The sequence below is a fragment of the Notolabrus celidotus genome, chromosome 4, assembly GCF_009762535.1.
Source record: "Notolabrus celidotus isolate fNotCel1 chromosome 4, fNotCel1.pri, whole genome shotgun sequence".
NCBI classification, from domain to species: Eukaryota; Metazoa; Chordata; class Actinopteri; order Labriformes; family Labridae; genus Notolabrus; species Notolabrus celidotus.
The window spans coordinates 31,467,294-31,755,651 of record NC_048275.1 but is presented as its reverse complement, the minus strand read 5'-3'; the positions used below and the strand labels follow the sequence as shown (position 1 = coordinate 31,755,651).

Here is a 288,358-nt window from a genome sequence, read left to right as displayed (position 1 = left end):
ATCCTGGTGGCTGAGGCTCAGCTGTAGCCACACAGCGTGTGTGTGCACCAGTCTGTCCAGCACACTGAGCCGCCGATGGAGGGAGTCATAGCCTGAATCTCTAGCTCCCGCCTGCCCTGCACCAATCCCAGCACGAGGTGAAGCCGGCAGAAAGAGACCGCCCACCTCATCACCCAGCCTGAAAACAAGATCAAACAAACATGAGAGAGTACATTACAGGGATTTTATGTTTTTCTAATAGCACTGAATGTTCAGACTAATGCAAACATGAATGGGTTACATTCATCACAGCTGCAGAGGAGGCAAATCCTTAAGAGATATTTATACAAGGAGTAAAGTAAACCATGAAGGACAAAATAAAGGACACTCTCTCTTTATCTCCTGTCTGACATTTAGATCACGTTCCTTCTTTTAGCTGATGATTTGAAGAAGTATGTAAGTGACTTTTAAGTCAAATGGATACAGATACGTGACACAAATCAAGTCAAACACACGTCTGCTCCCGTTCATAATGTTCATCTTGGTAGGCAGATCACAAAGACTGCATGACTCAAATCAGGCTCAGGTCCAATCCAACGCTAGCAGATATGTTGACAACTGATGAGACACTTTGCAGTCTCAGATCTTCAGGTGGGGCATGTCCAGGCTAAAATGTAAGTGAGCTGCTGCTGATAGGACCACTCGTTTAAAAAAGGACCAGTCTGAAGATTTCCTGTAAATCTCCCACTTTTGTATTCATGTTGTTTTATTGCCTTCTTCTTTGTTTAACTGTTTTAATTAGTGATATTAATACCACATGCTATATTCCTAGCTACTTATAAGGTTCAAGAACCGGCTATGCAGTTTTTACTGATATTAATCAGTAATCAGGAGCACTTTATCTCTGGTGTCCTCTGTAGTGCGAGATCGCTCCAAGTACTGACCCCATGGTCCTCTCTCTGGCACACCTTTGTGTTTGCATTTCTTCCTGCCCTCCTCTCAGACCTAAGCTGTGTCAAGAGCAGTTGCGTAGGAGCTATCAGTGCCTGTCTGATGAGGCATTAAAAGTTAATCATTCCCTCACAATAAAGCATGTTTGGACAGTTGGATATTGTACTGAACTTGACTCATCCTTTATTAGAAACCTGAGTCAGCTCCCGGCCTGAAACTTTTGCTGATCAGATTATATTATAAATATAATTTCTATTAGAAAACATTACATTTCTACATTTCTACATCTGATCTGAGTTCCAGTCAGGTGTGTGACCTTTGATTCCTCTCTGTCTTTGCTTTAGGTGTGGTTACACTTGAGGACTGTGTGTGTTTAAGGAAGGCCTGTAATTATGAGTCTGCAGATAAACAGTAAGAGCGGCTCTACGCCGCAGACTGAAGAGGATCAGTCTCTGAACAGCTTCGAGAACACTTTAGTTACTTCAGGTTTTGTATCTAATGTAGAGACCTCTGAGATGATCTGAGCACTGCTTTTCATTCACACTCGGCTGTAAATACTTGACTCTGATTGGTCAAAACCCCATACCAGCCATAATCCATTCTCTGTAGCAAAGAAGATGCAAGGGACAGCCTTATCAGGTCATATCAGATCAATCTGTATAAAGGAGACGAGCACAGATCCCCTCTGACTGTTGAAAAAATATTCTGTAAGCATCCAAACTGAATCCTGTTCTGTGATCCAGGTGACAGAAGCAGAGCCGATGAGTGGATCTCTTAGTTACTAATAGCCACAAAGTCACTTAAACCATAAGTGGTAGTTGTGACCTTTACCTCGTTTATGTTTAAAGGTGTGTCACCTGTGTGCAAGGCTCAGGGAAGGAGAGCTGAATGACAGAAATGTCAACTTGAATATTCCTGCAGACGTACCATTCACCTCGTCTAACGTTACCTTCAATGGCAATATTCAGTTTATTGTGTATTTGTCCCACAAGTAGGCTGATAATCTGTTGTGACTGTAGAATCAGAGGGACTATTTTAAAATCTGTATACATACTTGATCTTTAATCAATAAAGTCATCTATGAGTCAAGTATTGTGTCAACTTGTCTTACAGCTATAGTTGTAAGCCGGGTAATAAGCAGGGTATTGTTTGGTGAACAGGTGGTCATGCACATTACATCAGACTTCCACCAGATCCGCTGCGGTCCAGTTCCGTGCTCTCTCATCCATCAAGACCCACCGGTTTTCCAGCTGTAATTACTGAATCAATGATTATCTGACTCCTCTGCTCATCCATGTTGTCTTTATCGTCCTCTGAAAACCTCTGACCTTTTGGACTCCAGGCCTGGCTCCTCTCATCATGACGGTTTGTTGTTGTAGTTAAGTGAAATACGATCTAGTGTTTTATTCTGAAAATTAACCGGATGTTTTCATTTTGTTTTGGTGCCTGACTTTCTGTCCCGCTCGATCTGCTCTGTTGAGATTTATGCATCGTGCTCCGGCATCCAGAAAAAATAGAAGTCGTCTGATCCGGAGGGCTCTGACCTGCTGGATCATAGACGGAACTGGAACGCAACGGAGCGGATCCAGCGGAAGTTAACACATGGACTACAATAGAAACCTATCAGATCCGATGCCGTGAAGGATGGGAGACGGACCGTACACAGATCTGGTGGAATGTGGCCGTTAGACTTCCCTCAGGGTGAGACCTTTACATTGTCCCTTACATGACACCTATTCTTCATGTGATGGATTTAAACTTGACAAACAACAGTTTAATGAACTTAACATTACATAAGAATAGATGTTTATAGTGCTGAAGAGTATCCACAATAAAATGTCTTCATGGTTTTGTTTTGTCTCAGTTATAACTTTACATACTCTTGTGTTATTGCATCATATTTTATATGTGTATCATAAGTTTTCTAAATGATACTCCTTTAAACTCAAATATTCAATAAATACGCTAAAATAAAAACAGCTGAACATTTTGGATTTAGAAAAAGTGTTCAATAACAAACTTGGCTGAGAAACTGTGCACATTGCACGTACTGTGTTCACAGCACTAAAATGATGTAATGATGACACCTTTGACAGTTCATGACTAAATTGCCAGTAACAAAACAGATACACTGCGTTTCATTCTGCTGGTCTGCCTCCCTCATACTTCCTCAACCATGAACAGGTACTTTCTGAATTCTGCAGAAGCTACAACGTTATTAATCATCTTAATCGAACAGTAAATACCACAGAAGGAGTGTGTTTATGCATGCAAACATCAACACACCTTGTTCCAGTTCCTGCTTATCAGTTCAGGTATCACTCATACCTGAATGTGAACATGTACAGTGATGATTAATGTGCTAAAATCTGGTTACCTAACACAACATTAAAGGCCTTGTAAGAGTGACATCTGCTGGATGACATTGTGAACAGCACTACCTTAAATCAAATGTTGACATTTGGCCTCATTCACCAACCTCTCTTAAGAACCAGTTTGTTCTTAAAATCCACTTACTCAGTTTTTAAGAAGATTCTGACATTCTCCAAAGTTTTCTTATCTGGGATTTGTTCCTAGCTAAGAACAACATCCAAGAACACTCAAGAGCCCTCTTATGCAGATTTGAGTGCTGACATGTCAGAGTAAGATTGTTGTATATAGTGTTTTCCTTCATTTAGCAACTTTATACAATAAATATTTTATAAATACATGATTTAATCGACGTTTATTTCAATTATGCAATGTTAATTTTAAACTGCAAAATGTTAAATTATGAATGTAAGAATTCAGGTAAGAATTTTTAAAATGTCAGAATCAGGTCAGAATTATCTTTACTGGTCAGATATAGACCAACAATCATGGAACATGAAATATTAACCTGATGTACAAGCTGACATAAGATAATAATATAAGATGCAGTTAAAATAATATATGATGAAAGGCAAACTTCAATCAATCAATCAATCTTTATTTGTATAGCGCCATATCACAACAAACGTTATCTCAAGATGCTTTAACAAACAGAGCAAGTCTAGACTATACTCTATGTTAAATTATTAACAGAGACCCAACTAAAAAGACAGGGTAAGACTCAGTCTGATCTCATCTTAATTCACCATGAGCATTGCACCTCACAGTATTTAGCAAGTTACAGCGGCAAGGAAAAACTTCCTTTTAACAGGCAGAAACCTCGAGCAGAACCAGACTCATGTTAGACAGCCATCTGAAACTTATTCTCACCAACAACAACTTACCTTCACACACGGGTAGTTCATGACTAATCTGTCACACATCAATCATTTTATAGGGACAGCTTTTAGTATAAAGTATCAATTATTGGATGAAAGTTGATTAAAGTCTGTCTCAGGAAATTTTCCCCTCTGATTTGAGATCAAACTTTTTATTTCACTTCATCTGCTGTGTGTCCTTTTCTGGTTATATCTATTCTAATTTGAAACACCGAGCACCCTCTTCAAACTTACGAGGACATGGCATTCATCAATTTAAGAACACAGGTGGGAACAATTCTGCTGTTGCAGAACTGTTCATGAAACTGACGTTGACTTCTCTTAGAAACCTTCTTAAGAGAAAATTAAAGAAAAATCTTAATTGGTGAAAGAGGCCCACTGACTGGTACTGAAGCTGAAATGCAGACACACTTTGAACTCACCCAAGGAGGGGATCAGTCTTGTCTCCTTCTGCAGGTTTAGTCTTTTTCCCCATTTCCTTCTTCAATGTGCCGATTTCCCAGGCAAATGAGTCAATCAGCTACAAAAAAGAAAGAGGGAACAATGACATGTTTGTTTTGTGGAAACACAGCACGCCACATATGCACTCAAACATAAAACAAACACATCTCAAATCCGTGGAGTTGCAGTTGATACTGTTTTTCATTAATTATGTAATGGCTCTAATCCCGGCATGTTAGATGTTGTCTGACCACTGACCAAACCGGATTATTACAAAAGAACAGAAGGTGGAAACAAATTCTAAAAGTCTATCTGTGAATGAACCTTCATATCTAAACAAGAATAACTCAACTGGTAGAAACCTGAGACCGTCAGATACCTCACAGAGATGATGTAAGAGTGACAAAGCCTGATGTGGAATCGCAGTGGACAAACTTCTGCACTGGTGTGTTGGTTTGGCCAAAAAGTTTGCAACTAAAAGTGTAACTCTAAATGTGTTTGTTAGGTTTTTAGCTGCTGTCATGGGGCCCAATGTCTCCCTTCGCAAACTGTAAATCAATGTGGATAAATGTTGATAATTAGGCGGAGAGAAAGGTGCACATTGTTCTCACTCATTGATCAATATCAATGTTCCTAAGTATCTTGAAAGTCTGCCCTTTAAATGTTTGTTTAGATAATATCATAAACTAAAGTTATTGTTCTGTTTAGTAACTCAATAAGAAGAATATTTTGGTTGACCTCTTCAGAGGATAAGTTTTCAAGACTAATGTGTTAAATCATTAATGATACTTCCCGATTGGCCCAGAAGTCAGGTGATCTGGTATTAAAGGTGTGGTGAAACAATAAACTTGGGGGGGTTTGTTTTGCTGGTGGCTGATTTTCCTGTTATGATTTTTTTTTTTTTCGTCAAAAGTTGATCACCTCACAGAGAAATCTGTGTGTGGTCGAAAATAAATAGATAACATTTCTTTCACATGAGAAATCCAAACCCTGAACATTCATTTGCCCACTCACACTCCATGCTTTCCAACAGCTGCCATCTGCACAGAACTTATAATCAAAGGCTTTAAGTAAAGTAGGATTCAATCTTTTCAGCATGTAACAACCCTCTGCAGAGTTTTAAGTCTATGATAACTCTCATTGTTAGCCACATTCTGGCTCAGTTTGGACCCAAGTTGAGCTTATTCAAAATATGCAAAACAAGGCAATAATGAAACACAGTGTAATTTCATTTATATATCAACCTCACTGTTAAACATTCACTATTTTTTACTATGTGTGTATCAGATTTTTAAACAGCTGCTTGTCAACAAAAGAAAACGAAACATACGTCATCCTCTCTCACTCATTTCTGTCCAAAGCTCTGATAGCTTTTGGGAATTAAACTTGACCTTGATTCATCTTGGTGTCATCGGTTTCATTTCCCAGTTATCCGTCTCGTTGGGCAACAGATCGGTTGGGCAACATCAGATCAGCTGCTCAAGAGAGGAAAAATTTGCTAAGCCGTTTCAAAGGAAAAAAAATTCTGACTCATTCCATTTGCGGATGACACCCTGAGTTATTAATAATGAGTGAATCATAGTCTGAACAATGTCAAACTCACACTGATTACTGGATCTCTGTTCTGCATGCACATATAGCCTACATCTTAGTTCTTTAATAATTAGGAGGGCTTTGATGTTATTATTATATCTTGCATATGATGCTTGTGTATCAACAATGTGCTGCTTTAAGGGTGGAAACACTAACACCCTAAACCTACAAAAACACAAGTGTTAGGGGAAATTGTTTGCATGCAATGGTAAAAAAAATGAAAAATGGATACACAAATCAAACTAACAAAGCTGAATTTCACACATCAGACTTAATTGACGTAAAAAATTGTGTTGTTTTTTTATTTGGGGTTTTAAGTGTCTAGATGTTTGTTAATTTACTTAGAATGAAGAAGCAGCTTTCTGATAATCTAAATTTGGAGGTCAAGGCCTTTCCCAGATTATACACTAAATCCTGAATGATTATACAAAGCAGTGTTCAAACCACATTCAAACACATTGGTGGCAATGTCCCCCATTACACGCTCTCTCCATTCGGCAGGTTGTTCACTCTTAAACTGAGATTTTGTCAATGGACCTCTTTGTTGTTGGGTTGAATCAGGCAGGCCAGGCAATGCATCAGGCATCAGGCATGGAGGCAACTAACACAGCTATGTCTTATATACTGTATGTAAATTCATAAATAAATAAATAAATATACTGTATACTCATTGACAGTGACAAAATATCCAGAAATATGAAACATTCATAAATACACCCATAGGGACAGGGTGTTTCAAAAAGTCTGTTTCTGTTTTTGTCTTGGTCATATTGCCCACACTGCTGACTTAACAGTGGTTACCAAAGACAAGTATACCTCGCCGACAATAAAATAAAAAGATCTGTCACAAAAAAGAAATGAGGTAAAACCAAGTGGCAACCTCCGGAAGAAATTGTGTGATTATTGCAAAAGCTGTTGCTGTAACTAATTGTATCTGCACTAGGAACTTGAGGCTGTTTTTGGCACGATACACTGTGACTGCTAAAAATAAAAAGTTGTGAATAAAACCATCAACAACCAAAACATACAAAATCATAAGTCAGCTGTCATGAGGAAATGATGTTTACTTGGCACGTTGAAAAAGAGTCTGAACAAATGTATAAGTTGTTTAAAGTTTAATTCATTCTCATATCATCTTCTTATAACCTTCGTATTTTCTTGTATTACTTCTATTTTTTATTTATCTCTATTTTTTCCTCCTTTTGCTTCAAATCCCATTTAAGATCTAATTTTTCTTTACTTGTATTTCCGTTGTTTGCATCTATTCTTGTTGACTCTTGTGGTTTGCCATTTGTTGAATTTCCTTGACTTCTCTCTGTTTTGCTTGACTTCTGAAATGTGATTCTGTCGCCTCCCTGAGTTCCTGGTCTGCATTAACACTATGTAAGCATCTGTTTCCAAATGTACTATATGGACACAGTATCTATATGTCCTATAGATACAACACTGTATAGATAGGCTGTGGGACTTTCCGTGTGTCATTGCTTTTCATAACGCAACTCTTAGGTGGAACTTTCACCCTACAGTCTATATTAAACTCTGTAGCTTATAATAAAAGGCACAAGAACCTGCAGTACAGTTTTTACTTATACTTTCATGGGAGCTCTTTACCTCATGAGCATACTGTACTGTGAGGTTTCTTCCTGAACCCTGTCTTCTATTTATAGCTCTCTTTCCTTCTCCATCTTTCATCATGCTTCTTCTGTGACCTAAATTATAGTCGAGAGCAGATGTGTAGGAGGTATCACCGCCTGGGAGATGAGGCATAAAAAGGTGATCATTCAAAGATGTGCTCTTATAAAAAAATCATTTCAGAGATCCATGAAAATGAACTGAGGAGTAGTGGTCCCTGATTAAAGGAAGTCTAGCCTGTCCAAAAACGCTTGCTGATCATATGTTATCATACATTTTGGTAGAACAGCATTTTGTTCGTGTGCCTGATTTATAGTTCAACAACAAAATGACCAACCTCTGACTTTTTCCTGCCTTTGCTGTAAGGTGTGGTTACACTTGAGGGCCATCAGTGTTTTAGCTGAGTCTATAATGAGAGCAGGCTGGAGAGGAATAGTAACAGAGACTTAACTCTTTATGAGTCACTGATGTAAACAGACCTGCTGTAATGACAGTGATTAGCTAAGTCTAGCTAATCAATACCTTGGTCTCTCTTAACATCCTTCCTCTGTCTCCGACAACCTGCACCTTTTCGTTACTTCACTAGTTTAACACTTTGTGCTTTGCCAAGCAAGCATGCAGTGAACATTATAAATCTGTGTCCCTTGAGTAGAGGATCTTGTATAGTGAATGGATGGTTATGCAAATTAGAATCCAGATAGGGTGAGCAAGACTCCCATGTGAATTCCTACTGTGCAGGTCTCACTAGCTGCTGAAGCTAGCTATACAACCAGCTAAACAGAGAAAGAAACTCCATGACAAAGTTGCTGCCTTTGCTGACTTTACTGAAGTTATATTTCTTTTGTGAAACTGAAAATACAAAAATGACCCTGTTAATTCAAATAAAAAAAGCAGTTGACTATGCATGTCAACAAATGTTCCTGTTATATAGTCAGACTATATGAACCAGGAGGCCACACCCACCACACAAAGATCCACCTATCTGCGGAGTGACATCTTCCTGGACCCACAAAATCGTCACACAACAAAGGTTTACTAACACTAAATGAATACTCCGAATTGTGGACTGCACAGCCACAACAACAAAATGGTCAGCTTGTAGTCTCCACTACAGACAGATGTTGCAACTTACCTGAAGAAGCAACTCCTAGTGACCCAACGAATGTAGAGTGCAGTTACCACCAGAAGTCACAAAACAGAAGTTACTGCTCACAAGTACTTGACTGTAGCCAACCACAAAGTGACCAGGGGGTAGTCTTCTCAGACACTCAAAACATAGACAAAACATGCTGCTTTCACAAACTGAATTGAGACACCCCAACTCCTACCTACCTAAATGTTCTAACCTACCTAATTAGTCTTCAGCAGCTTGTTGAGCTCAGGGGCTCACTGAACACTGAGCATGCGTTGCTCTGAAGTGTGCCAGTGTGTCCCCTCTTCAGGTTTACTACCAAAAAAAAGAAAGTCAAAATAATAAAGTGGCAGGCTCTTACCTGCCCGGTGGCTAACTAATTAGGGTGCTCAAAATCAGTTGCTAAAGAAGGCATTTCAAATGAAACAAAACAACTAATGGTGTACTAACAAAAATAGAAGGCTACCAAAACCCAGGCTTAATGATCACAACTAACAAAACTATAAAACACATTCACACACCTCATGGTTGTTCGATCCTGGACGCCCCGACCAAAGGTGGCCCTATGGGACTAACAATAATCCCACACAAACACAAAACACCTTTTAACACTTAACAAAAAAGGGATTTAATATAAAATGACAAAAAGGATTGAACAATCCAACAAAGATCAACTATATTCTAACATGACAAAACACAATAAAAGCACACACAAATCCCCTGAAGGAGAGACGGGGAGCAGTCCCCAACTCAAATGCCTCCCCTCGACTGCAGGCAGCTGTGGACTTTTAAAGGCCCACCGCCAGATGAACCTCATTGCCTCAATTAGGAGGCACCTGCAGAGAAGACGGTGATAGAGGGGGAGGGACACAGAACAAACACACAGCCGTAATAAATCTAATCAGAGTTTCCTGAGTTGGTGAAGAGAATCTACATCTACGTTTATCTCTTGTCCATCAACCCAGGAGAAACTGAGCTTTACCCCGACAGACGGAGATGAAAAGGCAGGCAGGAAAACCACAGAGCCGCACTCTGCTCCACCTCTCCCCTTTCATCTTCTCCAGGAATTAGCCTGACTGTTCCTAACTTGAAGGCTGGCTGCTCCACACCCACATCTCCTCTTATGTCAACAGCTTTGTCCAGGATGAAGTAATTTGGCTGAAACCTGCTCTCTTTACAGTCCTGAGTGTGAAAATGTGTGACATATATATTAAAGAGTTTGTACCTTAAAGAAGCTGCCCTTCCTCTCCTCCTTGCGGGGTGAACTGATGGACATGTTGTCGTAGGATGAAGATCCTTCTCCGTCAGTCTCTGCTGAACTGTCTGTGAAGGAAAGAGAGGATTAGAGCTATGCAAACAAAAAGGAGGAAGTTTGCTTTGTACACTAAAGATGTGTTTGAATGCATAAAGACAGAAGTGGTGTCAGAGACAGCTCTGTTTCCCTGAAACATGGCTCATTCACAACATGGAAATACAAGGAAAAAAACTCCAGCTTACAGCAGTCAAAACAATGACAGTTCCTACGAGTAATACTTTATTTAGGCGAGCAAATTTCAATGAATTGCTTACTTATTTTTGGCTTTTAAATCCATTAAGTACAAAAATTGAAGTAAAAAATTAAATGAGTCCACTTCGTTGCTGCTTCACAAGCTACCTCATTCGAAATTCCATCCATCCTTCCACACTTGGGAAAACATAACACTACCAAGGGAACTGAGTACATTTGATCAAGTATGCACCACATTTTCTTGAAGTTTTCTTTTTTGTTTTTTTCTATCCTAATTATTTGATTATTTATTTACATTCAACCTGAATACTGTGGAGCTATTATCGTAGCAAATCACTTTGTTAATGCATAACTAGATCCTTAAATGCATGCAGATCTTAATTTATTTAGTCGCACATATAAGATTGCATTAGATCTGATATATAAAAGAAATAAGAATGTAGCAGCTACTAAAAATTGCATAACATTTATCAAACAAAGAGTGGAAATAGGTGAAAGAGGTTACTCAGTGGAAAACCAACAGCTGCCTGATTGTGAATGTCATCCAAAGGTTAATCAGCTTTTTGGTTTTGATTCTAACTCCTTTGATTGAGCAGTGCAGAGGCAAATAAAAAACAATACATAACCTGCGTCACGCCAAACTACAGACCAACAAAGTTAGTGTCCAGATGGTGTGCAAAGAAGAGTATTTGTTTTTTTTTTATTGGTGTGCTGCTCAGGAGCTGGTAGAGACTAACGTTCATGATCTTAAACACGACTCCAAATAAATGAATGTTGCTCTTTAACTGCCAACAAGTAAACCAGAAGTTGTAACTTTCCTAAAAGTTTACTCAGTGAATATAATCATTTATTTAGCTTGATACTTTCCTTGGTTGCGCAATCTACACAGAAGTATAATTTTAAAACAGTGGACTTTTACATTTTGCTTCAGCATTAGTGACTCACCCGCCATCATGTCAGTTGGGTTAAAGATGCTTACTTCACTTAATTTGAGGATGCACTGTGCAGGTTTATATCCAACACATGGTGAAAAATTAAGGGTATCTTTAATCTGAGGGTAGAAGAGGATTAAAAGGTGGCTTAATATACAACCCCATTTAACAAAAAATGGACGTTGTTAATGTCTGAAACAGATTTAATGTTATGCATCAGTATCATTATGATCAACAAGTCACAGTTATACAGCACGATGCTGTAAAAACAAGTTATTTGCATATGGATCATTTTATCTTGTTTTCATTTAAATTGTTTTTTCTAACTTGTTTTTATGTATCATGTTTTTGTTGACTAATGACTGACTTTATTTCTATCTTGTTTTTATTGACTTTGTTCACATTGATTGCTCATTTCTTGTTTTTATTGAGGGTTACCGTTTTAGTACTGGTAACTTTGTCACTTTGTTTGTTTGATTCACTGCAAACAAAATCTGCCTACAGGTACAAATAAAGTAACCTTGAACATTGGCCCTTGCAAATCATTTAAACTATGTTAAAATATAGTGCAAAGACAACATATTAAATGTTAAAACTATAAAAGTTAATATACAAAATGTGCTTATTATAAATGTAATGCCAGCAACACATTTCCAAACAGTTGGGACAGGGAGAACAAAACACAGTTGTGTAATGCTAAAAAAAAAACACCTGAGGGAATATTTCACAACTAATGATTTTGATTTGTAACAGGTTAGTTGCATAACTGGGTATAAAAGGCTTTCAAGAGAGGCTGAGTCTCTCAGAAGATAGGAAAAGATTCACCACTCTGTGAAGGACTGGTTGAGCAAATAGTTCAACAATTTCAGAATAATGTTCCTCAGAGTAAAGTTGCAAATAATTTAGTGATTTCATCATCTACGTTTCAGGATATCATTAAAAGATTCAGATGATCTGGACAAGTATCTGTACAAAAGGGAAAAGGTCAAAAACCAGTACTGGATGTCCAATGAGTCCTCAGGCAGCACTGCATTGAAAACAGACATGACTCTGTAGTGGACATCACTGCATGGGCTTAAGAATAAAATCCCAAAAACATTATCTCTGAGCACAGTTTGTTGTTGCATTTATGCAGGTTACAACTGTACCATGCAAACAGGACACCACATATTAACATGACTATAAACGTCAGTGACTTCTCTGGGTCTGAGCTCATTTAAGATTTATTGAGTCAACGTGGAACATTCCTTATTACAACAGTGTGGCTCCGTAGTAGAAGAGTCCTACACTAAAACTGGCCTGTTTGCAGTCCTGACTTGTCACCTGCTGAAAACATTAGGTGGGTCATGAAACAAAAGAAATACAACAAAGGAGATCCTGAACTGTTGATCAGCTGAAACCTGATATCAGGCAAGAAAAGGTCAACATGTCAAATTTCAGAAAGTGGTCTCCTTGGTGGCCAAATTTTTAGTGCGTTTAAAAGAAGGGTGATATAACCGAATTATAAGACCTTTATTATACCAGGTAAAAATGTGGTAAACACGCTCCTGTCCCAATTTTTTAAACATGTTTAGCATGTTACCTTTGCACAATTTTAAATTATATATAAAGTTTAAATGATTTGCAAACCAACAAATTCTGTTTTTATTCACTTTTACAAGGTGTCTCGAATTTTTTTTTGAATTGGGGTTGTAAATCACTTGATATACAATAAGTTGTCAAATCAACTCCAGTATGTTGGTTTAATGTAACCAACAGAACCGTTTGGTTTAATGAGAAGCATTCTGTGTTTTTGTGTAACCACACACGAAACCTCGAATCCCCTCCTCTGAATTTAAACTCTTTTTGTTAACACCCTGAAAAGACCAAGCTTCCTTGCAGCAACAAGAACCTTTTTTTCTCTTGGTCTTTGATAGAGCTCTGACAGCCGATTCACTCAAAACAATGACTACTACCAAAGCCTACTCATTGTGGTTCTCGCACGAACCAGAGGAGTAACACATGTCCACATATCCACAGGCACGCTTGACCTAGATGTTGCTGTGTATTTTGTTTCAGCAGCTGATATAAGCCAGCTGTGTCAAGGCATGCAAACACATCCCAGACCTCCCATTTAAGAAAGACATGGGCAAAAACATCAGCATCCATTTGTGGATGACAAATTCCTATCCGCAGACACATCAACAACAACACAGAGATTGTTGTGAACGCATAAATCTCTGTGTTATTGTTAGACAGACTGCAGTGTTTGACATTGAGACACTCAGAGGAAATCTGCTGTACAAAACATTTGCTGTTGGTTTACTGCTGGAATGCTTTTGATCCCACAGCCAGATATGTGCTCTGAGCATGTTCTACACACATGCTGGCTGGTTCTGACTTTGAGTTAGATCCAAATACATCGTACATGTGCTTTACACTGTGAGCTGCAGAGTGTTTTCTGAAGGATGCGAATGGAGCCAAAAGACAACTCCATCTGCATAATGCCGCGGTGCAGGTGCTGCTCATAGACTGTATCATTCATGGAAGTAGTATCCATGACGTCACCCATGTGTTTCTGAAGGGCTGTTTTGAAGCCAATCGTCTGCGGTTGCCATATTGGAAATGCTGATATCGACCAAACGTCTGTCTAGCGGGTGTGAGGTAAAGAGGCGGGCCTTTAGCCTATTTGGTAAAAGCTACAGGGTGACCACCTGTCAGACAAGTCAGCCATATCCTTAAATGGGCAAAACTCGTGATCAAAATATCTTCTGAACTGCTGTGTTATAAAAAATATTCAAACCCCATACAAGTAGTGCTGATAGAGAAATTAGCTATTCAGACCAAAACTTCTTTTTTTGAACCAGGCTGTAAACATGTTTATTATTGCAGCAAAGATCGTCTTTCTTGAATGGGTGTGTATGTGGTTTCCGGTGATTCTGCAGCCAGCCTCAAGTGGATGCTCCATAAACTGCAGTTTTTATCATTTCCGCATGGGCTTCATATTTTAATACTGGATGTTGCCGCTTGGTGTCGCTATTCTGACAACAGAGGTAGCAACAGAGCATAAACCAGGTACGAGTTAATAAGAGGGCTGGCAGGATGGGAAAAGAATTGTGTGGGTTAGTGTGTGTCGTCACACAGTTACACATCAGGACTCTGTTGCTCCCAGTGTGCCAGTATGCATTTTGTCATAGCTCGGCTCATGGGCCCTAACAAAAGACAGGAGAGAGAGAGAGAGAGAGAGAGAGAGAGAGAGAGAGAGAGAGAGAGAGAGAGAGAGAGAGAGAGAGAGAGAGAGAGAGAGTTTGCAGGAACCAGTTTTTTATGTGTAGGGCCCAGGTGCTCATGCTCCAGCAGGATATGTGAATCAGCTCTCCTGGCAGATCCAAGAGAACACATGTCCAACATCGCCTGAGCATTAGGAACTGGTCTTGGCTACTGAATTTTTACACAATATTTTAACTATGACTTATAAATACTTGGTTTTTATGATAAAATACAAATATTATCTGGCTTTTACAAGACGCAAAACATGAAGACTTACCACAGAACTAAAAAAGAACTGGAAAAAAAAAGTGCTCACCACAGCTGTAGTAGTAAACTGTACACTGTGCTTTCCTAGTCTTCTGCACTAAGTTTAATACAGTCCTACCTGTCTAACAGATCCTTTTCAGTTGTTATCAGCAGTTCCACATCATCTCTTGCTATCTTCAACAAGGTGTTCTTTAAGGGTCGATTCAAGGTCCATTACTGTTCTGTTAACATGTTTCCCCTGGGTCAAATCATCAGTAACCATAACATAAGATACCACTGTTACGCTGACGACACCCAGATTTCTGTCCCTTTATGTTCAACCAATAATAACAATTTAAATCAACTTGCCACCTTCCTTTCTAATATCAATAGCTGACCACTCAAGGTGTTTCCACTGCATGTCACATCCACCCATTCATACACTAATGGCAGAGGATACTGAAGTGCCTTCACACACATTCACACACTGCTGGTTGTGCCACTGGGCAATTTGGGGTTCAGTGTCTTTCCCAAGAACAGTCTGGTTTGTGACTGCAGGAGCGGGTATCAAACCACCAACCTTCTAATTGAGAGACAACCCACTCTACCACTGTGATACTGGTCAAGTGATGTCTTCAACAGAAGCTGAGCCCTAAAGGCAACTTTAGGATGTTAAGCTTTAGATATTAGTTGCATCAGTGTTCACAGAGCAGTGCAGGACCAACTCCTTGGTGAACTGTTAAAACCCAGCAACTCATCATGACAGTGGTTGATAACAAGTGTTTGAAACAATGCAATGTGGGGCAGGTCCACGTCACTCCAGTCTGTTAGCTACTCCAATCATAACTATCAGTTGAGCCATCTTTGAGCTATAACATGGTGACAGTATGTTTTGATTAACCCTGCACCACTGCCTTTAACCAAGATTGAATTTCTGTTGACAGCAGGAGACGCCGGGGTTCTAACGCTGAATATGAAAAGGATGTATACTGTAATGTTTTGTGACTGCCTTTACTTGTCACAGATGATGAAAAATGGCAGTAAATATAGGTGTCCTGGTAATGAGCCTTGTCCCGTTTATGATCATATTTGGGTCATGACCTTTCTTGCACACCTGGTTATTCCTATCCCTGTATACATGATAAATACTTGTGTCCTGGTTTCTCATTACTACTGTTTATTTTTTAAAACACAAGCTGTGACAGTTTTGAAATCAAAGACAAATCAGGCCACTGCCAACATCACATTGCAGACATGGCATGTCGTTGTAAGGTTTCTTCGGAACATCCCAACATGACCTGACCTGCTTCACCATATGTGTTGTGAAACCAGCATCCTGTTGCCTGTTCATCGCAGACTTCAACAGGTCAGCATTTCAATTATTTATCTCATGTAAACTTCCAGTTACATTTAAATCTATCTTCAACAAAAGACAAAACTCAGTTTCTTCGTTGCACCAGAAATACGACACTCTTGTTGCCACCGCCATGTTTGTTTTGCTGATGTGTCACTTGGCTGAGGCTGCACCTGCACAGGTAGTCTGCAACTGTCAGATACTTGGGTAGGGTATATCCCCGTTTTCCTTTCACAGTTCTCCAGTGAGTTTATCCAAAACCAAGACAATATATTGTCCCCGGTTGAGTGACCAATGAGGGACCTCAGGGATGTTAGGTCCATAAGTAGCATATTATTTCCATAATCGCTGTACATTACATTTCCTCCAATGTCTCCTTTCTCGTCTTTTTTTTTTGCAATAATTGCTGTATAATCATCAGCGGGTCAATATTTATCAGCTCCAACTTCAACATGATACCCTTGGATAATACACTCAGAGTCACCAGAATTTCCTGTGCACAAACAAGCAGGGAATGTAGTGAGACCAGAAACTGGCGATATGACTTGTATAGAAAATGCAACGCTGAGTAGTGGTTTGGCGTAGTATTGCAGAGCAGAGCAACAGGGAGTCGCAGATGAATAAGTATGGAGAACTCATGATGCGTCAGCCGCTACTCCCTAGCTACTCTGGGACCCCTCCCAGAAAGGCAGATTGACACACCAGGAGAAAAATATACTTTGGCTGGTATATTTCAGGGCTCAGTTTGCTTGTCTGATATAATGTGCATGTGAAACTCTTCTATCAATACACACTGGACATCTGAACCAGTTCAATTTGAGCCAACACATTCAGAAACTAATGGATGAAAATATTTTATGAATTGGGATCAAATGTCGGATTCCCACACGGTGTGGTGCAGGACAGTCAATGTTGAGGGTCTCCTGATTAAAAAAAAACAGTCTATTAAAGTATCAGGAGAGACACTAACTTGTAAACAAAGAGAGCATAGCTAGTAGGCCTCCAGCTTTGGGGCTAAGGAAGAAATTACTGGAGTACACTTCTTTGTTTTCAGCATGTGTGTGCATGCAGAATTGAGAAACAGGCTTATTTCCTGGAAAGAAAACCAGACAGAAAAATTACGACCTCTCTACTTTGTATCTCTCGTACTGCCCCCCTCCCTCCTTCCCCTGTCCTCCTCTTCACATCTCTAGAGGGGCTGCACTGAGCCGACCCCCCTTGTCAAAACAAAGAAGTGCTGTAGGCTTTTTGGGGTTGTTTTGGTCGGAGCACAACTTGTGACTGTTCAAAGTGTGACAGCGAGCTTGTGAGTGATTCACAGCCCGGGCCGGGTAAACAGGAAGGCCCCTACGGTTTTCAGTTGAGGAAAAACAAACACTGGGCTGCCAGTTGTCCAGTCCAGTGATAAACTAAACAGTCCCTGAGTCACAGACTGAACATTTCATATTATGTGGCCTACAGTGACAAGTTGTACAGTTTTTAAAGGCACACTTCACACAGAATGTGTTTTATGTGGCCATGCAGGGAGTGTTGTGACGCTCTGTCATCGTCACATTTACATAAATAAATAAATAAATAAATAAATCAGTGAGATCTGCAGCTGTGACACACTTCTCTGCTCCTTTCTCCTACATACAAAAATACCCCATGAGATACTGTTATGCGGTTTAGATGTACTATTTGAATGCCATTAGGCTTCTCTTTTACAATGCTGAAGTACTATTCTGAAAATCAATCAATCCATCAAGCTTTATTTAAACAGCACCTTTCCATAAATCGAATGCAATTCAAAGGGCTTCAAGCTAGGGTTGGTAGTCTCGGAAACCTAGCATGATTTGAGTGTAGCATTTCCTCAGGACTCCGTCTAACCCCTCCCCCCCTCCCCTCGGAGCTCCTCTAAAACGACGCCCCCGCTCGCATGCACGACCGCCACTGATTTACGACCAAAACTGGTCTTCACCAAAACATTATCATAGTTAAAGTTGAAAACACAAACAAACATGGCTATTGTTAGAACTCACAGCTGTCATGCTAGCATTATCCAGTTGTACTGGTGACACGATATCAGGAGAAAAGTTATAACACATATAATACTGTAACAGCTCTACTGTTTGTTAAACATGTTCAGTGTAGATGTTCTTAATTCCTACAGTGTTGACGGTCAGTGAAGGCATCAGGAGAGGTGTAGAGTGTGCGAGCGGGAAAGAGGAGAGACAAGAGGAGAAGTTTTCATTCATTCAAACATTGATTGTTGCTTTGTTGGTTGGCGTGTTCATGGCCGTCAGTGACCGGTTATTAAAGCTCAACATGTTCACGAATCCCTACAGCGTCCGGACGGACGCTACCGTACATATACATTTCTGTAGGATTTACTAAATGTCATTAATTCTTTTGCTTGTCAGAGACCCCATGGTGAGAGCTTTTTAAACTCTGATCCGGACTACAGTCCTGAGCAAAGCACCTCATCGGGTCATAGGGGACAGGTCCCAGGTCGAGCGAGAGGGGCAGTCAGTAGAGTCAGGGGAAGCAGAGGCAGGATACGGGGAGTGCATACCAGGGAAATGTACGCGCAGGAGGTGGGCAGAACAGCAGGACGGGATTTGATTGGTTTAAAATTTTGGGACCCAAAAACAGTGATTGGTTGGTGTTTTCCCAGATTTACTCCGGCTGTAGAAAGCAGCTTTTTTTCCGCTGTTTTTCAGGAACACATTATGTATTGATTGACATCGGGGCATTTTAACCAGTATGACAAAAAGTGTATCTAAATCTGACTACCAACCCCAGCTTTAACTGCAATTGAAAAAAAAAAAAAAAAAAAAAAAGAAAGAAAATATTGGCAAAACATGCTACATATTAAAAAAATGGTAAAATATGTTATTTAAAACAAGTTAAAGCATCAAAATAATAATGAGAAAATAAATAGTTAAGTCATAAAATGATGAGGAGGAAAAGAGGAATAAATCTGAGCAATAAAATAAGTCCCGCACTCTGAATGTTACCCTGCCATGTTCTAAACTCGTTTCTTCTGAAAATCTGAGACTCAAAGTGATTACAGTCTCATAATGGGGTTGTTTCAGAATTTATAGAAATAAGCTGTAATTGAACTAAATCCAACCCAGGATTTCAATTCATCCATTTTTATCCTGCTTATTTGAAGCAAGAGGGTTAGAGGCTACTTCATAACACAGCTCACACTCGGTAATGTTGTGTACACCATGCACGCTGTGCCAGTCCAGAAATACATGAAGAGTTTCCCAAACAGCTTGAAGCACCGACTATATTCAGTTCTTTCTTTTTTTTTACACCAATTCATATCAAACCAAACCATGGGAGGAAGTAAGGATTCTGAAACTATTGTGGTTGGTATCCCTGAGGAGAGACGTCTTATTTATCCAGGCGGAAAGTCCGAACTAACCAAAATATTGCACAACATGATGTTTCACTTCTGTTGCCAAAACAGTGTTGTGTGTCATAGCTCATGTCCTTGAACACTTTGCACTGATGTCACTTTCCCAACAGGACACACCCCCATCAATCATACTGGGTATTAACCATCCTGCCAGGGCTGAGGAAAAAAGAATGTTCAGACAATCCTGGAATCCCTAACTTTCACTGTAAGAAAGCCCCGCTCCTCATGGGTGCTGTAATGTCAGCGCCTACAACAATAAAAGCTGATGTTTGGACACATTTTGGATTTAATGTGAACTGAGACAGAGGAAGTCGATTGAAGTCGAGCTGTATTGGGCCGTATTAAAATATTGCAGCAACATGACGAACCTAAGCAATTGTATGAGCAGACCTCACATTGGCATTTTACATCCTGTAGCTAAAGCTAAAACAGCAACTGAAGCTTGGTGACATTATGGTTTTAACATTTCTACATGTTATCTTTGGATCCAAACTGCCCACAGAGAACATCATCATGTGATAATTAAAGGACAGCACTTTTCAGCCTATTAAGCCTCAAACTCTGAACATATCCTGGTCCCGGCTATGTAAGCTTTGCTAGATAAGTTAGCGTGGTGATCCAGTCAGATTAAAGGAGATCTAGCTTCCTGTCACTAAACACTCAGACTAAAGACTCAAAAGGCCCTATTTTCTCCCTAATCCTGCTTTGTCTACACCCCTCAGTTCTTTAGAGATGTCTTTTTTGTGAGTGTTTGAAGCATTCAGGCTGAAGCTGACGCTGCTACTCAGTGCTTTAAGTCATATGTGGTGTGCGTCTATAACGAAGGGCTAACAATACAAACTGCAGAGCTTAATCATCACATAACCAGATATATCAACTAAGACAATCATTATGATGAGATGATAACTGCAGGATTCAAAGTTGTGAAATTGCCTCGTTTATTTTAAAAGGTGTGTGAACCTCAGAGCTCAGAGAAGGAGAGCTGGATGAGCACAGTTTCATGTTAAATCGACGCAACCGGCAGATAAGAATCCATCACCATGGAACGATAACTGACGTGGAATCACTGTGACTATTTTTTTTAAACTGTTTACATAAATCATTTTAAATCAATAAAATTACCTTTTAATTATTTATATTTTGCCAATGTGTTTGTATTGTAAGTTAGTAGCCGGCTATTAAGTTGGATAATGTAAGATTAGCAGGTAGTTATGGGAAATAGAATCCTGACAGGGTGAGACACGAAGCGGAGGGGTCTTGTCCACCCTGAAGGGGTTATTAAAGCATCATAGATCAAGTCCCATTAACTTTCAGAGATAACACTACTGTAGTGCAAAAAACATCAGAGAAGTCTCGACCAATGAGCTGGTTTAGCTGTCAGCCCTCAGAAGAGGAGCTGAATGCTTACATTTGTTCCAGAGCTACTAAATCCTATTTAAAGTTTCACTCTGAAGAAACACCAACTCGGTGAGTCAGTTTGGGTTTCTACTTTCTCTGGAGTCTTAATCTATATGAACGGGAAAGCTTATATCAGGCTACGTCATACTAGTTAAAACTCTTTTTCCTTTTTCTAGTTTTATACGAAACCTTCAGCTTATCTGCTGAAGTCAACCTGATATCAGTCTACTGTTGTTGCAGAAAAATTGGGACATTTCTGGAGTGTGAGGGTTTTTTTCTTCCAGCCGACAGCTGCTCAACTTTTATTCCCTTAAAGTGTTCCAGTTTGATTCCCTCAGTTTCCTCTAACCTGGGGTGTGGGTAAAAGTTACTGAATCTCCTAACTGCTGTTTATTCAGCTGCTCGTATCCCTTTGTGGTCCACTTGTGTGCTTTCAGCAGAAGGGTCATGTGTTACAGGGAATGCAATAATGCAGCAGTTTGACAGCTGTTGTATGTGGAGCTGTGTGAAACGCCTGCTCAATCTAGATTATAGAAGTTGTTTGACTACGGACGGACAAACTTATTCTATTCCCATTCTGATAAGCTCTACTGTACAGCTGGGTGAAAGCCTGCCATCACAGCCTCCTTTTAGCTGCTGTCCACTGAGTGCTTGATCTCCCTCCAAGATCTCTGTGTCTGAAGCATGACTTTGTATCAGCCCAAATCTAAAACCTGTGGTTTGTATGCACACAGTCGCACCAGTGAAACTACCAGCATGCTCAGTGGTCGGTGTGTAGAGTCATTTGGCCTTTAGTGTGTGATCTGTTTTCTCCATCATAAACCTGCTGCTTCATTACCTTTCCACATGTGCAGAACACAAACCACTTCCAGACCTTGACCTCGGGGAAAGGGGTTACTCACAGGGGTTACTCGACAGACAAAAGCGAGGCAGCTCGGTTGGAAGTGTCAAAATCTGACCCTAAAACAAACAAACAAAACACCTGCTGCAGTGACTTTAACATAATATGTCATCAGCTCTACTCTGAGCAAAATTACTTTTTTTTAAAGCTGTCCTAGTCCAAGTTTTTTACGTGACTTCTTCATGAACCATCAACCAGTGTAAAAAAATGTTTTATCTGAATTCATGCAGTTCAAACTTCAGTCTTTTCTTTTGTACTGCAGGATTTACAGCTCGACCTACAAGATAGCTGGGGAAGTAAACTTGCTTGGCAAACATTGTACTGCTTTTAAAATGTGTTACTGACAGCTTTTATTCTACAATTTATGAATGGAATAGTAAAAAGATCATTTATTCAGATTCAAAAGCTATCAGTCATTTTTTATTATTCCAAAGTTTGCAAAAAAAGATGCAAATAAAAGTTCAATATCACTTAAACATATTGGTACATGTATCTTTAATGCAATGGTCAACTGCTGCTGCTTTACTTGTAAGTTGTGCAAGTTTGTATGAAGTCACTTTCTATATATTGAATGGCAGACAAAAAGCCTTTAAATGGACTCATCAGTGTTTCCCACGGGAAAGGCCTGTACCTGTGGCGTTTCTCTCAGTCTGTCTGAGTCTGATCTTGGCGAGATTCATCAGCAGCATGTTTTTTTAAAGACACCCAAATAACATAAGTGGCACTTTGAAATGTTTCACTTGGTGTTAGTATCACAACAAGTGATCACTGAGTGGGCAAGTCTTGTTAATGACAGCACTTTACAACAATCCAAAACAAAGAAGGAGACATAATCAGTGACTCGCTGCACATAACTTTGAAAACAGCGGAATAAGAAGGTTAATATTTAATAACCATAGACTGAATAATAAATGGACGTAGCATCCATGACGTCACCCATCTGTTTCTGAAGCAGTCTTGAAGTCTATCGTCAGCGGGAGCTATATTGGAAATGCTGAACTCAACCTAACATCTGTTGAGCTAGTGTGAGGGAAAGAGGCGGGCTATGAGCCTCCTCACCAACAGCTACATTGTTCCCGCCCCCTTTCTTAATATCTTTGAATTTGCTGTTATAAAAAAAATCCGAACCCCGTATAGTGTGTGCCAAAAGAGAAATGAGCTATTCAGACTTCATTTTTTGTACCAGGCTGTAAACATGTTTATTTCTGCTGTAAAGGCTTTTTTCAATATGTGTGTATGTGGTTTCTGGTACTTCCGGAGCCTGCTTCAAGTGGACACTTGAGGAACTGCAGATTTTAACACTTATGCATTGGCTTCAATTCTTGCGGCCGGAAGTTACTTGTATTTAACATAAGACATTAACTGGTTGGCAGTATACTTGAACAGGCTACCCAGGTATTCCCTATGTGTGGGAAAACAAGAAAATGGGTCATATGAATTTGCAAAAATGTCATAAATGCAGCAAAAAAAGCAACTTAAAAAAGATTCTACAAAATACTGTCACTGTCAGGAATAATCAATGATTCTCTTTTCTAACTCTTCCCTGGCTTTGTGATTTTCATGTGGCAGATACAGCTGCATTTGGCACACATCATGTAAAGTTTTTCACATACAAAGCTGTTCACAAAGTAAATCAGACACTGAGGGAGCAGTGCTGAGTTCTACCTCTTTATGAAGCCCTTTTCTACCTAAAAGTTTGGTGGATGTTAGGTTGAAAAAGAAGTGAAAAAGGGGTACATTCCTAAATTTCAGATTACAAACCCCTGCACCAAAAATATACTAATGTTGTTTAAACCTGTTCCAAACAGCCTCACACAAATATGGAGCAAATACATCGGACATTGTTGTATACAGCCTTTCCTAATACAATGCTGTATATACATCAGGGGGATACAGACTGGACTGCTAACTTAAGTCATGAGTCCAAGCTTGATCCTGAAGTAGGGCACCAAGCTAGAAGCAGCAGCTCTAAAAATGAACCTCCTGACCCAGTCAACATCCACCATTCCTGAACGCCTCTCTGCCGTCTGATGGGATTTCCTGTGGGTTGTGGTTGGACTGGGAGAATGGGGAGTATGATGGCAACTATTTTGTCTCCTTATGTTTAGATCCTTTAAAAAAGTGTGTGAAGTGTGTAGTGTAACACATTTCCCCTCACGCTAGCTGGGTGTGTCTGTGATTTCCAAGGCAGTTTTATTACATGGAGAAAACAACCACACTGCAGTGGAATTGCACACACTCTCATATCTTGATTGACAGCAGAGGGAGTTCTCTGTAGCCACAGCTATCATCAAAGCATTTGCCCAGCACATTACATCCCGACTCACACTCAGGACTCTAAGCCAAAGTCTGCAGCACAGAGATAAAGATGCTACACTACTCATGGTGGACACCCTACCTCCAAGAAAATCAGTCTAAATTAAGAGTGACGTCAAAACTAGTTTGTTCCAACTGAGAATCCTGAAAAAGAACAAGTCATGAGTCAAAACAACCTATTCCAGTTAATTTATCAAAAGAGGAAGCTTTTAAAATCACCCTCTTTACACGTGTGGTAATAAAGTTGGTTACTACCCACCATACCTACAACATTAAATCTGGCTCAACTTCATGCAAATCACAAAGAAGACAGGCCTGTATGTCTGTGGAGTTTACAGACAACACTTTATAGCCTGTCAATGATCTTGTTGTGGTTGGACCACTGCCAAGTCCAAATAGCAGCAATGAAGCTGCAAATGCTGAAAGTTTAAAGGAGAGAGAGTTATAACTTCTACATAAACTCTCTGTTGTGTAGTTTATTTCATTAATATCTACTGAACTACATTTGGTGGGTCTTCAAACAAAGATCTGGGGGCGCTGTTGGCTCAGCAGTTTTGTTTTTTAGTTATGTTTTGGGGCTTTTTTGCCTTTATGATAGGACAGCTGAAGAGATACAGGAAATGTGGGGGGTAGAGGGCGGGAAAAGACAACCAGACCACTTTTGTGGGGACTAAAGCCTCTGTTTATGGAACATTTAATAGAATAAATTGGAATAGAATAGAATAGAATAGAATAGAATAGAATAGAATAGAATAGAATGCCTTTATTGTCATTGCGTGACTTGTGTTCAAAAATATAACTTTAAAAAACAAAGATCTGGAGAAGGAATTCTGCTTTAACAAATTTGGTTTCATAATTTGATTTGGTTTGTTTTTTGTGTGAGCGCTGACAGCTATTTGAGTAAAGACCTGACTGCACGGTATCGACCCTCAGTCCAGGGTTCCTATTGGAACAAACTTGACCTCTGCATTTTACCCCATACCACAACTTTCGGGACAAGGTGTGGAGCATCACACGAATGAAGGACATTAATGGCTGTTGCACAGGCAGATCCTGCTGCATATAGGGCAACCAGAACAGTTCCGGGATGGGGCCAAAATACCATTGCATAGTCACTATCTATTTGGTGATTATACATATCAACCCCCCTCCACCTACGTGCGTGTTAACTCTCGCAGACAAGAGCAGAACAATATTAAATAAAACGACACATCAACTGAACTTGATCATTTAATCACAAAGTTAATGATTCTGGTATTTACGTCTGATTCTGTTGAGTCCAGCCTTCTGACAGCAAGTTTCAAAAGAGAAGTAGTGACAACAGCAACTGACACAACACTGTGTCCTCTGCAGGTCTAGACAGTAAAAGTGAACACTCCACATGGCTATCCTGTTCACGGTGCATTAGTAGGGCTGGAACCAGGGGGCAAGGAGCTGCCGATAGCGGGTCCCAGCAGCGTCTGTTTGACCTTTAAGCTGGTGTTTCTGTAACGCTACAGTGTGGTGCGTATGTTTATATTTTACAGACAATTTCCTCCACTTCTGAATCTCACAGTGCTACACTTGTATTTCAGCAACTGTTGATAACGTGTTCTTCTTTTATTGCTATTTAACACAGTGAGCATTCTTCTTTCGTTTTAAACGCAGTCAGTGTTTTTCTTCTGCTGATGTTTAAAGCGTTCATACAGTTAGCAAACAGCTAGAATGGAGTTGCTAATGTGTCACAATACTGCTAAACAGAAAAGTTCTTCTGAATCCACATGCACTCAAGTTTATAGGGCTACTTACTAAGAAGTCTATTGCTATTAACAAGCTTAGGCTCTTTCTGTTCTTTAAAGCGTTCATACAGTTAGCATACAGCTATAACACGTGCTACAGCCAAAAAGCAGTGAAAATTTGTATTTTTAAGATAATATAATAATTGCGTTAACTCTTTGATTTTTAATAAACTAATGAATATTTGATATTAAAAAATCCTGACCCATCAATAATATGTCTAATGTATATATGTATATATCTATATATGTTAATTTAGACCATGATGCCGGCAGGAGGGAAGCTGGAATGGGAAGTTGATCATTAGTCAACCTAGAAACAGACAGAGTTGAGACTGATGGGGGGTCTTCAAGCCTTCTAGGAAACAGTTACATCGTTCCTGCCTGTTCGTCAATTAAACCATGCCCCTTATTATGCAAATATATGCATAACTTTTAGTATCATCAAAATGAATGAGTCATGAAAAGAAGTCTCCTCTGTACAGTGTTTATGAATAAGAAAACAAGCTGTTCAGACTGAAACTTTATTTGGAACCAGGCTGTTACGTATCATTTGGCTCAAAATATGGACACTTTAACGTGGGTGTTAATGGGACTTCCTTTTCCTTTTCCAGCCAGCCTTGAGTAAACACTGGAGGAATTGCAGTTTTTTGCACTTTCACATGAGCAGCTGTCATTGGTTGAGCGGCAGAGTACCTTATGAGCATGGACAGTGAGAGAAAGCCAGAATGCCCAAAGGGACCCAACACATACATGGGAAAATCATGCACCACCATGCAGCCCATCTGATAAACAGCATATAGCTCACTGTGCCTGGAGAAATAAAAACAACTCAACTAGGAAAGAAGGAGCCCAGCAACCTTCAATTTTAAACATGAACCACTTTCAGTTGAACTTTGCATCAGACACGATCAGTCCAGCTTAGCGTTAAAAGTAAACAGTATTCAACCCTCTTTTCATTTAGTTCCTTCTCTTCTGGAGGTCAGGGTAACTGGCCACATTTCTGTGGTGTTGAGCAACATCCTGTGAACTAAAAAGGGTTCTGTGTTAAAAAAGTGGTCTAAGGTTCAGACTGAGCTCCCCAGAAATAACATACTACTGTACATGCATGATTTCCACAGTCTATGCGTTAACGTATACTGTGCTACATAACACTGCAGTTCTTTGTGGTGTATAAGCAAGGGCGTTAAAATACAGACCTGTAACCTAACACGGGAAATGGTGCTTTAAAGAGCAATTAATTTACGTTTATCTTTGAGTTTATATAGAGGCCTTGATGTCAGATATACATAATGTATAATGTAATGATACAGTTAGGGCTGGACGATAATTTGATACTGATAATTATCGTGATATAATTGTTCTCAATATAAATAACAAATGTTTGGGAAAAAAATGATATATTTAAACCTGTAATTACACCCCCCAACCACTGGAAAGAGAGGGGGTGCAAATGTGCCTTAAATGCTAGTTGCCACCCAACATTGAACAGAAGAAGAAGAAGAAGGCATTGAACAGCCAATCATGTCGCAGGATGAAATAATGATTTGATATGTATCATGATAATTATCGATATTATCGACTGATATGTAAAATGTTATCGTGGTTACATCTTTTTCAATATCGCATAGCTCTAGATACAGTGTGTTATAATGATATGATAAACATCTTTAGTCATGTAGTGGCACAGAACAGAGTACTGAGTTGTTCATTTGTAGGGTGGCACTATATCAGATCTGCTATGAACAGAGATCCATGAGCTTTCAGTTTTAGTCACAGAATTAAAAGGAATGACCTCTCAGTATTCATTTCCTCTACACACCAAAGAAAACACAGTTTATCAGTGAAATATTGCTGCACTTTAAGAGGCACTGTGGTCAGTGAAGGTGTTCGAGTGGGAATAAAAGAAGAGAAAAAGTAATGAAAAAATTGTAAAAGTGAAAATGAAGTTATGAAGAGTTGTTCTCTGATCTTCCTGAGGAGGAATTAGCACGGAACGTGGGGAAGACGGTGGAGATCCGAGTGAGCAGGGCGGAACAACACTGTGTGCATGTCTGAGTTTGTGTGTGTGTGTATCTGTGTGTGTGTGTGTGTGTGTGTGTGTGTGTGTGTGTGTGTGTGTGTGTGTGTGTGTGTGTGTGTGTGTGTGTGTGTGTGTGTGTGTTGTACTCCCGCTGCGTGTTTACAAACTGCCTTCTACAACACGATAATGTGACGTTGAATCACACGCTGGTTCAACAGTATTATGGCACTTCAGGGTACAATGTGTAAAGACGTGGTGATGGTCAGAACAGGCGCTGTGTAAGAGGTTGCTGTGTTGGTCTGAAGGGACATCAGAGGGTTCAAATTCAAGCACTCACAACAGCAGTGTGTCGTCTCTGTCATGCTGAAGCCAACACTGTTGCCCAAAGTAAAATCATGGCAGTAGTCAGCACCACACACTCGAGTGGGGATGTCCCTACAAGTATAACTAAAGTAACGAAAATAACAAAAAGATGTCTTCAGCTTATTCCATCTGACTTTCTCCAGCTAACTGTTTCACATGCTCTGCTGTAGTGGTCGACTGACATCGGTTCTTCAATGGCCAATGCCGATAATAAGGGAGCAGGTTGGCCGATATATAATGCCGATTTTATTTAGTTTTTTGCATTTGATAAAAAAGACAACACATTAATCATAAAACCCATGACCCCATGCACACTGTAAGCTTTTATTACCCGGCTTTCTTACTAATCTTCTGGTTTTGTAGCTTACATGATTCTAATTGGACAAAACCCCTTGACAACAGTTATTAACTTTCAGAATCTGAATCTGAATCGGAAATACTTTATTTATCCTGAGGAGGGAAATTCTGTAAATATTTGGTAACATATTTCACTAATACGAGTAACACTAGAGGCAAATTACATAAAAAAATCAATTTAAATCAATAAAAGCCTTAATTATTTTTACCAACGTGTTTGTATTTCAAGTCAGTAGTTGGGTAATATGTGGGATAATGTATGGTTAGCGGGTAGTTAAGGGAAATAGAATCCCAACAAGGTGAGACAAGACGCCAACAAAGCAGAGGGGTCTTGTCCAGCCTGAAGCACCGTTACATATAGGTTGGAAAGATGTCACAATGAGAAAACACAATGGTGACTGAGGAAATAGAGCAATGCAGAATTGAATGGACATAACGGGAAGTGCCACAGGTAATCATGTAGATGAGAGAAATAAGTGACTGTCAAGGCTGTTACTGAAGAGGCAAATGAAGATGTGATTTGATTGAGACAGATTTGCTGTGCAAATTAAAATACTACCTTTAATGATGCCCGTGGAATTCTACAGAACACTTCAATAAAGCTGAGGGAGCCTATCATCCCCATCAGCTCACTCATATATGGTAGTCATGTAAAGCTGTCAACAGGAAAAGATTTCTAATATGTTTTCCCAAAGACACTAACAGACAAAAAACAACTTCTGTCAACTTCTCCCAGATTCATTGCTGGAGCTTCATGCCACTCCAATCGTGTCAACTAAATTATCGCTTACTCTTCAGATTCAATATGATGTCAGATCTAAGTTAACTGGTTTAGTTTCTGGAAGTGAAACAGACTTAGCTCTCCAATCTGGAGGGGGGGGGGTGTACAACCCAAGGGCAGGCACAGTTCCTTTAACTGCATTCTTATGTTTCACTGTATGTTACTGCTTCTTCTTGCTCGTTTTACAACTAACTATCCATCCATCCATCTAATAATGGCCTGGCTTGACTTCTTACCTTAACCTCAGGAAAGAGCTTAGCTTCTTAAAAGAGATGGTGAAACAGCATTCAGGCTGCAGAATCCAAGCACTCTTGAATTCCTGACCTGTGACTCAGGTTTGAGGAAGAAAACAGTGCTAGTCTGATTTGTCCCCAACCCTGAGCACTAAGCACATTAGCAGATTTCTGAGGAGATTGAAAAACCAGGGTTTTGGCCAGTACCAGGAAAGAGTTCTTTTTATGCTCCTTCCGTTAACTCTGAAGGGAACTGATATGTCGTGATAAACTTGCGGTCACAGGTAAGGTTACAGTGCGGGAAGCCTGGAAGCAACTTTTGAACAGCAGTCTAATTATCAAGCAAACAATAGATGACACACCGACCTGTGAGCTGGAAGCATTCAGGGGGAGAGGAAAGCCGAGCTTTTGAGTCACCGACATCAAATCCCACTGCAGACAAGTGGATTTGAAGGCTGAGCTGAAATATCACACTACATCAACAGATGCTGCAGGCTGAGAGACTTCCAGATACAAGCTCGAGCATTACATGGCAATTTAGAGATTATTACTTTACCCTCCACTTCTATTTAAAATGATAGAACTTTAGTACAGTTTCAATTACTAATAATGAACTGGCTTTCATAAAGGGAGCTCTTTTACATACAAAGTGCAAAAACCACTCCTCTTACAGTTTCAAATTTGGGAGAATAGAGGTGAAGGGCTGAGGTGTAAGCTTTGGCTTCTTCTTCTGCTTTCAATATGACATGTAGAAGCAAGGCATGAATGAAAACAAAAACTTAAGCCCCAGCTCTGACAGCACATAATCACACATGCATGCCCTGAATGGGTCTTGAGTTGCGGTGAAAAAAAGTGACCATGTTTACTGGCGACTCTCTGAAAAAATGTGTCGGTGGTAGTCGTGGTTTCCAAATATTTTAAAACACGGATAAAGTGTGTCTTGCTTTTTTTTTAATTGTTAGTGTCAAAATAAACTCCCAATGTAAGTCTTTAATGAGAAACTACAGGAATTCGCTGAAAGTCACCAGTTAACAGGGTCACCCTGTAAACCGAAACACCGGTGGTGCAAAGGTGTCTCACAGAAATGAACTTTTGTGTTGCAGTTTGAACTTTTCCCATCCCGAACTGCATGCAAAGTAACAAAATAAGTCCCAGCTGATAGTCTTGGGAAATGCTTGTGCGTAATTGGTGCGGTCGCCTCAATCGCGTCTGGTTAAACAGTGACGTCGCGCAACAGGTGGTGATAACTCGTACGACGCGTCCTGCAGGATTCCTCACAAACTGCGTAGTAAATAACCTATTACAACTTTAGTTACGATGTTAAACAAATATCAAACAGTTTCGTTGTTACCTCTCAAAACACACCGAGCTTGTTTGGAGTTTACAGGCAAGAGTGTCAACACAAAGGAGAGCTCACTTACCGAAAGTGCAGTGATTGTTATTCCAGTTTGGCAAAAGAATCCCAGCTCCTGCGAAGAGTTGCATACAAAGTCAGCACCGTATCGGGTCCATATCGAAGACCCGTCGTCCGGTATCGTCAGTCGTGACAATCGAAAAGTATTTTCAAACGGATCAGAGAGGAAAGACAGTGAACCGACACTGAGCAGAGCCGGCGGCTGCCTCCATGGTCCTAAACTCTTGGAAGAAGCTGCTGTCTCTAGCTGTGCTTTCTCTTTGTGTAAGACGAACCACGAAGGAACAGGACTTCCTTTTACATTTTCAAAATAAAACCAACAGAATAAAAGGATAAAAGGAACAGATTTAAGAGCTAAAAAAGTGAAAAATTAGATGTTGATTAACTTAGAAAATGTTTCCCTTTACAAAAATGTGTCCCTGTAGCAAAGTGGTTTCTTCATTGTATTGTGAATTAAAGCTCCTGTGAGGAGTTTTAACTGGTCATTACTGTTGCCTCCATATGAGACACAAAAGCAATCAAGATTGTCAGAATAACCCTCTGATCACTGAAGAATAACCTGTACTGTCGTGTAATAGCTGTGCAATACACTGTGCAATATCCTTACCACTTTAAATTCCTTGTATATTTTCTCTCTCTCTCCTCTTCCCTTTTCTTTTCTACTGTGCGCTGTTACTTCTCCACTTGTTAATACTTTTTGACAATTGATTGTATTGATTGTATTGTCTTGTCCATTTTGTCTCTTGTGGTGTGAATGAGTGTGATTGAATGAGTTGTCTAAGTTGGGTAGTTGTTTATTGTTGTGCATCTAAAATTCCCTGTTTCTGTACCCACCTCATAAATGGAAAAATACAATAAAAATATTTGACCAAAAAAAATCCTTTTATAGATCACTTTCATTCCTAGCGCTTTTGTACTTAAGCTAATTCGAACTATTCTGTTCTTCTGTATACTTTATTATAATTATTTTATCTTATCTTATTTTATTTTATCAATATTTACATCTTATTTTATTCCTTCTTTCTATTAATATTTTGACTTTCTTACATAAATATAATAGCATACTGTAAGGACTGAATTTCCCCCAGTGATAAATAAGGTATTTCTGATTCTAATTCATTTATAAATGCCATGGCATAGGTGGTAGATGGTGCAATCGAGGCCTCACAGCTCAAACAGTCTTTTGTTTTTGCAGTTATTCCATGCCAAAGCTTCATCATGACCTCTACATTTCACATTTCTAATAAAGGAGGATGAATATTTGTGTGAGAAAACACTTCTATTCCCATGTACAGGACAAGATCAGAAACTTTCACTTTGCCCTCAGGGGGTCACTAAAGCAACATAAACCAAGGGAAATCCAAAGTTTCTCCAGGGTAGGCCTTCTTGGCTCATTAAAGTATACTGAGCCAGCTAGGTGTTGTTGTTGTTGTTTTAAAGTTATATGACAGAAAGTAGACCTGGGACAGCCTTATTATAAATCTACTCTAACCAGTAAAATACATCAAAAAACATGAATAAATAAAACATTAAAGCATTATTAACATTATCCTAAAACAACAGGTGATGTGTTTCTTTATAGACAAACAAAAATTGTGTTCTTCAAAGAGGGGGATTATGAGTTAATATCTATAAGAAAATAATTAAATAGATTAATTATTTAAATTGATAAATAAATAATACAACTATGTACGTGATATAAGTGTAATATTATATCTTTTTATCCTGGTCTTGTGCCAGTACGATGTCACATCCATCTTCAAGTGGATATTTAATTTGCGATTGTTTTTACATGCTTTTATTTTTAAGGTCAAGTCGCACTACTTCCGGGATTTCTCATCTTCTCACTGTGAGCTTCATTCCGCTGCCTCCTTCCCCCACAGCTCGGCAGAGGCACAAAAACAAACTCTGCATTTACTTTCTCATCACGTGTTCCGGCAGGGAAAATGTTATAGGTCCCCTTCCCGAGTTTGTTGTAGGATACCCCCAATCTAGAGAGAAACGTATCTCACTGAGATGTCAAAATAAGTCAGAGTGGGTTTAATTATCCTTAATAAGCCACAAAGTAAGATCTAACAAAATAAGTTAAAGCTACAGTGAGAACAAAGAAAATAGACTTCATTTCAAATGGTCAGTACAATATTGTAACACTGAAATAGCCAAATACATTTTGTGTTTGTGAACTCGTTGATGCCACAGAAAAAAAAGTTTCATTTGCAGGGTATAATATTTTACAAATAACTTATTGCGCCAAAATAAAAAAAAATAAAAAACTCAACTCATTATTTTTATAGCACCTTTCATACAATCAAGCATGCAGCCCAAAGTGCTTCACACAAAAAACCCCAGAGAGACAGAAAGCAACAGAAATGGGTAAAATGATACAAGATAGAGTAAAGTAATATTAAATCCTTAAAAGTTAAATAAAATCATTATAATAAAATCAGATAAATATCAGAAAATAAAATGAAATAATTAAAAACAGAAATCAAAATAATAAAATCAGATAAATACCATAAAATAAAATGAAATAAAATAAAACAAGATGTAACATGGTAGAATAAATAAAAAATAAAAATGATGCTGAAACAATGGTTATAATGGTAATAACAAAGCAGTCCAGGGCAAAAAAGAAATAACTCCAAGCGAAAAGCCAGATTAAAAAGTTAAGTCTACGTTTATTTTATAAAAACACCCAGAAAGCTGGCTGGCACTTTTTAGGGACACGTGAGGAACATTTAAACGCAACATTTAAAATAAAAAAAACGCAATGGTACATTTCAAAACTGGAAACCCATACTCTGCAGAAATCACACAATTCGATGAATATTAGTTTTCAGGTGTGTTGCAGAAAAATATGGGCCCTGTGTGTGCTGGTTAAAGTTCTGCTGTTTTTACACCTTTTAATGATAATAAACTTCAGTTTGTTCTCTTCTGAAGAGCTTATTATCTGCTCCATGTGACACCTGTCTGTTCAAACAGGCCCCTGTGACTCTGCTGTTCATGAACCTGTTCAGATGCATTCGATTTAGTGAACCTTTGATTTATTACTTCAGAAGCTTCATGTTAACCCAACATCAGTGAGGCTAAAGGATCTCACAGAACACCATATCATTTCTAATGTTGACTTTTGTTTTATTTGATTGAATAGAAAATCACAATGAAGTGAAGTGGAGAAAGTCTAGAACTGAAGGAGGCGCAGAGTTTTTAGTGGACTGCTGTGCTGCTGCAGCTTCATCATCAAACTGGTTGTGTGACGTCGTCTTTGTGTAGTTTGACTGACGTCATCTCTGAGGAGAACCAGAGACCCAGGAAGAGTCCTTCACTGTGAAATCAAAAATACCTCATGAGCACGTCAGTGTCTCCAGACCTCATGGTGTCCCAGAAAAGCACAAACATCTTATTTAAGGAGCAGTTCGTTTGGCTGGAGGCTTTGTGGGTTCGGTCACGTGTTCGCTGGGTTAGTCTGCGTTATCTACCTTTTTATTAAGTGTATATCTCGCTCCATTTATAGCTGGTTAATTAGGTTTTAAATCTGCAGTGGTTGAGCCTTTGCGGCCCTCATCCCTCTGATGCTCCGAGGCATTGGTGCATGTTGACGGTGGTATTCTAAGTATTTTTAGATTGTCACACATCCTCAGTATTTAATGTTTATTAAATAATATTGTATACATTGCCCCTTAGAGGCCCTGATTATGTCGGGGCCTGCTGTCACCCCCTGACTACTGTTTTGGCTCTTTAGAAGAAGAAGTAAGTCGCTACCTGATACAACAGCAGCCGTAGTGAAGCAGTTATAAATTGTTCATGTCAAAGGTACTGCATTCAAACATGTCCCCTAAAGTTTATTGTCTTCATCCTCATCCAGACAGACGTTTCTGTAGAGAGCCAGGCGTGCAGCAGTTTGGACACAACAACAGATGGCGGCATTACTTATTATTTAACTTTCTCTATAGTGATTTGTCTGTGGACTCAGAGAGACTGAGGGGATTGAAACAGTTATATCAATAGTCAGAAATATCAAGGGCTTTTGCTGTAATGATGTGTGTGTGTGTGTGTGTGTGTGTGTGTGTGTGTGTGTGTGTGTGTGTGTGTGTGTGTGTGTGTGTGTAAGATGCAATGGCTGATAACGGTACGAGTGAGTGGGCGTGTCTTCACCCAGGCATTTTTGAAATTCCAGGGTAAGATCTTTATTTATTATTATTTATTTATTCATTTTTTATTTATACAGTCTATGGGTAAGATGAGAGGCTCTTGTTTCGTCCTCTCCGGTGCTGCAGCTGAAGGAACAGCTGAGCAGGGAGGGAACATGAAAGTGAAAGTGTTTAGTTAGTTCCTTCTTCAGATTAAATGTTGTGTCGACGGAGTAGAGAGGGCAAACTCGGACAGGGTGAGTGTTGATCCAACATTTAAAGATACATTTACTGTCAAAGTCTCTGAGTCACTTGTCTACTCGTGGAAATGTTAGACCGAACTCAAGGGACTGATTTATCTGTGGTCCGAGTCGTGAGGCCTGTGGTCCGATCACAGCTCGTGAGTTGCTGAAAAACAAACACTTACACCAGTAAGTCGAGAGGAAAGGTGGGCGGATGAAGCCCTCACTTTGTCCCGACATATATTCGAAGCAAAAAACTAAACAAATAAAAAAACAAACCTAACATGTGTTTGATGGGCAATTCTCAATAAACAGACTCCCTGGGTCTGATGGCTGTATTGATTGGATTGAGCTGAGTCAACATAGGGCCAAGGGCAAACCATTTTAAACTAACTTTAAAAAACAAAAACTCAAGAAACAGAACTGATTGGTGTTCCTTTTGACACCGGAGTGATCATGTGATGCTTCGGTTCAGGTCTCGCTTCCGAAAAAAAGCCAAAAAAAGAGGGGGCCTATCCTATAACATGCAGCTTCCCTGTTTTCAGATGTAGGCTGCTGGATTTTGTAATCTATAGTTAGGCCTCCTTAGTGTATCTCCAATAAATAACCTTTTGGTTTCTTAAAGCCTAATTGCTTACTTAAAATGTGTCATATTTTAAACATTGATAAACCTGTAAGGTAGTTTGTTATAGGGTTCATATCTTTTTGCATCATGACTGATAATTGTATTATGGTCCATAGAGGCAATGTGATTCAGTATAGTATGTATGGGAAAGACTAATATTCATTAAATTAGCTTCTTTTTCTTAGTATAATAATAATAACATTTACTTTGTATCAGGCAGAGATGAAATTATTGTGTAAATAATGTACATCACTTAATTTCTCAGTAAATCTCCTCTCATTCAATGTTACAAATAGGGCTGGACCGGAACTCTGGTACACCTGATATTTTACAGGTGCGCCGACACACTTTGGGGCCAGTATGATCTTAAAATAAAAAAGATAATGGTCAACACACACAGTAGGTGCAATGACCCATAGTTTCCATTTTTACAAAATAATTTGTAATGCCGCCCCCTCTCTGCCCAGCTTATGATAGAGTCTGAATGAAATTAAGGGCCTGTGTGGATCAGAAGTAGAATGGGCCTGTGTGGATCTGACGTAGAATGGGCCTGTGTGGATCTGACATATTTAATCCTTTGTTTTATATACAACAGTATGAACGCTACATACCATTGGAAGGCTAAATACTGTACTGAAGATGGGTGATTTTGTGGGGGAAGAGGAGGCCCAAGCAGAGTCTGCAGTCTCTGACCATCTATCTCTGAAGAGTAATCGATCCAAAGCCAAACTTCTTGACTTCAGTGGTGAACCTGGACCCTCTGACACACAGTAAGACAGCTGGTACTAACTTACTTGTTTCTAAAACCACTGGTTTGTGTGGATAATTTCTTTGATATCAAAGATTGACGTTAAAATTCTCAGACAATGAGAAGTCGTCCCTGGATCTCAATCTACAAGGGGCAGCTGTTAGTCACAGATAAGCTGTCATGATAATCTAAAAGTGAAGTAACACAAATGTTTAAGTCTTCTATTTAGAAAAGGCGCCATTAGAATTAAATAATTTATTCATGTGACAAGAATAAAAAAAACTTGTGTTGTGTGTTGCAGAGCTGATCTCATCAGACAGAGAGCAGAGTATGCAGGCTCTGACCGTCTGTCCAAATTTGATCCTCCAGACTTCAGTGCTGAACCTGGACCCTCAGACACAAAGTAAGACACTGTTTGTACTCTAAACTGACCTGACAGGGTTTCTAATCTTTACTCTTCTAGTACAGGATCAGGGTTCACAACAAATCAAGCTCAGACTTTCACTCAGTAAAACGTTTAGGTGGTTTCTGGCTGTTTAAAGGCTGCTATCAGTTTTCATCTGGAGGATAGATGTGAGGGCCGTGATCTCAGTCATCCTCTCAGGTGGATAAGTATTATTATAACTAGCAGTGTAGCAATCCTGCTCGAGGTTTGAACACACAGGATACTCAGATAAAGTTCCTGTACCTGTTGCACCAGCTCTGCATAAGTTGTGTCTTAAGCTAGGGTGTAAAGTCCACACTAAACTGTACATTTAAACAAGTTAGTTTGTAACTTGTGTCATTGGAGATGTAAGGTTCATCTTAACTAGAAGACCATAACGTCCAAACTAACCATAATATTGAAAAGCTGCAAAAACACTGAACACCAAATACCCGGGTCACTGTTAAGACTCTGAACTTTCATCTGAGTGTCATAATGATCATGTTGTGAAGAAAATCTGAGCCTACAGGTGGAAGTCTTGCAGACTAAATTGACCGCTAAATGGAAGGATGTTTGGTCAGCTGAAAGAGAGGATGACATGTCACTATGGGTGCATCTCAAAGCTCTTAACAGCAGTCTCCCCTCTCCACTCTCCTCCACTGAACTGGAAGGAGTTACTGACCCACCATAACAAGTGTCTTCCCAAAGCTCTTAATGCTGATCGGAGGACAGAGGAGGGAGGGTGGAGGAAACTGATTGGAGGAGCGATGAGAAAGGAAACACGAGAACAGACTTTGCAGAAGTCTGGGCAGTGCGGTCTCTCTGATAGCCGGTCGCCTGCTTCCGGCCCCGCTACGATCTCTGTTTACTTTTCCACATCGATTCAGAGCGTGTTATGTTAATCTACAGCTGATACATGTTGCTGTTTATCATACAGACATGATTACAGGGAAAAATAGAGAAGAGGAGATTAAATACACGGTTGATGTCCGGGATCCCAGAAGTGCTGTAAATGTGGGAAATATAAGGATGCTGAGCGGACCAATCCCAGGGCTTGCGGTCCTCGTCGATTCTACACATAGTTACATTTTGGGGGAGGTGCACGTCAGCTATGTTCTTAGGCCTCTGCGTAGGTACTGGGGCTACGTGGAACTCCGGCGTTGGCTACGCTGTCAATTCAACGCAGAAGTATAAATCAGCCTTAAGGGTGCCCTGAAACAGACCTTAAACATACGGTGGTTTCTAAGCAGTCTGTATTTGATGAGCTGAGATTAAAAAGTGTTTGATGTGAGTTTTAAGCACAAGACACTCCATTCTGTACACAGCTGCTATCAACCTTACTATGACCACCACTGACAAGATAACTTTTTATATGCTATGAGGGAATGATCCACTGTATTTTATGCTCTGCTTTGAGCAGGATTTCTTGATTTGGTATGCCTTATGGCTATTTGATTTTTATCTTTCTCTACCAGGACAGCTGTTAGCCACAGATAAGCTGTCATGATAATCTGAGTGAAGTAACACCAAGCAGCAACCTTTGGTCTCAAAATATGAAGCCCATGCAGAATTGTTATAAACTGCAGTTCATGGAGAATCTGCTTGAGGCTGGCTGCAAAAGCACTGGAAACCACATACACACCCATTCAAAAAAGACGATATTTGCAGCATTAATAAACATGTTTACAGCCTGGTTCAATACACGGCTTGGCTCTACGTAGCTAATTTCTGTATCAGCACACACTGTATGAGAGGTGAATTTTTTTCTAACGCAACGGTTCAGAAGATATTAAGATTATGAGTTTTTCCCCAAATAAGGACATGACTTACTTGATTAACAGGCGGGAACACAGCTGTTGGCTAGGAGGCTCAAACCCCGCCACTTTACCTCAAACTCTTTTGGTTGAGTTCAACATTTCCAATCTGGCTCCCACCAACGATTGGCTTCAAAACAGCGCTCAGGAACAGATGGGTGATACTCACGGATACTACGTCCATTATTTATACAGTCTATGAGTAAATAGAAAAGCCAGAAGAATGTATTCATGTGACAAGAATAAAACATCTTGTGTTGTGTTTTGCAGAGCTGATCTCATCAGACAGAGAGCAGAGTATGCGGGCTCTGACCGTCTGTCCAAATTTGAACCTCCAGACTTCAGTGCTGAACCTGGACCCCCGAATGCAAAGTAAGACACTGTTTGTACTCTAAACTGACCTGACAGGGTTTCTAATCTTTACTCTTCTTGCACAGGATCAGGGCTCACAACAAATCAAGCTCAGACTTTCACTTAGTAATACGTTCATGTGGTTTCATTTCATGTGGCCATTTAAGGGCTGCTATCAGTTTTCATCTGGAGGATAAATGTGAGGGCCGTACTGTAAGTGTCAATAGAGGAACATATGTTTCAGTGAGTGAGGGGAAAAAAGGGAATGAGTTCTGCAAAGTGCCCAAATGAGGGAAAAGGGGTTTAAGGTTTTCTAAAGGAGTGATCTGTTCAGTAAATGGGTTCAGAGTAGACCAGTGACCATTTGATCCAGAGAGTGGGATTTAGTGTTTGAACGAAAGTGAAAAGCTGTAATGAATCCTCCCTGAATCAGATTGGAAACATTAACATGAGGGCTGAATCAGATTGTCCTGGAAACGGGAGATGCACATCTTTGATATGTATTTTCAAAAAGTAAGTATTAAATCCTTTAAAGATACACCAGAAGGACATGAGATCACTTCAACTGCATCACTAACAGACGGTTCTTCACAGTATATAGGTACCAAATATCACCACGGTACAATCTGATCAGTGAGCAGGATGAACCAGCTGATGATGCTGCAGTAAAGTGCTGCTCAGTCAGAAATACCTGAGGTTACTCATAGTTCATCCATGACGCACACAGCTCTCACTACTCAGCTGCATTTAAATCCATAGGAAAGGAGAAGAGAAGGCTTCGTGTCTACAGATGAAGACAGAAATACATCTCATGTGAAAGGCTGCAGCACACTGATATCACTCCTTTGTATGATAGCACTACATGAATGATCGTTCTACATTAATAGATCGGCTTTAAAAGAACTGTCAAATGTGGGTCATTAGAGAACCCTGTCAGGGGGCATGTGGTCTTCAGGTGGTGTTTGTGTTCAACTCCAGAGCTGCTTTTTGTCTCCGACCGTCCCTGAACAGTCAAGAGTTCAGGGAGAGAAACAAGGGTTCCCAAACTTTTCAGCCTGTAACCCCCAAAATAACGGTCCCAGAGACTGGCGGCCCCGCTGCCCCACAGCTGCACACAACTGCACACAGCACTGATGAGCCAATCCTAAAGCAGATATAAGAGCACCACAAAAGAAAACAACTGCTCAACAACCCTGATACTGTTTTATAGTTATCTAAGAAGAAGAAAAGAGTAATGTTGATGTTTGACTCAAGCTGCATAGAAGTACAATGTTTGTTGAGCAGATGACAGAACATCTCTGTGTGCATCTGTAAGTTTCACACCCGCCTAAAGCCTGAGGTTCCTCATTTAACTGCTCGGCAAAAGTGAGCCTATATGTTCACATGTTGCTGTGCTATCTTTGCTGCTGTAAATTGGCATGCTGGGTCTGACACTGTCCTTGATCTGTCATAGTCACCTCAAGGGTTGTGTGGCAACATTGCATGGTTTTCAATCAAGTTAAAGTTCTATTTGTATTCATATGTTGAAATTAATGGATGAAACATGAATGGTAATATAGATCCCCACACTGCTTTGGGGACCTCTGCAGTCTAAAGGCTGATTTATACTTCTGCGTCGCCCCTACGCAGCAGGGGCTGACGCGGACATGAGCCCCACATACTTGTGCGTCGATGTGTCTGTGTCGCGCAGCAATTGTCCTCCGAAACACTTGAGGGCAGTGTGGTCTCTCTGATAGCCGGTCGCCTGCTTCCGGTCCTGCTACGATCTCTGTTTACTTTTCCACATCGATTCAGAGCGTGTTATGTTAATCTACAGCTGATACATGTTGCTGTTTATCATACAGACATGATTACATGAAGAATAGAGAGGAGGAGATGAAATACACAGCCGATGTGTGGCCGATGTCCGGGATCCCGGAAGTGCTGTGAATGCGGGAAAGACAAAGCCGTCGAGCGGACCAATCACAGAGCTTGCGGTCCGCGTCAGCTCTACGGGGAGTTACATTTTGGAGGAGGTGCACGTCAGCTACGTGCGTAGGCCTCTGCGTAGGTACGGGAGCTACGCGGACCTACGGCGTAGGCTACGCCGTCAATTTGACGCAGAAGTATAAATCAGCCTTAACTGGACTTCCACCAGATCCTTGTCCCGTCTGTCTCCGATCCGCTGCGGTGCGGCTCCGTGAACACCCACCAGTTCTGTCGTAGGTGCTGCGTTCCGAAACGGACGATGTTGATCAAATGTTGATATCTTGCAATCATTTCAGTGATTAAGAAATGTCTTCACAGAAAGAGGAAGAAGAGTCCTGTCTCTATGGAGGAGCAGCCGTCCTGCTGTGCTGTGTGTCAGGACGTCCTGAAGGACCCAGTCTCTACCAGCTGTGGACACTGGTTCTGCAGACAGTGCCTCACCTCATACTGGGACCAGCCTGGTCTACGTGGACACTCCTCCTGTCCCCAGTGTGGACCTCAGACAGACCATCAAGGCAGGACTTTACAAAGTAAGAGCATACAACAGTCTATACATTTAACATGAAGGGATTTTATGGAAGCTCCCTGTCTTTGCATTTTAAAATGTATTTATCTCTATCTGTTTATTCACATTTATTCATCACATTGCAGTTTATGCTTCATCAGCATGGATGGAGGTGGAGAACTTTTAACCTCTGTATGGGAGGGTCTTTTTTTTAAAGGTGACATATTATGCTCTTTTTCATCGAAATATATTGGTCTAAGAGGTCCCCAAAACATGTCTTTGAAGTTTATTTCTCAAAAAAACACTTTGAAATCAGATTTTGGTCTGCCTGTAAACCCCTCTTTTTCAGCCCTGCTCATAACAGGCTGTTTTCTGTGTCTGTGCCTTTAAATGAGAATGAGCTCTCTGACCACGCCCCCTCAGGAAGTGGATGTGCCCTCAGCTGTCCAGCACGTTGATCTTATGTTTACATGTTGGCTGAATATACACGGCTGCTCACAGACCTGCGTTACTTCAACCCTCTGAATCTGATCCAGAATCTGATCCTGACGGAGAGGCGCCTGCAGCAGGACCTTTCTGAACCATTGGTCACAGATTTAGTGTTTCTTGTTGTTTTGTCAGTATGTCAACGTATGTCTTGGTACACAGTGACGAACATGAAGCTATGTGGTTATGCTAACTAGCGCTAGCACTTTTCCATGAAAAATAAAAATCATCCACTAGATCTTCAAATCTGCAGACGTGGGGAGTAAAACCGACCTTTGTGTTTATTAAGACAGCCTACAACTAGCATGCCTCCCCCCTAAGCTCCTTGTTAGCACACGTGTGCAGGTAATGAAAAACGGAGGAGGGGTTGAGTTGTATTTTATACAGTCTATGGGCTTAACAAGCTCCGAGCTCTGACTGTCGTTACAGACCAGATGTCGTTGTGACGTATGAAAAACACAGAAAACTGAAACGGCTCGTTTCACACACATTTACAGAAAGGTGTAGAAATCAAAACAGAGGCAGAATGGATTTTTATAATTTTCGGGGGGTTTGTAGACATGCCAGGGACACATATTTCAGGTAGAGAACCATTAAAAAGTCGATTTTGCATGATATGTCACCTTTAATATGCACTGTCGAGCTGGTGGGAAACACTTTTTTGTTTTACTACGTTTGCAAATACTAGAGGAAATGACAAGAAAGTGAATATGGAATCATGAATAACTCAACACGTCACGTTGCATTTGTGGTTAACGCACTTCCTCGACAGTGTGTTCTGCATATACGTACGTCTGACTGCGGGCCAAACATATATGGCCGGGCTGTCTCTTGCAGCTCTGCAGCTATGTTTTGGGGCATGCTCACGAGTGGCTATGTTAGCATGGCACTCTGTTCTCACGGAAGAAAGGGACAGGGTGAGAAGGAGCTCATGATGATTTAAAGAGACACACACCAAAAACCTAGCGAGAAGCTGGTTCAAAACCTCCTCTGGAGCTTGATTCATATGATATTCTGTCTGAAACATGGTGAGGATGTTTCATTAAGACAAAAGGGGATCTGTTAAATGCTTTAAAGAGGTTTGATAAGTCACCTCTAACATTAAGAGCTGCTGAGCATCAAGCCGACACCTTGGCTGTCAAGGTGTACACAAGGTGTACACAGACACACAGTCAGAGGCTGAGGGGGAAAGAAGTAGAGTGTAGACTTTGTAACCTTTAATTCCTTTCAGGTTCTTTTAGTCAACGTTAAAAGTCAAATAATCTTTTCTCTGTTTTGTTGAAAGGTGCTCTGCAGGAGCACAAGATCAGTCTGAAGAGGAGATGTGAACATGTGACTGAAGGAAGTGATGAAGCAGGAAGTAGAACCCACTTCAACAGGATCTACACTGAGCTCTACATCACAGAGGGACAGAGTGAAGAGGTGAATACCCAACATGAGGTGAGACAGCTTGAGACAGCCTCCAAGAAGAAGATCCTTGAAGACACTCCCATCAGGTGCCAGGACATCTTAAAACCCTTACCTGATCAACAGACAACCATCAGAGTGGTTCTGACAAATGGCGTTGCTGGGATTGGAAAAACCTTCTCGGTGCAGAAGTTCACTCTGGACTGGGCAGGGGGCTCGGAGAACCAAGACCTCAGTCTGGTGGTTCTGCTTTCATTCAGGGAGCTGAACTTGATCAAAGGTGAGCGGTACAATCTCCTCAAGGTGATCCATGATTTCCATCCAACATTAGAGAAGGTCACAGCAGAGACGCTGGGTGTCTGTAAACTTCTGCTCATCTTTGACGGCCTGGACGAAAGCAGACTGTCTCTGGATTTCAACAACAGTGAGGTCGTGTCTGACGTCACACAGGAGTCATCAGTCAACGTCCTGTTTATGAATCTCATCAGGGGGAATCTGCTTCCTTCAGCTCTCATCTGGATAACTTCGCGACCTGCAGCAGCCAATCAGATCCCTCTTTCGTGTGTTGACAGGGTAACAGAAGTCAGAGGCTTCACTGACGCCCAGAAGGAGGAGTACTTCAAGAGGAGGTTCAGTGATGAAGATCTGTCCAGCAGAATCATCTCACACATCAAGACATCCAGGAGCCTCCACATCATGTGCCACATCCCAGTCTTCTGCTGGATCACTGCAACAGTTCTGGAGCACATGATGAGCACAGGGCAAAGAGAAGAGCTGCCCAAGACCCTGACTGACATGTACTCACACTTCCTGATGGTTCAGACAGAGAGGAAGAAGCAGAGGTATGCTGAGGGTCATGAGATGAGTCCTGAGGAGCTGATTAAGGTTGACAGGGAAGTTTTCCTGAAGCTGACCAGGCTAGCGTTCGAACATCTGGAGGAAGGAAACATCATGTTCTACCAAGAAGACCTGGAGCGCTGTGGTCTGAATGTCATAGAGGCCTCGGTGTACTCAGGAGTTTGTACAAAGATCTTCAAAAAAGAGTATGTGATCTTCCAGAAAACAATCTACTGCTTTGTTCATCTGAGCATTCAAGAGTTTCTGGCTGCAGTCTACATGTTCAACTGTTACACAACCAGGAACACAGCTGCACTGGAGGCCTTTCTGGGGAAATGTTACAAAGATTCAACTCTAAAAGACCTCCTAAACCAAGCAATGATGAAAGCCATGAGAAGTGAAAACGGCCACCTGGACCTGTTTGTTCGCTTCCTTCATGGACTGTCTCTGGAGTCAAACCGGAGACTCTTAGGAGGTCTGCTGGGTGACACAGACAACAGTCCAGAGATGATCCAAAGAGTCATCAACAACCTGAAGAAGATGAACAGTGATAAGATCTCTCCTGACAGAAGCATCAACATCTTCCACTGTCTGATGGAGATGAACGACCACTCAGTCCATCAGGAGATCCAAAAGTTCCTGAAGTCAGAGAACAGATCAAAGATAGAACTCTCTGAGATCCAGTGCTCTGCTCTGGCCTACATGCTGCAGATGTCAGAGGAGGTTCTGGATGAGTTAGATCTGGGGAAGTACAACACATCACTGTGGGGACGATGGAGACTGATTCCAGCAGTGAGGAACTGCATGAAGGCTGGGTAAGTCCGTCAGCCTTGGCAGCAAAGACCAATCCTCTGTCTGAACTGTCACTGCTCACTAAGTTATAAACACAGTTTCTAAAGCCATCCTTATCTCGCTACATTTCAAAGACAGACATGGGATCAGATCACATTAAGAGATGTGATGAGAGCCTGAGTTTAACAACGTTTTCTCCTTCATCTGAAAATTCAAGCAAATGAGAGATGAATGTGTCCAGGTAACAGACAAGGGAGATGAGATCTATGAAGTCTTCATATTAACCTGAGTTTTGTTTGGATCATTACAGACTTAATCGCTGCTCACTGTCAGACACTCACTGTGGAGTTGTTGCCTCAGCTCTGAAGTCCAACCCTTCCCATCTGAGACAGCTGAACCTGAGTGACAACAACCTGACGGATTCAGGAGTGAAGCTGCTGTCAGCTGGGCTGGAGGGTCCGCACTGCAGACTGGAGACCCTAAAGTAAGTTTACAGATTGATTGATTGATTGATTGATTGATTTCACTGTTAGAAATTCACTGTGGCCTCTGCTCTGAAGTCCAACTTCTCCCATCTGAAAAAGCTGAACATAAGTGACGACAACCTGAAGGATTCAGGAGTGAAACTGCCTTCAGTTGGACTGACTGGACTTGATTGGTTGGTTGGTTGGTTGGTTGATTGGTGGTCTGGTTAGTAGGTTGGTTGGTTTGGTGGCTGGTTGATTGGTTGGCTGATTAGATGGGTGGTCGGGTGGTTAGTTGGTTGGTTGGTTGTCTGGTTAGTAGGTTGGTTGGTTGGTTGGTATGTTGGTTGGGGGTTGATTGATTCATTTCCTTGAATGAGGTTTCAATGTTTTTATATGTTACTCTTCAGGAGTCAACTGATCCCAAGTCTGAGGACATTTCTGAGCCTCTGGTAGTCTCACTAAAAGAGGAGGGAATTAAATATTTGACAGTTTCTCCAACACTCACTTTGCTCTACATACGACAGTGAAGATCTCAGTATTGATGAGGCTGTGGTGTGTGTGAACGATGTTGTCCGTCTGATGTTAGCAGATAAAAACAGGTGCAGAGATTAAGAGCTTCTCTTCAGGATAAAGAAAGTCAGCATTAAAAAGCTCAGTGAAGCTGAAGGCAGAACTGTTATTATATTCATGGTATCAGGAGCTGATATGGTCAATACAGAGAAAACCCATACACCTGCTGAGTGGTGATCATCAGTCCCTCACTGAGAGAAATAAACAGCAGCCTAAAGCCCAAGATCCACAGGATGCGTCGCGTTACGTTACGGCTGCACCGCGCATGTCGCAGCAAATAGGTTCCCATTCAAGTCAATGCTCTAGAGTCCACAGGGCGCGCTGCGGCGCGTCTCAGCTCCGTCTCTGGAGCGTTCCGCCGCGCCGCTCTGCCAGAGATACGCGGGGAGTCTATTTTCGCCGCTCCCCGCGCCCAGCACGCGTCAATCGACACAGAAATGATCGAACTATCCCGGAAGTCAGGCACGAGGATCGTATGCAACATCCGCTCACTTTCAAAATAAACACCATGTGCAAACACAAGATCGTAAATTTCACCACTTCTTCAACATTACGTCATAACCTGTGGCATCGGGCCAGACGTCAGTCTCAAAAGATATCCGACACCATGGACGAGGAAAAGTTTATACTGTGTTGTTCTCGCGCGTTTTGGAGTTCTCGAGGGATCTTGAGTGTCCTGCTCCGGAGTGCGCCGCTCCAAACACGCATCCTATGGACCAGGGCGAAAGCCCCGGGACGGAGCAGAGCCGTGTCACAGCCGTAACGCGGCGCAAACGCATCCTGTGGACTCCCCGAGTAACACCAAGCAAAACATCACAACAGAACAGGATTCAAGGTCTGTTTGAAGATTTAAAAAAAGGACTCTGATGTCATCACTACAAAACTATCAGTCACTTTCTTTGTGATTTATAACATGCACAGACAAAAAGTTTCTATTCTCCAACAATCATTACTCTTTTAGAATAGAAACAGCTTGTGCTGATAATAAGCTGGAGTTAATTCAGATAATTTGATCAAAGTTCAATAACACTTAATAAACACAAAGAAGATTAAACTGCACAACAGATTTGTTTGAACGTGTCAAAAGGTGCAGCAGTCTTTGAAACAGCAATAATTACACCTGGCCATATTAAGCAATTCTAAATAATCACATCAAGTTTAACATATCTAAGTTTCTACATCAACATTTCAATAATGAACAGTTGCACATTGGAAACATCCCTCTTATAACTGGACAAAACTCATTGAAAGTGAGCATAGCAACGTTTATATTTAAGTCATGAACAATTGATCAAATACAGTATGCATTTTAATCTTAATAATTTATTCTTTATTCAGATTGGGGAACTGCAGTTTGTCAAAGAGCAGCTGTGCTTCTCTGGCCTCTGCTCTGAAGTCCAACCCCTCCCATCTGAAAGAGCTGGAGCTGAGTGGAAACGAGCTGCTGGATTCAGGAGTGGAGAAGCTGAGTGGTTTTCTGGAGAGTCCTGACTGCAGACTGGAGACTCTGAGGTCAGGGGAAAATCCTGCACGGTTTTAATTCACTCTGACCCTCTTAAACAGCTGATTTCATGTTTAATTCCCATCTCCAACATATTGATGAAACTATTTGATAGCTGCTTATTGAATAGTTAAACTGAAAGTGTTTCAAGTTCAGGGCTCCCTTTTTTTTTAAAGAAATATTGTAGAAGTTTCCTTTTTTATAGTTCTATAGATTTATTCAGATACATTTAGTCTGCGTTTTTTACTAAAAGTAATAAGTGTTATAAGTATTTTGTAACTCAGCAATGAACCCTTTCAGGTGCTGGAGTGTCTTCGTCCTCTTGTTTGGAGTCAGACGGCTCAAACATAGAGGGTTGGAACATACTCTTGTCATGGATGTTTAGTTTCATTCAGATTTTTGTTGATGCTTAATGACATTGAATTTTTATCTTCTCAGTGAATATTTAATATTCCGAGTCATGTTCGCAGAGGCTTTAAGCTCTTTGTGCAAGTATGAAATGATGTTCTGCTGGCTTTTATTAGTTTGGCTGCAGAACATGAGTTTGTATAGATGGAGCCACTGGTGGTTCTGGAATTGAGGCGAAATTATCACAGAGTAATTGGCTGATGTATCCTCTCTGACATCTGTTGTCAAATTAGATGAGTGCTGCCAATTTCCACATTAAAGATATATAAGAGCAACTTTCCTCTTGATAGAAGAGCTCTAGTGTAGATTCATCACCTGCAGAGGTGGAGAGCTGAAGACAGTAAATCGTTATTAAAGTAGTAGCATATTGTCTTAAATATTTGGTGAGAGCACTTTTTCACTTTTTGTAGTTCACATCTTTTAACCTGCATCTTGCTGTATTCAGGCATTTGGAGTTTCCATTTTTATAAAAAAGTCTGCACATTCTTAACCTTCTTCAGCTCTGAACAGATTTTTTAACATGACATAATGTCAAACAGAAACATTGTATTCTAAAAGTTTATGATTTATTCTTTATTCAGATTATGGAACTGCTGTTTGTCAGAGATCAGCTGTGCTTCTCTGGCCTCTGCTCTAAAGACCAACCCCTCCCATCTGAGACACCTGAACCTGGGTGACAACAAGCTGCTGGATTCAGGAGTGAAGCAGCTGTGTGGTTTTCTGGAGAGCCTTCACTGCAAACTAGAGACTCTGGGGTCAGACCATCTTTTACCTCTGTGCTTAAATGAATGTGATGTGAAAGTTCCTTGGACACTAAATTGCAGACACAAAGGCTTGTTTATACATCTGCGTTGGCCCGCTGCAGCAGTGGCCCACGCAGATATGAGCACTACATACTTGTGCGTCAATGTGTCCGTGTTGCGCAGCAATACTCTGCCAAAACGCTTGAGGGCAGTGTGGTCACTCTGATAGTCGGGTGACCTGTTTCCTGTTCTCATAACAAACAAGTAGTGTCACAGAATACGAGGAAGCCGCACAGAGATAAAATCAATTTTATTCTATATTATCCAGAGGATAACCCTCTGCTGGTCTGTCTAGTCATATGTCACACAGGGAATGTGCACGCTGGTACATGCATTTTTTAAACGTCTTCAGCTCTGACCAGATTTTGAAATACAAAGTAATGTCAAATAGGAACATTGTATTCTAGAGGTTTACCATTTATTCTTCATTCAGATTGTGCAACTGCCAGTTGTCAGTTGCCAGCTGTGCTTCTCTGGCCTCTGCTCTGATGACCAACCACTCCTCTCTGAAAGAGCTGGACCTGAGAGGAAATAAGCTGCAGGATTCAGAAGTGACGCAGCTGTGTAGTTTTCTGAAGACGCTTCACTGGAGACTCTGAGGTTAGTACATTGGTCTAGTCAGTCCATGTTGGTTACAAAGGTATTTTAATAAACACAGTTAGTACCACAACAGAAGTCCAGTATCATATGCGGATCCTCTGTCCCTCCTAGTGTCTGCTTTCCTCAGTGAGGCTGTGAGAGGAGAACAGTGACAGGCTTCAGGATTGGTTGAAAACACAGAGAGAGGACAGACAGCCAAACGGATCAGCCAGAAGTTTGTTGTGTTTGTGTGTTTGTTTTAATGTGTAGACAACTGTTGTGTTCATGTCTACAGGAAGTTAAACTGGATTACAGCTGACAGCAGTACAAGATGTTCAGAGACTGCTCCTCCTCCAACACTCAGAGGTCAGGGGCAGAGGTTCAGAGAACCTAGACTTAATGCTCTCTGTTTGGAAGTAACATTTTGTTACTGATGTTGTTGTTTGAGTTGAAGGGCTTACAATCTTTAAAAGACGCCTGTACTGAGCCCGTGGTGGAGTATCAGAGTTCTCAAGCTTCAGATGGACCATCACACTCACCTCCCATTTACTGTGCAATAGTGGTTTGGTGGATTTGCAGTCAATGGAGACTAGATGTGGTGCTGATAATGACAGGAAGACTAAGACATCACACTGTGTGTGTAAGTGCAAACACTCTGGGCACTACTCCATGTAATGCAATAATTGGGTGTGGACGTATCTCCTCAATACAAATAGTGGAGAATGTTTTAAAGAATGGCACCAGGCACGAGCAGCTCCAGAAGGAACGGTCCAGAGTGGCTTTATCCTGGTGTCAGCAGGAGCAGGTCTTCTCTCATCCTGGGAATATCTGCCAGTCGTCTCCTACTGAAGTGAAGTCTATGTATTACTGTAACTGTAATACAATGCGGATGGATGGAGAGGGGAATTCTTCATCAGGGATTACAGGTCCCTCTTTGAGTCTTTTAATCCCTAAGGGGATGGATAGCAGGCCTGGCTGCAGAGGGTCCCAAATGAGAGAACCATCTATGTGACCCTGTGTTGGTGAAGATGTGTGAGTCCTGTTTGTGGGTAAGGGTCTGGTTGGAAGAGGATTGTAGTCTCTGCTGCTCTTTAAACTGGGTGTGTTGCATCACTGACTGACAGCCAATGAAGGGACTCTCTGACTCTCATGACTTCTGTAAACACTGATTCATGACTTCTGTTGTCCGTCTTCTTCTCTCATCAGGTTGAAGTACTTATCTCCATCAGAAAGGTGGATGTGTTGATAGAAGATCGGCTGAATCCTGATGATCCAGATTGGTTGGAGCAGCAGCAACAGCATCTTTTTATATATGCGAAGGCTCCGAGTGGACAGTGTTACATGGAGGAGAGCTTCGTCCAACAGTGACTGACCGTCAACTGAAGACCAATTTCAACAATACATTCTCAAGTGAGCACTTATTTTTTACAAAAGGAAACAAAGATTACAAACAGACTTACAACAAGAAAAGAAAGCACAACAGTCCATGTGTAGCAGGGAACCAAGGTTAATAAACTCAATCCATCCTTTCCAACATTTATCAAACACAGCACTCTTGAGCCTCAGTGTAAACGTTAGTTTACATGAGAAAAATAACATGCATCACATTAAACAATCTAATGCACGTGGATCCTGACATAACCAATTTTTTCATTATTGCTTTGTTTTCTGGCCACAAGCATTACTCTAAATCACTCTATCATCTCAGAAATATTACAAAAGCAGAATCTTTTTTAAAATGTTAAAGACACAGAGATGGTTTTACATGCTTTTATATCAACACGGCTAGATTACTGCAACAGCCTTTTTACCTGTCTTAACCAAAAATCCCTCAACACACTTCAGATGGTACAGAACTCAGCTGCCAGGCTGTTATCCAGAACCAAGAAATATGATCACATGACGCCTTGTTAAGCTTCTTTACATTGGCTGCCAGTAAGTTTTGGAATTGATTTTAAGATTTTATAGGTTACTTTTAAAGCACTCAACAGTCTCGGTCCCTGTTATAACTCAGACCTTCGAACACAGTACACTCCACTCTGCGATCCACAGGAAATGGTCTGCTTTCTGTCCCAAAAACTCTTTTGCTGAAAACAATCAATCAATCAATCAATCTTTGTTTGTATAGCACCAAATCACAACAAACGTTATCCCAAGACGCTTTTACAAACAGAGCAGGTCTAGACTGTACTCTATGTTAAATTATTAACAAAGACCCAACATCAAGACAGGATAAGACTCATCTGCACATCGCAGTATTTAGCAAATTACAGCAACAAGGAAACACTCCCTTTTAATAGGCAGAAACCTCGAGCAGAACCAGACTCATGTTAGACACATATCTGCCGTCACAAAAATCAAGGGGGACAAGATGTTTTCAGTCCGGGCCCCACAGCTGTTTGTAATGTAGATTTTGAAAAGTGCTTTATACTGTACACAAAGATTATTATTATCGTTATTATAAACATGTAAACTCTAGAAAAGCCAATAAGTTGGGGTGGCATCTTACCTAGATACAAGACTTGAAAACATAAGTCAATCTTAGTTTTTAAAACTTGTTCCATGCTATCTCTTTTTGACTTCCAGTCATTTTTCATCTCTGAACAATTCCAAAACACATGATAGTGGTTTGCCCTCCGAATACCACACCTTATCCAGCAGGCTGTTGGCCCCCTGTATGTTTTAGTGCAGGTGTTATAAAAGAACCTAATCATGGCTGTTGCAGCTGACTGACGATTTAACCAAACAAAAACCGACACGCCGTGGAAGGCTAAGCACGGGAGTTTACCTGTGACGCACACTCACAGAAACACACATCCACTTCTAATGCTCGTTAATGCTCTTTATTTCTAGCAATGTGCAACTTGAACAGATGCTTCATACAATACAAGACAAAGTACAGAACGGCAAAACTAATGTGGTGTTAGGCGTAGCGGTCAACAGAAAGTGTCACTCCCGACTCACCCTTCCTCGTTAACAAAACCAACAGACTACAGGTGCGTGGAATTATTTGTAACCATCGCGCACACACCCACAGTGACATACCCACCACTCAAGTGCCAGCAGAGTGCACACAACCCCCTCACATCAATATACAGCACTTACCAACACGTCACATATAAAACACACACATATGGCTCCTACAATGGCTGTTTTCGAACCTGTCTACTACACTAGCAGTACATACTGATTTGGCCAAAGTTCAGTATGTAGTATGTGAACAAGAGCAAAATCTGCAGTATGACAAAACTACCCATATGTCTCACTGATTTGGGAAAACTTCTTAGTATGCATCAGACCTCTCACTTCTTAACTTTCTAAATCATAAGTGATGCTTAAGAAGCAGTTTCGCTATCAGCTTGGCTGTTGTTTACTTCTGCTTTCTGATCCAACAGAACAGTCAGACTACATACTATCTTCAAACGCAGTAAGCAGTATGCAGGACGTACTACATACTGCATTCCCAGGTAGTATGATGCAGGCGGTTTCGATAACAGCCAATGTTTTTCCAGTTTTATCTCTCCTTGATAGTTACCCTCAAGCTACCATTTCTCTTTTAAGAAGGATGTACTCACTCCTCTTAGTTCTTGAAGGCCTTCGTACAGCTTAGAGATAGTTTTGAGACTTGGCTGAGGTTTGTAAGCTGAAAGGAAGATTCTTAATGTACTAGACCCAGATATAGAGTTTTTTAAACTTTCTTTGTTCACATATTTATCTGTGTTATTTTTGAATTATAAATATCTAAAGGGATCTTTAATGGCAAGGCCATACTTCCTCTTTTAAGTCTTGGAAACTTTTGAATGAAGAATCTCCATATACCTCCAAATAAATAGCCTCTAGTAAACCAAATCAACAAAAACTTTATATCTATTATATCTATAGTCATATTCACATACCATTTTACATATATATTTTACAATTGAACTTTATTCCATTTTTGAAGTATTATCAGTTAGGTTTTTGATAACATTTTGACGCTAGTATCCAAGTTTACTTGGATATTTATGACGAAATAAATATCCAACCAATCATAAATGAAACACCAAGTCACGCCCAGATATGTTTACAAAACAACTGAACTCTACTGAACTGAAATAAGCAGACTCCTCTCTGCGTCGTCTTTTTTCAATAGCTTGTTTGCTAATCATGTACTGCCTGTAATCTGTCTGTATAGCTATCTACCTGCTCTGTGCACCATTGTGCTTGTGTCTGGCTTCACATCCACTGGTGAAGATGACAGCTTGTTGTCATTCTTCTTGTTTCGTAATTTCAATGGATTTGGGGAAACATCAGGCCGCGGTTTAGATGAGCCGCGGCAAAGTGGCTAAAGCAGTGCTGCATAAGCTTTGCTCATTTCCCCAGGACAAACAACAAACAAAAGACTGATGACTGATAGAGAACATTGGGCCTCATTCTTCAACACCCTCAGACTTTTCATACATTTATTCCCTCTACATGTAGCATGGGTGTACAGGTTTAAACCAAACATTGCATGATTGAAATAACAGTGGACTACAGTTAAATTATGTATTTATAATAACCTTTAATGGTATAAAGGTGCTAAGAGAGTGAAACACTATCCAATCATTGTGCTCTGACTTGTCAGCTCTCAAAAGTGCATCAGAGCGTTCGTAGATTTTCTTCTGAGAAAACCCCAGATAGATAACTTTGGTGAATGTCCAAATATTCTTCAAACGGTGTAAGTGGGTTTCAAGAATGCATGAGTCCTGAAGAACTGTTGGTAAATGAGGTCCTTTGAACTTTAACCAACAGGTGTAGGACATTCTGCATCAGTCTGCAGCTGAAGTCTCCTTTTTACCAGTGTTATGACTCTGAACACTTTGTTTCTTTATTTTTCTAACATTTTTTACTCTGATAATAAAATCTATTAAAGCCAATGTTGTTGTGACTCCTAATTTGAAGTTGATACAGCTTAGAGGACCCTTCAGACCTGCTGACTATCCACAAGCTGCTGCAGGTCACGTGACCTCTCAGGCCAATAATGAACTTTGATTGCAAATGAAGATGGCCAGCAGGTTACACACTTCTTAAATTTGTATTCTCTTTATCTATTTTTATTTGTACTTATTTTATTTGACTTATTTAGACTTATCCTCAATCGTACTTATGTCTGGGTTGCTGCAACAACAAAATTTACCCCTTGGGATCAATAAAGTAATATCTTATCTTATCTTAAACTAAGTGAGCTTACCAGCAGTGAATACAGTCTTTATTAGAATCGGTTCCACAGAGAGTGGTTACAACCATTTAAAGTTTGAAGCAGCATGGACACTGGAAACGTCACATCTGAGGCAGAGGAAATATCTTCAAGTATCACAGTGAAATGCTCACAGCAACAGCAAAAAGCACAATTTTGGCACATTGAATGTCATGTAAGAGGCATAGCTTCTGACTCTTCTGCAAAGCAGAGGCGGATCTCAACTGAAGCAGAGTGAAATCTTGACATTCATTTCAGGGGAAATCAGGATCAATCAGTCTGAGCCTGAACCTAACCTGTTTTCATGTTGTCTTCTGAATGCACAGCATTTTGAATATATTTTGGCACAGCAGCCACTTCAGTGATCAGCTGATCTAGGGGCAGAGGTGGATAGTAACAAAGTAAATTTACTTGAGTACTGTACGTAAGTACGTTTTTTGAGCATCTGTACTTTACTTGAGTATTCTTTTTTGGGGGAACTTATTACTTTTACTCCACTACATTCAGAAGACAGTTATTGTACTTTTTACTCCACTACATTTCTATCTGTGCTCTAGTAACTCACTACTTTAGCTTTGGCATCAGCTCATGAATTTCCTTCTCTTTCTGAAATCTGATCCCTAAGACAGTAAACTGTGTTTGTGTAGTTCTGTTTCTCTCAATGTTTTAGTCGTACCTGTATAAACACAGAGCAAATTTCACTCAGATCAGGCAGTTCATTTAAAGGTGGTAATGATGGCTATAATTCTCCACATGAGCACCCATGGCCATATCTTCAGTCAGTGTTAGAGGTTTTTGAAATGAAGAATGATACATATCGTTGAAATGTTCTCCCTGTTTCCCACTCTGCCCAAATAAACAAAAATTCACTGTCCAACCTGAGAAAGCGTGTTGAGCTACGTAACATTTGTTTCATTATAGATGAACATTTCAAACTAAGGTGTCTGTGCTTGGAGTAACTTAGTTGCTGTTTTTATTCCATGGTATAGTTTTTAGAGATTTCAAGGTATGGTATCTAAGTAAACATCATGTAATGAATGTACTCCTATGTATTTTTGACTGCACTTAAGTATTTTGAAAAGACAACCATTTGAGATATTTTTTTAAAGTATTTTGGATACTTAAGTATTTTTAAAAGCAAGTACTTCAGTACTTTACTTAAGTAATAATTTGACAGAGCAACTTTCATTTGTATTGGAGTAATATTTGACCTAGAGGATCTATACTTTGACTTAAGTAATGAAGCTGTGTACTTTGTCCACCACTGCCTAGGGGGAGATGAAGGGCAACAGTCCTTGGCTGCTGAAAGCATGTTCATATAGATATATTTCTCCCTGACCTCTCCCTTGGCCACAAATCTTAATTTTTTGCCCCTGGTGCTGTTCTTGCATAAGAAATGCTGACAGACACATCACGTATCATGGTATCTGATTTTCAGACACAGCTGTGTAATTTTCAGTGGCCATTGGAGTTGTAAACCTTCCCCCTTTCAGCTGAGTCAAATATAAATATCATAATAATTAATTATATTTTCATAGCATTAACCAAAACCAACTATACTGAGTGCTTTACAAAAAATAAAGACCCAACAACAAAATAAACATCAACGCTTGAATACAACGGAAAGGCACGCAGAATAAAACATGATAAAAGTAGATCTACCAATGTATGTAGTTAGTTTTCTTATTTTCAAAGGCATGTTAGCAACATAGAAAACATACATTCATTCAGGTATATCCAAAAGGTTTTGAGTAGACATGGAAATAAGTTTGGGGTTAGTATTAGTTAGAACCAAGCAGCAACTTCTGGTCTTGATAAATTAAGCCACTGTGGAAGTGCTTCAAAGTGCAGTTCCTTGAGTGTCCACTAAAGGCTGACTGCAAAAGCCCAGGAAGATACATACACACCCATTCCAAAAAGCCTGGCTGTATAGAAACAAAAATAATTACATTTTAACAGATTGGTAGAGAAAACAAATTGCTCACACTGGGTCTCATTCAATGCAGAACACATTTGTTTGTAAACTGTTTGCTAAAAGCTCACCATTATTATGTAAATAAAAAATGTGCATACATTTAGCTTGTATCCGAAATGACCCTTGTATTTCTTAATGTGTTCTGTTATGTTCACTATAGGCAGATATCTTTGAAACACAAAATTTAAACATGAAACAATTTGTAAACATACCAGTGCCATTATCAAGGACAGAACTGATAATGGCATTTACTCAGCCCACACGAGCACTTGGTCGCCATTGCTATCATTGTAAATAAAGAAACACATCATAAGGTTTCCTACCTATTATCATTAAGTTTTCTTACTCAGTAATTCTCCACAGAGACACTTTGCAATTTTCAAGTTGGACTCTGTAGCTGTTTTGTGTCATCACATCTACAACCTTCTCATCTGTTGGGCAATAGTCTAAACTTATCTTTCCATCACTCACAGTTGAGCTTACAAAATGTTACTCAATGTCAGCATACTCACACCTAAGTCTGTTTACAGGACTGGAGTCCATGGAAGTAGTTTCAAACATAACAATGTTTGAGTAAAACATAACGCACATGAAGAAAAAAAGAGCCAAAGTATATATCTTCTGGGGCAGGTCAACAATGGCTTCAAAAAACAATGAGATATATAATATTACTTATCTTTTATATTAACTTATATTTTAAACACTTTGTCTAGCATGCAAATCATCCTGATGTGACAGGGCCACATGATCAGAGGGAAAAAAAGGGAATTACTGCCTAAAAACTAACATGCCAACTACTTAAACAGCACAAGTAAAATACTTATACATTATAAAAATCTACAAGTGTATGTTATTATGTTTTATTTATTAATAAAGAAAATTAACAACATAGCAAACAAGTAGTCCTCATTCATGTTTAGCTTTTGGGTAGACATGGATATACATTTGGGATAGACATTAGTTATACCTGAGCTGAAGTACATTTTGGCCTGTTTTCTCTTCTTTCTCTATGCCTGTATGAAGCTTTCTGTCTAGATGTTGTCAACATTCACTGTTGATGTGTTGTTATCATTGCTCTCTATTTTGCAACAACACACAGAGGCCAGAAACTGACCAATTGCGTCCTTTCTTATGAGAAAATACAGAACTAGATCTGCAAGAGGACTCAGCCTAACAAACACGAGGGACACGATGTAACAACTGTTGTCTAACATGCCCTCTGCCTGGTAACTAATGATGCTGGGCAGGAACAGCAGCGTGTAAGTGAGCAGCACCAGGACCAGAATTCCAACAATTCGTCGTTTCTCTTCAGAGGGGACCGAGACAGAAGCAGAGAGGGCTCTAAGGGTCCCAACCAGGCAGAATATAAACAGTGGGAGAGGAATGATGAGGAAAACGGAGAAGATGATTTCTGGGACCTTACTATCAACCCAGGGACACACAATAAGGCAACAGATAGGAGATATGACCCAGACCACGACACAGACTATCACGGAGGTCTTGATGGTTCGTTTGAATCGGTACCACAGTGGGTGGGTGACGACCAAGTACCTGCAGTACGAGAGTACGAGAGTACTTTAAAGAGGTGCAGGAAAATACAGACAGTGTAGCAGTAAACATAGATTGTAGATGGATAGTTACCTTTCCAGAGAGACACACATCATGAAGCAAACACTGGCCACTAGACCACAACAGTAGAAATAATACACAATTTCATAAGCAATGCCATGGATGTGTTGTGACTCCAATGCGATCATGCAGCAGAACTGAATGAGGTCTGAAATGAGAAGGTTGATGACGTAGATCGGAGCAACATGATCCTTTCTCACCTGCAGGAAAATATTGATAAAAGTAAACAAACAGTTGTACACATGGTCTGAACCCCTCCACCTCCCAAAATTACATCTACTGCAGTATCAGCCTTTTATGCATTTAATCAAACTCTAATTGTGCTGTTTGAAATACCACTCATGACACACTGGCATATTACTTAAGTTACAACATCAAGATTTACCACATCATTTAAAGTCCCTGATGACTAGCAAACTGCTGCCGCGTCTTGTTTGCCCGGATTCCCTTTCTCCAAGGCCTGCTGTGCTGATGGACCAAACAAGTCGCACAGAACTACAAGGAGAGTGCGGAGGGCCCTGAGGACTGACTCTAGAAGTGGAGACTGAGCCAGCCATACTTGGCGGCGAGTCAGGGTTAGTTTTAACAGTAGCCTGCCAAGCTCCCTGGTTATGAGGGCAAATGCCTGTAAAGACGTGTCGCTCAGGCCCTGGGCTGAGGCATCCACACTGGAGGAGCAGCAAACAACACACAAGACCTGGAAGCAGGCTCTCCCTATAACTGACCTATCCCTCAGCATCTGGGCATAATGAATGATGTATCATGCTTTATGCCAACTATACAGTAGCTATTGAGACATTTTACATAAATAAATGTATTGGTTTATTTAAAGGGATCTTTAAAGGAATCAGGGAGTTAATCAAGCCAGTAGACGTCAGCCTCTGGGGACCATGAATTCTTACAAAATGTAAAACTTGCTTTGATCGTTATTTGATCAAAGTAAATTTAGAAAGTGGACTATGTTTTACTTTTTGCTCTGCTTTTTCTTCCTCAGCAGTTTAAGTAATCTACATGAGCAAAATCTCACATCAACTTTGGATAAACATCTAAGCTAGCACTTAACTCAGATCCAGATCCTATACACACAGACAAGCAGTTCCACAGAAACACCACACAGACAATAAATCAATGAAGTCATAATGTACGTACCAGAGAGTAAAGAGCATAGATGGCCACGAGGTCCAAAGGAAGGCCGATGGAGATGATTATGTATGTCACAACACGAATTATGAAACGAACTTTCATGTAATACTGAAATTCAGGGAAGTTCTCGTAATCCGAGCTTTCAGTGAGGAAGGTGGTGTTATTGTAGATATTTTCCATTCTTCAGAGTGTAACCTGAACAAAAAAGAGATCAAGAAAAATAAAGTTACTTTAAAGTAATATTGCACATATGAATGATGACACAATCAACAAAAACAATTTAAGAAATATATAACACAAAGCATCTAATATTTAATAATTTGTTTATTCAAACTTTTTCAATGAATGTCAAAGGTTTAAAATACTTTGTTGTGGTCATGACATCCTTTCTCCTTTTAAATAAAACAAAAAATGTAATCTGACATAATTTGTGTTAATCGATTGAGAGAAAAGTTTCAAGTCGGAGCCAATAAAATGATTCAACATGGGGCTTTGAGTCCCAGATGGAGCTGAGTGTATACACAGATTGTATTTTCACACTTTGTCAGCGTCACAAACACAGTATGCTTTTAGTTTAGTCATCAGAAATAGCTCTGCAGGGTTTATTTTAATATTTTAATTATCGTGTTATCAGCTAAATACATCAAAATATAAAATTTAAGGCCAAAGACAGAAACTCTGACTCATGTTCTAATTTCACTAATCAGTATTTAGTATTTTTTTAATTACTGTAATGCATCTTGGTTAACAATACATAGAACCTGTGATCATCAAATATAAAAATGATTATAATAATAATTATTTTCATTATCATTATAAGTAGAAGTAGTTACATTTGTATTCATGTTATTTAAATCAATAAATGAAATTCCTGTATTATATTTCCATTGAGCATCAACAGTTTTAGTTGCCTGGTAAATTGAATTATCCTCATAAGTAGCTCTCATTAGGTTAATGTTGGGTCAATCCTACAGTCAACACACAACAGAAATATGAAAATGAACAATGAGTAGAGGAATATGTCAAAGGCTATGCATGCACACTCTAGGTATAGAGTTTATTTACAAATACTATTTCAAAATGTGTTTGTGTTTACAGTCACACACTTGTCATTATTACAAATAAACCAAAAAGAAACAAATTACATTACTAACATTAACAATATATCAGTTCTGTTACATTCATATTCCTGGCTGTGTACAGTACTTTTTATTCTTTTCACTGATGTGGTTTTGAATGAGATCACAAATTGACTCTATTAAACATTGAAGGCTTTAAAAGTAGCCAGATCTCACCTGAATGAAGTCCCTGCAGCAGTGTGTGATGTTTCTCTGCATCCAAACCATCTACAGTGATAATGGTAAGTGATTACGTCCACCAGGTTCCTAATGATATATCACTTCTCTGAATAGAAGTCCAAAATAGTTTGTTATGATAAGTTTCCACAGTCATGAATTGCATCACAAGCACAGACTGATGGAGATAAGGAAAGCAGAACCATTTTTGAAATGTTGCTAAATTCATGATGCGTCCCTACTCTGAATGAGACCCTTCAATGCTGACCTGCACCTCAGAAACAGAATCAGAAATACTTTATTCGTACCAGAGGGAGAAATACAGTCATTACAGTTGCTCTATATACAATAAGTTATGCAGATTTTTACTCTTGTGTCTTTACTTAATTTTCCAACACCTTAGATTATGGCTTAGTTCTGGCATAAAGAAAAAAAATTGAGGGGTGTTCAATTCAAATGTCATGTGTATGTTGTAAGTTATGCTTTATCAATTGTTAATTCGACACTATTTTTATTTCTGTGTTTCTGTTCCCCCCTCAGTGTAGAGGGCTTGGTGTTTTCCTTTATTGAAATGTGCTTCATAAATGAATTGATTTTCTACTCTGAGCCCATGACTTGCACTATTTACTCCCACTCCCACTCTCACTAGCCTATTAATCTCTTCTTTGCTGTTTCATGCCACTTGTTAAAGCATTAGTTAAGTCACCATCATAGTTAGGATACTCAGTCATTATTTATTGCTGTCAGTTTTCCCCCACATTAGCATGTCTATGTGTAAACTTTGTGTTTAAGATAAGAACTGTGAGACCTTGTAGTTTACAAGCCATTCAGATGCTTTGAACCATCATGCAGAGGAGAAAACTTGAAAAACATTTTACAACTTATGAACAGAAGTTGTACTCTTATGAGTTGTGTGTAGTGCTTTTCAGGGCTGTTTTCATATATGTGTATTTACTTTTCTCTACCAACACTTACTACTTGTACTATGCCTTTAACTTGAAGATTTTAGGAGATTTTACTCTGATCTCAGACCTCATCATATACTTCTATTTGTAGGAGTCTGATGGGAGGTATTGGTCAGTACAGGAAATGTGCAGCTGCTGAAGTTTGTGAATCACTGACAGAGCTCATATCTGATATCTGATTTCCTGACACATGTTCATGTAACATTAAATATCTATTGTTGCTTTATTTTCTTCCCATGTAAGCAGACTTAAATACAATCATGACAATATTAAATAATATGTGTATAGCTTTAATCAAAAACAAAATTACAAAGTATTTTATAAAGCATAAAAACAGAACATGGTATTACATTACAATGTTTGAATAAAATATAAAGCACATGAAGAATAAAAGAGCCAAAGTATATATCAGGGGAGGTCAACAATGGGTTCAAAAAGCAGTGAGATATATAATATGACTTATCTTTTATATTATGACTTACGTATATTTTAATACTTTGTCAAGCATACAAATCATACACTGTAAGAAAAAGTAAGTTAGTTCAACTTAAAATAATTTGTAACCTCGCTGTCTTCAAATGTTAAGTTCAGCAAGCCAAGAAATGTAAGTTGTTTCTACTTTTGTCTTAGTTCCTTAAACTTAGTTTTATTAGTTGGGGGGACAAAGACAGTGCTGATAAATAAGTTCTAGCAACTTCATACTTTAAGTTTAATCGACAAGCCTTTTTAGTGAGACCAACAAGCAATTCTAAGTTTTACGAACTTAAATCTTAGTAGAAACAACATGAACAAACAAATTAGATCAACATGTTTCTACAGGTATATTGAGTTGTAAAAACATGAAAATGTAACCTGCCTGAACTAAGCATCTTGTTGGATCAATTTATAATTAATACTTCTGCAAACATGTCTAAAATGTTAGCTCAAGAAAGTGTTTTGTTGAATCAACTTATCTTTTTAAGGCAGCCAGGTAACTTTTTTCCTGACTTGTTCATCTTACTTGTAACATTATGTTCATTAAAGTACTAGTCATTTCTTAAAACAACCTAAGCCTCAATTTTCAAAAAATACTAGATAAAAATGATTTCTCAACATGGGACAACTTTCAAAATACTTTATTCAATGTCAAAACTGACCATAGCTTTTTTTGCATGAATTTGACTTGGCATCAGACTGCTATCATGAAGAATGGATTAATGTGGCAACTCAGATCCAGACACAGACAAGCAGTTCCACAGAAACACCACACAGACAGTAAGTCAATGAAGTCATAACGTACGTACCTGAGAGTAAAGAGCATAGATGGCCACGAGCGTCAAAGGAAGGCAGATGGAGATGATTATGCATGTCGCAACATGCATTATGAAACGATCTTCAATGAAACACTGAAATTCGGGGAAGTTCATGAAATAAATAATTTTTGGGAGAGATGTGGTGTTAATGTTGATATCCTTCATTGTTCAGAGTGTGACCTGAATATATAGAGATCAAGAAAAAGAAGGAACATTACACACATAAATAACACCATGACCTGCACAAGTTATTACAACAATTGCGTTTATCTGTTGGCATTTTTGATGTATTCTGAAATGCACACCAGCACCTGTATGGGATCTCCTTCTCTGTAACTTCTCTGCTGGCTCTTTCTTTTCACTCAACCAGTCCTGCAACGATGACAAAGCACAGTGAAAATGTTGTAAATTTAGAGGTTTTAGAGAATGTTCTGTATCACAATGTATTGTTTCCTGCAATATGTAATGGGAAAAAAACATAAAAATTGTATAATTAAAAAAAAGAAGAAAAGTAATGTTTTTATCAAGTTGTCAACAGGAAGAGGTGAAATCAAACACAGCACAAGATGTTAAGTTATGTATGTGACGTGTGTGATCAGGTTGCCCCCAGCGTTGCTCTTGCTATACAGAATCAATCACCAGGGTTCCCACTCTTTTCCAGAGATAATTTTCCAGGACATTTCCAGGACATTTTCATTGATGATCAAGCTGGTATGACAGTCTAAATTGAGTTCCTAATTTAGTTCCTAAATAGTCTAATATGTTCCTCTCAGTGGAAGTCTGCATTGAAAGACATGTAGTCTATGGCTATCAATGAAATAATCTCTTACATACTTAAAAATAATGGCAAATTGATTATAGAATAATGCAACCACAGCTGTACAGCACTTTACTTTATTAGTGCAACCAAGTAACAATGATGGGCCACATCTCAGCTTTCTCTTTTCTCAAAAATATAAAATGAGCTAAGAAAAAAACAAAAGAGCCAGCAAAGGAATCAGGAAGCTGCCTTACTGAAATAATTAAATAATAATAATGATCAGAGGATCAGTGCAATAATGACCTAAATAGAACTGAATGACAAAAATGGCCACAAATGTTTCTCAACTCAAACTCAAAATATACCTGCTTAATCATGATATTCATCCTGCTAAGTGGTCGATATAAAACAAATCAAATGTCACGTTTTTTATTTGAGTTACCGTAGACTCTGAAAAAATCGGTTCTGTTTCTGTTTCTGGTTCTGTCTGCTTGAGTTTGGTTCAGTTCGGTTCTGGTTCTGGTTCGGCTCTGGTTCTGTTCTGGTTCGGTTCTGGTACGATTCGGTTCTGGTTCGGTTCTGTTTCGATTCTGTTTCGGGTCTGGTTCGGTTCTGGTTGGGTTTGCTTGAGTTTGGTTCTGGTTCTGTTTGCTTGAGTTTGGTTCTGGTTCGGTTCGGTTCTGGTTCGGTTCGGTTCTAGATCGGTTCTGGTTCGGTTCGGTTCTGGTTCGGTTCTGGTTCGGTTCTGGTATGGTTCGGTTCTGGTTCTGTTCTGGTACGGTTCTGTTTCGGTTCTGTTTCGGGTGTGGTTCGGTTCTGGTTGGGTTTGCTTGAGTTTGGTTCTGTTTCTGTTCTGGTACTGTTCTGTTTCGGATCTGTTTCGGGTGTGGTTCGGTTCTGGTTGGGTTTGCTTGAGTTCGGTTCTGGTCCAGTTCTGGTACTGTTCTGGTTCGATTCTGTTCTTGTTCGGGTCTAGCACGTTTCTGGTTCAGTTCTGGTTCGGGTCTGGTTTGGTTCTGGTTGGGTTTGCTTGAGTTTGGTTCTGGTTCTGTTTGCTTACCCTAATCACAACTCTAACCCTAATCCTAACCTTAACCCTAATCAAAACCCTACCCTAATCCTAACCCTAATCACAACCCTAACCCTAACCCTAATCCTAACCTTAACCCTAATCACAACCCTAACCCTAATCCTAATCCTAACCCTAACCCTAACCCTAATCACAACCCTAACCCTAACCCTAATCATAACCTTAACCCTAATCACAACCCTAACCCTAACCCTAATTCTAATCACAACCCTAACCCTAACCCTAATCCTAACCCTAACCCTAATCCTAACCCTAACCCTAATCCTAACCCTAACCCTAACCCTAATCCTAACCCTAACCCTAACCCTAACCCTAATCCTAACCCTAACCCTAATCACAACCCTAACCCTAACCCTAATCACAACCCTAACCCTAATCCTAACCTTAACCCTAATCACAACCCTAACCCTAACCCTAACCTTAACCCTAATCACAACCCTAACCCTAATCCTAACCTTAACCCTAATCACAACCCTAACCCTAATCCTAACCTTAACCCTGATCCTAACCCTAACCCTAACCCTAACCCTAATCACAACCCTAACCCTAACCCTAATCATAACCTTAACCCTAATCATAACCCTAACCCTAACCCTAATCACAACCCTAATCATAACCTTAACCCTAATCACAACCCTAACCCTAACCCTAATCCTAACCTTAACCCTAATCACAACCCTAACCCTAACCCTAATCCTAATCCTAACCTTAACCCTAATCACAACCCTAACCCTAATCCTAACCTTAACCCTAATCACAACCCTAACCCTAACCTTAACCCTAATCACAACCCTAACCCTAATCCTAACCTTAACCCTAATCACAACCCTAACCTTAACCCTAATCACAACCCTAACCCTAATCCTAACCTTAACCCTAATCACAACCCTAACCCTAATCCTAACCTTAACCCTAATCACAACCCTAACCCTAATCCTAACCTTAACCCTAATCACAACCCTAACCCTAACCCTAATCCTAACCCTAACCCTAATCACAACCCTAACCCTAATCACAACCCTAACCCTAATCCTAACCTTAACCCTGATCCTAACCCTAACCCTAATCCTAACCCTAACCCTAATCACAACCCTAACCCTAACCCTAATCATAACCTTAACCCTAATCACAACCCTAACCCTAACCCTAATCCTAACCTTAACCCTAATCACAACCCTAACCCTAACCCTAACCCTAATCACAACCCTAACCCTAACCCTAACCCTAATCCTAACCCTAACCCTAACCCTAACCCTAACCCTAATCCTATCCCTAACCCTAATCACAACCCTAACCCTAACCCTAATCCTAATCCTAACCCTAACCCTAACCCTAATCCCAACCCTAACCCTTATCACAACCCTAACCTTAACCCTAACCCTAGGGTTAGGGTAAGAATAGTTATGTAAAAGAATAAATGCACAAAATTGGTCAATTATAAGTCTTCTCATAAAAACACCGTACCTAAAGGGTTTTCAACACAAACCATTAGTTTTTGCAAAGTTAAGGTAAAATATACGGCTACAAAATATCCTTAATTAGGAGCTGTTTGGGAGTCGAAAGAGCCGGCTCTTCTTTGGGAGCCGAGTCGAAAGAGCCGGCTCTCTGAAAAGATCCGAACTTCCCATCACTAAAGCACATGCTTACTACCAGTATACAAGTAAATACCACTTATATACTTTAAAAGAGAGGGTAATTTCATTCCTTGTGGACTCAACATGACAGCATTTATACTTTTCTAGTAATTGATCTTAAACACTTTCAGAAAATTAACAGTAGCAAGACTCACATATCCCTTCAAGTTACCAAATAGTATCATAACAATGGTGTATATGCTGTTTTGTAATGACAGCACAATTTTATAATTTATTAGAAATGTATTCAAATTATTTCACGGACCCCCACGCTATGGTTCGTTGACCCCCAGGGGTCCCAGGACCCCACTTTGAGAACAACTGAGCTAGAGTACGGTTATTCAGCTCTCAGCCTGCAGAGAAAGTTGTGAGGCACAGACCCCCAAGCTCTCTGCCCGACTCCACTGGTCACACTATAACTTAAATATAAGACTCTTTGAATCAAAAGAGCACTCTACAAGATTCATGTACCATAAAAATAGACAATATACCCCCGTTTTCTGTGAATGCATGATTATGAAGTGAAGGAGAAAACATGTGAAAAAAGTTGCGCAGTGTCGCTGTCTTTTCCAGCACAGCGTGCACTCAACTTTCAATGAATGGGGATGTGTTTTGTTAATCGGGTCAGGTCGCATGCAGCCATGTTGGAATAATTTTCCAGGACTATATGTGATTTTCCAGGACATTTGACGTTTTCTCCCATTTTCCAGGTGTTTTCCAGTACTGGAAAACTGGTCAACTGTTTTCCAGGTTTTCCAGGTTTTCCAGGACGCGTGGGAACCCTGAATCACCTTTGTCAACGCCTTTTGACCAATCAGAATCAAGTATTTAATACAGCAGGTTGATTAGTAAGAAAGCTGGGTAATAATGTTAACTACTGTTAAATAACAAGAAACCAATAAAAACAGAAAGAACTAAAGAAAATATGAAAGGTTCCAAATCAGAGTTGTTAAATCTGTTAAACATGGGCTCGTGGGATGCAGGGTTTGAATCCCACATGGAGCTAAAAAAATACAGGCTACGTTTTTCATTTTTAATAATCGTCCGTTTTTTTAAATTACTCCAAATATCTCGAGCTGATCATACATTTTAATATTTATATACACCTATGGTAAATAGATGGACTTGTACTTATTCTAGTCTACGCATTTCTAGTTTTTCTGACCACTCAAAGCGCTTTTTCACTGCTGATAAGCAGGAGGACTCTGGGATTCAGTGTCTTGTTCAAGGACACTTGAGCATGTGACTGCCGGAGCTGGAAGTCCTGAATCTAGTCCCATGTAAAGACAGGTAAGTCCAAAATCCTAAACAAGTCATTAGCACTCATCTGAAATGAAGTGAAATGAAATGAAATGAAATGCCACTTAAGTACAGATATAATCTAAATAAATTCACACAGTGCATAAATGCTTTTTGATTTTGGGGGATTTTCTTATTCATTTAGAAAAACAAGATCAGTGTGACTGATCTTATTCACACCAAAAGGAGTGGTGACATTGCACAAATATTTGTATTGCAGTAGGCCCAAAACGCTGGTCATATGTTGAGTCTAAGCTGTAGTGCAGTCACCCACCACTAGCTGGAGCCATTGCCATACTGCTATTTTGATCTAGAAAATGGAAATAAAGTGGTATATGGGCTTTGTGTTGTTAAACTGGCATATCAATGCATCACCAGTACATGTCATGTGGACGTTACCTGCCCAGAGTACTGAAGGCTGGTGATGGGAGCACTGTTAGCAAAACTCAGCAAGCAAATTTGACATTGTGTACCCTCAGACTGTGATCCCGTGTTTAGGTGTGTTAAATAAATTGTGCACATTTTTCAATTGTTTCTGGGTCTTAACTTTACCCTAGTTTGTTAGTCAGAATTCAAATGCCTCATTGTGAATTAACAAAAATACCATATGAGGGGATTTTGTTCAAAGATGACAATATGATCAAAATGGAAAAGGAAACTTGCACGGAATCGGAAACAACGCAGAAGTGAAAGGGGTTTGAATAACAAGATAACGTTGCTAACGTTTACTGTAAGTCAGCTAACTGAATTATGGTCTTGCAGTTTCCAGCCTAATCTATTTAACTAGTAGGCATGTTAGGTAAATTATGGTAGCAATTAAGATATAGTTATCCAAAGCATTATCTTGCAACAAATATTAGACTTGCAGGAATTTAACAATATGGGTGTGGCTGGTCTGCACTTGTGAGTACCTTACAGCACCGCTGAGCTGAGTGCAGCAGAATCTTTTTGGGAAATAAAAACCTAAAAAGTACAAAGCCTTGTATGGAGGACATGTCAGACACATAATTCAGGACAACTCCAGGCAAGCAAGGTCCACAATGTTGGCACTGAGAGAGGACCCCGAGGACCTCCAAATTGGAAGAAGCCCAAGGCTCAGATATCTGGAGTGCTTCTTTCTAACCAGTAAAGTAAAATGAGGAAGAAGCTGCCATGATCAGGAGTAGGGAGGTTAACAATTAATCAATAGAAGCAGAAAGCTTTGGGAGAGCATATTAGAACAATTGTCCTTAAAAAGTTTATAGTTGTTTTGCCTGTCATATAACTCCGTCTGTTGTCTTGAGTTCAAGGCGTAGCTCAGCTCAGCTTCCTGAAGAGTGTCAGCTAATCTCTGCTTCTCTTTCTGGCTTACTATGTTCTACATACACACACATATATATTTACATATATTTATATATACATACACATAAACGTACACGAAAAAACATGAAAAAGGGAGGATTGAGTTCAGCAAATTTAATGAGACATCTCAGAGTGCAGACATAGCTTCAGTGTTACATGTGTACACAACTTATTACGCAATCAACCAGAACAGATTTAAAGACATGATCGCCATATGAGGGATAAAAGCTAGGATCATTCTAAGGGCCAATGACTGATAGTGTCCCTAAAAATAGAACATTTGAATTAATGAAGTTGTAGGGTCCAAAGTGATGTTTTCATGAGGTTCAATATCCCAGGCTGCACCCCTGCTCAATAATGTGAATTAAAAATCAAATTAAATACTCCAACAGACTGCTGCAGCTCTGTCCTATGTTGGTTGAAAATCAAACCACGTCCCCATAAGTGAGGTCACAGTCAGTGCTTTGGAGGGAAACTGGTCATCCAAGTGGGCAAAGCATCCAAATCCAGATCTACAGCATATCGCAGGTGGAGGACACGCAACCTTCACACAGAAAGATACCCATATTTGTAGCCTATGCATAGTAGATAAGCATGATGTCATTCCCCTCAGTGGGGACTCATTGCTCTATTCAGTGGTGGTCTGGTATTATCAGACAGATGAAAGGAGGAACTGAAATCCCACAGGGTTCAAAGAGGGAGGGTTTGAGTGGTGAACTTCCTGGATCATTATTTTTATTGAGCAACATTTGGCGAATGTATCAGAAAAAAAAAAGAAGGATCAGGATACAGTCCAAGAACAGCTGTTTTTGTTTGACCACATATAAGAGCCCGGAAATGGAGATTTAACCATAACATAAGCTGAAAAAAATCAAACAGCAACAACATTCAATAATTTAATCCAAACTGCGGATGTCAGTCTTTTGAAAAAACAAACAAACAGATTATTAAGTCTTTGTAGGATCCTGATGGTCCTCCTTTTCCTCACAGCCTTCACAGAGGAGCAACAGTGGTCTCAGTGCTGGAGGTCATGAGGGCCCTGATGGTGCTTCTGCTCCAGGTTTGGTTGTGGGGTCTAAAACAGTTCCTTCATACACCACCTTGTTCTTGAGCCCGCCCTGGATAATTCTCTGCTGCACACGGAGTTTAGCATTGTTAATCCTGCAGTAAAACCTGATGAGGGAGACATGGAAGGGTTTCTGTCACTAAATACAGTCACCAGAATTGCAAGCAAGAGTCAGTTCTGATCGGAAAGTGAAAAACAGGCGAGATAAGGATGATCTGTAAGTGGACATAAAGACCTACCAGGATCCGAGTGTGGTCAGCATAAATCCAGCAAATCCCACGTCAAAAGACCTCCTGACCCGACCTGCAGTCAACAGAACAGAAAAGAAGAGAGCTCAGAGGGTACACAAGACAACTTCAGTGTTCAAACAATGACCCTCTGTGAGTTTATATGCCTTAAACTGTCCGTCTCTGGAGCCCCTTTTCAGTCACGCACACAGTACAGGTGAGCAGCCTAAGTGAACACAGCTACACCCGGAGTAGTTCCTACTAGCCCCCTAATCATTTCTGGTAAAGTTAAGAATAGCTTGTGAGAATGCAGCAGGAGACGGTAAAGGATGACGTTTGTTGCATGTAAATAAAGTTCTGTCTGGTTTAGCTCCTCGGTTAAAAAAAATGCTATAGCACGAATCGATAGCAGATGCAGTCAGTTTGCGCCTTTCACTTATGTTGTCAGGTCATCAGTGTTGTAGTCGAGTCACCAAACCTCGATTCCCAGTCGAGTCCCGAGTCCTCAGTGTTCGAGTCCGAGTCACCAGAGAAAAATCTGAGCCGAGTCCGAGTCGAGTCCTCATTATTTGAGTCCAAATCTGAGTCAAGTCCAAGTCGAGTCCTCATTGTTAATATTATTTATTACAAGGAGGGCAGCTGTTTCAATCCAAACCATTTATTTCATTATCATCAGTGTTGGAGCTATTTCCACCATTGTATGTACATCATTATTTTACTTTATGTCATTTATTTCTTGTTGTTTATATTACGGATAATGTTATGTGTCTTATTATTATTTTATTTTAGTTCTCATTTTGATAGTTTGATGGTTTTGCACCTGGATGGGCAGGTAAGGAGCCGACACCGGGTTAATGTTTTTTTACCAGAAGACGTTAGAGCACGAGAACGCTACTGATTGTTTTGTGAGAAACCTTTTTGGTGTAATAAGACATCAGAGAAACTGCAGTTTTTCCTGGACATTTTAAATGTGTCTGATCCTGTGTACACTCTGCTCTCCCCGTGTGCCGTGGCTGGTTTGATTTTCAGTTTTGGTTTTAGGAAATTGACAAGGTCTAACTGCAGCTGCAATGAGATTCTAACGAAATCTGGAGATTAATTTATGAATAAAGTCACTGCCGCTGTCCAATAAACTCAGCCCAAACGCTGATTTCAGAATTTAACCTATCAAACAACTCAGACTCACTGGTTTAGTTATTTTAGTCACTGATATTACCGTTATGCTAACACAGTAAAGTGATGAATGGTCTCAGTAACTTTAGCATCTCTCTCACTTTTGGGTTCATTCTGTACATGTGTCTGTTAAAGTTTGAGCTTGTCTCTTTCCTTACCTTGATGGTTCTTTTGAATATTCAACATGTTGCTCTGCTCTTTCTGCATTTACTGTGAAATCTTTGAAAGAAAATTGCACAGCTGGTAGCGTCTTTTAATTCTGGCAGACGGGAGGTGAACGCTCATGCAGGCAAATGCTCGTGCCAGCCCTCACTCTGAACGGGATACATTTTATGAAACATACAAAATCTAACATGAACATTAAAACAGTCTGTATCAATATATAAGACCGAGTCCTCCTCTCTATCATCCGAGTCCTTATGCAATCAATGCTTGAGTCAGAGTCCAAGTCCGAGTCATCAGTGCTCGAGTAAGTAAGTAAGTAAGTAAGTAAGTAAACTTTATTTAGTGTAGCACCTTTCACAGACATAGTCACAAAGTGCTTTACAGAGAATCAATGTGGGCAAGACAATACAATGAGCAATAAATAAGATTATAAAGAAAGCAGACAAAATGACATCAAATTAGGACGGAGGGTTGAAAGCCATGACAAACAAATGTGTCTTAAGCTGCTTTTTAAAAGTCTCAATCGAGTCAGCACAGTGCACTTGGGGCGGAAGACTGTTCCAGAGAGATGGAGCCACACGCTCAAAGGCACGGTCACCCTTGGTTTTAAGCCTGACATGAGGCACAGCAAGCAGACCCTGGTCTGAGGATCTGAGGGGTCTACTGGGGATGTAAGGGTGGAGCAGGTGAGAGATATAAGAAGGTGCTTGATGATGGATTGCTTTGTATGTTAATATGAGGATCTTAAACTGTATTCTGAATTTGATTGGTAGCCAGTGTAAGGAGAGTAAGATGGGAGTGATGTGGGATGCTTTACCGGACCTGGTTAACAGTCTTGCGGCAGCGTTTTCAATTAATTGTAGTTGGTGAAGAGAGGATTTATTGAGGCTGGTGAAGAGAGAATTGCAGTAGTCAAGCCGTGAGGAAATAAATGCATGAACAAGCATTTCTAATTCTGTGTGTGAGACAATGGACTTAATTTTAGCTAAGTTTCTAAGGTGAAAGAAGCATGACCAGGTTATTGATTTAATGTGTAGGTTGAAGAGCAATTGATTATCAAAGTAACACCGAGATTTCTAAAAGACTTTTTTACAGCAGTGGAGAGAGAGCCCAAGTAATTGGTGACCTTAGCTGCATTGCTGTCCGAGGCAATAATGAGGACCTCAGTTTTTGTTGTGTTTAACTGTAAGAAGTTGTCACTCATTCAGTCTTGTATTGCAGACAGACAGCTAAGCAAAGTGGACAGCTTTCCAGTGTCGGCAGGCTTAAAAGACATATACAATTGTATGTCATCGGCATAACATTGATAGGAAATTCCCTGAAATTGTACTACAACACTGCAGGTCATAAACAGGGCTCACTGTACTGTGAGAATAAGGTGAGCACATGTTGGTACTCTTACTACTGCGGCATCTATTTGACATCAGAAAGATGATAAGAAAGACTCCATGCTGTGAGGGGACATGTGTGCACAGTTGAGTTGGCACAGCTCCTGAAATGTTCCAGAGTGCTTGTCTGAACACAGCTTCAGTTTACTGTTTGAGGGCACTGCCCCATTCACATGATGAGCAGTATGGATTTGAGGGATCGTGAAACCTGTTATCTCATGGGGATGTTGCCATGTTTGATTGTCCAATTAATACTAAAACCCCAGTTCTTGTTGTTTTTGTATACATTATGTTGTGAGCCAGAACAATCATGAATAAGAACAGAAAAGATGCACATACACACAGTTCAGACTCAAATAAGACTCACTTGTGGCCAGAAAATGCAGCAGGCCGGCAGCCAGTGAGCCTCCAGCTCCATGCAGGATGGCCTCTCTGGCACAGGGAGTTTTCTGGACATCCAGGATCCCCAGCAACCGGAAACCCTGGAGGAGAGAAAGAAATGTAGGAGTGAAAAACACGAGTACGGCATTAAAGTACATTATTTTATTCAAACCTATCTTGGAAAAATAATACAGAAACAGGAACACACATTGAATATTTTTAATGATTGATAAAATAATCTTCTCATAACTGTCTTTTGTGTTATTTTACACATCCTTCCACAGGACATGTTCTTAATGCAATTGTAATTTTGGTATAACATGTTTTTCTTCATTTGTAGGCCCTAATGTTTAAGTTAACATGAACCTAAGCAGGTGTTTCGGCTTCAAATGTGACCCTGTTAACTGGCGACTCTTGGCCGAATGTGTCAGTGATAGTCGTGGTTAGCAGCGGTTGAAACATGGAAATAGTCCTCTTTAAATACATGCTAGTTTCTTTTACACAGTGTCAAAAGGTACTTGTTAGACATGGATTTAATTATAGCATAAGTAAGGGAAGCATTCAGCTGAAAGTCGCCAGATAGCAGGGTCACCCCTAAAACCGAAACACCGTCCCTTATGAGTACAAGCCTCTTCTGACATGTACGCTAAATGTTTTAAATAAACTGCATGTATCAGTACAGTATGGTAGAAGTGCTTTATAGAAACAACTATGTTAATTTTTAATAGGGTTTCCTGACTGTAAAGTGCTACTGTGACCTTTTAAAAACGGAGACGTATTCCTTTTCATTTAAAACATTACCTTGTAGAGAAAAATAAGCTCAAGTCGCACACTTACTCTTGTCTTGCTCTCCTCTTCTTCTCCTGCCATACTGCTAACTGCGTACCTTCCTCTGTAGAGTTTACAGCCAATATCATGGAAAAATAAGTCATGTAACTACTATTTTCGTAACCATATTGACTTAAGCGCATGCGCAGTCTCCCGCATGGGTCCGTCCGCTTCAAATCACCGACGAGAACAAAGCTGCAGGCTGTATCGTTCCGGTATCAAGTTGCATTGTGACATTCGGAAAATCTTACAGGCTTATATCACATTTAAAAAAAAAAAGGAAAGCTAAAATGATTAGATTTAGTTTACACAAATTTATTGTTTGTGTTAGATAGGTATCCCCTCTAAATGGGAGCTGTTATTTCATGGTACACCGATGAAAAGTGTGTTTTCAGTTGAGGATGTGTGTTCTACTGGGGAAGTAGAAACCTTCCAATTATCTTTAGCATGAACACATGTACTAATTCATATGAGCATATTTAAAAAAGTTCAAATGTAGCCTAAAGTTTGTTTTAATCTGCTATTACTCATTCATTTCTCACTTAGATGTCCTTACATCGTATGTACTTGCATGCTTTTTAATTAAGAAACTTGCTTTAGTATCTTGGTCAATTCCAAGTGTTATTTCAGTGTCCCTCTTTTTGCACTTTTTACTATGTAGAGTGCTTAACCATTTATTCTAACTAGCTTGCATCTGTAGCTTGGTTGCTTTGTTTTTTTTTATCTTATCCACTTTATTATTTAGCCATTGCCATTCCTTACATTACGTAGTATGCACTTATGCTAACTTATTGTATCTGTCTTTGACCACCCTGAGTTGTTCAGTCCTGCTATGTCCTCAGCTGGCGGAGGACTGCCATCATTTTAATTAGGTTAGCTATGAGGCCTTTTCTCTGGTTTCTCATTTTAAGGCGACAGAATTTATCTAATATTTAAAAATCTGATGTGATTTGAGAAAGCACACTTTGGCCTGACATAGACAGAAGCACAGCTTTAACAGGGAGGTCATTTCTGCTACGTTTTATCTTATGATCTAAATGCAGTGACGTCTGCAGGAAAGACTACCAAAATAACCTCGTTCTGATGTTTATGAAATTGGAAAGAAACATAAGCCTTCATTCTATTAATGACACAATCAAATATGTGAATGAACCATGTCAGGAGGAAGTCAGCGTGTCACAGTGATCCCACACTGATAAAACAGGATTATGTGACCGGCAGGAATAGATCAGAAAGATTTATACAACAGGATGGTCTAACAGTTACAATAAAAACCTTTTGAAGTTTGTAGGACTTACATGTACTCTATTCAAATTACAAATTCAATATGTTATTACAGTTATGTATGTGTTTAATGGTAACATATGATCAATGTTCCATTGAGACATGACACAATGTAGAAGCATATTTTATGCTGTTTATCGTATGATTATATGACACAGTTTGGTACATTTTACATTTTAACAAATAAGCTTGACGCTGATAGGTCGCTTTATAATCTAAACCCAGGCTGAAGAAGGATCCAACCCACCAGACCACAAGATACTTCTTATACATAAGGCAATATGTCAGGAATTGATTTATTTAAATCATGCGTCATTTTTTCTGCTTGAAATGGTACACTGATTGGAGAGGCACTATGTAAAGTAAATCAGCATCAACTACATGCACTCAATGCTGGTTCTGCCATTTAGAAACAATTAGGGACTCAGTGTTATCCCCAAGGACACCTTGACATGTGGACTAGAACCGCCAGTCTTTGGATCAAGAGGACAATGAACCGCTGAGCCACAATCGCCCTGACATTGATCAACACTTGTTTGATTTAATTATAAAGTCTATTATCCAACTAAGACAACCACCGCTGACGTGAGTTTCAATGCTGTTCCTTTTATCGTTTTATTCTGGCAGTTTATATCAGTAGTGGGATGTAATAGTGATATGGAGAGAGACTAATCCCTGTAATACATGATGGTCAAACCTGTGTAATGTTGCCCCTATCAACAACATCAAGTAACCAGGGTTGACATCCAATATGAGCAAGTTTCATCCTGGATACCTGCCTCCTGTGTGCTCTATAAAGACCGAGGCTATCCAGCATCGTTACACTGTCTGCAGACTCTAAAAGGGTAAGTCAGCCTCCTTCATACCAACAAAAAACAAATGATTTGGTCAGGTTGTCAAAATGTTTATGAACATTGTATTCCTAACTTTGACTAAGTACAATTATTTGTGAATATTTGTAACATTACACTAAATTTCAAAAAGTAGTGTAATGAATGCTAATGAACAGCAGAGGTCAGGAATGACCACTAATGGTGCAGTAGGTGCCAGAGTAACAGGTTTCTGCTTTTTATTTAATTCATGCTGAACAAATCACTTCTGAATGTTTGATGGATGAGCCAGCTGGTTGTGTATTTTGTTCTTTACGAGATGCAATGAACACTGCAGTTGTTTATGTAAAAAAGTCATCATGAAAAGTTATTGGCAAAGACTTGGTTAGTGCTACACTCTAAGTGAAATACACACAGTTGGTTGGCAGATAAAAAGATAAATGTAACATTGTCTTTCTTATGTTACATTTCCGTTGTAATAACTTTTTAAGTATAACAACTGTATTTGTATAGCACCTTTAAAAACAAATGTTTAAAAAGTGCTTTGACAAGCAAAGCATGGCGGGATTCACCAAAGCATGCAGGATTTGGAAGACAAAATAAACCTGTGACAGAAAGAGAGGAGAGTAGGAATTCTAACAATGCAAAAACAAAATACAATGCAAAAGATTAAAAAGAATAAACTAAAATTCTAAGTAAATAAAAGCGTCAAAGGACGATAAAAAGGTTTTGAGAATAAGAATAAGAAGACGACATCACATCAGAGAAAGTACAAAATGGAAAAGGATCAATTAAGAACATTAAAATAAATGAAAAAAAATTTGTAAAACAATAAATAATCAAATTAAATGATCAAATTGAATTAAAACAATTAATTAGTTGGATAAAAACTAAAAATTATAATAAATAAAAAATAATAGCAGGTTAAAAAGATGAAGTCGCATAAAAGCAAGTCTGTAAAAATGGGTCTGAAGAAGATATTTAAAAGATATCACAGCTGGTTTTAACAGATTACATCACAAACTCATGTCCTTGCTTCTCTCCCCTGGCACCCTGTGTGTTTTAGAAAAGATTTTTAAGATTTTACAGATGACTTTTAAAGCTCGCCTAAGTCTCTCCCCGAGCAACATTGCGGAAATGTTAACACATTACGAGCCATCGTAATGGCTTTGTCCCAAAGTCGTGGCTCAAATCCAAAGGGGATAGAGCTTTCTCCATCAGAGCCCCTCGACTTTGAAACAACACTGATCCACTTTTTTTCACATGTGTCACATGTCCAAATATTTTTGATGAGCAATACCTTTGACTGTTAAAATGGAGTAGGATGACGTTTTTCTCTCGAAACATTAACTACACACATACTAGACAAAATAAGTTCAGACTGCTTTGTCCACAAACAGTGCCAAAATGATCTCAAACTAGAAGTTACTCACAGGAGCTGTAAGCACATACTAACCCACTTTCTCTCTTGTAGGATGATTGCTGCTCGGGTCAGCAGAGTGATGTTCCTTTTGATGTCTGGTTTGTTTCTCGGAGCCACATTTTCCATTTGGCCCCTGACCCCGGCAGGTAAATGAGACATTTTAGACAGTGACACTATAGTAATCAGTGGTGCACCCAGGCAGTTTGAGGGGCAGAGGGCGAAAACCTAAAAAAAGGGCACCTCCTTTGAAACCCCTGGTACTCACAGTTTAGTGTTAATTTTGAGCATTTAGCTCTTAATTCCTGCATTGTGGTGAATATTTTTGTGACCATTTGTGGTGTAAATTCAATCATAAAACCCCCACAAAACTATTGATACATGTCTTTATCATTGATTATATTACACAATTAACATCACATAACACAATTAACTTCAAGGGCAACAAGAGGGCAATTCTTTTTACATTTAAATCACTGGAGGGGCATCCACAGGCACTTTTGTGCATTCATTTTAACAAGGAGGAACCCAGAGGGCACTTTTTAATAATTCATTGACTTTAAGGCATCCAGAGGGCATTTTTTAAATGTCTTATACATTTGAGGGGCACCCAGAGGGCATTTTTTTAATGCTTTATAACATTTGAGGGGCATCAAGAGGGCAATTCTTACACATTTTATACATTTCAGAGGCATCAAAAGGGCACTTCTTTACGTTTTAAACATTTTATGGTCATCCAGAGGGCACTTTTTCATGAATTTTCCACACAGAGGCAATTTTTGATGTTTTATATACTACAGGGGAATCTGGGAGAGCACATTAGCATGGTTTCTTTGGGACATGAGGGCACCGGGGGGATCCATGCCTTACTCTCAATCCACTTGACCACTTTTCTCATAGCATGTTGTCTGTGTTACTTAACACAGATCTCAGAGCTGTATCATCAGAATACATCAAGATGAACTGATATGATGTATCTAGGTGACAGTGTTGAAACAACACAGAGCCTTCACTCGCGAGACAGGGTGTCAAGTGCTGCAAGATAACTAAAGGTTAGGTTTTACTAAATTGCCTACTCTGTCTTTCCCCAATTCCTACCAATTTGTTTTAATCATTTTCTTAGCTTGACAAAACCTAAGCAAACAGATGTGATCCATGTTTCTCATGGATCGAACAGACACTATCTTTTGAAAGTGCAAAAACCTGGCCTCCTGGATTATAATGCCTTTCTCATGCTACCTATTTTTCAGTGAATTAAAGTAGCCACAGCTGGCCAGGGGAGGAATGCAAGTTTAAGGAGGATTTTTTTAATGTTGAAATTCTTGGCAAACACAATTACTCTAGGCATAACAAAGAACCAAGTTTTTTCTTCTTTCATGAATATCTGGGACACCTTCATCCACGGCACGGTGTCACGTTGGGCTTTATTGTTCCATACTGTCAGTTCACCCCAAATTTTTTTTGGATGTTTTATATACTACAGGGGAATCTGGGAGAGCACATTAGCATGGTTTCTTTGGCACATGAGGGCACCGGGGGGATCTATGCCTTACTCTCAATCCACTTGACCACTTTTCTCATAGCATGTTGTCTGTGTTACTTAACACAGATCTCAGAGCTGTATCATCAGAATACATCAAGATGAACTGATATGATGTATCTAGGTGACAGTGTTGAAATAACACAGAGCCTTCACTCGCGAGACAGGGTGTCAAGTGCTGCAAGATAACTAAAGGTTAGGTTTTACTAAATTGCCTACTCTGTCTTTCCCCAATTCCTACCAATTTGTTTTAATCATTTTCTTAGCTTGACAAAACCTAAGCAAACAGATGTGATCCATGTTTCTCATGGATCGAACAGACACTATCTTTTGAAAGTGCAAAAACCTGGCCTCCTGGATTATAATGCCTTTCTCATGCTACCTATTTTTCAGTGAATTAAAGTAGCCACAGCTGGCCAGGGGAGGAATGCAAGTTTAAGGAGGATTTTTTTAATGTTGAAATTCTTGGCAAACACAATTACTCTAGGCATAACAAAGAACCAAGTTTTTTCTTCTTTCATGAATATCTGGGACACCTTGATCCACGGCACGGTGTCACGTTGGGCTTTATTGTTCCATACTGTCAGTTCACCCCAAATTTTTTTTGGATGTTTTATATACTACAGGGGAATCTGGGAGAGCACATTAGCATGGTTTCTTTGGCACATGAGGGCACCGGGGGGATCTATGCCTTACTCTCAATCCACTTGACCACTTTTCTCATAGCATGTTGTCTGTGTTACTTAACACAGATCTCAGAGCTGTATCATCAGAATATATCAAGATGAACTGATATGATGTATCTAGGTGACAGTGTTGAAACAACACAGAGCCTTCACTCGCGAGACAGGGTGTCAAGTACTGCAAGAAAACTAAAGGTTAGGTTTTACTAAATTGCCTACTCTGTCTTTCCCCAATTCCTACCAATTTGTTTTAATCATTTTCTTAGCTTGACAAAACCTAAGCAAACAGATGAGATCCATGTTTCTCATTGGATCGAACAGACACTATCTTTTGAAAGTGCAAAAACCTGGCCTCCTGGGTTATAATGCCTTTCTCATGCTACCTATTTTTCAGTGAATTAAAGTAGCCACAGCTGGCCAGGGGAGGAATGCAAGTTTAAGGAGGATTTTTTTAATGTTGAAATTCTTGGCAAACACAATTACTCTAGGCATAACAAAGAACCAAGTTTTTTCTTCTTTCATGAATATCTGGGACACCTTGATCCACGGCACGGTGTCACGTTGGGCTTTATTGTTCCATACTGTCAGTTCACCCCAAATTTTTTTGGGATGTTTTATATACTACAGGGGAATCTGGGAGAGCACATTAGCATGGTTTCTTTGGCACATGAGGGCACCGGGGGGATCTATGCCTTACTCTCAATCCACTTGACCACTTTTCTCATAGCATGTTGTCTGTGTTACTTAACACAGATCTCAGAGCTGTATCATCAGAATACATCAAGATGAACTGATATGATGTATCTAGGTGACAGTGTTGAAACAACACAGAGCCTTCACTCGCGAGACAGGGTGTCAAGTGCTGCAAGAAAACTAAAGGTTAGGTTTTACTAAATTGCCTACTCTGTCTTTCCCCAATTCCTACCAATTTGTTTTAATCATTTTCTTAGCTTGACAAAACCTAAGCAAACAGATGTGATCCATGTTTCTCATGGATCGAACAGACACTATCTTTTGAAAGTGCAAAAACCTGGCCTCCTGGATTATAATGCCTTTCTCATGCTACCTATTTTTCAGTGAATTAAAGTAGCCACAGCTGGCCAGGGGAGGAATGCAAGTTTAAGGAGGATTTTTTTAATGTTGAAATTCTTGGCAAACACAATTACTCTAGGCATAACAAAGAACCAAGTTTTTTCTTCTTTCATGAATATCTGGGACACCTTGATCCACGGCACGGTGTCACGTTGGGCTTTATTGTTCCATACTGTCAGTTCACCCCAAATTTTTTTTGGATGTTTTATATACTACAGGGGAATCTGGGAGAGCACATTAGCATGGTTTCTTTGGCACATGAGGGCACCGGGGGGATCTATGCCTTACTCTCAATCCACTTGACCACTTTTCTCATAGCATGTTGTCTGTGTTACTTAACACAGATCTCAGAGCTGTATCATCAGAATATATCAAGATGAACTGATATGATGTATCTAGGTGACAGTGTTGAAACAACACAGAGCCTTCACTCGCGAGACAGGGTGTCAAGTGCTGCAAGAAAACTAAAGGTTAGGTTTTACTAAATTGCCTACTCTGTCTTTCCCCAATTCCTACCAATTTGTTTTAATCATTTTCTTAGCTTGACAAAACCTAAGCAAACAGATGTGATCCATGTTTCTCATGGATCGAACAGACACTATCTTTTGAAAGTGCAAAAACCTGGCCTCCTGGATTATAATGCCTTTCTCATGCTACCTATTTTTCAGTGAATTAAAGTAGCCACAGCTGGCCAGGGGAGGAATGCAAGTTTAAGGAGGATTTTTTTAATGTTGAAATTCTTGGCAAACACAATTACTCTAGGCATAACAAAGAACCAAGTTTTTTCTTCTTTCATGAATATCTGGGACACCTTCATCCACGGCACGGTGTCACGTTGGGCTTTATTGTTCCATACTGTCAGTTCACCCCAAATTTTTTTTGGATGTTTTATATACTACAGGGGAATCTGGGAGAGCACATTAGCATGGTTTCTTTGGCACATGAGGGCACCGGGGGGATCTATGCCTTACTCTCAATCCACTTGACCACTTTTCTCATAGCATGTTGTCTGTGTTACTTAACACAGATCTCAGAGCTGTATCATCAGAATATATCAAGATGAACTGATATGATGTATCTAGGTGACAGTGTTGAAACAACACAGAGCCTTCACTCGCGAGACAGGGTGTCAAGTGCTGCAAGATAACTAAAGGTTAGGTTTTACTAAATTGCCTACTCTGTCTTTCCCCAATTCCTACCAATTTGTTTTAATCATTTTCTTAGCTTGACAAAACCTAAGCAAACAGATGTGATCCATGTTTCTCATGGATCGAACAGACACTATCTTTTGAAAGTGCAAAAACCTGGCCTCCTGGATTATAATGCCTTTCTCATGCTACCTATTTTTCAGTGAATTAAAGTAGCCACAGCTGGCCAGGGGAGGAATGCAAGTTTAAGGAGGATTTTTTTAATGTTGAAATTCTTGGCAAACACAATTACTCTAGGCATAACAAAGAACCAAGTTTTTTCTTCTTTCATGAATATCTGGGACACCTTCATCCACGGCACGGTGTCACGTTGGGCTTTATTGTTCCATACTGTCAGTTCACCCCAAAAAACACAAGAAGAAATAAACAAAACAAAACATACAGCAGGGTAGATGTGTATGTCATTTGCTAATTCTAATTTCACAGTTAAACATTAGAGATATTTAAAGACCAGCAACTGAGATTTAGATCTTTCCAGTCATTGTAAGTGAGTGCTTGAGAAAGCAGTATTGAAGAAGTGGTATTACTGTAGCATATGCTGACACATGTTCCTTTGAAGTCATGCAAGAAGCTGACTTTGTCTTGTTAGTCATGTTATTAGTATGTTTGACTTAATTGTCACATCAAAGTTGTCATGACAGTCTGGAAAAAATAAAGAAGATGTGTGTTTTGTTGGACAGGAATTAAGTAAGTGGACATTTCACATACTTTCACTATCAGTCACTGATAATGTCTTAGAAAGAACACATGTGCAGAGTGACAGTACAAAATAAAACCTCATATTTTATCTTATTTACATTGCATACATTTCTGTTTTTGACTTCCTAAATGTTAGCTCATTAGCTATATTTTACTATGTGCCGGTAAAGTAAAAGAAGAATTTTGGTGATACAGAGAATTAACTATACTTCACTCAGACTCCTTTACACTTTACCCCCCCCACGCTGCAATATTCTTGGTTTAGTGTCTCATGATTGATGGCTGAATATTTTTCCTTCACCAGCGGCCTTCCAGCTTCCGCCATGCCAGCTCATCAACCAGACCGTGTCTCTGGAGAAGGAAGGCTGTCCAAAGTGCCACTCAGTGGAAACTACCATCTGCAGCGGTCATTGTATCACCAAGGTATTGAAACTTTGGGGGAGAGAAACAGAAGAAAAGGCAGTTGAAACCCTGCTGTGTTGAATGATTTTACTCCCTCTTTATCTTTGGATAGTATTTTTTCTGCTGAGCAAGGTTTAGCGGGAGGGGGAATTTAGAATAGGAAGCTTTGCATGTGACTTTATTTACCAAACTAGTGCTCTTAAAAATAAACTGTAAGTCTTCAAGCTCACGGCTATTTTATTGGATGAAACATGTCAATCTAGAAAGTTAAAATCAATTTTCCAAAACATGCTGTCTTCCACAGCAGTTTCTTCTTATCATACTGATTATATCTGAGAGCTTATACCTTCAGATAAGTTATTTAAGGCTAAAAACAGAGGATGTGAAATCTTGATTGACAGCTCCACCAGCAGGTTGCTTCTGAGTGTGTCTCAGCTCCAGCACCTGTTCCAGTTGTATTTTGGCTTCATTACAGACATAGACATTAAAAATGATGACATGGTCAACATGACTCTTTGCAAATTATATTTTCACCAAGGACTACTTGCCTATCACAACAAAAATAGGCAAACATCTTATTCTCCAGATTTTTGGCATGTGAGCGGCTCATGAGCTGCGCTGCTCAAGAGGAGAGTTTGACGGTGCTGACCGGTTAACATACTATTTGGTTTTAGAGATTTTTTGCCTTTTCATTCTGATGACATCCCCAGTCCAGGCTTGAAAACATAGGGCAAGTGTTTATGTGTGTTTCATTTAGCTTTGCAGTCACTATTAAGCCTGGTTTATACTTCTGAGTCGAATCAACAGCCTAGCCTACACTGTAGGTCTGCATAGTTCCTGTACCTATGCAGAGGCCTACGCACGTAGCTGATGTGCATCTCCTCTAAAATGCGCCGAATCCACACGGACCCCAAGCCTTGTGATTGGTCCGCTCGGCAACATTGTACTTCCCAAATTTCCAGGATTGCCACACATCAGCCGTGTATTTCATCTCCTCCTACGTCTCCTCTCTATTCTTTCCTGTAATCATGGCTGTATGATAAACAGCAACATGATTCAGCTGTAAATGAACATAGTACCTTTGGAATCGCTGTGAAAAAGTCAACAGAAAACGTAGCAGGGCTAGAAACAGATGACCCGACTATCAGAGAGACCACATTGCCCTCAAGCGTGTTTTTGGGGGTGTTGCTGACCGCCCACGTCAACCACGGCTTCGTAGGGTCGACGCAGACGTATAAATCAGGCTTTAGTGTTAGTGTTGATAGCAGCATGGCATCATATTTCACTAATGAACTTTTTCGCTCCCTTTTAGGACCCTGTCGTCAAGACACCATTCAGCAATGTTTATCAGCATGTGTGCACATACCGGGACTTTTACTACAGGACATTTGAGCTCCCTGACTGTCCTCCTGGTGTGGACCCGACTGTGACCTACCCTGTGGCTCTGAGCTGTCACTGTGGCCGCTGTGCCATGGACACATCTGACTGCACCTTCGAGAGTCTGCAGCCCAACTTCTGCATGAATGACATACCTTTCTACTTCTAGTCACCTGTGTAGAGTTATATAGCACATTAAAAGGCATCACACATGTAGAAACAGTGGTTACTTACTCTTGGTATCCAATTACTTTACAGTAAATAAAGATTGTCATGGTTACCAGAGCAATCACTTTCTATTGCTCATGCATTTAAAGGTGTGGAAATACCCTCTCTTAACTTTACTTCGAAGATCTATAACACCAAACCACAAAACCATATATGTCCTTCCATATTTTTAAGAACTGTGAGTAACTCTTGTGTGTGTTATATTACGCCATACTTTCAAGATCGTGTATGAGGACATAGTTTTTAATGTTTTAAGGAAACTATGTTGTGTCTTTTTTTTTCTGAAGTCATAAATGGATACCTTGATATGAGCTTTTCAAACTAGGACACTGGTGTTACTAGTGTTATTTCAAGATTGCAGCATTAAAAATTTAAATGGATGTTTCATGATTTTCAGTTTTCAATAAGTTTAAATTATAAAAAGGCTACATTAAATTTAGACCGTCATTGTTATACAAAACAAGTTATGTTACAACAGCTTCAATGTAATTACAAAAAATAATAAGAATAAGAATCCTAATAATAATAATAATAATAATAATAATAATAATAATAATAATAACAATAATAATAACAATAAATGTATTTATATAGCACTTTTTAGGACACTCAAAGACACTATACAGATCATAAAAGCAACGGCTCTGTCACCTCAGGTTCGGTGCTTGGTCCTACAGGGTGGGGAGAGGAGGTTTTCATCGGAGGAGCTGAGACCACGGGGGAAGCAAGTCAGTGAGATAGGAGGGGGCCAGGTTATGGGGGGTTTTGTAAGTCAGGTAGAGGAGTTTGAAGTGAATGCGTTGGGGGACAGGGAGCCAGTGGAGGTTTTGGAGGACAGGGTTTATGTGATCGCGGGAACAGGAGTGAGTGAGTAGACAGGCAGCTGAGTTCTGGATGTACTGGAGTTTGGATGATGAACCAGGATGAGTTGGGTGTCAAAAATAACACAGAGGTTACAAACATGGAGTGATGGAGTCAGAGTGGTGTTATTAATTGTGAGGGAGAAGTTTTGGGTGGTTTTGGTGAGGGACTTGGGGCCAATGATGATGGTATCTGATTGTTGCAGTTTAGTTAAAGAGAGTTGTTTTGCATCCAGGTTTCTAAATTTGGAGAGGTAAATTTGGACGTCATCGGCATAGCAGTGGAAATGGAGACTGTCTTGCATATGATGTCACCAAGGGGGAGCATGTAGAGAAGCTGAGGACCAAGCACCAAACCCTGGGTGACGCCTTGTGTGTTTCTAGCTGTATTTTATACTTTTATCAAGTATAAAATGCAGCTAGAAACATGAAATCATTTTCACAGCATCTGAAACCTGAGTGCCGCCCGTCATATGAAAAAAAAGGAGAACGTTAGCGCTGTGCATTTTGGAAAACAGTAGGCTGCATGAGGGAGACTGCTCCCTTGCATACTGAGAAATCAGTACAGCATCAAGGTAGTTTTGGCATACTGCAGATTTTGCACTCTGCTACCTAACACACACACACAAAAGACATTGTTGACAAAGTCACACGCAGTTGAGGAATGTTTGGTATTTGTATCAATACGACTGCTGCAAAAAGTATCAGCATTATCCTGAACTGAAAGCTCTGCCCATTCGTACCCTCTTGCTCAACTCTGTGTCTACACAGAGTTGAGTTCTTCTGTGGTGATCTGGCCCTGTTGTTCCTCTATCATCTTGCAACAACATAGACAAGCCAGTAGCTTGTCTACTGCCCCTTTCCTCATGAAAACATACATAATCAGATCCGCAAGGGGACTGAACTGAAGGAATGATAAGCACAAACCAGAATCATTCTCAAGATATATGGTTATGTCTGAGTACGAGACTCTGGTGAGCCAAATAATCCAGGGCAAGAAAAGTAGTGTGTAGTTAAGAAGCACCAGGACTAAAGTTCCAACAATTCGCCGTTTTTCATTGGGAGGCACTGAAATAGCTGTAGACAGGGCTCTGAGGGTCTCGGCAAAGGAGAAGATGAGCAGGGGGAAGGGACAGAGAAGCAAGAAGGAGTGAAAAATGCGTGAGGGGTAGGAGTCAAATGTTAGCACTCTGGTAAGTAAGTCCATAAAACTTATGGCCCAGGTCAGAATTGACACCGTCACAGAGAGGTTAATGGTTCGTCTGAAGCGGTACCACAGTGGACAGGCGATCACCAAATACCTGCAAAAGATCAGAGGATAGGGTTGAACATTTGCCAGTCAGAATACCTGTCACAATTTTGTACTGCACATTGTTTATATTCCAATGCAGACACACTACATACCTCTCTAGGGACACACACACCATGAAGCCGACACTGGCCATCACGCCAATGAAGTGGATACATTTTGAGACATAGACGACAATCCTTCTCTTGGGTACTGCAGCCCATGTCATAAAGCAAAACATCTGGATGAGGTCTGAGATCAGGAGGTTGATGACATAAACTGGTGCAACATGGTCTTCTTGCACCTGCATTTTGAGGGACAGATGAAAAAGGTTTGAGGGGAATGCATAATCATAATATCTATACTAACACCATCAGAAAGCAGCAACAACTAGGTCACTGCTGTGATTAACTGAAGTTACTGTTATTGGCCCCAAACACCTCAGAGAGACTTTTTCTCATGGTATAATTGCCTTAGATGGCATCAGTCTGGCATCCAGCACCTCTGCTAGGAATCTGGGAGTCCTATTTGATCAAGATTTGTCCTTCCACTCCCACATTCAGCAAATTTCAAGGTCAGTCTTTTTTCCCTTGCGCAATATTTCTGAAATTAGACACTTCCTATCTCAGAGTGACGCAGAAAAACTAGTCCATGCATTTGTTACCTCCAGGTTTGATTACTGTAATTACCTCTTATCAGACTGCCCCAATAAGTCTCTAAAGACTCTTTAGCTAGTCCAAAACTAGAACTAGGAAGAGAGAGCATATCTCTCCAGTGTTAGCTTCTCAACACTGGTTCCCCATAAAATCTAGAGAAGAATTTCAAATCCTTCTTTTGACCTACAAAGCTCTTAATGGTCAGGCACCTTCATATCTTAAAGAGCTCATAGTGCCCTACTACCCCTCTAGAACACTAAGCTCCCAGCATGCAGGCCTGCTCATCGTGACTAAAGTCTCTAAAAGTAGTATGGGAGGTAGAACCTTCAGTTATCAAGCTCCTGTCCTTTGGAATCATCTACCAGTCAGGGTCCGGGAGGCAGACACCCTCTCTACTTTTAAGATTAGGCTTAAAACTTTCCTTTTTGATAAAGCTTATAGTTAGAGCTGGCTCAGGCTTTGACCAGCTCTTAGTTATGCTGCTATAGGCTTAGACTGCCGGGGGAACTGGCGCACTGACATACTGGGATCCTATCCCACCCCCCTATTTCACCCCCCACCCCAACCCCCCCATCACTTACTTTAACTCTCCCTGTTCCAATAAAGTTACTATCCATAGACCTTTTTAGAGTCCCTGAGCTCCCTTGTCTCGTAGGTTCCTCTGAGTTGCTGCCGTAGACGTCCTGCTGCTGTGGACGTTCCAGACTCCAGCTGATACGGACGTGCTGGACTCCAGTGCCAACAGCTACAACTACTACTACTATTCGTCTCATCACTATCATTCCTCTCACTCTCTTGATTAAACTTTTTACATACAAGGAAGCTTGAAAGTTCTCAACTTACCAGTGAATACAAAGCGTAGATGGCCAACAAGGTAAATGGAAACCCTATCCAGACAACAATCCATGCAATCACATACGAGACTGTGGGTATGTCAATATCCATCCAAAGGTCAGACAATGGAAACGGTTTAATGATGGTGTAATTATCAGAGTAATCATCCCAATACCAGTAGGTGTCATTAATCCAATAGAAGTAGTCGTCCAGATCATCCATTCTTCACAGCATACCTGATGTAGAAAATATTGAAGAAAAAGCAACATGTATTATCCCAACCAAAGACAATATTTGAATCTTTGAAAAGTACAACTGAGAATTACTCTAGGATTATACTTAAACACATACACAGAGCAGAGGAAATATGTAATAGTACAACTGAATAAAACAGGGACATATTACAAGGAGTTTATAAGACCTATGGTGCATTGCCATTTACTAGTTAAATCTGATTTATTAAGCCACCCGTCCAATCAAGGCTCCTTTTAGATCACTGCTGATCAATTAATTTCCCATGCTAATACTGATCATTCACAAACAAGTTAAACAAAAGTTGCCTTTATTCAGTCTTCCTTTTTGGCTTTGATTTTCACATGTCTTAATGGTTGTGTGAAGAAATGGGAATATAGTGATAACCAGTGGTCAGATCATAGATTAAAAAGCTCCCTCGCTGCTCCTCCCGTTAGTGAAATTCCTGAAGCCATGGTCTGATCCTCCATCTGACGAGTTTTTACTTTAAAAAACGTCTAACAATACAAATTATTTTCTGCACAACAACTCCTCTTCTTTTTCTTTTTTTTCTTCCTCCTCTTCTTGTTCCAACTTCTGCATTTTTGGCTGCCACTTATTCAATACAAAAACTGATTTGTTTGTGCTACAGTAGAAACATGGTGGTGCAAGATGGTGGCCTCAGTATAAGATGGAATGGTGTTGATATAAAATGTTCATACTAAGTTAACAAGAACAAAAGGAGTTTAATGTTCTGGTGACTACACACTAATTTAAACATGCTTACAAATATTATATTCCATTTCTAACAAGTATTCTGCTGAATGTTGCTAATGACTAGTGGTGGACAGTAACAAAATTAATGTACTTTAGTGAGTACTGTACTCTAGTAAATATTTTGAGTATCTGTACTTTACTTGAGTATTATTTTTTGGGGGAAGTTATTACTTTTACTCCATTTGAAAGACAAATATTGTACTTTTGACTCCACTACATTTCTATCAATGCTCTAGTTACTCACTACTTTTGCTTTGAAGTCAGCTGATGAGTTTACTTTTCTGAAATCAGATCCCAAAGACCACAAACTGTTTGTGTACTTGTGTTTGGTTTGTCTAAATGGTGTAGCCGTACCTCGGTTAAGTGTAGAGCAAACACAGATCAAACGTTATTTAGATCAGTGCGTTCATTTAGTCGTTGTGATGACGGCTATGACTGAGAAGGATGATGATTCTCTACCTGAGCACCATGGCCATAGTCGAAACCCACATTTGAGGTTTTTGAAATAGAGAATGATTTATATTGTTGTAAATCTCTGATCTGTTTACCACACAAACTTCATCACAGCCTACCACACATCAGCATCTAACCTGAGAAAGCATGTGGAGGTCTGTAGCTAACACATGTGTTTTATTCCAGATGAACATTCTAAACTTGTCTGTGCTTGTAGTAACTTAGTTTATATTTCATGGTATAGATATATATTTTTTTTCCTTTTTTTTTTGGAAGTTATATTTTTAGGGCTTTTACACCTTTTATTGATAGGGCGAGAGGACAGTGGATAGTGTAGGAAACTGGGAGAGAGTGGGGGAGTGCCATGTGGGAGGGGAGCCTAGACCGCCCGCTACATGGGCACACAACTTAACCAGTAGGCAAAGTCCGTGCCCATCACTGTAGACTTTTTAGATGTGAAATAATGTTTTCTAGATAAACATAACGTAGCAGAATGTACACCCATACATTCTTGACTGCACTCATTCTTTGTGAAAAATATTTTTTGAGATATTTTAAAAAGTACTTTGAATACTTTGTCCACCACTGCTAATGACTACACACTGCCCCTTTAAAACTTAGCAGCTAACTTAGATATAGAAGCCCATCCTCTGTTTCCTGCATGCAGTGAATCACGGAGGGAGAAGAACTGAGCACAGACTGTGTGATCTGTGATCATTAACACCCTAAAGTATGTCTTACTGTAACTTATTATTATTGTTTTTGACTTTAAACATCACTGATATCAGTGTAGAATAAATCAGTGATTACCGTATGTTTCCTGATTCCATATCTTTACCTTCACTTGAGAGAACTTTGTAACTAAATGGTCAACTTCAGCCATTGCTTCTTCTCTTACTTACTGCATGAATATTTGCAAATTATTTTCAGACTTCAATCTGTTCAAAACAGTTAGGAACACATACGATGTGCAGGAGCAGATTGTACTGATAAACAGTTTTATGCGGATGTTTGATGTCACCACTTAACAACCAGATTGCAACAGCACATTGGCACATTGGCATGGTCCCACTAATCCATATCCCAAAACAAGTGTGATATCCTGAGCAAAAGTTATATTACTGCCAAGACTCACTTAGGACGATGTACACAGAGCATGTGCCCATATAAAAGACTCAAAGGCATTTTAAATATAGGAATAAAATAGCAAAAAACAAACAGTCAAATAAGCAAAAACAAACAAACAAAAAAGTTAATTAGACTTCTTTAAAGTTTGTACTTAAGACATAAACTTACCAGTTATGCGCTGTACCATCAATCTAATGAGCCATGTATACTACACTAATCACTTAACTTGTCACCTTCCTGAACTTAGCTCTTGCGCAACACAAAAAAAAATAACACAACCCAACTTCCTCTCTTCCTCTAGCAACCTGTTCAAATGCTTTTTGAATTATGTTAATGTAGATGCTGATTGTAGAGATGTAGGCAGATTGTTGCAAAGAGATGGTCGTCTGTATTACGATGTGTATCACGGTACACACTGCACCTTTTTTCATGTCTTTAAAACTTCTGGAAAATATTGAACATTTGAAAATATTAAACTTTTTTACAACAGTCTAACTTTTGAGTTTCACCTGTTTATTATCTTTTACTACGGTGGCTTGGAAGTGCAATGCAAATTTTGAAAGGATAAAACACTTTTACAAAGTTGAAGACAAACTTACATTTTGGAAAACATTTTTAAATTTTATAAAACAAAATTACATCAGCAAAACACTTTTACCAAGAACAAAACAAATTAACATTTAAAAAAACAAATTTACAAAATCAGAAACACTTTTACAAGCGACAGAACTTTTTTACGAGTCCCTAAACAAATACACAAACAGCAGATTCTGGCGTCAAAGGAATGTACCAAATACAGGAAGTGATCTGGAAGTGATCGAGTGAGCGGTTTGTTTCGATGGAGAGAAACGGAATGTCCTGTCAATCACAGGTCATTCCTATGTGTCCTTTCAAAATTAAAGCCAAACGAAATTGGAAAAAATAGCGATAATCCTGGATATATTCAGTCAGGGATTATGAATAAAGAATATCAGTTTCCACTGACTCATTTCAGTTCAGACTAATAGTGGAACGCTTTTTTTTATTATTTCAAATGGCTGATGTTTTAAATTTACACATCAGATCAAGCTGTGATTGGCTGGATTACACTATGAGGTAGTCCATTAACAGTCTGAACTGAAATAACTCAGTGGAAACTGAGAATTGTTCATAGTCTCTGACCGAAAATGTCCAGTATTATCACTATTTTTTCCAATTTATTTTGGCTTTTTTTTTTAAGGGATACATGAAAATGACTTGTGATTGACAGGACAGTCTGTTTCTTTCTGCCAAAAAAAAATCAAAAAACGCTTGTAAAAGTGATATGTATACATTTGTTTTCTTAAATGTAAATTTGTTTTGGCCTTGGTAAAAGTGTTTTGCTAATGTCATTTTGTTTATAAAATGTATAAATGTTTTATAAAATATAAATGTCTTTGTAAAAGTGTCTCATCCTTTGTAAATTTGCATTGCACTTCCCAGCCACGGTATTTTACAAAAGCAATTGTCTGTAAAATAAGATGTAACCATTTGTCTCTTTAGAGTAGAAGATCCAAAGCTATAAAATCAGCAACATGTAAAAAAAGGCTTCTGCTTTCCTGGCTTCACATGGTTTGTGCTTATGATGCAATCGCGTCCTCCCTCAGTAGACACACGATCATAACTGACTCATTTTTTCTGAGTTTCTTAGAAGAGGAGTGATAATTATATATCATCAGGATGCTGGTGGACGTTATCACTTAACATCATCACTGTGGACGGTTTGGATGAAGACAAACAGAAGTGTGCAGGGACTTCATTCAGGTGAGATCTTTTAAAGTGTTCAATATTTAATAGAGTCAATGTTGTGATCTTATAAGAAACATCAGTGAAAATAATAAAAACAAGTGTAATATAATGTTAATTTGGGTGATGCAACTTTTTGTTGTTTTTCGATCTGCTTTTTCTATTTGTAGTATAAGTGTGTGGTTTATCATATATACTTATAAAAGTTTCAGTTTTATTTGTGAAATATGAAAAACTGATGAAGCTCAAAAAATGTGACCATTGTGAAAAGTTAAATATTTTCCATCAGTTTTTAATAAATCTAACATGTTGTATTCACAAATGAAGACTGTCCCTTAGCCATTGACACATTCCTGTTCTAAATATCAATGTTTGTTTTGACCCAACATTGACCGAATGAGAAGTATTCAGTTTCATAGGCAATGATAACAAGATGATAACTAAGGCGTGAAAGAATGTTGTGGTTTTAAGATTATTGATGACACTCCTGTAGGATAGGGTTAGATTATCTAAGACTGAAAATGATGTTTTAGTGAGAGTAGCAGTAACTTTAAACCTTACCTTTTGATTCATTTTTCTCCGCAAATAATTTAATTGACATTCAAAAACGACAATAAACACAGTAAAGATGTTATTTGGATTGATTTAATCAGAGGTGTGGGATCAAGCCACATGAATTGCTAGTCTCGACAATGTCATAAAAAACGTACAACTCGACTTGGAATTTAACACCAGTGACTTGTGACTTCACCTGAACTCGAGCTTCATGACTGGAAAATTCTTGAGATTTAAAACCGAGTCAGTATATTTCCTTTCAATTATAAAATCAGACATTTATACTATTCACTCATTCCCAGCCAGAGGACAACTTGTCCCAGAATCCACTTTGTTTGAAGCATCTGGCAACATACAGTATAATCAGTGGTGGACAGTAGCAGAGTAAATTTACTTGAGTACAGTACTTGAGTACATTTTTTGAGTATCTGTACTTTACTTGAGTATTATTTTTTTGGTGGTACTTATTAATTTTACTCCACTACATTTCTATCAATGCTCTAGTTACTCACTACTTTAGCTTTGACGTCAGCTCATGAATTTCCTTCTCTTTTCTGAAATCTGATTCCTAAGACAGTAAACTGTGTTTGTGTATTCTGTTTGTCTCAGTGGTTTAATCATACCTGTATATCGTGCATCACCACAATTGGACATGGAGCAAACACAGAGCAAATTTCACTCAGATCAGGCCGTTCATTTAGAGGTGGTAATGATGGCTATAATTCTCCACATGAGCACCCATGGCCATACATCTTCAGCCCGTGTTAGAGGTTTTTGAAATGAAGAATGATACGTATCGTTTGAAATGTTCACCCTGTTTCCCACTCTGCCCAAACATACAAAAATTCACTGTCCAACCTGAGAAAGCGTTTTGAGATATGTAACCTTTGTTTTATTCCAGATGAACATTTCAAACTAAGTTGTCTGTGCTTGGAGTAACTTAGTTTCTGTTTTTATTCCATGGTATAGTTTTTAGAGATTTCAAGTAACGGTTTCTAGAAAACACATAATGTAACAGAATGTACTCCTATGTATTCTTGACTGCATTTATGTTTTTTGAAAATACAACGTTTGAGATATTTTAAAAAGTACTTTGAAGACTTAAGTATTTTTAAAAGGAAGTAGTTCAGTAATTTCACTCAAGTAATAATTTGACAGAGCAACTTTCACTTGTATTGGAGTAATATTTGACCTGGAGGATCTATACTTTGACTTAAGTAATGAAGCTGTGTACTTTGTCCACCACTGCATATAATTCAGTTTTAGAGCAAACCATGAAGAAGTGGTTGGGCTACCACCTGTAACACCAGAGCTATTGAGTGAATGCTATCTGCACATGAACATGATACCAGAGATCATTATTGTGGTGTAGAAAAACTATGCAATGGTCAACAGAGGAGCACATTTCATATCAATTCATTCATCTTATCAAGCTGTACATTTCCTATGAATTTGAAAAACCCTAACCCTTACCCAGTAATACATCTTGTCAATGTGTATATCCTAAGTGTCACGAATGTATTGCTTATCAGACTCCTGTACACAGAAGCTTTTAACCTCGCTCAGAACAAATGATGACCCTATCATGTCGTCGATCACACTGTTGTCTTCTGTGGTTGTTCCCCCAGTATTAATATGATCCCCACATCATCTTCCGTTCAATACACAGAGCTGCCATAATTCCTACAGTCTGTGTGTACAGCAGCTTTCTCTTTGGTGCTATGTATCCACATTGTTTTTCTTCTTGGTTCAGATTGTTGACATCTGTTAAAATAACCTTATCTCTTTTTTAGGTGTGAGCGTTCTTATCACCACAGATAAGAACATGATTTTTTCAATACTAATCTCAAGAATAATAAGGGTCAGTTCATCAAACACATCTACATTAGAGTATCTGTTTTTGTAAGGAGGGATGTAAACAGCCAGGAGCACAAGATCTTTATCATAATTGAGGATTTGTCTATTTATTTTTAGGCATTCACAGAGTTCAACACATCATCTTTTGCACACACTTATCAGCAAATGTGTTACCCACAGCAATTCTTAAATGTTGCTTCATAATGTGATCCAGATATCCCAACCATAGTCTGTCAGTAGTGACTCCTACGGCTTAATAGCCGGACTGCCCGCTGTAAAAATGTTGGAAAGGCAGTATTGGAGACCATAAAGAGATTTCACAACGCTCAGAGACAGCACTGACCCAGTCTATGGTACGGACAAGCTTAGTTGTTATTGCTAAGTCTGTATCGCTTTATGAAGCTTTAATTTTTGTATTTCTGTTAGGCGGCATTGTGAATTTGCATATTGGCTAAATATTTAGGATCCCAGAGCACATTTAACATTTAGAATTAAGATTTAGATTGAACAGTTAACATTTATATTTCTATTTAGCATTTGGATTTAACAGTGATTGTCACTTTAATATGTTTTTCACAACAAAATTAAATGTGAAGAAGATCACAAATTTTTCCCTAAATGTGATTGAAAAAGAAGTGATTTTTAAAAATTCACATTACGTTTTTATGATATTTTGGAGCTAAATGTGGATAATTGTCGCTGTTATTTTCAGTGTACACAACTTTACAAATGGCAACCCATACGCAACACATGATTCACATCGAAATATGCTTTAAATGCGAAGCAACGTGATAGAAAATTGAAAACAAAAAAATGTGTTTGAGTAAGTTAGCAATCAATTAATTGAGTATTGATTAATTGTTAACCTCCCTACTCCTGATCATGGCATCTTCTTCCTCACTTCACTTTACTGGTTAGAAAGAAGCACTCCAGATATCTGAGCCTTGGGCTTCTTCCAATTTGGAGGTCCTCTGGGTCCTCTCTCAGTGCCAACATTGCAGACCTTGCTTGCCTGGAGATGTCCTGAGTTATGTGTCCGACATGTCCTCCACTCAGGGCTTTGTATTGTGGGGCTTTCGGCCCTTCACTGTTAAGCTGTCCTCATTAATTACCCTGGCACCCTTCCCTGTGCTCTGATGTGCCAGCATCTTTCTGCTCTTTAGCTCTGTCTGTAGTTTGCCAGTTATGTTGTATGCCTCCATGCACGTTCAGGGCTCACTGGAGTTGAGCTTTGCCTTGCCTTTGCACTCGAATATTCTTATAGAGCAAGTTAGTGCTAGCTAGTGCTCACAAATAATGATATTTTAGGTTTTTATTTCCCAAAAATATTCTGCTGCACTCAGCTCAGCGGTGCTACAAGGTACTCACAAGTGCAGACCAGCCACACCCATATTGTTAAATTCCCTGTAAGTTTATTTGTTGCAAGATAATGCTTTAGATAATGATATCTTAACAGCAAGCATAATTTACCTAACATGCCTACTAGTTAAATAGTTTAGGCTGGAAACTGCAAGACCATCATTCAGTTGTTTTGTTTATTTAACACAGCTAAACACGGGATCAAAGTCTGGGGGTAAACAATGTCAAATTGGCTTGCTGAGTTTGGCTAACAGTGCTCCCTTCAGTACTCTGGGCAGGTTAGCATCCACATGCCTGTACTAGTGATGCATTGATCTGGTCAAGTGGTAATATGCCAGTTTAACAACACAAAGCCCACATACCACTTTATTTCCATTTTCCAGATCAAAATACAGCCAAACTCTGCTCTACAAGATGCCATTTGTCACCTGTGTTTGTTTTAGCAGTATGGCAGTAGCTCCAGCTAGTGGTGGGTGACTGCACTACAGCTTAGACACACTATATGACCAGCGTTTTGGGCCTACTGCAATACAAATATTTGTGCAACGTCACAAGTCCTTTTGGTGTGAATAAGATCAGTCACACTGATCTTGTTTTTCTAAATAAAGAAGATAATAAATAAGTTCTGAAAAGAATTAATGTGCTGTGTGAATTTAGTAGATTATATCTCTGTTTAAGTGGCATTTCATTTGGAGATGAGTGCTAATGACTTGTTTAGGACTCAAAATTCAATGTTTAGGGTATTGGACTTGACACAGGACTTGCCTGTCTTTGCGTGCTCGATTCAGGACTTGAAATCATAGACTTGAAACAAACTTATGACTTGCAAAACAATTCAATTCAGTTATAAATAAATTATATAAAATTGGGGCAGCTGTGGCTCAGTGGGTAGAGTCAGTCGTCTATCAATCATAAGGTCGGTGGTTCGATCCCAGCTCCGGCAGTCACATGGTCAAGTCTCTTTGAGCAAGACACTGAACCCCAAATTGCTCCCGCTGTTGTTCAGCAATGTGTGAATGTGTATGAATGAGATTAGACAATACTGATGGTCCCTTACTATATAGCAGCCTCTGCCATCAGTGTATGAATGGTGAATGTGACGAGTAGTGAAAAAGCGCTTTGAGTGGTCAGAAAAACTAGAAAAGGGTAGACTAGAATAAGTACAAGTCCATCCATTTACCATAGGTGTATATAAATATTAAAATGCATGATCAGCTCGAGATATTTGGTATAATTTTAAAAAGCGGACGATAAATAGGAAAAACGTAGCCTGTATTTTCTTAGCTCCATGTGGGATTCAAACCCTGCGTCCCACGAGCCCATGTTCAACAGATTTAACAGCTCTGATTTGACAACTGATTTGGAACCTTTCATCTCTTCTCTCGTTCTTTCTGTTTTTATTGGTTTCTTGTTATTTAACAGTAACTATAACCATATGTCAGAAGAAACATTCTCCACTAGCAAAAAAACAATGACTTGACCAAAAGAAGCGTTCAAGTTTGATGCCTGTTAAACCGTTTATTACATTATTACCCAGCTTTCTTACTAATCAACCTGCTGTATTAAATACTTGATTCTGATTGGTCAAAAGGCGTTGACAAAGGTGATTCATTCTGAATAGCAAGAGCAATGCTGGGGACAATCTGATCACATACGTCACATACATAACTTAACATCTTGTGCTGTGTTTGATTTCACCTCTTCCTGTTGACAACTTGATAAAAACATTATCATGAACATTTTTTTTTTTTACGTTTTTTTCCCCCATTACATAGTGCAGGAAACAATACATTGTGATAAAGAACATTCTCTCAAACCCCTTAGTTTACAACATTTTCACTGTGCTTTGTCATCATTACAGGACTGGTTGAGTGAAAAGAAAGAGCCAGCAGAGAAGTTACAGAGAAGGAGATCCCATACAGGTGCTGGTGTGCATTTCAGCATCCATCAAAAATACCAACAGACAAATGCAATTGTTGTAATAACTTGTGCAGGTCATGGTGCTATTTATGTGTGTAATGTTCCTTCTTTTTCTTGATCTCTATATATTCAGGTCACACTCTGAACAATGGAGGATATCAACAACAACACCACATCTCTCCCAAAAATCTTCATATACTACCTTGAACATCAGCGTTTCATTGAAGATCGTTTCAGAATGCATGTCGTGACATGCATAATCATCTCCATCTGCCTTCCTTTGACGCTCGTGGCTATCTATGCTCTTTACTCTCTTGTACGTAGGTTATGACTTCATTGAGTTACTGTTTCTGTGGAACTGCTTGTCTTTGGAGGATCTGGTTTGGGTGCTAGCTTAACATGAAAATAATGTGAGCTTTTACACATGCATAATACTTAATCTGATGAGGAAGAAAAAGCAGGGCAAAAAGTCAAACATTCAACTTTTTCATTTACTTTGATCAAATAACAATCGAAGCAAAACTGCCTAAACTGCTGAGGTTTAAGCACTATGTTTAAGTAGGTTGTGAGGGAGAGAGCAACACATAGTGACCTTCATTTACAATTTTGATTTTAAAAAATGATCAGAGGAAGTGTGACATTTTGTAAGTATTTAGGTTGCCAGAGGCTGACTATTACTGACTTTGTTAATTCACAGACCTTTAGGCACTTTTAACTATACCCAGAGATGGACTTTTGTGATGTCTCCATAGTTACTGAGTCATTGACACTGATGACATCTTTCTATGACCAACTACTAACCCTCCCACTAGACTCTTAACTGTATTCCCATGTAGTACATAACCTTTAACCAAAGTTCAGAGTGCAGACCATGTGTACAACTGCTTGTTTACTTTTATCAATATTTTCCTGCAGGTGAGAAAGGATCATGTTGCTCCGATCTACGTCATCAACCTTCTCATTTCAGACCTCATTCAGCTCTGCTGCATGATCGCATTTGAGTCACAACGCATCCATGGCATTTCTTATGGCATTGTGTATTATTTCTACTGCTGTGGTCTAGTGGCCAGTGTTTGCTTCATGGTGTGTGTCTCTCTGGAAAGGTAACTATCCATCTACAATCTATGTTTACCGCTACACTGTCTGTATTTTCCTGCACCTGTTTAAAGTACTCTCGTACTCTCGTACTGCAGGTACTTGGTCGTTACCCACCCACTGTGGTACCGATTCAAACGAACCATCAAGATCTCCGTGATAGTCTGTGTCGTGGTCTGGGTCATATCTCCTATCTGTTGCCTTACTGTGTTTCCCTGGGTTGATAGTAAGGTCACACAAATCATCTTCTCCGTTTTCCTCATCATTCCTCTCCCACTGTTTATATTCTTCCTGGTTGGGACCCTTCGAGCCCTCTCTGCTTCTGTCTCGGTCCCCTCTGAAGAGAAACGACGAATTGTTGGAATTCTGGTCCTGGTGCTGCTCACTTACACGCTGCTGTTCCTGCCCAGCATCTTTTGGCCCCTGGCAAAGGGAGGCATGTTTGACTACACTTATTACAACCTGCCCTTTATGTTTGCTAAGCTGAGTCCTCTTGCAGATCTATTTCTGTATATTTTGATTAGAAAGGAGACCTTTGGTAAGTTTGTGGCCCCTGTGTGTTGTTGCAAAATAGAGAGCAATGATGACGACACATCAACAGTGAATGTTGACAACATCTAGACAGGAAGCTTCATACAGGCATAGAGAGATGAGAAAACAGGCCAAAATGAACTTCAGCTCAGGTATAACTAATGTCTATCCCAAATGTATATCCATGTCTACCCAAAATCTTTTGGCTAGACATGAATGAGAATCACTTCTTACTTTGTTTTTAATTTCTTTACTTGTGCTGTTTAAGTAATTGGCACTCTAGTTATTAGGACTTCATTCCCATTTTCCCTTTTTTCAGTTATTCTTTGTCTGCTTCACAAAGTGTTTGAAATATAAGTTGTGATATAAAAGATAAGTCATATTATATATGTTGCTGTAATTAGAAACCATTATTGATTTGCTTCAGGAGATCCATACTTTGGCTCTATTAATCTGCATGTGTTTCTGTTTCATTCACACATTGTAATACATTTCATTAACAAGTAGTTTTTTTTGTACAGAAATTTGTTTTTGATTAAAGATGTACAAAATCACTTTACTATTTTTGTGTTGATATTTGACTCTGCTTACATGGGCACAAATAACAGCCATCAAAGATACTGAATGTTACATGAACTTGTGTCAGGAAACAAGAAGATGCCAAGAAGGACGCGTTGCTTTTTATAAAAAAAGGAAAACTATAAAGCTGGTGGTTGGAGGAGTGGAGTGAGGTCTATTGTAATTAACTGTTAGGATTTGCTCCCTGAGAGAAAGTAAAATGTTTGGAAGTATGTGGGTGGATGTGGCCTCTGGCTTTTTACGAGATTAGCAGCGGGTGCTGAGTCTATTGGAGGTAGAGTGTCTGGGATTTTGGTGTCTTTCTTTTGATGGGAAAGCTGCAATATGAGAGTTAGCAAGACAGCTGTAGGAGGCAGCACCAACCACATCCACACTGCAGCCTAGTGAAGAGTCACTGTATCACAGATTAGCAGGTTTCACAAATGCCACAAAGATAATAAAGGTAAAGAACAGAAAGCAATAAAACCAAGGCACAGGGCTTTGATTTTAGAATATTGTAGGTTTTGGCGTTATCTGCAATTAAAGGAGGGATCTTTCTGTTTCGTTCATCCTTCAAACAAAGCCCATACATCTGATGAACCAATCTGTTGATATGTTAACTCCATTTACAGTTTTCTCTCTGCTTCCTCCAAATGTATTGCATCATTTTGATACTTTTCACCCATACTACGTTTTGGTTATGTGGAATTATTGTCCGTTTCTTTTTATTATTGTGCTTGGAGAGACAATTTATGAATAACCTCATTGTTACGACACACATAACTCATTTTCACATCTCCACTTTCATCATTTCCTTGTACTGTGAACATCAGATAATGCAGGTACTTCAGCACAAAGAGCATACAACAGAAACATAGAGCCAAACAAAGCACAGAGTGAGGGGTAAGAGAATTGCAAGCATTGTCTAGTTATTCAGGCACTTCTTTTCGAAAGTTTAAAATTCCACATCCCATTTCTGCTCCTTTGTTGAAATGATATTCTAAATCAAACAAAGAAACTGGTTTCTATTGCAATACACACCCTCAGTTCAAAGCTGCTTAATCAAAGAAGAGACATTTTACAATGTTGACTGTATTTCTATTCTGTTTCTTAAGAAATGTACCAATGACCTCTTCAAGGTTACTGTATCCAAAATAACATTATGCTTAGTTTGTTTTCTTGTGTATTGAGTCCACTTTCTTTTTAATTTTTGTAACCCTGGTTTCCTGGTGTTGTGTCTGATTTTTACGTCCTTCCATTGTTCTGTTTCTCTCTATTAATCTGGCCTGTATGCTTTTTATACCTCTGTGCTTCCACCTACCCTCTGCCAGATTATCATTTTTACCTAGTGTGTTCATGCTTTCAGGCCTTTTTAGGCCCTGTTTCCCTCGTGTTTGCCTGCCCAGTTTCTGACCTTTCCATGGATTTTGACCTTGTGGATTTGCCTTTGTTGGATTTGTTTTCCTCCCCTGACTGACTTACTGTGTAAGACCCTTGGACTGTTCTCGTAAACCTACCTGTCTTTTGAATTGCCTTTTGTGGCATAGACTTTTTCTCGGAGTCCCAGTTCTGACCTAAATTGTCACACTTGTACGTTTCCTACGCTACGGCAAGACTGGTGAGTTTCTGCCAAACATCCAGTCTAGATAAGATATAGTTGATGATAATATGCCAGATTGTTTCCTGATATCTTTTCCATACTTCTGGATGTATGACCGTAGGCACGAATTTAAGGAAAATAGTATGCAAAGTCAGATCATATCAACCATTTAAATGGAAAGAAACAAAGACACACACATACTCTTTCAATGAACAATCTGTCCTGGAGATATATCAAGATTGTTTATTTTTAACTTCCTGTTTGTTGTCTGATTTATTAAATATTCCATACCTGGTTCATTTTTTAAATACAATGTGTTCAATTGAGCTTGAGTGCGATCTGTTTGTGTCTGTATAAGCTTTGAAATGTGTTGGCAGACAGGTCTTAACACATTGCAGGTGACCTGTACTTTAGACATGAGTATTTTTCTCATGGTGGATTTACGTCCAGTCTCTGTAATTTATAGAACGAAGAGTACAGTGTAGTTCTCTGCTCAAAGTGTCTCGAGGTAACATTTGTAATGCATTTGCTGTGTAAAATAAAGACGCATGATGAGCCATCCATCCAAAAGCCCAGATGTCTTCCGTCACATAGCAGGAAAAAGCTGGGACCTCTATGGTTATGTAAGGCTGCTGACTGATGGGGGAAAATAAATAACTTAATATTGACATTTTCTTCATTTCTTTTAACACTCAGCTCTTTTCCCCTCCGACTTCTGACTTTGCTTATCCAAACAGACTGACTTACTGTGAAGGAATAACGATTCAACTTCTGGGTTTCTGATTACTACCCCTAAAAAACTATCGTCACCAGTCATAGTTTTGATTACAAACACAGAGGTAATTTATCGTTCAGCTGTTATCTCCTCAATGATCATTTTTGTGTATTCCTCTTGAACTTGTTTGTTGCAAGCCTTTAGATATGCAATTACAGGTCAAATACTCTACTATTCGTGTAAAATGTAAATTAGGAGGAAGAGAGGTGAAAAAAACTGAATGCAACACGTTGGACTGTAGCACCATGCTCAGCTGTTTGCATAATCATTTGCATTCATGTTTTCTATGTACTACACATTTACATTTGAAGATTTCAAGGATAAGAAAGGACAAAGAAAGAACATCATTATAAATCTTTGAAAGCTACATCAATACAACTTGAATGAGTTTTGATAATGATAATGATAATAAAAAAAAAAAAAAAAATAATAATAATAATAATAATAATAATAATAATAATAATAATACATTGTATTTATGGAAGCCTTTCAGTACATGCAAGGTCAACTCACAAATGTAACAATAATAAAAACGCACTTAATATGATAAAAGCACTCAATACAACAAACAATATACAATATGAAAAGAGCACAATGAATTGAAGGGTGAAATGCAAGAAAAAAAGGTACATGTGACGTGTTTACAGAGAACATGCTGTTCTACAAAATTGAACTGCATCTCTTCTTGGTCCATTATATACCAATCATCTGTTTCCTCCCTCCCGTATTGACACTGCTCTTGTGTCAAGGCATAACCAAGGTATAAGATGTCTTCTTGATCTGTATTCAGATGGTATCTTTCATAACTTTGCTGTCTTATCAACCCAATCTAATTTGCCGAGAAACCATTTCTTTCAATACTTCCAAGTGAGACATTTTGTTTCTCAGTGTTTCCCTAGTTTCCTTCTTTGCTGTCTCAACATTTCTGTGAACAATTTTTCACTCCTAAGTTTAAAAAGAAAGGGATTGTCTCAGAAATATACAACCCAATTCTTGACCATTGTGATCAGTCCAACACCAAAACTAGACTGGCTTGGCAGACAAAGTTGGCCCTTCATCTAAGTGAGGAGTGGTGGGAGGATGTTGTAGGAGGGATGTGTACTGTAGCCTCTTGTGCACATCTTACACTCATTCACTTTAAGGTTGTACACGGGGTTAATTTCTCTAGAGGTAGAAGACAAATGGGACTGGTATTCAAGTTCAAACTCCCTTTAACAGGCAGAAACCTGCTGCACATTAAGAAATAACCCCGTCAGTCTAAGCCTATAGCAGCATAACTAAGAGCTGGTCAAAACCTGAACCAGCCCTATTAGCTTTATCACAAAGCAACGTTTTTAGCCAGAGTATTGATGGTAAATAGTCTGCTGTTCTGATGATACCAATCATGAAGGGATCTATCATGCTGTCTAGTCCATCAACACCCACCAGTTGCTTTTCAAAGATGCAGCATGGAGCAGTACCACCAGACAGCTGGAGTAACGTGACGTAGGTTTTCCCATGGTAATTACTGAATCAAGGATTATCCGACTACTCTCCTCATCCATGTTGTCTTTATCGTCCTCTGAAAATTAACTGCAGGTTTTAATTTGGTTGTGGTGCCAAACTTCCTGTCCCGCTCGATCTTCTCTGAGCAAATGTATGCTCCAGGATCTGGCCAAAAAAAGAACTCTTGCATCTCTGATCCGGAGGGTTCCGACCTGCTGGATGAGAGACGCAGCTGGAGCACAACGGAATGGATCCAGTGGAAGGTAACACATTGACTAGAATATAGACCTATCAGATCCAGTGCAATGGCAGATCAGAAACGGACCGGACATGGAGTTGGTGGAATTTGACCGCAAGAGTCTTTGTCTTATCTGTTCTGACTCCAGATTATCTTAAAGCCTCTGGAAACATGAATGGAATATTTAAAATTCATATAAAGTATTGTAACATGAGGGTTCGATTTGTGGTAGTTGGATCAATCTATTAATAAGAAACAGCCGGATGGAGACTGATAACTTTCTCAAGAGCACTTTACTTTAGCCACACCGGATCGGCATAACAACACTTCCTTGTCACTCCATCACATATCACAGAACCAACCAATGAGAGGCTAGGATGACCGAGCTCCAGGTAAATGTAATTAGAACCACAGAAGTACATTCAACATGTTTTGGTCCCAACTAGACGATGCTGTAGAAATAATTATAACATGGTACATACACAAATAATAACTTACATAAACTTGTATGTAAATAGTAACGCTATAAATAATATAAACATATTTTAACCTTAACTCAAATTCCAAACTGACTTTCCTATTAAAGTTTACAGTATCAAATTGTAATGTGTTATTAAGCATCAACAAAGATCTGAGTGAAAATAAACATCCATAACTATGAAAAACACTGTTTAAAAAAAGCTTATTTTCCAGTTCAGTCCACTTCTCAGGACTGTGTGGGCGTGGCAGGTAACTCTTTGATTGACAGGTCAAGAGAGAGTTCACAGCCTGAATGTTTGAGCTGTCTGACTCTGAATCTAAAGACATACAAACGCCAGAATCTGAAAATTATTCATTTCAAACGGTCTCCGAGTGCTGAGTGACAAAATACTTCAGAATCAGAACTTTTATCATTTACTATCACTCACTATTTATCGTCTCCTCAAACTCTGAGCTGTTTGGGGATAGTTAGTGAAGCTCCCCTGGGAATAGTTAGTGAAGTGGTCCTGGGGAAATGAGCGGAGCATATGCTGGACTGCTTTAGCCACTCGGCCGCAGCTCAACTCAACTGGCCCCAAGTTTCTCCAAATCAACCACAGTTAGGGAAAAAGAAGCATGACTCGAGCTGTCATCTTCACCGATGAAAGTGCAGCCAGAGACATCACACACGAGCACAGTGGTGCAAAGAGCAGAGAGACAGATATACAGACAGATTACAGGCAGTACGTGGTTAGCAAACAAGCTAACAGCTAAGGCAACGCAGAGAGGAGTTCACTGAGACATCAGGAACTGAGACGGTTTTAGCAATAGTTTTGTTGAACATGTGTGGGCGTGTCTCAGTGTTTCATTTATGATTGGTTAGATATTGATTTTGTCATAAATATCCAAGTTAACCCCGCCCACTTTAACCTAGCGTCAGAACGTTATCAAAAACTTGACTGGTAATGTTTCAAAAATAGATTAAAGTTTAGTTGTACTATTTTTATATATATAATGGTATGTAAATATGAATATAAATATCATAGGTAGAATGTTTTTGTTTATTTTGGTTACAGGAGGCTTTAAGAGTGTATGAAATCATTAGATACATCTTTTTTTCATGGTACCTGGTAACAGCAGAGTTTGGATTTATGGTAATAAGACAGATTTGTCCAAAAGAGATTTTTTTGTAACTTTATTAGATTTTTATTCAGTTACAACATTACATACAGTAGGTTATACTGTGAAAAAGATTAAATAATAACCCGTAAAATAAAATTATCTTGACAATGTATTCAAAATAAAACTACTCTAACAAATATTACGTAGTTTAGTGCCTAACAGAAAAAAAATACAAAGAGCGAAACAAATGAAACATGGTATTAGCATACGTTATTAATTACTGTAATAACTCAAATGAAAAGTACAAGAGCAAAAGAGGCCTTTTAGGATGTCCTCTGGGGGCCATTAAACGAACATTCATAAACAGACTGGCAGATAAAAATTCCCAGCAACCAGTATACTCATAGCACAGACAGAAATTCCAGTTTGCAACAGTAATCACTTAAGATTGTTTCAAAATGTATATTGCGATTTGCACATGACAACAACCAACACTGTCATCTTCGACACTTTGTACATCTGCCATCAAATGAAACCACCTTCTTTTGAATCAAGCTGAGTTACATGAATATTGTCCCTTATTTACCTTGAATAAACAGTGTTTGATGAGGAAAGCAGTGAAGAAAAACACAAATCTAATTTTTAAAGGACACTGCTGTCGAGTAGTTGTCTTATTGGTAGTCATGTCAGCAGATGTAGGTCTGTCTCGTCCCTTTCATTTCTTTTTGTCTTATTCCTTCTTTGCCCTTCTTTCTTTATATAAATGTCATTGACTATTTACATACTGTCATCATTCACACTGTCGATATTTTTACATCACTGCAATCCATTTTGCAGCAAGACAAGGAGGCCAAAAGTTTGTCAATGGTACCTTTGCTCATGAAAACACACAGAACTAAGTCTGCAAGAGGACGCAACTGAATTAAGAATCTAATCAGGGTTTCAAAACTGGTAACATCCAGCCAGATAAAAATAATGCGGATTAAAGAATAACCTCTCCTAGCACTGTCTGCCAGGAACCAAATGATGAAAGGCAGGAACAGCAGGGTGTAAATGAGCAGCACCAAGACCAAAATTCCCACAATTTGTCGTTTTTCAGTGGAAGGGACTGCAGTGGAAATAGGGAGGACTTTGAGGGTTCCACCCAGGAAAAATAAAAACAGTGGGCAGGGAAGGAGGAAGAAAATGCCAAAGATGGATACAGTTACATGGTAATCAACCATGAAAGTAGGGGAAGGACAAAGATCAAAGGAAGGGCCCACACCATAACACAGACCATGACGGAAATCTTGATGGAATTCATGAAGTTCTTCAGTGGGCAGGCGATGGCCATGTATCTATAATACAAGATGGATACACAGTATGTAAGGAGCAGCAGAATGAAACATAATTATCAGTATCAGAAGCCTCATAAACACTATATTGATGTACAACTACCTTTCCAAGGAGAGACACACCATGTTGCCAACACTTGCCATCAGAGAGTGGATGTAAAAGTAGACTAAAATGAGATCAAACACAAAATATCCCACATCAGCTATCATGCAGCTGAGCTGAATGAGGTCAGAAAGCAGAAGGTTGATGACATAGATTGGAGCGGTGTGATCCTTTCGCACCTGCAGGGGGATATTGAACGTAGACACACAGTTGTAAACATTTTCAAAACTTGACTTTCTTTCAATCAGTGACATTTATTCATTTAACTTCAAGCGACTGTAGCATCGACCACAAGAAAGCTGGTCTAAAGTCTTGAGTTATTAGCCTAGTATGTTCCTGCTATTTAGAGGGTGCAGAAAAAGGGATATACATAAGCGAGTTCATAGTACCTTCATAGTGCATAGCAGGTATAGCTTCATTCTACGATCGATACTCAATATTTCAAGGTGCACTCTGCTTTTTAAGGGAATAAAAGTCGACACTGATTGGTTTGATTCCTGTAACACACGAAACATACCTATGTGTAATTAAGTGACTAAATCCAGCCTCTTTGCAACCTGTCCCTCATTTGGCGTCAAGACTGTGTGTCGCTTGACTTGCAAAATGTAGTTGGACACAGCCTGATTCATTCCCACCCCTATGAGTGTAAAATCGTAAAAATAGGTCCTACAACTTCTATCAGCTCTTGTATCTGGAGCTGATAGGACCCCACCATCAACATGATGTAATTTGACAATGATTTATTGATTTAATTGGAATAGTGATTTGATGTTGAACTTCTCACTGTTACTGCTTTTGGGAGCTTATTCAGGGATCTGCTGGGCACCCCCTTAAGAGCCTTATGTATAGTAGGAAAAAAGAAATAGGATAAAGAAAAGATGGGAGGGTGTCGTGCAGAATCTGAGAACAAAACGGGAGGGGAATGATAGGTTTATACTTATTATAGTGACAGAAGAGGCATGGTTGAGGTGTGGTCCTGCTCCAGTTTTTTCGAGGAATAATTTCCGAGTTTAGATCTGTTGCTAATACTACGACATGATTTCTATCAATAGTTTTTACAATGCCATTGAATGAAAGCAAGTATGAAGCATATAGAGCATTTTAAAAAAAAGACCCAACGGTCACTACTGAGGGAAGCAGAAGTACAGAGGGACTACTTTCATAATCTAGCAACACCAATCGCTGGTGAAAAGTGCTCTGAAATTGAGGTTGTGGGCGCTCCCAGTGCTAAAAATGGTGGCAGTGGACATGACACCTTATTGATGTTACATTTTGTGAGTGTATCTAATGTACTTGTCTGGAGGAAAATATCAGGACTCACTATGTAAAGAGAGGCTGTGTTAGTATGAAATATTCTGTCCCCGGCCCCTGATCAAGATGCTCTACAGATATGCAGTTAGATAGACAATGACAAGGCAGAGAACAAAAGTTTCAGCATGTACATACCAGAGAGTAAAGAGCATAGATGGCCAGTAGGGTCAAAGGAAGGTTGATGCAAATGGTTATACATGTAGAATAGTATGTGATATAGAATAGGATTTTCCAGTAGTAATAAGAATAACCCTCGTTTGAGTAATCATGGCTTCCATCTAGGGAGGTGTTGGTAATGTCATTCTCCATTCTTCGGAGTAAAACCTGTTGGAAAAGTCAGGATTTAGACCATTTTAAAATCTATACCTTACATTGTTCATTGATATCATCTTTGTGGCCAAAATAACTGTGACTAACTAACTGAGGTTTAACTTTTAGATTTATGTAAAGATCACCGTAAGCTAGCTCAATGTGTAAGTACTGACAGGTGTGAGTACTCAAGCAGTGGTCTTCTTTTTGAAAGAGAGAGATAACTTACAGTATAAAAGCCATAAAGGCTGCCAGGCATTTAAAAAAAAAAACATTTTTGTGATGAAGACTTGAAATGTATTCATAAAGGAAAAACATTACATTAACATTTGCTCTGAAACTAAATAGTAAACTAAATTTGTGTTCATTTACAATAATCAATACATAATGATTTTATGACTATTTCACCAACTGATGTGGGTATGTGTTGTTCACTTAGACTAATTTCAACAATGTTTTGCTAATGTTAAACTGATTTAGATATGGTTTGTGTATACTGTGTATTCATTGTCTTAAGTAACACACATCTGCCTCAGGGAAATGTTTATTAAGTTGTAATTTTTTCACAATATGTTAAACTATTTTTCAAGTTGCCTTTCCAAGAACACTGTATAAATATACTGTAGTTACACATATCTCTCAGTGGATTCACCTGGAAAAATTACTGTATTCAGAGTAATAACAACAATGATGATTAACGTAAGATTAATGTGTTTAAGAGCAATAATATTTAAACATGTTTTATATTGACTCCTTTTCCATCCTGAATTGTACAGTAGCACCATTTTCTCATTTATTTATTCCCCTCACTATGCATGCTATCTGTCATCTTGGTTTTTCATTCTAGATTTGGCTCATTGTATTTACTGTTATCATATTATATATGTGTGTATATATATATATATATATATAAATATATATTAACAACATTGTTTTTGTACACTTTAAATCATGAGCTTTATGCTTGTTAAAGGTTGCTTATTGATTATCATGACTGTTTCCAGTTCTTTTATCTTTTTTTAGATTTTCTACAACAAACAAAGTAGTCCAAATATTTACCTTTGGAAGAAGAAAGACAAGCCTGAATGAGTTCCCTTCACTGATGGATGTTTTCTCCTCTGCATCCAAATGGTCCACTATAAATACTCTGTGATAACATCTTGCAGGCCGATGATAATCTACATGTGATATTATGAAGAGGGGAAAAAATAGCATTCATGCGTGGATATATTAAGAACCTCAAACCAACAGTTCAAGAGAAAAGAGCAATTCAAAGTTTAGAGAGTATTTCAATTCAGTTTAACATTGTTCATTTTTTTTTTATGTTTGACAAAATATTCCCATCCCTGCTTTTTTCAGTTTATATATAATTGTAGATATACATGCTAACAAACTTATTAGAAAAATAAATAATGGTTTGAAAACAATTTAAACCCCATTTCTAATAATTCAAAGATAACATACCAAATGTTGAAACTGATTAATTTATTGTTTTATGAAAAATGTATGGTTATATAACATGATTTGAACAAGTTGGGACAGGGGCATGTTTACCACTGTGTTGCCTCTCCTCTTCCTTTAACAACACTGGGTAAATGTTAAAAAACAAAGAAGACCATTCCTGGAGATTTGAAAGTGTGATGTTATCCCATTCTTCATTGATTCTGGATTTTGCTGTTGTATTATGGGGAAATGCTTTTTGGCTTTGTCTCTGTGAAATATGGAAGGTCTTCCCCAAAAAAGGGAATTTTCTGGATGGCAGCAAAGATGAAATTCTGAGGCCCCCAAACTGGAGACCCTCCCCCTGGCTCCACGAAATAAGGATATATTTTTCTAAAATTATAACAATTATGATTCAAGTTCAGGGATGTATTGAAGGTAATCTTACATTTATAGCCACCAAGGCAGGGCTCTTAAGAAATGATTGTTGCCATTTTTTATGCCTTCTTCCCTCAAGAGCTGCCTCAGGGCTGACAACCCATAGAAACAGAGAGCTATATGCAGTCAAACACATAAGCAAGAAAGAGCAAGGTAAGTAGGCTGCTCCTGAGTCAAACACAGGCATCATCGTGCCACACATCTGGGACGGTGATGAGGATATTCCCACAGTTGTTTTCTTTGTGGTGTGTAAGAAATCCTGAAAAAAATGTTTTATCCAGGACCAGACCAATTAACCAGGGGTCAAGTCAGAGACAAGACAGAGACCTATGCTCTTAGCAGAAAATGTGGCACTGAGACCAATGTTGTATATGTTTCCTTTGAATTAGAAGGTGTCTTTTTGTGCACTGGTCAAATGGGCACAAAAAACATGTAATCTTTAAGTGAATGACTAAATATAATCTAGTGCTTTAAATATAATAATAATAATAATAATAATAATAATAATAATAATAATAATAATAATAATAATAATAATAATAATAATAATACATTTTATTTATAAAAGTGCTTTAAAAGGTTCTCCAAGCGCTTTACAGGAAAATACAATTATACAATAGGAAAGCAAAAAAAAAATTACTTCTGTGTTGTTACACCAATGCTTTGTCATGGACATGACCCTGCTGTTAAGTACAGCTCAATAAGGTAATTTTATTAATTTGCCATTAAGCCCATAGCAATCTTGCTAAAGTGGCATGCACTAAAACACCAAAACCATAACATTTTTAAGAGATCAAAAAGATGAATGTCCAAAATCTTTGAGATGCTGAAAATGTACAGCATCATATAATTATTACATTTTGTGAAATAATAATTGACAGTAAAGAAGTAAAACATTTGTTCGATCCATCGCAGTTTGACAGAGAGAGAGATGACCAAAACTCTGCCCAACAACCATTATCCTGAAAGTAGTGTTAAAATATAACTTCCTAATCTATGATGTATCTAACTCTCTGCCAAAAACGTAAACACCTCAAAATGAAAATGATTAGAGTCAGGAAAGATACTCAAAAAATCTCAGGAGAAGTTTGAAGTCAGATACAGCAAAACATTTATTCTTTTCTAGCAGGCGAACACAGCAGAGAAATCGAAATGAACCACGAGTCAGGAGTCTGGAGCAGACTTAAAACATATCTTGACAGTGGATTTAGATAGTATGACTTTACACTCTTCAGATGTTTTGATTGGAGAATCACATCAGACCATATCATTCGACTATTGAAAAAATATCATATTCTTGTGACATTTTGTGCATAAAGCAAAACTAAACCCTCCAGAAAGCTCTGAATATGTTTAGGGATCAAGACTTAAAATGCTGAGTCAGCAAAACCAGTTCACTCTTGTTATGTTGTAATGACTCGCTACTTTCTCCCACTTTGTACACGTGCTTCTCTTACATTTCTTATTCAAATACAACCTCTCTCACTCAGACAACCAGAGTCGTCCTACATCTGTTTTTTTTCCTGATTATCCTTTTTGCTTATATATGATTCTTTAACACTAAATATAAATATAAATATATTTTAACACAATATATGGATTGTCAAAAATTATTTATATAACTGTTGGACATTTACAGTATTTAATACCCTATTTTTCTTTACATTACAGATTCAGATCCATATCAAAATACAATGATATAATACAATTTAAATGAAAATACAAATTCCTTGATCCTTTATCCAAATATGTGAGCTACCCAGCAGTAAGTACATTTTAATAAAGGCCCTGCTGCAACCTAAAAGAAAGCAAAAGTACATGTTGTTCATGCTTTAACTAAGAGATCTACTTCCTCCACCAGTGGTCGTTCTTTCAGTATCATTGCTCTCCATTTTGCAACAGCACACTGAGGCCAAAAGCTTGTCTACGGTCCCTTTCCTGATGAAAACATACAAAAACAAATCTGCAAGAGGACTTAACCTTAAGAAAATTTCAGACATGATGTACAGAGAACCAGGAATAAAGTACAGGATATAAATGAGTCTTGGCAAGAACAGCAGTGTGTAAATCAACAAGACCAGTACTAAAATTCCCACAATTTTTCGTTTTTCATCAGAGGGGACTGAGGTGGAAGCAGAGATGGCTCTGAGGGTCCCAACCAGGGAGAATATGATCACTGGGAAGGGAAGGAGGAGGCCAATGACAAATAGTCCATCATATGACAAGGAATAGACAATGGAAATCACCCAGACTATGACACAGACCACCACAGTCATCTTGATGGTTCGTTGGAAGCGGTACCACAGTGGATGGGCAATGACCGCGTACCTGTAATTAATGAATGATACAAATCAAAAAGGAATAAATCACATTTAATATACATCTTTTTTTTTTCAAGTTACAAAGTGCAAACAGAGTAACACAGCGAAAGACATGAGGAAACAAACAGCAGGTTGTTGCTACTGGAGGAATCTGAATATGAATTAAGAACAACACAGAAAGTAATACTAAGAAAAAGAGACTGTCATGAATAGAGCAAAGACAGAAACCTTCAAGAGGAAATGTATTTTCAAAACCCACCAATGCAGTTTATAAGAAGATTCTGGTATTCACTAAAGTTATGTGTTCTTTAAAGAGAACACCATCTAAAAACACATAAGAGCACTCTTACATACATTTCAGTGTTGATACGTCAGCGCAAAGTCATTGGATGTTGTGTTCAGCTCGATATAGACTTTAACATGATTATCATCATTCGAAGACATTTATTAATTATGATTCAGATTGAGTCAATGTTTGTTTCAAGCATTTCACATTTGGTCAAAATATCAATTCAGGAATTTGACCACGGTTAACTTTCCTTTCTACTTTTTTAAATAAGAAATTGTAAAGGCCCATTGAATTTAAGAACAAGGAAATACTTTCATATTAGTCTGTTTTGAGGGGTGCTTAAAAAAAGGGCACTGATTTGGCATGCTTGACCCCCTCACGCAAGGCTTATCAAATGTATGTCTTTTCTACTGTAATAAAATAAGAAACACAGAAGAACCAAGGTATACATATACTGGATTGACTGGTAGCTACCTTTCCAGGGCCAGACACACCATGAAGCCAACACTGGCCAACATAGCAATGAAGTAAATTTTCAAGATGTACCAAAGGTCCTGAAGCTTCAATGGTGCCTGCCAAATGATCATGCAGCAGAGCTGAATCAGGTCAGAAATGAGAAGGTTGATGACGTAGATCGGAGCAACATGGTCATTTCGCACCTGCAGGGAAAACATTTCAAAAGTTGTTTCAACAAAATGCTTTCTGGACTTAACACTACATATACTTTATCCATCAGAAAGTCGGGATGGGCAGACGAAGCCTTACGCAGATTGGAGCATACTTCCAATTTGTGCCTAAAAAGCTTCAAATTTAACAAACACAGTGAACTCGGTAGGCTTGTAAAGCTTATAGCAGCCCTTTAAATGGCGTTCTGAAGCACCAATACAGGCCTCTGATATTCCTAGTACATCTCTCTGATATAATGTTTTTAAATATAATTGGTAATTGTATAAGTACTAATATTTGTACAACAGTTTGTGGTCACAATATTATGCAATCATTTTTATGTTTAAAAACTGAATTTTCATTAAAAAAAATACTGAGTTATATCATTGGAAAATTTTTAGGAAATAATGTTTTTGTGATAAACTTTCCAAAACCTAAAGCTAAATGTAGCATTTTTTGAGGCACTGTGATGTCCAAAGCTTCATATCAATCAGTCAATCAATCAATCAATCAATCAATCAATCAATCAATCAATCAATCAATCAATCAATCAATCAATCAATCAATCAGTCAATCTTTATTTATATAGCCCCAAATCACAACAAACGTTATCTCAAGACGCTTTTTGAAAACATAGCAGGTCTAGACCGTACTCTATGTTGAATTATTAACAAAGTATTGTAACAAATCCAGGTTAGGACCCACAGTACAGAACCTCACACTAAGACCCAACATCAAGACAGGATAAGATCCAGTCCCCTCTTATTACAGACGGGACTCAGTTCGATCTCATCTTAATCCACCATGAGCAGAGCACTTTGCAGCGTTTTACAGTGGCAAGGACAAACTTCCTTTAACAGGCAGAAACCTCCAGCAAGACCAGACTCATGTTAGACACACATCTGCTGAGACTGAGTTGAGGTTGGAAAGAGGGATAGAGGAAGATAAGAGAGAGAGAGAGAGAGAGAGAGAGAGAGAGAGAGAGAGAGAGAGAGAGAGAGAGAGATTAAACTCATCATGAAGCACTCCAAAGATCTGTATTTGTTATTTGACCCTAAACCGTGATTATACATTATCTGAATATCTGTACAGCGTCAGAGATACAAAACAAAGACGTTTCCTGACCAAACAGGCTGAGTGACCACCAGCTAGCTATAGAGACAGGGAGACACAGGCAGACATGGCTGCCCAGAGAGGAGCGTCTATGTGCTCACTGCTCTACAGGGGACATAGAGACAGAGATGCACTTCCTCCTCCACTGCAGCAAGTTCTCTTTTCTAAGAGATGCCCACTACAGGGAAATTACTACAATAGTAACAAACTTCCCAACATTAACCCCAGAGGAGAAACTGCCAGTTCTCCTGGGGGAAGGGTCAGCAGCTCCTCTGGCTGCTAAATATGTGTCTGCCTGTCACAGCCTGAGGGACGCACTATCCCATAATATCTGATTTTAGGTGAAGGTTTTATGAGCATACCACATCAAGTGAGGACATTGAGATATGCTATATGGGAGAGTGATGATAGTATGTCACCAATCACGTGGCATTTCATCTTTGACACAAGCTCTGATACTTTTCACTGATGCCTTACTTGTCACTCAATACAGGTATTACAATCCTCTGGGCTTTAGTGTCATACACCCATCTCTATCAAAAAGACACCTCACGCTGGTTGAACTTCTTGTGTGTCACGTTTTGTTTTTTACGGCATTTCCCCCTTATCAATGTGACTGTATTTCAGGAAGGGCTGCAAAAATAACACCGGGATATAGTTAACAGAGGTTATACAAACTTTGTGGGATTTCCTGATAGGGAAAGGCAAATCCAGTATCAAAGAGGTGTAAGTTATGGACAAATGTTTTTCCTCATGAAACTTTGGAGTGGGAAAGACAAACATGTATGAATTGTTAACTTACATGGGATAAAAACAATAACAAGGTACAAAAATGAAATAATCAGGTGATTATTACTAAAAATTAAAAACAGTATCTAACTGTCTTCTGTACCTCATGCCCATCATATTTTTTATAACATGTACTGTAGCTTTTAGACTTATAATTGAGCATACAGTTATGATATGTTGATATAAGGACTGATGTTTAACACCAAAAGTTCCTCTTAATCTTCCTCTATCCCTCTTTCCAACCCCAACTTGGTTGAGGCAGATGGCTGTCTAACATGAGTCTGTTTCTGCTCGAGGTTTCAGCCTTACTGCTGTAACTTGCAAAATGCTGCAAAGTGCTCTGCTCATGGTGGATTAAGATGAGATAAGATTGGGTCCTGTCTGTAAGAGGGGACTGGATCTTATCCTGTCTTGGTGTTGGGTCTTTGTTAAAAATTCAACAAAGAGTGCACTCTAGATCTGATGTTTGTAAAAGCGTCTTGAGATAACGTTTGTTGTGATTTTGCGCTATATAAATAAAGATTGATTGATTGATTGATTGATTGATTGATTGATTGATTGACTGATTGATTGATTAGGTAATCAATATTTTTAAAGGTTTTTTTTATTGCTTGATACCATAAAAAAACAGTCATTGAACGCATCCTGCTGGACATGCATGAAGGTAAATGTCCTGATTAATGAACTCAACACAAGAGATAATAGCTGCAGATTGAATGAAAACATTGTATTTGTACCACCGACAGACTGACTAAAAGAGCACATCAATAAATCTCTGATGATGATGTACTTACCGTACTAGCATATATCAAATAAATGGCCACCAGGATCAACGGAATACTGATACAAATGATAATGTATGTAACTACTTGCACGATGAAGGAATCATGCAAAACAAAGGAGTACAAATGGTCGTCAATAAAGTCGCTGGGATTCAGGCTGCCATTCTCTGAGGATCTCTTCGCGAAGAAATACTCCATTCTTCAAAATAGAAACCTGTTGTTTGAGAAATCACAAGAGAGGGACAAAAGTTCTTAACTCTCTTCCTTACATTATCAATCAGGATGTTTCAAAGCTGTGAGGTGCATCTTCACAACCCAACAAGATTTGAACCAAGATTTTATCACAGAAAGTTCTCACACAGAAAACAGCCTCAGATTTACTCCATATGATTATGTGTTTATTTCACAGGCTCGTAAATAAAAGTCTCTATTTCTCTTTTTGGGTATGTACGCTGTGGAATAATGTGCCTTTAGGAATCCACCTCATTGAATCATTTTCATGTTTAATCCCCCTTTAAAACAACATTTTTATTAACAGGTTTTTATATGTATAAACATAATATACTAGTTAATTATATTCCTCTGTGTTGCGTTTTTAGCTCTATCTAATGACATCATCATTCATGTTATGTATCACATAATAGCTCTCTTTCTCTCTCTCTCTCTCTCTCTCTCTCTGTCTCTCTCTCTATTATTCTCCTCTATCCCTTTTTCCAATCACAACTTGGTCAAGGCAGATGGCGGTCTAACATGAGTCTGGTTCTGCTCAAGATTACTGCCTGCCCCCCATCATTTACTTGAAAATGAAATAATAATAATAATAATTTATTCATCATGTTTCTGGGCTGTAATAATCACTGCCCAAAAAAGTTGGAAACACCAATGAATACCTCTCAGTGGATTTCTGTTTGGTGAGAACAATAATTGTTATTGATTACTTTTATTTCAATCAAAATGCCATATTTTTTAAGCTAATTAACCTTTTTTTGTTTGTTTTTATTTCAGTTACAAAGAACACAGTTTAATATCTCTATTGATTTAACCCGATTGTTGTACTCCTATAATCCAGAATATTGCGAATGCTTGCGCATCCAATTGTATGACTCTTTGCAGTTCGTTCATCTTCTAATAATTTCTTTGCAAGACAAAGTGAAGTACAATATTACCTCTTGAGGCAGTCAGTCTCGTCTTGATTGAGTTCCCTAGGTTAGGGTCTGAAGTTTTGTCCTCTGCATCCAAACAGTCTACTATAAATATGCTGAGTGATAGCATCTCAGTGTGATAATAATCCAGTCCTGCTGCTCTGAAGAAGAGAGAAAATAGCATCCATGCACTTACTTAATATGCAAAGTAAACCAGGTGACTTTGAGTGCTTTGAAAGGTGACTATTGATAAAATGTATTTTTAACATTATTGTTATTATTTTATTATTATTGATGATGTTCTATTATTGATGTTAGTATGATTATTATTATTGATGCTATTATTATTATTATTATTATTATTATTATTATTATTATTATTATTACTATTATTGATGTTATTTGTATTATTTTTAATATTATTAGCATTGATGTTGTTTATTATCATTACTTTTTATTATTATTAGTATTGTAATTAATAGTGGTATTATTATTATTATTATTTTTTTTCATTAATAGTATTATGATTATTAAAATCAATACCAGTACAATAATGTGACAGTTAACTCTTTACCTTTTCTTTATATATATATTCTTTATGATCTTTGTTTTAACTGTACAATAATGACTTTATTTGTGTTGTTTTTTCTCTCATGCCAACAAATGTAGTGACAAAGGCAGTCACTTAAAAAATAGCTGTTTGTTCCTGTAGAAAATAATACTGAGCATCCAGGTATGATGGTGTGTATTTAATCGAGGGCTGCAGAATTCTCCTGAAAAGTGAGCACTACTCGTTTTGCTCTGTCAGAGGCTACTTGCAATTTTTTTTAAGATGCCTATTCCTGTCCTGACAACATAAAATCTTTACTTCTCTATAGATGTAACTGAAAAAGGACAGATAGCTTCAGGCGATTGAACCTGTAAAGCATCCAGTTGTTTTAAGAAAGTAAAGCAGCCAATCAAGCACTGAAACTTCTCAATGATTTCATGCTGTCTTTAAATAAAATCCCATGATATATAAAGGTCGAAATGATAGATTTATTACTGGAATTTTTATTTTATTATTTATATATATATATTTTTTTTAGAAATGATGACTTTTAGAGATTCCACAGTGATCGGTGATATTCTGCTTCAAAGACAGGGCCCATTCAACTCCTGAAATCCACACGCCTGTATCTAAGTGATGAGTAAGTCAATTAATATCAATAGGGAGTACATCAGCAGGTGAAAAAATATCAAAGTTTATCATCTTCAGAAGCTGATCGTGATTAGTCGAGTTCGACATCTACTTTGCAAGGCAAAACAGTACTTTGCATGTTATTTGAGGAAAACTATATCCGTAACAACACAGCTCAGTATAACAAAGCACAGTTAAAAAGATAAGAAAATGTACAGTGTTCCACAAAACAAAGACACATTGTCTCAAACTGTGAAAACATAAGCCCTGAGACATATTAAAGTTACAGTGATATGAGTTGTTGCTTTCCTGTCTATTTGAAACATCCCTGATGACCAGTATGTCCTAGCTGACACTCTGTGTCAATGCAAATTAAGGCCTCTCAATATTTTGACAATAACATTGACTTCTTTCAGTCAAAGATCAATGTGCAGAGTCTTTCCCTTTTTGTATTTTATGCAGAATCTGTAGGCTTATGAACAGATTTTGATATTGGAGGTGTTCTGATTATTTTTTGTAGTAAAAGTCATTATCCACGGACCACCGGCGTAGTGGGCTTTGGAGGTACACAGGAAAACAGGCCGTGTAGAGACCAAAAGGGCAATCCAAAAGGCCTCTGCTTCACATCAGGGTCCTGCTCACCCAATCAGGATTAACCACCTTCTCACTGTACATTATTCCAATCATTACCTGGCTACCAACTTCAGAAAATACATTAAGTTCCAACTCATACTTATCAGTATCGCTTGGTTTTACGCAATCAGTAACTTTGAGACACTATCATCAACTCTGCTGCCATTGCTTGGATTGCAGGACAGGATCCGATAGTGAAACATCTTCCATGTTGTTGAGCCTTATGATTTAGAAAGCTCTCAGTTGCAGTGTCAACAAGCATGGGAGGTTTGTGTGTGACGACTCTGCAGGGATTTAATTGATATGTGTGTGTAGCTCTTGCCATTAATAATGAATTACCCTTGTTAAATCTCATGGTTTTGACCAATCAGAATCAAGTATTTAATAGAAGCAAGCAATTATTGAGGCAAACTGGTGATAATGTGTTATAGACCTTTGTTGTCTACACAGAACATTACAAATAAACACCTACTCTGTTCAGCCAGGGACTCACTCAGACATGAAACAGACATTACTCTGGAGGGCTGTAGATCCAGACATGCCATTTCACATTTAGCCTCTCCAGAAACATCTGTCTGTTTTAAGAGAAGAGTGTATGTGTGAAGGAAGTAAAAAACGGTTCTGATACAAATATGCTAATCACCTAGCTAGCAGCATGGCTGTATGAATAATTGTTTTTTGTTGCAGGGAGATAATCCTCCAGACCTTTTTTGGTTTTTAAAATTAAATAGAAACAGTGACACTTACTGTATACAATTCAATTGGAACCAACTGTTAAAAATAATTTGAAAAGTGTTTGAAAGCTCCAGAGCTACACGTGTGATTACTTTTGTAAATGGATATATAATTTGACATTGGTCTTTGTGAAGTTGCTCCCAAAGTTGCTGTTCTAATAACTGAAGAAGGTTTGTGCTAAGCACACAGGTTTTTTAGCTACTACTATCTGTCTCATCACTATCATCTCTCTCTCTGTCTCTTAATTTCCTCTATCCCTTTTTTCCAACCACAACTTGGTCAAGGCAGATGGCGGTCTAACATGAGTCTGGTTCTGCTCAAGGTTTCTGTCTGTTAAAAGAAAGTTTTCCTTGCCGTTGTAACTTGCTAAATACTCCAATGGTGGATTAAGATGAGATCAGACTGAGTCCTGTCAGTAAGAGGGGATTGGATCGTATCCTGTCTTGATGTTGGGTCTTTGTTTATAATTTAATTTAGAGTACGGTCTAGACCTGCTCTGTTTGTAAAAGCGTAAAACTTTAATGAGGTGTTTGTTGTCAGAGGTCACATTTTGGTAATAAAACAGGATGCTTTTCATTTCAACATGTTGACTCCAACATCGGATCTAGGACTCCACCAGTCTCACATGGAGGTTGTGATTTGTGGCATCCATCTTCACTAGTACCATTTATTGGTAATTGTTTTTGGATTGGGTGCTTGATTTTAACCAGATACACGTCCCACTTCTCAGGTATAAGTCCTTTGTTAAATAGCAGAGAAGCCAGGTAGGAGACCAACAATATTGCTGCAAAAGTAACCAGCATACAGATGGTCCTGATAGGCGCGTACTGAACGTAAACGCCGTCTTCAAAAGTACATCCTGGGAAATGGATGACAGGTGGTAGCGCTATCAAGGGCTCTCCACACAAAAGTCTCACAAAGAAACCGAGGAAGAATCCTGCAGAGGCACCGTAACCATTGGAGATGCTGAAGAAGAGCACACAGACCAGCTGTGGGAACATCATAATGTAGGCAATTTCTCCACCCAGGACCCAGAAAGCCATAACACCAGTGTGCAGGAAGGTGAGCGATGTTCCAGCCAGGCCAAAAAATACAACAGAGATGCGAATCACCCACTGGATCTCGTTCTCTGAAGCCTAGAAGAAGACAGATTAAATAACAGGGTTTTTTATGAATTTTCCACCTCTCTTTTTATGTATTTATCAAATCATTTAGGGCTGGCCCTCATTTAGAGAGAAAAGCAAACAGTTAAAACAGGTCGCAAAATACAGGATATTAAAAAATATATATAAAACAATCAGCTAAAACTGGTACACAGAGCCAGTGAGATTCTTGTTCAAGGATTTGAAAATACCACATGGGGCATAAAACCTTAAAGCTGGTCTCCCAAGCTCAATACAAACTCAAAGAACTTGCAGTAAGAGACAGTCATTGGACCGTGTTTGGTAGGGTCCAGATTATCAGGTTTATTATTGATATTATCAGTAGTAATGGTAGTATATAATTGTTTTGGTAAGAGTATGAATCAGTATGAACTTTTATGAAAAAGTATTGTATTTATAAGCTTTTTCATATTGTATTTTTTTTATGTATTTTTTTTTCATTGATCATTTTCTTATTAGAAAACATTCAGGACATTCAAACATTACTAACTTTACAGACAAAAACAAACAAACAAATAACAACAATATGGCAGTTCTGAAAAAAAAAACAGAAAGATAACCCAACAATAATAAAGTTAATCAATCAAAACTTCACTTTAAGTGATGGGCTCTAACAGTGGGTAGGGTATGACTTATCTCTAGACTTACTTTCAGCTTAGTGGGGTATCAAGCTTGTCTCTGATGTAGTCTACAAAATGTTTCCATGTTCTCTCAAACTTATCAGAGGAGTTATGTATTGTGAAACTCAGTTTTTCAAGTTTTAGGTGTTGTATCACATCTCTCAGCCAATGAGTCCAGTTTGGGGAGTGAATGGATTTCCACTGAAGAAGGATCAGCCTCCGAGCTAACAAAGTTACAAATTTTGATGAGTTCCTGTCAGGTTCTTTTTTTTTTATCTCCGACTATCCCTAAGATAGTGATCAGAGGATCAGGTTGGACTACCTGATTAAAAACATCAGACAGTGTTTGGAAGATGGAGCTCCAATAAGCAAAGATATTTGGACAATGCCAGAATGAATGTGCTAAGGAGGCAGGCAAGAGCATATATTGTATTTTTTATGTATTGTATTGTATGTTATTATTGTGACATTGTTTTTTTTTTAGTTTTACCTTTGACTTGGTTTAAAAAAACATACATTTAAATTGCGTGTGGATTGTACAAATTTGCATTAGTGGACACCAGGAAGAGTAGTTGCTACCTTGGTAGTAACTAATGTGGATCCAAATAAACAAATAGAATAAATAAATCAAGTTTGGAGAGATGAAATCAGTGATGAGTGCTGAATAAATCACCAGTAGGAAACCTGATAGCAGAGTGTTGAACACCATCTAGAGGCTTGTGTGACTATTACAGTTAATTTTCAACACTGGAACATATGTGCTTGGGCATCCAGACACAATAGGGGGCACTGTATACACACTATTTGACCATGCCAAGATCTTTGAAAAGGAAATTGTATTTGACTACTCCCTGAAGAAACACCCACTTTCTGTGGAGACTAGTTGGGAACACAATTGAAAAGGATTTACAATAAAATCTACGATAAAGGTTTCACTAAATTATAAAAAAATAGGGTCTGATCATTAAGGATTCTCTCCCTATCCTTGGAGCTACAGGTTGTCTTCTAGGCATGTAAGGAGGCTGGAGATCACTAATTGAAATAATTATTACACTTCAGTCTTGGGTGAGTCGTGCCCCTGGTGACACTCTCCTTACCTAATCCAAATCTGTTTTAATGTGTCTGATTTTGACCAGACTTTGGAGAAGCTCTAACTTTTTTGTATATTTTCAGTATTTATTTATTCATTTGGCCTTTAAAATTAACAAAGTGTTTGCTTCAGTGCTGTTTTCCCCCTATATGAATACAAATGCTCATTAGATGATTGTTTAGTTTTTCCCCTCTCTCCTCCATATCTACCTTAGTCCTCAGGATCTTTTTGTAGATATTTGAGGAGAAGATGGAGGCTGCAGACAGCAGGGCAGAGTCAGTTGATGACATTACAGCGGCAGCGACAGCACCGATGCCGACGACAGAGATGTAAGGTGGCGTTAGGTGCTGCAGGGAGAGAGGCAGAATCAGACCTGTCTGACCTCGCTCGAATGGAGACGGCGAACCATACGAGGTCAGGTTCCAGTCTGAGAAATAGGAGAGGGACAGGATGAAGCATCTGAAATGATGGGTGTTTAACTGGCAAATTGTACTACTGAAACAAAGTCACCCTTCATGAGTAGATGAAACAACCTAAATCTACCTTTTCATCTGATAGCAGGTATATTTGAAAAGTTAAATCAATCATAAATGTAATGATTTTAAACTTCCATTGGAGTCATCTTCATGCAACAACAAATAGATGAATGAAACAATTCTCCTAGATTCCGATTCATTATGTTCACTCGTTTTCTGAGGTTTCTTTAATTGCTTTTTAAAATTGTATTATTAAAGACCCCCCTCTCTACTTTTAAAATTAGACTTCAAACTTTCCTTTTTGACAAAGCTTATAGTTAGAGCTGGATCAGGCTTTGACCAGCTCTTAGTTATTCTGCTATAGGCTTTGACTGCCGGGGGAACGGACACACTGACACACTGGGATCCTATCTCACCCCTCCCCCTCAACCCCCCATTACTTACTTTAACTCTGCCTGTCCCATTAAGTTACTAACCTAGAGCTAACCTCACCCATAGACCTTTCTGGAGTGCCTGGGCTTCCTTGTCTCGTAGGTTCCTCTAAAACACTGCCGTAGACGTCCTGCAGCTGTGGACGTGGCTGACTCCAGCGGCAACAACTACTACTATCCATCTTATCACCATCATCGCTCTCTCTCTCTCTCTTAATCTCCCTCGATCCCTCTTTCCAACCCCAACTCAGTCTCGACAGATGTCTGTCTAACATGAGTCTGGTTCTGTTAGAGGTTTCTGCCTGTTAAAGGAAGTTCCTCCTTGCGGCTGTAACTAGCTAAACCTCGGTCACGTGACTCCAGCTGTCTGGAGGTCCTGCTCCATGCTACGTTCTTGAAAAGCAACTGGTGGGTGTTGACGGACCAGACAGCACGATAGATCCCGTCATGATTGGTATCATCAGAACAGCAGACTATTTACCATCAATACTCTGGCTAACATTCCTTTTTGATAAAGCTTATAGGGCTGCTTCAGGGTTTTGACCAGCTCTTAGTTATGCTGCTATAGGCTTAGACTGACAAGGTTATTTCTCGATGTGCTAAAGGAAGTTTGTCCTTGCCACTGTAACTTGTTAATATTGCAGAGTGCTTTGCTCATGGTGGATTAAGATGAGATCAGACTGAGTCCTGTCTGTAAGGGGGGACTGGATCTTATCCTGTCTTGATGTTGGGTCTTTGTTAATAATTGAACATAGAGTGGTCTAGACCTCCTATGTTTGTAAAAGAGTCTTGAGATGACGTTTGTTGTGATTTGGGGCTATACAAATAAAGATTGATTGATTGATTGAAATAACTGCTTTACTTGTTGATGCAGCCACTGCTCCAATGAGCACAGGAGGAATTCCAAAAGTAGGGATGAGGAAGGCAGCAGCGTAACATCTCAGCTTGGCCGTTGCTGAGGAAGAGGCTGATAAAGTCCTCTGGTGGAAGTCCTGGAATCCAAGGTCTCCCACACTCTTAAAAAGAGAAATGATCGTAATAACAGAGACTCAGGAAGGAAACAGACTTTAACAACCTAAACTGATCAAACACCACATTCAACGCCCAACTGAAACCACATTAAGTATTTGCTTTTTTTTAAATTAAAGATAAAGTAATTGTGTTTTCAGACGTGATGTAATCAGCTACTCGTTAGCCTACAAGCCAATGTTAGCTGTGCATTTTCCCTGTTGATGTTGTCTTGGTTGCATAAATAACAGGCGACTTTAGCCCCACACACAACTAGATACACAGCTGTCCTAATGTGTGCAGAACTGTAATGTGTGTGATTGGTCCTCAGGGTGATCAGTTGAATGTATCCGTCTCCATTAGTCTCAAAGCATCAGCGGCTTTCCTCGTCCTTACCAGTAGTAAAAAGATGTCGAGCCACCTCCAGGCTCTGTCTGCAGTCACAGTGCCAACCCAAGGAGCCTGAAAGGTGTGGTTGAAAGATGTGGTGGTGATGTCAACGGAGGTGGGACTCATTAGGAGGAAAGGGACGCACAGCCACTGGGAAGATGGAGAGCTCAATAAATCACACAGGAAGAAACTGCCTGTCTTCACTTCTCAAGCAGCTGAGTGAGCTATCAGTTGAAGTTAGTCAGTTAAATCATCCCATGAAAAACAAATCAGGTGTGTGACCAGTTTTTTTTTCCAGTATCTGCATTATCTCTGCAAAGAAAGTACAGCTGAGACTCATGAGAATAGCTACAGTCTGCACTGGGTTGCACCAGCTGTGCATAAGTTTAGACGTAGCCTAGTTTGAACGTGACTTCTAATTTAGGACAGTTTACACTCTACTAACGTTTTGAGTGTTGCACCAGCTGAAATAGTTCCAACGCAAGCATAAGTTACATCATAATTTTACACCTAGCTCTGAGTAAAGACCTCCGTAAAAGACTGGTTGTCCTGGCGCACCATTTTCAAAGATGGGATAATTTGAAGGATGAGGAGAAGCACACTCTCTGTGTTAGATTAAATGAATGACAAATGTGTGATGACTCAGATCTTAACTCACACTTTGGTTTCCCACGAGCAGATAATTACCGTACATCTACACAACATTAGAGTACCGCTATATTAACGTATAGTATGTTGTAGTTGATGATTTCACAACTCGTTGTTGCTGTTGTTATTTTACACAATAGATTAATTATCCGCATATCAACATGATTTGACATATTTGACTTACCTTTGTGTTGCTGTTTATTGATTAACGGGAGTTAATGACAGCAGTTATGATTAGCTGTTAGCTTGTTTAGAGAAAATGAGGCTAATAGGAGTTAGCGCTCTCACAAACACCCCATCAAGAAAAAAAGCTGTTTACTGATTGGCCAAGCTGAGTGAAAATGTCATATCTGCGACAATATTTTGATCAGTTTGGACATAACGGTTGACTAGTTAAGATGAACCTTAAGTCTCTGTGGTGAAACCAAAAAATGACACAACTGAAGTTACAAACTTTTAGGGAGGACTTTACACGCCAACTTAGGACTCAACTTATGCAGAGCTGGTACAACAGGTTGTTTAATAGACATGATCAAGGTCAAGGCTTCAGGTAGCAGAAGCTCAAAGGTAAAAACACAACACAATAAAGCAAATACTAGGACAAACTGACAAAGAGTAAGGTGTGGTTAAATGTGTAGATGGCTGATATGTGAGGCTGACTTGGACAGGATGGGAGGAGGTCATCGCAGGACAAGAAGGAGAGGCTGAAAGGAGGGTTAGAACCATTTCCATTACACATAACAGCATCACCTGAATGGGAAGAAAACCTGGGAGGTGTTATGAAATAACAGACGATTGGTTAGGTTTCTGCACCAGGACTACTTGGTTAAGTACAGAGAATAGATATTGGTTTGAGGACAAATAAAGGTATGCAAGTTGTGTTAGTTGCATATGTTGAGTATATGACACAAATGATGCCATTTACACAAAATCAATAAAGGCTAGCATCCACACTTGAGTCTGACCCTGGTCTCTCAGGTAAAAGTCTTGTTTTCATTGACCTATCCATCACCAACAAGATTAGAGGTCCCCTCCTGACTATATATTGACGTGGGTGTAATTGTCTGTTGCGCACTTTATCTACACAGTGGTATTTTTTGTGTAAAGTCTCTGATATGATTTGATTTGAATATGACTCATTTCTATATATCTAAACTGGCCTCCAATGTAGAGAAACAAATTACCGAGGTGATGAAAATCAGAGTGAGCTGTATGATGTCTGTGTACGCCACCGAGTAGAGACCTCCCAGCAGTGTGTAGGTGACGGCCACAGCAGCAGAGATCCAGATGCACACAGCATAGGACAAATCCAGGATCACACTCATGGTCACTCCTGTGAAACACACATGCTGTTGACATGCACTCCTCAAAAGCACAAATAAACACCTGAGAGACACCAGTGTTGTTGTACTCGAGTCCAGGACCCGTACTTGAGTTCTGGACTTGTGACTCAACTGGAATTTGAACACTGATGACTCAGACTTGTACTCAGGCTTTAGCATTGACTGCATTGGGATTGTAAAGATTGAGAGGAGTCACACTTATTCATTAATAGTTGTTTCATTTTTTTCCTTTTTTGTTGTTGTCATATAAGACCCAAATAAATACATGTATTACTTCAGCATCAGTCCCTACCAAGCTTCCTAAAAGTACCTTGAATCATGAGTTTTGGCTTACAAAGAGTTCACAGTGAAAGAAAGCAAGAGCAGTGCAACACTTTTGAGATGTAAAAGAGCCACAAGTCTGTTCTGCTAAATGCTGCAATATGCTCCACACTGTCCCTTTAATACACATTATGATGTAGTCTGATTAATTGTTACCCAAGCTTATCAGTGTCGATGTCACCCAGATAATCTCTGACAGCAGTGGTGCCACAGACAGAAGTCCACTCAGCCCGTTCCCATACTTGATCTGGAAGGGGTCCATCATGGTCACATATTGCCTGTCTCTCATTGGCTCAGCAAAGAAAAGACCACCTATGAAGGAAATTAGAAAATGATTAACGTTAGAAAGTTTGAAGAAAGTGTTCCTTACGTACAGTTTGTAAAATCTGTGAAGCTTTCACAATGCACAACATGGTGTCCTGATGTAAAAAAGAAAACATGGTATGGCTAACACTTTGAAGAAATTGAATACATTAAGGTCACAAACGGTTAAAGCTTTGCTGTATCTGTGCAAAAAGGTCAGTCTTCCTCAATTCTGCTGCAGACAACCCCTATTTTGAAGGACTCGAAGTTTGGCATGGAGTTTGCATGTTCTCCCCATGCATGGGTTGGTGAATGGTTGTCTGTCTCTCCATGTTTTCCCTGTGATAGGTTGGTGAGCTGTCCAGGGTGTACCCTGCCTTCTGCCCCATGTCAGCTGGGATAGGCTCCAGTGACCCCAAACGGGCAAGAAGATGGATGGATGGATGGAGTCATGCCACCACTTATGCTGATTGTCACACCCCCCTCCTGCACCTATCGCTGACCTCTGACTTAGTGATGCAGTTGGTCTGAAAAGACTGAGAAGACTGAGAAGACGTCTTTGTATCCCCTCTGACATGTATCATTTCATCCTCCTGACTTATAGTTTTGTGCAACCATAAGACTGTAAGTTGTTGCTGCTGTTGGTAATTATGCTGCAACATATACATCAATCAAGCTTTATTTATAGAGCACCTTTCATGCAAATCAAATGCAATTTAAAGTGCTTTACAGCAACTGAAAAAAATAAAAATAAAAATCTAACGTGACTAAACATGAAGCAGAAATGGATATAGAAGTAGAGACTCATGCAAACCGGTTGAAATAAAATGGATATAAATAAACAACAAAGGGAAATAGTTAAGAAATAAGTAAATAAAAGATAAAACATAAATAGTTAAGACAATTTTGAAGATAAAAGTCTAAGATAAATAAAAGCACAAATATAACAATACAAAATAGAATTAAGATAATAAAAACTGAAGTGTTAAAAATAAATAAAATAATAGAATATTACAATAAATATAAAATGATAAAAAAGAACAATCCTCTCAGATCCTCGTCTGGGAGCATCATGGCTGAAAGCAGCATCACCAAAAGTTTTAGTTCTCTCGAGGAACAGCTAAAAGCAAGGAGTTGGAGGATCTGAGGGGCCTTCCTGGTTCATACACTAAAAGCAACCCTGAGATGTAGTCTGGTGCAAGGCCATACCAGTAAAACCAATAGGACGAGAAACAGGGAGCCAGTTTGAAGACTTTATAGTAGGTGTAATGTGTGTTCTCCTTCTGGTCTTTGTTAAAACTTGTGCTGCTGCATTCTCAATTAATTGCAGTTTGTTTATTGTATTCTATGGAAGACCAGAAAGAAGAGCGTTACAGGAGCCAAGGGCGGAAACAGAAAGACAGTGAGATCACTTAGATTCCTGTTAGTTTCATAAACTGCTGTATCACACATATCATCCACAATGAATGATCGCTGTGCCTAAATAAGTTTCATATATATTGTGTTGTGTAAATAGATGTTTAAGGGTTCATTTATTCAGTGCCATCTAAAGTTCCGTGTTAATCATGCCAGCATCAGCATGAGGTCACGTCCACTTAGGGACCGAAGCCATCTTCCTAGTTTGCGTGCGTGCGTGCTAGGCGGAGGCAATGGCTATTGCACACATAGTAATTTGTTGACTGTGGTGTACTCAGGCTGTTTGAGGGGCAGCAGCGGGGGAAAAAAGGGCACCTCATTTCAAACACCTAGTACTCACAGTTCAGGGTGAAGTTAAATGTATTGAACATTTTGAGCAGCTAACACTTGATTCCTGCATTCAGGAGAATATTTATTTGACCATTCGTGCTGGAAATTTAATTATGAAAAAGGAAAACACAAAACCATTTAGTTATTATTGATTATAGTACATAATTAACATAACATAACATAATGAACTACATTGGTATCAAGAGGACACTTTTTGTTACATTTTATACATTTTAGGGGCATCCAGAGGGCACTTTTTTAGCATGTTACACATTATAAGAGGCATTGAGAGGGCACATTTTAAAGTTTAATACATTTTAGGGGAATCCAGAGTGCACCTTTTCATGCATTTTCCATTGAAAGGGCACCAGAGAAGGCTATTTTTTTTATGGCAATTTCTTGCCATACACATTTCTAGTAATATTATTATTTTGCACCTATTATATGCTTAAACATATTTAGTAGCGTATTTATCAACGTTTGTATTTCATGTTTACATATTTATATGTACTTATATATTTCTTTATTCTTCTTTGTAGTAACCACACACACAAATCCTAGATAAGCAAAGATACATGTCCATCTGCAAAAGGGAATTAAAAGAATGGAAACTTGAAGATCGTGTGTGTCAGCTTGGAATTAATTCGCCATCATTTACATTTTGTATTCTGACCGAACAACCTGTGCTGATTGCAGCATTTTACAATCACCAGCTAAGATTCAGTTTAGTTGAGGTCTCAAGTGTGGCATCTAGTAAACCATTGCCTCTTTTAAAGTGTCTGTAGTGAAGTCACATTAAGTAAAGAAGACATAAGGGTGGTGCTAATTAATGCCAATGACAATCATTCCTCAGTTACCCTAGAGCTGTTATGTAAGTTACCCTAGAGTGCCCCTGTCATGTCTTTTTGTGGCAACTAGGTTCTCTTGAGGGGAAAATGAAGGGAGCAACATTTCAGCTTGTTGCAAATTGTCACCTTATTCTTAATTTTCACAAAATCCTGATGAAGGAGAGTGTGAAATTCTTCAAAACGAATACACTTCAGTAACATGAATTCCATACATCAGTTGTTTCCTGTGTGGTTTTGGACAGTCTCACAGCCATTGACCTCCAATGTTCACCAATCTGCGGTGCATTAAAAAACACATTCACTTGCAGATTTTCAGCTACTTTAGAAAATCTAAGTAAAATTCAGAAACAGTCAGATATTTAGTGAACTGTGTGTGCCTCTTTTCTTTGTTACCATGTAGAATGCTTTGGCTTCACCTTGTTTTGTAGAGCTGCATAAAATTCAGAATCAAAACCAACAGAATGCTGCATGGTGTGTCAGTGCATTGAATTAACACAACATCACATCACAGGTGACGCAAGGCAAACTTGTAACCTTTTTTGTCTTGTACAGTAATCCCAGCTCAAACATCTGAGCACAAGAGATGGGACAGAATCGGAGATTTGGAGAATAGAGGGGGGAAAAAAAGACAGTGGCTGTTTTTGAACCTGTCTACTATACTAGCAGTACGTACTGATTTGGCCAAAATTCCGTATATAGTATGTGAACAAGAGCAAAATCTGCAGTATGACAAAACTACCCGGATGTCGTACTGATTCGGGAAAATTTCTCAGTCTGCGTCAGCCCCTGCTGCATAGGGGCGACGCATAAGTTTAGTTGTAAACTTTTGCCCATTAAATAAAAGCAACATTCAACTCAAAATTTACTGCATGTGCAAAGCACCCTATCTGTGGGCCCAGTCCTGCCTCATTCACTGCATTTGTTTGGTTTTTAGCAGTATCTGTTGTGACTGGGATATTATTATTGGGTCTCCCGAGCTTCCACTCAGCCACTGCTTCAGTCAGTACCAGCGCCGGAATTGTGCTTGTATGACTTTCATAGAGGGGGCGTGTCTGCAGCACGGGGCTCCTCATCTCCCACTCCACTGTGATGAAATGAGCAGTCATAGTAATGTAGCTTTCCGTTGCCCTGGAAGTCCACCCGTCTGTGGTGAGCGCAACAGACGATACCCGGGATAATTCCTCCACAGTTTTTGTCTTCTCCTGCTCATACAGACTTGGCACAATCGTCTCGCTGAAGTGGTTGCGCGGCGGAATTTCATAACGTGGCTCAAGCACATTCAGCATTCACTGTATTTCACAGGGAAACCAAAATGCTCCCATACATGTGACTTAAAAGACGCAAGAGGTTTTCCAAGTTGCTCTGCTCCTCCACTTACCATGACTACCACTGCGGCTTGACGAGCTAGTGTGGATAGAACATGCGGTCATCACGTGAACACGTGCAACTTTTTTTCCTCACGAATCAACGATGATCCGTTGCACCACTAGTAGTATGTAGTAGGCAGTTATGAAAACAGCCCATGACTGACAAAAGGCAGCACGATGGAGCAGTGCCTGGTGCCCCTGCAAGACAGTTTCCAGTTTGAGATTCCATCTGGGGCCCACTCTGTGTGAAGCTTGCGAGTCGGTTTAACGAGGACGTTGAATTGGCCCGAGGTGTCGTTTTGAGTGTGGTTGTTATTTATGTCAGCCCTGTGAGTGACAACCGGCTAGCCCGAGGCGTACACCACCTCTTGTGCATTTTAAGCTGGGATTGGCTCCAGCTAAGGAGTAAGTGGTACAGATGGATGGACTGAACAAAATAAAGAATGGCTCGTCCTCTTACTCCAAAACCGGAGCTGTGCAAAACTGTGTAAAAATACTGCATTGTAATAAAACAAGTACAGAACCAATTGCACACCCAAGCATACTTTAGCTTAACTTCACACACCACACACACACGCACACACGCACACACACACACACACACTCACAAACTTTAACAGAGTGATTGTACACACCCTACCTGTCAGACCACTAGCATAACCTCTGGGGACAGGGACTGCTTTTAAACCAGTTGAAATTGGACACTTGAGACCATGACAAATATTTACTCATTACAGTCACATGTTGTACTTTTGTCCATACTGAGTTTGCTGTTCAAAACATTTGAAGAAGACAAAGTTAAGAGTAAATCTTACCGAGAACGAATGCCACCGTTGCTGCTAACGGCATCACGGCCCAGATCAGTCCCAACTTTGGATCGTACACTGTCTCAGCTGTTCCGATGATAAAGGTCCCGCCAACCCAGGTGGCTGCATGGTGCCAACATACGTAGAATAGAGTCATTTTATAACTTATTACATACACATTTCATTGATGCATCAGTTGTTGTTGTAAATATCCCTGAAGTGAATAGACTGATGTAACCTAAGAGACCATTTGCAATGTGCTTTAGAAGAGTGTGGTCCTCGATATAGAGGTAGCTTGTTCTTTCATGTGCTGACACTTGCAAGAAAAGTACAAAATAAAGTCACAGCAAAGGTGTTGAAAGGGCAAAAATATTGTAACCTTAAACACCATTTAATTAAATAATTTGTATACTCTATGTATTAAAACAAAAAACTTTCTCAAAATACAGACCTGAAATAATCATCACTGTAATATTCAAGGACTTAATTTATTGGCTCTATACAACAATTAGTTAAGGCTCCTGTGGGGAACTTTTGGTTTGTGTTGATGTTAGCATTTTGGCACCCATTGTGGACAAAGGGGTACCTCCTCTCGCTCTGATGATTTTAGCTTATATGTGTGTTTTCTAACAAAGAAACTCACCCTACTTTATTTTAGCACTTGTCAGAAATCTTAACTAAGGAAAATGTAAAGAAAAAAACGTCTGTTTCCAAAATTTGTTATTAACCGATTTGTCTGACACCTCCCGCCATCAGTGGTTTTTGACATCAAAAATACCTATGTAGAGGGCGCGGACTTAGCCTAATGGTTAAGTTGCACGCCCATGTAGCAGGCGGCCCGCGTTCGAGTCCACCCTGCGGCCTCTTTCCCACATGTCATTCCCCCACTCTCTCCCAGTTTTCTACACTATCCACTGTCCTCTCCTCTGTCAATAAAGGTGTAAAAGCCAAAAAATATAACTTAAAAAAAAAAAACCTATGTAAGAATAGTCAATCTTGTCTGTGATGGTCTGGTGTCCTTTAGTACAGGGGTTCCCAAACTTTTCACCTTAGGACCCCTGTGCATCAACCTGCTGCTACTGATGTCTTTGTTAACTAACTAATAAATAACTTTAACCTCAGGAGTCATCTTGCAACAAAGAAAGGCAGAAAGCTGATGAAAAATTGTATTTGCAATGTTTTATTTCAAATTGAACTAATATTTTTCAATAATGGGTAAAATATCCCATTTAAGATTACTTAAAAAAAAGACATCTTGTGACCCCCCCTATAGTGTCTCGCGACCCAAACTTCTGGAACCCCTGCTTAGTAGGTCATATAGAAGTATCATTATAAATGTAAGTCTGGCTCGTGACCAGCTAAAACTCAGTAACTTAAATTTTGTCCTATGTGGACCTGAATAATCTAAAAGTGCAAACTCACTTAGCCTGGCTCCTAAATTGAGATTTTAGCAAATAGCAAGCAGCAGCCCAAAGTGTTAAAAAAAAAGGAAGCCAATGTGGAAGTGTGGCTTCATTCATTCTTTCAGTGTCCACTTGAGACTGGCTTCAAAAGCCAAGGAGACTTTAATAACACTTATGTTAAATGGTTCATTAAATGGTAAAAAAAAAAAACCTTTTGGTCTGAAAATGGATTTCTGTATTCAGGCATACTCCGAGGATTTTATTTTATTTTTAAAAATGTTGTGTTGAAGATATAAAGGCTACAATTTGTGAGGCATAATTAGGGGTATGACTGAATTGACTCACATATGGGTGCACTGTAGCTGTTAAAATAATATCCACTATGGCAAACCACCATTGGGGGCTTCAAAACTCTGCTTCAGTAACCAGCGGGTGTTTTCCATAGACTGTATAAATAACGGACGTAGTACTTGTGACGTCACCCATCTGTTTCTGAAGCGCTCTTTTGAAGCCAATCGGCGGTGGAAGCCATATTGGAAATGTTGAACTCGATCTAACTTCTGTCGAGCTAGTGTGACGTAAAGAGGCGGGCTTTGAGTCTCCTAGCCAACAGCTACAGTTCCCGCCTGTCAATCAAGTCAGCTGTGCCTCTCATAATTAAAAACTCGTAATCTTAATATCTTCGAAATTGCCGCGTTAAGAAAAATTCACCCCTGTACAGTGTGTGTTGATCGAGAAATGAGCTATCCAGACTAGACTCATTTTTTTATCCAGGCTGTAAACATGTTTATTTCTGCTGTAAAGATCACCTTTTTTGAATTTGTGTGTATGTGGTTTCTGGTACTTCCGGAGCCAGCCTCAAGCGGAGACTCGAGAAACTGTAGTTTTTTGGCTTCATTTCTCACGGCAGGAGGTTGCCGCTTGGTGTCATCACAGAGACTACATCTATGTCTTATTTATAGTCTATAGGTAACTATGTGAAAGAGTGAATAAGCTAACTGTTTTGTAAATAAAGTAAGAAGAAAATATAACTGAGATCATGCATCACTGATTTTGTTCAAGATATTTTCTATCTGTCTCTAAGTCATCTTTTGAGATTGTTTTTTATGATACACATGAAAGAGTGGTTCATTATCCTTGCTCACCTCTAATGGAGTTATTTTGACCTGCTAATAAGCTGCAAATCAATCATTTCAAAATATTTATATTGACATTATTCCCCCTCTTTGAATGGTCTACTCCTGGAGGTAATAATCACATGTACATATGCATGCAAGAATTCAGATAAAAGTACAGTAGACACATATTAATAAATGTGAGACAATCATTACTCTATGCAGTGGAAGACTTTTTTTATAATCCCGTGAACATGCTAAACATCAGCAAACTGACCTGTTGTGGTGAAGATGCCGACCGCCAAGCTGATCTTTCTGTCCCCCAGCAGTGCCATGTCTGCATTGTTTGCCTGGCTCCTGCTTTTGTCCCGTTTGGATTTGATGGAAGCCCAAATACCGATCCCCAACACCAGCAGGTAGAAGATGATGGTGGCTACAAGTCCTGGGACGTTAAGAGCCATTATATTGATTTACTATCGCAGAGCAGTGTAATAATAGCAGAAGAGCAGAGAACCGGCTGGCTGCAGTGCAGAGAACAGGCTGGCTGCAGTGCAGAGAACACACAGGCAGCCACGGAATATCTTCCGCGCACCTTGAGGAACTGGCTCGCTGACTGAGGGGTGTGGCTATCAGCGAAGCTTCACAATATGAATTAAATACAAAATGAAAAAAAAAAAAAAAAGGGTTGCCCCAACACAACCACTATTTCATTGGTGAAAAACTGCTTAAAAAACTAGATTTTGATTTTTAACACGTTTTATTTTTTTTTCTCTGGTAAATTGCTAATCTGCTATGAATAGGACTATTTCCAAGTCCTCTTATTGGTTCCAAATAATGTCAGACTTGCACTTGCTCCTTACGTACAAAAGCAAATATAAATATAAATATACATTTTGAATATGAATGTTAAATCTAAAAGTTGATTTTTAATTCTAAATGTTAAAAGCTGGGGTTGGTAGTCTTGGAAAACCAGCATGAATTTGAATGTAGCTTTTCCTCATGACTCCGTCTAACCCCTCCTCCCTCAGAGCTCCTCCAAAACGACGCCCCCCCGCTCACATGCACGAGCGCCGCTGATTCTCGACCATATGATCGTGACTGATTCAAAACCTGTTCAAAACCGGTCCTCACCAAAACATTATCATAGTGAAAGTTAAAAACACAAACATACATGGCTGCTGTTAGTACTCACAACTATCATGCTAGCATTATCCAGTTGTACCGGTGACACGATATCAGGAGAAAAGTTATAACACATATAATACTGTAACAGCTCTCCTGTTTGTTAAACGTGTTCAGTGTAGATGTTCTTAATTCCTACAGTGTTGACAGTCAGTGAAGGCATCAGGAGAGGTGTAGATTGTGCGAGCGGGAGAGAGGAGAGACAAGAGGAGAAGTTTTTCATTCATTCAAACATTGATTGTTGCTTTGTTGGTTGGCGTGATCACGGCCGACAGTGACCGGTTATTAAAGCTCAACGTGTTCACCAATCGGCGCGTCATCACTACAGCGTCCGGACCAAGCGGCAACCTCCGGTCTAAAAATATGAGTCAATGCGGAAGTGTTAAAAGCTGCAGTTCATCGAGGATCCGCTTGAGGCTGGCTCCGGAAGTACCGGAAGTCACATACACAAAGACGATCTTTGCAGAATTAATAAACATGTTTACAGCCTGGTACAAAAGATGAGTGTAGTCTGAATAGCTAATTTCTCGATGTCCTCTCACTGTGAGGGGGGTGAATTTTTTTCTAATTTCGAAGATATTGAGATTACCAGTCTTTCAATGAGAGGCACAGCTGCCTGTGGGAACACTGCTGCTGTTGGCTAGGAGGCTCAAAGCCCGCCTCTTTACGTCACACTGGCTCGACAGAAGCAATATGGCTGCCGCAGCCGATTGGTTTCAAAACAGCTCTTCAGAAACAGATGGGTGACGTCACGGATACTACGTCCATATTTTTTACAGTCTATGGTCCGGACGGACGCTACAATAAATATATATTTTCTGTAGGACTTACTGAACGTCATTAATTATTCTGCTTGTTGGTGAAAGCTTTTTAGACTCTGATCCGGACTACAGTCCAGAGCAAAGCACCTCATCAGGTCAGAGGGGACAGGCCCAAGGACGAGCGAGAGGGGCAGAAAATAGAGTCAGGGGAAGTAGAGGCAGGAGACGGGGACTCGGAGGAGTGCACGCCGGGGAAATGTACGCGCAGGAGGAGGGCAGAACGGCTGGACGGGATTTGATTGGTTTAAAATTTGGGGAGCCAAAAAACGGTGATTGGTTGGTGTTTCCCCAGGTTTACTCTGGCTGTAGATAGCAGTTTTTTTTCACTCTTTTTTAGGAACACATCATGTAATGATTGCCATCAGGACATAAAGATAATTTTAACCAGTATGACAAAAAGTGTATCTAAATCTGATTGCCAACCCCAGCTTTAAAGGTTAAATGTTAAAACTATATCTTAAATCTTAATTGAAATGTTAATTTTAAATCTAAATGTTTAATATGACTGTTAAATATAAATTCCAATTTTTAAATGTTAAATCTAAATCTAAATGTTAAATTTTAAATCTAAATGTTTAATTTTATATCTTAATGTTGCTCTGCAATCCTAAATATTTTGCTGATATGTAAATTCACTCCGTCGCCTTGCGAAAACACCAACATAAAAGCTTCATAAAGCGATACAGACTTAGCCATAGCAACTTAGCTTGTCCATACCATAGACTGGGTCAATACTGACTCTGAGCGTTGTGAAATCTCTTTATGGTCTCCAAAACTGCCTTTCCAACATTTTTACAGTGGGCAGTCTGGCAAGTAAGCCCCATAGGAGTCAATACGGACAGACTATGGTTGGGATATCTGTATCCATTATGAAGCTTTTATTTTGATACTAATGGCACCCCCTACAAATCCACACTGCCGCCTATGGGAAGTACCAAAATAAGAGCTTCATAAATTCAAACTACATTTTTGTGACGTTTTGGAGCTAAATGTGGAGAATTGTTGCAGTTGTTTTCAGTGTGCACAACTTTACAAACAGCACCCCATAAGTGACATGATCATTACGATTGGCTTCATTTACAGACTTCAGGAATAAGTATGAAAGAAACATTTCAACGCAATTCAGCACCAGAGTCAGTTATAGCCAGTATTCCCAGTATCTGCTACAACAAAGATGAATGCTCATGTTGTTCAATGTTCTGAACACCACCATAGCCGGACTGCAGACAGACCACCAGAGTGCCCTCTTCATAATCTCAGGGGACTTCAACCATGTCACAATGGCAACTAAACTTTGACCTCTTACACACAGTATGTGAGCTGCCCAACAAGAGGGGAAAGAGCACTGGATCTGCTGTAGGCTAATGTAAAAGACGTATACAGCTCACAATCTGATTCACCTCACTCCCATCTTCCCAGCAAGGACTGTCCTTTGTTATTCAAAAAAGGCTATCCTGAATGCTAAGAAAAGGGCTTTCAGAGATGGTTATCTGGACGGGATGAGAACAATACAAGGGCAGCCAAAAGTGAAGCTCAGGGAGACTCACAAACAACACAAGTGGCATGAAGACCATCACAGGTTTCAGGATGCTTGGCAGCAGAGGAGTTTAAGGCAGCCTGGACATGACAACGAAGTGAATCTGTTCTTTAACAGATTTGATACAGCTCCTGCCCTTCTCTCCCCTGTCTCTGCTGCCTGCCAGTAGCCGCCAGCTACTCCACTGCCCTCCCTTGCTCGCCCTCCTCCTCACAGTCCCCCATCTTCAGGTGAGAGCCCTATTCACCCCCACTGCTGACCTCCACATTGTCCCTAACTGCTGATCATGTTGGAAGACCGCTGACAAAACTCCACGCAGGCAAAGCTACATTCCCTGATGGTGTCAGCCCCAGGGTCATCAAAGCCTGTGCTCCCCAGCTCTGTGGAGTTCTTCATAATGTCTTCAGCGTGAGCCTGAGTCTACAAAGGGTTCCTGTGCTGTGGAGGACGTCAAGCCTAGTTTTTGTCCCTAAGATGCCGCACTCTAGCAACATGAAGGACTACAGACCGGTGGCACTGAAGTCTCACATTATGAAGACCCTGGAAAGACTCGTCCTGGAGCAGCTCCAGCTGATGGTCGGGTCCCTCTTGGATGTGCTCCAGTTTGCTTACCAGCCACACCTGGGAGATGAGGATGCCGTCACCTTCCTACTCAACCGTGTCTACGCTCACCTGGACAAGCCTGAGAGCAATGTGAGGGTCATGTTTTTTTGACTTCTCCAGTGCTTTTGACACTATCAGGCCAGATATACTGGGTGAGAAACTAACATTGATGCAGGTGGAGGCTCCTCTCCTGTCCTGGATTGTTGACTACCTTACTGGCAGTCCACAGTATGTATGCCTACAACACTGTGTGTCAGAAAGAGTGGTCAGCAACACTGGGGCTCCACAGGGGACAGTCCTGTCTCCTTTCCTCTTCACCTTCTACACCACGGACTTCAACTACAACACAGAGTCCTGCCACCTTCAGAAGTTCTCTGATGACTAGTTGGATGCATCAGGAAGGGTGAGGAGGCTGAGTACGGGGCTGTGGTGGGCAACTTTGTCACATGGTGCAAGCAGAACTATCTCCAGCTCCATGTCATAAAGACCAAGGAGCTGATAGTGGATCTGAGGAGGAGCAAGGCACCAGTGACCCCTGTTTCCATCCAGGGGGACAGTGTGGAAATTGTGGAGGACTACAAGTACCTGGGGGTGTACTTGGACAGTTAACTGGACTGGGGCAAGAACACTGAAGCTTTTTCCAAGAAGGGCCTGAGCCGCCTTTAAGTTGAACTAAACAAACTCATCCGCAAGGCCAGTGATGTTTTCGGGGTGGAGCTTGAGACTCTGACAGTGGTGACAGAGAGGAGGACACTGTTGAAGCTCCATGCCATCATGGACAACATCCACCACCCTCTCTATAACATGCTGGTGAAACACTGGTGAAACACAAGAGCACATTCCGTGCAAGGTATAGGCTTTCAGATAAGTGAAAATAGAAACGGTAAACAAGCACTCAAAGTCATTCAATAAGTCAGGGAAATTCTGGACACAGCCCTGGTCTTTAGCTATATGTAATGCTTCTATAAATAAATGTACATACTTGGAAAGAGCAACAGCACAATGAGAAAGTAAAAAAAAAAACAGAAATTCATCTTTTATTTATTATTATTATTATTTTAGAGGTTGTGAAAGGGGGAAATTATTACAAGCAGAGATGTAGACCAAGGTGCAAGGGCTGGGTTGACATGGCGTAACTGGCACCAGTAGAACAGGCTGAACAGATGCAGCTGAGAGGTTTACAGTTTGCTGTTCTGAAATTCCCAAGAAACACAGGTAGAAATGAATCACCATAACCAATCAGATTAGAAAAGCTTTTTTTTAGTTACATGGTTACAATGTTGTAATGATCTGTATTCAACTTAACTAAATCACTTCCAAAGAAAACAAACACACCTAAAGTCTTGAGTCTTGTGACAAGATTGTGTCAAAGTGATGTGACAGGATTATGAATACCCAGGGTTACCTTGTTTTACCTCATGCTACTGTTACAGTTACCTGAGTCCCTCTGTTCTAGCAATGATTACTTTTACCCAAGCTATGATCCTTCCTCTGTTCCACAGTTCTCCACCCCCTCAGACTTCCCTTGCTTTCCTCTCTTCCCAACTCCCAGTCACCTTCCCTTCTTTCACCTGCAACGCCAGCAACTAATTACCACATCAGCCACACTTATATCATCACAAGCCATCTGTTTTTACGTTGTTCTATATGCCAGAATGTTATATAAAATCCTCAAGTCTGACGGCTCCAGCTCATGCTGCTTTCTGGTTTTGACTCCTGTCTGTCAGACCATCCTGTAAGTCATCAGTTTTTATCATTAAACCATGGACTTCTTCTGAAGCCTTTTTTTTTTTTACTCTGCATACGGGTCTTTCCATTGTTCTGTTTGCATCAAACCAGTTGTGACAACTCATTTTATTTTCTATTTTTTCTTTTTACATTTTGTGGTTTTGGTTTTAGTGCATATTTGTGCTTGCATGTGGCAGTGAGCAACTTAAACAACCTCAAGGAGACAGCAGGGATCCCCAGTCTCCAGGATCATGGCCATTTAGGGATTCTGAGATTTGAAACCATATTATAAAGTACATTAGTATCATATTATACTGTACAATATCAAATTATAACCTATCATATCATATCATATCATATTAAATTGTGTTGTTTCATAGTGTATTGTATTGTGTTGTATTGTATCATATTGAATGAAACGATTCTGTATCTTATGTTATTATATGGTACTGTACCCTAACTTATCTCACTGTAGGGCATCAAACCATCTTTATATTTAATCCTGTGTTACTGTAAGGTATCATACTCCTATAGTATTGTATCGTATCTTATTTTATCATAATGATCATATTGTGTGGTAGCGTATTGTATCGTACTGTACAGTATCACACCCTATTGTATCGTAACAATCGTATCATACAGTATCATATTGTACTGTAGGGTACTGTATCTTGTGTTATCATATGGTACTGTATCCTATGTTATCTTACTCTACAGTATCGAACACTAACATATCATATCATATCATATCATGTGGTATCGTATTGTAACTTATCTTACTGTACAGTATTATACCCTATAGTATCATATCGAATCGTTTCGTATCTTATTGTAATGATTGTATCGCCTGGTGTCGTATCATATCTTACTATACAGTATCACACCCAATTGTATCTTAACAATCGTTTTGGTATCGTATCCTATTGCATTGCATTGTATTGTATCGTATTTTATTGTTTCCTAATTTTATATAATACAGTACTGTACCTTATGCTATCATATGGTACTGTATTGTAACTTCTCTTACTGCACAGTATCATACCATACCGTATATTATCCTATCTTATAGTACAGTATCGTACAATATCGTATCGTATTGTATCATACCCTACAGTATTGCAACGATCCTATCTTGTGGTTTCTTATTGTATGGTACTGTACAGTATCATACCATACGGTATCGTAAAAATCGTATCATATCATATCATATCGTATGGTATTGTGTTGTATTGTTTCAGAATATTGTATAATACAATACTGTATGGTATTGTATCTTACTATACAGTATCACACCCTTTTGTACAGTATTGTAATTCGTAATGTATCGCAATGATCGCATTGTGTGGTTTCATATTGTATCTTACTGTACAGTATCATACCCTATCATAACAATCATATTGTATCGTATCACATGAAATGGTAAGGTATGGTATCATCATGTGTCATATCTCATCTCATCGTATCTCATCTTAATGTATGGTATCATTTACTTTTATGTTTAAATTGTGGTAACATTATGGTGAAATCAACGCTAAAAGTAAAGCTTGGTATTCTTGAGGTCAAAGTGAATTAGGAGCTATCAGTTGCTACCTTGGTGACCTTTCTTAAGCCAAAACCAAATCTCTAATTGTTAATATTACTCCCAGTATAAAAAGAAAAGACAATCATTATTACATTTAGAAAACAAAGTTGAAAATGTGCTTCATTTCTCAGTTATATTAAACCACTGTAGAGTAAGAAAGAGAGCTGGATGATTCAGAATTTTCCACTTTATTGTCAGCCATTGTATTCAGAGGTCAAGCAATGAGACAACAATAACATACTGTGGATATAGCACAGCCAGAATACATACAAATATGAGTATCACAAAATAAAGTTATTTTCTGCTGCCATGACAGATTGTAAAAGTGTTCATGGTTGGGAAAATATATCTCTAGAAGAATGCTACAGATGTGTTCGATTAACTACGTATCATCATCATCATCATAAAAAATAGACATGTACATGATTTACAAGGTGTGGACAAAACAAGCTAACATATGTCTCTCCAGGATATGTTAGAGGAATGAAATACATATGAGTCCATTATGGACCTTCTTGAGTCATGTTTGTAATGTACCACAAGTGCCTCATGATGATACAGGGCAAGCAGGATACAAGCAGAGTTGTTTGTTGTTTGCTTGGTTGTTTGTCTTGTAACTTAAATATCACAGGTATGATTCCTGAAAACACAATCCTTAAAAAAGACACACCAAATAAAACATTCATTCTGTATGGAGGTCTTGAGTGTTCAGCAGCTTGTCCTTGTCAGTTAGAAGGAAGATGTATGACAAAAACGGACCAATCAAGCCACAACCTAAACAGATTTACAGAGAGCTGTCGGTGCATCGGACAAAAAGTGATACAAATCTCTTCCTTTAACTGTCTTCTGTCTTTTCCATCTCACTTGCTCTTTCAAGCTTAAGATGGATGTCCAGTCTTGTGCTTTTTAAGAGGCTCTCTCATGTATCCTGCCTTGAATCAGCCCTCAGTTTCCTCCTCGATGATTGCCTTGTCCTTCAGCCTCATGCCATACTCTTCATCACTCCTGCCCGTCTCTGGTCCAGGACTTGGCGGCAGCAGCTCCACGTCCTTTGAGCTGCTTGTGCTGGCAGCTCTGGCAAGCCTGGTGAGTGTCTGTTCATAGGGCGGGGGCAGGTAGACCATGAGGAACACGCCGTCAGCCATGTCCTGCTCAGAGCTGGAGCTGGGTAGCTGGTGCTCCCTCCTGCTTCGTCTGATGGAGGACAGCAGCTCACAGTTCCTCTCCGGGTCCTGCAGGTCCTCCAGGGCGATCACGTTGGCCAGCCCAAGCTTGCCGCTGAGACTGAAACCACGTCTGCGTCGCCACATGAGGAAGCCGAGGGTACTGAGGAAGAGGAGGAGGATGGAGACAATGGCTAGAGAGATGTAGGTGATGGCTCCTGCACTGATGATGGCCTCACCTGAGCTCTGTCCCTGTGAGTCAGACACAAAGAGATTGGGTTGTAACTTCAATCAAACATTTTTATATTCTTCTTCTTTTGTTTGCCTAATAAATAAACAATTTATGTTACCAGGATAGATGTTGGATAATGTCAAGAATAGAAGTGCAAAAAAGTAACAATGCACTTAAAGAAAGCACCATGCTCTCTGAGCACATTCTTAGTGTGGAGATAGATCTACTGTGTGTTTGACCCAATAAATTAAACTCAAATACACATATTGTGGTAAGGTAAGGTTTATTTTAAAGGAGAGTAAGCAATGTAAGAGATTAGAACAGAAAAACCTACACCAGCAGTGTTAAAGGGAATACTGACGAGTCAAATGACATCTGGCCAACAGAGGGTGCCATCACTCCTGAACATCTGCTTGGCCTCTTCCAAAATCTAATCTGTTCCATCAGAACTGCACACAAATAACGACTGAACTGTGTTCCTGTTTAACCTCAAAATGTATTATTCAAGCTTGATGAAGCTATAAAATGAAGATTCAAAAAGCAAAATGAGAAATTTTTGATTTTATGGACTTTTAGAAAGAGCATTAAAAAGTCTGCTGGAATAAAAAGTAACACAAAAAACATTTTGAAATGTAAAACACCTAAAATTTTGGAAACTTGTATTGTTTGCGTTTCATGTTTTATTGTTTTACCATGTCATCATCTTTCTCTTCACTACATGGCAGTTACTTTGTAACTTGGTCATGTCTGTCTTCCTGGATCTTTGTTTATGATTCACACACACAAACTATTGTAACAGTCTTATATCTGAATCACACTGTGTGTTTCATACTGTGTATGTTTTTAATAACCTGGTGCAATTTTATCTGTGCAGTAACTTACCTTACTATCTATTCATTCGATAGTGTCCATAGTGTGTATATATCAGTAATATCTGCTATATTCAATTTAATTTAATTTAATAAATTTAATGTAATTCTATTCTATTTTATTGTAATTATTATTATTATTATTATTATTATTATTATTATTATTATTATTATTATTATTATTATTATTGTTATTATTATTGTTGTTATATCTTTTAACTATTAAGTACAATTGTTGTATTCCTCTGTCCCGTGTTGTAAGCTGATGGATCAATGGGGGATCATCTTATCTTATCTTATTATTTTACACTCCAACAATTCAATTTTTCAATGGAAATTATTTTTAGCTTAATGTGTGAAGTTTTGATCTCATACACCATATAAACATTAACATACACATACCGACATACTGAACTTGTACAGACAATACCCCACATTAACACCACCCACCCCCCTGACCAAGAGCACACCCTAAATAGAGAGCAATGAAGAAGATTCAGGAAGAGTTACAAACAAAATGACAAGCCAACAGATGGTAATAAAACAATAATAAAAAGAGAATCTGACATTAAGTGAAATATGTAGAAATTATTATATATTAATATAGTAAAAAATAAATAACAAATGGAGACCATACTTTAGTAAGTTTGTCAGGGAAACCTCTCATAAACTGTTTGTTTTTAATAAATGATCTCTTAAAGTGCCACAATCTAACCTAACGAAACTACATTTTACTGATGCAAAGATTATTCCCTTTATAGTATACATTTGACGGCTCTATGTAAAACTTTTCTGTTTGTATATGTTGTCCCCACCTGAGAAACCTTCCATAACAAAGCTAACATTTGACAATATTCCCATTTCTAGTTGTGTTACAGTTTTATTTTATGGATAAGATAAAAAAGTAGAATTTTTTTTGAGTGGAATTTGAAAGAGAAATTTGAAAAATGTGACTTTATTATTTTCAGTTTAATCATCACACACTAACATACAGCATACAAGAAGACAAATACTTTCTGACATTTAACATATCTTTGTAAGTGTGTTGCCCACCACAAAGGGCCATTCATTCTGCTGTTATTTTTTACATAGCCACCTACAATTTTATCCAATTCACATTTCTGTCTTTGATGGAAGAGCCTTCAGAGCCACCCCTGCTTTTGCTCCTCATACTTTCTTGAATAAAATCTGATCAAAGTATATGATTTTAGTAATGATGGGAATCTTAACACAGTCAATGGACACTCTTTTTTCTTGTGTTGTGCAGATTAAATGATAAAAAGGTCAACTGAAGACGAATTAATAATAAAAAGGTGTTTCTTCTGACTCACCGATGCCTGTCTGTCAGTGGATGGTAGAGCCGAGGGTCCAGGTGACCAGTCCAAAGAGTCCCGTCCTGCTGGTCCAAACTTCATCCAACTACTCTCCAATAGAGACCGCATGGTGTAAGGGTGGGCGGGTGGCCAGGGGGTCTGAAACCCTGCCGTAGCCAGGATCTTCACGGTCTTAGAGTGCTCAGAGGACGATCAGTAGATGGAGAGACGAGGTGGACGAGTCCACTGCAAACCCAGAGGGACACTGACCGCAAAGCTGAAGCAATCAGCCAGAAATACTAAAAGAGAGGGGGAGGAGGGAGGAAGAAATGAGGGCAGCAGACAGAGCGTGTGTCCAGCTGACAGGAGACACGTCACTGGTCCTGATGGGAGGATTTATCTACAGCTGCAAACAGCAGCAGCAGGACCAAGTTCTGAGTGTGTGTAATTGAGATAAGACCAGAGAGGGAGATGGAGCAAAGAAGTAAGAAATATGAATCAAAGTTGACTTCAGGTTTCATATACAGTCATTGATATCAATGTTTTAACATTTAGCGAGCTGATCTGTAATAATATTTCACCATATCTTCGGTGTGATTCTCTCAGGTAAATTGGTATTTAAAGACAAAACAGATAAGGTACAACCTGACCTGAATTAGAGAGATGTCAAGGTATCAACTGGTAGAGGACAAAATAGTTATTTGATCTCTTCCATAATGACCGTTATGAACCCTTTTGATCTGCCCTGTAGGGAATGGTAAGGGTTTAAAAAGAAACCAGTTATTTAATGTGTGAGAAAGGATGCATACATAGAGGTGTCAGGTGTCAAAGGCAAAAACTGGACCAAACAACCAACTTTGGCTTCTTCTTTTAGAGGTTTCATGGCAGTGAGACATGGAACTTTTGGTGCATTTGCTCAGGAGACAAGGCAGTCAACATGTTCTTTGTAACCTCTAAAAACACCTATCAGGCTTTTGGGTATCATATAACCTGCAATTCCACCTGTGGCCACTAGATTGAACTCAATGCACAAAGCTGTGCTGCCTTGACTGTATCTGCTTAACTACATCCTGTATTGTTTTCCTATTGTGCAGCAAACTGACAGGCGGGAACACTGTAGCTGTTGACGTGGAGGCTCAAAGCCCGCCTCTTTACCTCACACTAGCTCGACAGAAGTTAGGTTGAATTCAATATTTCCAGTATGGCTCCCGCCGACTATTGGCTTCAAAACAGCGCCTCAGAAACAGATGGGTGACGTCACGGATACTATGTCCATTAATTTCATAGTCTGTGGTTTTTCCCCAATAGAGGTTGTTGGGGCCTAAAAACCAAGATCTAAAAATCTCTAAAACAAGACTGTCAGGAGACTGTAGGGAAAACAAAGTGTGTCCCAGTCAAGGTGGGATGCAGAGGTTTTGCCGGCATTGAAGGAGAACGAAGAAAAGCCACCTGCAAGACCACCGAAGCGGCAGAGTGCCTCAAGATGGCTGTGGCTTAAAAGAGGAGAGCCATGGAAGTCAGCCATCTGGGCACAAGCTGGGACTTAATCAACCTCAGCCGGGTCACCTGGAGGAGGTTTGTCTGATGTTGAAACCATAACTCTCTTAAAGTTACTAACCTAGACCTAATCTAACGCATAGACCTTTCTGGAGTGCCTGTGCTCCTTTGTCTTGGAGGTTCCTCTGAGTTGCTGCCGTAGACGACCTGCTGCTGTGGACGTTCCAGACTCCAGCTGCTATGGACGTGCCAGACTCCAGTGGCAACAGCTACTACTACTACTACTATCTGTCTCATCACTATAATTGCTCTCTCTCTCTCTCTCTAAGGACAAATATGTATGAATTGTTAACTTACCTGTAATCAAAAAAATAATAAGGTGCAAAAAAGAAATAATGAGGGGTGATTACTCAAAATGATATCAGTTTCTAACTATCTTCAGATCTGCCTGCTCTTTGTTGGGTCTATTACGACTTCATGTCCATTATATTTTTTAATGAACATGTAGTGTTGCTTCCAAACTTATAATTGAGCATACAATTATGATATATTGATTTAAGGACTGATGGATAACACCAACAATTTTTCCGAAGTACCTCTTAATCTCTAATCAAATGAGACAAAGGGAACCGATATGGCATTTCATCAAACTGTTATCATAGCTGTGAGGATGTATAGCAGTGAAACCTGATGACAGACACATGAGATAAACTGCTTTTATTGTACAACACACAGAGCAGACGGGCTGCCCAGAGGAGCGCTTTGAAACATACAGCAGATACACGACTGTAAGACTGAAAAAGCTAGAGCAGCTTAGAAACACAGAGAGGAGAGATTACAGGTGCTTTTTTTTTCATATCAAAAGCAGAGGAAAAATACACTTTTAGAAATCACAGTCACAACATTAGCTGGCCTGCTCATCGGTCTGTCTGGCTTACAGCGTTCAATGTCAGCAAAGGACGCAGATGCAAACCAACGACATGAATCTAGAAGCAGAGTCTGCAATCAGGAAGGATACAGAGAGATGCATCATATATTTTTATAATCGTGCCATTCAAGGAAACATCCCCCCCAAAAAATAAAAAAACATTGCAGTGTCACCTTCTGTTGAGTTTCATCTTAAAGTGACGTGTAAAGTGTGTTTGCACTGAAGAGTCATGTGTCAGGTAAAATCCAAAACAGAAGCTGCACCATGTTACACAACTGCTTCTCACCACACCTCACAGACACCTTCATTGACGCTTTGTCTTTGGTTTATAGAACCTTGTTACACCTGCTACACTGGTTAAAGAGCAACAATCTAGGTCGTGAAAACTCTACAGGTTAAAGTCAAACACGATTTAAGGAGTCGTCCACTGGTTTGGTGTTTCATTTAGTTTGAGGACAGGCAAGGAAACAATGACTAAATACTAATTACCCACAATTACTGATGGCTTATTATTGAAGGCAAACAACACTACAGCCCGGGAGAATCATGCTGTATGAGAAACCTGTATTTGTGTGTTTTGCATGTGTTATATTTGACCTGCACAGGTGGAGCCAGACTTAATTCACTGGGGTTGCATGAATAAATATCATAAATTCACTCTTTCTGTCTTCAATACTCGTATCTACTTTGAATTCTGACATTGCAGTTTCCAAAAGTGTTTCATTCTTAACTTATAACAGAGTGCAGCATTGAAATCTTTTAAGCTAAAATCTTTATGGTCTAAAGGATGTATGTTCAAAGTAACCGAAACTTTGGACTTTGTCCGGGGCCAGTCAGATGTCATGAAGGGGGCCATGGCCACCACTAGTCACCCGTTGGATTTGCCTTTGTTGACTTGTATTGTGAGGAGCTGAGATATGACTGTATGAGAAAATAACGATATGTTCTGTTGATCATGAGATAGATTACCAGTTTATGTTACAACTCCGGTCATGTGTATTGCATGTTTGCTCTTGTGGGTTCCAGCTAGAATGAGAAGTACATGTCCAACCCCAACTTGGTCGAGGCAGATGTGTGTCTAATATGAGTCTGACCCTGCTGGAGGTTTCTGCCTGTTAAAGGAAGTTTGTCCTTGCCACTGTAACTTTCTAAATACTGCAAGGTGCAATGCTCATGGTCAGTGGTGTCCTCAGGCTGGTTGAGGGGCAGGGGCAGAAACCCCGCAAATAAGGGCACCTCCTTTCAAACCCCTGTACTCACAGTTTAGGGTGAATTTAAATGTATTGAGGCAGCGTTAACAAGAAAGTTTTGAGCTGCTAACACTTAATTTCCTGCATTCTGGTGAATATTTATGAGAACAATTGTGCTGGAAATAGAATTATGAAAAAGGAAACTATTTCTTTCTTTCTATATTATTGATTATAGTACATAGTTAACATAACACAACATAACAATTAACTACCTGGACATCCAGAGGGTCCTTTTTCATGTTTTTTCCACTGAAAGAGAACCTGATAAGGCAATTTTTTGTGTTTCATCTACTATAGTGAAATCCAAGAGGGCAATTTAGCGCGGTTTCTTTTTTTCTTTTTGACATGACAGTCCACCCCCCCCCCCCATCCTGAGTACACCACTGCTTATGACAACCTCTGTCATGTGATAGTCCACTTCGGAAACTGTGTCAGATGTCTGGGTCATGTGCAGCCTTCCTTGATTAGTGTCAGTGTCTGCTCTGCTTTCACGCGTGCAGTTTTTTCCCTTCTGACACCAAAGCATGATACATTAATTCCTAGTTAATTTTTCAGGCAAACCTCTTCAAATAATCTTCTTTTAACATTTTTACCTCTCAGTTTGTATTTTTATCAGTCAGTCTGAACTCTTAATTTCCCGATATGGGGAAAGGCATAAAAAGAGCTGATTCAAACTGAGTGAAAGCTTTAAATCTCACAAATACTGTCTCATGAAATCATTCTGCTGATAGATTGCAAACAATGTACGAGTTTGGAGCTTCACCTAAGTGAATCAAATCTTCTTAGTGTGCAGATGAAGTTTTTGCGTGTGTCAGCTTGCTTAAACATTTATGACTCAATCTTTTCCTAATCTACTGCATGAAATGAACGTAAGTACTGAAACTAAGTAAGATTTATCTCAAATCATAAAAATGTTGACACAATAAGAATACTAGTGGGACTGAAAGCAGGATAATCGTCCGAGCGATTGACTCAGTGAAAATCAGGCTGAACTGTTGCATGACACTGACACATTAGTCGACTGCGTTTTTTTTTTTTTTTTTTCTCTCAAATGGAAACGCTGTCATGGATTTAACACCAAGTAAATCCTGCCCTTCACTGCAGCTGATCACACTGATGGCCGACAACATCTGTCCGTTCACCGCTGGCCATCAGATATCAGGGAATGAAGACAAACGGGGACGGGTCAGGGACACAGGGCGGGGCAGAGGGACAGAGGAGGCAGGACAGGGCAGAGAGACGAGACATGCTAATGCTGTTTGTCGATTAGACTGACCCTGCAAGACAGATTTCCAAGTAGGACCAGGGATAAGGCTTTTATTAAACCAAAATTGTATCAGTTATCTGACGTCACTTTAGTGGGATTGCGGGTCAAGTGGGGTACTGACACAAAAGCCAGGAAGCAGGAAGTGCAAAATTAAAGGACTCTTGGCTTGGTATCTTTGTTTTCAGCTGTCTTTTTTTCCTCAGACAAAGTCATTATTACACGGCTGATTCTGATTGGTTAATTATGGCATTTTGGGGTCTGCTATTTCTCTATAGCGGACTGTTGCTTTGAGGAACAGACCATTGCAGGGGAGTTTGGAGAACTGACTGTGCTGTAGTCATATCAGCGTGTTCTTTGTGAGCGGGAAAAGGGCAAACGCAGCAGAGATGAATTAATTGTTTTGACCTTCACAGGTAAACAGGAAGTAAAGTGTCAGCAAATTCCAGTAAGCTACTTTGAAAATAAGAGGTGCCATGACAAAACTTCACATAGGAAGTGACTTATTCAGCCTGATGTAGTTAAACAATTTTAAACCTTGCAGTGTTTATTTTTAATCTTCCCTCAGCCCAAATTTTTGTTGTGTGGCTTCAGGTAAGTCATAACTCCACTAAAATGCAAACATTGGCACTTGACACTGAAATGTACAAACAGACACATGCCAGTGTAGTTTGTAAAATCATATTAGAAATGGATTTATTTCCTCTATTTTCTGTCATTGCATTTGATTTATTGATTGCTCTGGAGATTTTAAGAGGATTTCAACGATATAACCAAATTGATTCTAAAATAAAAATAGCCTGACCTACTTTAAGAAGAAACAAAATCTCAAAAACCTGCGTCTCTGGAGTATTTCTTTGATTGATGGGCTTTCATGTTCATGATGATGTTTGTGAGACATGTATGATGATGAATGCCTTCTCCTTCAGTGTCTTGAGGAGTTTGGTGGAAAATGCTCTTAGTTGATATTCAGATTACTTGTGTTTTTAGGGCCGTCTTAGGTGACGTGTTAAAGCAGCTGAGGAGATGAGAATGAAAATGCTTGGATCAGCAGTCACATGCATCAACAAATCACTGTCCTTCATTACAGGCAGCCACTTCAGAACCATTGTCATGTGTTGGCATTGGTCTGTTGAATACTCACTATAAAGCAAAGGTAGCAACTGTAGCTGTTTCTATGCTTTCATTCATATACTTGTATCCTCTTATTGTCGTCTGTGTTCATATTCAATTGTCTCTGTGTTTTTGTTTGATTGAACTCAACATCATAATTTAATCTCTCTGCAGAATATGTTGGTCCACAATTGTTGATTTTAAATATGTTCTATAAATAAAGAGACTTGATTTGTCTGACTGAGAGAAACAACAAACACACAGAGGGTAAATCTTCTTAGGAGCGTCAGACGCCCTACCCTCGCAGACTGCCTGCCCTGAATATTGTCCGAGCTAATGAAGTTAGCATCAGTTAAGCGCTTCCTCTTTCTTTCATTCATCCGGTCAGTTTTTCAGTCCGTCATAATCTCTTCTGAGCAGTTTGTATTTTAGTATAAAGGTCAGGTTTGGTTTAAAGTATGTGGTTTTTTGTTGGCCCTTTTCTTACATGCTCTGGTTTTGGGCTGCAGTAACACAAGTTTGTTTTATTTGATCTGAATAGATCTTACACGAGTTAACCCATGAGTGACATATCAGACTTAAACCTGGTTTATACTTCTGTGTCGACCCTACGCAGCAGTGACCGACACGGACGTGAGCACTACATACTTGTGCGTCAATGTGTCTGTGTCACATAGCAATACTCCGAAACACTTGAGGGCAGTGTGGTGTCTCTGATCGTCGGGTCACCTGTTACGGGCCCCGCTATTTTTTCTGGTTCCTCTTTCACAGCAATTCAAGAGTATTATTTTAATTTAGAGCTGATATATGTTGCTGTTTATCATACAGCAATGGTTACAGGGTAGAAAGGAGACGTTGGAGGAGATTAAGTCGAGTGAACCAATCAGGGCTTGTGGTCCGCGTCAATTCAATGGAGGAGGTGCGCGTCAGCTACATGCGTAGGCCTCTGAGTAGGTACGGGAGCTACGCAGACCTTCGTACGTAGGCTACGACGCTAAAACCAGACTTTTCTGTTCTAATATCAGGTCTAGCAAGTCAGATGACAGGGCATAGAAATAAATCTGCAAGCCTTGTTTTCAAATTTAGTTTGTGCACTTGGGAGACTTACGACCAAATTGCACTGGATCCGTGTTCGGTCCGTCTCCGATCTGTCATGTTACAGGATCTGATAGTTTCTATTCTAGTCAATGTGTTAACATCTACTGGATCCGCTCCGTTGTACTACGAATGCATATGTGATTTGGAGGGTGCCACTTTGCCGAATCAGATACACAAGACTTCTATTTTTGCCAGACGGAGCAAAACACTTAAATCTCAACAGAGCAGATCAAGCGGGACGGGAAGTCAGGCACCGGGTGGATCGGAGACGGACTGAACACGGATCTGGTGGAAGTCCCAGGTTACACCTGAACCCGGGTGCTGTTAGAGGAAAGACCAGGGGTCTTAAAAAAAACATAGGTTCATCCATGAGAGAGTGAGAATATCGACAGCAGAGGTTTTTTTGCATCAGGCAGCTCATTGTTTTTTGATGATTTTTCGATGATGCCAATTAGTTTTTACGCTACTAAGCTAGCAAGAAAACATACATTTATTTGCTCAGATGTATTCACTCTTGCTGTTTGTTTGTTCTAAATGCTTGTTCTGCTGGCCGAGCAAAGGAAATATTCATAACAACAGCTAGGGCAAACTATTTTCTGACATTTAATGCATAAAGACTTTTAATGCAAATGGTTTTATGGTGCATTTCTTGATGTTCAAGCAGTTTCTGTAGCTTCACCATCATGCATGCAGTTGGTTTATCATAAACAAACATTTAGCATCAGCAGACCTTTGGCAATCAAAACCCTAACCTGACAGTGTGTGTGTGGTGCCAACGTGGGGCCTTACCCGGACAGAAACACAATAAAATTCAAGTGCATTCATTAAAAACTGCCAATAATAAATACATACGTAAATAAATAAATACAAATAGTACATAAAAGTGCAAACACATACTGCATCAAATAATAAATCATGGAAACCAACTATCAATTTACCCCCTATAAATAAATATTCTGCATAAATATATGAACGCACATATGTGGTTAAAATAAATTGTATTTTGTCATAGGCAGTAAATGTATTAAAGCACATACTGTAGGTAAATGTCATTTGTCTAAAATAAATACTTGAGTTTGGTGAAACACTCGTTGTGAACCAAAAACATTCAGTTAATAGAGACGGAGCGCTGTATTTAAAGCTGCAGAAAGACAAACACTTCAATACAATCAGATTGAATGTGAAACAACTCCACGCCGGGGAAAATGTGGCCTCGCTCTCTAAAGCTTCGGAAAACTAATAAATATAACAGCATTTGAACCTCGACCTCAGTGACCTGGTTTTAGTCTGATTTTTTTCATACTTGTGATCTGTCTTTGTGACGTATGTGCATCACATTTCTCAGAGATTAACTGTCTGTCAAATACTGTGGGGCAGAATCCTTTCTCCTCTTTGTGTTATCTCTTTAACGGCAAAATTCCACCAGATCCATGTCCGATCAGTCTCTGATCCTTCACTGCACTGGATCTGATAGGCTTCTATTCTAGTCAATGTGTTAACTTCCACTGGATCTGCTCTTTTGGGTTCAGGCTGCGTCTCTGATCCAGCACACCGGAGCCTTCTGGGATCAGATAAGATAGATTTCCATTTTTTGTCAGATGCCAGAGCATGACGCATCCGTACTGCGTCCCGAAAACACAACCGGTGGGTGTTGACGGACGAGAGAGCCCAGAGTCGGACCGCAACGGATTCAGAAACAGTCCGAACACGGATCTGGTGAAAGTCCTGTGTAGGAGATAAATGCTGATGTGCAGTTTGTATTGTTATTTGCGTTGTTATCAAAGCCAGAAGAAACACAGGCCTGAATGAAAATCAATCAAAGATCCTCTATTTCCCTTCGATTTCTGTGACGACATGGAGCAATTTTCAGTCTGATCTCTGAAGTCTCTGATTGTTTTTTGCCTTTATTTCTGTTAGCACTGTCTGACTGTAGAGGTTCTCTGTTGAAGGCATTGATGCTGTTATTGGAGAACTTTGCAATACTGTGACAATATTATGAACAGTTGTGTTTTTAAATGGCATTTCAATCCAATCATCAAAAGCTTTGATAGAAGAACTCCTTCTATTTTCTTGAGATGCGAGCTGAGAAGGTGAAGAAGTTACAGTAATGCTTCATAGCGAAGTTTGAAGTGATGCTAACTTTGTATGAATTATGGCACAGCTGCATCTTGGGCCTAATTTGCTGTTTCAGCCTGCTGCTGTCTTTTATAGTCTCCATCAGATCAGTATAACAATGTTCATGACAACTTATAATTATGGTTTGTATCTACCAGCTGTAGGTCAAGCCTCCGAGATACACCTGTGCGTCATCTGAGCTCTTCGAGCAAGCCTCCTCTCATCGCACCTCTCTTCTCAAGATGTATTTTAGGAACTGAAGATACATTTCAGAGGAGAGAGGAGAAAAAGAGGCACAATATAGAGAAAAGACGAGGAGGAGTGTGTTTTCTTTGAGTGTTTGTTGTGTGATGCTGAACATCTTTGACCGAAGCACAAGAGGCAGAAATGGCACATTCACAATCACATCCTCAAACTTGATGTCACATGATGCTCACCGACGTCCCCCCAGTCTCTAAATGTTCTGCTAGTGCGATACACCGCGGGATCATCAGCTGATTAAACGCTTCATCAATCTACTGCATAGTGACGCTGTCATCAACTGCATCCATCTCATTCATAATTCACCTGTTCGTCATCCTTCACCGACAGACCGACTCAAAAACTAGTCCAGTGCTGTTTGCATTTCTCCGCTGCAACGTCACAGAATGATGTCGTAGAGTCTGCCGATCCGGCCCAGCCACTCACGCAGCGCCTGGCGAACTCGGGCGTCCGTCACGTGGCAGGTGAGCTGGCTGAGGCAGGGGTAGAACGCCGGCTGGAGAGCCAGAAAGGAGGCGTCTGACAGGAGGAGGACTTGGTTGAGGAGAGTCAAGACCATGTTCGTCCAGGCCTGTGAAGTAAGAGACGCTATTGTCAAAACACGAGTCTTACTCAGACACTCATCTGAAAGAAACGTCTCAGGTTCTTCAAACTATTGTCAGCTTTAATTGATGCAAAAAAATCACAGTTGATTTGTAATACTCTACGATTTGGCATCTGTGTTATCAGTAGATTGACAGAAAATGAATCATCATGGTGTACTGTACAATAACTTCACTACCTAAAGAGTCTCCTGTAGAGAGCCTTGCTGAAAAGAGATTAGACAGATCATTTTGTTTCACTCTGCAGTCAACAATTAAAATATGAAAGAAAGCTGCTGCATGACTGTGTAGTGAAGTTAGTGTTAGGATGGAGATTCGATGGCCATCGCTCCATCTAAAGGGTGATAGTGTTAAAGTAGTACATTAGCATCCTTGTGGCCAGTGGCAGCTGTAGCTTTCTATACTGTCATGTCACTGTGTAGCTAGTGGCATGCAACCGGGCGTGTTTCAATCTTGCGCTGTCACTCTCAATATTTATGTTCTCTGTCTCACGCTGTCTCGTGACAGTTGCGTTCAGAGCAGCCTTGGATTTAAGCATGCTCTAATGCATGCACACCAGTTTCATGGGTGTCATACAGCAGAGTTTGTAAAACGGATTATGAGTATTACAAACAATGGTAGCTGGATTAAGTTGAATGGAATAAACAGAAGACATAGTTCAGTTCTTTTTTTCCATTACTTATTTTTGTTAGAGGACAAAAAAACAGTGGGCAGCTCAACTCTCTTATCTCTTGTGAAACTACTATCTAGGTAAACGCATGTATCGGATCGGGACTTGGTATCGGCAAATACTCAATATTATAAAAATTGGATCGGGATTGGGGGCCAAAAAAGCTGATCGGGACATCCCTAGCACAGACTCTTACAGAGGACAGGGCTGTAAAGTGTTGATATTTCCAAAAGTTGGTCCAATCTGTGAGGAATAAAACAAATAAATTCTCAAGATTGTGAATACTCCTTTAATTCTTCACGTCATGATGATAACCCAAACCGGACTAATGCCACGACTCTAGCGTTTACAACAAAAATGTCTCCTCAGCCTAGTCTGACTGAATTTACTGCAATTTAAATGAAAAGGTAAACTCATTTTTAATTCTTTAGACCCGCTCTCTGTACCTGTATCTGAGCCTCAGAGTCCCTCAGTGAGATGCTGTGGGAACTGATTGTGGATCCTGACCGTGGTCTTTTCTCCTGCCTCAGGACTTCAGGTCCCGCGCTTACAGAGTGCCTCAAAGGGGGAACCTGCTGGTCCACCAGTTGCTGGGGCCTCTGTGGGGGCCTCTGTGGCTCCATTGGGCCCCTCCTCTCCCCGACCCCTGCAGCTGCCCGGCCCTGCTCCTTCATGAACAGGTTGAGCTGACTCTGCTGTGGTTGCTGCTGCTGCTGTTTCCTGCGCTTGTACTCCATCATCAGCTTACTGATAGTTTTGTCTGTGGCGATGGTGTAGAGTTTGTTCCCAGCGCTTTCCCACCATTCTTTTCTTCTTCCTGGTCCGGAGCTGACAGAAGCTCCTCCCACCGAGCTCCCTGTGAGGCTGGATTCTCTCCTCTCACTACCGCTTCGGTGGTGGTGGGGCAGACTTCCTGTGCAGCTGTGAGGAGAGAAGATGGAGGTTTTAATCGGACACTACATTGATGACAAAGGCAACTTGCAACACCATGGGCGGACAAATTAAGCCAATGCCCAAGTGCCAAAAGCTGCAGTTCTTCAAATGGCCACTTGAGGCTGGTCCCAAAAAGGAGTCCTTTCCTAATCAACCTAATGTTAAAAAAGCAAAGCTTCAGAAGGGATTTAAATGTATCTAGCTTGTTGCAAAAACAACCAAACAGTTTTGGTCCTTTTAGCGTATTTCCTTTTCCATTACATCTACACAAAGGTTCAAATTTTAGGTGTGGGGCCACTTTGAATGACAGAGGGAGCTGTGCTGCTTTACTAATCATAAACAATCCAAGAAGTCCAGTCTTATACGCTCTAATATCATCAAGTCATGAACCGACTGTCTTACCAATTCACCAGATGATTCTGATTGGTTGAAACTCCATGACAACATGTATCAATTCTCAATATTAAAAGCAAAGCTAGGGAGATCCTGATCAAACACCATTTCAAATAAATCTGGGAAATTTCACCTCTGCTTGTTGACCATGTGGCAAAAATGTTAATTCCATCTCAGGCTGATCTTGAGAGTCAGAATTAATCCCAGCTTCCAGGTACAGATGTGAGAGCAGCTTCACATACATATCCTGCTAACCTTGTAGGGATTCTAATTCGCATAACCACCTGTTTACTATACTTCAACCCTTACTTAGCACTAGTTAGCAAGTACAGATATCATGATAACAATATCTTGCTTGCTAGTTGTTACCTAGCTAACTGACAAGCGAATGAATTTGCCTTGGTCAAAGGTTGTTTAATTTTACAGCTTTAATAACTCTGGAGGGTTTGAACCCTTTAGCAGTTCATCAGCTCTGACCTCTGATCCAAATAAGGTCACTTCAGGCTGCAAGAGATCAAGATGGCACAGCCAAATTTCCAAGTTCAAGGACTCAAGATTAGATAGATGGTGGTCCAAAAACCAATAGTTAATCCATATTCACATAGAGTCTAAACACAGGCTGAGTAATCTGGATCAAAGAAAGAAGCAACAGAACTAACCCTAAAGCCCTTGGTTGATGTTGAGTTTTCTTCACTGCATTCAGAAACATTTCCAGAGTAACGAGGCTCTACCCTTTAGTGATTCTCCAGGTTAGAGGTTTTTATTATTATTGTTTAAATTCAATGTAGAGGAAAGTGAAACTTTTAATCTCTTGTCTGCAGCTTTCTTGTTCCCACCTTTCCAGTACTTTGTGCTGCGGTACATTTTGTGCTTGAACTTGAGCAACCAGTAGCTCCTGACTGTTTGCTCACGACATAAAACCCAATTAAACTTCATACACAATCACTGCATGGTATGAACCTGAATAAGAAATCAAAAGTTCCTGATATCAATTTCAGCGGCAGACATGAGAAAACTGAAGTCAGACCTGAATCCTGGGCTGGGTGTGGGCGTGTCTCCAGGTGATGCTGCACTAATGTCGGTTTGACATCTGTACCCGCCTTCCTCTGATGGCGTCCCCCTCGCTGAAAGCCCACCAGCCGATGTTGGGGTGGAAGTCTCAGACTGAAAGAGGGGCAGGAAGAAGACGTGATCTCCTCCACCTCCTGGTCCTCCTCTCAGCAGTGCCGTCTCCTCCAGTGTGCTCTCTAGGTCCCGGTGCATTTGGATGAAGCTGTTGCACAGGTCCATGCAGAGCTTGTAGAGGCGTTTCACCAGCCAGGCCCAGTCCGCGCTGCCCAGCGGCTGCACGCTGAGAGACGGGATAGGGGCTCGCCAGTGAAGGCGTTTATCCCTACCGCGAGGGGGGCTAACCTGAAAGGAGAAAACCAGAGCAAAGTGGACTATTTGATTTTTGATATAAGAAACATTAATAGTTCTTCTTCTCCTATGTTACATTAGAATGGTGAAATGTTCGGGATAAACCCTCTTAGGACAGACCTCAAGAGGAAGAAGCAGCATTATAACAAATCAGGGTCTCTACATTTTACCCCTTTGTCTGTGGTCCACTTGAACTTCACAATCATTGTAGTCTTGAAGTGCATTAGCAATGTTTACTTTCTCTTTTAAGACTTAAAAGCTATCATTAATTATCAATTATTTGCTTTTTATTTGAAATTATGGGGGAAAAAACTGTTGAGTTTGCGTGATGCTAACATTTTAGTGTGAAATATTGATTCAATTCAAACATTTGAAACAATAGTTTTATTAATCATAGTGCTTAGATGTTCTTTATTCCCCTAATATGACTATAAAACAGAGGTGGTGGGGGGATGAATGTCACCTGTGCTGTTTCTTCAAAGATATCCTCGTCCTCTGAGGAAGCAGATCCAGGGTGAGAGGAGTCAGAACTCCCCTCTTCTTCTTCATACAGGATCCTCTTCACCTAAATACATCAAAAGGTTTAAATTATATACACAATTTGATTCCTGTGTTAAGATGTAATTAAAAAATTGTCCAATAGAAAATGTGTTGAATTAAATGACTGAAGGACGTTCCTTAGATTAAAATGCCTGCTCTGAACGTCTCCCATTATTCCTACCGAAAAACAAAAGTAGATGGAAAAAATACAAAAAAAATAACAAGAGAAAATAGAAATACAAAGAAAACTTGATCTGCCTTAGGAAGCTACTGGCTTGACGCTGAATAATTTAGTTTAAAGATCATGTAAATATTTGAGAAATTTTGGCTTCATTAAATTGAAAAAGCTAAAATACAAGTCACTTAGAACTGCGTTCAAAGTAAAAAGTGATATATGCTATAACTTGAAGATGGGTACCTAGGTAATCTATGAATGAAGATACAACTGTCTCTCCTTATAGTCCTGGTTAGCTCCCCACTAACCTCAGAAAACTACTCAGCTCTCAGCTGATATCTGCTTCACTTGTCTCACTCTCTAGTTTGACACTGTGTCCGAGTTGCTTGGTGCTGAATGACATGTAATATGTTAATTAGAGTTGTTCAACAGAAAAAACTGCTCCTGACACATATAGGGTTGAAAAGAGCGTAGAATGAACTAAGAAACTGAACATCCAAAATTTTAACAAAAACAACTGAAGAGTTCTAATGACGTGTCTACCTGCTGTGCAGTCATGCCGTCAGCTTGGCTCAGTGTGGCACACAGCAGGGCCTGGAAGTACAGGTTGAAGCTCATGGCAGACTGACGGTAAAGATTAGCCGCTCCGCAGACTCCTGACACCTTCATCAGCAGGTACTTCAGACCTGGCCGAGTGTCAAAATCACGCGCCGTCCTGCAGAAGAAGAGATTAGATGGTCTGTCAGCTTAATGTAGATCAAATCAATATAATTATCACGTCTATTCACCTGTAAGTTTTTCTCCTTGAAAGCCGCACATTAACAACCCATATGACACTGTTATCTGCATATACCCTGACTTTTTCACCTGTAAGAATCCAGCAGCAGATCCAGGATTATAGCTAAGTTTGTCATGGAGATGTAGCGCAGGAAGCCAGCTGAAGCTCTGCTGGGGTCTGAGCTCACAGGTGTCACCTTCTCTTGTCCCTCAGGCTGCTTGACAAACTCCTCCAGCAGGATGTCGTAGAGGTTCTGCAGCAGGACCTGGTGGGACAGCAGGCTCACCACGATGGTCCGAAATGGGATCCTGCAAAATTCAGAAACAGTTTCAAAATACATAAGAACAATATATATGGTGAATCATCAAATAAAGACAGCAATTTTTATTTGGCCGGGCCCAGGATCACATCCTTTAGGCTGGCTTCTAGATAGTGGACAGGGATGTGTGCCCTTATCCTGATGTGCTAAATTCTATCCACAGTAATATAAACACTCCTTGGTGTGTGATGGCAAAGCCTATATGTGCAGGGGGTTGATCCACAGACAGCCCCAGACTGATTAAACCTTGGATGATTATTAAAAATGTTATGCTAATGTAATGAAAGACTTGTTCAGACATATTCATTCTATGTCATTCAGAGGTGAAATTGCTGTTATGATCACTGAAGAGCTGAGCTTAACAATGCTTACAGAAACTCCAGTGTGATTACCACCAGACTGGCAGATGGTAAAAACTAACTGGGGACTTTATCACTGATGTTTGTGAATCAGGTGTTTCTTTCAATGAGGCTTGTTTGCATAGAAGGGCGCACATTTTGCTCCAGATGAATGCATAACGGCTCCTTTAAATGTATGCAAACAACATAGGTTCACAGATACGCCATTTGCTCTGCGGTGCAGTTTTTAGAGCATTGCGCACATTGTACTGCTCAACATGCAGTTGCATGCCTAACCCTGGATTTATACGGTGTACGTATTTTTCACACTGTTAAGCTTGATAAAATATATAATGTCACAAAAAAACAGCCTTACCCAATTTTCCTTTAACCACAGCAGCAGAAAGACAAGCACAGGGAGTTAGTCAGAGTTAGATTCACAGAGTCAGTTTGACTGGATTTCTTTTTCATTTGTTTGATAAGAGTAATTGAAAAAGTGTTTCCCTTTTTGTTTTCGTAAATCAATTTTTTTCATTTATATTTTAGATTGTGGAGATGTAAAAACTTTCATAAAAAGTTACAATCAATGTACAGAGTTTGCTCCCGGTATTCAAGCCATCATTTCATAAGAATAAACTGCACAAATATAACATAAAAGCTAGTACACAGAGGGCACCAGGAGCACAAGCGTTTTATCACATACTGCGGACAGCTACTGAAATATATGGACATTTGGAGCATGCTTCTGTGTGTGCATGTTTGTGTGTGTTGTTCACCTTTTCTGAGTGTGTCCGTTGGACTGGGAGTCAGGCGGCAGCTCGATGATGAGAACACAGGACTGAGCATGCTCAAAGCCTTCCTTGTTATTGGGTGTCTTTGGTGAGCACTGGGTGTCCAACATAAAGACCTGGACACAACAAAGACGACATGTCAACAGGCTCTTCTCGGCAGGCAGCAGTAGAATTTAAGTGACAACACCATAAAAAAACTTATTTCTGTAAATAATTCATCTATGATATATAATAATCGTCACTCCAGGTGACAAACATGTGCAAATTTGACAGTTTTGTAGCCGCTGTCTGAGACTACCTGTTGAGAAAATCAGACAGGGCCCAGTTTCAAGAATACCAAACCTCCCTTTAAGTCTCACTGACCTGCTGAGCCATTGCCTTGATCCTCCAGTACTCAGCCTCAGCTGAGGGCGAGTGTGACGGAGCTGCCACCTTCACCTCACAGGCGTCTCCAGAAAAGCTGTCTGAGCCGCTATGAAAACATGCTAGAAGGTTCTACGGAGAGACAAAAAGAGAGAGACAGCAACAAGTTATGACTTCAGTCTTTCACACCTTGACATGACAACACACTGAGTTACATGAAATGATAATCAGACAGAGTTAAAAAAAATAACCATACTACTCCAGATGGTGTACATTTGCATCTGAAGAACAGAAACTGAGACCCTAGTCTGATGTTTGAAGTAGGGCTGGGCAATAATTCAATAACGATAGTTATTGTGATATAATTTTTCTCAATATAAATATAACAAATTATATAATGTTGTATGCTTGTATAATGATATTGATAAAAAAAATAGATACATTTAAACCTATACTTACATCCCCCAACCACTGGAAAGGGGTGTGGGGCGTGGGGTGGGGGTGTGGTGTAATTACATGTCGTAGGTTGAGAGGTGGGCAGGGCTTAAAGCGACTGGAGCAGAATGTAAATACACCAGCTCAAAGCAGAGTCGTTAGTCTAACACTGTGCTGACTCTGGGTTAAATATTACTTAGACTTAAACTTAAACTTAATACACTTCATTAAATATACTTACAGATTGTGGGTAAAGGAAGAGCACAGAGACAACATCTGCTGTGTATTTTCAACACATTTAATGTCTACTGCAACCGTAGTACAGCTTAACACTGAATAACCGTGATGCATTCACTGCACTGTGGGAAACAATAGCACTCTACTAAACTGATACACAGAATACAATTTGATATATTATTCTTGTAAATTTAAATCATATTATGAAAATGCTCTCAACTTGAGAAAAATAAGAATCTACAAATTAACCTTCCCTTAAATCTCGTCTCACAAAAAAGACCTGCTTCCTGTTAGCATCGTTAGAAAGGATGGATTCAAGAAGCTTATTAGCAAACTAAATCCAGATACAAGCTAACAATGTCTGGTTTATTCAACTTTCACTCAGGAGCAAAAATCTGCCTTTAAATTTAAATAAAATGATGATTGGATTTTTATTGTGTTAATGATCGGTATTGAGTAAAAAAATGAATCATGATAACATCTTTTTTAATATCTCCCAGCTCTAGTTTGAAAACATAATGGGGCCTGAGACAGCAGGTGGATGATTGACTCTCCCTCAAAAACCTTGCTGTTCTATTCAAATACAAAGATATAAAAACAGAAGAACGCTCCTCACTAACTATGGTCTGCAATGCAGTTTAGAATCCTTGGCCCTAAACAAGGGAAAACCAAACTCAAGCCTGCAACAACCAACACACCAAGCTCAAACACTTCTCTGTAATACTAGGTCAACAGCTCATGTGCATGACTCTACACACAATATATATAAACTGTATACACGATGCAAATCCTTTTTTTCAATACACTAGTTATTTTCTAAAATACAGTCTCTGGCAAAATGGCAAAAGTCCTTAAACCCCTCACAGTAGGGCTGGAAAGTTCCTCTTTTTCCATCCTGATGATTTAAAGTATTATACAGTTTAATACTGTATGTCATATAGGATGTGACCTGGAAGCGTTGCTTATAAAAAATTCAGCTTTTCTCTAAAACCAGTCAAAGGTCACGTGTTGACGTGCTTGAAAGCATAAGCTACATGTTAAGGATTTACTTCCATGTACTAAAAGCTGTATGTTAAAGGTTTCCAGTTTGCTACATATACTGACACACTTCAAACATGTCCTACATGTCAACTTTGATAAGTGTTTTTCATTTATACGCAGGTATTTCAGAGGTGGTTTCATGGCCATATCAACGTGTTTATGCTGAGGCATTCTGATTTCCAAAAAATCCTCGTTTTCCTTTCTTGGCATACAGAAAGTTGACATGTGCAGCAGTAGATATGTTTGATGCAGGGGTTTTGAAATAAAGGACAATTTTACATTAATGTGGATTGTGGTTGTTGTTTGTCTGTGCATAGATGTTTTTATTAATCTTAAATGGTATAAAACAGGGGTTCCAAAACTAGGGGTTGCGAGACACTAAAGGGGGGTAGCGAGAAGTCTTCCAGATTTCTTTTTTTCAAGTAATCTTAAATTGCATGGCCTGAAAAGTTTGTGAACCCTTTTATATGCTATAAAACAAGAAGCTCACATCATCCTGTATAACGGGAAGAGGCGGAGCAACGCTGTCCATTTTTATTTACAGTCTATGATCTGTACACAAATGTGTGTTCTTTTCTTTTCTTTTCTTTGTTTTTAGTTTTGTTTTCTCCTCTCTCTTTTTTGTTTAATCTTGTTCTTCTTAGGGAGCCAATTTTAACATCTGGCAAGGGACTAAGGATGGAAACTAGCCTTTTGGCTTACCCTGGCATATTTACAGAAATGTTAGTTAATATGCATGGTCATTGTAAATGAAAAATAAATAATAAATAATAAATAATAAATAATAAAAAAAATTAGCACGTCAGTCATCAGAACATAGTGGACAGTCACACAACACAGGTTCTTAAGAAGCTCTATAGTTACTTGAAAAGAAGTTCCTGGAACAAAGAGTTTCAGGTGTTTTCGGACTGGAAGGGTCAGGATGTAACATGTCATCACGACATCCTGACCCCGACATTTTAAAAATGGAAAAAGTCAAGCAACATATGTTTTATTTGTAAACATGTAACATGACATACATGGTAAATATGATTGAAAAAAACAAAGAACTCAATGAACTCAATGTTCAAAATATAACTGCAGCATGCTTAACATGCAACTGCATAACAGCAGCTCTTGTATAATCAACCATAAGACCTAAATCATAATGATGTGCCACATAAAAAACAATGTAAGCCTTTGCATGCGTCAAGAGACAACAGCATAAGCAGAACAGCATGTCTGTCAGTGTGGTTAGGAGCTATATGTTGAGATTTCATATATTAAATCTAGATGCTGAATTTAAGCCCTTAAAACTCCTGACAGATAAGAGACGAACAGCAGAGTTTTTATCAAGGACATAGTAATCACCTTTAGTGCTTATCTGTAAGATAAGTTCCATAAACTGCTTTAGAAGATGAATAAAAAACAGCAGAGTTGGTTTGTCTGGTACAGACTGCAGCATCCGACATGCCTTTGATCATGCTTTATGAGCTGTACTTGGTATTGGTGTGTTTGCTAGTCTTTTCAGTGTCATCAAAATTCAAGCTCCATAAAAAAACAGAGTAATAATTATCTCCCTCTTCAAAGCAGAGGCCTATTTAGCAAAAATAAATAAATATTGTAGCTTAATTAGTTTTACTGGTTAAGAGGAGAAAAGCTAAAACTAGCATACACTAGATGGCATACACTGATGGCTTTTAGCTAGCAAAATGTCTGCTATCAGTGTATGCAAACCAAAGATTCAAACTCTGTATTTTTATTCAATTTAAGATAATCTAAACTAGGGAATAAGTTAACAAAGCAGTTTTATATTCAACATCTGGTTTCACCCGAGGGGCTACCTGGTTGATCCTGCCAGGAGCATATGCTTGTCTCAAAGATTAAGCCGTGGAAGTCTAATCAACACGGCCAGTAGAGTGAAACTGCAAATGGCTCATTATCAGATGTCCTTTTTACGACACAGTGTTGGAATACTGTGTCGAAAAAAGGACATCAGGAGGAGCGTTTAGCTGAACTGCGAATAGCATTAGCATGGTTGTGTTGAGGTACTTGGGTTAGAACCATAGACTGTATAAATAATGGATGTAGTATCCGTGACGTCACCCATCTGTTTCTGAAGCGCTGTTTTGAAGCCAATCATCGGTGGGAGCCATATTGGATATGCTGAACTCAACCTAACTTCTGTTGAGCTAGTGTGAGGTAAAGAGGTGGGCTTTGGTGGGCCTCTCATAATGGAAAACTTGTAATCTTAATATCGTCGAAACTTCCATGTTATGAAAAAATTCACCCCCCAGATGTTGCCACTTGGTTTGAACTAAGCTAGGAAATACAACAATGAATAGCCTACATCTAGGAATGTTTATGTTAAACGTTGTGATCCTCGCTAGTCCACACCAGAATTACTACTTTTAAATAAAATAATAAACAAATAATTGGTACTTTTATCATTGTAGGCCTGAAATGTTGGCCAAATGTTGTGTCTATGCTGTAGCACAGCCACTCACTACTGTCAGGACAAGCTGCTGACCCCTATCCCAGATGTGAACACTGATGACAGCTGGCTTCTTGTAGCGCTGTGCAGTTTGTCAGCTATTTGATATAGAAAATGAAGATAATGTTTTATGAAGGCTAGAGGCTGCCGGTTCTAAACTCTGCTAATGTAAGCGAAACTCAGCAAACCAATTTAACATTGTTGATGGTGTTAACATTGCTTGTCCCATGAGTGTCTCTAAATTGCGGTTTAATCAACTAAGAAATACGTCACTTTGTATGATCCTGAAGCAGCAACAGTCTTATTATAACGTATATTTCCCAAAGGACTTAAACAGAAGGGTTACTAAGTGTTACAACCAAAATTTAGGTTTGAGTACCTGTATCAGTAACAAAAAATGATATAAGTTCATCTCAATAACAGAGCATACAACATTTCATCCCTTTTGTTTCAACATTTTGCAAAGAATAAAATAAACATAACCCTCATTTGGACAGTTTGAGTCCTAAAATAGAACTTTCTGGAAACAAGTGAAGAAAATCTGTCAATGGTGCTGGATCATCTTGATCACTTTATCTCCCTGAAACACTCAACACACACACTGACACACACATGCAGATGTGGCTCTAAGCTGTAAAGCTGCTTAGCTGCAGTCAGTCAGGCAGCTGCTACAGAACTGCAGGAACACACACAACATCCACATATAAAAAGCCTAACCATGTCACCTCTGCTAAACAAACATGCATGCACGTGCACACACACACGCAGAACAGCACATTCCAAATCTGTGATCTCATACAGCACTAAATACCATATCCACCTAGTAGGTACCATCATCATCATCATTACCATCATCATCATCATCATCATCATCATCATCATCATCATCATCATCATCATCATCATCATCATCATCATCATCATCTTGAGTGCAACAGTGTCCTCATTTTCAAAAAGCTGAGTAGCACCCCCCTGACTCTCTCTCTCTCCCTCTACCTCTCTCTCTCTCTCTCTCTCTCCCTCTCTCTCTCCCTGTTAAATGTTAAATACACAGGGGAGGAGGGAAGGATACAGCATGTTATTGTATTTATGATTTTTTTTTTTTTTTTTTGGGGGGGGGGGGGGGGTCTTTATTTGATAGGACAGCTAAAGAGAGTCAGGAAATGTCAGGAGTAGAGAGTGGGGGGAGACATGCAGCAAATCGTTGCGGCCGAGAGAATCTAACCGGCGACCTCTGCGCCAAGGACTATAGGCTCTGTATTTGGGGTGCTTAGACTACTGGGCCACCAGAGCACCAATGTAATTGTATTTTGAGCAATTTTTCTTTTCTTTTGTATTTCTTTATGTTCATTTATGTATATTTATTTATTTATTTATGTTTATTTTATTTTATTTATGCATGTATGTATGTTTATTTATTTGTTTATTTGATTTATGTTTATTTATTTTCTTATTATCATTATTTTGTTGCGATGACTTAGATAAGTGACTAGGTTATGTTTTTATTTTACCCTTTACTATTTCTTTAATGAATGAATGAATGAATGAATGAATGAATGAATGTATTCATTTATTTATCTATCTAATTAGTTATTTATTTAATTATTTATTTATTCATTCATTCATTCATCCATATATAAAATTCTGCAAATGTTTGAATGTTACAATAGGATGAAAAAAGTGATAAAGTTATAAATCATTTAAAAAAAAGAATACACCGCGACCTTGTCCAGTTGGGTTACCGATGTTGGCCCCTATATCCTGACCAATTTAGTTTTTTCCCATCTTACTTTTCTGATGTGTTACTCTTCAGTAAAGCTGATTATTAAGTCTATATCCTTTTTCTGATTACCAAGTGAAAAACAAGAGTCAAATAATGTCGAGGACCAAAGTACCAAACTTTAAATATCAAAGTGTTATTTTGTAGCTCAAAGTCAAGCGTCAGTTATCGTTGTCAGATTTGTAAAAATATCTCAGGTGTCACCACAGAGGACATAGAAGCTTTGAAGCCACCCTCTGTCTGTCTCCCTATTGTTATCACAAACAGGAGAGAGGCATCAGATTTGAAGGTTGAAACAGTGAGGAGACAGTTGTTGTTCACAGCTGCATGAGGTTAACTGGGGTTATCAAAGCTTAACACGGAGTGTCAGCATGTTGACAGTATTAGCAGCAAATGCTTTTAGATTACTTCTGTCCCAACCAGCGGCTTCAGATTGGGGAGGGATTATGTGGTTTACTACAGCCGACTGGCCTGTTGAGTGTGAAATTATGTGTGCGTGTGTGTGTGTGTGTGTGTGTGTGTGTGTGTGTGTGTGTGTGTGTGTGTGTGAGAAAGAGAGAGAGTTTCTTCATTTTCTTATCTGCTCATTTCTCTTTTATTCTTACGTTTGTACAACCTGGTATCTACATCTCACTTTGTATTTATGTGTGTGTGTGTTGTCAGTGTGTGTGTACCTTGACAGGCTCTAACGTAGCAGAGAAAGCATCCTGCAGAGCACAACAGGCTAACCTCCACATCTCTTCTGTGAACACAGGACCCACTGTGACCAGAATATACCTGCAGAGGGACAAACAGCACTTAGATCAGATAGAGAAACATTTAACCCTCTTGAACACACTGTAAACAACACCCATGAAAACACAAATATTCAGCAATACATCAACCTGTCCATTCAAGCAGCAGTGTCTTCTCTGTGGTGCTCAAGCCTCAAGTCCAATGCTTCCCACTGAGACTGTTGATAGTCAAACTTGACCCATATATGTATTGTTTCTTTATGTGCTTTAGAGTTCGCTGATTTCCAAAAACAGCTGCTTCCACTAGTTTTAAGTGAATCTTCCTAAAAATAGTTGCAGTCATTGAGGACTTTCTACAGCAGTGGATTAGTCCTCATTTTGTGCTCTACAGAGTATTTCAGACAGCAGGACGGTGTGATTGACACCAAATAAACTACAGTGTGTGAGTTCTTGGTAATGATGTAACATTTCACCCAGATAAATACTGTGGCTCATTTTTTAAGGGGGAGCTCTGTGGCACCGAGGAAGACGAGACAACAGACTTTGATACAGAGATGGTGATACTCTCTAGCATCAGTTTGCTGTTATTTTGGTCTTTTAAGGGCCCACCTAACTAAATCGACAAAAGACATTCGTTTATCATTACGTTTATTTTTCAAAACCCAGATTAATAATTATTTACATTACCAGACTGCTCTCTCCACATGTAGAATATCACCTTATTGTGATGTATTAAGACAACTTTCTGATGATAACTTCAAGTGCAATTTTTTTAATAATAAACTTAGTTAGATCAGCTAGATCTTTTATTTGCTGCTCAAAAAGACCAAAATGTACATATGCTGTGTAAAATAATTTGATAATAATGCTTATTTGAATAGTAATAATAATGCAAATAATAATACAGATAAAACTAATAATACTGATAATAATAATAACAATAATAATAATAATGATAATTATAATAATACTAATAATAAGAAAATAATGATTATCATAATAACAACAATAATAATGACTATTGCAATAATAATACTAATACTAATAATAAGAACAATAATAATAATAATAATAATAATAATGATAATTATAATCATAATAATACTAATAAGAAAATAATGATTATCATAATAACAACAATAATAATAATAATTATAATTATACTAATAATAAGAAAATATTGATTATCATAATAACAACAATAATAATGACTATTGCAATAATAATAATAATAATAATAATAATAATAATAATAATAATAATAATAATAATAATAATGATCAGAATGATCAGAATGATCAGAATGATCATAATAATATTTTTTTTTATTGTTATTATTATTATAGCACTTTTCAAAACAGGGTTACAAAGTGCTTTAAAAATAAGAAAGCATTTAAAGATAATAAAATAAAATTTGAGGAAGAAAAAAAAAAGGAAATAAACAATGTTGGAAGAATGAAAACAACAAAAGATTAAATATTTAAATAATAAAAAATCAGAAATACCAAATATAAAAATACATAAAACCATAAAATATAAAACGTTAAATCAAATTATGAAATTATGAAATCCTGCTTAAAAAAAGAAAAAAAAAAAACTTTTGATTGAAACACGCTCAGGTGACATCTCCTGTAAAAGCTCATAAATAGAAAAATATTTTTAAAAGAGATTTAAAAGAGGATAAGGTAAATAGTACCTCATTGAGCACAGATTTATTACGAAGAACAAACTGTATACGTTTGAAACATATTGCACTAGGAGCATCAGAGAGGTGAGATATATAAGGTTCCAACAGGGTTAGCTATTCATCTTATTCGGTTTTATTCTCTTTCAAAATTATCTGCAAATATTTTTCAGATAAAGGTTGTATCGATGAATCGATGTCAGTTTATCCACCAAGCTAAAGCACCACCCTAAAAAAACACAATGTAAAAGTGAAACTCATAATGACCAAATGAATGTGAGTAAGCGTCATTAAAATCAGGAATGTTGATTGTGTCAAATATTTCAACAAAATAAACTTCCTGGCTACAGAAATGTAACATGCACAGCTGTCAAATCACTCAACCCCATTACAAACCGATAAAGTTAGGACATGAAGTTAACTGTGATGCTTTAGTAATAATGTGTGGTCACCTGATACAGGAGCATCCCACTCTGGAAATTGTTTCTGCAGGTTCAGACACACAGGCTACGAGCAGCTTAAACAGATCCTTCAGCATCAGGTTGATCAGAGACTCGTAGCCAATATCTGCAGCAAACACACACACACACACACACACACACACACACACACACACACACAAACACGTACACCACAGTGACAACGCATGTCCATTAGCACGTGGAATAGAGGTGCAGTGGCCACAATTTCATTTGCCTAAAAAGGAGGAACAACAAGTCATCAATCACGCTCCATTTCATGTGGGCACACAAACACAGGATTGAACACGAGACAGATGAGAACCGTTCATATGTGATTTGAGATTATATTTTCTATGTAAATGCATGTTCCTGAAATTAAAATTGAATCTCCTTGTCTAGATTGATCAGATTTTTCTGTCCCTCTTCCATTCCTTCTCTGTTCTTTCTTCTATTCATCCTCTATCTCTTTATGTCTTTGGTGGTTTTTAGAAAATGTATACAGTAATCCATAAAGCATGTGACGTAAAGCACCTTCCATGACTCTGTAGCTCCAAGCAGACTTGGTGAAATTTTGATTTGTTTGAATTGTGAATTAAAAGTTTCTTTCATTCGAAATGCATCAAAGATTTTTTAAATTATCATGTTTTATTGACTGTGGTGTTTCATTGGCTGTTTTTTGTCTTCCTTTTCTATTATTATTATTATTATAGTTATTATCATTATTACTATTAACATTGTTATAATTATAGTCATTATTATTACTTCTATCAAATATTATTGTTATAGTTATTATCATTATTACAATTAACACTGTTATAATTATCGTCATTATTATTATTATCATTATTGTTATAATTATCATACTTATTAGCAGTATTATTATTATTAACATTGTTATTATTATTGTTATTATTATTATTATTATTATTATTATTATTGCTATTATTATTATTATCATCATTTTCATTATTGTTATTACGTATAAGAGAGGTGAGACCAACTTTTCTGTGAAAAATAGACGGCAGTAGTAGCTTAGGTTTAACAATGATTTCAAACGATTGTAGGTCAAAACATTTGGACTTAAAAAAATGGGTCAATATATTTAGATCTTCTAAAAGGAAGGCTTAGCAGCACAGACGTTATTTATTCTGCAGACCATGCCTGTCTCAAAAAGCAAGTCCACACTGGGGTAATAGAGTTGGAGTGCAACCCCAGCTCTGTAAAAGTAAGCAAGCTGTGTACATTTTAAGATAAAACAACAATATACAAATAGATTTTGATGGTTTGCAAATCAATCAACCCCTATATTTCATTAGTTCGTGCAAAGATATTATGTCAAATGTTGAAACTAAAAATGTCAGTGTTTATGAAAAAATATGTGCTTATTTCATATTTAATATCAGCAACATGTTTTCAAAAACGTTGGGACAGGGACATGTTGAAGAAGAAGTGATACAACACAATGGCACACAACACTCTGTAAATGTTTGGGAACCGAGCAGACCAGTTTCGGAGTTTTGAAAGTGAAATATAATATTTTTAGTTTCAGGACTGCAGAAAGACCAGTTCAACACCCAGACTCTTCTACTAAGGAGCAATGCTGTTGAAGTATGTGCAGAATATGTATGTGCTCCCTGTTTCTTTTAGAATTAATTTTAAAGTACTTTTACTTATTTTTAAAGCCCTTAACAGCCGTGCTCCTTGATACATCACTGATCTCCTGTCATTTTGAATGCTTCCCTTTTAAATGTTCCTCGTGTCTCACACAAGCACCGGCCAGAGAGCTTTCTTTTTTTATGCACCAAAACTGTGGAACTCTCTGCCTTTGGACATTAATACATCCAGCTCTCTGTGTTTTTAAAAGTAAACTTAAGACTTACCTTTTTAATCTGGAGTAATTATTTTTAGACCTGGACTGCATTATTATAAACATTGTTTTAACAACATTTATTTACCTTATTTATTTATTTATCTTTGTATTTCTTGTATTTATCTGATCTTTTTTTATTCTGTTTTTTTTACTCTTTCTTATTTTTTTAGTTTGACTGTATTGATTTTATTTTTATTTTAAAATATTTTATCTATGACTGTCTTTTATTGTTTTACTATTTTTACCATTTTCATAAAGTTGAGATGAGTTGAGTTGGGTAGTTTGTTTTCCTGGGCAGTTATGCATACTCAAACAGTCATGGATTCTGGCTTTTGAGCTATGTGCTGGTAACAAACTGGGTGGTTGCTCTTATCTTTACAGAGGAGGAAGCAGTGTCCATGATTTCCAAGAAGAATGTCAAATTTGGAACAGACCAGAGAACAGTTCACCTCAGTCCATCTTAAATGGACACCAGAGTTTCTCCAGAGTTTCATGTTTCATGTTCATGTTTATACATCCTTTCTTCTTTGCATGGTCCAGTTTTAACCAGTTTTTGTGGAAGCGGCAACAAACTGTGCTCACAGTCAGGGGTTTTCTGGAAGTGATTTTGAGCTCATGCTGTGATTTCCACTACAGAGTAATTTCTGTTTTTAATGCAGTGCAGCTTGAGTTATCAAAGCCATCCGGTATTGTATTTTTTTCTGTTTTTGTACAGAAGGTTCTTTGGATCTTTCAATGATATTATGTACTGTAGATAATGAAATCAACAGACTTTACCATCTCAAAGACAAGAACTCATAAGCACCAAATCTTCAGGTCACAGGGGAAACTAGAAAAGTTGGGAAGGTGAGCAAGTGTGACAAACTGTGGCATCCACAGCGAACACTTCCTGCTCCAGGTATGAATAATGACTTGTTTGAGGAAATGTTACTGTCTTAAATACACGCTGGCTCTTTTTGGCAACCGTTCACACTCAGAGCTGTCGTACCTGAATGGATGAAACTGTTGACGTGCTCCACCACCAGCTCGCAGCACAGACCAATGGCGTGTTTAAAGTTTGCAGCTGCCACATCCCAATAGGAGTGGTCACCATGGCTGCGCTGTAGCCACAGTGCCATCACAGGAAGCAGCAGCTGAATGACGGAAAAGATGGCAAAGCCGGGGCCTGGAGGGACACACAGAAGAAAACATATCTATAACAATAATAGTTGATAGGAATTTTTTCAATATTTTTCTGGGTACTCAAAGTCACTTTACAGAAAATGGGAAGTAGAACAAAGAGAGGTGGGGAGGGAGTAGAGGTTATGTATTGTATGCTTTTTTGAACAGGAAGGTCTTGAGGTGGTTTTTTAAATGAGAGTAGAGAGTCAGAGTTTCAGATGATTGGAGGCAAAGGGTTCCAGAGAGTTGGGGCAGCGATGGCAAAGGCTCTGTCCCCCAAGGTGCAGTGCTTGCTTGGTCGGTGAGGGGGCAAGGTTATTGAAGGGCTTTGTAGGAGATGCAGGATCTTGAAGTTGATTCAGTCCTGTATGGGGAGCCAGTGGAGGTGCTGAAGGATGGGTGTGATGTGAGCTCTGGAGCGGGAGTGGGTGAGTAACCAGGCAGCTGAGTTCTGGACATATTGTAGTTTTTGGAGGTCAGTGGAGGGAAGGCTGTAGAGAATTCTGTTGCAGTAGTCCAGTATGGAGGTTATGAAGGCATGGATGAGGGTTTCGGCAGCAGAGGAGGGGAGAGAGGATCTGAGGCGTGTAATGTTACACACATACATTTGTTTGCTATTATTGCATCATTTGGAAATGGCTTGGGATTACACAAATGATCCATAAAGCCAGCATGAGTTTTGATTGGATGATTTTTGTTGGGGTCATGTGACTGATTTAAGTATTAAATTGTATTCCAGCTTTTAAAGCTCATGTGAAGAGTAAGTAGAAGTTTGAAGCAGGTTATAAAACAGACTGACTATAATAATGATGCATTTTTAAAACCTACAAAACCATCATGGACAAAGAGATGTTTCTACATGCTTATTACCATTAAACAGCAAGACAATGTTACAAAAACTAAATGAATCCTACGGTTTTCCTAATTTGATGTGAGTCAGTGTCAGCCTCACTACTTGCACAGTTCTGGAGCAGGTGTCTGTGTGTGTCAGGGTATTACCTGGCACATTAGAGACCTCTCTGAGCAGAGTGAAAAGCAGCTCCAAGGTTGGAGGCTGGTGTTGGCGAGGACAGTTTGACACAGCTGCTGTCAGCTGCTCCAACAACAGAATCCACACCTGGATGAGACCTGTGGGGACATCAAAACACAGGAACACACAGCCAGGGTTAAACATAGTGAAGAGAGTGAAAGAGACAAAGACATGATGAGAGTTAATGTAGAACAGAGAAAGAAGTAAACACTTCACCAGTGTCGTCATCAAACTCCTGCAGGACACAGTCCATCCCGTCCTCAGTGCTGATGGAGCGTTCCTGTGATCTCATTGGCAGGCTGGCGAGTCGTGCCCCGAGGAACACCGGCTTGGATGGCATCTTATAGATCTTGGCCAGCAACTGTCAATCAAACATGGCTCCATTAAGTCAAAGAGATGAATGACCGACAATCGCAAACTTGAAGAAAACATAACTTGATCATGTGCCAGTCGTCTCTACAGGGATTTAGATATCTATGTTTTTGTCACTTATTGGGTCTGTCTTAATAAAAAAAGGTGTTATTTGTTGTGTTTTTTATTAATGGAACATTAAAGTGATATTTCAGTTTTTTAAAGTGGGGTTGTATGACTTTTATGTCACTAGTAATTGTACTAGCCACAACGAGTGCCGCTCAGCTCGGCCCATTTAATATGAGACTCCTGGGAGGAACAGCAACGTCAGCTAGGCTACAGTTTCTAGGAAATGCTACGCCATTTTTTTCTAATATTAGTGCTCTACGTTGGACAAATATGTTGATGTGACTGCCCATGTCTGTCATTGGTCACATGCTGCCTACTCCGCTCCGTTCATGTGAAGGCGCTCAGGGTAACACTAGTTTGATTTATCATTCTAATAAACAGCTTCATGTGATGACTAAAGCCTGGTTTATACTTCTGCGTCGACCCTACGTAGCAGTGGTCGTAGCAGGACATAAGCATTCCACACTCGTGCGTCGATGTGTTCTTGACGCGCAGCCATAAACTGCAGAAAGGCTTGAGGGTAGTGTGGTCTCTCTGATAGTCAGGTCGTCTGTTTCCGGCCCCGCTATGTTTTCTGTTAACTTTTTCACAGTGATTTCCAGTGTATTATGTTAAGTTAAAGCTGAAACCTTGTTTCTGTTTATCATACAGACATGATTACTGGGAAGAATAGAGAGGACACATTGGGGGAGATGAAATATATGGCCGAACTACGGGGATCCCGGAAGTGTGGGCTTGCGTTGATTGAACACAGGTGCGCATCAGTTACTTGAGTAGGGCTCTGCATAGGTGCGGGAGCTAGAAGTTTAAATCAGGCTCTAGTGTGATCTTCTTTGTTAGGTTTAGTGAAGCTGGATCAGGAAAAGATGTCTAAGATATGTTGAGCCAGCTTTGTAGTACAGGCCTCGGGTAGCCTTCATGTGATAGATCTTCCCTCTAAAAGCTCTGATAATCTGGATTTCGTACGCTTGAAATGTTGTCTGGATCAGGCTGTTCTAGTCCAAAATTGCTTTAAAAAAAAGCCCCAATAGATTAAGACGAATTGTCTGATCCTGGAAAGTAAAAGATGGGATTTCCAGATCCAGATCAATCTGATCCAGATTAGACTTTTGATCAACTGGACCTGGATTTAAGGAATGAACAGCACGGCTGGTTCCTACCTGGGAACATTTGCGAAGGTAGTCAAGAGCAGGCAGGCAAAGGTCAGTGGAGCTGTAACCTGACACGTGGATACAGTCCCCAATCTCCTTATAGTCCACCTCTCCTGTTTACACACACAGAATCAAAGAGGAAGCAGTTAGCGCAATGTTTCAGTTATTGTGAATAGTAAAAATAAAATGTTTCAGAGAGTCAATTTTTTGTACAAAATGAAAACAGTTGAATCATGAATGTTTTATCAGACATAGAGGATCTTTCTTTTTCTGCAGAAAACCTCTAAGAGCTTAATCCTCTGCAAGTTCAAACACATAAGCCCTCTTCCCTCCTGAGCATCTTCAATCACACACAAAGTTTGCAGCCCCATCCCAGGAGAAATACAGCCTTAAAAGCTTTAAGAGTAAACAAGTACGAGTGTACGAGTTCGACAAACCTAAGCCTTTAACGAACTTCATTAGACACATGATGTAGTCGGTGGCAGCGTTCGCAAAAACCTGGATGTTGTCGGTGTTGATGAAAGCCTCAAAGACGTCAAACACTGGAGCCTGGGACTTTCCTACAGAAGGAAGAAGGGAAAGAGGAAAGAGAGGAAGGAATAATTGAGGAGATGAGGAGGATAAACTTTCAATCGAATGTGCGTGCAAATGTAACGTACCCATGGAGTACTCCCCCACCAGGTAGTCTTTGGTATCAGTCTTGCTGCTATGGACAGTCCTCAGAGCGCTGAATAGAGGCCTCCACCCTGACAGGATTTGAGGGGAGCACATCTCCACCAGCTCGCCTATCGATGTTATCACCTGCAGGCAAGTGAGTGAAAAACATCTCCTGAACCGTGTAAAAGGTTATGGTGCGATAGATTGATATTATCGACAGATTTATTGCTTCTGATTGACGTGTCATGTCACAAACCTGGTCCTGCACGTCCTCGTCACAGAGCTCCAGCTGCATGATGTGTTCAAAGGGCCTGAACAGCGCCTCGTTGAAGTGGAAGTGTGGAAGCTCCGCCCAGCTCGTCAGCACCTCGGTCAGAACGTCGTGGATGAAGGATACTGCCTTCTGGGAAACGTGGCGCTCTTTATGACAGGCAGCCTAGGAGAAGCAGAAATGTTATATATTAATTGTTGTATACAAATAAAACATGTTCATTCAATGAAACACAACCTATGAATGGTAGAACCAGATAAACAAATATTTCTGCAGAGTCTTTACACGTTTTCCGGAGCTGCATATTGTGTACGAATGTTCTGAAATACTCGGATCATTTTTAGCATGGTCTGCAGTAAACTGTTATGGCAGCCTCTCGCTGACTGTTTGTTTGTTTGTTTGTTTCAAACCCACGTTAAAGTTTCTTACCTCCACCAGATGTGGAGCCACCACGCTCCAGGCCCTCATCATGTGGAGCAGAGGCCGATTCTTGTTCCGAACGATCCTCAGCATCCCCTCGCCCAGACGAAAGAGATGAAGAGCACTGCGACGGTCCAGGGTGGACTTGGCCTCTCCTGTGTAGAATTTCAGTATCAGCTACTAGGGTTGTTAACAATCAATCAAGTATCAAAAACATTTTTTTTTCCCGATTTTATCACGTGGAACAAACATCATGTGGTCTTATATTTCGGTCAGCTATCAGGGAGGTGTTTTAAGTTTAAAGCATGTTTTGATGTGAATCAGCTGACTGAAGGTGTTGCACACAGCGGAGACGCTCAGCTGGAGGATACGGCTGTGTGACAGGTCTCCACGAGTACTTTTTTTCTTTGCGACTGATACTGACTCAGTTGCGCTCCCGACTGTCACCTGACCACCTACACATGCTTATTTTTCTCCATAAGAACCAGTAGTCAGGAAACGGGACACTATGAGTCTGAAATATGTTTCTATTCAGTTCTCTGGTTGCAGTAAATCCACATGTTGTAGCCTGAGCCTTCACTTTATATGACTGTTTGTCCACAGAGATTATTTTCATGAGCCGCTTTGAGTGTTATTCAATTTGTGGTTGTATGGTAAAAATGTGTTTGCTAAGCTAGTTTACAAAGCCAGCCTCTATAAGAAATATAAAACTTAAAAAATACACAATAGAGTATCAGTAAAATCAAAATAAGAAGCATTAGAGCGTGACATGAATTACCTAACCTCAAAAAAGTGTCAATTTTAAATGATCCCAGTCAGGATCTTGTTGAAAGAAATGTTACATAAGCTATTGGAATTAACTTTACAGCAGCTCTAGCTCAAAAGAAAACTAAAGCAGACTCACAAGGTCACTGAGCACTAAAGGAACCTGCTAAAACAAAGCTCATAGTTTAGATTAGCAAACAAGATTCGAATGTCAAAAATGTAACGCTTCACTAAAGACATAGCAACAAGGGGATTTCACTACATGGTTGAGAAATGGGAGCTAGGAAATTAGTTTTTTTCCTGGTGTGAAACAATTGAGTTTGTGTGTGTGTGTTACAGTGTGTGTGTACCTGGCATTGCCAGTGAGTAGTCTCCAGTCTCAGTGACAGAGTCAAACAACTGAGACTGAGAAGCTTTCCTGAGCTGCTGCAAGAAGCCGACCAGACCAACCAGGTTCAGCTTGGTAGCTGCTTCTTCAAACAACCTGGAAGACACACACACACACACACACACACACACACACACACACACACACACACACACACACACACACACACACACACACACACACACACACACACACACACACACACACACACACACAGAAAAAAATGTAACATAACAACCCTCATCAACTTTTACCTCCTGTGACCAAAACTTCTGTCTGGCAGGTATCTGTATTTTAACCTAGTTATCTGAAACTTGAAGAAACTGATGATCATAAAAAGCATTATCTCTGAGCAAAGGCTGTTTTTGTAAAAGTGTCCTCAAATGACAACAATATGATGTATCTACCGTTCACAGGAAGTGTGTAAAAAATGACTAATGTGTTTTATTTAATAGCTGTATGTCGCTATGCTACACAAACATCGGCTAGCATACACTACAGGACCGTTGGACCAGACAGAAACAGGACCCTATAACAACAAACAAGGTTCTGTGGTATGCTCACTTCTCTCTCAAGTCTGGTATTGCAGTATTAATAGAACAATAAGTAAAGATGGCTGCCATCTTGTTTTTAAACAATTAGTGTTTAGTGGTTTTGAGAATGCAGCGTTGGAGGAGGGTAACATGCACATAGAAAACAAACCCAAAATCCCTCAAGATCAAGATCACACAAAGACCTCTTTGAAAAACTGACAATGTACAGAGAGGTGAGAGGAAACAAGGTGAGGACGTATCCACAGTCTCAGAGGTATAATATTTGAGTGCAGGAGTGAAGGCGCGCTGCCCTTCGGATGCAGTGTTTTGGAGAAGGCCCTGTGCTGAGGGGTATTTACAATGTTTTGGCTCCAATTTCAGCTTGTAAATGTGTTCAGTCCATCTGTTCCAAAGGATCAGTAGGAACATTTTTTTATTCACTTCTAAATGCAGCCTAGATAACGAGTTATATAAGAGATGATCCTTGGAATGAACACACACACACACAAACGCACAGACACAGAACGACAAGCACACAGCACATACTTTGTATTAACTGCAACAGGGTGTGTGTACGTTTATAGTCTGCAGACTCATATGTGAAACAGAAATGTTGGCATGCACGCAGAAAACCACCTGTTTTTCAGGTTGTGCAGTGATATAAATAGTATTTTAATGCACAGCAGAACTATATGCATGCAAACTCATGCACACAACTCTGTTCTTCTATTCCTGTGAGGACTGTAACCACACATGTAGCCCTAAACATGGCCATCTTCACCTTTCACCTCTCAGTGTGTCTTTTACTTCTTCATGTCTGAAACAAAATTGGCCCACACACAGACAGAGTAAAAAACACACACACACACACACACTCTCTCTCTCTCTGGTAGTCAATGGAGCTGCTGCTGCCATCCTGTGGCTGTTGTGAAAAGTGCAGGTGATCTCTACAACAGCATCCCTGCTGAGTACAAAATGTCGGTTAAATGAGGTTTTGGCAGGTATACAATCATTCATCCTAAACTGAGGGGACAGGCAGCTGTCATTTTCATAATAAACACACCTGTTATGGAGATTATCCTGCCTAACAAATCATATTATGTTATGTAATGTAATGCAATGCAATGCAATGCTGTTATGTTGTGTTGATATATCACATTATATAATATTGTATAATATATTATATTATATTGTATTGTATTGTATTACATTACATTACATTACATTACATTACATTACATTACATTATATTATATTATATTATATTATATTATATTATATTATATTATGTCATATCACATTCTATTCTATTATACCAGGACTTCTTTGTTTAGAAAGAAATATAAGAGAACAAATATATATATTGCAACTGTCCATATCTGAGAATTGTAATAAAATAATAATTATTTAAATTTTGAGTTAAATCCAGTTTTCTTGAAAATCTTTAGAGAATTGTGAGTGAATCATATCATGAACCAAAAATCGAAATTTGAATTGAATTGTGTGTTGACTGTATCCTTTCATCCTTACTTATAAGTAGATCATAAGTATTGGGATAAAGGTGAAATGGTTTGGGTTACTTCACTGAGCACTTAACCTTTTTACAAAAGCACAGATACCTTGAATTTCTTTGAAATAAAGACAGGTTTAGGTTAATAATGGTACTCCAAAAAAGACATTTTTGGAAACAAATCCCTGAATTGAAGGAGCATTCTAATGATATAATGTAGTATCCTTGCCCAACCTGTCGGCCTGTGTTGACAGTGTGCACACAGCCTTGGCAGCACTGTTCCCAGTCATCAGGCTGCCGGTCTTCCCATCCAGGCCTCGGCCTCCTCTGCTGCTTTCCCTCAGCAGCTCCTGGATGGACAGAGGCTGGATGACTGGCTGGCTCAGGCCCAAATCAGAGGATTCTGGGCTGGGCTCACAGCTCAGCTCCAACCCTAGATCTATGCCCCCTGCCTGCTGGGTGATGGTGGTCAGAGAGGACGACTGTGTGGAGCCGTCACTGAAGTGGGTGTGCTCCAGTGAGCTGATGTACTCTGTCACTCTAAGGGAGGAGAAAAGGAGATTGAGAGAAGGAATTGAGTTGAGATGTAAACACACCTTTTTCACATTGAACTGTGTGACAGAAATGAAAGAAGAAGATTTTAAACAACATCAAAAGTTGAACTAAAACTTGATTTTCAATTTGAAGTGTTAAAACCTCATTCTAATGGCATACACTTTTATGTGTTAATAAAATCTGATCATCCTGACGAGCTAAGAATCACAATTCAAAACTAAACCACACAAACAAAAATATATGCTATACTTATCGCCTAAAACAGACAAGCTGACCAGTATCTTACTCTACAGTGCAGTATGTGCATGTCTGTACATGTGTTTACCTGAATACATGTGGCCAGCAATCCAGGTTGTGGCTGCCCATCTCCAGTCCCACATTCAGGATGGCGTCCATACACAACACGTGAGCAGTGTGGAGTCGCACTCCCTGAGGACGAGCGATCTGCTCCAGACGCTGCTCGACCCGCTGTTTCACTACACACAGAGGTAACAACGTCACAGTGACATACATGTACTGTACATTAAGCCTTTTTTACCTCAGCTGTATGTCACACCCAGGTCTAAACGTGATTTGCGAGGGACTAGTTCTACCTCAGGAACTCATATGATGAAACAATTACCTGTCACTTCTAAGGTGCATTCACTGTCCCACACACATGCTGCTATGCATGTCATAGATGGATTTAGGCTCGGCTTAAATATTAGTGAAGCTCCCACAAGTCTCTTACAGGTAAGAGGCAGAATAAAGAGGTCACAGGAATGCACCTGTTGAAGAAACTGAATTACAAATCACTGATTCACCATTACTAATCGTATCACATCACATCGTATCCTCTCTTATAGCTGTTCCTCAGAGGAGAACAAAAGCTTTTGGTGATGCTGCTTTCAGCCACGACGCTCCAAGACGATGGAACAGCCTTTAGGGTTTAACAATTGTATTACCTCAATGATTTATATTGTTGTTTCATTATTTTATTAATTTTAACTAATGGTTTTTATTTTAAGTTTAATTTACATTTTTAGCCTTTATTTTATCAACAACTTTTATCCTTAACCTTTTTTAGTTATTCAGTTTAACTATTTATATTCTTAATGTTATGTTGATGCTTTATCTTATTTTAATTACACCTTTTTTATTGTTGTTGGTGTGCATTAGCGCACTTTCTACTTCTTTCTTGTTTTCAATTGCTGTAAAGCACTTCTGAATTGCATTTGATTTTTAGGAAAAATTGATTTGTATGAAAAATGTATTGATTGATTGATTGATTGATTGATTGATTGATTGATTGATTGATTGATTGATTGATTGATTGATTGATTGATTGATTGGTGAACTCTGTTAGGTAAAGTATGTTCCAATTTTTAGAGTAGGTAGATTAGTCTGACGTCTGCGCTGTAACTCCATACAAATACCACTGCACTTTTCTTTTAACATGTTGCTCAGTTTTTAAGTATGTTTTCTATTTATCTATTCGTAGGGCTTTTTTTTAAGCTTGTGTTCTATTGTTTTATGCTGCTGGACCTGACTAAAGTTTTTCATTCCTTCATGGTTTTATCGACCCTCTCATTCATCAAATATAACTGTTTGTAACAAGAAAATAACGATACAGAAGAAATAAGCCCTAATTTCATTGCCCAAAACTAGCTTCTTGTCTTGTACTGTTTTTGGTTTGAAATTTGCAAGAAAAAATTGACAATTTCATTTTTTCATCACAAGGGAATTTGTTTTTGCAGTTATTGTTCCATAGTTGCCACTAGATGTCACTAAAGACCAATTCTGGATCAGAATCCTGGCTCAAGATTTCCTCAGGTATCAATGGTAAAATTAAAACCTTAGTAGTAAAACTTCTGATACAAAAGAAAAGGTATACATCTGCATACAATATTCCCTTTTTGTTTGAGCTTTACAATTTGATCATTTGGGGGAAAAAAAACAGCATTCTTACTCAAATTCTGTATTAAGTTGGGTGTGTTTTTTTCATATTACACTTGTTAAGGCAACACTGTCCTTGAGTATAGACATTATGGCTGTCGAGCTACAGGTGGGCAGGCCTTCCTGGTCACGTCACCAATTGGCCAATGAGGCGGGGACGTTGTGGTCTTGATTAGCATGATGCGAAAAGAGAATGAGACGCCGTTGTCGAAGGAGTTTTGAGAAGTTCTCCCCCTTTTCCCAGTTGCGTTTAAGTTATTTGTCATGTGTCTTATATATTATCACAAATTAACTGTCATCTGAAACCCTGAGGGATCATCAGAAGTAAACAGCGTGAGCTGGTCCCAGGAACTGTGCATGGTGGCCGGAAAACAGAAGTGGCTACAGGTAGGGTCCGCCTTTTCCTTTTCCTTTGCTCGACAGCCACCTGTTTCTTTCTTTATTGTGGCATGTCCAGCAAACGCTTGGACACCCTAGACCACAATTGTGCCATAGATGGGTTGCCTTGACATAAAGTAAGGCCCGCCCACCTGTAGCTTGACAGCCATAACACCTATACTCAGTGTTGCCGTAACACACTGTATATGAACACACATGTGCGTATCTTTATCAGCAGCCAGATGGTCACCAATTTCTTCATCCTCACCATTCAGGGACCATTAAAGTTTAATATGTACAGACATGAAGAATGTGAAGCAGCGTTTTCTCTGAATACCTTGTGTAATGGCATCTCCCGTCTCACACACCTCCTTCTCCTCCTTCTCTTCCTGCACACAGGAGGCTGCAGCCATCTGGGCCAAAGCTGATGCACAGTTGGCAGCAACACCTGATGACCACACACACACACATACATACATAAGCACACACTGTAAAGATAAGTGAAGTCTCTGCACATTTAAAACTTAACCTTGACTTTATACATTCAAAAAGTCACACTTTTTTTACACTCAGTTTGGGGTTTCTTCTCCTTTGGGTGTGTTAAGATTTTAACTGGCAGTTAAGACTGCATCCCAACTCCACAGCTGAGGTTACACACCATGTGTTCATTCATATTCATCTGTGCTTCTGTGCGGATAATTTCAATCAGGTTTCATCCCCTGATGGCAATGCCGCTGTGCAAGTGACTGTTACATACTCATACATTCAGATGTCTCAAATGGGTAGATAATAAAAATGTATTTCCCCTGACATTCTCTCTAAAATCTGCAGTAAAGAGAGGGTTTATAAAAAGCTTAACCTGTTCCTTCAGTTGAGCTGCTGAGTGTCTCAGCAGGTTTGTGTTGTTACTGAACTCACAGGTGTGGCTTTTCAAAAGTGTTCACTTGGACTAATGTGAAGCAGGCTAAAGCTGAGAAAGAACACCAACTTTCTGCTAAAGCATCATTCCCTACATAACTTTACAAAACAAATCTAAGTACTTACCACCTCAGCCATACATACTGTATCTACTTCAATAATCATGCCATCATCTTTTTGTACAATCTTAGGTCGACTTGGACAATCGTATACGCCTTCTAACAGCAGCTGACAGCTTTGATATTTACAATTAATATGTCGGGATATTAAAGTTACCATGGGTGTATTGACATATCGTACTGTATCTTACGGTAACGTACGATATCATACTGTACCTTACCTGATCGTATTGTATCCTATCATATCCTATCACATAGTATCGCACTGTCTTACTGTGCTATATCGTACTGATTGTATAGTATCGTATCTGACAGTATCTATCTGATCTATCTTACTGTACCGTACTGCATTCTACTGTACCGTATATGTTACCATACCACATCATACTATACCATATCATATTTTAATGTACCGTATTGTATCGTACTGATCCTATCGTATCATATCCTGCCGTGTCTTACCGTACTGTATCGTACTGATCGCATAGGATCGTATATTACCGGATCGTACTGATCATATCTTACTGTACCGCATAGTACCGCATCATACTGTACTCCATTGTACCGTATTTTACCGTACCATACCATATCATAGTGTACCGTATCGTACTGATCATATCTTACCGTACCGTAACGTATCATACCATACTGCATCGTATCGAACCTTACCGTACTGTCCTGCATCGTACCTTATCGTATCATATCGTAACGCAACGTACTAATTGTAAAGTAACGTACCGTAGCCTATTGTACCTTACCATACCGTGTCTTACCGCAATGATTGTACCGTACCTCACGTACCGTACCTCACGTACCGTACCTCACGTACCGTACCTCACGTACCGTACCTCACGTACCGTACCTCACGTATCGTACCTCACGTATCGTACCCCACGTATCTTACCGTACTGTATCGTATTGTATGGAATCGTATCATATCGTACCTAACTGTATCATGCTAGAATTTACCACACCGTATAGTACCTTACCGTATCGCACTGTGTCCTATCAAATTGTATCGGACTGTGAGTTATCCTGTGATTCCCACCTCCTTGTGTCAACTCATGCACATCTTTCCCTTTTGAACCAGGACAAAATAATTTGCTCCTCTGTGGTTGTTTGCCACATTATCACTCTGTTTGTTTTTAAATTATGCTACTACTTGAAATAACAGCTTTAAGATCATCTTTATGCTACAGTGACAACCACGATGGGAAAAGTAAGGTAGTGTAACACTGTACTATACAGCTTCTGTGAGGAAAACCTGAAGACAAACTTAACTTAGTTATCCGACTTAGCTGAGCAATATAATACAGGTTCTCACATGGCATTTGATAAAAGTATGTTCTTGGACATTAGTGGGGAGGGTGGACAAATTGATCCAAGGAGACTTGATGTGTTAAAACGCTGCTTGCATCTCTCTTTAGTGATCAATCATGAATTTGATTGTAGCTTGATATACTGGCCTTAGATATAGTCAAATGTGAGATTTACATTAAAGAGATTGAACAGTGTCTCATGTTACCTATATGTAACAGTTGCTGCTGATTGTTTCACTGATCATATGCACTTGCAAGAAGACGGTAAGTCAAATATCTTAACTACTAAATGAGCACCGTATCAGGCGGCTGTGAAATATGTGGAGTGATGTATATATTAGAAATGAGCTGTTTGCTTAACTAGCATATAAGATCAATAGAGATGGAAGAAAATTTCACTTAACTACAATTTGTGTGACAGTTAAACAGCCTTTAAGAGGTAAACCAGCAAAACAAGTGAAAACACCTGTGACCAAAGCTAAGAAGGACTTGGAAAGTATTTCAATCATATGTTTTTCCCTTATTTGTAGCAACAGCATGAGTCACTTAACAAACTATAGTGTTAAACTGAGGTGTCAGATTAGCTGCTGGAAATAAATAGTGTAAATGAAAACATGCACAAGCCTAAAATTCAATCAAGACTTGAATTTCTTCCAGCTTCTGACCCTGTTGAGTGTCTGACCCTGACCTTCAACCTCTCTGTGTTACAGTGGCAGAGAAACAGGACGTCCCGCAGAAATGAGCGATGGGTCTTAATTTTCTTTTTAGCACAAACACACGGGTTACATGTTTTACCCACCCAAAGCACAGCTGAGGGCAGCAGCTTTTCGTAACCCATCTAAACTCAGACAGATGGTGTCTCTCTCCCTCTGACTCTGCTCTTTGACACCCTCCGCTCCAAGGATGAAGGCCAGGCCCTTTGAGCTGCCCGCCATGCGACCCGTCAGCGGTGTGGACAGGACGTCGATCAGGTTCTTCCACACGCCAGTGAGGATGAAACGGGAGAAGACAGCACCTGAAAAAACATAGGGTTAATGAAAGAGTGTTAAAGCGGAGGGACAGAAAGTCAGTCAAGTTTTTTTGAACCTAGAACAATCTGTCTCAGTCTGAAGGTTTCCTTTTTTCACAAGCGGTACAAAGTTGTTACATCAATCCCTTTAGAGCCTCCAGACTTCACAGACCACAGTTGTTGGTCTACTGCTTCCTCAACTTATTTACTCTTGGACATTAAAACTTATGTGGAATCAGAGCTAACCATTTAACACAAAAAGTCACACACTGACCTTTGAGGCAGTGCAAGACCAACATCTCCTTTCAATTAAGAATTACTGAATTTGGTAAAGTCTGGTGAGGATGAAAAAAGAGAACACAAGTCCTGATAACACACTCAACACAACAGCCAAACAGGAAAGAAATAATGAATCAGGGTCAAGTGCTATAAAAATTGAGGCCCATTGTTAAATATTGTGGTTTGTGATGATGTTTCTTGTAACTTCAAACAGCTGTTATGTCTATCTCTTCATAGTGAATGCTTTTTCTTGTAGAACACATAATTCCCTTGTCTACTGCTACCTTTGATTGTTAGTTTTTTGTGTCCTTGTTTTATCTTCCATTGGATATTTCACCACTCAAAAACAAAAGGTGTACAAAAACACAAACATACTGATCAAGGGAGAGATAAACAAGACATCTAGGTGAAGTTTTGAATAATGTGAAGTAGGCTAAAGCTGAGAAAGAACAACTTTCTGCTAAAGCTTCCTGACAATACAACTTTACAAAACAAATCTAAGTACTTAACACCATATAAGACATAGTGTATCTACGTATACGCCTTTTAACGGCTGCTGACAGCTTTTGACTCAGGATTACTGTGTCACGATATTCACTTTACCATGGATGTAATGATATATCGTATAGTACCGTACTGTATTGCACCATACCATATCGTATTGTACAGTAACGTAATGTATTGTATCGTACCATATCTTACCGTACTGTATCATATTGTATTGTACAGTACCATACTGTATCGTATCATATTGTACCGTATCTTACCGCATCTCACTGTGTTGCATCCTACCTTACTGTATTGTACTGTATCGTATTGAACTGTACCATACTGTATGGAACAGTGTACTTTATCATACCATACCATACCGTACTGTATTGTATTGTACAGTAATGTGCTATATCGTATTGTTCCCTATCGTACCGTATCAGTTCGTACTGTACTAATCGTTTAGTATCATATCTTACCATATTGTACCAACAAAGGATTTGCTTGTCTACTGCTGGTGTAGTCTGGTGATATTTTTTTCAAAACTCTTTTGAACCTGTTTGTTATTGAGAACGCAATACATAATATGATAGGGCTGATGGGATGTTGGGTTCCCCCTTTAATGAAGCTTTAACTGATTCCAGAGTCCAACACGATATCGTGTCGACTCTGCAGGTCTGACGCACGTTTTTTGTTTTTTATATACAGATAGACAGACAAAAGCAACCAACAGTCTCAGCCTGTTACCGTGTCCTCACACAGCAGGTGGCTACTAATGATGCTGACAAGTCAAACAGGAGCTTTGGTTCTGTACACACACTCACACACAAACACACACACTTGTACACTAATATAGTATAACTCATCTCGGGTGACTCAGCAGCAGTTACCATGGAAATTCTGGCTGCTTCGTTGTTCTACGAGGGGAAGCAGAAAGACAGCAGGTGGTCCCTGATTCATGTTTTCCATGCGTCTGCCCCCTCCTGTCCTGCAATCTTTTTTTTCCACAAGTCTTGTGTTTATCTTTCCCCCTACCTTTTTCTTGCAGTTCAGCTAATTTACTTTCTCAGTGCAGCAGTGGCCCAGTGGTAGAGTCGGTTGGTGGTTTGATCCCAGCTCACACAGTCACATGTCGAAATGTCCTTGGGCAAGACAATGAACTCCAAATAGCTCCCGGTGACACGGTCGGCGGTGTGTGAATGTGTATGAATGAGATAAGCTAACACTCATGGTCCCTTATAGCAGCCTCTGCCATCAGTTTGTAAATGCACTAGGAATGAGATGAGTCATGTGAAAGTGCTTTGAGTGGTCAGAAAAGCACCACTTAACATTTACTCAGACAAAGCAGTGAATTAGCACTTGTTTGCTTGTATCTATAAGCTACTGTGGCTGGAGAGTGCAATGCAAATTTACAAAGGATGAAACATTTTTACCAAGTTGGAGACAAATTTACATTTTGGAAAACATTTTAACATCTCCTGTGATTACAAAAAGCCAGGAGCAACAACAGGGAACATGCTACGTTGTCAGCCATTGTTGTTATTGTGAGGGAAAGTTCGCACTAGCGCTGCTGGGAAAAGCAGTCACGTAGAAGTGACGTCATGACGTGGCTCTTCCACAGGCTCGAGTGGGTGGAAAAAACAAACTGGTGCCGAGTTGGTTTGCAAGTTGAACCAGCTCCAAACTAGTGTTAATCCTTTTCCACGAGGCAGTTTCAGAGCCGGTTTGGAGCCAGTGCTCTATCGAGAACCATTTTTTTGTGTTTCGACTCAGAGAGTACCGGCTCCCGGCAACGAAGAAAGGTTCCAGAGCAGCACCAACTCTTTGCTGGTCTAGAACCACGAACCACTTACGTCAGGGGCAAGGTAGGGGAGGGGGAGGTTGCCGTGAACAAAAAGAAAATGTAAAACATGACGAGTAGCACAGAAGTGTTGGTAAAGTTTGATAAGTTTTCTTCGAGACCTCATGTGATTAAGAAAAGTCAGGAGCAACAACAGGGAACATGCTATGTTGTCCGCCATTGTTGTTACTGTGAGGGAAAGTTTGCACTAGCGCTGCTGGGAAAAGCGGTCATGTAGTGATGTCATGAAGTGGCTCTTCCACGGGCTCGAGTGGGTGGAAAAACAAACTGGTGCCGAGTTGGTTTGCCAGTTGGACCAGCATAAGCACAAGCCCGGAACTAGAACCAGGTTTGCATTGGTCAAAAAGGGGTAGCCCAGCTTACTTCTCAAGAATGTTTGGATATCTTACACTGTATATGATGCTGCAGGCAAAAACACTATATTGCTGTTACACACAGATCAGTATTCATTCGTCTGTTATGACCTTGCAACTGTGTGTCCTCTCATTTTTGAGCCCCACAAAAAAAGGAAGAAAAAACCCAAGGTTGTAGCACTTGACCATGCAGCACTGTTGTGTGATGCTTCACCTTCAGCACAGAGCCAGCAGAGCAGTTTTCAGAGACACACAGCAGCAGCCGTTCTGCTGTAGTTTCAGGGTGAGTGAACCTCATTAAGAAAGGTTTACCCGCCCGGCTGATTTAGAGGCTCAGAGGAAAAAATAATAATACACAATAAAACACAACAACACCCAGTGTCAGGCTTTTAAAAGCTGAAGTTATACTAATGAATAATTCACAGAGGAGTAATCAATCAGTTCATCCATCCATCATATCACTGAGACCTACCTGCCATCACAGTGTCACTGCCAGCCTTGTCACAGCTGAGTGGGGATCTGCTGGAAGCCCGCCTGATCAGCTGACCTCCAATCGCACTGCTGCCCAGACCATCGATATCTGACAGAAGAGGAGGAGGAGGGGAGAGAGGGAGAAGAATGAAAAGACTAAAAAGACTGCGATCAAGACGGAGGATGTGTGTATTGTTCATCAGCTGAGAATTTAAACATTCAATGAGAACTGATGACGGATTTCATGTAATCTTGATTCCTTTGGCTCTCTTCAGGGTTGGAGATTTCAGAGGGCTTCATATGAATGTGTGTTTGCTGGTGTGTACCTGTCAGCATGGTGATAAGAGGCAGTGTGTGCTCTTCAGGTGAGCCCCAGTAACCAGCTTCAGCCAGCAGGTTGCGATCTAACACTTGGTGGTAGAGCTCCTCGATCCAGGCCTGAGACAGAACCACGAGGACTCCGCTGCTCTGGATCAGACGCACAAACTCTTTCTATAAAGACACACACACACACCAGGCATTAGAATCTAATCCACCAATCTACTGTGAATCCTTTGAATCCTCCTTTTTAAATATCATTTCATTTGTCAGTCTAGTAAACTTCCTTTCTCTCACCTTCTACGATAACTCTTTGTGTTTGACCTTGCACACTTTCACACTTCTTACCAGACTGAGGACAGGTGTGAGCGTCCGTCGTCTGTAGTAGTCACAGCAGCAAAGTTTGAGGTTGAGCAGCAGAGCGTAGTACGACACAAGGTACAGACCGTCTGCATTCATCAGAGAATGACAGCTCAGAGTGTCACCTGCCTCGAAACCTGGAGAGTGGATCCCACCTGCAGGGAGGAGAGAGAGAGGGGTTACATGTTAAATTGTTAATACTAATAAAATGTCTGATTACTTCTTCTGGTAGTCAGCCAATGGGCTCTTAAATCTGCGGGCCCTTGAAGACAAATGCGTGTGTTCACTAAAAGAGCTTGAATTTGCAAGAAAAGAGGCTTGATTTTGTTATTGTAGGCATCAAATAATGTTATAGAGGAGCCCATCAAAGGCAGACCTTTTTTTCTAAAGGCTACTTCTTTTTGAATCTATGAAAGTCAACAGATTAAATTGAATAAAGACATATTTCACCTTGGATAGGTGGTTGCTGGTGTACCACAGTTATGATATAGGCCTCTTAGTTATTTTTTGTTATTGTAGGTTACATAGTTATGGCATGAGATCTGAAGAAAACACTTTAAAGGTGACATATCACGCTTTTTTCATCAATATATATTGGTCTAAGAGGTCCCCAAAACATGTCTTTAAAGTTTATGCTCGAAAAAACACTTTGAAATCAGATTTTGGCATGCCTGAAAAGCCCTCTTCTTCAGTCCTCCTCAGAACACTCTGTTTTCCCTCTGACCACGCCCCCTCAGGAAGTGGATGTGCCTCGGCTGTCCAGCACGTTGATCTAATGTTTACATGTTGGCTGAACATACACGGCTGCTCAGAGATCGCGTTACTTCAACCCTCTGAATCTGATCCAGAATCTGATCCTGACGGAGAGGCGCTTGCAGCAGGACCTTTCTGAAGGATTGGTCACAGATTTAGTGTTTCTTGTTGTTTTATTTATCAGTATGTAGACGTGTGTCTTGGTACACAGCTACGAACATGTAGCTATGTGGCTATGCTAATTAGCGCTAGCACTTATCCATGACAAATAAAAATCATCCACAAGATCTTCAAATCTGCAGACGTGGGGAGTAAAACCAACCTCTGCCAGAAAGGCAGCGGGACCTTTTCTGAAGGATTGGTCACAGATTCTGTTTCTTGTTGTTTTATTTGTCAGTATGTCGACGTGTGTCTTGGAACACAGCTACAGCTACGACATGTAGCTATGTAGCTATGCTAACTAGCGCTAGCACTTATCCATGATAAATAAAAATCATCCACCAGATCTTCAAATCTGCAGACGTGGGGAGTAAAACCGACCTTTGTGTTTATTAAGACAGCCTACAACTAGCATGCCTCCCTCCTAAGCTCCTTGTTAGCACACATTTGTGCAGGTAATGAAAACGGAGGGGGGATTCAGTATTATTTTATACAGTCTATGGGCTGAACATGCTCCGAGCTCTGACTCCGTGACAGACCGGATATTGTTGTTACGTAACAAAAACACGGAAGTCTGAAACGGCTCGTTTCACACACATTTATAGAAAGGTGAAGAAATCAGAACAGGGGCAGAATGGATTTTTTTCATTTTCGGGGGGTTTGTAGACATGCCAGGGACACATATTTCAGGTAGAGAACCATTAAAAAGTCCATTTTGCATGATATGTCACCTTTAACATCAATCATTATCAAAAATCATCATTTTAACTACAAAAGGTGTTTTTCCACCAGAAGTTCCAGGAACTACTCCTCCAGGAACTAAATGGTTCCTGTGGCCCATTGTTGTCTGCATTTTCACCAAGGCCTGAAGTCCTGTGGAGATTATGCAAATCAGGCCAGTGATGTATGGAGAGAAAGTAAAAGTAGCTGCACTGCAGAGTCAGACCAGTAGAGGGCAGCAAGACAGAGACAGAGGCCATTCAACAAAGACGACACCATAGAAGTCAACAGACGGGCCGGCATGGAGGAGATGAAACTTGTGCCGTTTTCGATCGTGCCTTATTGCATTGCATATGGATTCCCTGAATCAACCCTTGGAAGGTGACGAGCATGAGTAGCAAAGCAGTTTCAATACAGCGAGTGTATCGCAATGTTCAAGCCATGGCAGAGATTGATGGCTGTTTCTGTTGAAAAAAGCGACCCTGTTAACTGGCGACTTTCTCAGCATGCATCCCTCCCAAATGTCTTCAGATTATCATAAAATACTTTTCTGATGAAACTAGGATGTGTTACCGAGGACTCCTTCTGTTTTAAAAGCTGTTGTAAACTTAACAAACAGTCACACGTTCACCTGAAGGTCTCCAGTTTAAAGGGTAACTCGTGGTACCGTAACACCGGGAGCTGACACGTCCACGGCAGGCTCAGAGGTGATGACTGTTACACAACTACTTAACGCAAGTGAATCACAGGTGTGTGTGTGATGTTATTGTGGACAGCGGGTCAAATTAAAACATTCTTGTTGCTCTACCAATCAGAATAGTTCAGCATTACAGGCCCTGCCCCCAATAGTTCCTGGAAAGTACCTTTAGAAAGTACTACCCCCCAAGCAAGGGCTTTTCGGAGGGAGATGAGCTACCCCAGAACTCAATTTAGACCCTGGCTTGTGGTCAAAAAGCACATAGATCCTCAAAAAGTCCCTAGTTCCTGAGGAAAGTACTTGCAGTCGAACAGCACATAATATCTAAAGAAAAGTCCCTAGTTCCTGGGGAAAGTTCCTGCGGATGAAAAGCACCTAAAGTTTGTATCTGCGGTCATTTTTTGTGGATTTTAAACTTGAAGCTTTGGTGATAAGAAACTATAAAATTATGTTAATAAGGCTTACTATATTAGATCTGAGAATAAGAAAATGATGGAAGGTTAATTCAGGGAGAGAAGGGAGTGAAATAATTAAAAGATTGAGACAGGGAGGAGTGAAAGATAAAAGGAGGTAAAGAAAGGAGGACAGGCAGAGTGAAAAGAAGGAGACAGAAAGAAGAAGTAAAGACAGAAAAAAGAGAAACAGACACACATGAGGTGAAGAGAGGGGGCAGAGGTAAAGATTGTGCAGGTGAGAGGAGACACAGAGTTATTATCTGTTCACTGAGGAAGTCAAGTGTTAGAATCAGAGAGTCACTCTGGGGATTCACAGCCTCGAACAAAATTCATTAAGTCACTTAACCGCAGAGTTTAATTTGATTTGTAATTTTCGCTCTGCAGGTGTAAAAACTCCCAGCAGGCTCACTTTTTTCACTGATGGATTATGGGTCGCACCTCAAAGGCAAAACGTTTTATTAAACTCTTCCTGCTCCAAATTGATGGAGTGAATATAGAGTACAGCATAAACACTGTCAGAGTGTTTCTTAAAATTGTTGGGCACATATCCAACCAGGAAAATAAAAGAATATTAAGGACAGGAAGTGACTATCCCCGAAAATGAGGAATCAGTGAAGGGAAGGCAAATATGTTTATTCGATGTAAGATAGAAATATAGGTAGAAAATAGTTTTGGTTAGGCATAAATACTACAAAACCCAAAACCCTAAGTTGATGTTTCTCTAGAGACGAAGTCAAATGTGAACCAAAGTGAGAGTGAGTTCTGAAAGCTAATGCTCTTGTTAATTAAGCATTGAATTAGTATGTTAGTTTGTAGTTAGGTTTGCTAAGTTAGCTAGCTTGCTAACTTCCAACTGTAATCTTTTAATCTGACGCAATGACGCAATGTAGTGCCTTGAATTTAGAGACAAAGGCGACAAAATGCCGAAATGATAATGCTGAAAAAATGAGCATCAAACTTCTTTTCAGATTTAAACAGACAACATCAGACCACCATGATACAGGCTTACTTTCTTTGCCCCCTTACCTTTAGAAATGATTTTAAGATTTTACTGACCCCTTTAAAAGCATGCCAGGGATTGTTGCTGCTGTAGACGACCTGCTGCTGTGGACCTTCCAGACTCCAGTGGCATCAGCTACTACTACTACTATTTGTCTCATCACTATCATCGCTATATCTCTCTCTTAATCACCTCTATCCCTCTTTAAAAACCCCAACTCAGTTGAAGCAGATGTCTGTCAAACATGAGTCTGGTTCTGCTCGAGGTTTCTGCCTGTTAAAAGGAAGTTTGTCCTTGCCGCTGCAACTAGCTAAATACTGTGAGCTGCAATGCTCATGGTGGACAGGGTGAGACAAGACACTGACCCAAGCGGAGCTAACCATATATTATCCCTTACATGGTTTTATTCCACTTTATTTTATTTGTCTTATGTCTGCACATAACATCTTAACTTCCAAGAGAATGCACAAAGTAGGATGCATTCATTTTTGCTGGGAATTATCTGTTTCCCACCGCTCTTGTTCAAACAGTCTCTGTTTCGTTTTGGAACTCAAACATCAGCAGACTCTCCTGTAGTCGGAGCTGATTAATCAAGACAGAGGCTGCTGCACAGATCCCCACCCTCAGCAAATATCCTGTGTTTGTTCTGCGAACACACAGACCCATACACAGGCACACATGCACTAAATTCATAGAGCACTTTGAAGGCTAACACCCCTCTCCCATCCGCCCTCTCTTACCAGCTTGCAGGCCAGAGCAGAAGGAGGAGGTGAAGTTTTGCAGCGACAGGTCCACCTCGGTTGCGGTCGCCAATCCCAGCAGCCGTGGCAGCAGAGCGGCGAGCGACTGAAAGAAGAGGCGTGCACTCTGCTGGTCTGCCTCTTGGTTGCGGAGCAGTTTGAGCGACAGGGCGGCGGTGCGCAGGGAGCGGTGACCCGGACAGTCGCGAGGGGTCTGCTGCTCTTCGTCAGCCAGTGAGACGTTGTCAGAACCGATGTCGGACACGTCGGAGCGTCCAGAGTCTTTCTCAGCAGCCATGGAGTACTGGTCACATGAGTCAAACTCTGTCCGAGACAAGTCCTGCTCCTCCATGCTGATGAAACGACAGGTAGATCTATCATACATTCTCATTTGTCAGTAACGACAATTTGAAGGACAGTACAAGACTAGAACTACCTTCTACTTTCCGGGCAGTGATTGGTTGAGTTAATGAAGAATTTGAGGGGTTTGACGCCCAAAAAGGAAAGTGAGAATTAGGTTCTGATGCTCCATTTTATTGACGGATCTAAATTGTTCTACATTCAGTGTTAAATGTTTGAGAAAGAGGGGTTAAAGTGTAAACATGGACACATATGTACCTGAAATTGCTCTCGCTGTATCGCGACCCTCCTCCGTGGATGGTCCTGGTCCTGGACTCCACAGACAGGAAGTTGGTGATGTCTGGGTAGACCAGGGCATGACTTCGCTGCACAACATCTGGAGGAACCACAGCTCCTCTCTCTCCTCCTCCAGCTCTTGGTTTCTCTCCTCTCCCCTCGACCTCCACTGTGCTTCCTATCTCCTCACGTTGAATCCTCTCACCCACCTCCATGCTCAGCTCATGTTTTTTCCCCTCCTGGCCCCCGCAGGATGACGGCGAGGGGAGGTGTGCTTCCTCCCCACAGTCCTCGGGAGTGGTGTGACCCAGGCCGAGCTCCCCCACCTCCAGGTCCAGGGTGGTTTGGCCCGTTTCTGTGGTGATGCTGATGCTGATGTCGGGGCTGCGCTCGGTGGCTCCGCTGGTGGCGACGTTGGAGGAAGAAGAAGTGGGGTCCCAAGGAGGCTGCTCTGAGGACAGGATGTGTCTCTGCCACCTGAAGTCTGCCTCGTTGATCTCCATGGACTCGCGTGTCGACTCTGTCCCTTCTTTCAGATCTTCGAGTCGTTTTAGGAGTAGCCGAGCCTGGGACACATGGCTGCTGTGTTACCGTTTCATTCAAAGAACACTCTCTCAGTACAATCAATGTCAACTACATGCTTTTGCTCTCCTGCTCTATAAAGTACCTGCTCAGGTTGAATGCCGCGTCCTTGGGACAGTTCATCCAGCGCCCCGAGGAGAGCACAGGCGCAGGAGACTGAAGCGTAACAGGCCTCGATGCCTCCCTTCATGCAGGCCTCTGTCATCCCATCCATCACTCTTTCAAAGCAGAAAAGAAGCACCAGAACATAAATCACATGCTGACTGATGGACGTCCAGCACAGAGCAAGTGTAATATACTGAAAAAGTTTTTAACTATCTTTAAACCTGAGCCGTGCACAAGTTTTAGATGCATGCCCACATTCAGCAAAATCTACTCATATTAATAATAATGACTATAACAAGGATCAAAGAGGAAGAACTAACAGTTTTAGTAGGTCCAGGTGGGACTTCCTCTTGGAGAAGGAGCGCTTCCTGGTTTCAGGCTCAGCAACGCAAGGGCCGGCCAGGTCGTACAGCCGCTGAGGGCTGCCAAGAATCTGAGACACACAGAAAGATATTTAACAGCTTTATGCATCCCACCTTCATATCATTGTGTTCATAGCTAACAAAATTAGAGATAACGCCTGAAGAGGGGTCCATTTTCAGGTTTTTAAAGATAACATGGAATCTGGAACTTTCCCATGCGGAGTCCATGAAAGCTTCAGTTCAGGGGTTGAATCCTTCAGATGAAGAAGTTCAAGACAGGTAGAAGCCACATTTTAAAGGCTGCTTTGAATGTGGCTTACAGAATGGTCCTTTGCTTTTTATGTCCTGGTTTTACTCATGAGTGATGGTGGACTCTCAAATCTAAGTATTTGGTTTCAACTACATTGTAGATTAGGCTGAAGTGCATTAAAGAAGAGCCGGGAACAGTTTCACAGTAACTACTTCATAGGTGTTCAATAACCAGGATCAAACTGAAACCTTGAAGCCATAATGAAGTTTTATCTCTGGTCATGTTATCGTCAGCATATACTTAAAGGTGCAGTGTGTAGAAGTTAGCAGCATTTAGCATCAATTGAGCAGAACAGATTTGGTGGAAATGGGATATAATATTTATAACTATGTTAAAATGTGTGTATAATCACCTATATAAAACTATAGTTCTCTTTTATAAACTTAGAATAATATGTATATTTAAATATGATGCGGGTCTCCAGACGGAGGTTGCCATCATGAACCGCCATCATGTTTCTACAGCAGCTCAGAACGGACAAAACGGACAAAACAGAGCACAACGTGTTTTGTTATTTCGGACCGCTAAAGTCGTTAATATTCCTATTTCTACACACTGCACCTTTAATGAAACTGGGAATTGAATCAACGGCATCTTGTGAGTAAAAATTTTATTTAAAAAGCTTTAAAATAGTAATGGAAACGGTAATAACATCTCCTCCCACCTCCTTCATGATGCGTATGGCCTCGGTGCGGTGCTGAGGGGGCGGGTACAACAGGATTCTGTGGTAGAGGGACTGAAGCACAGGCTTCATCGACTCCACGCAGCTCACCAGGCGCACAAGCTCGGCAGCAATGTAACACACTGTCCGCACTACAGGTGCGATCCTGGCAGGGGCGCTGGAGGAACAACCAGATCCTCTGCCTTGATCGGATATCCCTCCACTGAAGATGTCCACTTCATGGCTGATCCCTGAGCAGATAGAGTTAAGAAGGGGCAATGATGCTGCAGCAACAAAAGTATGTTGATAAAAGCTAACGTTCCATGGTATGTTGAGGAAGAACAGCTGCTTTAGGGATGTTTTCTTTCCAAGATGGACTCAGTTTTTTATTATGTAATAAGTTAAATGGGCTTGCAGTCACAACAGTGTTAAAACCAGACACCACTGATGGATGAACAAGCTGGAGCACACAAAGAGAGAACTCCACCTCCACCACAACAAATGTAAAATGCCAAAAATGTCATGGCTGTCCATTTTGTGCTTTCGTTGGTTAATCCAGTTACCTAGACTGAGTCTATCGGTGAGACGGTCTCTGGTGGGCGTCCCCATGTAGCCGTGGTTAGAAGCAATGGTTTTGTCATTGACAGGATTCCCCATGATCGCCACAAGAGACGGACACAGCTGCTTCCTGGTTGGAGGAAAAACAATGCTCACACATACAGATAAAACAGAACAGATACAAATCTTTCAAATGTTCTATTCCTCTCCACCTTGGTGAAGCGGTGTTCATGTACATTGTTTGGAGCAGCTGTCTCAGCATGTTTTGGGTGCTAGCAATATTACATATCTTACCATACAAGATCAGTGAAACCTCTAGACAGGTGCATTGTGGGAGGACAGCTGCTGAGCATTGAGAGGAGGCACTCCAGGTAGAGGAGCTGCAGGAGCTGGTTTCCACTGGAAGGTGAAAAAACACAACACAGCTTCAATACAGATTTTTATGCTTTTTTTTTCAAGTCAGGCCTCTTCAAAAATCTTTCCCAAAAAATCCTCAAAATCTGATCTAGAATCAGGAACATGGTTAAATCATTTTTCCAGCAATTCCAGGATTGAAAAATTGGTCAGCTGTTTTCCAGGTCTTCCGGGATCCATGGTAACCCTACACTTCTCTCTTTGAAAAAACAACCGGCTCAGTTGAGAGGTCAACTGATTTAAAACAACAACAAGCATTTCAAGTTTTAGCTTTACCGATGTGCTAAACGTACAGATGCAGTTAATCAGACTGATGTTAGCGGACACCTGCACCACATTAGCTAGCAGAGCATTACTTAAGAGCTGTGGATGAAACTGAATTAGAGACTATGGTAACTCCAGTGCTTGCTAGGGGAAGTTTGCTGCAGGTCAGTCAACGTTACAGTGGAAGACTTCATTGCATTCATTTGATTCCTATATCAGGACCATAGACTGTATAAATAATGGATGTAGTAGCCGTGACGTCACCCATCTGTTCCTGACAATGTTTTGAAGCCAATCGTCGGCAGGAAGTGTGTGTGTGTGAGGGTTAAAACTACATCTTGTGCAGTCATGTTTGCTTCTTAACAAATTAATTTGACACTTACTTGATTTGTTTTTTCATAAGTATCAGTTCTGTTTCATTGCGTTTTGAACCATCTCTATATGTTCCACATTGAGTGTATATCTATTTTTTTTTTATTAGATAGCAAAACTGAGATCTTAATTGAAGGATTCATAATTCAAATCAAAAGAAAATCAAACTTTTATGGAAAATAAAGTGTGGAGATATACATTGTCTCAAAAAATGACCCCTTGGGTGCGGATTTGGTTTCATGGCTATATCGCGCACCCATGAAGTAGTTGGCCCAGGTTCGATTCCAGCCTGCGGCTCCTGTCCCTCATGTCGTCCCCCACTCTCTCTCTCTCTCTCAATTCCAGCTCTGGCCACTGGCTGTCCCTCTCTAATAAAGGTGTAAAAGCCCCCCAAAAAATATAACTGAACATAAAATTGAAAACGTCTTCCTATGTATACATCAGAGGGTTTGAATATCATGTGGGTTAAGAGTGATTTGTTTTGAAAAGTTTAACTCCTTCTAAACCATTGACGGTACAAATAATGGACGTAGTATCCATGACGTCACCATCTGTTTCTGAAGCGCTGTTTTGAAGCCAATCACCAGCAGGAGCCGTATTGAAATGCTGAACTCAACCTAACTGCTGTCGGCCCAGTGTGAGGTAAAGAGGCGGGCTTTGAGCCTCCTAACCAACAGCTACATAGTTCCTGCCTGTCAATCAAGTCAGCTGTGCCGCTCATAACTGGAAACTATCAAGACTACACTCTTTTTTAGTACAGGCTGTAAACATGTTTATTTTTGCTGTAAAGATAAGCTATTTTTAAATGGTGTGTATGTTGTTTCTGGTACTTCTGGAGCCAGCCTCATGTGGACCACTTGAGGAACTGCAGTTTTAACACTTACACATCGCATCAATTCTCATGGCTGGAGGTTGATCTAAACTTCTGTTGTTTATATATATATATATATATATATATATATATAAAACACCAAAATACTGTATGAAGTATGTATACTATATGTATTAAACAGTGATTTGACTTATATGGAGCTGTGTTAAACACCGGTCAGTTAGCAATTGTACAGAATGGAATGTTAACTGTGATGAAACAATGAGGAGCTGTATAGTTCTATGACAACATAGACAACTCTTCAGCCTGGGGGGGATCATTTCACCCAAACTTGCCAGAGAGTACACATCTTGAGCACTGTTATCGAACCGACACACAAGTACGAGAAAGAAAGAAACTTCTAAATGAGTCTCTCTTGCTGCTGAAATGGAGCTTGTTAAAAGCTTCATAAAATATCCTCATGAGGAGAGGAAGAAGGAGGCCAGGAGGGAAAAAATGTATGAGGAGCTGAGAGCCTTGGAGATGGAGCGCAGGACATAGAGTCGCTCTGGAGGCCTCGGAGAGCTCAAGAGGGAGAGAGAGGAGAGAGAAAAAAGTAGAGGAAAGTCTGAAAGACAGAGAGAGGATGAGGAGGAGAGGAAGGCTGCTGAGGAAGAAGCCTGCTGAAAGCCAAACAAGACCAGCTGAAGCGAGAGAGGCTTCCTGGAAAGATGTGATGATGGTTTGAAGAGGCCGGGCAAAAGGCCCAGGTACACTATCAGTGCTCTGAAGGAAGAGCAGCAGAGGAGGCAGGAGGAGGCTGAGCTCCGTCAACTTCCACAGGTAGGAGACCCAGCCAGCCGGGATCCCCTGACCTCTGAGCACAAGGCGACACAACAGCAGGGCAGAAGGAAGACTCTGTATAACAACTGGGTTGGAGAGGGAAAAAAACAGATAGTGCACCTGTGAAAGAAAAGCCCCACCCGAATGACTCCACCTATCTCCTCTTTGCTGCAAAACAAGGCCTGAAGTCTGAAGGTTTATACCATAATCCTTTATCCTCACTGTTGAATGATGATCCCTTTGGTCACTGCAGTGTTTATATAATATTTCGTATGTATTAAACTTGTGTATTAAACTCACCTCTTTTCTTTAGACAAGCCAAAGCCCCTAAACCCAGCGTGCCGCGGCAGTGGCTGAACAAACTTAAAGTTGGAAGCTTGGTGGAAAAATACCGAAGCCATAGAGAGAGGCTGGACCAGAAAAGACAGCTCAAGGCTGAGGAGCAGCACCGCTCGTTTTTCTGCCTACACAGAGAGCCGGGCTCACCTGTTTGCTCGCCAACATGATTGTTACATGGGAGGATTTGCTCAGAAAAGAAACAGCATCCTCGGATCCATGTTTTAAATGTTCTTTTTACTTTTTGCTTTGATATTCAGCACAATAAAACATTGTTGAAATGAAAACTTTGCATTTGGTTGATAATCCATCTTTTGTAATTAGGGCTGGATCTGTGATGCTGAATTCAGGTACAGCAGGGCTTGAGTGAAATGCTAACATCAGCAGGCTTGTATGTTTATGCTCAACAGATGTTTATTGTGTGCTTTTCATTAACTACTGAGCATTAAAAAGAAAGAACAATTGAATCATCACTGAGGGACCTCAAGAGGTTGTACCAAATTTCTCAGTAGTCCATCTAAAAGTAGTTTAAATCTGCCTTCCAACCTCAGAGTCATTAAACAGAGTCGTCTCTGCTCTCAGCCTACAAACAATTGGCACATTATTCGCTTAAAAATATTTTATCACATTTTTAAAAGAGGAATCCAGTTAATTGCCCCGCTGCTTCTTATTTGAGTCGCCTGCTGTCCTGGTTTACTGCGTATTCTGCGTCGAATCGACGCTGTAGCTTATGTGCAAAGCTCCACGTAGCTCCAGTAACTACGCCCAAGCCTACGCCCCATAGACTGTATAATAATGGAAGTTGTATCCATGACGTCACCCATCTGTTCCTGAGCGCTGTTTTGAAGCCAATCGTCGGCAGGAAGTGTGTGTGTGTGAGGGGTCACAATACAAACTTTTCAAGGTGTTGACTACATTTTGTGCAGTCATGTTTGCTTTTTAACAAATTAATTTGACACTTACTTGATTTGTTTTTTCATAAGTATCAGTTCTGTTTCATTGCGTTTTGAACCATCTCTATATGTTCCACATTGAGTGTATATCTATTTATTTTTTTTATTAGATAGCAAAACTGAGATCTTAATTGAAGGATTCATAATTCAAATCAAAAGAAAATCAAACTTTTATGGAAAATAAAGTGTGGAGATATACATTGTCTCAAAAAATGACCCCCTGGGTGCGGATTTGGTTTCATGGCTATATCGCGCACCCATGAAGTAGTTGGCCCAGGTTCGATTCCAGCCTGCGGCTCCTGTCCCTCATGTCGTCCCCCACTCTCTCTCTCTCTCTCAATTCCAGCTCTGGCCACTGGCTGTCCCTCTCTAATAAAGGTGTAAAAGCCCCCCAAAAATATAACTGAACATAAAAATTGAAAACGTCTTCCTATGTATTACATCAGAGGGTTTGAATATCATGTGGGTTAAGAGTGATTTGTTTTGAAAAGTTTAACTCCTTCTAAACCATTGACGGTACAAATAATGGACGTAGTATCCATGACGTCACCCATCTGTTCTGAAGCGCTGTTTTGAAGCCAATCACCAGCAGGAGCCGTATTGGAAATGCTGAACTCAACCTAACTGCTGTCGGCCAGTGTGAGGTAAAGAGGCGGGCTTTGAGCCTCCTAACCAACAGCTACATAGTTCCTGCCTGTCAATCAAGTCAGCTGTGCCGCTCATAATGGAAACTATCAAGACTACACTCTTTTTTAGTACAAGGCTGTAAACATGTTTATTTTTGCTGTAAAGATAAGCTATTTTTAAATGGTGTGTATGTTGTTTCTGAGTACTTCTGGAGCCAGCCTCATGTGACACTTGAGGAACTGCAGTTTTAACACTTACACATCGCATCAATTCTCATGGCTGGAGGTTGATCTAAACTCTGTTGTTTATATATATATATATATATAAAACACCAATACTGTATGAAGTATGTATACTATATGTATTAAACAGTGATTTGCCTTATATGGAGCTGTGTGAAACACCGGTCAGTTAGCAATTGTACAGAATGGAGTGTTAACTGTGATGAAACAATGAGGAGCTGCATAGTTCTATGACAACATAGACAACTCTTCAGCCAGGGGGGGATCATTTCACCCAAACTTGCCAGAGAGTACACATCTTGAGCACTGTTATCGAACCGACACACAAGTACAGAAAGAAAGAAACTTCTAAAATGAGTTCTCTTGCTGCTGAAATGGAGCTTGTTAAAAGCTTCATAAAAATTCCTCATGAGGAGAGGAAGAAGGAGGCCAGGAGAAAAATGTATGAGGAGCTGAGAGCCTTGGAGATGGAGCGCAGACATAGAGTCGCTCTGGAGGCCTCGGAGAAGCTCAAGAGGGAGAGAGAGGAGAGAGAAAAAGTAGAGGAAAGTCTGAAAGACAGAGAGAGGATGAGGAGGAGAGGAAGGCTGCTGAGGAGACGCCCTGCTGAAAGCCAAACAAGACCAGCTGAAGCGAGAGAGGCTTCTCTGGAAAGATGTGATGATGGTTGAAGAGGAGCCGGGCAAAAGGCCCAGGTACACTATCAGTGCTCTGAAGGAAGAGCAGCAGAGGAGGCAGGAGGAGGCTGAGCTCCGTCAACTGCCACAGGTAGGAGACCCAGCCAGCCGGGATCCCCTGACCTCTGAGCACAAGGCGACACAACAGCAGGGCAGAAGGAAGACTCTGTATAACAACTGGGTTGGAGAGGGAAAAAAAAACAGATAGTGCACCTGTGAAAGAAAAGCCCCACCCGAATGACTCCACCTATCTCCTCTTTGCTGCAAAACAAGGCCTGAAGTCTGAAGGTTTATACCATAATCCTTTATCCTCACTGTTGAATGATGATCCCTTTGGTCACTGCAGTGTTTATATAATATTTTGTATGTATTAAACTTGTGTATTAAACTCACCTCTTTTCTTTAGACAAGCCAAAGGCCCCTAAACCCAGCGTGCCGCGGCAGTGGCTGGACAAACTTAAAGTTGGAAGCTTGGTGGAAAAATACCGAAGCCATAGAGAGAGGCTGGACCAGAAAAGACAGCTCAAGGCTGAGGAGCAGCACGCTCGTTTTTCTGCCTACAAAGAGAGCCGGGCTCACCTGTTTGCTCGCCAACATGATTGTTACATGGGAGGATTTGCTCAGAAAAGAAACAGCATCCTCGGATCCATGTTTTAAATGTTCTTTTTACTTTTTTGCTTTGATATTCAGCACAATAAAACATTGTTGAAATGAAAACTTTGCATTTGGTTGATAACCATCTTTTGTAATTAGGGCTGATCTGTGATGCTGAATTCAGGTACAGCAGGGCTTTGAGTGAAATGCTAACATCAGCAGGCTTGTATGTTTATGCTCAACAGATGTTTATTGTGTGCTTTTCATTAACTACTGAGCATTAAAAAGAAAGAACAATTGAATCATCACTGAGGGACCTCAAGAGGTTGTACCAAATTTCTCAGTAGTCCATCTAAAAGTAGTTAAATCTGCCTTCCAACCTCAGAGTCATTAAACAGAGTCGTCTCTGCTCTCAGCCTACAAAAAATTTGGCACATTATTCGCTTAAAAATATTTTATCTTACATGACATTTTAATAGATCCATCAAAAGAGGAATAATATAGTTTCCAAGTTAGCTTCCCAGCTGCTTCCTTATTTTGAGTGTTCCTGTCAAGCTGAGCTCTTAGACCTGGTTTATATTTCTGCGTCGAATCGACGCTGTAGCTTATGTGCAAAGCTCCACGTAGCTCCAGTAACTACGCCCAAGCCTACGCACCATAGACTGTATAAATAATGGAAGTTGTATCCATGACGTCACCCATCTGTTCCTGAGCGCTGTTTTGAAGCCAATCGTCGGCAGGAAGTGTGTGTGTGTGAGGGGTCACAATACAAACTTTTCAAGGTATTGACTACATCTTGTGCAGTCATGTTTGCTTCTTAACAAATTAATTTGACACTTACTTGATTTGTTTTTTCATAAGTATCAGTTCTGTTTCATTGCGTTTTGAACCATCTCTATATGTTCCACATTGAGTGTATATCTATTTTTTTTTTATTAGATAGCAAAACTGAGATCTTAATTGAAGGATTCATAATTCAAATCAAAAGAAAATCAAACTTTTATGGAAAATAAAGTGTGGAGATATACATTGTCTCAAAAAATGACCCCCTGGGTGCGGATTTGGTTTCATGGCTATATCGCGCACCCATGAAGTAGTTGGCCCAGGTTCGATTCCAGCCTGCGGCTCCTGTCCCTCATGTCGTCCCCCACTCTCTCTCTCTCTCAATTCCAGCTCTGGCCACTGGCTGTCCCTCTCTAATAAAGGTGTAAAAGCCCCCAAAAAATATAACTGAACATAAAAATTGAAAACGTCTTCCTATGTATTACATCAGAGGGTTTGAATATCATGTGGGTTAAGAGTGATTTGTTTTGAAAAGTTTAACTCCTTCTAAACCATTGACGGTATAAATAATGGACGTAGTATCCATGACGTCACCCATCTGTTTCTGAAGCGCTTTTTTGAAGCCAATCACCAGCAGGAGCCGTATTGGAAATGCTGAACTCAACCTAACTGCTGTCGGCCAAGTGTGAGGTAAAGAGGCGGGCTTTGAGCCTCCTAACCAACAGCTACATAGTTCCTGCCTGTCAATCAAGTCAGCTGTGCCGCTCATAATGGAAACTATCAAGACTACACTCTTTTTTAGTACCAGGCTGTAAACATGTTTATTTTTGCTGTAAAGATAAGCTATTTTTAAATGGTGTGTATGTTGTTTCTAGTACTTCTGGAGCCAGCCTCATGTGGACACTTGAGGAACTGCAGTTTTAACACTTACACATCGCATCAATTCTCATGGCTGGAGGTTGATCTAAACTTCTGTTGTTTATATATATATATATATATATATATATATAAAACACCAAATACTGTATGAAGTATGTATACTATATGTATTAAACAGTGATTTGCCTTATATGGAGCTGTGTGAAACACCGGTCAGTTAGCAATTGTACAGAATGGAATGTTAACTGTGATGAAACAATGAGGAGCTGTATAGTTCTATGACAACATAGACAACTCTTCAGCCTGGGGGGGATCATTTCACCCAAACTTGCCAGAGAGTACACATCTTGAGCACTGTTATCGAACCGACACACAAGTACAGAAAGAGAGAAACTTCTAAAATGAGTTCTCTTGCTGCTGAAATGGAGCTTGTTAAAAGCTTCATAAAAATTCCTCATGAGGAGAGGAAGAAGGAGGCCAGGAGAAAAATGTATGAGGAGCTGAGAGCCTTGGAGATGGAGCGCAGACATAGAGTCGCTCTGGAGGCCTCGGAGAAGCTCAAGAGGGAGAGAGAGGAGAGAGAAAAAGTAGAGGAAAGTCTGAAAAGACAGAGAGAGGATGAGGAGGAGAGGAAGGCTGCTGAGGAAGAAGCCCTGCTGAAAGCCAAACAAGACCAGCTGAAGCGAGAGAGGCTTCTCTGGAAAGATGTGATGATGGTTGAAGAGGAGCCGGGCAAAAGGCCCAGGTACACTATCAGTGCTCTGAAGGAAGAGCAGCAGAGGAGGCAGGAGGAGGCTGAGCTCCGTCAACTGCCACAGGTAGGAGACCCAGCCAGCCGGGATCCCCTGACCTCTGAGCACAAGGCGACACAACAGCAGGGCAGAAGGAAGACTCTGTATAACAACTGGGTTGGAGAGGGAAAAAAAACAGATAGTGCACCTGTGAAAGAAAAGCCCCACCCGAATGACTCCACCTATCTCCTCTTTGCTGCAAAACAAGGCCTGAAGTCTGAAGGTTTATACCATAATCCTTTATCCTCACTGTTGAATGATGATCCCTTTGGTCACTGCAGTGTTTATATAATATTTCGTATGTATTAAACTTGTGTATTAAACTCACCTCTTTTCTTTAGACAAGCCAAAGGCCCCTAAACCCAGCGTGCCGCGGCAGTGGCTGGACAAACTTAAAGTTGGAAGCTTGGTGGAAAAATACCGAAGCCATAGAGAGAGGCTGGACCAGAAAAGACAGCTCAAGGCTGAGGAGCAGCACGCTCGTTTTTCTGCCTACAAAGAGAGCCGGGCTCACCTGTTTGCTCGCCAACATGATTGTTACATGGGAGGATTTGCTCAGAAAAGAAACAGCATCCTCGGATCCATGTTTTAAATGTTCATTATACTTTTTTGCTTTGATATTCAGCACAATAAAACATTGTTGAAATGAAAACTTTGCATTTGGTTGATAATCATCTTTTGTAATTAGGGCTGATCTGTGATGCTGAATTAAGGTACAGCAGGGCTTTGAGTGAAATGCTAACATCAGCAGGCTTGTATGTTTATGCTCAACAGATGTTTATAGTGTGCTTTTCATTAACTACTGAGCATTAAAAAGAAAGAATAATTGAATCATCACTGAGGGACCTCAAGAGGTTGTACCAAATTTCTCAGCAGTCCATCTAAAGGTAGTTAAATCTGCCTTCCAACCTCAGAGTCATTAAACAGAGTCGTCTCTGCTCTAGGCCTACAAACAATTTGGCACATTATTCGCTTGAAACATTTTATCTTACATCACTTTTTAATAGATCCATCAAAAGAGGAATAATATGGTTTCCAAGTTAGCTTCCTAGCTGCTTCCTTTTTTTTTGAGTCTTCCTGTCAAGCTGAGCTCTTAAACCTGGTTTATACTTTTGCGTCGACTCGCCACGGTAGCCTACGTGCGAAGCTCCACGTAGCTCACGTACCTACGCCGCAGCCTACGCACCATAGACTGTAAATGCTGAACTCAACCTAACTTCTGTCCAGCTAGTGTGAGGTAAAGAGGCGGGCTTTGAGCCTCCTCGCCAACAACTACAGCCTACCCGCCTGTCAAAGCATAACATGTCATTCACAAGTCAATTTGCAATGTTTTCTCATCATGTCCACCAAACACTTCTCACTCAAAAAAAAAAAAACAACGGTCAAAAAGGTAAACTCAAGGCTCAAAATTATTAATAGCAATCCACAGACAAACATGTGTCACACTAGCTTTTGCAACCAAAGGCTATTCATGTTCACATCCTGGTTTCTTCTCGCATTGATTATTGTAATTCCCGCCTCTTTAGTCTACCTCTCAAATCCATCCATAAACTCTAACTGGTCCATAACTCTGCTGCTTGTATCATCACCAGAACCCCGACCATTAATCACATCACTCCCGTCCTTCAGCAGCTTCACTGGTTACCGGTCAAAACTTGCACCGATTTTAAGATTCTGATCCTCACCTTTAAATCCATCCATAACCTCGCTCTCTCCACATCAACACACCAAGCCACACTCTCAGGTCTTCTTCTTCCATTCACCTCACTACACCACCAGCCTGCTTAACCACCATGGGGTCCAGAGCCTTCAGACGCTCTAACCCCCGCCTCTGGAACTCCCTCCCACCGAACATCCATAACATCGACTCTCTATCCATTTTCAAAACAAATCTCAAGACACATCTTTTTAAACTGTCATATTCACTCTGATAACACCTCTTCACTGCACCGTATCTTAACCTGCTCATTTTATTTATTATTTACACTGGATCATGTCTCATTGATTTTATCAGACCAATTTTGATATAGTTCTTTTTTATAAACTCTGCCCTGTACAGTGACCTTAAGTGCTCTGAAAGGTACCTTTAAAAAAGGTATTATTATTATTATTATTATTATTATTATTAGAGGCATTTTTAAACTGTTCTGCTAATCAGGAATTTGCAGTGTCTAGTCAGCTCACAGCAGCTGAACAGTAGCCTCACTGAATGATGAAGTTGCCAACATCTCATTCACCATCGCTCTGTTTCCTCTGTGTTTTCTGTGCTGCCCTAGAAAGACCTGAAGATTCAGATACAAGTATCAAGGTTTGATAGTCATAACTCAAATGTTCCATGAATAGACAATGTCAAGGTGTATAATGATGAACTGCAGTGTTACCTGTCCACAGACTCCAACTTCTCACAAAAAACAGTCAGTACAGTCACCACGTCTTCACACAGAGCCTGGCTTGTAGGAGAAATATCTGCAAACAGACACACCATAACAAAGGTTAATTCATGGCAGCTTCTTTATCTTTATTCAATATGTACATGAGGTGATAAAAACCTCATTACTTTCTGCGTCTCTTACTCTGCTCTCACCTCTAGATTTCTCTGTAATACATCAAATAAATCGATTTCCTCTCTCTAAACCTCCGTGTGTGTCTCTCTAAATGTCCGTGTGTGTGTGTGTGTGTGTGTGTGTGTGTGTGTGTGTGTGTGTGTGTGTGTGTGTGTGTGTGTGAGAGAGAGAGAGTTAGGCATCAGAGTGAAGTTGTGACTTAAGTACTTGAAGAATGGTGATTACAGTTTTGTTGTAACAGCTGTAAGACAGTTTGAACCTCACATGATATAACAGACTGTAAAGTAAATGGATGTAGTATATGTGACGTCACCCATGAAGCCAATTGTCGGTGGGAGCCATATTGGAAATGTTGAACTGGACCTAACTTCTGTCAAGCTAGTGTGAGGTAAAGAGGCGGGGTTTAAGCCTCCTATTCAACAGATACAGTGTCCCCGCCTGTTTATCAAGTCAGTCATGCCCTTAAATGGGCAAAACTCGTAATCTTAATATCTTCTGAACTGTCGCATTCTAAAAAAAATTCACCCCCCATACAGTGTGTCGATAGAGAAATTAGCTGTTCAGACCTCAACCGTTTTTTGAACCAGGTTGTAAACATGTTTACCATTGCTGTAAAGATCGTTTTTTTTAATGGGTGTGTATGTGGTTTCCGGTGTTTCTGCAGCCAGCCTCAAGTGGACGCTCAATGAATTGCAGTTTCTAACACTTCTGCATGGGCTTCATATTTCAAGACTGGAGGTTGCTGCTTACATGATATAGTTTAAAAAATGACAGACATGAATTGCTCTATGTTGACTCATCACAGACAATATAAGGGCCTTTATGATCAGCTTTACAGATTTAAGTGTGTGAGAAGATTTCGAAGATAAAACAAGGGTCACTGAGTTCAATGGGTTAATGCTTATAATAACACACCTTAAATTCATTTTAAAAATCTCAGGCTGTCTATCTGTGCTCCATTTGAAGTTCTGATTCACAAATCATGTTGCCCTAATGATATTCAGGCGCAAACACCCCCACAAACATTTGCAGCTCTGTGCAGTGTGCGTTTGTTTTGTGTCTGGTTGGAAAGATGAGGCATCAGCATCTCCACTCTCTGCTGCACAGAGCTGCCCCATGCACTCCCCTTCCCCTCCCCCTTTACCACTAAAGTGGCCCTGTTGCTCAGTGGTGTACTCAGGCTTTTTGAGGGGCATGGGCGAAAACCCCAAAAAGTGCACCTGCTTTCAAACCCCCGTACTCACAGTTTAGGGCAAATTTAAATGAATTGAGGCAGCGTTAACAAGATGGGGGGGGGGTCCTCCAGAAAATTCTGAGCAGCTAACACTTAATTCCTGCATCGCGGTGAATATTTATGAGACCATTTGTGACTGAAATTGAATTATGAAAAAGGAAAACACAAAACTATTTATTTATTTCTATATTATTGATTATAGTACATAATTAACATAACATAACAAACTACATGGGCATCCAGAGGGCACTTTTTTTTTTTTTTTACGTTTTATACATTTGAGGGGCATCCAGATGTCCACATGATGAGCTAAATGGGAAGGGGACACTTCTTACTTGTGCATTGTGAAAGCATTTAAAGACAGATGGGATGGAAATGTCTCTGTATATAGCTAAGTTGTCCTCTCTGGAGTAAGCCAACAAGAACAGCTTGTTTGAAGAAAAAACATGTGGTGCGTAACAGCTCCACTTATCTCAACCCCGGCGGGGGTTGCAGGGGTTGTGTCTTGAGCAGCCACAGCCTGATTGATTTAGCTCCTGTCTATGAGAATTATATCAAAGTAATGAACAGACTCTGAGTACGGACGTATAACTTTCAGTTCATCCAGAGAAACGGTTTAAAATGAGGGTCATTTGCACAGAGATAGGCCAATTTTGCCCCCAATAAAGGTACGGAGGTTTATTTAAGTCGCTGTTTGTTCTGCAGCACAGTTTGTGGTGCATGTAACCCTTTGCATGTGGCTTCTTTTTGTCTCATCTGCACAGGTTTGGTGTGCGCAACAACTGGGTAATCCTCCTGTGAGTCAGGTCCTCAGACTTAGCTTCTCTGAGCGCTCGTCAGGCAAAGCATGTGAAGTTCATCCTGTAGGTGCTGTCAGAGGAACAGACCATGTTATCAAAGTGGGAAGATTTGCAATATCCTAACACAGCGTCAAGCCTCGTCTCCACATTGTCAGACTGGCCTCTTTTCCCAGCAGTCTAAGCTCTACTGAGACTGCTGGAATGTGCAGACACCGCTAACCACCTGCCTGGAAGTATTTGGCGGATAAATCAGACTGCTTATGAAGTTTGCATGAATTGTTGATGTTTCCCTTTCATTCATAGTGAAGGGTTATCATGCTAGCTAGGAGAAATAACGATCCTAGTATAATCATACACTACAATCAATCCCCCCCACGATCCCATTTTCATGATGCATATATTTACTCAGTGTTCTGAAGAGGTGTTGAATGATGTGTTGCCAAATCATTCAAAAACACATATTCATCTTATATTTCAGTACACCTGATTACTCCAGTAAAAAAAAAAACAATGTTGCACATTTCAAACAATATGCCTGATTTCATAACAGAGGTAATTACAGCTGTGTGTGGAGCAGATCGAGAAGGGCAGCAGGGGTGTGGATAGCACTCGTATTGATTTACCTCTTCTATGCAGGGGCGGCGCAATCACCTCGTCTCCATCTGCACCCTGTGGAGGAGAGCACAGCGGGAGGCATGTTTACTGTGTCTGCTTGTAATTGCTTTACATACCTCTGTATGAAATGTGTGACAGCATGTGTGTGTGTGTGTGTGTGTGTGTGTGTGTGTGTGTGTGTGTGTGTGTGTGTGTGTGTGTGTGTGTGTGTGTGTGTGTGTGTGTGTGTGTGTAAAAACTAGAGGTGTGTTGAAGAAATTCCAAAATGTAAAGCAATTGAATACATATCAAATATTGAAATGTTACTGTGCCCTTTAGACATGTTACTGATGGAATGAAAATAGGGCTGGCCGATATTGAAAAAGATGTTATCACGTTAACATTTTTCTTATCAGTCGATACCGATAATTATCACCTTAAAAATCAAATCCTTATTTCATTTAAACTAAAGGCAAATGTTTAGTCCTGAGTGAAAGTTGAAGAAACCAGACAGTTTGTTAGCTTGTGTCTGGGATTTAGTTCTTTGATAAGCTTCTTGAATCCCTAATTTTGTCAGTGCTAACAGGAAGCAGGTCTTTTGTGTGAGATGATTTTAGTTTGTAGTTTTTTTTTCTCAGGTTAAGATCATTTGCATAATTTGATTTACATTCACAACAAAGATATATCAAATTGTATTCTGTGTATCATTTAGTAGAGTGCCATTGTTTCCCACATTGCAGGGAAAGCATCACGGTTATTCAGTGTTCAGTTGTACTACCATCATGGTTAAACGTGTCTGAATTGCACAGCAGGGGTTTTCTGTGCTCTTCCTTCACCCACATCCTTAGAGTATATTTAATGAAGTGTGTTAAGTTAATAGTTAACACAGAGTCAGCACAGTGTCAGACTAACGACTCTCCTTTGAGCTGGTAAGTTTTGAGTTTTCTTCAGTGTCGCTGTCGCTCGTTTCAGCTGTGTTTACATTCCCAGCCAAACGTCTGTAAGCCTCGCCTACCTCTCACACTGCGATATTATTGGCTGTTCAATGCCATCTTCTTCTTCTGTCTAATGTTGGGTGGCAACTAGCGTTTAAGGTACATTAGCGAACCCCTCCCTTTCCAGTGGCTGGGGGGTGTAATTACAGGTTTAAATATATCAAAATTGTATCCTACATTTGTTATATTTATATTGAGAAAAATTATATCACAATAATTACCGTTATCGAATAATCACCCTGCCCTAAATGAAAACCAATATCAAGGTTATTTAGTGGAAAACATTTGCCCTTAATAGATATCTATCTAATTTCACTTTGTAACATTTTGATGTCAGAGTCTAAAGCTAAGTGTGTGTCTCTAAAGATAAAGACTTTTTATCTCCAAATTTACTTAAATAAGCAAAAGCAAAAAATCATCTTATTTTAGGAGCTGTGAAACACAATTTTTAGCATGCTAGCCTATTTTTGTCAGTTATTAATACATGTATATAAACTATGAATAATATTTCTCATGATTATTCAAACAACTGATCAACTTTTATCTTTTTAGCATTACAAAAAAAAATAGCCCCATTAAGTTATGGATAATGTGATGTCCCAGGCTCTATGAACATCACACTACACTTGGTTTTATTTCTCCAAAATGAGTTTTTATAGAGAGTCACAGCATAATATTTTGAACTGTATGGTTGATCTCACCATCCATTTACAGATACGGTCACAGATGTGATGTGATGTGTTCTCTGTGTGTGTGTGTGTGTGTGTGTGTGTGTGTGTGTGTGTGTGTGTGTGTGTGTGTGTGTGTGTGTGTGTGTGTGTGTGTCTATCTAACTGCTGCATTGTGTTTTTCTCGTCTGAGGATGTGACCTCTTGTCTGTGCCGCAGCTGTAGCGTCAGGTCTCCCAGTATCTGGCTCAGCGTGGCTCTCACCGCCGTGTTGATGCTGCGCTGGTGACAGCTGGACACGTAGGTCTCGATACACACCTAAACACACACACAAACACAAGATTACATCTCTCAGGGGGGGCTGTTTTGCTGAAGTCTGAGTCACAAAAGCAGAGAAGTGACACGACACACAATCCCAAGACAGCATCCCACACAGACACTGAACTTATCAGGGAGATTTATTGGAGGTTTCCATGGCGTCACAAGTTTCCACAGAGACCGGACCAATGAGAAGGAGGAGGGGGACAGGGGGGTGTATTGTGAGAGTGTCAAAATAAAGGATGTACTTATTGCACAATGTCTCCATTGGATAAGTTTCTTCTTGATTTGAATTCTTGTAAAACGTTTTGATAAGCAGAGATAAACAGGAGGAGAGTGTTTAGGAGGAGGGCGTGTCAGTGATGGTATGTGCATGATTTATTTCCTTAATCTGGAGAACAAACAGGCCCACACAGCTCCTTTCAAAGAGCACCTCAGCTAATTATATTCACAGTGTAAGTCTTGGCAGGCTCAGGGATGGTTTCCACCACCTGTGACTAATCAATGAGGGATCAATACATCCTGCATTATTATCCCATCCAGCTGTAATTGAGTCAGGGCATGGAATGGCAAGACTGTAAGAAGCTGCCCTCCAAAATAAAAGCAGTACTAACTTTCCTCAGATGTCAAATTAATTCTATGTTTTTTATAACTGCAGTTTGGTGAACTTTAATGTGACTGAGGCTTAATATCTAACATGAGATAGACAACTTAATTATATAACTTCTGGAGTCCTGCAAAAGTGGTGTTTGAAAGCCCACAAAACAGATTGTGTTTCCATCCATTTGGGAATGATTGAGAGGTAAACATGTACAAACCAAAGACTGTATAAAACATAGATGTAATCGATGACATCACACATGGTTTCTGAAGCCTAACGATAGCAGTATGCATACTGACAAAGCTATCTCAACATAACTTTAGATCTATCTAAAAACAGTCAGAGAAGTGGAGCTGAGGTGGGGGCAAACAACTAAAACACTCCCACAGACAACCTCTCTGAAAACTTACCACATCCTTAATTATGCAGACTTCTGCAATACTCTTAATTTTAGCCTTAATAATATAAAAACAGATGATTTCTAAATCAATTCACGCCTCATAAATACGTCATGAATGGAGAAATTAGCTTTGAGACCAGAGCTTTTTTTGTAGCAGGCTGTTAACATGATGATTTCTGCTTTTAAAGCATAGACTGTATGATTAATGGATGTAGCATCCGTGACGTCACCCATCTGTTTCTGAAGCGCTGTTTTGAAGCCAATCGTCGGTGGGAACCATATTGGAAATGCAGAACTCAACCTAACTTCTGTCAAGCTAGTGTGAGGTAAAGAGGCGGGCTTCGATCCTCTTCACCAACAGCTACAGTGTTCCCACCTGTCAATCAAGTCAGCTATGCCTCTCATAATGGAAAACTCGAAATCTTAATAACTTTGAAATTGCTGCGAGAGAGGGATATTCAGGGAGGACAAGACCCTTGTACCCTCTGACATAGAGAACCTACCCTTAATTTGAATAAGACAGCTTGTGCATTTCAAACCAGTTTCATGAGGAAGAATCTTCAAGTTCATGATCTACCTTTTTGTAAATACCATGCGTTAATACCATCTGCTTCAATACGAAAATGGTACATGTTAAATGGACACATCTCTCTTTTCTATAAATCCCTTAGCACTTTATTCTACGGAAAAAAAATCACCTATTTAATATCACATTAATGCTATGCAGTCTGCTATGCAAGGTGCCAATTTGCACACGAGACCTTTTCTGGCTTGATCATGCAGTTCAACTTAATCCAAGGTGACAAAAATGATCCACAGAGTGAAATCCAGATTTGGTAATATAACAAATATGATGGTTTTGTAGAGATGAAGTATTAACTCCCGGCTCCCTGTGCTTGAAGCTGAACAAATCCCCTCAGAGCTGCCAATCCCTGCATTAAGAACCCGTACTGAGCCTCGCTGTTTGTATGGGATGTTACAGATAATGGAGTGTTGCTGACAGCCTCTCAAGCCACCCTGAGTTATGACCCAACACAAACAGAAACACACACACCACACACCAGATGGCCGTTCCTGGCGGCACAGAGCCCATTAACACAACATGTTGACCAGGTTTTTATGAGCTGTTAATGGACGTCAGACATCACCTGGTGGAGCATGAGCTGCTGCTGCTGAGGGAGACTATGTTACGGAAAAACACTCTAAATAATGTCCAGCACAATGGGATTTTGGGTTCATGTTTGGAGACACAAGGCTTGCTGCTGATTGGTCGAGTGGAAGATAACATTTCCAGGTCACTGCTTTCCTGCACACATTGAACACATCCAATACCTACTGGGTTCTTCTGTGATTTCACTTGCTGATTGCCAGTTAATGCTTGCATGGTTAATGTAATGTGTCCCATGTCCTATGTGTAATCATACAGCTCACCTATCCCACATAATTGCTGTGGAGAGCTTTGAAGTCCCCTCTTTGCATAGGCAGATTTAGTCAACTTGAACTCTAATCTGATCTGGTCTGACAGCAAAAAACATCCCCAGGAAAGAATGTTCTCCTCTTTTTATGATACTTTGGTATCACTCCAAACACTCCATTTAGCTCTGTTTGGGAGAACAATGGACAGATCTTGTGTTGTGCTGTAGAGCTCTACAGAGAGCAGTGCTCAAAGGGAGTTTAGTGAAAAGAAAACTTTTCAGTAACTCATGGCCTGCTTTGATAAGAGATGGTATCATTAACAAATTCAAGCTGACTCCAGATGATACCCTTTAAAAAGGATTAAAGCACAAACATAACAGCCCAAACAAATCTCCTCCTAAGCTCTGACACTCCAACCAACACTATCTTTATCATGCTCCCGCATAGTAGGGTACCATTATTTCAAATTCCCCTGAACAAAGTTTGAAAAGTATGACAATAAAACATACATAGGTATGCCCCAATTCATAGGTAACAGTTTTAACAAATCTCTTTGAGAGCTCTGTTCAAATGGCCTATGTGCAGTTGATGGCATCCAAAATGAGGGTTAGACTAAGGAAGAGAACTGGGATTGAGTGAAGAGCCACATTACAAGCATACATGTGGTAGGTGTTCCACTAAATCTGGGGTATTCCTTCAAAGTCATGCAAAGCATCCAAATCTTCTAAGGTCCAGAGAGCAAGTGAACAACATGGAGGTATGTCACCCTCGGATCAACTGGATTTGGAGCTAACACTGGTATGAAGCTGTTCTCTGTGAGACGCCACTGAAAGTAACACTAACAATTCTCCACACTTAGCTCCAAAACGTTATAAAAACGTAGAGTGAATATTTAAAAGAGAGCAATATTTGTGATCTTCTTCACATTCTGTTTTGTTGTGAAAAATATATTTAAGTTAAAATCACTGTTACAAATGCTCAATATAAATATAAATATAAATATTACCAAAATAAAAGCTTCATAAAGCGATACAGTTATCTCAACTAAGTCTGTTAGCACTGACTCCTACAGTTACTTGCCGGATTGCCCGCTGTAAAAATGTTGGAAAGGCAGTTTTAGAGACCATAAAGAGATTTCACAACGCTCAGAGACAGTACTGACCCAGTCTATGGTACGGACATGCTAAGCTGCTTTTGCTAAGTCTTTATCACTTTATGAAGCTTTTACTTTGGTATTTCCACTAGGCGGCAGTGTGCAGAATGTGCATATTAACTAAATATTTACGCTTGCAGGGCAATATTTAATATTTATATTTAACATTTAGATTAAAATTTGATATTTAGGTTTGACATTCATATATATATATATATATATTTATTTATTTATTTATTTATTTATTTATTTATTTATTAAGCATTTGGATTTAACAGTGATTGTAACTTAAATATTTTTCACAACAAAATTAAATGTGAAGAAGGTCACAAATATTGTTCTAAATGTGATTAAAAAGTGACTTCTAAAAATTCACACTACGTTTTAATGACGTTTTGGAGTTAAATGTTGAGACATGTTGCTGTTATTTTCAGTGCACTCAACTTTACAAACAGTGCCCCATAGTTCTAGCCTTTAAAAGGCCTTTTACATGGTTGTTTGTATGAAGGCATGCTGCAAAGCTACATTTGTTATGAGTAGTTATACATGATTGGCTGTACGATTTGATTCATGGTTAAATTGTGATTTATACTGATGTAGCCTTAAAAATATACAGCATACCTCTGAAATGTAGAACAATTCATAATTCATTATAAAATAGAACCAAGTGAATGTCTTCACACTGCAACCTCTTTGAATTATGTACACTGCATTTTAAAGAAATGTTGAACATACATTATTTACCCAAAAGATTTTTTTATATCTGCTTAGACATTTTCAGCAGCAATCATGAAAATATGAAAGTTTGACTGGACATTACTTTAACGTGACTAAAATCTGATCTTACAAACACATCAGAGCTTTAAACTGACATTTTTATGATTATTTTAACATCTCTGTATATTAATGCCATCTAATGTTCAGAAACCATGTTCAGAAAGCATGATGATTTTTTACGACCGTATGTGTGCAGTTGTGAGTGTACAGGACCACTCTTCTCAACTTCCTGAATAATTGATGAGATCAGAGCATGAGATGAGACCTTTGAGAGAGCGGAGCAGGAGCGAAACATCACCTTTAAAAATAGACTCAGCCCATGTACTGCTTGTTCTGCTAACAGCTCAAAAAAGAGGAGCGATGCTATCTGCAGTGATTGGCAGCTGGAGCAGTGAATGGCAGTGCAGATCGATGGAATCTGCTTTTAAATCACATCATGAGGGTCTACTATTTCTGAAACTATTCTTGTGTCCCTGAGCAGAACTGATACTGGGTTAGTTTAGCGATCGAATGAAGTTGTAATCATAAAATTGAGCATCGGGTTAGTTCAGGCAGGCCACAAAGTCAATCAGCAGCATCCAATCAGTAAATGGCAAAATGGGCGTTCTATTTAAACTTCTTCAGCCCGCCTTCTCTTGCTGCTCCCCCTGCAAACCTCTTCACAATCCACCTCCACCCCAGCACCTCCTTTCATGCTACGTCTGATTTTACCAGTGTCATATGTATTGTCACTGATGCCTGCTTTGTTCTGCACCCTGAGAGTCTTTGCTGCTGCTCTGCCTGCCTTGGGTTTTCATGCATACATTTGAAAGAGAGGGGAGTTGGGAGGTGTGCTCTCCCCACCACAGGTTTTGGCGTTCCACGTAGGCAAGTAGAAGGGCAGGGAGCTCCTAGATCAGAGCCATACTACCAATTATAACTTATTGCGTGTAAATAATAAATTCTTTGACGAGTGTTCCTGACTGAAATTAGTTACATGGCGGATGCAACAACAGCCACATCTTTGATATAAACTAAGAGCAAGCTAAAAGGTCAGTAATAATATCTTAAATTAATACTCAAATTAAAACTGTCAGCAGCATCCCCAGGAGCAGAACATTCCTGTTTGTTGCCATGTGTAAAATCTCAAATGTCTGATAATAAAGCTCATGGGCATCATACAGACCCATGCCATCCTACCTCAGCAATCCTCAGGATGGAGTCTCCATTAATGTCAAAGTTTGGTGAGTAGGTGATACACAGCAGGACCTGCACAAAGGAGAAACAAACACAGTTCATACTTCTGAAAGAGAATTGATTCTGTAGAGATGAGGCGACTTAAAGAAATCTGAAGTGAGAGCATCATCACGGGGCAAAACTAATTGTTTGTGCATCAGAAGGTCTTACCTTCATGACCTCCACTTGCAGGTCTTCATGGAGGGATGGGGTTACTCTAATAGCCTCCAACATCTGGCTGAGCAGCTGCTTCTCCAGGACCTCCACCTCCATGCTGACTCCACCCACAAATCTGTCCTCACACAGGAGTTTCTGATTGGAGAAGATGCAGAGGAGAGGCAGTTTTAAGTAGCAGACAAATGCAGCTGAATAATAATCATGATGCATTCAAATCATTTCAATTGTGGATTGGGATTTCTTAGTTAAATCAAAGTGGATGTTGTTGCAAACCCTTGATCCCATTCAGAGCTAGATGCTTTAAGTAAAGAACAACAAAAATAAGTAATCCATCTCTATAGCTCTGTTGTGTTGTCTTGCATCACCTGCATCCCAGTGAGAGCTGTTTGTCCCAGTTTGGTGTTTTTAGACTCCAGAGCCATCTGTAGAGGCAGCAGACAGCGCTCTCTGAAATCACAACAGCACATACATGTTAGTACAACTCAGTTTCCTTTCATGTTTTCAGCTGAGCTTAATTCATAATCCACTTCCTCAGCAGCACACAGTATGCTAGGAAGGTGAAGCCAATTGCAATTCTGCGGTATGGCCACTTGAGGCTGGCCCCATAAGACAGGAAATCATCAAAAGTCCTGAATGTTAAAAAGCCTCACTTCAGAACTGAACTTTAACTTTGTTTACAGCCAGGGACAAAGAAAGTCAGGGTCTTTATAGCTAATATTTTTATTTATATATTTATATATTTTTTTTGTTGATGTTTTTTTATTTAACTGTTTTTTGTTTTCACACCTTGACACACTATTTCTGAAATACATACCAACTATATGATGAAGAAAGAAAATAAATACATCTAAATAAATTAAAAAATTATAAATTAAATATATACAAAACATATATAAAATAATAATACAAAAATAATAATAATGCAAATGAAATAGTAAAAATAATAATACATTTTACTATTTGTTTTTGCTCATTTATCTTTTAATGACAAGTGTACAGGGATTGACCACTTAGGCTAATCATCTATGTAAGTGAAAGTTCTAAGCTTTAAATGATGGTGGGTGGCCCATTTAGGGAGTCAGGTAGGCAGGTGTCACTTCCTGTTTGCTCGGTGGTGCCATCTGAGGAACTTTACATACAAATGTTGGATACCATAAGCATTAAGAAGTCCATGTTCCAGCCTTTGGGGTGTGTTAAAATCCATTGTACTGTATTTACTGTAGTGATTTCTGTAATCTTCTGACCACTCAAAGCGCTTTTAAACTACATCACATTCACATTCAAACACTGATGACAGAGGCTGCTCTGTGAAGCGTCCATCAGTATTAACTAATCCCATTAACACACAGCTGGCACAGCCACCGGGGGCAGCTACTGGGGTTAAGTGTCTTGCCCGAGGAGATTCAGCACATGAACGAACCGACACCCTTCAAGTTGAGAGAAAACTAACTCCATCACTGGGCCACAGCCGCCCATTGTAATGTAGTTACTTATCAGCAAGTATACAGACTGTGCACATGATGCTTGGCTTGTTAGCGCCAAACTCAAGGTTTTAAAACAGCAAGTCAGAAGCTAATAGGTAAGATCATCTTAGTTAATTGTACTCCTTATGTAAGGGAACAAGACCCCTCCACTTCACGTCGAGGTCTTGTCTCACCCTGTTGGGATTCTATTTCCAATAACTAACTACTAACCATACATAATCCCTCTTATTACCCGGCTATTAACTTAAAATACAAACACGGTGGCAAAAAACCTTTATTCAAATATAATTGTATTGATTTAAAATTATTTATGTTCACAGTTTTTTTTTAAATAGTCCCAGTGATTTTCACGGCAGTTAGCAGTCAATGGTGATGGATTCTTATCTGCCTGTTGTGTCGATTTAACCTGAAGCTGTCGGCATTCAGCTCTTCTTCTCTGAGCTCTGAGGTTCACACGCCTTTAAAAATAAACAAGGCCATGTTGTTTAGCCAGCCGCAGTAGCATGGTAACCGAAACTAGCATTTTAGCCCCATTGTTTCGATGCGAATGGAAACTTAAGGTTTTAACTCACCTTACGGTCTATGGTGTCAACAATGTGCCTGAACTCTTTACCGTGGATTGATTTGACATTACGTTTGATCAGTGCACCTCTGGTGTTGCTCATGTTACTGAAAGTTAACAACCATTGTCAAAAGGTTTTTCAAGGGGTTTTGACCAATCAGAATCAAGCATCTTACACAACCAGAAGATCAGTGAGAGAGCTGGGTAATATGTAGTCTCTGAGTGATCCTCAGGGAAGCGTTCCTTGTTTCATTATAAATGCTCCCTCTGGGTAAATATCCAGTCAAAATGTCACCGTACCCTGATGATACACTACTCTATTTTTGTTTCTGACAATTTGCACTTGAAGCCAGGGTTGGTAATCACAGAAAACTAGCATGAATTTGATTGAAGCGTTTCCTCAGGACTCCGTCTAACCCCTCTCCCCCTCCCCTCGGAGCTCCTCCAAAACGAGGCCCCCGCTCACATGCACAAGCGCCACTGAGTTGCAACCATATGATGGTGACTGATTCAAAACCGGTCCTAAGCACATCGTTTGTGTTTTGCACTACGTCAACTCATGTCTCACTCAGCGGTAAAAAAACACCAAAACATTATCACAGTGAAAGTTAAAAACACAAACAAACATGAAATGTACGCTTTGCAGGAGGCGGCAGAACAGCAGGACAGAATTTCCTTGGTTTCATATTTTGGCTCCTGATGGCAGGGATTGTTTGGTGTTTTCCCAGGTTTTACTCTGGCTGTAGATAGCGGCTTTTTTGCTCTTTTTAAGAACACATTATGTATTGATTACCACCGGGACATAAAGATCATTTTAACCAGTATAACAAAAAGTGTATCTAAATCTGACTACCAACCCCAGAGTGAAACATCTCAGGTGATTTTAAGTCCTCTGACTCTACATTTCATCAACAACAGAGACACATGGAGCTTCTCACATCAAGGTTTTGTTTATATCTTGCAGTGAGAATGGTAGCGTCAGAAGTCTATTTGTATCTGTGTCTTGTCTCTCATCTCTCCTCGCTCCGCTGTTGAAAGGGACACCATGCTCCATTTTAGCTTCTCTGTTACTCTCTCAGAATCAAATCCACTTCAAGTCTGGAATAAATGAAAGTGAAGCATGCAATGTTTTGTCAATATGGTGCTCTTCAAACTATTTTAAATATAAGGACAGTTTCTTATAATAATAAAACAAGGGGAAAAAAAAGGATAAGCAATAAACACATGTGAGAAGCTGTTCTGTTGAATTGGAAATGGCACAAAAATATCAGCCAGACAGACTTCCAGAGGCTTATTCTGCCTCGACCTGCACAGTCACCGAGAAATGTCACTGCTGACTGTGACGAGTCTCGAGATGAAGTCATGCAGGAAGTGTCTCCAGGCTGCAAGTGCCAAGCAGGGGCTGTGGATCTGTGATAACAAGCTCACGCTATTTCAGACTTTTAAACACTGGATTCTGCAGGAACCAAAGCAATGTGTATAAAGTTCCCAATGTAAAGAGATGGAGGGATGTAACGGTACATGAGGCAGCTGAACATGTGTAAATATTAGGAGACATTCAAATCAGTGAGATGAAGAATGAATCCTTGGAAAGTTTTCTTTAAATTGCAGACGGCTCTGTCTGCCTTTAACTTCTCTGGTATTACCTCTGAATAGAAACATACATAGATACATATATAACTTTGTGGTTTATTCCTCTATATAAGTTTGCCATCTGCTATGAATAACTAGTGGACAATGTCTCTACTTCTCTCTTCCCTTTTTGTGCACATGCTGTGAGTAGTGTTTTCAGACCTACTCTGCAAGTAACAGACAGAAGAAGAGAATAAAATTACGATTTTAATACTAATGATTAATTTAACAGGCAAGTCATTTTTGGTGACAACCATAGACTGTATAATTATTCTTTTTTTCAATATTCTTTTAATTATTTTCATAAATTTGAGTGCAAAACACTCAAAAAATTGTTTTACTTCCCTTTAACGCCCCATCCCCTACATCTCTTTGCTTAAGACAGAGTATACATAAATAAAGTAAGAAAAAAAACATAACCAAAGAGAGATAATGTGTTCATACAACTGCAAATTCCATATGTGTATCTTTTCATGAGATAATTGAAAAGAAGACAAGATAAATAAAAAATTATAATAATAGTAAAGTAAGAAAAATCAATGAAGCGCTGTTTTAAAGCCGATCGTTGGCGGGAGCCATATTGGAAATGCTGAACTCAACCTAACTTCTGTCGAGCTAGTGTGAGGTAAAGAGACGGGCTTTGAGCCTCCTAGCCAACAGCTACAGTGTTCTCTCCTGTCAATCAAGTCAGCTGTGCCTCTCAGTAAGGGAAAACTTGTAATCTTAATAGCTTCGAAATGGTCGCGTAATGAAAAAAATTCACCCCCCGCCCAGACTGTAAACATGTTTATTTCTGCTGTAAAGATCGACTTTTCTGAATGGGTGTGTATGTGGTTTCCTGTACTTCCGGAGCCAGCCTCTAGCGGACACTCACGAAACTGAAGTTTTAACTCTTATGCACTGGCTTCAATTCTCGCGGCTGGAGGTTGCTGCTTTGTGACAATGTTTAATTGTTAAGTTGACTAAATGCATCCTTAAAAATGATACAAAAATCACTCTCTCAGTTAAAAATAGAGGTTTAAGTTTCCACTTCCTTTTGGCCTTGTGGGACACAATCACTTACATAACCCAGCAACTGTGTTTGAATCACAGAGCTATTTTCCCGTTTCTATTTCTCCACTCTCTTTCTTTGTCTTGCGTTTCACTGTACACTCACTTGCTCTCGATTCCCCTCACATTATTTGTAGTCCAGTGAGTCAGCGTGCTCTGCTGCTGATAGCAGGCTACTGGGTTTTTATCTTCGAGCTCTGAGGCTGCTCCAAGCTGTCACAATAACACTGGTTCAAAGGGGCTGCAAGAAACTACGGCTGGCACTAACACAAGCAGTTCCTCAGAGTTTCGACTTATTTCAGGCACTATTTATAAGCATGATGAGCGCAGCAATAAAAAGGTGACAAAGAAAACAACACAAAAAGACAGTAAAGTATCCCTCCCCAAAACCCCAAAGAAGTGTGGGAAAAAAGTATAAAAAAGTGACAAAATGACAAATAACCCCTGTGGATTCTTGTAACTGGGGTATCAATCACTCATATATAGAGATGTCCTGATTCCGATCACAACTATCAGATCGAAGCCGATCTGGGCGTTTTTTAATTGATTGGTGATCGGCATTTAAGCCCATCATGTCATCCGATCATTTACGTCCACTGTCATGGAACACAATTTGCAGCTGAAGGCTAACGCAGGAGTCTAATTGAGCGTTCTGACTTCGCTTAACTGTGTATACATAATGAGAAAATAATAAATGAGACATTGATGTAGAACTCAAGTCATGATTTATATTTTATGTAGAACTCACATGTACACCGCCAGACACATCTGCTATCCTTAGGTAATTCTCCAGGAACATGCTTCAAAAAGGCGAAAACATAAATTAGCATTGGCATCATGTGGCTAGCTGCAGCTTCCGTTCTCTATAGCGGCATGTCGCTCCTTAGTTAATGGCATGCAACCAGGGGTGTTTCGATCTCACTGTCACTCCCAATATTTACGTTCTCAGTCTCACAGCCGGATGCTGCCGTTGTGAATCACGCACTGTATTGTGAGAGTTGCCTTCAGAGAAGCCTTGGATTTAATCGTGTTGTAATGCATGCACACCAGTTTTGTTGGTCTCAAACAGCAGAGCTTGTAAAACAGATAATGAGCTTTACAACAATGCTAGCTGAATTAAGTTGAATTGAATAAACATAAGACATAACTTAGTTCTTATTTTTGTTAAGGGAAAAAAACAGTGTGCAGCTAAACTCTCTTCTCTCTTGTGCAATTATGATCTAGACAAACATGTATCGGATCGGGACTTGGTATCGACAAATATTCAATATTAAAAAATCGGACCAGGATTGGGGACCAAAATCGATCGGGACATACCTACTCACATATCTTCATAAAACCACTAAATTCATGAATAATACCACACAGGTAGCCCTCCTTCAGACAATCCATTTGTCCTGTTTTTAAGAGTAGACATCCCCTCCTCTTTTCAATGACACATCTGAAATTCTTGCCATAAATGGAGAGGAGCATGTGGACTGACGCTCATGGCACCGCATTACAAAGACATTACCATCAATATTTCATCTACTAATCCCTAATAAAACAATAGAGCTTAATGAGTGAATTATTGATGACAGAATGAGCTGAAATAGTGTTCAGAAAATTATAGCGGCACAATTCAATGGCCACGGGCAGCAGCTCTCCACTCCCTCCACATGTCTTTTAATTCTGAAAACAGACACATCTTCAATGCCTTTATACACCCATGAATACATCTCCTTCATAAAACAGGCTAAATGTCTTACTAGCTGTAGTCTTTAGCTTTTGGCTAACAGTCACTGTGTGCATAAGCAGAAAGGTTGGTTTACGCTGGGCCTATTTTCACCTGAGCCTTTTCTGTTCACTCTTAAAGCCCCTTGGCTGTGTTTTCCAGTAAAGGAGTTTTTCCTGGGTCTTAGTCTGTTTTCTGGTAAGCTGCTCAGCTTGGTTGAAGCAGTCTGTGTGTTTCTGCTTCATATTACTTTTTGTCTTTTTTCCCTGCTCTCTTTCAATCTCTTGTGATATCAGTGGATATTCCATTAGGAACAGGTAGATATTACATGTAACATAAAGCGCTTTGAGTGGTCAGAAGATTACATAAAGTGCTACATACAGCACAGTCCAATTGCCATTTATCATTAATTGCTGCTCAATTTTGACTCCTTTATGAGTGTTTCTTTTCTTTAGTTGGTTTTTCAGAATTGAAAATGTGTTAAAACAACTAGCAAATTATCCCAAAAGAGTAGCGCCAAGTTATCTCTTCTGTGCAATGATTGGTTAAGACAACTGTTCAACGTTTGGCTTTCATATGGGACAAGAACAGCTGTCTTCTTGGTTAATTCCAAGCAGCAACCTCCGGTCTCAAAATATGAAGCCCATGCAGAAAGTGTTATAAAATGCAGTTCATTGAGCGTACACTTGAGGCTGGCTGCAGAAACACCGAAAAACCACATACACACCCATTCAAAAAAACACAATATTTACAGCAATAATAAACATGTTTACAGCCTGGTATAATAAACGAGTACAGTCTGGATAGCTCATTGCTCTATTAGCACACACTGTACGGGGGTTGAATTTTTTTATAATGCGACAGTTCAGAGTATATTAAGATTATGAGTTTTGCCTATTTAAAGACATGACTGTAGGGGGAACACTGTAGCTGTTGTCTAACAGGCTCAAAGCCTGCCTCTTTACCTCACACTAGCTCAACAGCCGTTAGGTTTAATCAGTAAAATAAGGATATTGGAACTTAATAACAAATAGCAAATAAATATTCTTTTACAGCTTTGAACTTCTTACTGCTTCACAAAAGCAGTTTTATTGGATTGGTGTTTGAACTGTCTTTAACCAAAACAATGTGTAACACATGCTGAAAGACACTGGTTCACTGGTAAGTAAAATATTAACATTATCTTTATAGGGATTACAACATTCAAATTAATTCAAATCATACACACTGTGTGTGCTAGTGATGTAGAAACCACCAAACTACAAGGGACATCGACTGAATTTGAATGCTCAGTTATCTGTTCCTGCAGGACACTCACAGGCTACATGTGAGTGAGGCAAAGCTAGCATGTCTTAACTAAGAATTCAATTATTTCAGGTGGTCTGGCCAGAGACTGTATAAATAATGGACATAGTATCTGTGACATCACCCATCTGTTTCAGAAGCATCGTTTTGAAGCCAATCGGTGGGAGCCATATTGGAAATGCTGAACTCACTGCTGGCAAGCTAGTGTGAGGTAAAGAGGAAGGCTTTGAGCCTCATAGCCAACAACTACGGTGTTCCCACCTGTCAATCAAGTCAGCTGTGCCTCTCATAATGGAAAACTCTTAATCTTAATATCTTCGAAATTGCTGCATTAATAAAAAATTCACCCCCGTACAGTGTGTGCTGATCGAGAAATGAGCTATCCAGACTACACTCGTCTTTTGTACCAGGCTGTAAACATGTTTATTTCTGCTGTAAAGATCGGCTTTTTTGAATTTGCGTGTATGTGGTTTTGGGTACTTCCGTAGCCAGCCTCAAGCGGACACTCGAAAAACTGCAGTTTTTAACACTTCCGCATTGGCTTCAATTCTCGCGGCTGGAGGTTGCCACTTGGGTCTAACAAGCAGTCTGCTACTGATTCTGAAGTTTTTCATTTTTGTGTAACAACAGAAGACTTCGCATCTTGAAGCTTTGATTTGAAGTGAACTGACGTGAGCTGGACTGAGTGGAAATGAAAGTCTTACTTACCGAAGTTGTGAAGGGGATATCTTGGCCGATCCATTTTGAGCCACAAGGGTTTCTGTAGTTTAGGGGAAAGGTAAAGGGAATAACAGTTGAATGACAGATATGCTGTATTTCATTTGCATTGTCTGTAAGTTTTCACTTTGATGAGTTCAAATTAGAAGTATCAGATTTCCTTTACCAGGAGGAAAAATCTGGTTCTCTGAGCTAATGTCAACAATAGCTGAGCAGATAAGCTAGCCATTGTGCCTAAAACGTCGGCCCTGCTACAATGGCCATTACTTCAACCTTGAAGCTGCAATTCAAATACACAAGTCCAACCTTACAAAGGTTTTCATAGAGCAGCAGGGATCACATTCACTGGTTGCAAAAAGTGGCCAGATTGTACGCCTACCAGACAGTATCTCAAAAGTGGGTTTTTTTTTAAGTCCTCTTCATGATTTCCCATGCTTTGCACTTTTAACTAAAAAAGAACAAGCCATTGCATTTTTCTTTTGCAACCCTGCAACAGTGGTTGTGAAGTGTTCCAAGGTTTAGTGTACACGAGCCAGGCCCATGCACTATATATCACTTTATATGTGTCATATATCTGTTTGTGCTAATGGTGGCGTTCCGGCATCCCTCACGTTTGGAGATTAATATGTGTTGATTGATGTTTTGGGCGTGTCTCCCTACATTTCAAGGCAGTCTGTAAGGCATTTGTTGATGGAGCAATGCCTGTATTCAATTAACTATTCTTATTAAATAAGACATATCCTTTTGTTTCAGTAAATGTATGCGCGTACATTGCTCTAGGGACTGCAGTACACTTCGTTCATGCCCTATTAGGTTTAAATATGCCCTTGGAGTGTGTGTGTGTGTGTGCATTAATTCAGTGTGTTTGTGTGTGAAGGGTAACACAATTGTCCCTTCATCAGCACAATCAGCGCTCTTTCTCTATCTGCTGAGTTTCACCTGCCACCAGAAGGTCAGGCAGGCCCATCTTTGCCCATCATTAAGACTAATTATAGCAACGCCCTGACGTCAATGGAAACTGCTTTTTCAAGATAGTCTTTATTACGTCTTCTTTTGGGTGTTGCGTTCCAGTTTCATGTTGTGTTTCAAGGGCTGCTTTGAGAGGACAAAATGTCAGGGGAGAGAACTGGACTGTGCAGACAGACAGTAATAGGAGTTGGGTTTATAGAGTACAAGAGAATAAGTAAAACACCACATATTTGACTTTATTAATGACTGTTAATGTTGTTATTCTTTTTAGTAGTACTCTCCTGTGAAAATGGTCATAAACTTGTATCCTCTGTTGTTTTAACCTTTAAAATGTCTTATTCCTACAGAAGAAAAATACAAAATACAAATAAGGAGAGTGAGCTGAGCATGACGTCATACTGTCACAGGTGTTTGACATTATCCTTGATTATAATGTTAGCTAATACGACATTAGGATACATATGGGCATCTTGAATTTGGTTTTAATTAACTGTAAACCTTATAAATAAACCAATAAACTTAACATTTTATACAGTCTATGCTATAAACCGTTAATTTAAGCTAATTTTATTGGGAAAGTTAAAGTTTATTTTGAATAAACTGAAAGAAAATTAAAGCTCTCCCAAAATAAAAACCAGAAAGGAAAAGACATAAACATGGTTTCCTTTTCAGCTGTGCAAACATTGCTACCTGAGATAAGCTAGTAGCCTATCTATGACACAACAGGTGCAGCTTTTAGTCCTGTTTTGGTTGATGGAGCATCCCACCTGCACATGGAGGTGGAAACCCCCTCCACCCAACTATCAGCCTTTGAGCTTCCCTATCATAAATAACCCTTACATTGTGAGAAACACAGATTTTCCGTATTATGACAGGGTTTCCTGTCATTTTTCCAACCTCATCATTAAGGCCTATAGGGTTAGTTTATGTGCTCTCTGTTCTCTAAAGGCTAGCATGTGAAAACACTTGGTAGATGTTCCCCCCTTCTGCAGCCGGAGAGCCGGGTGGGGGCTGCTGCTGCTGATGAACACTCACCACAGGCGTAGACGCAGGCATCGCGGATAGCTTTGTGTTTGTGGCCGGACGCGTCTTTCTGCAGCTTTCGTAGGATTTCCTCCATGCTGGCTCCAGAGAATGAGCTGCTTCGTGATGTCAGATAACAGAGACACTCAGGCGGGGTGGATTTGTGTACGAGTGGGGTTGTCTGTGGTACTTTAAGGGTGCAGTGACAGTGACAGCATCCCTGAACCCCCCCTGATGAAGGCGATGATTCATTCCCAACGAGCAGCCAATGATATCAGGCCAGCCGTCAATCCTGTGGAGGAGGAAGGAGGGAGAAGTGTTTGTTTTTTACGCATAAATCCACCGCTGACTCCTCCTGTCTGAAGTGCAAATATCCTCAGTCATCTGACGAGGAATTATCATAAATTAAAACCCAGACAGAAAATATAAATGTTGTAAATAAACGCCCTTCTCTCTTCCTCGTTAGCCATCTAATCCTCTGTACCACCGTGTTTTGAAATCCGTTCACGCCGACACACACGAATCCAGATCCGGTTTCTCCTATCCCCCATAACGAGCTGCTTTACGCACCAGGAATACGCCACAGCGCTCGCCAAAGCCTACAGCGAAGAGGCGGATTTCTAACAGACCTGGCAACACTGTATTTACATGTGTTCCCTGTGGGGAGGCTTTAAACTGTGGCAGGAGTCTGTGGAGTCACTGGAATAGGAGCTTCCGTCTCAGGAGCGCGACAGGTGGAGGAAGCTGCCTCCAGGCGATATCACCTTCAGAATAAAATGCCTTTTCACCATAGAAAGTAAAAGATAAACAGATATGCAGGGGCTCTGAACCTGCAGTCCTTTTCACGGCCAGGTGGCGGCGAATTCACTGGATGTGTACAAATATCTTGTACCAGATGGGAATGTATACTTTTGATGATTTGAAACATTTTTCTACTGAGTTATATTTTCATAGTGTCAGGTCCTTCTCAACACATTTTTATTTTATTTTGTAAAACATGGGTTTGTTAGACTGTATGAAATATGGATGTAGTATCTGTGACATAACTCATCTGTTTCTGAAGTGCTGTTTTGAAGCCGATCGTTGGCCCGTGCCATATTGGAAATGCTAGACTCAACTTCTGTCGAGCTAGTGTGAGGTAATGAGGCAGGCTTTGAGTCTCCTAGCCAACAGCTAGAGTGTTCCCGCATCAAGTCAGCTGTGCCTCTCATTGGAAGACTCGTAATATCAATATCTTCAAAATTGCCGCGCTAGAAAAAAACTCATCCCCGTACAGTGTGTGCAGATCGAGAAATTAGCTATCCAGACTACACTTATCTTTTGCACCAGGCTGTAAACATGTTTATTTCTGCTGTAAAGATCAGCTTTTTTGAATTTGTGTGCATGTGGTTTCGGGTACTTCCGTATCCACCCTCAAGCGGACACTTGAAAAACTTGCAGCAACTGATGCTGAAGTTTTTCATTTTTGTGTAACAACGGAAGACTTCACATCTTGAACCACTTCCAGAACCAGCCTCATCGAGCGGATCCTTGATGAAATGTAGCTCTAGCGAAAGTTCAAACAGGAAGACTATAAAGCAATCACAGCAGTTGTTTAACTCTCTCTCCCTCGTTCAATAGCTCACCCGTTTCCAGCTGCACGCTCCGGAGCTGCCATTGGCTAATCAGCAGCAGCGTCATCCAATAGCTCAGTGGCGCGCCCTTATCATCAGCCTATCAACTCTCTGCGGCCTTTTTAAATGTGTCTTTCTCTCCTGCTAGTTCCTTCTTGCATTGATGGTGCGCACCCCTCCACCTCCCTGTCTCCACCTGGTCTCTCTGCAAGTCTTCATTTCCTTGGATCGTCAACCACCACCACCAGTGTCTGGACTCCAGGGGTATTTCTTCAGCTGCCAAATTCACACATCCTAGCTCATAACATTATCCCCATAGAGTCCTTACGCCAAATATTTCTGTCAAATTCCTTCATTCATTCAGTTGTAATAAATAACCTTAATATTCAAATTGTGTCTCTCCTGATTGAACTGCAGTTTTTAGCACTTCCGCATTGGACTCAACCGGAGGTTGCCGCTTGGTTTGTTTTAGTAAAATTGTCATAAATGCAAAATATGCTTTTGGGTGTGGCCACATATGTTGCTTTTCTTTGGCCTAGCTGTGCACATAGCCCCATACAATAAATAAAAACCAAAATGGCGACGCCAACAATGCTGAAAGTTGCAAAGAGGGGTTCTCAAACCAATGAGTGAAGTTAAGGTGGTTAAGTCATCTTCTTTAAAACAGTCAAGGTTCAAGTGTTCCACTCCAATTCAATCCAATCCACTTTATATAGCACAATTAAAACACAGAACATAAAACACTGTCAAAAACAAAATATAATCGAATGAAATAATCATATTAAAATACATAAAACACTTTGAAAAACAATTTAAAAAAAACATATAAAAACACTGTAAGAACAAATAAAAAACATGATAAAAGAAAAGACAGAGACATAGATCACACAACTATGATGCTGGTTTAAAAGCCAAGCAGTAAAAATACATTTTAAGATGGGATTTAAAAGTCAGTAATGTAGGGTACAATCTAATATGGGGGGCAGCTCGTTCTACAGTATGGGGGCAACTGCTGAGAAGGCAATGCCACCCCTGGTTTTCAGCCTGGTCTTAGGGACCATAAGAAGCTGCTGACCAGCAGACCTCAAAGATCTTAAGGGAGTGTAGTTTTCCAGGAGGTCCGAGATGTACTGTGGTGCTACTCCATTTAAAGAATTAAAAACAAATAATAAATTCTTAAAATGAATCCTAAAATGAACAGGGAGCCAGTGAAGGGAGGCAAGGATGGGGGTAATGTGCTCTTGCTTACAGGTGCCAATTGTTACAGTGATTTGTATTTAGAGCACTACTGATCAAGCTGTATTGATATAACAGTTGAACTTCATAGAAACAGGTTTTAATATTCTGACATTCATGGATCATGATTGTCAGCCTGTATGGTGCCCATTTAGCTAGTAGCATAAGCTGCATTAATGATGCATGTAGCTGAATGCACAGATGCAGGCAGATGATGTAACAGGATTGAGTGTGTTATTTGGGTAATAACCTCAAACAATTGTGGGTTATTGTAGAGGTAGCTGCAGTATCTTGAAGACATTTTAACATTTGAATAAAAAATCAAACTAGGATGCATTCCCGAGGACCCGAAGATAAATGGACGATCTCACCAGTTGGTAGCGATATTTGAAAGGACAGCTGATCTGTTGGTTCTTTAGGATGTTTCCTCTAGGGAACATTAACTGATGTAGCCTATTTAATATTCATATAGCTCATCCAACATTTTTCAGCACATTTGCCTAAAATCTGATCTGCATAATGACCAACATTTTCATCCTTTCAGCCACACCCCAAGCATGAGCAAAGAAATGACCTGACTTTAAGGTCGAGGCAAATTTTGCAATAAATCAGAGCAGCAGGTACAGGATGACACTGTGTGTCAGTCTTCATGAGGTTTTTGGTTCTCTTTGGAATAAGTCTGAACTTTATCCTACTTTTTTATTTTCTACTTAGTGTTAGTTAGAAAGTCAAATAAGTACAATTATATATTATATAAAAAAAAGACCAGTGTTAAAGAAGCAAAAGCATGATCTTCATGATGGATAATTTGTGCAGGAGGGATCATCTCTATTCATTTATTCATATATTCATTGGGTTCACTCTTCTATTCATATTAGGATAAAGGAACAGGGCAATAAACTATAATGTAAACAACAATACAGGAATGTCAGAGATAAAAAGAGTATTAAAAGGCCATAATATTCAGTCACAGCAAGTGTGGATTAACTGCACAACAAATTTAAGGGTGAATAATGGAGTTGTGTCTGCAAAGATGGAGAGTGATGGAAGTGATTGCGTGAGCTTGAATCTAAATATGAATTTATTAAGGCATGGATAATAAAATGGATACGGATGTTTTAATATAATATTGGAATATGCTTGTTACTATCAGAAAATGTTAAAAGTAAGTCAAATTTCATACTATGTGCTTCAATGATGCAGCATGCAACGTTTGCCTAGCTGTCTAAGCACACACCCCTTATACAGAGGCTATAGCCCTCATCGCAGAGGCTGCAGGTTCAATTCAAGCCTTGACCATTTCCCCACATAACCTGTCTCTCTTCATCTGTCCTATCCATTAAAGGCAAAAATGCCTAAAAAATATAACTTTGAAAAAAAAACAACCAAAAAACAACAAAGCTTATGTAACGTTTGGGTTTCGATGTGTGGTGGTTGGGTCACTCTACTAAAAGGAGACAGCAGGATGGAAAGGGGTAACTTTCTCAATTGCACTTTATTGGCGCCATATTCAGACAGCATCAACATTAATACTTCCTTGTCACTCAATCGCTAGGATGACCGAGCTTCAAGTATACGCAATGAGAACCACAGAAGTACATTCAACATGTTTTGGTCACAACCACTAGATGCTTTAGAAATGATTCTAATATTATAAATACAAAATAATAACTTTAGTAAACCTGTATGTAAATAGTTCACTATATAAATAATATGAACACATTTTAACCTTAACTCAAATACATGAAGTGACTTACCTGTTAAAGCTGACACTAAGAAGCTGTTGCCTTAGCAGGATGTGTTCATCTCGTTCATCTCCTCTTTTTAGAAACGATCCAGTCGAAAGACCTTCAGCTAGTCCACATTAGTGAAGTTATTCACTACCATATTATGGACCTTGTCTCTCTACTCCCAGGCAGGGTGCTGCACACCAGCAGAGTTTCTGTCTGTCATTGTCTTGCATTGTGGGAGGCATTCATAGTTCAGCAGTGAAAGCTTTGTGTTTGGCAGGCGAAATTTCTTTTGAACCCCTGCTGACTATACATTTGAATAAAGTTTTGATCCTTTATCTTTTAACTGTATGCCTTAATTTCCTCCTCCTCTTCCTCCTCCTCTTAAAGAAACTGTCGTTGAATAGTTTAAACTTTGTCTGTAGCCTGGTGTGGCCTTCTATGTCAGTCAGTCCTCATCTATGTAAGATGTAAAGCCATAACATGTTCCATTACATTTGACTTTTATGGCCGTGTGTGTCTTTGTATGTTTGTTGTAGAGGTAGCTAGTGTCTTGACGATATTTTAACATTTGAATAAAAAATCACAAATACTGACATGTTCAGCTGAAGGTCTCCAGTTTACAGGGTCACTTTTAAAACTGTAACACCGGGAGAGACACATTCGCTGTGGGCTCAGAGAAGACAACTGTAAAGCTATTAAATCAAGTGAAACACAGCTTCTTCTGGTTTTGAGAATATATCTATTGATTTTTAACTAAAAGGACGGATAATAAACAGATGAGTACACATCACAACAGAAAGTACACACACACACAAAAAGACAGAACAATGACGTGTGTGATGATTGTGGAATAAAAACACTGCAGTTAATCTACCAATCAGACATGTTAAGCATTGAAATGACAACAATATTATTATTATTATTATTATTATTATTATTATTATTATTATTATTATTATTATTATTATTATTATACTGAAATAGTAATAATAACAAATTATTAGAAAAACAGCAATAACAATGGAGTATTAATAAGTATAATAATGATAACAACACCTGTTGTAATAACAATAGTGCCAACCATAATTATCATCATCATTAAAAAGATTATTGAAGGACAACAATCTAGTTAGCAGTTTTCTCTGTGAGCAGAGCTTCAAGTTGATTTCCTAAAATTTAACATTTTAAAAAAATGATATGAAAAGCCACTTTACAAGACTTTTGTCTCTTGGGAAGGCCTATCAGATTTCGGTTGCTGGAATTTGTTCCTGTTTTGGATGTTGGTTAATAACAGGGATGCACAATATTGGACTGTTGCCAATATCAGATATGCTGAAATCGGGATATTTTAAACTCAATGACCAAAACTAAATTAATAATAAGGCATTCACTCACTTCACTTCAGTTTAAAGTCAAGGCTCTAAAAAGGACAAACAAGTTGAGGTATAGTGTTTATCAGTTGCACGTCTAAGGGGCTCAGTCCGTAATATTTTGTATTCAGTGTTTGATTATGCTTTGTGGACGTTTACAACCAACTGGGGGGTTTTCTTTTAATTCATCTACCTCCAAAACTGAGCAAAAACTGTTGACATAGCAACCTATTTTGAAGTTGCTGACAATATTAAAGATGATCACAAACCAGGGGAGCACTCAGATTCAAGACCAAAGTTTCCACTCTGCTGGTGGTTAGTTGACCTGCTTTTAAAAACAGAAATTCATCATGTTGCTCAATTTTTAAGATTTCTGCTGTCATATTTTTGCTGAAATGTGAACAGTTTTTGACATCTTGGTAAGCAGAATATTTAAAAATCATTGCGTAACGTTTTACAAAAGCTTGTACTTATTCCCAGAACTGCACAAACACAGGTTCTGGTATTGTGTCACATCAGCAAAAGCCTTGACCTCTTAGTAGCTGCTGGTGTCAATCTGCAGCCTGCTATAGGTTACATTCATAAATGTGCTGCTGCTGTGGGATAGACAGAGTTTTGAAATTCCAGTGGACTGACCTGTTTAATGATTCTGTCTTGTTTGTGTTGTGGGCTATTTTTTGCAGCTCTCTTGTGAACCTACTCTGATTTAATGGGACTGTGAAGGGGAAAAGCAACAATATCACCTGATAGCAGTGGTGTACTTAAAACATTAATAATTGCCTTTTATGGTGCCCTTTACAAGGAAAATGCATGAAAAAGTGCCATCTGGATGCCCCTAAAAAATTGATAAAAAGTACCCTCTGGATGACCCTCAAATGTAGAAGGTGTGGAAACAGTGCCCTCTCGATGCCCCTTTAATGTATAAAACATAGAAAAAGTGCCCTCTGCATGTTGCTAAAATGTATAAAACACAAAAAAGTGCCCTAAGGATACCCATGTAGTTCATTATGTAATGTTATGTTGATTATATACCATAATCAAAAATATAGAAATAGATCTATTGTTTTGTGTTTTTTCATTTTTCCTAATTCGATTTCCAGCACAAATGGTCTCAGAAATATTCACCAGAATGCATGAATTAACTGTTCGCAGGCATTTTCTGGAGGAAAAGACCCTCTCTTGTTATTGCTGTCTCAATACATTTCAATTCATCCTCAACTGTGATTACCACGTGTTTGAAGGCGGTGCCCTTTTTTTTGCCCCTGCCCCTCAAACAGCCCGGGTATGCCACCTTAAAGGTGACATATCATGCAAAATGGACTTTTTAATGGTTCTCTACCTGAAATATGTGTCCCTGGCATGTCTACAAACCCCCCGAGAACGAAAAAAATCCATTCTGCCCCTGTTTTGATTTCTTCACCTTTCTGTAAATGTGTGTGAAACGAGCCGTTTCAGACTTCCGTGTTTTAGTTACGTAACAACAATATCCGGTCTGTCCCGGAGTCAGAGCTCAGAGCTTGTTCAGCCCATAGACTGTATAAAATAATACTGAATCCCCCCTCCGTTTTCATTACCTGCACAAATGTGTGGTAACAAGGAGCTTAGGAGGGAGGCATGCTAGTTGTAGGCTGTCTTAATAAACACAAAGGTCGGTTTTACTCCCCACGTCTGCAGATTTGAAGATCTAGTGGATGATTTTTATTCATCATGGATAAGTGCTAGCGCTAGTTAGCATAGCTACATAGCTACATGTCGTAGCTGTAGCTGTGTACCAAGACACACGTCTACATACTGACAAATAAATCAACAAGAAACAGAATCTGTGACCAATCCTTCAGAAAAGGTCCTGCTGCCTCTCTGGCAAAGGTCGGTTTTACTCCCCACGTCTGCAGATTTGAAGATCTAGTGGATGATTTTTATTTGTCATGGATAAGTGCTAGCGCTAATTAGCATAGCCACATAGCTACATGTTCGTAGCTGTGTACCAAGACACACGTCGACATACTGATAAATAAAACAACAAGAAACACTAAATCTGTGACCAATCCTTCAGAAAGGTCCTGCTACAGGCGCCTCTCCGTCAGGATCAGATTCTGGATCAGATTTAGAGGGTTGAAGTAACGTGATCTCTGAGCAGCCGTGTATATTCAGCCAACATGTAAACATTAGATCAACGTGCTGGAGAGCCGAGGCACATCCATTTCCTGAGGGGGCGTGGTTGTAAGAGAAAACAGAGTGTTCTGAGGAGGACTGAAGAAGAGGGTTTTTCAGGCATGCCAAAATCGGATTTCAAAGTGTTTTTTTGAGCATAAACTTTAAAGACATGTTTTGGGGACCTCTTAGACCCATATATATTGATGAAAAAAGTGTGATATGTCACCTTTAAGATTTAAGGCTTTCATTTTACCGACTCAATGTGAGATAATGTCATAGTCTACTTTCACATGTGTTTGTTTAATCAGAGACACTCAGAAAGCAAAAGCCATCCTTGAAGACCCTATACCTTATCAGATGGACTTTTGCCAACAGGGAAGACATTTCACCTTGTAAGAGTAATTAATTAATACAAATCTGTGGACTTCATCATTTTGATTGAACGAGAGGAAAAAAAATCACAATGGCTCACCTTCCACAAGATCTGATAAAGCTTAAAAAAGGCTTAACAGCACACGTCTAGGTGAAAGATTATACATTTTCTTTTCTTTTTCCTGGATGAAGTCTCACTGAGATTGAATTACTCTGTTTGCTATGCTACCACAGTCGAGTGCACTCTGATGATGACCTCTGCACGGTCCCTGATCCCAGCGTCAGGACCAGATCTTCAATTAGTCATTACTATACAAACACAAGATGACAGAGGGCATTCCAGACATGATATCGCCTGCAACCTCCTGCAGTACACGCTCATAACCACTCGGGTGCGCCACTATGCAAGTCTACCCGCTGCATTAGTATCATCCCCACGTCTGGGGTTATCACAATAATTTGGCTCAGATTAGAAATTGATGAAAAGGCTTCAGGAGCTGTTTGTGTTCCGGTTCCCGCCTCGAGCTGTATAAATCTCCTAAGTTTTACAAGTGAGATGAAGGAAGATTGCACATCTTGTCCTAACACTAATTTAATGCCTCCGCTTGAACGCTAAATGGCAAAATGATTGAAGGGGAATTGGGGGAAATCAGCGCTTCAGCTCCTTCACCTTGGTTATTAGGAGCAACCGATCTTTAAAATGAAACCTGTCTCCATGAAATTAAGTCACTTCACCATCTTGTCTCCCCCCTAAAGTGGATGGATCAAAGTTAAATCTGGAACAAATCATAAATATTGCCCAACTGTGAGACTTAGTCGTGTTCTTCAGTTTTTCTTGGTTGAATTATTTGTATAATGGCAGCATTTTTTTTAACTGTCCGCCGACGGTTTATTCTTTCACACATTTATCGTCCACTCTCATTCAGTGCAACCTCGTCCTTTGTCTTTCTCCCCCTCTCGTCTGTGTGGGCATGTGTTTTGTGTGTGTGTGTGTGTGTGTGTGTGTGTGTGAGTGTGTCTGTGGAGGGAGGGAGGGACAATCACCCTATCAAAATACATTTGAAATCGACAGAGCAGTTCTTTCTTATGCGCAATTACGCACGAACTTCCAATGCCACCGTGTGTCCTTGCCGAGACGTTTTCGGTTGAATGAACTTAAAAATTGCGGAGTAAATTATGATGTCTGTGACTCTTTAGTTTGAAATTTTGGATGCCAAGTATTCGGCAGCCTACAGGCTGTCCAACTTGCCTTTTGACGTCACGTGCCAACTTTTGTGATGCGCGCACTGCGGTTTTTAAGTTTCAGTCTCTCTGCACATCAGGCTGAGGGGAGAAAGAAAGCCAGGTTTATCACAGACAACAGGACATAACATCGTATTTTATAGGTCAGGTATTTTGGGAATATGCCTGCGGCGCGCCACGTGCGTAATGACGAGCGTGGCTCCAAATAGAAGAATTAAGGCGTCGAAGCTTTATGAAGGGTGGGATAGTATGTTAGTGTAGTTTACCCAGAGGGGGGCTGTGTTTAGGTATTACTCATTTCTCACACCAACACTGGCACATCTGTGCGCGTCTATGCCACCACCGGACGGTTCTCCAAACCCATGGATAAAAAGGAACCGGAGGCAGCAGAATGGTTGTTGTTGGAGCGAGTAACGGAAGCTTCGGTGGTGGCAACATGAGGTCCTCGTTCATGATAGAGGAGAGGGTTGGAGGTGAAGATCCCGGGGGCTCCACCAACATGATGATCTCGGAGGCTCTTGCGCCCCGGCTGCTGATGATTGCGCAGGGCGCCGCAGAGGCTGCAGCAGCAGCGGCAGCAGTGACTTCTCCGTCTACCTCCATTCAGCCGCAGGTCATGGAGACGAACGGGACCCGGTGCGGCGAGCAGATTTTAAGCTACGGCCAGTTCGAGAAAGTCCTGATCGGCGGGGTCCTCACCATGCTCACACTGTCCACTATCTGCGGGAATTTACTGGTGGTAATCTCCGTGTGCTTCGTCAAGAAGCTGCGCCAGCCATCCAACTATCTGATCGTCTCCCTGGCCATGGCGGACCTGTCAGTGGCACTGGCGGTGATGCCGTTTGTCAGTATCACGGACCTGATTGGCGGACAGTGGATATTCGGACAGTTCTTTTGTAACGTTTTTATTGCCATGGATGTGATGTGCTGTACCGCGTCCATCATGAGCCTGTGCGTAATCAGCATTGACAGGTGAGATAAACTTATTTTGTGCAGTTAACAAAGTGAGATCTTTTAAGTTCCAAATGAAATAAAAAAAACAGTAAACAAGTTTTCAAATGTACAGCCAGAAAAGACTCACCAATTAATACAAAACTGTTTAAATGTTAGAAGTATGAATTACTCTGATTTTATTATTAATTGATTTATACAACTTTTAGGCATCAGAGGTTTAGGACGTACTATTTTTCGTAACATGACGAATTTTGGCAAATCCTTAGTTTTTAATCGCACTCCCCCCACACACACCACAATCTTACAAAAATCACATTATGCAGTCTGACAAGATATTTTGTCGCTAAATCCTCCGCCCACTCAAACATGGGATTTGTGTCAGGGAGGTCAGAGCTGGAGTCTCACTCTTGCTCAGAAATTATGTCTAATACGGGATCATTTTGGTCTGCTGTACATAAAGTTCTTTTCAACTAAAAATCAATTTGAAATGAAAGTAAAGGTTAATGGGGGAGATGAAAGGATCCTGGAAAAAATGAACTTCAAATTATACTCGAATTAATTAATGTCTGAATCTCCATCGTAGAGTCAAAGGTTTACTAATCATATCTTCTTTCTGTGCATCTTGGAAATTCCCATTCATGAAATTTTCACAGATGTTCACACAGAGGCTGCATAAGACAGTCACAGATTGTTCTAAAGCATTTTGTTCAAGGGCACCTTGTTGAGGGTGGGGGAAGCACTATTTACTTAGAGCTTTCATTTAACTTGGAGTAAGAAATGACCTGTAAGTTGATAAAAAAAATGTTAAAGGGGAATTTAGTTCAAGAAATGTGTCTGCTTGCTGTGAAAATCTTTCATATTTTTCTTTGTAGGTATTTGGGAATCACTAAACCCCTTACATATCCTGTGCGACAAAACGGCTGCTGTATGGCCAAGATGATCCTGTCAGTATGGCTCCTCTCTGCCTCCATCACTCTCCCGCCTCTGTTTGGCTGGGCGCAGAACGTCAACGATGGCAGAGTCTGTCTCATCAGCCAGGACTTTGGGTACACTGTCTACTCCACAGCTGTGGCGTTCTACATCCCCATGTCCGTGATGTTGATCATGTACTACAGGATCTACCGAGCAGCCAAACTCAGCGCTGCCAAGCACACCATCACCGGCTTCCCCAGGGAAGGCGAGCGGTGTGCAAGGGCTGCTCCCCGAGGGGGAAGAGGAGGGCATGAGGTCAAGCAGCCCACAGTATCAGAAGAAACAGGGAGTGTTGAAGGGACAGAGGCTGAGCAGGAGGAAGAAATAGAGGAGGAGGAGAGCTTGGACTGTGTGGCAGCCGCTCTAAAGCTCCAGCGTGAGGTGGAGGAGGAGTGCAGCACGCGCGTCTCTCGCCTCCTCAAGAGCGGCGAACACCACCAACGCCGGAAGAGGAAAAACCAGTCCATCTTCAAACGGGAGCAGAAGGCGGCTGCCACTCTGGGCATCGTGGTCGGCGCCTTCACTTTCTGTTGGCTGCCGTTCTTTCTTGTGTCCACTGCCAGGCCGTTTGTCTGTGGCGTGGAGTGCAGCTGTGTTCCGCTCTGGCTTGAAAGAACTCTCTTGTGGCTCGGGTACGCCAACTCCCTCATTAATCCCTTCATTTATGCGTTTTTTAACCGGGATCTGAGGACCACCTATAGCAACCTCCTGCGGTGCCGCTACAGGAACATCAATAGGAAATTGTCAGCAGCTGGCATGCACGAGGCTTTGAAACTGGTGGAGAAGCCAGACACTGATGTGTAAAGATGTAGGTCATCAGCGTAGCGGCAGAGTCCGACACAGACAGCCATTAGGGAGATCGCCCGGTGGGGCTCACTCGTGGCACAAGGTCACCATGCTGCCAGACTGGTGATTTCCTCAAATTTGTGTGATGATTGCTGAGGCGAGATGGGGCACGATTCTATCATTAAATGGATGCGCATGAAGGCAAAGAGAAGAAAAATCCTACTCTGGGGATTAAGACATAATTTAGGGATGTTTCATCTCACTAGCTATGAATTAAAACTGTCTTAAGAGAGGCAAACACTGGACTAAGAACTCGATTGCGAGGTCCAACAATTGTAATGATAGTTGATACCTTTGTGCATTCCAAACCTGACTGCTTCTCTGCTGAACAGTCTTTTGCAGTATATTCTTACAAAAGTTGGTGAAGGTACACACCGGGTTGTACTCGGCTTCCATTGTGGGCAGAAATGTTCGTCGTCTACAGCCAATGTCTTGCATTTTCACACTGAGCCAAGGAAAACTTAAGACTCAAACAAAGATGGTGGATGCCTTAAAGATCCAACAGCTCCATGAGGCTGGAACACCAAAATTCTTGAACTTGGGCCTGATTATCACAGTGATCTTTCACTGCCTCTAGATGTTGAGTTTGCTTAAATGGACAATCTTAATAACAAGTCGACAAGAAAATACATTTTCAACTCAACTGACATGTAAAATCTGTACACTCTTCAAGCCACAGTGTTTCTAAGAGGTCAAAATGGCTACTTGTTATGACCTTTTGTACCTAGTATTTATATCTTTTGAAGATGTTTTTTTTTAATATTACAGTGTGTTGAATGTGCGAAAACATGGTCACTTTCCTAAACTAAAGTCACACCATTACTTTGAATTTAGTAGTATTTTGTAGTCAGACATCTCACAGTTGAACAAAGCAAATTTAGGAAAAGTGTTGAAAGGGATTAAAGGATGGCAGTAAGATCCTGAAGATAAATGTGTAAAGAAATAAGATCACTTTGAACATGCCTGTGCCTTTTTCCAGTTATTGTGTATGGTTACAGCACATAAGAGTCTCCTTTCAAACTATGCACCTTGTGTTTAAGATCTGACGCAATGTTTGACAGATCCTGAGGCACTCTGAGTTGATAATGGCTCCATTTGTGTTGTGTATTACATCGCACTGTGGCTTGTGAAACAGCCATCATCCAGGGAAAAGGGAATAACTAACAGAGGAATGAATGATGGTTAGCTTTTAGAATAGCCTCCATTATTCTCACACACTTTAATTGCCAGCAACACTTCAACAAATCAGCAATTTCTCCTTATTCTCATCTGTTTAACAGTTGGTTATATTTGCAGTTATTCAGTTTATGTAAATATCAATCTCCGTAGGTGGTGTCTTGACATTACCTCTGTTGTGTGACTGATGGACCAAACCCACTAAAATCAATGCACACTGAGAGAAACAGACATACAGCAGCAACTTATTGTATCATAGAAGCAGGTACCTGCAGTAATTCTGTCCTTTGCTTGATAAGAAAATGGTTTCAAATCTACAGAAGAAACGTTTTAATGGGGAAAAAAAGTCTTGAGTTGAGCTTCTATTACGTGAAGGATAATGTTCAGTGAGCAGGTAGACTCCTGACACTGAAAGGATTCTGAGTCACATAACCACCTGCTCACGATACATTATCCAGCTTATTACCCAGCTACAAACTAAAACTATAAACAAGTCCCTTAGATTCCTTAGTTAGTAGCGCACCCCTTTAAAAATAAACACCAATATCTTTGAAGCAGTCAGCAACTCACAGGCTGTTTTTGAAACCACCTACTATGAAAGCGGTGCTGTGAAAATGATTAAATTCCATATAAACCACTTCTTAACTTTTTGAATCATAAGTGGGATGCTAAAGAAGCAGTTTCGCTATCAGCTTGGCTGTTGTTTACTTCCGCTCTCCAAAATCCAGCAACGCCTGACCCAGCGTACTGCAACACAGATCCAACAGAACAGTCATACTACATACTAACTTCAAACGCAGTATGTACTATGCACTACGTACTACTACATTTCTAGGTAGTATGTAGCAGGCCGCTTCGAAAACAGCCACAGATGAACCCACCAGATCTCCTGCGGTTGTGTGGATTGCCAGAGAGTATCCATTATTAAAGTATCCTTCATGAAATCCTTTGCTCAGCCTCCTGATTTAGAATGCTAACAGAAGCTGATGCTGTTGCCACAATGTTTTGGTAGTGGAAACTAATGTTTACGTGAGATGTTCTGGACTCCTTTACGCAGACTTTTTTTGATATGACGCATGATCAGGTTGTCTATGGCATTGCCTTTGCTATTCAGAATTAATAACTACTGTTAGGGGGATTCAACCAATCAGAACCAAGTATTTAATATAGCGAGGTGATTATCAAGAATATAACCACCCCATCATTTTGTATAATGTCACTTATCTCATAGAAGCAAGAGTAAACAAAAGGAGACTGGGTGAGAAATAGTAGGTAAACATCAACAATGTCCATTTAGCATTAACAAGGACTGTAGATAAGATTACTTTGCTAGCCAATATTAGCCTAAGTGCATTTAAAATCCTAAACATCAAACATGTTTGAATTTTTGTACGCAGCACAGATTGAGTTTTTGAGCTGTTTAGGGAGATTAAGTCTTGGATTGCAAACCCTTCACATGGCAAGATCATTTGTACTCAACAATAATGACTAAGAAACAGTCAGTCTGTTGTTTAGAGGATACATAAATTAGGAGACATCTACCCCACATATCATCTGAGATTGGTCTTAGTTGTCCTTCATTGAACATTGGGCACAGAAATAATGGCTAATCTGCTTCATCAGCACTGTTTTGGTGTAGTTCAATCAGGTTCGATTGATTGCAGCCTGACAATGTCATTTTTGCTAAACTCTTATTATTGCACAAGTAATCATTACAACACTGAAACAACATAAATAATTCATCATCCGAGGTGTCAAACTTGTAAAACAAAGTGTCATCTCTGTCCGATGTTCGCCTTCTGTTTTCATTGAGTTCTATGTGATCACAGAAACTAATTACAAGGACTCAATGGAGTGGTCTCTTGGGCGACTAATCAAGGACGAGGCTCAGAGTAGAAATGTGTTTTGGATGTATCAGGAAGTAGAGCAGATAAAAACAGGTGTTTCATTGGTGTTTCTAAGCCCCGCCCACTGGGATTAGGCGACTCAGCTCATAGTTTCATTATGGAAAAGCACAGGTTCAGCTCTTGGGAAATGCACTGGAGCAGCAACAGAGTTCATATAATGTTAACAAGTATTGAAATTCCAATCAAATGAAGGGTAAGGCCATATACTATATGATGCCAGGGATAAGCTACTTCTGTATGTTCAGTGTACGCACCTTTAACCCAACACCTGGGACAAACTCAGCCCTATTTTTGCAGTTATTTTTCTTATTTTATGTTTTACACCAAGAGAGAGAGAAATAAACAGAGAGAGAGATAGAGAGAGGAAAGAGGTGTTAATTCTTATCCAATTTAAAACACAGTTTTTTTGTGGTCTCAATACTTTGAGGGAATTGAATTGACTTTTTACTACGCTTCCTGTGTTAATTCAGTCTGCTGCTAAAATGTGTCCTCATTAACTTGAATTTGAATAGAACTAAGTGAAAAAGAGCAACAGAGGGCAATAAGTCTTTTTTTACTGTGTTGGCACTGTAATTGCTGCCTTTGGTGTTTTTCTAATCATTAATTAAAGCTGCTCTGTGCACCCCAAAAAAAAAATACACCCAGCTTCTGAGTCTTGCTGACCAAGTGGGACTGAGACGGATGTGGTATACATTCAGTGAGTTACGAAATGATGAACAGATTCCAAACTATGAAAGTTCATCCAGAGGAAAGTAGGACTTTGTCAAACAGACTGGCAAATATAACTGTGTGGATTGAGGGTGCTTTTATGAACTCGTCTGATGTAACCCCAGCTGAAATGTGCAAATAAATCTTCCCCGTCATAGTTTGTGATTCAGCCAATTTAACGCCTTCAGCCTTGTAAGTAAAAGCATGAGTTTACTCTGCGGGCTGTGAACTGAACTGAAGATGTTGAGAGCCAGCTCAGCTCCATTTCCTGTCAAAGGATATAAGGGAAGTGTTTGCCAGTGGACATGAGCTGGAGCACATCTTTACAAAAGCTGAAGTCCCATCCAGATGCTGATTCTAAGAGGCCTTGTAGACTTAGGTTGAGGTAGATGGCTGTCTAACATGAGTCTGATTCTGCTCAAGGTTTCTGCCTGTTACAAGGAAGTTTTTCCTTGCTATTGTAACGGCCAAATTCCACCAGATCCGTGTCCGGTGTGTCTCTGATCCGTTATGGCACCGAATCTGATAGGTTCCTATTCTAGTCAATGTGTTAACTCCCACTGGATCTGCTCCGTTGCATTCTGGCTGCGTCTCTGATCAGGCTGGTTGGAGCCCTCCGGATCAGATACGCAAGACTTCTATTTTTGCCGGATGCCAGAGCATCAAGCATACATTTCAACTGATTTAGATTGAGAGGGAGAGGAAGTCAGGCACCAAAACAAATGAAAACATGTGGTTAATTTTCAGAATAAAACACTCTGTGTTATTGTCAGATTGTTTTTCACTTAACTATGACAACAAACCGTCATAATGAGCGGAGCCAGGCTTGGAGTTGGCAGGTCAGAGGATTTTAGAGAACGATAAAGACAACATGGATGAGGAGAGGTGTCGGATAATCAGTGATTCAGTGATTGCCCTGGGAAAACCTCGGTCACATGACTCCAGCGGTCCTGCTTCATGCTGCACTCTGAAAACAAAACCGTTGGGTGTTGAGCCAAACCGCAGCGGATCAGAGACAGACCGTACACGGATCTGAGTCCTGAGTAACTTGCTAAATACTGCGAGGTACAATGCTCGTGGTGGATTAAGATAAGATATGACTGAGTCTTATCCTGTCTTGGTGTTGGGTCTTTGTTAAAAGTTTAATATAGAGTATGGTCTGGACCTGCTAATGTTTGTAAAAGTGTCTTGAGATAATGTTTGTAGTGACTTGTCTGCTTTTGGATGTTTCTCAGGGTGTTAAATCATTTGTAGAGGGAACTAAAAACCTGGTTGTTCAACAGTAACAGTAATGGTTTTTAGGTGATTATGCCAGTCAGTCAAGAGCTGCTTCACAGAGTGGGTAAGAGGGGAGATGTGTCAAAAGGTGAATTAAATATAGAGTTCCTTGCATTCAGTGGTTGTCAGCTGCATCTCAGCTCCAGACAAGCTGACAGGTGTGACCGAATGTTATAAATGTATCTGATCAAACCAAGCAACTTCACTGATAACAGTTTCTTCCAGAATCAAACTCAGAGCTCTGTCTTTTTTCAGTTTCATTGGTCCTACTTGTTACTTAGTTTTGCATGTATATGTTTCTTAGTTTCTTTACAGATGATTTAAGGAAGCTGGATGACAGAGAAATGGGGTTTTAGACCATAGACTGTATAATTGATAGACGTAGTCTGTTTCTGAAGCCCTGTTTTGAAGCCAATCGTCGGCAGGAGCCATATTGGAAATGCTGAACTCAACCTAACTGCTGTCAAGCTAGTGTGAGGTAAAGAGGCGGGCTTTGATCCTCCTCGCCAACAGCTACAGTGTTCCCGCCTGTCAATCAAGTCAGCTGTGCCTCTCATAATGGAAAACTCATAATCTTACCACTTCGAAACTGCCATGTAATGAAAAAATTCAACCCCAATACAGTGTGTGACGATCAAGAAATGAGCTATCCAGACTACACTCGTTTTTTGTACCAGGCTGTAAAAATGTTTATTTCTGCTGTAAAGATTGGCTTTTTTGAATTGGTGTGTATATGGTTTCTGGTCCTTCCGGAGCCAGCCTCAAGCGGACGCTCAAGGAACTGCAGTTTGTAACACGGCCAAAGGAGATAGAATCATAGACAAAAAAAAATCAGATTTCAACTAGGCAAATATTCCTTTCTGTTATTTGTAAAGTATTTTCATTTTTCTTCTGTATCTTGTGTATAATTCTGCAATGTACATCTGAAAAAAAGCATACCACAAAAAATCTTATTTATCACATCCTGTAATGATTGGGGAGAAGTAGAAGTCAAAGGTCATGAGGTTGGGAATGACTGGTTTAACAGGCTAGTGTCAGTGGCAGCTGAAATGACACACCAACCAAAGATCCATCACAACGGCACAGACGTGATGGCCAAGGTGTCTTTTCGATACATTCTCTATTTAAAACTGGCCTAAAATGCTCCAAGAAAATGACTGTTACTTTGAGAATAAAGAAACACCGTGGTACTTTTAAAGGGTAATGGATGAGTTGAACAAAAGGTGACTCAGAGTGGTTGCTCTCGGCTGCTAAAAGCTATAAGAAGTGTGACAGAAATGCTTGAAATTTCCTTTTTGTGCCAACTGAGGCTCGCTGTGTTCAGTATGTTGTAACCACAAGCTGTTTTGACCAGGAAGGGCACAATGAACCATGATGTAGTGCTGATCAGTGCATTTAATCACCAATTTTGTAAAGCACTTGTTCCAAAGGGGATGTTCTCTTCTGGGATTAGACGTACAACACTGATTCTAAACAGAGAGCAATCCTCCAGGGGTAATCATGCTTTTATATGATATTTAACAATGTATTTTGTGATCACATTGTACATATACTATGACAAAAATAGGAAAAGAAAAAAGGGGGTGATGACACCACTCCACAACAGTTTGTTTGCACCTGTAACGCATTGAAAGAAAGACTGTAAAATGTTGCTGCTGTTTGGTTGAACCATGTTCCTCCACTTATAAAAAAAGCTTCACTCTTTTACTTGAACTGCAGGTTTTCAATCAGTTTTTAAAGATTGGTAGATCACCAGATGGTCTATGAAAATGTTCCAACAAAACCTTTTGAAATATGAAAGAATAAGAACGACAGATTTCAAGATACCAGATCTGAAATTCGAAGATCAAAGAGTTATATCCTCACTGACGGAGGTATTCAGCCCTCATTGTTTCAAATGTAAATAAATCCACATTAAAATGAATCAGCTTTGATTTCTGTCATTGTGAATACTTCATGTTCCTGTCAGCACACACACACAAACCGAAAAAAAACCCCACATCACATAGAAATTCTTAACATTAACTTAATTCCTCCTTCTCTTGACCTTAAATGCAAACCTACATACCTAGTCTGTATGGAATTTTCTCTATAAATGATGGATTTTGAGTTATCAGTATGGGATAGTATACTTCTTAGTATAAGAATAGAACTTTATGGTGAAAATAGCATTTGTTTTTTACTTTAAAGTGACCTCCATCACTGAGACACAGTCTTTGATAAGAGTGCTGAAAATAAAACTGTTCAAGGTGGTGGACAGCTTTTCTAAAAATATGAATGAGGTCTCAAAAACCTTACATCTATAAAATAACAGCATTTATTTGAGTTACTTTAAAGACAACGTATCAACAATTAGACAGCTTTGATGTAGAAATTAAACTTAAGAGGCACTAAAAAGAAGTGGACAAAACTGACAAGTATTGGTCTATTGATGAGGAGGGTTTGTGGTTAACTTGAACTTGTAGCAAACATTAAAAAAATAGCTTTAGAAACTCTATCTATCTATCTATCTATCTATCTATCTATCTATCTATCTATCTATCTATCTATCTATCTATCTATCTATCTATCTATCTATCTATCTATCTATCTATATCGATATTTATATCATTATCTACATCTAAAACTAAATCTTTATATATATATATATCCATTTATAACTACAGTATATCTATATCTAGATACATATGTCACTTTTTTCTCAGCATGTTGATGAAATGATGAATACAAAACAGTCCACTATTCTTAAAGATTGAACAAAGCACCTCACATTTGATATTTTTATTTCTGCCCTTAAACCTCTCTTGTACTCCTCCCTGAACCTCTGACGTGGCTGACATTTCAGAGTCTGTTTGTTGTATTGATTGACTGATGTATGTCATGTTGAATTACTAGTTCTCAGTTTTGGTCAACTTGTAAATCTGACCCAATAAAGCAGACTCCTGTTTTAATGCAGAAAGAGCTCCGTCTGTATGCTTGTAAATAAAACAACAAAGTCCTCCTGAACATTTGAGAAAACTCCCCATGTGTTGCTAAAAGAGCAGAGAGGCACTACTGTTTCTCTGCTCTGAGGGTTCTGATCAATACATTCAGTGCAAATACATCAACATTATACATTTGCATTTCTGTGCCAATACTGATGTGACACCTGACAGGACAATCATTATCAAATCCTGTTTGATTGGTCAGGTTTGAATACACGTGCAAGTAATATGGGTAGCGTCACACTAGTGAAACAATCACTTTATGAGAAAGTGAGAATCCCAACTTTTTAATTTGCTATTGAATGAGTTTAGTGTGTAGCCAAAAAGAAAAAGAAAAAACAACACTGTAAGAAAAAGTCAGAACAACCATAAATGTGCCGTTCTGTATCATCCAAATACAAAAACCTTTAAGTATCTTCCAGTGCAGACTCAGACTCACACCAGTCACATGATTCCCTCAAAGATTAGCCCTTCTTTTTGAAGATAACAGAGCTCTCTCTTCCTCTGACAGCAGAGAAGCGCTGATATAAATGAATCCCCGAAACTGCTGCTCTGAAAAGACAGCTTCCCTCTAAAAGACACATGAATCACCTTGTCAATGTGGAAATGCACAAAAAAAGATTTTGTTATGAAATATAATGGAAGTAATTAGAAAGAGGGCTCCTAAATATATTACAGAAAAGACAGAGGCAGCAGGAGAAGAAGAAGAAGACAGAATGATGATTCACTGCTTTGTGTTCCGGCCATTATATTTTACATTTCTAATTAGCCGTCATTCTCATCCAGAGCAAGGTACACCAGCTCGTTTCATGTCCAAAATCTGAGACATCAACTTTCAGACTAACTTTAAAATTCATGCGGATCTGTCAAAAGCTGCACTACAGTTTGAGATTTATGAAAACCTTTAGCAGAAAAGCAGTTCATCTCATTTTCCTTTAACAGTCAGACTGACTAATGCTAAACTTATATCAGAACTATACGTCTCACAAGCAGCAACCTCCTGTCTCAAAATATGAAGCTCATGCTGAAGTGTTATAAACTGCAGTTCATTGAGTGTCCACTTCAGGCTGGCTGCAGAAAGACCATAAACCACATTCACATGAATTCAAAAAAGACGATCTTTGCCGCAGAAATAAACATGTTTACAGCCTGGTTAATAAAACGGCTTAGGTTTTCTTTTCATTACTGATGTCTGGTCAACTATTAACACACGAATCATAAGTTTTTTGCTCTTCAAATAAATGAAAAGTACTATCAGAGGAATCCTCCATGTTGTTAGCCTATCTAGAAAGCTAAAGGAAACAAATGTTTTTGACACAGAGTCAACAGACAGAGTTGAAACATGCATACTCTTCTCGGCTGGTCGATTTGGTTTTAAATGTGAGATCAGGTCATTGCAACACTTTGCTGTAGAGAAATAACACACCGTTTTAACAGGTATTGACCAATAACACACCTTTACTACAGGTATTGACCGATAACACACTGTTACTATGGGTATTGACCGATAACACACTGTTACTATGGGTATTGACCAATCAGAATCAAGCACATACTACAGTCAGGTAATAACATAAATCAATAGTCTGTTTTTATCTTTCTTACTTTGATATATTTACGCCTAACTAGCGGCAATAGCCGAGTAAGTTTTGGTGGGTTGCCTCTGTAACAAACTCACACACTCACACACACATTTACAGAGAGCCAGAGAACCACAACAACGGAGACAAGGAAGAAAAGTTCCTTTTTGACTCATGCACACCAGTGGAGCTGCAGGGCAATTGCAGAGAATATTTTACCTACTTCAGAGTTCAAAACAGAAACCCTCTTTCTACTCACACCCGAGGACATCTAGACATGTGAGGAGACAGCTGCCCACCAGGATGGTGGGAAATGTAATGAATGGAAATATATCAGAATCAGAATCCTCAGAAGTTAAAGTGGAAGTACAGCTCGGCTTCGTGTGTAACTGTGGCAGAAAGTTGTATTGATTTTTGTGTTTTTATTGATCACAGAGCACTTGTGATTGATGTCCAGGGTGACGCAGTTTGTTGTTTGACTCATTTACTTTGCCGCCCAGGGCGGCGTTTACATGAGCGGCCGCTATTGATTGAGCCTTCCCACTGCATGCTCAAAAATATCATGAAGAGTGAATTCTGCTTTCTTCAGAAAACAGCGGACAGCAGGGGGGTAGAAATTGAAACTCAAGGAGAACTTCACACCTACTGTCATGTTCTTTAACACTAAAAGAAGGAGAAGAAGTGTGTTTTTTGCGTGTTAGTTTGGCTTTGTGAGCTTCTATGAGAGAGTTTGTTTCAGGGAGTCAAAAAGTGAGTAGTGCTGCTTGCCTGGTGAGAGGAAGAGAGGCGTAGAAGGGGTGAAAACGGCAAGACAGTCTAGCTGCAGAGAAGAGAAGGAGATGAATATGTAAATTCTGATTGTATGGAAATCTGCCTTTGTTCTCCCCTATTAAAAGGAGGAGACCCCACACTTTTGAATAATTATAGGCCAATTTCCAAACTTTCTGTTTTAGCCAAGCCTCTGGAATCTGTAGTAAGTGACCAACTTAAAGACTTTTTATCAACCCATAATATTTTATCCATTATCAATCAGGTTTTAGGAAAAATCACAGCACTACAACAGCAGCCTTAAAGGTAGTCAGTGATTTCATTGAGTCCTTTGACAAAAAGCAGCACTGTGTAGCCCGTTTCATTGACATGTTGAAAGCATTGGACACTGTAGATCATGTTATTATGAAACAGAGACTAATCAGTATTGGACTGTCTGAACAATCTGTCTCTTGGTTTGAAAATTATTTATCAAACAGATCACAGTGTGTGCAGGCTGAAGGCATCACCTCTAGATGTCTTGGAATAGTACATGGTGTGCCTCAGGGCTCTGTCTTGAGGCCATTGTTGTTTGCTATTTATATTAACAGTATTAGTCATAATGTTCCAAACAACATGCTCCGACACAACATCAGGCTCTCTGTCATTTACAGGAAGCTTTTGACACTGTGCAAGACACCTTTCTTGAGTTACAATTGATTGAGGAAGATGCATCAGGTTGTAGATGCTTTGACTTATGAATTATGTTATTTCATCCATGATATGTTGTTGGGTTTTAGAATGTTGTGCTGTTTGTGTGTAACGTTGTTGAAAGTGCTGCTGCTGAAATACAAATGTAGATAAAAAACAAAAGAAGATGCAAATGAGGATGAAAGGAGTGTGAGGTGAAGAAAGTGTGGATGGAGAAGGAGTCCACAGTGAAAGAAGCGATGAAAGAGGAAAGAATAGGGAAAGAAAATGATGAAGAGAGTGGAGGAAAAGTGGTGGAGAGTAAGGCTGCAAGGGAATGAAGCATATGAAGATGGAGGTGGAAACAGTACAGTCGGGCTGTCAAACTCACTTAACATTGAATCATTGGCTTTTAGTGTTATGACGAAGACACTGGCCAACTAGCCATGTTAATATGATGAGTCAAAGACATGTTGATTATGATGAGTCAGTTTGTGAGGAGGCAACAGAAAATAGCAGTGACTTCATTTAGAACGGCCATCACACTGATTACATCCGTAAGCCCGGGTCAGTGCAGAGGAGGCCTGATTAATCCTTCATTGATGAACAATGGAGGCTAGAATTGACCCTGTGTGCTCTCTGTCAGCCACACAGCTGCCAATCCATCACACAGACCTGTGTGTTTACACCTGCTGGCACACTCCACTTCAATGAGTTTTAAGTAACTTTAGCTAAAGGGTAGCCTGTCAAGCAGACAGGCCTTTGACTCTCAACGTTTGAACATTTATATCGAAAAAAGTCCTTCTAGCTTATCATTCGTCATCGCTTTCCTAAACAACCCATAGCTATACGAGCGCGTTATGATGGTGCCAGTAAAGACAGAAAACTGCTTTTATTACTAATGCTTTAAAATGTGTGCTTGACAGATGGTGAAGTGAGTCATATGAGCTGATTCAATCAATAAATCAGTCATTCAGAACACACGGGCACACACACACGCACGCACACACACACGCACGCACTCACACACGCACACACACACACACACACACACACACACACACACACACACACACACGCATTTTCCAAGACTGGCTTGGCTAAGAGATGGAATATATAGGAAGACACAGAAAGAGAAACTGACAGAGACATTAGATAGAAAGACAGATACGTAGACACTGGGAGACAGAACGAAAGAAGTATGGAGGTAAAAGGTATTCAGAGGTATTTTGGGCCACATTGAATATACAAAACACAAGTGTGAAGCCGCTTCACAAAGCTCCTGAGAAGAACCTTAGTTTTCTGTTGATGTTGGTGCCCCCTATAGACAAAACAGTATCTTTGATCTTTTCCTGTTCCTGTTCTCTACATGTGTGAGTAGTGCTTTCTTTAAAACAAGAAACATCTCAAGCTGCTTTCTTCAGTCAATCACATCACTCACTTTGAATCTTTGCCATGAAAAATGTAAATCATCTCGTGTGATGCAATGGGGCAGCAGTTGCAGCTATTAAATATTAATATGCACAGTCATCTCGTGGCTTATGGCCTTGTTTGCTTTTGTGGCTCAGGAGACGATAGTATTGATTTCTGTCTGTCATACGAATCTATACACACCTTACAGAGTGTTACCTCATCAATAGATGTTTGACACATAGCCTTAGAGAAATCCATCCATAAAGGTATTCATAATGTCTATTTCTGTGCATCTTAAGAGTAATTCACTCAGTGACATTTTCCCTTTCACACACACAGTGCGAGTTGGAGAGCATGCCCTTTTAGATAAAAGTTTGTGAATAATGAAAGATTAGGAATTTTCATTCTCACCCACTTAACACACAGGGTGGGACACTATCCATTAGATCCCTTGTACATGCAAAAGCATAATAAATCAGTTTAACTTTTCATGCACTATAAGGTCCTTTAACACAAAATTACCATCTGTGCTTTTAAAAATGTAACAAAATCTCAGCCAGTGTCTGCCTGCTCTCAAGGATCAGCCATCTAGCTTCATTCAAACATTACACAATTAACACATGCTATATTTGCTCCCATTTGCTCACACTTTTTTTCTTCCCAGACAACTTCTTCACAGGAGAAAGATGTTTATTAGTACCAACACTGAAAGCTTGAATACAGCCCCCAAAATAATGATATCAGAAGTCTTCTGAAGCCGCCCCTGGCAGTGTATGTGACCTAAATACGTGTTTGAAGTCGGTTCTAAACAAACTGCTTGTTGAAGCTGGATCTCATTCTTCTTGACATGCCTTTGTTCTCGTTTTTTTCTCTTGTTCCAAACATTTTCTGTCTCCTTCTGTCTAATTCAAGTTTTGTGTTATCTTGTTGCTTTCACAAACTCTTGCTTCAGCCTCTCACTGTCTTTCCTCATCCATACATTGTTGTGAGATTTTCCGTCTTTATCAACTATGAGCTGCTCCTCCTTAAACATCTTGTTTCACATGCAGAAGTAGACGTCTAGCTCTGCCTCTCTGCTGTTCTCTATCATCATTACCCAGCTCTCTTAGAATCAAGCATCTTGTGTAAGATGCTTGATTCTGATTGGTCAAAACCCCTTAACAATGGTTATTGACTAACACTAACATGAGCAACGCCAGAGGCAAACTGATAACACGTCATGTCAAATCAAGTGGAGATGTCTTGTCCACCTTCAGGATGGATGATGGACAAGACCCCTTCAGGGTGGACAAGACCCCTGGACAAGATCCCTTCAGGGTGGACAAGACCCCTCAGCTTCGCATCAGGTTCTTGTTCACCCTATCGGGATTCTATTTCCATAACTACCTGCTAACCACACATTATCCCTTACTTAACAACATCTGATTTCTTATCCATGGATTGTCCTGTTCCATCTCTGACTCATCCTTTGTTCACACTGCCCTCTTTTTCTTGTTGCTTTTATCGTCACTTTCTTACTCACAAGCTTCAACCTCTTACTTCTTTATTTTTTGCAGCTTTCATTCACTATTTTTGGTCAGACTCCACTCTTGTACTGTCTTTCCATGTACGCAGAAGCCACTCTAAATGAGGTGTTTTTCTTCTTTATACTCTATTCTTTTCTGTTTTTCACCCTGTTAACCAATTCCTCATCACATGCAGCAGCCATGGTGATATTTGGCATTACACTGAGCACAGAGGACATTATTAAAGGAGTGATATGGTGAATTCTGCCAGGCTAATCCCATTAAGTAGTGGAATAAATGAAAAATAACATAGACCCTTGGGAAAGAGTTGTCATTTTGATAAATCATACGGCAGCACCGTGCAGGCTATATGTGGGGAAGCTTATGGTGATTCAAGTGCTCTCACTGTCACGACAGGGATTCAGAAGCCTAAATACATTAAAACATTTACATGTATCTAGACTTAAAGAGCGGACATGTAAATGATCCCTCTTCAAGAATGCCTTTGGTTGGGGTCAGGCTGAATGCGACAGCGCAGAAATTGCTTAGCAGGCAGCAGAGATCTTCAAAGTACTTTGTAACCCAAAATTTCAAATTAAAAGGCAAAATCCTTTCATGTTTGTTTTTCCTCCCTCTTCATGCAACGTGCTGCTGAATAATGAGTGATACAGCAATGAGTCAATAAGAGGCTTTACTTGATTTGTCTGAAACGCTATAAGAGACGTTTTTAAATGCAGATTAAGAAGTGTGGACAGTAGAAACTATGCCGCAGGAAAAACAGCTAGACATTTGTGACAGAAAAATAAACTTTGTGGGGACTTCATGTGCAGTCTTTACTGTCAAAATAATAGCTTGCGATGCAGTGGCATCTTAAAGGAAACAATTAAACACACTGAAGGGAAACTTTGAAAGGAGGGAATCTTGAGAAGGGGAAATGAGGAGACCAGAAAGGGAGGGAAGCCTATAGAGACTTTTTAGTTTGTATGGCTTCATTGTGTCAGATCAGCTTCAAAGACTTCTTGTAATTTAAAATTTTGTGTATTTTAGTCTATCTACAATACTTACAATCCCTCAATCACTTCTTCCCACTGGACAACCAGATACCCTTAAATTTCCCCATTTCTCCTGGTCATCTTCTCTCATGAACCTGAGGACCTGTTTCTACTTAAAGGGATATTTCAGTTTTTCTGAAGTGGGGTTGTATGAGTTTTATGTCACTGGTAAATGTACTAGACACAACGGATGCTGCTCAGCTCAGCCCCTGCAATGAGAAACTCCAGGGAGTAACACTAACTTTCTTCAATGTTCAGGAGTTAAATCTGAAAACCAGACAAGCCGAATGGAAGTGTGTTTTCAGAGTAAGTGTTTGGCTTTCAGTGTTTTTTATTACATAGTGACACAACCTATGACCTGCATGACATTTTTACATGATTTAAATACACTGAGTGAGCTGCTGAAGGGTTAGGGTTAGGCACATAATGCAAAGCTGAAATGCAAAAATGTCAAAAATTGACAATATATCAGTGATGTACATTATAGATCAGAGTAGCTGATCAATACGCTGCAGGAGAAAAAACACCTCTGTGTTGCATGCTTGGGTCAGAGTCTTTCAAAATTGATCCTTAATCCAAAATCAGAAACTGTAGCCTGGCTTGCTTGCTGTTCCTCCCCAGATATTCACATTACAAGAACCGAGCTGAGGAGTATCCGTTTTGGCTCGTACATTTACTAGTGACATAAGCTCATACGACCCCACTTCATAAACACTGAAATATCCCTTTAATGTCCCGTAGTAACACCTCCCCCACCGTTCCCAACATGTGACCATTTTCAACCTCTAATCTCCTCCTGTTTACATGAAACCCATTACCTGGTGTCTGCTCGGCCAGGGGTTAAGAACAATTCATTCAGTCTATTGAAAGGACATGTTTGTTTGCATGTAGACCCAAAGGTCAGACCCAATCACAAGTGGTCACACATGATGCAACATGAGACACATCTTAATGCCAGGTGTAAATTGATGTAGTTTGAGACGTCTACCTGCGACTGGGTCCCTTCACATCCATGTTAATGCCAAATGTTAACAAAGCTTTCACTCAGTAAATGCATCAATTAGCATAACTCCTCCTACCCATATGGACTGTTTGCTTTTGGGCTCTTCAATTGCCTTTCTGTCATCTGCACACAAAGATGTCCAACTCGGGCCAACATGAACATTGTTGGTATGGCTTCAAGTGGGCAGAATCTACTATGGGAAACCAAGAGGGATATATAAGAGCAAGAAATGAGCAAATATTTAGAAATGACACATCGCCTTGGGGGGCTGGATGCTGCTCAAGCAGAAATCTCACCGACTGACATATAAAGCCAGTTCAGAAGAGACAAAACTGTAGTCTATCAAGTGGCCACTTAGGGGTTAAATCAAAAGCAACTTAGTCCCCACTTGGTCATGTATTACAATTATCAACCTTAAAGTCAAATTTAACTCATTTGAAACCATGGTACTAAACAGTTTTTGGTCATACATGATTTGTTAGCTCATTCAGTGTTGGTCATACACCACACACCATAGGTCTGAGTAGCAAGCCCTTTGATTGGTCCGCTTGACAGCATTGTGTTTCCTGCATTTACAGCAATTCTGGAATCGCTGCACATTTAATCTCTTCTCTATTCCCTTTAATCATTACAGTATGATAAATAGATTCATGTATCAGCTTTAAATTAACATAATTTGTTCAGAATTGCTGTGAAAAAGCAACCAGAAAACATAGCGGGGGTCGAAATAGGCAACCCTACTATCATAGAGACCAAGTGTTTCAGCGGAGTATTGCTGTGCAACACGAACACAGCGACGCACAAGTATGTAGTGCTCACATCTGCGTCGGCAACTGCTGCGTGGGGTCAACACAGAAGTACAAACCAGGCTTAGCTCCACGCTCCTCTCTATTATCACCCTGCCATCACCCCAAGGTAACTTCTGGTTAAAGAAACCAGTGTGGCAATGGCCAAAAGCCAAATTAGATTTTTTTTTTTAAAGGCAGTCAACAACCAATTGGTTCTGTCATGGTAACTTTGTCCATTATTTTTTTTTATCATACTAGCCACTTTATTACCCATTGGAAAGTACCCATTATTAGGGGACTTTCCAATCAAGAGAGCTTATTTTTGCTGTAGAACCATGCTACATTGAAGCTTTAAGTATTATATTAAAATTCCATTTGCTGATTTTCCTATTTTACTGTTTGATTGTGAGCAGATGCAGACTCTCACATTGAGACTGCATGACACAAAACATCCCCAATAAAAGTTGAATTAGTCGAGCAGCAGAGAGGAGGTGATTTTTACGAACCCCCATATTCAAGCACCAGTCATCACATAAAGAAAGGATCAATAAAGCCCTAAGGTTCTATGAAAGAACCTTTGGGATCCACTCCTCTATACATAAAACAGTCAGCTCTTGTGTGTACTGTACAGATGCCCTTTTGCCTTTTTATAAATCAACTCAGATTGTAAATCATATTGAACTGTCTTTTTAGCTGAGAACACCTCAACCATTTAACATGGTAATAAATAATATCCAGAGCCCTGCTGCGGCTGTAAAAAGTTTCACCTTGCTCTTCCAAAAAGTCTCATTTACATATGAACAGACCTTAAAATACCTCCAAACAAATCATGTGTGATTACCTGCCTCTCAGCCAGATGAAAGCTCCTGCGATGAGATTCATGAGGAGAAGGAGCTTTTAATGACCAACGTCGTTATGTTTCATGTTTTGTTTTGTGCAGCTTGGTTGCTCATTAGTGGCAATATTCAAAATCTGAATGTTACCCACAGTGAGATATGCCAAGACATGTGAACACATCAGGCCAAAATACATCAGGGCTGATGAGATTCAAATTGGAGATAACTATCTTATAAATTCTGGAGTATGCAGTGTACAATATGGGCTCCGTATTCTTTGACCAAATGTAGACTATAGCCAAAGTAAAGCTTGCCTTTCATTTACTATTTTTTGAGTTGTTTCCCAAGTTCAGGGTACACACGTCGGGATTAACCAGTTTTACTATTAAACACGCTTTAAAGTGTCATGGTTCACCTAACCCTGAAAGCTCATCTTGTTTATGCGCTACAGGTATGCATGTTCAACCAGTGGTCATTCAAACGAGTCAGCTGTCACTGTTCGATTCTGCATACAGAGACTTCTGACTGAAGTTGTTATTAAAGGTTATACAGCTATCATCAATAAATTGACCAATCTTTATTTGTATAGCGCCAAATCACTACAAACATTATCTCAAGATGCTTTTACAAACAGAGCAGCTCTAGACCGTACTCTGTTATATTATTAACAAAGACCCAACACCAAGACAGGATAAGATCCAGTCTGATCTCATCTCACCACAAGCATTGCACCTTGCAGTATTTAGCTAGTTCCAGCGGTGAGGACAAACTTCCTTAAAACAGGCAGAAACCTCAAGCAGAATCAGTCTCATGTTTGACAGCCATCTGCCTTGACAGAGTAGTCCAGCACGTCTGTATCAGCTGAAGTCTGGAACGTCCACAGCAGCAGGACGTCTACGGCAGCGACTCAGAGGAACCTACGAGACAAGGGAGCTCAGGGACTCCAGAAAGGTCTATGGTTAGTAGTTATACTATGTTTTTCCAGAGCAACACAAGACTCTATGATATAATGTCTCGTTTTACTTCACATGTCCATATTTATATTCACTATGTCCTTCTGTCTGGCTCTCTCTCTCTTCAGCACTGTCAGAGTGTAAATACAGTACATTTATTTAATAATTAAATATTTGGCACAGTCAAGTCTTAGTGACAGTGTGTCAGCATGTAATCAAACCGATTCAACATGCTCAAGTATTGTAGAATAATACATTTTGATAATTAAAGGATAAAACTTGTTATTGCCCAAATAATGACTGAGGCACGAAGACACAAAGGTGAGAGCTCATAATAACATAATAACAGGCTACAGCCAGGTCAAGTAAACAGTGTGACATATTGAAAACTGTTTTCCAGACCTGTGAATGGTTTTGAAAAAGACATCGGTCTATAATAATGTCCTAACTACAACAAAAGCAAACATGTTAACATTTGTTCTAAATGAGAATACTGAATAGTGGAGTGAAAATCCAGCTGTTTTAATCTCTGCTTGGACACTGTTTCTCCAAAGGCTCTTCAAGAACCAGAACAGTGCAGTTTTCCTTTGCTTTTGTATTCTCAATGCACACTCGACATGCCAAACAGTCTAAGAATACTTAATGCCAGCCAATTTCTTACTGAAAAGCACATGGTGTTGCATTAAAGGTACATGGAGTTTGAGAAAAGAGAACACAAATGTTGCATAGGGTGGACAGGATGGTTGATTTTTTGTTGCATCTGTACCAAGCATAGAAATATTATCAGGCAAAGCTCCAAAAGTTAAAGGTGGATATCTTTCAGAGGATGTGTATGTTCTCAAAGTTTTAACTGTGGAACTTTTAAATGGGAAAAAGGATCAACTTGTTACATCATATTGTGCTGTTTTCTTCAATTTTCAGTTTTAAATGACAATATTTGTTATCTTTGTTATTGGGAAATTGAGAATGATTCAAAAAAAGAAATATAAGGACACAGGTTTGATTCTAAGCGGATTTTTGTGTAAGCTTCATGTTTACACTTCACATTCTGCTTCCAAAAAAGAGATTTCACAAAATCCCGCTCACACCTACATATCTTACGCTCCGATTTAAGGCATTAACTCTCTCCCTTGGGCAGATAAATCATCCCAGCGCATCCGTCCACATGCAGAGTGAAGGTTGAACATCCTGGTGAAGCACACAAGCAAGACACATTTCAAAGTAGAGTGTGATTTTGACAGTCAAAGCAACATTGAAGCAATTCAAGGTGTACTGCCCTCATCTTGTGTAAAAATATAAATCATAATAAAGGAGTGAAATAGATGCAGAAACAAAGCCTGAACGTGTACAGTAGAAGGTAATGAGACAAGCAAAATAAGATGATACATACCATGTTAACAGGTGGGATAAGGTTAAAGTATGAAATCAAACTCAAACAAAATAGTTTTTCTTACACATGGTTTTGGTTATTAAAGTCAGTTTTTATCATGCAGTTTAATTTTCAGGCATTTTTTGTTACAAGAAGTTCAGTTGTACTTAAGTGGATGCTAAAAAAAGAGGGGATGTAACGTGAGGATAAATAGCTCAGTTTAAAAATGTAGTATTCTGTAACAGAACTGCAGAGTAGAAAATGAACAGCGTCAGGAGACGTGACTGAAATTTACACGAAAATAATTTCAATAGTCATAACTTTGCATAAGACCGTGCAAACCTGAGGGATCCTTTTTCTTAGTTTCATTTAATATTTTAAGTGGGGTTATGATTATGAAGTATTTGTCTAGGTTATTGTATTACAGACCGTGGATGCCAGTCAGCTCGGCCCCTTTGTTGAGTAACCGTCCGGAGAACCAGAACAGAAGCTAGGCTAGCAACCGCTGCAGACAAGGTCAACTGCAAGGACTTAAAAATAATGCAAATAATGTAAAATCAAACTCACTTCCACACATTGAACAAAAGTTATTTTCAATTCAGGAAAGTCAATGTTACTTTACAGGTGTCTGTCAATTTACTGTACAAAAAAGCTAAAAAAGGTATTAAAAGTAGATGTGTTTCTGTTGTTGGGGTTAAATTGTGGAATGATGCAAGTTTAAATTTAAAAACTTGTGATTCAATGTTGGTTTTCAAAAGAACTGGTTCACAAAGTAGTTTTTTAAGGCTGTAAGCGTTCATGATTTACCTGTTTTGTTTTGTTTTGTTTCATTACGTTACACTACACTATGCTACGTTTTGTTTTGTTTCTTTACACTTTGGAAGCTGGTTGAAAAATTAGATAGAAAATGTAGGCTAGGCTTAAATAAGGATTATGCTTCTGCTTATGCCTTTTTAGTCATCACTTGATACATAACTGGTGCTTTGTTAAAAGAGTCTGTACAGCAAAAATGATTGTGTTATGTATGATGACTGATTAAAAATACTACTACTACTACTACTATTGCAAGTAACTCTGCCATGTTATTTTGCTGATTTTACCAAAGTCCAACCCAAACATCAAAGACAAATGTCATAGACTGAATAAAAAATTGACGTAGTATCCGTGACGTCACCCATGTTTCTGAAGCGCTGTTTTGAAGTCAATCGTTGGTGGGTGCCTTTTCCCTTAAGTCAATCAAGTCAGCTGGGCATTATGCAAGTGTGTGCCAGTCGAGAAATTTGTGATCCAGACGACACTAATTTTTTGTACCAGGCTCTAAACATGTTTATTTCTGCTGTAAAGATCAGATTTTTTGAATTGGTGTGTATGTGGTTTGCGGTACTTCCAGAGCCAGCCTTACGTGGACACTCCCGGAATTGCAGTTTTGAACACATCCCCATTGGCTTCCATTCTCACTCCCGGAGGTTGCCGCTTGATAAATGTATGCTCTATTTAGGACTTTTTCTTTGCTTCCCTTTTGCTGCCAGAAAGCCCATTTGTTTTTGCGTTATCCACAGACGTGACTCTTTGGTGCAGCCCCACCTCGCATTGCACATTCCAGGATCCCCGTGGGTAAGACACTTACTAACGACAAGTACCTAAAAAAAACTCCACTTCTTTCAAGAATTGAACTGAATAACCCAAGATCCCTTTAGGGGCAGGTGTTGTAAATATTTACCTCGTCTCCATCAGCCAGTCTCTACCGCTCAGACTCTGAATCCAAATGGCACCACTGGCAGCACCCTCTTTAGCATACCAAAGCTTCACTTTTACACAAAGAGGAGGTGGGGCTGCATCTCTCAGCTTTATAAACTGTTCATTATTCAGCTTTACAGGTACATGAATAATCCTTTTATCTTTCTTATAGTATCACGCAGATTTAGGAAAGTCAGCATGATAACAAATGGTAATGTAAATACTTAAGGGGAATTGTTAAAGCACCGTACAGCCTGACAGTATGACTGTTTACGATAAGCATTGATTATAAATTCAGTTCAGGACCTTTTTGCTGCAGTATACTATTACATTCAGATAATTCAAGTTTCCGGCTATGAGGAAAATGACTGTTTTTGAGAGAGTTGCGTCCATACACTGTTGTCCCTTCGCTCTATCTACTAAACTTTGGTATTTTTTGGAGGGGTATGAGATTGTGTGCTCTGGATTCTTTGCCCAAATACAGCATATCTCCCTGAGCTTGTTTTGCCCTCAAGAAGAGGATCCTATTTCAAGAATTTAAAAGCTCAATCAAAGAGTCTCTTTTTGGATCAAGCCCAAGAAAATATAAGCACATCTATCCCTCTGTCTCTATCTATGTCCATCTCTCCTTCTTCCCCACTTTTCGCTCACCCTTCCACTCTCCCAACAAGCTGTCTCCTTCTATTTATATCCCTCTCTCCTTCAGCAAGCACTCTCTCTCTCTCTCTCTCTCTCTCTCTCTCTCTCTCTCTCTCTCTCTCTCTCTCTCTCTCTCTCTATCTCTCTCTCTCTCTCTCTTACTGTGGGAAAATGACTCTTACTTTGGAGCTTTTTAGTTTTTTATGAAAGACTGTTATGAAACACATGCTTATCTGTATTATTCATCAATTATTAATGTGTCACAGCTAAAGGTTTCTGTGGTTCATTAGATTAAATCCAACAAAGACAGACAGGAATGTCACATTCAGAGTTCTCCAAGTTATCTACATTGTTTGAGGAGATTGAAATTCCACAACTTTCAAAACATTGAAATTGGCATTTATTTCCACAGTGTAACAACCTCAAACATTTTAAATTTGATTTTATAGGAACATTAATGGACTGCACGGAATGTGAACATTTTAAAAGCAAACTCAGGACCTACCTTTTTAGGCTCACTTTTAACTGAGTCCTATTCCATCTTACTTTATTTACATATGATCTAATTCAAAGTGTAGTCAATTTTAAGTCATATTCTATCTCATTTAAAATGATCAAAGACACATATTATTTCTTCAGTTCGTTTTTTTTTCAATTTGTATTATTGTGGATTATTGAGGTTTGAGGGCCTCAGAATTTCATCTCTGCTTTTGGCAGATGATGTGGTTCTGTTGGCTTCTTCAAATTGGGACCTCCAGCAGGCATTGGGTCGGTTTGCAGCTGGGTGTGACGCAGCTGGGATGAGATTCAGTACCTCAAAGTCTGAGGCTATATGGTTCTCTGCCAGGGAACTGTGGATTGTTCTCTCTCGGTGGGGAGCAAATCATTGTCCCAAGTGAGGGAGTTTAAGTATCTAGGCGTCTTGTTCACGAGTGAGGGCAGAATGGATAATGAGATTGACAGGAGGATTGGTGCCAAACCATTTTGGTGAGGAATTAGTTGAGTCACAAGGCAAAGCTTTCTGTCCACAAGCCAATCTATGCTCCAATCTTTACCTATGACCTGAACGAAAGAGCAAGATCACGGATACAAGCGGCTGAAAAGAGTTCCCTTTGAAAGGTGTTTAGGTTCAGCCTTAGGGATAGGGTCAGGAGCTTGGACATCAGGAGGGAGCTTGGAGTAGAGCCACTGCGTCTTCGCATCGAAATGCGTCAGCTGAGGTGGCTCAGAGGTCTGATTAGGATGCCTCTCTCTGGAGGCACTCCAGGCTCGTCCACCTGGACGGAGACCTTGAGGTAGACCCAAAACTCATATGGACTACATATACCATCTGGCGCTAGTCTTGAACGCTAGTTGTCACCCAACATTAGACAGAAGGGGAAGAAGCCATTGAACAGCCAATCATGTTGCAGGGTGAGAGGTGGGCGGGGCTTAAAGACTTAATGAGCCTATATGTAAACGTAGCTGAAACAGGCGACAGCGACACTGAAGAAAACTCAAAACCTACTAGTTCAAAGCAGAGTCGTTAGTCTGACACTGTGCTGACTCTGCGTTAACTACTAACTTAATACGCTTCATCAAATACACTTTCAGGATGTGGGTAAAAGAAGAGCAACTTCTGCTGTGCATTTCGAACACCTTTAATGTCCACCGCGACCGTAGTACAACTGAACACTGAATAAGCGTGATGCATTCACTGCACTATGGGAAACAATATCACTCTGTCCGTAACCCTCGGAAATCTTAAAAGGGAGAGCACCACTCAAAACCCTCTTTATAAACCAATACGCAGTATACCTTGTAATACATCTTTGTTCTAAATTTAAATCAAATTACCTCAACCTGAGAAAAATAAGAATCCACAAACTAAAACTTCACAACAATCTCATCTTACACAAAAGACCTGCTTCCTAGCACCGTCAAAATTATGGATTCAAGAAGCTTATCAGAGAACTTAATCCAGATACAAACTAACAAACTGTCTGGTTTCTTTAACTTTCACTCAGGAGCAAAAATCTGCCTTTAAATGTAAATGAAATAATGATTTGATATTTATCATGATAATTATCGATATCAACTAATATGAAATATTGTAACGTGATAACAGCCTTTTCAATATCGCCCAGCTCTACAAGGGACCAAGCTGGTTGGGATCTCCAAGGGGTAATGCGCTTACTCTTAACAAGTACTTCATAAAACACTTAAAAAAGCAAACTAAACCATCCCTTTGAAGCAGTAAATATAATTATCTCATGGGATTTGTGTTTTACATTAAATCTATATGTTTTAAAATGACTATGTAAAAAAATAACAGATTGACTCTTGCTAGAACGTGAGCTCCATGTGGGAGGTTTCATTTTGTGGCCAGAGAAGCTTCATTTACAGTAAAGAGAGTTCAATGTTTTAACATCTTTTCATGTCATGTCTTTACTTTTTGCATCAAACAATGGAGCGATGTATCAATGACAGTATTAATCTGTATCAATAAGTAGTACCGGCATCAATAACATCCTACAATACTTATCCCTACTGACCTTAACCATTTAGTTGTCAAGCAGCTTATGTGCTTGGGATGTTTAACTCTTGGGAAAAGGTGTGTTACATCTGTAACCTTAATCGTTGTATTTTTACTCCTTAGTGTGTGTGTTGGATGTGCCTTGTGTTCCCCCTCTGCTCTCGCATGAATAGCCTTGCGCCAGATCTTTGAAGTGACTCACAGTTTGACATGGCTCTGCAGGTGATAGTCTGGGCTGGAGGTGTTTCCCCTATACCTATAAATCAAGGAAGATTATGTCATCACAGCCCACAGAGAATCCCATCTCCCTCCTCTCCCAACCGGCCACTTCAGCTCTTTGTGTAGCAGTTTATTTAAAGCTTTCACTGTATGAAACATTTGACATGACGTTTAGATCCATTGTTAGAAAGATATACCAAAAATAGACACAATATATGAGGTATCATTATATCTTTAGAAATATTAAATCATTAACATTTAACTAACTTATTTGAGGACTTTTTTTCCTGCTGCTCTTAAATACTTGAAGTCTTCACTTGCAAAATCTGGGGAAGCTGCTGTTGTGAAGAATGCACAGGAAAGGTAATGTTTTTGACAGAGCTGGTACGAGCTGCTGAAACTTGCTGCCTGTCTCAGAAATCAGACTGCATTTCAAGGTATTTTTGACTCGGTTCTTAAATAAAACTAGGTCTGCTTGGGTTTTTTGGGTGCTGCTCTTTTGTATTCCCAACAGAGTATCTGCTTGCGGAGTCTCTGAGCTCTGTGAATGGATGCTGTTTCAAGAAGCGTGGGATCCCTGGTGTTTAGCTGCACCTGCTTGTCACAGACTGCTCGCTTGGTCTCAGCATATTCCCCTCCCCTCACCTCTGCTGCTTTCTGTCTGTCGTTGTACCTACCTCATCAGTCAGCTCTGTTCACCTGTGTTCGCAGCTGCTCCCCTTCAGTGACCAAGCCTGTACCTAAGCCTTCCCTGCTCACACGTTCAGTGCCAGATAGTTCTCAGCCCTCAGAGAAGACTGTCAGGCATTTTCATCACCCTCATGATAAACACGTCAGCCCTGTGTGCATTTCAGAGTCAGTCCAACACCGTGAGTTTACCAACATATGTTCCTGTTGGCCCCTGTGGCTGTCACTCTTTCTGTGTGGACACACTTGGTCTAAGGTGTGTTACCCTACCTGCTGTCTTTCCAACCCTCCACCTGATTCCCATCCTCCACCTTTCCCCTGATTTATTGTTTTATTACTGATCTCATTCGCACCACACATTCAAAACATCACCCGGACTGCATTCTTCCACCTCCGCAACATCTCCAGACTCCGCCCCTCACTGTCCCAATCCAGCACCGAAATCCTGGTTCATTCATTTCTCACTTCCCGTATCGATTACTGCAACGCCCTCCTCACCGGACTCCCCACTAAACTGATCAACAGACTGCAAATCATTCAGAACTCGGCCGCCCGGATCATCACCCGCACCAAATCATCTGACCACATCACTCCTGTTCTCATCCAACTTCACTGGCTCCCTGTCCCATACCGCATCCATTACAAAAACCTTCTCCTCACCTACAAAGCTCTTCATAACCTGGCCCCCACTTACCTCCAAGACCTCCTTCATGAATACACTCCCTCCCGCTCTCTCCGCTCAACCTCTGCTGGACTATTAACAATTCCACCATCACGCCTCATTACCATGGGTGCCCGAGCCTTCAGCTGCTCAGCACCCAGACTCTGGAACTCCCTCCCCCCACACATAAGACAGTCAAACTCCATAACATCATTCAAATCCCAACTCAAAACTCACCTGTTCAAACTGGCATATTCACTCTAAACTGGACTCTCTGCACCTCACTAGTTTTTATTTATTACTTTTTGTTTGTTTGTTTGTTTGTTTTTATGATGTTTTAATGATGTATGCTTTTATGATCTGTAAGGTGACCTTGGGTGATCTGAAAGGCGCCCAAAATAAAATGTATTATTATTATTATTATTAACCCTCTTGTTATGTTCGTTTCTTAGGGACAGCAATAATGTTCATTGGTCAACTTGACCTGGGGCTTGTTTAATTATCCAGAAGTGTCAGAACCCCAAAAAATCCCAATAAACATTTTTTAATCTCATTATTAACTCCATTACTAACCATTTAAATCAATATTTAGTGCAATGGTGTTCTTTAATCCTCACAGATCATGGTTCAGTGAGGATAACTCACTCGTTTTTTATAAAAAATTCATGTTAAGCATTTGTTTAATGTACATTTGAAAAACCAAAATATAAATACAATAGTTTTACATGACACAGATTTTTGTTTATTTCATTTTTTTTTTTTTTTTTTTTTTATGAAGTGATGTTGATAGATTAACAGGAGACACCTGTTCTGTCACATGCTGCCCAGATTTTGATGCTGTATTTAGATGGCTTGGAAGGCATATATTACCTAAAATGGAAGAAACCTCTGAATGCCTCTAGCCTTTCATTCACTGTGACATTAGGGCCAGGGTTATAGAGTACTGGAAGTTGCTCTACCAACTTGTCCCTCACTGTCCTAATGGCTGACAGCTTGTCTCTATTCGATCTCAGCTCCTGCTGTCAAATGCCAAAGTATCCTTGGGCAAGACACTGAACCCCAAACTGCTCCCTCAGTTGTTCAGCGGTGTGTGCATGTCTAGAATAATATTAGATTAGCTGATACTGATGGTCCCTTACTATAGCAGCCTCTAGCATCATTGGGTGAGCGAGTAATGTAAAAGAAGACTGGAAAAGAGATATATAAGTACAAGTCTATTTACTATTTACTTTACCATGACCTGCTCAAGAGCTGACTTGATGTCTGTTACACGAGTCACTGCTATCCTAGTGGCTCTGTCTTTATAATGTTTTCTGTAGACAGTTTTGCCTGACGTATATTTGGGGATGAAGATCGCTGTATTTCCCAATTTTTTATGTGAATGTCTGCTTGGAGGAATATGAATATCTGTTTCCTCATTTGGTTCATAATCAGAATCATCAGACTCAGAATTGACCACAAGATGGTCTTCATCTTCAGACACACCCTCGTCTCTTTCACTGTCATGATCAAAGAGGAGTGCCAGGGTTATCACCTGTTTACTACTGCTGCTCATTTTGTAAAGCTCTGACAGAGAGTGTATCATGTGTAGATGCAGAGTATAATGTTGGTAGGACTCCCTTGCAGAAAATCTGTATATATTTTTCCCCTCCCCTCCTGTAGTGATGGGAAGTTCGGCTCTTTTCAACGAGCCGGATCTTTTGACTCAGCTCCCAAAGAAGAGCCGGCTCGTTCGACTCCTGAACGGCTCTTAATTTAGGATCTTTTATAGCCTTATGTTTTACCTTAACTTTGCAAAAAGATTATGGTTTGTGTGTTGAAAACTCTTTTACGTACACTCTTTTGATGAGAAGCCTTATAGTTGCCCAATTTTGTGCATTTATTCTGTTACAAAACCATTCTTACTTTTGTTTATTATTGTAATCAAACTTTTTTATTGTACAAATTAACAACAAACTGCAAACATATCCACAGAACAGAACCAGAACCAAACTCAACCAAGCAGAACCAGAACCAAACCCAGGCTAACAGAAACAGAACCAAGTCAAGCAAACAGAACGAGAACCAACTCAAGTAAACATAACCGGAAACAACTTAAGCAAGCAGAACCAGAACCACCTCAAGCAAACAGAAACAGAACCAAACTCAAGCAAACAGAACCAGAACCAACTCAAGCAAACTGAACCAGAACCAAACTGGAGCAAACATTATTAATGTCCTCAGTTCAGGTTGTCATTGAGAAAAATCAGATGCCTCAGCTTTGATGGGCTGATCCGATTTCTCCTCTCAGTGAGTATTTGAGTATTTGGCCTGTCTTTGAGAAGACTGTCTTGGAAGGAACAGATGTAGCCACGATACACAGCGTCCCCTCCATCACCTATATCCTATATTCTGACATTTGATTGGCTGCATGGCCGCCATGCTGACCAATCTAAACACAGTTCTGCTGTGAACAGAGCTGAGGCTGAGCACTGTGAGAGCTAAGCAGTGAAAGGAAAAAACTGGGAGCCGGCTCTCTCTCTCGATGTGAGCCGGCTCTTCTGATTCACTGTAAAGGATGGGCTCTCAGGGCCGCAGCTTTTGACCATGACACATCACTACCCTGCTGAGAGTCCCCTCAATGTGGGTGTAGCCTGGTTTGGACAGGATTTTTGTCTGAAATGTCATGTATTTACGAATACACACAGTAAGGGGTTCAACCATAGACTGTAAATAAAATATATAAATAATGTAGCATAAATGACAACAAGGATAATATTTGTGGCATGCAGTGAGCTGCGGCTGCAGAGCCCTCATCTTAAGTATGGGGCGCCGTTTTTAAGTTGTGCACACTGAAAATAACAAGCTTCTTAGAGATGTAAACTCAAGCCCTGTTACCTAAAACAAAAGCAAGTTTCATACCAAACAGCCATGAAAAATTTAAAAAATCAGTGCATATAATCCACACTACATTACTGCCTCTTCAAAAGTCTGCATAGCAATGAGAATATTAACTTTTTAAGAGAAATGGCAGAACAGGCTGTGTGAGACCCAGTATCCCTTTTCTTGCCAGCTTACCTTCAATTGTTTAATAAAAAAGAAATCCCCATCGTAAACAAAATATTCACCGTCCTTTTCCCACAGGAGCAAATTAGGAAATTATGATATGCTAACGAGCCAGCTGCCACTATGTCACTATGACTGTGATGTGTCACTTTGTCATTTCCATTGTCATTATGTCCTTGAGAAATGAGCTCGTTAAAAAAATAAATAAATATAAAAATCAATCTTTTGAATAGTACAGGATGGCACCAAAACTCTCAACACTTCACCTCACCATTTTATAATTTTCATACAACATGTTTTTAATTTGAAGTTCTCAAGATTGTAATTTACTAACATCCTTCCTATTTGGATTTGCAGAACTTCTACATTTAAAGATATTTGCATTTGCAATGTGTACCATAAAAACTGCTATGTGTTCCTTCTGTCCATTATCTGTTCAGCCTGTCCTTGGCGGGGGTGGGAGTTCAGCAGCAGCAGCAGCTTCCACAGGTCCCCTGGGCAAGATGCAGGCTAAATTGTTGTTCCTGGAGTTTGTCCCTTGAACCTTTTTTTCCTGAAGAGACCACAAAACTTGTGAAATATGGCAAGCATAACAGGTTGCAGGGGCATGTCCTGAGGGTGGCCTTGAAACGTGAGCAGCCACCCCAAAATCCTAAGCTATGATTGGATGTTTGCCTTGTAATCACGAACACCAGAAGATTATTTGAATAGGTGGGCCTCAGCATTTGACCAAATGAATACTGTTGAGGCCAGTCATCCATTTAGAGTCAACTTTTTCTTCTTTTTCTTCACACAAGTGGCCAAACACTTCTCATATTTCTGTCTTTGATAAATGCTGTCATAGATGACATTTTTTACATATCCAAACATACACTATCTACCAGTTTCTTTATAGTCCAAACTTGCCGACGCTGGTATTTTAAATACACAAAGTCAACAAAGTCAAACAAAGTAAAGTAATTCTGAGCAAACATATACAACAGTAATACATTTCATATGTATCCTCATCTTCACTCTTTGTCAAATCCACTCACGTGTAGTCCTCATTGACTGCTAATGTGATCTTCACTCCAGCATTGACAAATAAAACGTATCATTAAACTGCCTTCATGTGGCTGTATTTATTTTCCACTATTTGTTTTTTTCCTCAGCATGAAATTGCTCTTTTAAAATAGTTAATTTCACCTTGACTGAAAAGAACATTAGAAAGAAATGAAAATGACATTCCTTGGGGGGGGCACAAGTTTAATGAACCAAAGGGACATGGTCCTTTTTACGTATGTTGATTATATGTATGTGTTTAATGTGCTTCATTTTGGCTGCATCTTCCCAGCCTGCTTTAATTTGGTCAGCATTTTAAAGAAGATACACTCGTATTACTGAATGTTCCTTCAACACTACTAGTGTGCATTCTGTAGAGATGAAGCTTCTGGTTTTAACATGCTGTCTTTTTCTATTGCTGTCACCACCCACACAAAAAAACCCATGGCTGATTTTAGAAAATGTTTAATGGTAAAAAGGCATCCTGGGAAGTGTTGGAAAGTAAAAGCATGAGAGAAAGAAATACCTTATCAAACTTCTATTAAATTCAAACAAGTCAATAACTGAGTGTGAAACCACCAGAGGGACCATTTCTATCACAGTAAGCTAAAACAAAGACAGAGGACGCAAATGTGAACTATAGAGAGGCTTTATTGCAACATTAAGGGAAAACATAAAAGGCTTATATTTATAGTTAAATCCATGGGGACGAATCATGAAAAAAGGTAACTGATGAAAATTCAAGAAGAGCCTCAAGGAAACATCCACAGAAGGTGCAAGGGTCTGAGACCAAATTAACTAGTGAATAAACTGAGACAAAAGCTATCCACAGTGAGGAAAATCAAGTGAGACTAATCAGACAGAGGTGAAAATAACAAGGGAGGACAAGAATAATTGAAGAAAGCAGAGCTACACAGATACAAAGTGGCAAAGTAAAACAGGAAATGAAAAAAGGAACATTAAAAATGAATGAAAATTTAACTTAACAAGAATATTATGTGACAGTTTTGCCCTCCAGCACTTGTGGGCAACCAATTTTGACATTGATAAAGATAAAAAAAAAAAAAAAACGCTTCACAATTAAACAGCCCCTCTGCTACAAGTTCAGGATGTTCCATTATTGAATTAATGTTCTTTGCAGCCATTAACCATGTTCAGACGTTGTTTTAGACCTGAGAGTGAAATGAAATAATGATGGTGAGAACTCTGAGTATGAGCAGAGCCTACCACTGAGAATGACGCTTTAAAGAAACGTACCGTAACATAACATAATGAAATGTAACATAACGAAGCATAATGAAGTGTAATAAAACATAACTTAACGTGGCTTAACGTAACATAATGAAATGTAACGTAACGTAGTATAATGAAATGTAAAATAATATAATGTAACGGAAGAAAACATGATGAAATGTAACATAATGTAACGTGGTGTAATGTAACATAACAAAATGTAACGTAACGTAACATAATGAAATGTAACATAATGTAACATGGCAAAACGTAACATAATGACATTTTATATAATGTAACGTGGTGTGACGTAATGCAATGAAACATAGCGCAATGTGACAACATAACGTAGCATGACTGAGACCAGAACTGTTAATGAAAGACAGAAATGTGCTCATCCAAGCTTTACCAAAAAAAAAAGAAAGAATATTTAAAAATGATTTATTAAGAAGATCTCTTCACTTTAGAATAAAAATAGTTCATCATAAAACATTTAAAGTCGCATTTTGTGTCATGGTTTGACTTGGGGTGCTTCCCACGGCTTTCTTACTTCTTCCCCCTTTAATATTTTGTTATTTTAATGACTGCCAGACTGACTGACAGATGCAGTTGCATAACCCAGATGATGCTCTACTTTACATGGGTGTCGAAGTCTGCAGCAGTGAGATACACAAGCTGAATTACCATTTCAGAGCCTCCTGAGCTGCCTGCTTCTAATTTTAGGGGCTGCAAAAAAAATAACAAAACAGGAGGAGGGAGTTTCCCTCTGATATTCAAATGTACAAGAGCCTTGTTTGGTTACTTTGCACTTTTTTTGACAAAGAGGAGTTATTGTGCTTTTATTCAGAGATGGTTATTGCAATTAATAAGGCAGTTTTATTTACAAGAATAATTCAAGTTGGAATAGATTAGTTGTGTTCTCCTAATTTCTAAACTAACAATCTAATCTGAAGTTAACTGGTATGGAGCCCTGTAAGGGTCATGTGGAAATTATGTAAGAGTGGAGGAACAAGAGTATTTACTTGGCTGTTCAAGTCCTGGCATTGGACTAAGTTTGGCAATTGGACCAGTAGCTGGAGAGGTGCTGGGTCATTTGCCTGGGCACTGCCAAGGTGACCTTGAGCAAGGAACCGAACCCCCAACTGCTCGGGTGGCGCTAGTTGATTGCAGCCTCTTCACTCTGACATCTCTCCATTAGTGCATGTTTGTGAATGAGAGTTTGTATCACAACTATGTGTATGTAGCATGATCAAAAAAACACCAGAGTTTAAAAACTGAATTTCCCACATGGGGATTAATAAAGCACATGTTTGTTTGTTTTTTGTTTATTTATGGCCTCTTAAATTTTGTAAATATGATACTTTAATAAATAGGTTATGGTGTTGCTGCTGGTGGCCGACCTGCCAAATGATTTCAAGGAAAGTTTCAAAAGGATGATGTAAAAATATAAGGAGAAAAGGTAACGTAACATAACTAAATGTAACGTAACCAGTGTAGTGCTACATAACATAACGTAGTGTTACAGAATAAAATGTAACATAACGTAACGTAACATAACAAACTGTAACAGTACGTAACTTAATGTAAGGTAGCGTAACGTGACACTGAAATGTAACATAACATAACTTAGCGTAACGTAACATGACAAAGTATACCGTAACATAACATAATGAAATGCCAAATGATTTCAAGGAAAGTTTCCAGAGGATGATGTAAAAATATAAGGAGAAAATGGAATGATTTCCTTTCGCTGAAAACCGATTGGCCCTTTTGGGCTCCATTAATTGGAAGCTGCTGCTGCCTCCAGTGTGGTTTGTTAAAGTAAGTTTGTTGTCAGTGTGTGTTCCTTCCTAATCCTTCAAGAGATAAATGGCGTTGTCTGCAAAGATCCTCCTTCTACCTGTGATAAACACAAACACCCGAAATAGCAACAGAAGTGAAGCAGGAGTAAACTGTTGAAAGTTTCCAGAAGTTTCCTTGACTTAAATGTTTTAGTGTTTTCACATTTCTCAAGCATCCTGCATCTTTACCCCCCTCCTCCTTTTCTTCACCCTATCAATCATTTATCTGCCTCCCCTCTTCTTTTCCCTCACCCTCTGCTCTTATATAATCCAGTGAACCACATGCCAGCTGAGACTATTTACCTCCCCAGTGACCCACCTCTTAGAAATTCACTCACTCACAACACTACACAAACATGCACATTAATGCGTATATGGAAATGTGGAAATGTTGAAATTCCTCCACAAAAAACGACACAAGGCTTCATACGCAAATGCATAAATGTGCACGCACACACACCCCACAGAGAGGCCAGCTGTCCAGTGTCTTTGCACTTGACACTTTCTGCACGAGCTGTCAAGTCACATGACCAACAGTTATTGCAGACACATGAAGACACATGAAACACGAAGTCCTTTAAGAATTAATTATGTCCAAAAATAGCAAAAAGAGCAGAAGTCAGTTAGAGCACCCGGGCACCTAGAGCTCTCCCTTTTTCTTTTTCCTGTGTGTGTGTGTGTGTGTGTGTGTGTGTGTGTGTGTGTGTGTGTGTGTGTGTGTGTGTGTGTGTGGTGAAGTAACACAAGCTGACAGTAAGACATAAATAACACAGAACTTACACGACTGTGTCATGAACACTACAGGTCCTGGTCACGTCTGAGGGTTTCTGTCTTTCTCACATGATGTGAATGTTTCAGCAGAACTGTCACAGGATCTTATGTCGCCAGACGTTACAGTGACAATTTCGCCGTGGACTCTGCTGCAACTGCGAAAATAGAATAAATAAATGTATAAAATGAAGTGCAAACACATCTTTGATTCAGGTGTTTTTGTTGAATGCCGTCGACAATACTAAAGACGTCGTACCACACTATCCTTTCAAACATGAAGTGATTGCTTGCTATGTATTACTACAGATCCTGAATAATTTACACTCCAACAACAAGTGATTGAATTTTCCTCCAACAGGCGACCATGGTTTCTGATCATTTTCGAACAACCTGTCAAAATGTGAAACCTTCTTTACTTATTGTTATTTCAAAAAGATAGAGGGATAGAGGTACAGGGACAGAAAGGTCAATACAAATTTGAGACATGGATTCATTGGACTTTTTTTATTTGCATGAATGAGGCCCGTAGCACCAGAGGGGTATACTACGAAGCGATTTCAACATATCCCAGATATATTTTCTTGATCTGGCTTCACTGAACCTGACAAAGGAGATCGCGCTAAACTGTCATACGAAGCTGGTTATCAACACGTTGAGTCAATCCAGAATTACCCTGAGCGCGTTCAGATGAACAGAGCGGAGAAGACAATTTATGACCAATCACAGACACGGACAGTCTGCCGTCAGCACATCGACATGAATTTCAAACACTGCACTGATATCAGAAAAATATGAAGAAGTTAAACACATCCCCCAGACTAACATCAACACAGATGAGTTTGAAACATGAAAGAAGAACTCAGAGATAAGACAAAAACACAGTTTGAATGCGCAAAAGACGTCTTATTTCTCGTCATTAGTTCAGATAGATCTGACTATAATAACTCTGTTTATTCCCTGACAGTGATCTCTCTCTCTGATTAAATCACAGCGACGAGAACATGATTTAAAGTGATAAGCACACGCAGTTTTTTATTTAATGCAGGACAAAAACTTCACATGACTCACCCGTTTTAGACTCTATTTAAGTATGATGTCAGGAAAGAAAATCAATAACTGTCATCAGTATTTTATGTAAAATCATACAGGTAGACAAAGTGTCCTGGCGATCTTTGGCCATTTCCCCCCAATCAGCTCACAGAGCTCCGTGATCGAGCAAGCTGATTGGTCATTGGGCGGAGTTTCCTCCAAACTGATCTCTTATCCTGAGCATAACCTGCCCCAGAGCAGGTTAGGAGTTCTGCATGAGTAACCATGGTGATCTACCCAGTTAAGATGGGAACCACCTTCGTAGTACTGAAAATCCAGAGTTAACCCTGAAGTTACCTCGATAACCGCAAATCCGGCTTTGTAGTATACCCCTCAGGTTGTGCTTTTGGTATTTGGACTCTGGTACTATTTGGTGGTAAAAAGGAAATCCACCTTTGGTTCTTTGAATAAAACAACTAAGCTTCAGCAGGGTTAGGCTGTACGCTCTAACTCCCCCTCGTGCACTTTCAAAGGAGGGAGACAGAAGCGAAGACAGAGAGAAAGGAGGAGATGATAAGTTATCTCTGAACTGGCCCCGAAATGATGTTATTTATCTTTATCCAGATCCACTGACTTGTTTTAACTGCGTCATTCCTCATCTCCCTTACCATCTTTTACAAACTCTGTCCAGCCTGTTGTCACAGTTTTGATACTCTCAAGGTGTTTGTGTGTTTCATGTGTTTTCAGTCATTTTATGAACCTTTAGTGTCTGTTTGTTTTTGAAGTCTTTTCAGCTAATCTTCTGTTTTCTGTAAACAAGCAAAGCTGTTTGTGTTGTTTATCAGAAGTACCTGGAAAACGTCTTTGATTACAGCTACAGTTTATTGGAAGTAAATCCCAATGACATGATTACATTCACACTCATGACATCAGGACATTGCAGCAAAGGTAAGACTGTAAGTTGAAGTCAATGAGTTCACATCATTCCCCTATGACAACTCAGCTTCTACTCTGAGTTATGATTATAATAGCCTGTGTCTCTATTATTCATAAAGGCCAACCCTAAAACAAACAGACAGACAAACGTTTTCATTGGCTACATCAATTTTAAAACTCTTCAAGTTACAGTTGTACATTTGTGCCTTCGTCACACAAGTCTCATTGTGATTAAAGAGAATGTGTCCCATAATTCATGTCTTAAAAAACACACTTATAGTGACCTTTGCTGTTTTTTACGTGCGATCCTAAAATAAATACTTTCAGTTGATGTACGAACAAAAAATGGGAGTGATGTAATCTAAATAGGATGGTGTGATGATGAATCTTTGACTTCTCAGCCAGTCAAATCGTTCATACCTCACTTTTTTAACAGCTGAACCAATCACAATAGGGCATGATACAATAGACCTTTCTGGAGTCATTGAGCTTCCTTGTCTCATAGGTTCCTCTGAGTCGCTGCCGTTGGCGTCCAGCTGCTATGGACCAGCCGGACTCCAGCGGCAACTACTACTACTACTATCCGTCTCACCACTATCATCTCTCTCTCTCACTTAATCCCCTCTATCCCTCTTTGCAACCCCAATTCGTTCGAGGCAGATGTGTGTCTAACATGAGTCTGGTTCTGCTCGAAGTTTCTACCTGTTAAAGGAAGTTTGTCCTTGCTGCTGTAACTTGCTAAATGCTGCAAAGTGCTCTGCTCATGGTGGATTAAGATGAGAAAAGATCGAGCCCTGTCTGTAAGATGCGACTGGATCGTATCCTGTCTGGATGTTGGGTCTAGACCTGCTCTGTTTGTAAAGAGTATTGAGATAGTGTTTGTTGTGATTTGGTGCTAAACAAATAAAGATTGATTGATTGACAAGTTTTAAAGTCGTACAGGTGCAAAGTAGTAAATGTGGCGAGCTGCAAATAACAACAGTTCAGATGTTGCACAGTGCTTGGTTTGAGCCACATTCCCAGCCACACTAAATTTGCATTAGCACTTTCTAATGGGTCTACTACATGAGGGAGTGCAGCTTCCTTTTACAAGTCCAAGAAAGGACACAGCTTAGGGATTATTAATTCATTCAAAATTATGCACATGAAAGCAGCGTTTTGTTTTCTGCAGAGTTAATTTTACCAGTCCTTGCCTTTTAACAAAGACTTGCAAGACACCTCTGTGTTCCCATGGAAACTCGTGTCACATGGGTTTGCCTAAATTTGGTAGCTGGCTTGGAAACTGGGATGCAGGACACTGAATTTGATGAATTTCCTTTTTAGATGCCACTGGAGCAGAGTATTCCTGGGGCTTTGGCCTTGCTGAAAATATCTTTATTCACAGATTTTGATGAAACTGGAGGATGTGTTTTGGAGGAAAATGTCCTCCAGCTGGAAAGGCTCGCTGCACAGGGTTGCAGTTAGAGAACAAAATCTATAATACTACTCCAGTAAGTTTACTAATAATAATAATGAAAACAATAATATAACGATAATAATAACAACAGCAATAATATTATTTATAAAAATAATAATAACAATAACACTAATAATAATATGAATTATAGCAATAATAATAAGAACAGCAGTAATAATAACAATACTAACAATAATAATAATACATTTAATTTATAACACACTTTACATTTAGAGCAAATCTCAAAGTGCTACAAGACACATCAATAAAAATCATTATGCAAACTTTAATCCACACATTTGAACTAACATATATACTAATGCAGACATACTGGTTTACAAAATACAGCTAGAGATACAAAACCAATCCCTGTTTTCAGGTACACACTTGTTTTTTTTATATACAGTAGATCAACCTGCTTAATGGGACAGTGTTGTAATAGCTTGAATGACTGACTGAATATTTATTTCGGTCATTAATTTAAAAAATGTGTACAGTTTGTGTGAGTTGTCATCTAACAAATAGAGATAACACAATTTTACATGTTCACACTGATTTGTTTCACACAATAAAATGCACACAAAAACAACATGACCGAAAAAAGAGTAGGCTGAAGCCAAAGGCTTATTTCTGCCTATACTATACAGTCCATAAAATTACCCGAAAACATCAGCAGTAAGAAAGAAAGAAAGAAAGAAAGAAAGAAAGAAAGAAAGAAAGAAAGAAAAGCAGTTTTTTTTACATTACACTCCTTAATTCTTATTAGGGCCTGAGCACTGACGGTGTGAGGAACAAATAGTACCAGATCGGATTACTTTTATTATTATATTATTTGTTTTATATTGTATTCATTCATTAATTGGCATTTCAAGGCTTTTTTGAAACTCTGCAAAGAACTGTACAATTTCAACTCATCACTGAAACATGAAACTGAAATATGTTCCATATTTTGACTCTTAAAACTAAAACACATTTAATGTCGGTTCAAGCTTTATGTGTTTCAAACACACGCCCCTCTGAAATTATACAGTCCTTCTCTTAATTTAAACAAATGTTGAATAAAAACAGGAAAACTATTATTTCTAACATGAAAAAATATTTCTAATGTTTTGAAAGACACAATGTTAGACTTATAGTTAGAGCTGGCTCAGGCTTTGACCAGTCCTTATTTATACTGCTATAGGCCTATAGACTGCCGGGGGATCTGGCGCATTGACACACTGGGATCCTATCTCACCCCCTATGTTTGGTCTTTGTTAATAATTTAACATAGAGTATGGTCTAGACCTGCTATGTGTTTAAAAGCCTCTTGAGGTTCTAATAGTTTTTTCTGGAGTTTGATGACAGGATCTAAGTTTCAGTTTCAATCAAGTTAGAATACATCTCCTCAGCTTCATAGAGAAGAAAAACATGACATCTGTTTACACAGCAGGCAATGTAAGACTACAAAGAAATCTATTGAAAACAATGCATGTCTTGACCGTATAAAAATTGATATAACCGTATGAAAATGTTGCTGATTTTACCCACTAACTTGTAATGGTTTAGAATCTTGGAAAAAGCAAAATCTGAAAAAACGGCCCCCTTACTCCTCCATGGGTGGGACTGAAACCATTATTCAATATGTCTTCTGCATAACCTGGTTCCAAAATGACATAATTACACCATCACAATCAATCTCAGTGACACGGGAGCAGAGTTTAGATGACAGCTGAAGTCTGCCGCACGTTACTCGACTGTCAAAGACCTAATTAAGATCTCTGTACCTCTCACACTAAATGACCTTGTCTGTTCAGTTTCTCTTGTGACTGACAGACGAGACAGAGGTCAAAAAATAATCAGATCACCTGCCAGGAATAAGAACAGATATACATATGCACAAGGAATGATATGAGCAGTATCATTTGTTGTTTATTCCCTTTTGAGTACACTTGACATATTAAAAAAGTTTGTCTTTAGTTTTATACTTGAGTGTGTGGAAGACAATGCAAAACACATTCAGTTAATAGCTTCATAATATACAATAATCTCCAAGTTGAGTCTACTTATACGATCAAGTCAGTAGAGGAAACTGAACATTAAAAGTTTCCTTGTTGAAGTGGTTTTAAAGTGCCCTGGGAGCTGTCCGTGGTGCTGAACTGTGCAGCGCTTTCTTCACGGTGAGCCTCAGGTTGTGTCTCACTAATGAGGTTCAACTGAGTGTGTGAGCCATTATGTGATTAAACAGTGAATAAAAGTGTGCCATATCTTCCCCTTAAGTCAACTCCCATTTTTTTTTTACCGCCGACATCCAACCTTTTTACACTACAATGTATCATAACAACCTTTACTAGCACTTACTCGCATCCAATTTATAGAGGAAAGTCTCCAGGCACGTGTACTGCTGCACCGAGCGTGCTTTTAGTTATGTGTTTAAAGAGGACACACTCTTGAATTTGGAACAATATGTGGTTGTAGCTCTTTTATGTTGGAGTGCACTTATTGTAAGTCACTCAGAACAAAAGTGTCTACAAAATGAATGCTGTGTTATTAAAATTAGGCTTGCTGCTTTTTTTCTTTCTGTGATTTTTTTCCCATTTTGTTCCACTTTAGAAAGCCCACTTCTCTTTGCACTAAAATCCCTGTCAATCCTGACGTTTGCCAAGTAGAGTGGAGAGCTGTAGACAGAGATGTGCTATGACAGGGGTACATACTGTTCTGGTGTTGTTTGTTTCACCTGGCAGGAATAGGCTTTGTAAGTTCAAGTCTAAGGTGATGTCTCAAAGTCTAAGAGGACGGTGAAAGATGACTGCCAGATTTTTACTTCTACAAATGAGGTAATTTAATGTGTTCAAACATTTAAATACTTGGGTTTTCTCTTAGGTGAAAATATGTCTCTTAACCATCATATTGAGAGTCTAAAAAATGACTGAGGGTGAAGTTTGGTTCCTTTTACAGAAACAAACACTGTTTTTCTTTTATTGCTCTAAAAAGATCATTCTAGCAACTTCTTATCTGTAATTGACTATGGTGACATTCATTATATACATGCTTCCTTAGCCTCTTTAAAAATGTTGGACTCAGTGCTGCATTGCGTTTTGTTTCTGGTTTACACAGGACTTCGACCAGATCCATGTCCGGTCCGTCTCTGATCCTCTGCGGTCCAGCTCGGTGTTCTCTCGTCTGTCATCATGAACCAGCTGCGTTTTTGGAACGCAGTCGGTGTGTGTTGACGGATACCTGGAGTCATGTGACCAAGGTTTTCTCGAGGTAATTACAGAATCAAGGACTATCCTCCTCCTCTCCTCATCCATGTTGTCTTTATCGGCTTCTGGAAAAACCTCTGACCTGTTGATTCCAGGCCTTGCTCCACTCATCATGACGGTTTGTTGTTGTAGTTAAGTGTTACGATCTGGTAATAACACAGAGTGTTTTATTCTGAAAATGAACCGGATGTTTTCATTTTGTTTTGGTGCCTGACTTCCTGTCCAACTCCATCTGCTCTGTGCTGATTGATGCGTTGCACTCCGGCATCTGGTAAAAATTGAAGTCTTGCGTAACGGATCCAGTGGAAGTTAACACATTGACTAGAATAGAAAACTATTGGATCCGGCGCCGTGATGGATCGTAGACGGACAGGATACGGATCTGGTGGAATTTGGCCATTATGATTCTGCACACATCACTGTATCTTGTATGAAAAGGTAGGCTTGTCTTCCTTACATAACAGAAGAATGGAGCATTGGTATGTCTTTCTCTATAACGCCATACTCAATGATCTGCCGTCTTATTTATGGTCTTTATTGACTCCTAAACTTGTCAGTGGCTGTAATCTTTGGTCCATTGGACGAATTCTTTCCTCATTCCTCGAACTCACTCTGTTTTTGGTAAATGTGCTTTAAAAGTTTTTGCTCCCTCCTCCTGGTCTGAGCTTCAAGCTCACCTAAAACTGGATTGTTTCATTCGATTGGAGGATTTTACAACTAGGATAAAAGATCATCTGATCAGCTTGTGCATGTTTTACTGCTTAACACTGTTAATTTATTAATTGACGTAATAGTTACGTGTAATTGTTTGTTGTTTTGCCCTGTTCTCTATGTGAAAATTTTTATGCTGCAGTGTTGGCCAGAGCTCCCTTGTAAAATAGACTTTGTACCTCAATGGGGATATTCCTGGTAAAATAAAGGTTGAAATAAATAAATCAATAAAAGTTAAGAGTGGAGTTTGTTCACCAAAGGAGAGGAAGACTATTATTACAGATTGCATCAAGGTCTTGGTTTTTGATTAAGTAGCCATACAATTTAATCTCTGGGATCACGTTTTATTTTTGTCAAAATGGGTAA

At 39.7% G+C, this 288,358-nt stretch overlaps 13 protein-coding genes and 1 long non-coding RNA gene across 16 annotated transcripts in view; 6 read left to right on the top strand and 8 right to left on the bottom strand.

Annotated features, from left to right (window-relative positions):
• rin2 (Ras and Rab interactor 2) overlaps nt 1–31,500 on the bottom strand; it is a 62,168-nt gene extending 30,668 nt beyond the window's left edge. Inside the window, exons 1-4 of one of the 2 annotated variants that reach the window (XM_034682516.1) lie at nt 31,242–31,500; nt 10,202–10,299; nt 4,601–4,698; nt 1–178 (exon numbers count right to left, since the gene is read on the bottom strand). The exon at nt 1–178 is cut by the window's left edge and continues 33 nt beyond it. In XM_034682516.1, coding sequence (XP_034538407.1) covers nt 1–178; nt 4,601–4,698; nt 10,202–10,299; nt 31,242–31,305 — 438 coding nt within the window. In that variant the 5' untranslated portion in view covers nt 31,306–31,500. Of the gene's footprint in view, nt 179–4,600; nt 4,699–10,201; nt 10,300–30,186; nt 30,275–31,241 lie in introns of those variants that run through there. The other variant, XM_034682517.1, reaches the window with a different exon arrangement.
• Nucleotides 31,501–35,453: 3,953 nt separating this feature from the next.
• Nucleotides 35,454–54,789, top strand: LOC117811042 (NLR family CARD domain-containing protein 3-like). Its single transcript, XM_034681059.1, has 11 exons — nt 35,454–35,621; nt 36,827–37,001; nt 37,281–37,382; nt 39,488–39,589; nt 41,855–42,066; nt 43,813–45,586; nt 45,874–46,047; nt 47,939–48,112; nt 49,091–49,264; nt 49,746–49,912; nt 51,098–54,789. The coding sequence occupies exons 2-10, from the start codon at nt 36,871–36,873 to the stop codon at nt 49,909–49,911; spliced, it is 3,009 nt and encodes a 1,002-aa protein (XP_034536950.1). The 5' UTR covers nt 35,454–35,621; nt 36,827–36,870; the 3' UTR covers nt 49,912; nt 51,098–54,789.
• Nucleotides 54,790–57,932: 3,143 nt separating this feature from the next.
• LOC117811693 (G-protein coupled receptor 4-like) lies at nt 57,933–61,217 on the bottom strand. The gene is made up of 4 exons (XM_034682119.1): nt 61,152–61,217; nt 59,863–60,051; nt 58,726–58,913; nt 57,933–58,635 (listed from the first exon to the last, which is right to left on the bottom strand). Exons 2-4 carry the CDS (start codon nt 60,034–60,036, stop codon nt 58,116–58,118), a joined length of 882 nt encoding a protein of 293 aa, XP_034538010.1. The 5' UTR covers nt 60,037–60,051; nt 61,152–61,217; the 3' UTR covers nt 57,933–58,115.
• Nucleotides 61,218–69,631: 8,414 nt separating this feature from the next.
• On the bottom strand, nt 69,632–74,966 carry LOC117811695 (cytochrome c oxidase assembly protein COX20, mitochondrial). The gene is made up of 4 exons (XM_034682121.1): nt 74,770–74,966; nt 73,919–74,033; nt 70,838–70,901; nt 69,632–70,705 (listed from the first exon to the last, which is right to left on the bottom strand). Exons 1-4 carry the CDS (start codon nt 74,800–74,802, stop codon nt 70,561–70,563), a joined length of 357 nt encoding a protein of 118 aa, XP_034538012.1. The 5' UTR covers nt 74,803–74,966; the 3' UTR covers nt 69,632–70,560.
• A 637-nt stretch (nt 74,967–75,603) lies between these two features.
• Nucleotides 75,604–85,754, top strand: lhb (luteinizing hormone subunit beta). Its single transcript, XM_034682120.1, has 5 exons — nt 75,604–76,629; nt 76,775–76,889; nt 78,349–78,443; nt 83,821–83,939; nt 85,231–85,754. Exons 3-5 carry the CDS (start codon nt 78,350–78,352, stop codon nt 85,462–85,464), a joined length of 447 nt encoding a protein of 148 aa, XP_034538011.1. The 5' UTR covers nt 75,604–76,629; nt 76,775–76,889; nt 78,349; the 3' UTR covers nt 85,465–85,754.
• Nucleotides 85,755–87,105: 1,351 nt separating this feature from the next.
• LOC117811991 (G-protein coupled receptor 4-like) lies at nt 87,106–89,367 on the bottom strand. Its single transcript, XM_034682500.1, has 3 exons — nt 89,171–89,367; nt 87,788–87,975; nt 87,106–87,684 (listed from the first exon to the last, which is right to left on the bottom strand). The coding sequence occupies exons 1-3, from the start codon at nt 89,270–89,272 to the stop codon at nt 87,147–87,149; spliced, it is 828 nt and encodes a 275-aa protein (XP_034538391.1). The 5' UTR covers nt 89,273–89,367; the 3' UTR covers nt 87,106–87,146.
• Nucleotides 89,368–93,459: 4,092 nt separating this feature from the next.
• LOC117811837 (G-protein coupled receptor 4-like) lies at nt 93,460–101,385 on the top strand. The gene is made up of 5 exons (XM_034682312.1): nt 93,460–93,532; nt 99,147–99,207; nt 99,339–99,521; nt 100,121–100,308; nt 100,399–101,385. Exons 3-5 carry the CDS (start codon nt 99,354–99,356, stop codon nt 100,919–100,921), a joined length of 879 nt encoding a protein of 292 aa, XP_034538203.1. The 5' UTR covers nt 93,460–93,532; nt 99,147–99,207; nt 99,339–99,353; the 3' UTR covers nt 100,922–101,385.
• A 5,864-nt stretch (nt 101,386–107,249) lies between these two features.
• On the bottom strand, nt 107,250–110,125 carry LOC117811852 (substance-P receptor-like). The gene is given in 4 exon segments (XM_034682329.1): nt 107,250–108,296; nt 108,299–108,405; nt 108,506–108,684; nt 109,952–110,125. Coding segments are annotated over 4 exon segments (894 nt in total). The 3' UTR covers nt 107,250–107,862.
• Nucleotides 110,126–113,097: 2,972 nt separating this feature from the next.
• On the bottom strand, nt 113,098–119,282 carry LOC117811762 (G-protein coupled receptor 4-like). Of its 2 annotated transcripts, XM_034682225.1 has the most exons (5): nt 119,130–119,282; nt 117,976–118,177; nt 115,088–115,272; nt 114,268–114,331; nt 114,067–114,179 (listed from the first exon to the last, which is right to left on the bottom strand). In XM_034682225.1, exons 2-5 carry the CDS (start codon nt 118,159–118,161, stop codon nt 114,177–114,179), a joined length of 438 nt encoding a protein of 145 aa, XP_034538116.1. In that variant the 5' UTR covers nt 118,162–118,177; nt 119,130–119,282; the 3' UTR covers nt 114,067–114,176. The 2 variants fall into 2 exon arrangements, with proteins under 2 accessions (XP_034538115.1, XP_034538116.1); XM_034682224.1 differs by having other exon boundaries at nt 113,098–114,331.
• Nucleotides 119,283–122,148: 2,866 nt separating this feature from the next.
• On the bottom strand, nt 122,149–137,337 carry LOC117811140 (high-affinity choline transporter 1-like). The gene is made up of 8 exons (XM_034681228.1): nt 137,009–137,337; nt 134,223–134,336; nt 129,300–129,455; nt 128,664–128,812; nt 126,838–126,981; nt 126,296–126,449; nt 124,736–124,953; nt 122,149–122,789 (listed from the first exon to the last, which is right to left on the bottom strand). Exons 1-8 carry the CDS (start codon nt 137,190–137,192, stop codon nt 122,232–122,234), a joined length of 1,677 nt encoding a protein of 558 aa, XP_034537119.1. The 5' UTR covers nt 137,193–137,337; the 3' UTR covers nt 122,149–122,231.
• Nucleotides 137,338–149,960: 12,623 nt separating this feature from the next.
• On the bottom strand, nt 149,961–234,394 carry arfgef3 (ARFGEF family member 3). The gene is made up of 42 exons (XM_034681956.1): nt 233,758–234,394; nt 231,745–231,796; nt 223,655–223,736; nt 223,284–223,424; nt 223,077–223,145; nt 217,434–217,550; nt 215,599–215,644; nt 212,759–212,843; nt 202,086–202,190; nt 201,797–201,921; nt 201,237–201,484; nt 200,221–200,333; nt 199,881–200,013; nt 199,196–199,779; nt 198,578–198,930; nt 194,042–194,208; nt 193,702–193,867; nt 193,377–193,484; nt 189,713–189,928; nt 186,895–187,005; nt 184,570–184,720; nt 183,924–184,229; nt 181,609–181,742; nt 180,503–180,648; nt 180,059–180,238; nt 179,805–179,946; nt 179,583–179,705; nt 179,155–179,258; nt 177,731–177,875; nt 177,484–177,612; nt 176,312–176,488; nt 173,445–173,559; nt 171,249–171,351; nt 164,609–164,740; nt 164,231–164,361; nt 163,831–163,839; nt 162,887–163,105; nt 162,563–162,734; nt 161,768–161,869; nt 160,913–161,298; nt 159,006–159,480; nt 149,961–157,858 (listed from the first exon to the last, which is right to left on the bottom strand). Exons 1-42 carry the CDS (start codon nt 233,840–233,842, stop codon nt 157,667–157,669), a joined length of 6,879 nt encoding a protein of 2,292 aa, XP_034537847.1. The 5' UTR covers nt 233,843–234,394; the 3' UTR covers nt 149,961–157,666.
• Nucleotides 207,260–208,047, top strand: LOC117811594. Its single transcript, XR_004631029.1, has 2 exons — nt 207,260–207,618; nt 207,737–208,047. It is a non-coding gene; the product is annotated as an uncharacterized LOC117811594 (long non-coding RNA).
• Nucleotides 209,859–211,029, top strand: LOC117811593 (reticulocyte-binding protein 2 homolog a-like). Its single transcript, XM_034681957.1, has 2 exons — nt 209,859–210,600; nt 210,719–211,029. The coding sequence occupies exons 1-2, from the start codon at nt 209,988–209,990 to the stop codon at nt 210,967–210,969; spliced, it is 864 nt and encodes a 287-aa protein (XP_034537848.1). The 5' UTR covers nt 209,859–209,987; the 3' UTR covers nt 210,970–211,029.
• A 9,356-nt stretch (nt 234,395–243,750) lies between the features above and the next one.
• LOC117811718 (5-hydroxytryptamine receptor 7-like) lies at nt 243,751–247,199 on the top strand. Its single transcript, XM_034682151.1, has 2 exons — nt 243,751–244,437; nt 245,292–247,199. The coding sequence occupies exons 1-2, from the start codon at nt 243,857–243,859 to the stop codon at nt 246,193–246,195; spliced, it is 1,485 nt and encodes a 494-aa protein (XP_034538042.1). The 5' UTR covers nt 243,751–243,856; the 3' UTR covers nt 246,196–247,199.
• Nucleotides 247,200–288,358: the final 41,159 nt, after the last annotated feature.

Bases quoted from the DNA above. Each gene is read 5' to 3' on its own strand.
- LOC117811837 (XM_034682312.1), top strand. From the start codon at position 99,354: ATGGAGGATATCAACAACAACACCACATCTCTCCCAAAAATCTTCATA. The intron at 99,522-100,120 runs GTACGTAGGTTA...ATTTTCCTGCAG, and splicing joins TCTATGCTCTTTACTCTCTT to GTGAGAAAGGATCATGTTGC. The intron at 100,309-100,398 runs GTAACTATCCAT...CTCGTACTGCAG, and splicing joins GTGTGTGTCTCTCTGGAAAG to GTACTTGGTCGTTACCCACC.
- arfgef3 (XM_034681956.1), bottom strand. From the start codon at position 233,842: ATGGAGGAAATCCTACGAAAGCTGCAGAAAGACGCGTCCGGCCACAAA. The intron at 201,485-201,796 runs GTAACTGGATTA...CTATCTGCTCAG, and splicing joins CACCGATAGACTCAGTCTAG to GGATCAGCCATGAAGTGGAC. The intron at 194,209-198,577 runs GTAAGAGAGGGC...TCCTCCCTGCAG, and splicing joins CTGCTCTGGCCTGCAAGCTG to GTGGGATCCACTCTCCAGGT.
- LOC117811140 (XM_034681228.1), bottom strand. From the start codon at position 137,192: ATGGCTCTTAACGTCCCAGGACTTGTAGCCACCATCATCTTCTACCTG. The intron at 124,954-126,295 runs GTAAAGCAGTTA...CCTATTTCTCAG, and splicing joins AGCAGTGGCTGCATCAACAA to ACTGGAACCTGACCTCGTAT. The intron at 122,790-124,735 runs GTAGATATGGAG...GTCTTCTTCTAG, and splicing joins AAAAGATCCTGAGGACTAAG to GCTTCAGAGAACGAGATCCA.
- lhb (XM_034682120.1), top strand. From the start codon at position 78,350: ATGATTGCTGCTCGGGTCAGCAGAGTGATGTTCCTTTTGATGTCTGGT. The intron at 78,444-83,820 runs GTAAATGAGACA...TTCCTTCACCAG, and splicing joins TTGGCCCCTGACCCCGGCAG to CGGCCTTCCAGCTTCCGCCA. The intron at 83,940-85,230 runs GTATTGAAACTT...GCTCCCTTTTAG, and splicing joins GCGGTCATTGTATCACCAAG to GACCCTGTCGTCAAGACACC.
- LOC117811693 (XM_034682119.1), bottom strand. From the start codon at position 60,036: ATGGAAAATATCTACAATAACACCACCTTCCTCACTGAAAGCTCGGAT. The intron at 58,914-59,862 runs GTACGTACATTA...ATTTTCCTGCAG, and splicing joins TCTATGCTCTTTACTCTCTG to GTGAGAAAGGATCATGTTGC. The intron at 58,636-58,725 runs GTAACTATCCAT...CTCGTACTGCAG, and splicing joins ATGTGTGTCTCTCTGGAAAG to GTACTTGGTCGTCACCCACC.
- LOC117811762 (XM_034682224.1), bottom strand. From the start codon at position 118,161: ATGGAGTATTTCTTCGCGAAGAGATCCTCAGAGAATGGCAGCCTGAAT. The intron at 115,273-117,975 runs GTAAGTACATCA...TTTTCCCTGCAG, and splicing joins ATTTGATATATGCTAGTACG to GTGCGAAATGACCATGTTGC. The intron at 114,332-115,087 runs GTAGCTACCAGT...CATTAATTACAG, and splicing joins GTGTGTCTGGCCCTGGAAAG to GTACGCGGTCATTGCCCATC.
- LOC117811991 (XM_034682500.1), bottom strand. From the start codon at position 89,272: ATGGATATTGACATACCCACAGTCTCGTATGTGATTGCATGGATTGTT. The intron at 87,976-89,170 runs GTAAGTTGAGAA...CTCAAAATGCAG, and splicing joins TCTACGCTTTGTATTCACTG to GTGCAAGAAGACCATGTTGC. The intron at 87,685-87,787 runs GTATGTAGTGTG...GATCTTTTGCAG, and splicing joins GTGTGTGTGTCCCTAGAGAG to GTATTTGGTGATCGCCTGTC.
- LOC117811593 (XM_034681957.1), top strand. From the start codon at position 209,988: ATGAGTTCTCTTGCTGCTGAAATGGAGCTTGTTAAAAGCTTCATAAAA. The intron at 210,601-210,718 runs GTTTATACCATA...TCTTTTCTTTAG, and splicing joins ACAAGGCCTGAAGTCTGAAG to ACAAGCCAAAGGCCCCTAAA.
- LOC117811695 (XM_034682121.1), bottom strand. From the start codon at position 74,802: ATGGCAGGAGAAGAAGAGGAGAGCAAGACAAGA. The intron at 70,902-73,918 runs GTGAGTCTTATT...TGTTGACTGCAG, and splicing joins GCTGCATTTTCTGGCCACAA to GTCGGGTCAGGAGGTCTTTT. The intron at 70,706-70,837 runs GTAGGTCTTTAT...CTCCCTCATCAG, and splicing joins CTGACCACACTCGGATCCTG to GTTTTACTGCAGGATTAACA.
- LOC117811718 (XM_034682151.1), top strand. From the start codon at position 243,857: ATGGTTGTTGTTGGAGCGAGTAACGGAAGCTTCGGTGGTGGCAACATG. The intron at 244,438-245,291 runs GTGAGATAAACT...TTTTCTTTGTAG, and splicing joins TGCGTAATCAGCATTGACAG to GTATTTGGGAATCACTAAAC.
- LOC117811042 (XM_034681059.1), top strand. From the start codon at position 36,871: ATGGGTGATTTTGTGGGGGAAGAGGAGGCCCAAGCAGAGTCTGCAGTC. The intron at 39,590-41,854 runs GTAAGACACTGT...ATGTCTTCACAG, and splicing joins CCTGGACCCCCGAATGCAAA to AAAGAGGAAGAAGAGTCCTG. The intron at 45,587-45,873 runs GTAAGTCCGTCA...GGATCATTACAG, and splicing joins AGGAACTGCATGAAGGCTGG to ACTTAATCGCTGCTCACTGT.